The 288,358-nt window shown below is 46.2% G+C and overlaps 6 protein-coding genes, 2 long non-coding RNA genes and 3 pseudogenes across 10 annotated transcripts in view; 4 read left to right on the top strand and 7 right to left on the bottom strand.

Moving 5' to 3' along the window:
• Nucleotides 1-65,742: 65,742 nt before the first annotated feature.
• On the bottom strand, nt 65,743-66,690 carry LOC140185489 (probable G-protein coupled receptor 139). The gene has a single exon (XM_072238823.1). The coding sequence runs from the start codon at nt 66,688-66,690 to the stop codon at nt 65,743-65,745; it is 948 nt and encodes a 315-aa protein (XP_072094924.1).
• Nucleotides 66,691-74,950: 8,260 nt separating this feature from the next.
• Nucleotides 74,951-79,793, bottom strand: LOC140185267 (uncharacterized). Its single transcript, XM_072238658.1, has 2 exons — nt 79,777-79,793; nt 74,951-78,706 (listed from the first exon to the last, which is right to left on the bottom strand). Exon 2 carries the CDS (start codon nt 78,159-78,161, stop codon nt 76,476-76,478), a length of 1,686 nt encoding a protein of 561 aa, XP_072094759.1. The 5' UTR covers nt 78,162-78,706; nt 79,777-79,793; the 3' UTR covers nt 74,951-76,475.
• Nucleotides 79,794-80,646: 853 nt separating this feature from the next.
• Nucleotides 80,647-93,606, bottom strand: LOC140185259 (uncharacterized). Of its 2 annotated transcripts, none has more exons than XR_011882543.1 (2): nt 93,579-93,606; nt 80,647-80,863 (listed from the first exon to the last, which is right to left on the bottom strand). XR_011882543.1 is itself a non-coding variant. In XM_072238650.1 (2 exons), exon 2 carries the CDS (start codon nt 89,977-89,979, stop codon nt 88,078-88,080), a length of 1,902 nt encoding a protein of 633 aa, XP_072094751.1. In that variant the 5' UTR covers nt 89,980-90,726; nt 93,579-93,603; the 3' UTR covers nt 84,009-88,077. The 2 variants fall into 2 exon arrangements, 1 of the variants encoding a protein (XP_072094751.1); XM_072238650.1 differs by lacking the exon at nt 80,647-80,863 and adding an exon at nt 84,009-90,726 and having other exon boundaries at nt 93,579-93,603.
• A 20,755-nt stretch (nt 93,607-114,361) lies between these two features.
• On the top strand, nt 114,362-126,743 carry LOC140185281 (zinc-binding protein A33-like; annotated as a pseudogene).
• Nucleotides 116,098-137,208, bottom strand: LOC140185411 (uncharacterized). Of its 2 annotated transcripts, none has more exons than XR_011882616.1 (3): nt 136,777-137,208; nt 126,553-126,694; nt 116,098-116,526 (listed from the first exon to the last, which is right to left on the bottom strand). It is a non-coding gene; the product is annotated as an uncharacterized lncRNA (long non-coding RNA). The 2 variants fall into 2 exon arrangements; XR_011882617.1 differs by lacking the exon at nt 136,777-137,208 and adding an exon at nt 131,614-131,802.
• Nucleotides 137,209-140,609: 3,401 nt separating this feature from the next.
• Nucleotides 140,610-146,051, top strand: LOC140185404 (uncharacterized). The gene is made up of 2 exons (XR_011882608.1): nt 140,610-142,413; nt 144,082-146,051. It is a non-coding gene; the product is annotated as an uncharacterized lncRNA (long non-coding RNA).
• A 17,607-nt stretch (nt 146,052-163,658) lies between these two features.
• On the bottom strand, nt 163,659-165,775 carry LOC140185332 (probable G-protein coupled receptor 139; annotated as a pseudogene).
• Nucleotides 165,776-186,423: 20,648 nt separating this feature from the next.
• Nucleotides 186,424-189,055, bottom strand: LOC140185320 (uncharacterized; annotated as a pseudogene).
• Nucleotides 189,056-198,202: 9,147 nt separating this feature from the next.
• On the bottom strand, nt 198,203-207,694 carry LOC140185257 (uncharacterized). Its single transcript, XM_072238647.1, has 2 exons — nt 207,672-207,694; nt 198,203-204,818 (listed from the first exon to the last, which is right to left on the bottom strand). Exon 2 carries the CDS (start codon nt 204,070-204,072, stop codon nt 202,171-202,173), a length of 1,902 nt encoding a protein of 633 aa, XP_072094748.1. The 5' UTR covers nt 204,073-204,818; nt 207,672-207,694; the 3' UTR covers nt 198,203-202,170.
• A 16,952-nt stretch (nt 207,695-224,646) lies between these two features.
• Nucleotides 224,647-243,351, top strand: LOC140185293 (zinc-binding protein A33-like). The gene is made up of 6 exons (XM_072238678.1): nt 224,647-226,388; nt 227,065-227,160; nt 227,577-227,810; nt 230,494-230,516; nt 230,591-230,709; nt 240,180-243,351. Exons 1-6 carry the CDS (start codon nt 225,978-225,980, stop codon nt 240,734-240,736), a joined length of 1,440 nt encoding a protein of 479 aa, XP_072094779.1. The 5' UTR covers nt 224,647-225,977; the 3' UTR covers nt 240,737-243,351.
• A 44,943-nt stretch (nt 243,352-288,294) lies between these two features.
• Nucleotides 288,295-288,358, top strand: part of LOC140185354 (uncharacterized) — a gene marked incomplete at its 5' end in the record, with an annotated part of 2,629 nt that continues 2,565 nt past the window's right edge. Inside the window, one exon of the mRNA XM_072238737.1 lies at nt 288,295-288,358. This exon is cut by the window's right edge and continues 4 nt beyond it. Coding sequence (XP_072094838.1) covers nt 288,295-288,358 — 64 coding nt within the window.

The raw sequence follows: 288,358 nt of genomic DNA, 5'->3' as shown, positions 1-288,358 counted from the left end.
AAATCTGGACGAATTCCCATCAAAGCCCATCCAGTCAGAGAGCTGCACTGGGACTACTCTGGAAAAGGTGTCATTAAAGACACGAAAAAAAACGTCCGAGTCGAACGCTTGTGGCGGAGGAGGGACAGACAATCTGATTCGTTTGTCATTAAATATGCAAAATCAGCTTTCAAATTGACAGGTTCGATATCTCTGACGGATATTTGTGCAATGGTCATCAAGTTGGAAGCTTGTCAAATGATCATAAACAGTCCACACCGGTTAACACACAGAAACACCAAATATGAACTCCACTCACTCACCGGGAACTCCAATGACGGCAATAAACACGTACAATTTTTTCTGCACACTTCTGTAACTATCCAACGTTGAAGACATTTCCTCTGCCCAGTGATTCGACCCGCTGTACTACCGGCGATCTCTCGGAATGAGATGCTAAGGCATCATAAGCCTTGGGTTTTTAATACCATTTAGCGAGTCCACAGGGGCAGACTTCAACAGATTGAGAAATAAACATTTTCAAGTTATTTCCAAACCGATTACGTCAGACGTGTGCATTCCGCACAATGACAGATAGTAATAGATAATGTGATGTACTCAGGGCTGTAAATTGAGAGTAGTATTCATCCAGCAAAGGGAACATTGTTTTAAATGCCATCAGACCCAGATTATCACCTGTTGTTTGTCTCCGTGTGACTTTCGTCCATCAATTGAGGAATTGTTAAAGCAGATCGACTGAGAGTAAAACGGCCGTGCCACTCTGATTCTGCACCAATTCCGATCGCACCTCATCTGAATCTAACCACAAGCACAAAAAAAATTTGCAGATACTGGAAATCAAATCAACACACACATTTCAATTCTACTTCCCATTCTCATTCCTGCACGTCAGTCCATGGCCTCGTCTACTGCCGTGATGAGGCACACAGGATGCAGGAGGAATACGTTTTTTCCGTCTGGATTGGTAGCAACCTGATGCCATGAACACTGATTAACCTCGGTTAATGCGCACCCCGCCCATTCACCATTCCCCCATTCCCGTTTCACTCTGCCCATCAACTCCCTGTGGTTCAGCCCTTCCCTTTCTGCCATGACCTCTACCCTCTCCAATCAGACTTTTCTTTCTCCAACCATTTATCTCCTTCACGAATTATCTTCACCCCTGTCCCACTCCCGCTGTCACCTGTCTCCTACCACACGGTACGTCTTTTTCACTACCCTTCTCCCGCCTTCCTGCTCTGAATTCTCTTTTTTTTATTTTCAAGTCCTGATCAAGGACTTCGGCCCGAAACGTAGACAATACTCTTTACCATCGAAGCTACCTGGCCTGTTGAGTTCCTCTAATATTTTATCATGTTGCTTTGAATGGAAATCTATCCCTCTTTCCTGATTACCATTCACCTTCCTCAGGGTGCCAGAGGTATATCAAACTTTGTCCTGGGTCGGAAACATGTCGATGTTCGTCACCATTGAAACAAATGTTTTCTCTGAGAACAGGAACGTCGCTTCCTTCCGTTTGTCTTACATCCACATGGAACAGCGAAAGGTAAAGCCCAGGAACAGACCGTTCGGCCCATAGTGTCTGTGCCAACCATGACGTCACATTCAATGGATCCTAACTCCCTCTGTATGATCGGTTTCCCTACATTCCCTGCCTGTCAATGTGTCAGCCCTCACAACAGTAACCGTGGGCATTTGGATCTCTCTTCGTAGATACTTTTCATCATTTGTGTTGATTCGTTGCCCTCAAAAAGCTGTCTGAACCGTCTGAGTTGTCGCATGAGTTATATGTGCTTCCAATGTAAATATGTACGTCAAAGGCGTCATTTGTCAGACACAAGAATATTGAAGTAAATTATGTCATTACAGCTTGTGAAATTCTGTTGTATCGCCTACTGTTATCAATGCCCTTCCAATTATAAATTCGTGATCTAGTTTGTGTGTGGAGGTCTCTACCGACAGGGTCACCGAGTAAATATCTGTTGTGGTGATGAATAAACAATATCACCACCAACCTCACCAGGACAAACCCCTAATTCTACTCCAAGGCATGCAAACTCAGCAAAGCTGGTGGCGAGTATGGATGAATCATAACACCCTGTAACTTCACCAGGACCCACCCTAACCCTATTCCATAGCTTGCAAAAAACTCAGCCCTCTAAGCTGGTGTTTGAGAATGTATTAATAATAACAGCGTGTACCCTCACCAGGACCCACCCCGAATCCTCTCCATGCATTACAATCTCAGCAGTCTAAGCTGGGTGGGGTGGGGGTGAGTATGTGTTGATAATAACACACCGTAGAGCCATGAAACTCAACGGAGAGCTGAAGAGGAGGAGAAAAAATGTTCAGTTATCAATGTGTGTATATCCGTTATTGTCTGTCTATGTGTTTATGCCATTGAATGTGTGTGTGTGTGTGTGTGTGTGTGTGTGTGTGTGTGTGTGTGTGTGTGTGTGTGTGTGTGTGTGTCTGTGTGTGTGTGTCTGTGTGTGTGTGTGTGTGTGTGTGTGTGTGTGTGTGTGTTACTGTGCAGGTGTTTATGCTTCTGCCAATGGTGTTTGTGAGTATGTGAGTGACGGTGTGTGTTTTAGTATGACAACTGAGTCTGGGACTGTGTGAGACCCATGCTCATGTGCGTCTCTGTGTTGCTGTTTCTGCTCAAATATGAAATTAACTTTACTATTAAAGTCCGAACATGTCACCTTCTACTACACTGAGATTTGTGTTTTCAGGCATTCACAATGCAACAACGGGGTGTCTACAGATTTTGAGCTGTGACGAATCTCAGATGTGCTTCATTTATAGATACGTTAATAATACATTTAATCTGAACTTTGACCTCAGCGCGTGTTTTTTAATGGCTCGCTTTGTGCACTCTTTGATTCTTTTATTCCACTGGGATAATCCAATGTGCATGTGGGGTTGACAGCGGGATTGCGTTGTGCTGTTATTTGACCATGTGCGTATATTTGGGAGTGCACATTTGGGGATGCGCAGGGAGTTAGAGGTGGGTTGTCGAATATAGGGTGCATACGGATTTGGGGTTACACGCAGGTTTGCGTGTCTCGAAGTATCAAGACTTGCACACCAATTTTGGTCTACTTGCGGATTTTTAATGCTGAGATAGCCATTTTATGAACTGTTTGAAATAATTCTTGCTCAGGGACCATCTAATGTTCATGTGCGGCGGGGTAGCGGGATTGGGGCGCGCACTCCTTTTGGGATTGGCTCAAATTTAGGGGTATGTTCCTGAGTATCGGGTTCACACGGATTTGGTGTGCCCAGATTTATGAGAGTGTTGTCGAACATGGCGGTGCAAACGGATTTGAGACGACACACAGATCTGTTTTGTATGTTTGCAATGTTTGTCATGACGAAACAGCCATTATGAGAACTGCTGCAAAGGATTCTTTCTCTGAGATAATCCAATGTGGGTTTGTCAGCGGGTTTGGGGTGCACCTTGAGTTTGCGTGCACTCTTATTGAGGATGTGCGTAGATTTAGGGGCGTGTCTTCGACCATGTGGCTGCACACAGATTTCCATGGCATCGGTGCATTTGGAAGGGTGACGAATTGTTTCATTTGTAGATAGTTTATGAATGAATCTTCAAATGTACATTAAAATGCACTTTGTCCTTACAATTTCTTTAAGGTGTTTTTGAACTGTTTGAAATATTTTTTTTTATCTCTTGGATAACGAATTGTGAATATTGGATTTGCAGCTCGATTGCAGATGTACAGGGATTTGGGGATGGGCGCAGATTCCGGAAGTGTCCTCAGATATGCTGTTACACGGGCACGTGGGGTTGCACACGCACTTTGGGGGTTCGGTGGATCTGGGGTTGTTACAAATCTCAAGATTGTTTCTTTCATCGACACTTTATGAATAAATGCACTTTAAGTTTCGTACTTTCTTCTTACTGATTTTCATTAGCTGGAGGCTGCAATTTTCGAAAATTAGAAACATAGAAACATGGAAAACCTACATCACAGACAGGCCCACAAATTTGCGCCTAGCATGTCGCTACCTTAGTAAGTACTAGGCTTACCAATAGCCCTCTATTTTTCTAAGCTACATGTACCTATCCAAAAGTCGCTTAAAAGACCCTATCGTATCAGCCTCCACCACCGTTGCCGGCAGCCCATTCCACGCACTCACCACTCTGTTTTGTAAAAAAACTTACCTCTGACATCGCCTCTGTAGCTCCTCCCCAGCACCTTAAACCCGTGTCCTCTTGTGGCAACTATTTTGGCCCTGGGAAAAGCCTCTGACGACCCACACGTTCAATGCCTCTCATCATTTTATAGACCTCTATCAGTTCACCTCTCATCCTCCCCTGCTCCAAAGAGAAAAGGCCGAGTTCACTCAACCTGTTTTCATAAGGCATGCTCCCCAATCCAGGCAACATCCTTGTAAATCTCCTCTGCACCCTTTCCATGGCTTCCATATGCTTCCTGTAGTGAGGCGAGCAGAACTGAGCACAGTACTCCAAGTGGGGTTGTGAAGTGTTTGAAATTATTTTTGCTCAAGGATAATCTGATAAGCATGTGGGTTTGTCAGTCGGTTTTAGGGTGCGCGCAGATTTTGGGGCGCACACTGATTTGGGGTTGTACAGGTATTGAGGAGCGCGTGCTGTTTTGGATCTGTGCGCATATTTCTGGGTGCAACCGGATTTGGGTCTGTCGGTGGTTGTGGGGTGCGGGTGGTTGGTTAACAAATCTCAATTGTCCGATTTATGGAAATAGAAGAATAAATGCACCTTGAACGTTGATATCTGTTCTCCTTATTATTTAAATGTGACCAAGCTACTCGTCGAACGGTGGGAAATGAGTCCTGCTCTGGGATAATCTAATGGTCCTGTGGGGGTGTCAGCGGATTTAGGGGTAGTGTAGGTATTTAGTGTTGTGTACTGAGTTAGGAGTTTGCGTGAGTGTGTGCACACGGATAGTCCGGGTACGTGTTGATTTAAGAGCCCACACAGATATGGGTGTGCGTCTAGGTTTGGAGCTGTATGTAGATTTAAGTGCGTGTCGGCGCATATAGGTGAGCAAAGATTTGAGGGTGCCCGTGGATTTGGGTTGTGACGAATCTCAAAGTTGTTCATTTATAGAGCCATTAATAATATATGCCGTGTGTCGGTGCATTTGGAGGAGTAAATAATCTCAACATTGTTTTTTTACAGATCCTTTATTAAGAAATCTATAAATACATTTAAACTGAACGTTGTTCCGACTATTTCCTTAAGGTAGAAGCAGCTATTTTGTGAACTGTTTGAAATGATTTTTTTTTCCCTCTGGGATAACTGTACGTGTACATGGGGGTGGCTGTGAGATGGAGGATAGGCAGCTGATGGAAAAGGAATGCGCTGAGACTGAAATGTGTCTACTTCAATGCAAGAAGCATCATGAGCAAAGCGGGTAGACTTAGAGCGTGGATCAGTACTTGGAGCTATGATGTGGTCGCCATTACAGAGACCTGGATGGCTTGGGGTCAGGAATGGCTGCTTGGAGTGCAAGGGTTTGGAAAGGACAAGGACGGAGATAAAAGATGTGGGGGCGTGTCCCTGCTGATCGGAGATAGTATCACGGCTGCAGAAAAGGAAGGAATGCTACCGAGTCTCTGTGGGTGAAAGTTAGAAACCGGAAGGGGTCAATAACTCTGGGTGTTTTTATAGACCACCCAATAGTAACAGGGACATCGAGGAGCAGATAGGGAGAGAGATTCTGGAACGGTGCAGTAATAACAGGGTCGCCGTAATGTGCAATTTTCATTTTCCAATATTGATTGGAGTTTCCCCAGAGCGAGACTTTTAAATGTTATATAACCATATAACAATTACAGCACGGAAACAGGCCATCTCGGCCGTTCTAGTCCGTGCCGAACTCTTTTCTCACCTAGTCCTACCGACCTGGACTCAGCCCATAATCTTCGATTCCTTTCCTGTCCATATAGCTGTCCAATTTAACTTTAAACGACAACAACGAACCTGCCTCAACCACTTCTGCTGGAAGCTGGTTCCACACAGCCACCACTCTCTGAGTAAAGAAGTTCCCCCTCATGTTACTCCTAAACTTTTGCCCTTTAACTCTCAACTCATGTCCTCTTGTTTGAATCTCCCCCATTCTCAATGGAAAAAGCCTATCCACGTCAACTCTATCTATCCCCCTCATAATTTTAAATACCTCTATCAAGTCCCCCCCTCAACCTTCTACGTTCCAAAGAATAAAGACCCAACTTGTTCAATCTTTCTCTGTAACTTAGGTGATGAAAAACAGGTAACAATCTAGTAAACCTTCTCTGTACTCTCTCTATTTTGTTGACATCTTTCCTATAATTCGGTAACCAAAACTGTACACAATACTCCAAATTTGGCCTCACCAATGCCTTGTACAATTTCAACATTACATCCCAACTCCTATAGTCAACTCTCTGATTTATAAGGACCAGCATACGAACAGCTTTCTTCATCACTCTATCCACGTGAGATTGCACCTTCAGGGAACTATGCACCATTATTCCTAGATCCTTCTGTTCTACTGCATGCTTTCATGCCCTACCATTTACCGTGTATGTCGTATTTTGATTGGTCCTACCAAAATGTAGCCCCTCAAATTTATCAGCATTAAACTCCATCTGCCATCTTTCAGCCCACTCTTCTAACTGGCCTAAATCTCTTTGCAAGCTTTGAAAACCTACTTCATTATCCACAACTCCACCTATCTTAGTATACTTACTGCTTACTTACTCATCCAATTTACCACCCCATGATCCAGATCATTAATGTATATGACAAATGACATTGGACCCAGTACAGATCGCTGAGGCACACCATTAGTCACCGGCCTCCGATCTGACAAACAGTTATCCACCAGCACTCTCTGGCGTCGCCCATCCAGCCACTGCTGAATCCATTTTACTACTTCAATATTAATACCTAACGATTGAACCTTCCTAATTAATCTTCCGTCTGGAATCTTGTCAAAGGCCTCACTAGAGTCCATAAAGACAAAAACCACCGCTTTACTCTCGTCACTTTCCTAGTAACGTCTTCAAAAAATACAATAAGATTTGTCAAGCATTACCTTCCACGCACAAATTCGTGTTGACTGTTCCTTATCAGACCCTGTCCATCCAGATAATTATACATACCATCTCTAAGAATACTTTCCATCAATTTACCCACCACTGACGTCAAACTCACAGGCCGATAATTCAAACAACAGGAACTCTGCAGATGCTGGAAATTCAAGCAACACACATAAAAGTTGCTGGTGAACGCAGCAGGCCAGGCAGCATCTCTAGGAACAGGTGCAGTCGACGTTTCAGGCCGAAACCCTTCGTCAGGATTATTTCTAGATTTACTCTTAGAACCCTTGGATAGGTTGGATGAGTGGACAAATTCATGGCAGATGCAATTTAATGTGGATAAATGTGAAGTTATCCACTTTGGTGGCAAAACTAGGAAAACAGATTATTATCTGAATGGTGGCCGATTAGGAAAAGGGGAGGTGCAACGAGACCTGGGTGTCATTATACACCAGTCATTGAAAGTGGGCATGCAGGTACAGCAGGCGGTGAAAAAGGCGAATGGTATGCTGGCATTTATAGCGAGAGGATTCGAGTACAGGAGCAGGGAGGTACTACTGCAGTTGCACAAGGCCTTGGTGAGACCACACCTGGAATATTGTGTGCAGTTTTGGTCCATTATCTGAGGAAAGACATCCTTGCCATAGAGGGAGTACAAAGAAGGTTCACCAGATTGATTCCTGGGATGGCAGGACTTTCATATGAAGAAAGACTGGATGAACTGGGCTTGTACTCGTTGGAATTTAGAAGATTGAGGGGGGATCTGATTGAAACGTATAAGATCCTAAAGGGTTTGGACAGGCTAGATGCAGGAAGATTGTTCCCGATGTTGGGGAAGTCCAGAACGAGGGGCCACAGTTTGAGGATAGAGGGGAAGCCTTTTAGGACCGAGATTAGGAAAAACTTCTTCACACAGAGAGTGGTGAATCTGTGGAACTCTCTGCCACAGGAAACAGTTGAGGCCAGTTCATTGGCTATATTTAAGAGGGAGTTAGATATGGCCCTTGTGGCTACGGGGGTCAGGGGGTATGGAGGGAAGGCTGGGGTGGGGTTCTGAGTTGGATGATCAGCCATGATCATAATAAATGGCGGTGCAGGCTCGAGGGGCCGAATGGCCTACTCCTGCACCTATTTTCTATGTACGTTTCTATGTAAACAATGGAGGACATGAGCAATATGCCAATCCTCCGGCACCGTCCCCGTTTGTAATGACATTTTAAATATTTCTGTCAGAACCCCTGCTATTTCCACAGTAACTTCACTCAAGGTCCGAGGGAATATCTTGTTAGGACCCGGAGACCTATCCACTTTTGTATTTCTTAAAAGCGCCAGTACTTCCTCTTCTTTAATCATCATAGTTTCCATAACTTTCCTACTTGTTTCCCTAACCTTACACAATTCAATATCCTTCTCCATAGTGAGTATCGAAGAAAAGAAATTGTTCAAAATCTCACCCATCTCTTTTGGCTCCGCACATAACCGTCCACTTTATTTCTCTAAGGGACCAATTTTATCCCTCACTATCCTTTTGCTGTTAATCTAATTGTAGAAACCCTTTGGATTCAGTTTCACCTTACTTGCCAAAGCAACCTCATATCTTCTTTTTAGCTTTTCTAATTTCTTTCTTAAGATTCTTTTTACATTCTTTATATTCCTCGACCTCCTCATTTACTCCAAGCTGCCTACATTTATTGTAGATCTCTCAGTTTTTCCGAAACAAGTTTCCAATATCCCTCGAAAACCATGGCTCTCTGAAACTTTTAATCTTTCCTTTCAACCTAGCAGGAACATAAAGATTCTGTACTCTCAGATTTTCACCTTTAAACGACCTCCATTTCTCTGTTACATCCTTCCCATAAAACAAATTGTCCCAATCACCTCCTACTAAATCCTTCTGCATCTCCTCGAAATTAACCTTTTTCCAATCAAAAATCTCAACTCTGGGTCCAGTCCTATCCTTCTCCATAATTATATTGAAACTAATGACATTGTGGTCACTGGACGCGAAGCGCTCCCCAAAACATACCTTTGTCACCTGACCTATCTCATTCCCTAACAGGAGATCCAACATTGCCCCTTCTCTAGTTGGTACCTCTATATATTGCTGCAAAAACTATCTTGAAGTTCAAGTGCTTGACGATGTGTCAGTGGTAATATTACCAGGCATGTGGATGGATTATAAACTGCATGGAAGCACCATATCAGTAAAAAAATTGATACATGTAAAGGAGCATTAAATATTCTCAGGTGTCTATGTGAGTATTCTCGGTGTGCTATACGAAACTCTTTGATTAATTAGATGTTTTCTTGATTATGGCTGTCTGGCTTATGAATCAGCTTGATCTTCAACATTTAAAATGTTTGGATGTGAAGCAAAATGTAGAATTTATGATTGTGTTGTGGTGAAACAAGGTAGTTCCCTTTTTCGACTTTACTGGTTGAAATGGGACAAATATCCTTAACAATGCGGAGTTTGCAGTTGGTGTTAACATGTTGGATTAATTTGAGGGGCCAAAGAAATATCATCCTGTTAGAAGATTGTTGGGAACATCGCATCAATAATGTTTTTAGGTTTATGTGGCTGGGATCTTATATTGTATTGAAGATGGGATTGTTGGATTAACCCGTGTCCCCACTGTCACATTCTCTGAAACCTCATATTGTTCTGCCTATGACTAGTTGATTTTAGGTTTCACATTTTAATGAGGTCTAAGGATTCTGTTATGCCTGAGAGTTTGTTGGTTCATTAGAATATTAAGTAATTTATCATGATATGTTCACCATTTGTTGAAGAAGAATCAAAAGACATTTTAACTGGGAATGTCTGTGTGATTATTTCGTGCCTCAGTTGTCCGTGTAAGTTGTAATTTGTTCAGATTGCTTTTCGGTTTCGATGAGTCTTAAAGCAGCTTGTTCCAGCAATCGATCAGATTTACTGTTGGAAGCTCTGCAAACATTGTTTCATATTCGAAGTTTATACGCATTCTTCTGTTGGGTACCTGCGCACAGAGCTGTTAAGGGGAATGAGCGGGTTGTGAAAAAGCTGTTAAAATGTTCACTATGGATAAAGGTCACCCAGTTAACAGATCAGAAGCTAAGGGGGCTTTAGAGTTAACAATTCGGCTTCTATGGCAAGATTGGTGGGATAATGGGCACAAGGGCAGATTCCTTTACAGGACACATAAAAACATTGTGGCTAAGGGAGAAGGAGATAAAACAAGAAGGGAAGGAATTATATTGGCACGACTTAAAATTGGTAATACTCTGCTTAATTATTCATTATATCGTGTTGGAAGACATCATTCTGGATCCGATAGGTTTTGTCATTGTGAAACAGTTGAACACACACTATTTCAAGGTGAACCATATCAGGTGGAAAGAAATTAACTGCAGACTTCATTACAATCTTTGGGGATCGACAGCTTTCAGTTAAACACTTCCTTCAGTTGCGGAAGTGAGTTTAATTGAATTCACAGTGTTGTGTTCCATTACGTACAATCTACAGTGTTTGGTGTGAAGTTAGTTTTTATTAGAAATTAGTTACTTTTTATTTGACAGTTTTACTTTCCAATTCTCCACACCCCACACGCCAGTCCAGTTGATGGCGGGAATGCGCCTTTAATTGGCGTGTAAACCCCGTTCATCCGATCCCCGCTCGATCACTTCACGTTAGCAAGTCGTTTCAGAGGAAGACAGAGACTGGTGTGATTGACATTGGATTAGCAAATCAGCATCAGAATAGAGCCCAGCCCCACCTACAGGCCACTCTCCCCACCACTACCCCCATCCCCACGTTCTGGAAACGTCGGAATGTGTGGTCGGTGTGATGGAATTGTAATTGATGGAAATATCTAAAGACGAATGTGTGTGCGACATTCAAGAGTAGTTCTTTGACTGACATCCGGCAGGGCCAATGAGGTACCGAGTCTCCAGTACGGTGCTTTGCCCCTCCACTCACACATTATCCTAATGTCCGGGAGCTGCCCGGTCGATGGGACAATCTGCCCGGGAATAGCACCAGGGAGCTCAGGCAATGAATGTGAGCAGCTGGATCCCGGACTGGAGACACTGGGGGCCGCCTCTGGCTTGTGCTCAGGTCGCGGTTTTACTAATGAACTGAAACACCGAGGTGACCGGATATTTCACCGCGCTCATCACCTGCTCTCTGAATTTCGACTGAGTCACCGCGTAAATAAATGTGTTCGAGCAGCAGCTGAAATCCCTCAAGGAATATCCGAAGTAGCGAAAGATCCATTCAGAGTCATTGATTTCGAATCCTCTTCCTGAGACCTGATAATATATAACATTCACAATGTGTATCATCCACAAGAGAATGAAGTTGCCGGAGAGTGTGAAGAGTAAGACCACAGATCTCCTCCTACTCTCCATCTCCGGGTCACTGCGGTTCTCCCCCTTGCTCTGACCCTTCAGCCCCTTACGGACCCGACTGGCCACTAAAATGTGTTTGACTGTCAGAGCGTTGAAGAGCAGTATCCCAGCGAAAGGGAGGAACGGAGTTAAAACCGTATCGAGCCAATCATAACCCACCCACTATAGGAAGTATCAGTGAAATAATTGTCCATTAGTTTATAGAACCACGGTACATTGTCGATGATCGCCCGGGGTTCCAGTATTTTGTTTTCAACTTCGGACAACAAATGGCGACAAACCGATCAAAGGTGAAAGCGACGGTGAACCAGACAGAACAGTCTGTGGCTGTGAACGTCAGTACATCGATAACACTGCACATAGGGGTAATGCTCAGAAAACTCCACTGGAAGTAGTACACATTGAGTCGATACAAAATTACCCCGGGACAATGGTCAGCAGATCGGCCGCTGCCATGGCCACCAGGTAGCGAGTGGTGCAGGTAGAGAGGCCGCACTTTCCCCGGGACAGGATCACGGTCGTCTCTAAATTCACTGGAGAGGGAGAGAGAGAGAGAGAGAGAGAAAGAGAGAGAGAGAGAGAGAGAGAGAGAGAGAGAGAGAGAGCGAGAGAGAGAGAGTGAGAGACAGAGAGACAGAGAGAGAGAAAGAAGAAGAAGAAGAAGAAGAAGAAGAAGAAGAAGAAGAAGAAGAAGAAGAAGAAGAAGAAGAAGAAGAAGAAGAAGAAGAAGAAGAAGAAGAAGAAGATAATGTGTCCAGTGATGCGTCGGCATCACTGGACACATTATCCGAGAATACACAACGGGTCCAGTTTCAACTAAAGATCGGGAGTGCTGCAGTCACTGACATCAGACAGGAGGCACACTGTCTCTGACCTGCCTTCTGCAGTGTGGAGATAAGACAATGTGTGGAGAATCGTCAGCGATAAAAAGCGATCTGCATGAACAACAACAATGGGTGCTGATCCTGATTCCAGTCGCTGATGGGGTTTCACTGATTTAACCGTGACTGGCTGGGACATTGGAACCTCAGTGTCATATGGGGCCGAGAAGATATACAGAAGAGAGTAACACAGACAAAGTACTGGAGGAACACAGCAGGTCCGGCAGCACTCATAGAATTGAAGAAGCTCTCGGTTCGTGCAGGGACCCGTCTTCAGAAGAACCGGTGCCCCGATTTACGACGGTTCAGAGGGAAAGCATGATAAGCTTACCAACCTGAGGCTGAGGGGTTCCGTCAGTGAATTAATTCCGCAGCTGAGTTCAATTCTTTAATACACGGCAGCAGACACTCGTTCAAATGATCAGACCCAATTATTGACCAACAGTTGGTGGGATCTGGCCGTGACAGGCTCTATGGGGAGACGTGAAACACAGACACAGGGACTCTTTCAGAAACAGTAAACTTTACAATGTAAACTCATCCCAGTCAAACCTTCCCGGAGATCTGTCTGTCCCCAGCACTGGGACAAATCTGGAGAAAATGTCATTAAAGGCAAGAACAACGTTCGAGTCAATCCCACGAGTGAGAGGAGAGGCAGGGATTTAGTTCAGCTTGTCATTAAATATGAAAAATCGGAATGTTGAATTAACACGATCAACATCACTAACGGGTATCTGTGCAATGATCATCAAGTTGGAAGCTTGTAAAATGAACACAGACAGGTTCACACCGGTTAACGCACTGAAATACGGAACATTAATTACTCTGCTCTGGTCTTCTGCCTGCTTGGATCACCTTACTGCTAACTACCGACGAGACATCAACCGTCTCGACTTCACCACACCTTGTTCGCATACCAACCTCACTCCTTCCGAACGCACTGCTCACCGCTCCCTCCGCACTAATCCTAACCTTACTATAAAACCCACCGATCAGCGGGGTACTGTTGTAGTCTGGCAGACTGACCTCTATCTTGCCGAGGCACAGCGACAACTCGCGGATACCTCCAATTATTTACCCCTCGATCATGACCCCACTAAGGATCACCAGGCCATTGTCTCCCACACCATCACCGACTTTATCAGCTCAGAGGATCTCCCATCCACTGCTACCAACCTTATAGTTCCCACACCTCACACTTCCCGTTTCTACCTCCTACCCAAGATCCACAAACCAGCCTGTCCTGGCCGACCTATTGTCTCAGCTTGCTCCTGCCCCACCGAACTAATTTCTGCATACCTCGACACGGTTTTATACCCCCTTGTTCAATCCCTTACCACCTATATTCGTGACACTTCTCACGCTCTAAATATTTTCAATGATTTTAAGTTCTCTGGCTCCCACCGCTTTATTTTCACCATGGATGTCCAGTCCCTGTATACTCCCATCCCTCACCAGGAAGGTCTCAAAGCTCTCAGCTCCTTTCTGCATTCTAGACCTAAACAGTTCCCCTCTGCAACCACTCCCCTCCGTCAACCGGAATTAGTCCCTACTCTTAATAATTTCAACTTTGGCTCCTCCCACTTCCTCCAAACTAAAGGTGTGGCGATGGGCACCCGTATGGGTCCCAGCTATGTTTGTCTTTTTGTTGGCTTTGTGAAACAATCCATGTTCCAAGCCTATACTGGTATGTGTCCCCCACTTTTCCTTCGCTACATCGACGACAGCATTGGCGCTGCTTCCTGCATGCATGCTGAGATCATTGACTTCATTAACTTTGCCTCCAACCTTCACCCTGCCCTCAAGTTTACCTGGTCCATTTCCGACACCTCCCTCCCCTTTCATGATCTTACTCTCTCTATCTCTGGAGACAGCTTATCTACTGATGTCTACTTTCAGGCTACGCACTGTCACAGCTACCTGGACTATTCTTCTCCCCACCCGGACTCTTGCAAAAATGCCATCCCCTTCTCGCAATTCTTCCGTCTATGCACTCAGGCTGAGGTTTTTCATTCCAGGACGAGGGAGATGTCCTCCTTTTTTAAAGAATGGGGCTTCCCTTCCTCCACCATCAACTCTGCTCTCAAACGCATCTCTCTCATTTCCGCACATCTGCTCTCACTCCATCCTCCCGCCACACCACTAGGAATAGGGTTCCCCTTGTCCTCACCTAACACACCACTAGCTTCCGGGTCAAACATATAATTCTCCGTAACTTCCGCCACCTGCAACTGGATCCGACCACTAAGCAGAACTTCCCCTCCACCTGCCCCCCTTTCTGCTTTCCGCAGGGATTGCTCCCTACGCGAATCCCTTGTCCATTCGTCCCCCCTTATACCTTCCCACGATCTTCTTCCCGGCACTTATCTTTGTAAGCTGAACAAGTGCGACACATGCCCTTACACTCCCTCCCTCACCACCATTCAGGGCCCCAGACAGTTCTTCCAGGTGAGGCGACACTTCACCTGTGAGTCGGCTGGGGTGATATACTGCGTCTGGTGCTCCCGATGCGGCTTTCTATATATTGGCGAGACCCGACTCAAGCTGGGAGACAGTTTCGCGGAACACCTACGCTCTGTCCGCCAGAGAGAGAGCAGGATCTCTTTGTGGCCACACTTTTTAATTCCACATCCCATTCCCATTCTGATGTGTCTATCCACGGACTCCTCTACTGTCAAGATGAAGCCACACTCAGGTTGGAGGAACAGCAACTTATATTCTGTCTGGGTAGCCTCCAACCTGATGGCATGAACGTTGACTTCTCTAACTTCCGTCAATGCCCCACCTCCCCTTTATACCACATCACTTATTTATTTAATTATTTATTGACTTATTTATTATTGTATGATTTTTTTTTCCTTTTTGTCTTTTTTTTCTCCTTCTCTCTCTTTCTCCCTCTGTCCCTCTCACTATAACTCATTGCCCATTCTCTGGGCTCCCCTCCCCCTTTCCTTCTCCTTGGGCCTCCCGTCCCATGCTCCTCTCCCTTCTCCAGCCTCGTATCCCTTTTGCCAATCAATTTTCCAGCTCTTGGCTCCATCCCTTCCCATCCTGTCTTCTCCTGTCATTTCGGATCTCCCCCTCCCTCTCCCACTTTCATATCTCTTACTATCTCTTCTTTCAGTTAGTCCTGACGAAGGGTTTCGGTCCGAAACGTCGACTGTATCTCTTCCGATAGATGCTGCCTGGCCTGCAGCGTTCACCAGCATTTTGTGTGTGAGCTTCTTGATTTTAGCTGTGCGGTTTACGGATCAGCTTCATCTTCAACATTAGAATGTTTGGATGTGATACAAGCATAACCTTTCAGATTGTGTTGTGATGCAGTGAGGTCGTCCCGTGTTTCGACTTTACCTGTTGAAATGGGACAACTACCCTTACAATTACGGAGATTGTTGTTGATTTTAACACAGGGTCTCCAACCGGTTTTGCACCGCGTACCGGTTTAATATTGACAATATTCCTGCGGACCGGCCGACGGGGGTTGTGGGGGGGTGGGGGTGGTGTTTAAGTCGGGTTGCCAACTTTCGCACTCCCAAATAAGGGACAAAAGCAGCAGTCAAATACGGGACACTTGTGTTTACTCCAACAAAGACTACCACGTCCATAAAGCCTTGCGCGTGCACCTGTGTGCGCATGCATGACGTGCGCATACATGACGTGCGTATTTGTGTACGTGCCCATATTTTTTTCTGCAAATCGGTTTTGGCTTCATCTTCCCGATTCTATTAAGTGAAACTATACTGTAATGCATTATTTCTACTTTATATAGGCTGTTTATTTATCATATCATTCCTCCTTTTACGATATGTTAGCGTTAGTTTAGGTTTTGTGTGTTATTTGGTATGTTTTAGTAGGTGATTTTTTGGGTCTGAGAACGCTGAAAAATTTTTCCCATATAAATTAATGGTGATTGCTTCTTCGCTTTACGCCATTTCGGCTTACTGACAGTTTCATAGGAACGCTCTACCAGAGCGGGGGAAATACGGGACAAGGGCGGTCCTGTATGGGACAAACCAATTTGGCACAAAATACGAGATATCCCGGCTAATACGGGACAGTTGGCCACCCTACTGTTCAAGTTCAACAGTGCGTGACAGGGAATGAGGAAAGGTGCAGTTGACTCATATCGTTTCATATCGCCAAATCATATCATTTCATCGCGGCCAGGTAGCACATGCTTTGCGGCCCGGTGGTTGGGGACCACCGTGTTAACATACTGGATTAACTTGAGGGGGCAAAGTAATGATTTTGTTGAAGTTTTGTTACAGGACTGTTGGCAACAGCACACGAACGGTGTTTTCAGGTTTAGGTGGCAGGGATCTTATCAGGCTGAGAAGATGAGATTGTTGGATTATGCAATGTGCCCCACTGTCATCTTCTATGAAACCCCACCTGGTTCTACCTCTGACTACTTGATTTTAGGTCACACAGTTTAGTAAAGTCTAAGGATTATTTTATGCCTGAGAGTCTGTCGGTTCATCAGTATATTAAGGAATATTATTATGATATGTTAAACACTGTTGCAGAAGAATCGAAAGATAATTTAACTGGGAATGTTTGAGTAGCTGTGTTTGAGGCTGAATTACAGGTAACGATAAAGTAACAAATTAACAACCATTTATCAATATATATAGTAGTATTTGTTGCCATTAAGTTAGTCTTATGGTTTTCATGTTCACAGTATTGGATTATATGTCCCCGTCTTGTGGGTCCCTGTATACGGAGGTGCTGACGGGAATGAACAGATTGAAACTTTAGTTACAAATGCTGTTAAAAGTTCAGCTGTGCATAAAGACCTTCCACTCAGCAAATCAGAAGCTAAGAGCTTTGTAGGGTTAACAATTCGGCGTTTCTGTTAAGACTGGTGGGATATGGGCAGAAGGGGAGAGACCTTTACAGAATACACAAAACTGTTGTGTACAAGGGAGAAAGGAGGTAAGAACAAGCAGGGAAGGAATAAGATCGACACGACTGAGAATTGTCCAGACCGCCCTTAATTATTTCTTACGTTGTGTGGGAAAACCTCATTCTGTGTCGTGTAGCTTTTGTCATTGTGAAACAGCTCAACACATACTGCGTCAAGGTGACGCATAGCAAGCTGAAAGAAATCAAATCATAACCATCTTTGGGGGTTGATAGATTTCATTTTAAAACTTTATTTAAGTTATAAGAGTGACTTTAATTCAATTCACAGTCCTGTGTTTCACGACCTAAACACTATTGTTTTTGCTGGGGTGAGGTACTTTGAGTGGTTATTGGCGAAAGATTGAAATTAATAACTCATCTCCGTCTACCCCTGGCCACAGACTTATCAATCACCCCTGATGTGGACCACTTCTGGAGGTCCAAGATGCCGACTTCTACAAAGAAGGGATCCATATGCTCCGCGACCGCTGGAATAAGTGTGTAACTGTAGGAGGGGACTATGTTGAAATGTAAATGTGCCAGGTTTTCTAAAATAGAGTCCTTCTAGTTTAGGCCACGAACTTATCAATCGCTCCACCGTATTTCACAATTCTCTACACCACACTCCAGACCAGTTAGTAGCGGAAGTGTCAACGGCTGTTTATTTCATCACGCTGGGCAATCTTTCAAGGGGAAGGCGGAGACTGGTGTGATTGACATTGGATTAGAAAACCGGCCTCATATTAGACCTCCGTCGATTTCTGGGAATGTTGGTCTGTGAGGTTGGCAGGCGGGAATGGGGATAGCTGTGCATTGCCACAGACCAATGGGTGTGCAATATTCCGGAGTGGTTCTTTAACTGACATCTGGCAGAACCAATGAGACACTGTGTCTCCAGTACGGTGTTTTGCCCCGCCACCCCCTCCCCGAACACACAGACTATGATAATGTCCGGAGCTGCCGGTCGATGGGATAATTGTCCAGGAATAACACCTGGAAAATCAGAGGATGAATGTGAGGAGCTGGAGCTCGGACAGGAGACAGAGCGGTCGCCTTTGGCTTGTACTCAGCAGGCTGCTTTATTAATGAACTGAAACACAGAGGTGACCGGGTATTTCACCACGCTGATCACCTCCTCCCTGAATTTTGACTGCGTCAGCACGTAAATAAATGTGTTCGTGCAGCAGCTGAAATTCCTCAACAAAAACCTGACATAATGAAAGATCCGTTCAGAATCATTGAAATCGTATCCTTTTCCTGAGACCTGATAATATATCACATTTACAACGTATGTCATCCAAAGCAGGATGAAGCTGCCGGAGAGGGTGAAGAGTAAAACCACAGACCTCCTCCTGCTCTCCATCTCCGGGTCACTGCGGTTCTCCCCCTTGCTCTGACCCTTCAGCCCCTTACGGACCCGACTGGCCACTAAAATGTGCCTGACTGTCAGAGCGTTCAGCAGCAGGATCCCAGCGAAAGGGAGGAACGGAGTTAAAACTGCAAAGAGCCAGTCGTAAACCACCCACGAGGAGTCAGTGAAATAATTGTCTATGACCTTACAGAACCACGGCACATTGTCGATGATCGTCCAGGGTTCCAGTGTGAAATACTGGGGAACGTTTTTCAGACAGAACAGTACGCCAGTTGTTGTCAGAACCACAGCCGCAGTTTTCCCGGTGCAATATATTGTTTTCAGCTTCTGGCAGCAAATGGTGTCAAACCGATCAAAGGTGAAAGTGACGGTGAACCAGACAGAACAGTCTTTGGCTGTGGACCTCAGTACTTCGATAACACTGCACACAGGCGTGATGTCCAGAAAATTCCACGGGAAGTAATACTCATTGATTCGATACAAAATGACTTCGGTGACAATAGTCAGTAGATCCGACGCTGCCATGGTCACCAGGTAGCGAGTGGTGCAGGTAGAGAGGCCGCACTTTCCCCGGGACAGGATCACAACCGCCACTAAATTCACTGTAGAGAGGGAGAAGGAGTGAAGGAAGGAGAGAAAGGGGGGGGGGGAGAGAGAAAGAGAGAGAGAGAGAGAGACATAGAGAGAGAGAGAGAGAGAGAGAAGGGAAGGAAGGAAGGAAGGGAAAAAGAAGAAAAACACTGTGTATTACTAAATATTATCTCAGGGAATCAACACTGGATCGGAATTCCGCTAAAGATCGGGAGTGCTCGAGTCTGTGAACGGCTGCTAATGTAATACCAGACACGGACCACAGTGTCTCTGGTCTGCCTTCTTCAGTGTGGAGATTAGATTAGACGAGATTAGATTGAATTACCATTATGCCGAGTACAGATACAAAGCCAATGAAATGCAGTTAATCAGAAAATGTCTGGGCAATCGTCGGCGATGAAAACGAGCTGCATGAACAACGATCGGTGCCGATCCCGATCCCAGACGGTGATGGGGCCGGTTTAACTGATTTAACCGTGACTGACCAGGTCTCTGGAAACTCAGCATCTGATGGGACCGAGGACGGATACAGAACGGAGCAACACATTGAAAATACTAGAGTAGCTCAGCAGGTCAGGCAGCATCCATGACATTGAAGAAACTCGCGCCAAGACCCTTCTTCAGGACGAAGCACTGCCCCAATTCATGAGGGGTTTCAGAGAGAAAGCAGGAACAAATTAGTAACCGGAGACTGAGTGGCTCCGTTAGTGATTAGTTCCATAACGCAGTTCAATTCGATACCACTCGTCAGCAGATCCTTGGAGACTGCTTCAGACGACCAGACCTAATTATTGACCAAGAGGCAATGGTATCCGACTGCGGCTCCACAGGGGGACGTGAAAAACAGGACCAGGCATTCACTCTGATCAAAACATAGAAACAGTGAACCTCAAAATGTAAACGCTTCCCGGAGAGCTGTCTTTGCCCAACACAGGGCAAAATCTCGAAAAAGTCCCATTAAAACCCTCCCAATCATCCCTCCCCGGAAAGCTGTCTGTGTCCAGATTCGGAACAAATGCGAACAAGGTGTCGTTAAAGGCAATGACAACGTTCGAGTCGATCCCGTGAGTTCGACAAGAGTCTGAGGTTTAGTTCCGCTTGTCAATTTAGATGAAAAATCAGAATGTTAAGTTGACAGGATAGATAACTCTGACGGATATTCGTGCAATATTCATCAGGTTGGAAGCCTGACACATGATGATCAATAGGTTCACACCAGTTAACACACAAAAATACCAAACAAGAATTGTTCTGCTCACTCACCAGGAACTCCAATGACGGCAGTGCACACGGACAATATTTTCTCCACACTCTTGTACTTATCCAACATTGTAGATATTCTCTCCATCCAGTGATATGTTCCCCTGTGCCACAGGTGATCTCTCGGAATGAAATCTTAAGGCTGCATGCCTGGGGTTTTTAATAACATTTATCGACTCCACAGGGACAGATTTCAACAGATTTAAAAATAGACGTATTTAAAATATTTACAAACCGATTACATCAGACAGGTGCATTTCCCGCAGTGGCAGATTGTGATTAAATTAATGAATTAATATTTAGGACATTTGTCTTAGTTAGTTTGCCCATGGAAGGTGACTGAACCTTCCGATGTGCCATCTCAATTAAATGTAATTCCAATTTAAATTATGTCATTGTAGCGTGTAAAGCAGTATTGAATCACCGACTGTTGCCATTCTCCTCAACAGTATAAACTCCTGATGTAGTTTCATTTTTGGGGGACTCTACCAAGAGTGTCCTCATTAACGATCAGTTTGTGATGATGAATAAACACTTCTATACTCATTAAATCCTCCAATTTCTACCGTGACTCAGTCATTGTCAGAACATTTGTGAGCTGGTCCAGGACCCACCCATAACTCTACCACATGTCAATCAAACTCAACAGCCACGTGGGGCTTATACACAGAAACACAGCACCCCTTCTGCCTGCTAACCTGTCTTTCTAATACACTGTATATCCTTGGACATTCAGCTGCCAATGGCAGCCATCATTTAACCAAGTTTCAGAGATATCCACAACGTCATTCTTGCCAATCTGCAGCTGAATTTCAAGATAATCCATTTTATTTCTTATGCTGCGTGCATTCAAATATAACACTTTCAGTCCAGTATTGAATGAACTTCAGCGAGTAAACAATGGGGACAAACTGTACCAACTGCTCAGACTGCGGGAAGGAATTCACTCAGTCATCTCAAATGAATGAACATCAGCGAGTTCACACTGGGTAGAAGCCGTTCACCTGTTCCAACTGGGAATGAATTCACACCTTCATCACGCCTGTCTACACACCAGACTGTTTTCAGCAGTGAGAGGACGTTGACCTGCTCAGACTGTGGGAAGGCATACACACACTCATCCAGACTGCAGAGACAGTGGTGGGTTCACACTGTGGTAAGGGTGGTCACCTGCTCTGAATGTGGGGTGGGTTTCAATCAGTCATTCATCCTTGTGTCACCCTGCCGGGCTTTGATCCATCGTTAATCGGAGAGATCAGAAGCTTGAGAGGACGGAATTCACTCAGGTTCGCCAATTGAGCATTAAAGGCAGTGGTTTCAGGGCAGGTTATTTTTGAGCTTTCACCAGTTGCCAATCAGCATTGATGATGGATTATCAAGAATATATTAATGTCAGGCAGGAGCAAGTGGAGCGGTCATTGTTGAAGTGGACAGAGTCAGAGCGGAGACTTTGAGGCTTTACCTCTTTGAGGTTTCAGTGCGGAGAGCATTCAGTCAGAGAAGGCGAAATTATGCCGGAGGTAGATTTTATTTTTTGTCCCCTTCCTTACATTTACTCAGTTATAACAGTCGAGATGACAGGCAGGTAGTGGAAAGCTCCTCTTGCAGGATGTGGGAAGGCAGGGGACCCTCCTGTGTCCCTGATAACTACACCTGTGAGAAGGGCATCCAGCTTCAGCTCCGAATAATCCACATTAAAGAGTTGGAGCTGGAACCGGATGAACTATAGATCACTCAGGCGGTTGACGAGGTGATAGGTAGGACACATAGAGAGGTAGTTGCGTGCAAGGTGCACGGCACAGGAAACTGGGTAACAGTCAGGAAGAGGGAAGGGGGAAAAAGAGAGTGCAGTGTACCCCTGTGTCTATCCCCTGGAACAACACATATATCACTTTAGATACTATTGGGGACGGTGGGATGACCTGGCAAAGGAAGGTCACAGCAGGAGGGTCTCTGGCACTTAGTCTGGCTCTGAGACTGAGAAGGGAAGGGTGGAGAAGAGGTGAGCTGTGGTCAGAGGTGATTCATTAGCTCAAGGATCTGACTGGATGTTCTGTGGGCGAAAATGAGATTCCAGGACGGTATGTTGCCTCCTGTGTGCTCGGCTCTGAAATGATACGGGCTGGCAGAGTAACCAGGTTCTGCAAAGGGAGTTCAGGGAGTGGGGTGCTGAGTTAAAGGGCAGCTCGTCCAGGGCTGTGATCTCAGGACTGCCATCTGTGCCACGTGCCAGGAATAGGGAGAATACACAGCTGAACACCTGGTTAAGGAGTTGGTACAGGAGGGAGGGCCAGGAATAGGGAGAATGCACAGCTGAACACCTGGTTAAGGAGTTGGTACAGGAGGGAGGGCCAGGGATATGGAGAATACACAGCTGAACACCTGGTTAATGAGTTGGTACAGGAGGGAGGGCCAGGAATAGGGAGAATATACAGTTGATCACGTGCTTGAGGAGTTGGTACAGGAGGGAGGGTATAAGATTTTTGGATCATTTGAGCCCGCAAGGATTGCTGTGTGCACGGGAGTGTGAGTGAATTGGGGGAGAGGGGACATCGTTGATGGAGGGTGAAGTGGGCAGACAGGTCTCTCTCACACACACAAACACATGCAGTGAAGTGTGAGGGAGGGCTGTGAGAAGGGATAGGGGGAATGAAGAGGATGGAGTTAGGGCTCCTTCACAAAGTCCCAGACTCCCCCACCCCTCCCCGTCTGGAATTGGTCCCATTCCGTACCCCAGGCTGGGGGATTGCCTTGAGTTGCCTGGACAACATGAAAATGAATTCTTTGATAGCATTTGGTTCACATACTTTGATAATAAATTTTCGTTGAACTTGACCATTGAAACGTATTTGTTCATAAAACATGTACTGATGAGAAATGATCTCTGAAGGTCCGAGAGTGGAAAATGAACCAGTGTTCAGACCCACTGCTCCGTGTCAGAGAAAAAAACCCCTGTCTGAGTCTGTCCCATCTGTCTGTGCTTGATGCATTTCCCTCAAAAATTTCCTTATTCTGCAGCTGTCCCAGTGTCTTTTATGGTCTTCTCAACCCCATTCTCCTGCCTTTACTAATCAAGCACCGGTCAATGTATCTTTTAACTAAACAGGATGACTTAGCCTCTGAGCCGTCCGTGGCAACGAGTTTCACAGGTCCCTCATCTCTCTAAATGCATGATTTCTGGTATTTGACATTGTGACCCAGAAGATTAAAAATGTCAGCTATCTACTCTATCAAGATCTTTCGTAATCCTATCGAGTTCTATCAGGTCACCCTGAGCCTCCTCCACTCCAGAGAAAACAGCCCAAGTTTGTCCAAACTCCCCTTACACAGAAGGAGGAGGAGGAGAAGATGGCGGCGCGACGCAGCGCGCAGCGGCCACTCCGGTGATGAATATATGTTATCTGTCAAGTAGGGTGCAGTGCACAATTCTGATTTGATGGAGGCAGACGTGAGAGCACGGAGGAACATTTGGTGAAACTTCTGAAATGCCTGATTTGCTGTCTCTGCTACTGTGTGATCCTAAATCTCCGGAGGGGAAAGCCCGAGTCCTCAGCTTTGCTTGTTGCTCGGAGGACAGGGTGGAGTTGAAGCGCTCAGTGCTTGGTGTCAGAGGGCTGGTCGGAGGCTCAAATGTTTTCGGACGGACTCAGAGTCGGCTGAGGTCGGGTGCTTCCAGGATGCTGTATCGGCAAGTTTGCAGCGCTGGAGGCTCATGGCAGGGAGAGTTTCTCCCTTCTGTCGTCTGCGTGAGATGGTGGGACTATCGGGACTTTGAGTCTGTTCTTCACCGTGCCCATGGTCTGCTCTTTATCAAATTATGCTATTGCTTTGCACTGTCGTAACTCTATGTTGTAATTATGTGTTTTTTGTCGGTTTAGTCTTGGTCTGTCCTGTGTTTCTGTGATATCATACTGGAGGAACATTGTATCATTTCTTAATGCATGCATTTCTAAATGACAATAAACGAGGACTGAGTGTCCACATAATCTAATCTAATCTAATGTTTACTTGCAGCAAGGGAAGAGTAGCACTGCCCAAGATCTGGTAACAGCTTTATCAAAAAGAGACAATAGTATCACCCCTTTGGACACAAGTTCAAGGACAGGATGCATTCTGTTGTCCGCTGAATCAACGTTTGGCATTCTTCCAGTAACACAGCTGCGGTTCTGCACTCAAGTGCTCAGAATACCATCAGCATCATGTTGCACGAAGATTTTTAGCAAAGCACTCTGATACACTACAGGTTCCATTTTGTTACAGAAAGAAATGCCATTTTGGTACAAGTGAAGTACATTTCCCCAGTGGTGAAGCATTCCTTCGCACCTCGCCCTCTGTGAAAACCCTTACGTCACTCCCCATTTCTGTTAACACCCCCGATCCTTGCGGCCCTCGCCATCTGTGAAAACACTTATGTCACTCCCCATTTCTGTTCACACCTCCAATCCTTGCGGCCCTCACCATCTGTGAAAACCCTTCTTACCCTATACCCATCGTCATTTTGTAACCCCGCCTGACCCCTACACCATTTACCATCCCTGTAAAGCCTCCACCATCCACACTGGCGCAATCAGCTGACAGCACACCCGAGAAAGACACCGACCGTGGCAGGTAGCAGGGCTCACAAAACACATTCACACCAGCTTACATTTTTTATAACCTGACCGATTTACATGGTTATCTTGTCTAAACCGCTTCCTACCTTCCTATCTTTACCTTACCCCGCTCCCCCCACTGATCTCCGTCCTGAAACATATCCTTGCCAGCGAGGGAAGTTCTACACACTCCCATTTACTTCCTCCCTCAGCTCCATTCTGGCTCAGAAACAGCCCTTCCAGGTGAGGCAACATTTTAAAATAGGGGATGAAAGTGATGATTCGGCAGATGAATGTGTGGCTGAGGAATTGGTGCAGGGGCATTGCATCAGATCTCTGGGTCATTGGGATCTCTCCTGGGGATGGAATGATCTGTACAACAGGGACGGGTTGCATCTGAACCTGGCGGGGTCCAGTATGCTCGTGGGCAGGTTTGTTAGAGCTTGTGTTTAAAATAACTTGTCAGGGGGGATGGGAACAGGAGTGTGAGTGCTGGGGATGAGGTAGTTGGTTGGCAACAGAGATAGTGTGCAGTGAGAGTACTAGCGAGCAGAGGCTGATGTCAGGGCAAAATTACAGTCAACGGGATGAGTTGCAGCGTTAAAGTGGGATAACATTGATAAGGGGGGATGAATGCAGGACTGGGGGTGTTATGTTTGAATGTGCGCAGCGTATAGAATAACTTCCTCCCCCTGGTGTGGAGTTGCTGGAGTTTCAGCAGATGCGATGACTGATTAAATCTCTTTCGTCACTCAGTACAGAAGTATGGTCTCTACTAATTGTGAACTCGCTGGAGCCTCTCAAGGTGGATCAACTGAATGAAACTCTTCCCACGCTCCGAACAGGTGTACAGCTGCTTCCCTCTGCGTGAAATGGCTGGAGCTTCAGTCGCTGAATTAACTGATTGAACCCTTCCCACACTCGCCGCTGGTGAATGGGCTCTCCCCCGAGTGACCGCTCCGGTATCTCTGCTGATCGGATGTTTGTATGAATCCTTCCCACACCCGGAGCAGGGTGACAGCCTCTCCCCAGTGTGTACTTGCTGGTGTATCTGCAGGTACAATGTCCTCATGCATCCCTTCCAAAATGAGATCCCGTGAATGACATCCCACCGCTGCCAACCGACTGGCCGTTCATCAGCTCAGATCACGGACGTGTACACATATTCGGGTTTGCTTGTCACAACTGTGTGCTGTCTTCTCCAGCATCTCCTGCTCCACATTCGAGGACTGAAGGCATCCAATTCCTGGTGAAGTAACAAACACAGCAGAACTGACGTGCTTTGTGTTTGATATTCCCACACACAGACCCTTTGCCTTTTCCACACGGTCAAAATTCTGCAAATGTCAATGGATGGAAGACAGCTGAAATGATTTTAGTCTGAATGGTGACCTCTGGTATCAGACTGTAATAGCAAGGTTCAACACTGGTCGGAGGGGGAATACCTCATCTACTACATCTGCTGACCCGTCTGACAGTGACTGCAGGTCAGGGTAGGAGATAGGGAGAGAGACTACATCTGCTGTCCCGTCTGATGGTGACTGCGGGTCAGGGTAGGAGACAGGGGGAGAGACTACATCTGCTGTCCCGTCTGACAGTGACTGTAGGTCAGGGTAGGAGACAGGGGGAGAGACTACATCTGCTATCTCGTCTGACAGTGACTGCGGGTCAGGGTAGGAGACAGGGAGAGGGACTACATCTGCTGACCCGTCTGACAGTGACTGTAGGTCAGGGTAGGAGACAGGGGGAGAGACTACATCTGCTGACCCTGCCGGTATCAGCCCCAGGGTACTGAAGACCTGTATGATCCTGCTGTCTGGGATTTTGCAGCACCATTACAATCTGAGACCAAAACCAGGGAAATGGTTATTGATTTTAGGAGGAAGAGGACTGTGACGAGTCCTGTATACATTCTGGAGGAAGAGGACTGTGACGAGTCCTGTATACGTTCTGGAGGAAGAGGTTACTGTGGCGGAGGTGTACAGTTACTTAGGGGTTCACCTCAGCAAAAGACACGACTGGAAAACCAACACAAAGACTGTTTAAAAGAAGGGGACGAGCAGACTCTATTTTCTAAGGAAGTCGAGATCCTTGAATGTGTGAGGAAGGTTGGTGCAGATATTTTACCAATCTGTTGTAGACAGTGCAGTCTTCTTTGCTGTTTTCTGTTGGGGGAGCAGCATCGGTGTTGGTGATGCAAAAAGACGAAATAATCTCATCAAAAAGGCTGGATCCATCCTTGGCCAGAAGCCCGACTCTTTCGAGTGAGTGGTGGAGTGGAGGTCACGAAACAAACTGTTATCGATTATGAACAATCTGTCAAATCCTCTCCATGACCTACTGAACAGGCAGCAAAGCCCCCGACCACTTTCGAACAGACTCAGTCAGCTTCGCTGCAACCAGAGGATGCTGAAAAGAGGATGCTGTCCAAGTTGCATGCCATCTTGGACAATGTCTCCCATCCACTACATAATGTACTGGTTGGGCACAGGAGTACAATCAGCCAGAGACTCATTCCACCGAGATGCAACACAGAGCGTCATAGGAAGTCATTCCTGCCTGTGGCCATCAAACTTTACAACTCCTCCCTTGGAGGGTCAGACACCCTGAGCCAATAGGCTGGCCCTGGACTTATTTCATAATTTACTGGCATAATTTACATATTACTATTTAACTATTTATGGTTTTATTACTATTTATTATTTATGGTGCAACTGTAACGAAAACCAATTTCCCCCGGGATCGATAATGTATGACTATGACTGTCAGTGTTTTGTCAAGTTGACCTGTAACTTTCTAAGACGGGTTTGGTGGTGCAGACGGATTTGACGATTCTGCTGATTTGGAGAATATGAGGGAGCACATGGATTTAGCTCAGAAATGGGTGTTTGTCAGCGAATATTGCGGTGTATGCGGTTTTGAGGGTGGCGGCGGATGTGGGGGCACACTGAAAATGGGTGTGCTCACCGATTTCAGGGTGCATACGTATTTGGGCGTTCCTGTGACTGTTTGCAGAACTTTGGGAATGATGGCGGTTTTGAGGGTGCACACGGATTTTGGGGAATCGGTGGTTTTGGAGCATGCTCATGAATTTGGGGGTGCACATCTATTTCAGGGTTCTCACGATTTAAATGTATGACGACTCTAAAAGTTATTTTATGAAGAGATACTTCAATAGTCAATGGAGTTTTGACTTTGAAATTTGCTCTTGCCCTTTTCCCAGGTGGAGGCAGCTGTTTTGTGAACTATTCGAAATGATTCTTGTTCTGGGATAATCCAGTGTGCATGCTGGGGTGTCCGCTGATTTGGAGCTGTGACGAATCTCCGGGTTGTTTCATTTGTACAGACATTAATAGTAAATGCAGTTTGAAGTTTGAAATCTGTTCTTAATGTTTTATGGTTCAGGCAATCATTTTGTGAAATGTTTGAAATGAGAGTTCGCGAGCATCTGCAGTTTGCAGAGGCAAATGGGAAGGGAATGAACGAAGGGGGATAAACTGAATTCGAGGTATACGGACAGGTGTACAGTCAGGCAGGGTCAGGCAGAGACAATGAGTCTACACACACAGAGACACAGAAACACTCTGACACACATAGACAGACAAAAAGACAGACAAACACACACAGACACACACGCACACGCACAGAGAGATACAAGCACACACGCACACAAACCGCACCCCACACACACCAGAACAAACAAACAAAACAAACACACACACACACACACACACACACACACACACAACTACATTTTCTCAACCGCCTCTCCAGCCCTCCGCCATGTTCTCTGACAGATGCGGGGTGATAAGATTAAAACATAATCTCCCGTCCACACTAGACTGCTGAGTTTGCTGGCCATGTATAAGGGTGAGAGTTTGGTCCCAGACGAACCCCACAGGCAGTTTCATGGGGACCCCCTCGGTAGAATCCCCCAAACACAATCTATATCAAGAGTAATAGTGGGTGATTCAATACATTTCATAAGCTACAATGACATAATTTACTGCAATATTGTGTGTTTGACAAATGGTTCCTTTGAAGTACATATTTACAGGGGAAACACGTTTAACTGATGAGACACTTCGGAAGGTTCAGTCACATTTCTTGGGGCAAACTAACTCTCACAAATGATCTAAACATGATTACTTAAATTAATCGCAATCTGTCACCGCGGGGATTGCACCTGCCTGATGTAATCAGTTTGTAAGTACTTTAAACATGCTTATTTTTAAACCTGTTGAAACCTGTCCCTGTGGAGTAGCTAAATGGTATTAAAAACCCCAGGAATATTGTGCCACAACACTTTATTCCGCGAAATCGCTTGTAGCATATGGGCTCAGACACTGGACAGAGTAAATGTCTGCAATGTTAGTTAGATACGAGAGTGTGGAGAAAATATTGTACGTGTTCATTGCCGTCATTGGAGTTCCTGGTGAGTGACAGAGCAATTCATGTTTGGTATTTCTGTGTGTTAACCATGTGAATCTGTTTATGATCATTTGACGAGCTTCTAACTTGATGATAATTGCACAAATATCCGTCAGAAATATCGATCCTGTCAGTTCAACATTCAGATTTTCACATTTAATAACAAGCGGAACTAAACCTCTGTCTCTCCTCAAACTCAGGGTATCGACTCGAATGTTAGTCTTGCCTTTAATGACAGCTTGTCTAGAGTTGGCCCTGTTTTGGCGACGGGCAGCTCTGCTGAAGGTGAGATTAGAGGGTGGGGGGGGGGGGGGTTACATCGTAGAGCTCACTGTTTCTGAGTTATTGATCAAAGAGAAAACCTGGTCCCGTGTTTTACGTCTCCCCCTAGAATCTCTCAGAGTCGGGTTTCACTGTCTATTGGTCAATAATCGGGTCTTATCACAGAACCAGTGGCTACGCATCTGCTCACTCGTGTTATCGAATTCATCTGTGCTGTAGAACCAATCCATTAATGGAGCCCGTCAGCCTCTGATTATTGAGTTGTTTCTACTTTCCCTCTACGACCCGTCATAAATTGGGGGACAACTTCGGCCTGATGAAGGATCTCACCCGAAACTGGAGTTTGTTCAATTCCATGTCTGGTGCCTGACATGCCGAGTTCCTCCAGTATTTTGTGTGTGCTCCTCACTTCTGTAATCATTTTTGGCTGCACCTGATGCTGAGTTTTCTGACGCCTGGTCAGTCACGGTTAAATCAGCGACTGGAATCAGGATTACACTGATCGGTGTTGTTGTTCATGCAGATTTTTTTTTTTTTAATCGCCGACGAATGTCTCTGATCCTCACACTGAGGACAGCAGGTCAGAGAGGGTGTGAGCCGTGCCTGGTGTTAGATTAGCATTCGCAGACTCCAGCACCCCTGATCATTAGCTGAAACCCGATCCCGTGTTAATTCCCGGAGAACGTGCTCAGTAATTCCCAAACTCTGTTCCCTCTCACCAGTGAATTTAGTGGCGATTGTGATCCTGTCCCGAGGAAAGTGCGGCCTCTCTACCTGCGCCACTCGCTACCTGGTGGCCATGGCAGCGGCAGATCTAATGACAATTGTCACCGAGGTCACCTTGTATCAAATCAGATTGCATTACTTCCCGTGGAGTTTTCTGGGCATCACCCCGGTGTGCAGTGTTATCGAAGTACTGACGTTCTCCGCCACAGACTGTTCTGTCTGGTTCACCGTCACCTTCACTTTTGATCGTTTTGTCGCCATTTGCTGCCAGAAGCTGAAGACAAAATATTGCACCGGGAAAACTGCGGCTGTGGTTCTAACACTAACCGGAGTACTGTCCTGTCAGAGACATGTTCCCCGATACTTCACGCAGGAACCCAGCGTGATCATCGACAATGTACCGTGGTTCTGTAAACTCATGGACAAGTATTTCACTGACCCCGGGTGGGTAGTATACGATTGGTTCGATACGGTTTTAAGTCCGTTTCTTCCTTTCGCTGGGATCCTGCTGCTCAACGCTCTGACAGTCAGGCACATTTTAGTGGCCAGTCGGGTCCGTAAGGGGCTGAAGGGTCAGAGCAAGGGGGAGAACCGCAGTGACCCGGAGATGGAGAGCAGGAGGAGGTCTGTGCTTTTACTCTTCACCCTCTCCAGCAGCTTCATCCTCCTGTGGATGACATACTTTGCAAATGCCATTTATTATCAGGTCTCAGGAAAAGGATATGATTTCAATGATTCTGAATGGATCTTCTATCTTGTCGGCTATTTGCTGAGGAATCTCAGCTGCTGCACGAACACATTTATTTACGCGGTGACTCAGTCGAAATTTAGGAAGCAGATGATCAGCGCGGTGAAATATCCGGTCACCTCGGCGCTACAGTTCATTAACAAAGCCGCGTCCTGAGCACAAGACAAAGGCGGCCGCGTTGTCTCCAGTTCCTCACATTAACCGCCTAATCTCCCAGGTCTTATTCCTGGGCAGATTGCCCCATCGACCGGCAGCTTCGGGACATTAGCCCAGGCAACCTGTTCATATTCTATAACTTCACAGTATGGTATTGGTCAATTTTGACCAGGTCCATGAATCCCCTCATAACAAGTGTCTGTCCCAAGTTTTGGACCACAGATCTATTCGTAGTGTATAAATAGCCTGTCTGACATTAATAAATGTGTGATTAATCCTTAATTAATGTTTCAGAGATCTAAAGTCTATTTCAATAGACGCGGGTCAAATTTGACCTTGAGGAGCTTCAATATAGAAAAAAATGTAGCACCTAGAAAAGTATACGATTTTTAAATATTTTCATTTTTGCGCATTTTGGGTCACTTTGGGAAAAGTCTTCAAATTTCGGCTAAAAATGGCACTTAGGATGTTTTTATTGCTGTCAAATGTCAATGCGGGTCAAATTTGACCAGAACAGTATGTAAGGGTTAGTATGATAAGGGTTAGTCTGGGGGGGAGGGGCAAACCACCGTCCTGGAGACGCTGTACCTCATCGGACCCGCCAGATGTCAGTCAAAGAACTACTCCAGAATGTCGCCTACCCATTGGTCTGTGCATATGTCCATATATTCCTATTCCTCCCACCAACCTCTCAGCCCGATGTTAATGCAAGACGGCGGTGTCTGGTCTGATGTTGGTGGGGTGATCTGATCTCAGTCATACCAGTCTCCGCCTTTCCCTCAAATCATCAGCTAAGATGAAGGAATAGGGCATGTTTTCGGTAAATGGCGATTGGCAGTCCAACTACAAGGCGCATTCACGCCACTATCTAAATTGGAGTGTGTTGTCGATAATACGGAAATAAAACGCTGACTCCTTTTTTCAAATGAAAGGTAATTAACCCAAAAGGTCCTATAGATTGTACGTAATGAAACACAATACCGTGAATTAAAGTCACTCCCATAACTTAAAGTTTGCAATGAAGCCTCCAGTTTTATTCTTTCTACCTGATATGCTGCACCCTAAAATAGTATTGCTCGACTGTTTCATAATGACAAAACATAGACGACCCCGAATGATATCTTCTCACACGACATAAGAAATAATTAAATATAGTATGCTAAATTCTAAGTCGTGTCAATATAGCTCCTTCCCTTCATCTTTTACCCCCTCCTCCCCTAAACCTATCAGTTAGGAATTCTGTAAAGATGTCTCTTTTTATGCCCATTATCCCACCAGTCTTGCTAGAATTCTTAACCCACCAGCCCCTTAGCTTCTGAGTTGCTAGGTGGAAGGTCTTTATCCACAGTTGAAATTTTGAAAGCTTTTATAAATAAAACTCTATGTGCAGGGACCCATAAGGAGTGGACATATAAACCAATATTTTTTGTAGGAAATAATGTGGGCTGGGTTTCCAACAGTAAGTCTGAACAACCTGTTATAACTCAAAAACACCGAAAAAGGGAATCTAAACAAATTACAACATCACATGCAGAAATTTCCTCCACCCACTGTAAGCTTAAAATGATGGCAACAGGTTCTATTGTATACACCGATAAACTGCAGGTAAGTTGTTTCTTTTATAGTAATTTTCTATCATAAAAACTTTGCTAAATATACTGATGAGCCAACAGCTCTCAGGCATAACAGAATCCTTAGTCTTTGTTAAACTCTGTAACCTAAAATCAACTAGTCATAGCCAGAACAAGGTCGAGTTTCAGAGAACGTGACAGTGAGGCATATTGCATGATCGAACAATCCCATGTACTCAGCGTGATAAGATCCCAGCCACCTAAAGGTACAAACACTCTTCTTGTGATGCTTCCAACAGACCTCTAACACAACTTCAACAGGATGATAATTTATTTGTCCCGTCAAATTAATCCAGTATGTTAACATCATCTCAAATCTCCGTACTTGTAGTTGGTTCATTTCAACTATTAAAGACGAAACAAGTGTCGACGTTACAGTAGAACGCAATCTTAAAGCCGTGCTGGTATCACAACCTAATACTGTATTCTAAAGTTGAAGATGAAGCTGATCCATTATCAAGAACAGCGCCAAATAAACAAATGAAAATGGTAAACAAATATTTCCATGTAACGCCTCAGAATACCGACAGAGATAACTGAGAATATTTAATGCTCCTTTATATTTATCAATTCTGTTCTGATCCGGTGCTTCCATGTCAGCTTATTATCCATCCACATGCCTGGAAACTTTACCACTGACACCTTTTCAAGATCTTGACCATATGGTTTCAAATCAGGTGCAGGTCTATTAATCCAATTTATAAAACACATAAATTGTTCATGAGCGATTGAAAGCTTAAATCCTCATATATTCGGCGATTGTTCAAATCTTTTAATTGCTAATTGCATCCAATATATAGTATACTTGAAATTTCTACCTCTTATCCATCAAGCTCCATCATATGCATGTTGTGATTTACACACCCCAGTACCTATCGCAGAGAAAATATCATTAATCATATTTAATAATGAAGTGTCACATGTACTACCTTGTGGTTTCCCAATCTCTATTTCACGGAAAACTGAATGCAACTCCAACCCGTAGCAGCACAGACTGTACAAATATAAAACACAGAAAAACGTGATAGATCCCCCTCCAATCCTCATTTGCAGAATTCAATCAAAAGTCCTTCCTTCATTAAACATCGTATGCCTTTTCCATATCATATTATTATTACAGCATCTTTGTTTAAGAATGCTTTCCTAACATCATCTTCCAAACGTAAACGTGAATCTAATGTCATTCTTCTCTTCCGAAACCGACTCTGATAAAACGAAAATTTCTTTTATCCAAATACATAACTCAATCGCCCCATTACCATAGGTTCCATAAGTTTACATAAGTGAGTCATTAACGATATAGGCCTACAACCAGGAGAATCAGACAGGGAGCTCCCATGCTTTTGAATAGGCACTATTACTGCATTTTCCACAACCTTTGAAAATTAACCATTTCAGCTCCGCTACCTGTTGAATCAAATATTTCTATTACAAATGCCTCACACCTTTCTTTCAAATTCACAACTCTATATCTTACCTCCTTCCTTATAAAACTGGCAACACCACCCCTCAACCAAGAAACCTATCATGACCCCGAAAAAAAACACTTAAAATGTGCGAACATCCCAGTTTCCTGAAAACATATAACGTTCGGAGGATAAATTCCTTAAAGTCCTGACCATGAGAAACCAGGTTTCTCGTATTCCACTGCAATATTTTAATCCCATTAGTACCTTCGGCCGGCTGGATTTCGGAGCGACATTTCCCGAGTTCGAATCCAGCCGGCTCCCTTGCACGCTTTCCATCCGTGCTGGGTTGAGCGTCGAGCTAGCAACTCGACCTCGTAAAAAAAAAAGGAGATGCTAAAGAAATACCACATGATGAGCAATCACAAAAAAAAAGATCAGCATAAAAAGCTTGTCATGTCGGCGCCGTGATGATTCCACCGGAGTTAAGGGCATTAGCACCTTCACAAGTAGACTGGGCTACAGATACCCCACCCATCAGAGCTTTGCTTACTGCTTCCCACAGAACACCGGTTACATCAAGATACCTTTCTGCAGCTTTCACCATAATTTTAATTTCCTCAGTAGGACGAGAAGTCCGACCAATATAATTCCCCACATCCGTTACGAACATCCCGAATTTCATTTTATGCAGCAGTAAAGTATCTTTAGTACGAGAACTGTGATGACGGCACTGACTTCACAGACTGTTTTCTGACCGGGAACACTTTATCTACAATCGCTTTCACTGTTTGCAAGACTGACTGCCGTTCATGTTATCTAATTAGCGAATGAGTTCTCATTGAAGAACAGGCACCTGAGCCAGTGAGAGCAGGGGACAGAGGTGGACCTGAGCTACGATGGGCCGGGTAGAAATCAACACCGTGCTCAGACCACCCCCCTCCCCAACCCCGATTCTGCTCCATGGGCATGGCGGAGTTCAGCGAGTTGCTACTCTCGCTGGTTTCTGGCCTCGGCATCCACAAAGACGGGCGTGGTTGTCCTTCAAAGCCTCGGTGAGTCGTTGAGGTGATGTTTGTCGGGGCTAAGAAAAAGTACTTTTGCAAGGAGCAAGCGAGCGAGGATGCGAAGGTAAATGACTACAACTCCCAGAAGGCCCTGTGGACTCGCCAGTTGGGCAGTTGCCGCTGATTGGGCGCGGTGCCCGGCGGGAGTTTAAGTTCGTATTTGTTGAACTTCTATCGTTCGTAATGAAGCACAATCCTGTGAATTAAATTGACGTCACTCCCATTACTTAACAAAGTTTTAACATAGAAGCTATCAACCCCCCGAAGATTATAATGAAGCCTCCATTTGATTTCGATCTTTCTGATATGCTTCACACTGAATTAGTATGTGTTGACAAAACGTACACGACCCAGAATGATCTTTACCAACACGACATGCGTTATAGTATTGCCAATTGGAAGATGTTTCTTGTTTTAACCACTTCTCGCATAAATCCAACACTTCTATGTATTCTGTAATGATGTCTCCACTTGCGACCATTATCCCACCAGTCTTGCCGTAAGCCCACAATTATTAACCCTACAAACCCCTAACCTTCTGATTTCGTAGGTGGAAGCTCTTTATCGACAGTTGAACTTTTAACAGCTGTTGTAACTAAACAGTCAATCCGCTCATTTCCTCCACCCCTCTATGTGCAGAGAGCCTTAAGAATTAGACATATAAACCAGTATATTGAATAGGAAATAATGTTTGATGAGTTTCTAACAGTAAGTCTGATCTATTACTGAAGTAACCTGTTTTAGGACTCATCAAAACCGAAAAGGAATCTGAACAAATTACAACTTTATCTGGGCCAATTTCCTTCACCCAATCTAAGCCGAAACAGATGGCAACCAATTTCGCCGTATACACTGATCAATGGTAGGTATGTCTTTTCTCTATCCTTTTCTGTAACTCAGTCACAAAAAAGGGCTGCACCAACATTTCCAGTTAAATTAGCTTTCTATCCGTCTGCAAAAATGTTTAAAATTATTAACGTGGTTAATGATTATGAATAGTTCACATATCACAATAACTTTCCTGAATATACTTATGAGCTAACAGATTCTCAAACATAACAGCATCCTTCAACATTATTAAATTGTTAAATCTGAAATCAATTGAAGTGTTTGGGAAAAACAAGGTGGGGTTAACCGAGAACGCGACAGTGGGATATATTGCTTAAACCAACAAACTCATATTCCGAACCCCAGCCGCTCAAAACTAAAATCACCCTTTGTGATGTCCTTAGCAGCCCACGAACAGACTTTTAACAGGGCGATCTTTTCCTTGCTCGACCAATTTAATCCATGTTAATATCAAGTTTAGCCGCCGCAATTGTCAGGATAATTGTACAATTTCAAGCAGTAAGGCTGAAGCAGAGCACGAATCACAGCACCACAACACAATCTTAAAGTCTGCGCTGTGTATCACACACTAGCATTTTAAAGTTGAAGACGAATCTGGCCTATAAGCCAGACAGCCATAATCAAGAACAGATCCGATTAAACAAACACAAATGATCAAAAAGATATTCATGTAGCACCCCAAGGATACCCACAGCGATACCTGAGAATATGTAGTGCTCCTTTATATTTATCAATTACTTTACTGATATGGTGCTTCCATGTCAGCTTATTATCCATCCACAACTAGAAATATTAGCACAGACTCGTCGTCAAGAGTTAGATCATATAATGTGAAATCAAGGGCAGCTCCATTAATCCTGTTTGTGAAACATATAACTTCTGTTTAGTTACTGAAAGCTTAAATCATCATCTATTTGCTTAACATATGTATTGCTAAATGCAACCTGCATACACTTAAATTCAAATTTCTACCTCTAATCCAGAGAGCTCCTTCATCTGTACATACTAATTTAACTACGCTCAGAGAATCCAGGTGTCATCTGCAAAGCCAGTTTACAATATTACCATTGAAATCTAAATACATATATACCCTGACCCTTAAAATGTCTTCAGATAAGCTACCCACGACTGATGTCAGGCTCACCTGCCTCTAATTTCCAGGATATTATCTCGAGCCTTCCTTGATCAACGGCAGCTAATCTCCAGCACCTCACCCGTGGTTGAAAACATGTTAAATCCTTCTGCTAAGGCCACTAAAATTTCTGCACTAGCTACCGACAAAAACCGAGAGGACACCTGTCTGGCTGTGGGTATTTATCCACCATAATTTGTTTCAAGTCAGCAAACATCTCCTCACCCTATAATCTGTATATGGTCCATGACCAGAAAGCTGTTTTGGCCCATTTCCTTTCTCCATGTGTCTGTCTCTGAAGCAAACACAGAAGCAAAACAGTCTTTCCCCCTAAACTTTGAATCACTGTCACCACTGCTGAAAGGAATTGTAATGATTTGGGGGAAATATGGCTTGATTAGGAACACCAAATAGAAATATTGAGAGGTTCCGGTGACGTCATCGTTCAGAATGGCAGCTTAACTCAGCAGCTCCTCCGGAAAAACGCATATTTTGCCCCGTTAATCCATCAAATATAAGATCTTTCGAAAATATCTGAATTGATAAGGGGGACAAGGATGGGGAGAAAGAATGGAGACTCTCCTGGATACCTGTCCCACGTTCGCGACTGTGCTGGCGCCTCACGACCCTGTCTCTGTGCCTGTGTGCTGCACTTGGGTTCGTCCCCAGCCACGTCCTTGCAACAGAGAGAATAAGTTCCTATTCCATCCGTCACAGGAAGAGGCTGTGATTAAATGGGCTGTGACGTTTTTCATACCAGTAGTAATAAACCCGGGGTTTCAGTGTTCAAAACGTGTTTGGAAATCTGCTCTCACTGTCAGCTGTCAGCCAGACAGAGGAAATCAAACAGAAACTCAAAATCTGCACTAAACCTGAAAATGTTTGAAGCTATTCTGACGAAAGGTTGTGAACGGGAATCGTTAACTTTACTCTTCTCCCCACAGCTGTTGCTTACCTGCAGAGCGTTTCTAATCACCACGACTTCTTTCTATTACTTTCACCTTGGGATGGTTTAAATCTTCTGGAAATAGAACTGGGCAAAGTCGCACGTTTTGTGATAGTTAGTCGAACAGTAAAGAAACCATAGCTTCTCGCAGTAAATTATTCTGATCACACACAGAAAATGCGGGCCAGGCAACACCTGTGGAAGATACTCGAAGTTTCAGGCCGAGACTTTTCAGCAGGACAAACTCTCGGCCCGCAACGTCGTCTTTACTCGTTTCCATAGGTGCTGCCTGGCCTGGTGAATTCCTCCAGCATTTTGTGTGTGTTGCTTGGATTACCAGCACCTGCGGAATTTATCTTGTTTGAAATTATCCTGATTATTTCCTTCAGCTATCTGAAGCAATTTTCTGAGCAGTTCCATCGGGAACCCGGTGCAATTGGCCATACCACACTTTATGTCCAGTTCCGAATACACTGCAAACGATGCGGAGTTGGGGTGTGTCCATATTGCCGGTACAAGGAGTTAATGGGTTCATATCATTGCCTGTTTCTCAGACCCGAGGAGGGTCACCGCATGCGGTGACGTTTTTTTTTGCAGAACGAATATCAATCAGATGGTCGTAGCTCAAAGAAGATTTAGTACATTGATAGTTGGTAGGTGTGAATTCCCTTTCAGGAAATATCTGTCGGCTTTCGCTTGTTTTCGCTGAATTAGAAGAATTCGAAGTGAATCTATCTCATGCGCTGTTAGTGGACGAATGGAGAATATGACCGTATTCGCTGGTATTAGGTAAAGACGGGGACTTGATTGTGTTTGATGTTAATTTGGATAACTGAGGTGAGCACTTGCTTGGAACACACAACATCAAGCGGGATCTTGACAGGAATCTGGAGAAAATGTTTTCTCCTTTCGGGGAAGATGAAACAGTTTTTATTTTTTCAATGTGATGAATTCCGCAGAGCACAGGTCCTTGACAAGAATGGTGTCTTCAGGCGGACGCAGGCTTGGGCCGCTGAGATGAGCTTATAGAACGGCGGAACAGGATTGAGATGCCGAGTGCGCTCATGCCAATTTAATATGGCAGTACCAACCTCCGACAAAAAGGAGATGCAGGGAATTTACAGTTCAGAGTTCTCTCATCACTGACTGATGAGAAACAGTCGGTGGGTGGGTGAAATAAAGGCGATGTCAGGCAATTTCAGTGTAATTTCATGATTGCTGCCCTGACATGGTAACTTGTTCCAGTAAGTGAGCAATCACCTGAAGGAGAGGGGTATCCCTGGGCGATGGTCATCTCGGTACAGTTGCGCCACAATTGGCCAATTGCTCCAATGATCCAACTGCAGATCAACAACGGTTGAAAATGACTTCATGAAATGGCTGAACCTGAGATCACGGCATCTCCAGACAGCTGGTTCACAGTTAGATCTGAAGAAAGGAAGTGTGCCGTGTTCAATGCAAAAGATTATCCCAAATGCTTAACTTCTCACCAGAGTTCACAGTGCTCTTCCTTTTGCTATCTATGTGCAATAGGGACTTCTATCCTCAGAATGTGCTATGGTTTATAGACTGACAATAAACTGGTCCCAAGCTGAGCAATGAATCAGACTGCACGAGCTAAACCGAACCGAGATGCGAGATATGATTCCACTCTGGAGCAGATCAAATTTTAGAGAGAAAAGTAACCATTGCCAACGTGACCCGAAGTATTAGTTCTGGCTCGATCCACATATGTCAGGAAAATGTTCAAGCAAAATGAGTCTATGTGTGGTTTAACAAAGGCGTTCTGGACCAGGGTGTGGCGTTACATGCTGAGTAGACTGAAGTTCAGGTTTATGAGCGCGTTATCAACTGAACATTGCTCAGGGTGTGTTCGCTTACTGTCAGGGACGTGAAACTCAGGTGCTCGGATTCACTGAAAACAGACTCAGGAGTCCGGCACCAGGTAAGAACAAGGACTGTACTGGGCTGTGTTATGGTGTTTTAATAAGCCTATTTGTCCCGGCAGTATTTCCAGTATTGCTACCATGGCAATGTTGTCTTTAAAATCGCGCGGGTTTACGGATCTGTGTGCTTTACTATTCTCACTGCGCTTTTTTTTTTTAGGAAAGACGAGGTAGATCTGACATCGATATTTATATTAACAAATACTGTAGTAATTCTCACTGGCCACAGAAAAAACAGCAAATTCTACACTCATTGGGCACTTTACTATGTCCCTTCTGTATCTGATAATTTGGCCACTGAGTGCATGTCCGGGGTCTTCTGCTTCTGTTGCCCGTCCGCTTCAGTGCTGACCACTACCCTACCGTCCACTTCAGTGCTGACCACTACCCTACCGTCCACTTCAGTCCTGAACATTACGCCTCCGGGCCGCTTCAGTGCTGACCGCTACCCTACCGTCCGCTTCAGTGCTGACCACTACGCCTACCGTCCGCTTCAGTGCTGACCACTACGCCTACCGTCCGCTTCAGTGCTGACCACTACCCTACCGTCCACTTCAGTCCTGAACACTACGCCTACCGTCCGCTTCAGTGCTGACCACTACGCCTCCGGGCCGCTTCAGTGCCGACCGCTACCGTACCGTCCGCTTCAGTGCCGACCACTACGCCTACCGTCCACTTCAGTGCTGACCACTACCCCACCGTCCGCTTCAGTGCTGACCGCTACCCTACCGTCCGCTTCAGTGCTGACCACTACGCCTCCGGGCCGCTTCAGTGCTGACCACTACCCTACCGTCCACTTCAGTGCCGACCGCTACGCCTACCGTCCGCTTCAGTGCTGACCACTACCCTACCGTCCACTTCAGTCCTGAACACTACGCCTACCGTCCGCTTCAGTGCTGACCACTACGCCTCCGGGCCGCTTCAGTGCCGACCGCTACCCTACCGTCCGCTTCAGTGCCGACCACTACGGCTACCGTCCACTTCAGTGCTGACCACTACCCCACCGTCCGCTTCAGTGCTGACCGCTACCCTACCGTCCGCTTCAGTGCTGACCACTACGCCTCCGGGCCGCTTCAGTGCTGACCACTACCCTACCGTCCGCTTCAGTGCCGACCGCTACCCTACCGTCCGCTTCAGTGCTGACCGCTACCCTACCGTCCGCTTCAGTGCTGACCACTACGCCTACCGTCCACTTCAGTGCTGACCACTACCCTACCGTCCGCTTCAGTGCTGACCGCTACCCTACCGTCCGCTTCAGTGCTGACCACTACCCTACCGTCCACTTCAGTGCCGACCGCTACCCTACCGTCCGCTTCAGTGCTGACTACTACGCCTACCGTCCACTTCAGTGCTGACCACTACCCTACCGTCCGCTTCAGTGCTGACCGCTACCCTACCGTCCACTTCAGTGCTGACCGCTACCCTACCGTCCGCTTCAGTGCTGACCGCTACCCTACCGTCCGTTTCAGTGCTGACCACTACGCCTCCAGGCCGCTTCAGTGCTGACCACTACGCCTACCGTCCACTTCAGTGCTGACCACTACGCCTCCGGGCCGCTTCAGTGCTGACCACTACCCTACCGTCCGCTTCAGTGCTGACCGCTACCCTACCGTCCACTTCAGTGCTGACCACTACGCCTACCGTCCGCTTCAGTGCTGACCACTACCCTACCGTCCACTTCAGTGCTGACCACTACCCTACCGTCCGCTTCAGTGCTGACCACTACCCTACCGTCCACTTCAGTGCTGACCACTACGCCTACCGTCTGCTTCAGTGCTGACCACTACCCTACCGTCCGCTTCAGTGCTGACTACTACGCTACCAAGCCGCCACGTTTATCAGCCTCAGCTTGTTTTGCTGCCTTAGGAGAGTTATTGGTAACACGATTATTTCCTCGTGTTCTGGATGAATCGATGACTTTTCTTGTATTCGCTGGTATTAGATAAAGACAGAAAGTTGATTGCATTTGCTGTTATTTTGATGAACGAAGGAGATTGTATCCGCTGCTGTTTAGCTCAGTGAATTGAGCCATTGCAGGGGACATTGAACATTACGCGGAATCTAGACAGGAATGTGGAGAGCATGTTTGCTGCTGTAGAGGGAGCTGAAACAGATAAAGGTAGTTTCGGTTATTTTTATGAGGTGGGAATAGTGTGTCTTTGGAATTCTCTTCTCAAAGGGAAAGAGAAGCACAGTTTTTTTTTAATATGTTAAATTCGCCTCGCAAATATTCTTCACGGGCAAGGGAGTGAAGTGTTGCCGGCGGTGCCACTAAGATCACAGTCCAACTATAATCATAGAGTGTGGTGGAACAAAACAGAGGGGGTGAATGTCCTGTTACTAATTCAACATACCAGCAGCGCTCACTGATGAATAACAGACCCAGCGAATTTAATGTTTGGTGTTTTTTACCCACCGATCTCTGACGAGGAACAGTATATCTATTTGTAAAGTAAATGGGATGCCAGGCAAATTCGCCATCGGGAAATGGTCATAATTTCATATGACTGCTGCTGGGATATGGTAACTTGTTTCCAGTAAGTGAACAATAAACTGAAGGAGAAGGGCGTCCTTGTCTTGCTGTGGACTTTGACCGGTTGTTATCTTAGGGGATAAATACCTTGGCACAGTTGCTCCCCAATGGCCCCATAACTGTAATGCTCCATCTGCGGACAACCGTTAAAATGGTCCTTTATAAACAGACTGACCTTCAATTCAGAGCGGCTCCAGTCAATGGGGACCCAGTTAAATCTGGAGAAAGGGAATGTTCTTCTGCCTTACAAAAGAATATTCTGAATTCACAATGTTTCACCAGAGTTCACAGCGCTCTTCCCTCTGCTGTCTCTGTGCAACAAACACACAGCGATCTTTGCCCTGAGCTGTCGCTGGAGTACATATTCTGACATTGAACTGGTCCCAAGCTGAATAATATATCAAAGCGACACCAGCCGAAGTGAACCAGGATGCGGGTTGTGATTCCTCTCTGGAACAGATCAAATGTTCGAGAGAAACGTAATCTTTGCCCCGTTTGCACTGAAGCATTAAATCTGGCTCGGACCACACGTTACAACGCCGCGTTCAAGCAAGAAGAGTCTTGGTGTGGTTTAACACAAGCGTTGTGGAACAGGGTGTGGCGATGCATGCTGAATAGTCTGAAGTTCAGGTTTATGAGTGTGTTATCAACTGAACATTGCTCAGGGTGCGTTCACTTACTGTTAGGGACATAAAATGCAGATTCACTGAAAGCAGACTGAGGATTCCAGCACCAAGTAAGAACAGGGACCACACGGGGAAATCCTTGTCCCGGTAGAATTTCTATTGTTTCTAACAGTTCAATGTTTGCTTGTTTTGTTTTGTTTTAATTGCGTAGCTTTACGGATATGTGTGGTTTGTTTTCTACCTCTCTGTATAACCTATGGATTGTGTGATTGGGGGCTGTGGATGTGTGCAGGCAGATCAGACCATATCATGACTGCATTGGATAAGACCAAGTTATTTGGCAGCGTGTGGCTGGGTAGACAAAGCAACGTTCTCCTTTATGCCTTAGTTGATGTCTGACGCGTCTGTTAATTTTGTTTGGTACAGAGAAGCGGAGGCTGCCCACACCTGTCTTCAGAATGGCTGAATCAGCAGACAATGGAGGAGTTCCGGAGGCAGCAACATCAGGGAAGCACATGGGTATGTCCTCATCCTGTTGTTGACACCAAATTGGACAATCTCATATTTGTTATTCACACTGTATCTGACATGTACATCTCACACCGGTACAAATCAATCGGCAGAATATCCTCAACTATCACGGCTGCATCCAGATCTGTGTCATAAACAAACATGGAGATGTTACATTTAATTCCGTCGTGAGCATTGCTATTCTGAACAGCGCGGGACCCGGCACTAATTCCAGTCGTACCCACAGGTCACTTCCTGTCATTTGGAAATCAGTCCATTTATGCCTACTTTACGTCATGTTGACCGACCAATCCCGTATCCGTATCGTTACTTTATCCCCACCCCCTGGTGGTTCAAGTTCGCAGAGGAATCTCCAGTGTGGGATGTTACCGGAAACCCAAATGCTCTACATTCTCTGGTCTCGCCTTATCTATTCTGCTAGTTGTATCCTATAGAACAGTCCAGTGGGTTCAATCAGCTTTATTTCTCTTCTACAATTCATTGTTGAATTTCATCGATCCTTCAACTTTCTCCTGACACATCTTTTACAATAGTCGAGCGTTATTCATAAAATTAAAGTCAGTCTCAGCAGAACACTGTTCCTAATTTTCGCTCTATTTTGAATTTGATGATATTAAGTATCTCAAACCTTCCAAATTGTCTCGGTTTACCTCTACCTGTATGGTTTCTGGGGCACCATTGGTCACACCATTTGCCCGCTGAAGGCAAGTTTGTGAAGTAGGTAAATGCAGGTGGAGTTACTGAGCACTGAATGTCTCCACGCAATACTCAAACCTAGGGCTCACGAATGACGCCTACAACTCCAACATGAAATACCAATTTCTCTACTCAACTGAGAAGAGAAACTCTACAGAAACCGGAAATGTAAGCAGCACACACAAGATGATGGAGGAACTCAGCGGGTCAGGGAGCAGCTATGGGAAAGTGTAGAGAACCGGCGTTTTCCGATGGGTCTCAACCCGTAACGTCGACTATTTACTCTTTTCCATAGTTGCTGCTTGGCCAGCTGAGTTCCTCCAGCATATTGTGTGTGTCTCTACTGGACAGTTTAAATTATAACATCCAATGTATCAAAGCTTTCTTTACGACCTAACTCCACGTGACGCCTCTTCCGATTAATTAAATTCCTTGGGGTCGTATCTATATTCCTCAGCGCACTCCTCAGTGCCTTGTCTTTCGCTGTGTAATTCCTTCCTTGATTTGTCCTTCCAAATTGTATCACCTTCATGTGTCTATTTCGGATTGTGTTCGGTGACCTGCTCCACAGAAATCCCGTCTTTAGGCTCCAGAGAGAATTCGCTGCTCAATAGGGGTTTGGTAATGTCTTTAATTTTCTCCATTTTCCTTTATAGGTCCGAACTCAGCGATCGCCGAGCTCCTGGCAAGCTGGGACGATTTCCATCTGCTGCAGCTGACGGATTTCTACCGGGACAGGCTGGAGCAGGCGGTGGAAGGAGGGGTGCACGGAGTGAGCCTGGCGTTAAGGGCCGAGAACCAGCTCAGCGGAGAGGAACATCGGGTGAGTGGGAGGGAGAATGGGTTTGAATTTTCACACGTCACAGGGCGGATGGGTGTCGGAACTCTCACTCGTCAGATAATAAAGCTTAAAATAAATCAGAAATAAATATACATAGTTGTTAAACCCGTGAATCTGAAGCAATGATTGAAAGCGGTGTAAATACTGCAGTGCTGGGTCAATGCTCGGAGAGAGGGGAGTAGGTAACACTTGTATGAGTTTGCAATGAACGAGTTTAGATGGAAATACGGTAGGAACTTTTATTTTGGGAAGACGGTGCATTGTGACGGCAGGATGTCAGTGAGAACCGGGGCATCATCAGTGGATACCACAGGAGCCCGAGTCTGTTCTGTTCTGCGTGGAGATTATTGTGTTATAATCTGTAACTGCAATTATGTGATTCGGGGAATCCTGCCAGGTCGTAATGTGTAATCACTGATTAGACCTCCACTGGAAAAGGCAAAGGAGGGTCATCAGGTGTCAGCCGGTTTTCCACGGTCATGTTGGGCACTGGCGGACTGAGGAGATGAATCACACCATCCTTTCTGCAACTTTTTCCGAGGGTACTCACTCTGTTATAAAAACCCTCCGGATTTATTTATTTATCTTTGATCGTTTTTGTTTTATTATCTCTGCTTGGCACTGTCAAATCCGGTGAGGAATTAATTACGGATTTGGAGCCACGTCAATGAAGCGGTCACAGACCAGCCATGATCTCATTGACTGGGGGACCTGGTTCACGGTGAATGTCCCTCCGTGTGGTCTGCACTCAGAATGTACAGTCCATGTCCAGACAGGATCAGCACCCGTCCGCGTGACTGCTCAGTGTGATCCCGTCACAGAGCACATCATTTACTTATCACTCTCTGTGTGAATCTGTCAGTCCCCAATATGTTCACAGTTACTCTTCACAGGAAATCTCGGATCTCGCCGATAAGGGAGAGCGGGCGGACAGTAGTAAACTCCTCCTCAGTCTGGCGATGGAGAAAGGCTCCCGCGCCCGGAGGGTGATGTGGGAAATGTTTGTGAAAATGCGAAATTGTTTCCCAAAGTTGGACAAAATACTGAAGGAAATACAGACATATGGTGAGAAAATATCAGAGATTAATTCAAATTTCGATTGAACACAGCACACTTTAAAATTTTACACATCATTCCCTCAATTTGTTTAAATTCAAACAGGTTGTGGTCCCTCCCACCGACCAATTCCCGCTCAACGTTTACTAAAGGTTCTCAGTGAGCTGAAAGGTAAGTGAACATGCAGTGAATATTGAAGAGTATAACACAGAAATAATCCATTAGGAATATAATATTGTGCCGAACCAGCTAAGAAGTAAATCAAACACACCCAAACACTAATTTCTCCTTCCTACACCATGTCCATACGCCTTCGTCCTCCTGATATCCATGTGCCTCTCCAAAAGTCTCTTAAAGGCTTCTAATAATTTGCCTCTACCACCTTACCAGGCAGTCCATTCCAGGCAACCACAACTCTCTGATTAAAAATCCTATCCCTCACATCCCCCTTCATTCTACACCCTCTCAGCTTCAATGTATTCCCTTTGGTAATAGACATTTCAACCGCGACAAACCGATTATCTCTGTCCACTCTCTCCCTCTGTCTCTCATGTTTTCCGCCTGTGTCAGAGCTCCCCTCGGCCTCCGATGATCCAGAGAAAACAAGCAAATTTTATCCAGCCTCTCATGGTAGCACATGCCCTCTAAACCGGGCAGCATCCTGGTAAACCTCTTCTGCCCACTCTCTGAAACCTCATCATCCCTCCGGTAGGGGGCGATCGGGACGGTGCGCAATGGCCCAGGTGATGCTGAAGCAGAGTTCATCAAGTTGAAGCTTGACCTCTGCTTCCACCAATGGGTGTCATTTGCGTCGGGCGGTTAAGTTGTTGAGCCACAAGGATCTGACCAGGTAGATCCTGGCACTGTGACAGAGAGCACAGTCAGACACAGGGAAACATGTTTGCTAGAGGGAGAGTTTTCAAAGGACATTTTGAGGAAAGAGGCAGAGAGCGGGCGAGTTTGAGGAAAGTGATCACACCGCTCTAGGGCCTCCAACTACAGATCCCCACCGGAGTCTGGGTGGAGAAGGGGGCGATCTGGAGAATGGAAAAAAACACTATACTTCTTCACAACAAAAAGTCAAAACCTTCTCTTGCCAGCCACTGCCCCCTCTTGAACAGCCTCATCCTTAAACATTTTCTAAACTCCCCCAGTTCCTGCAGATGATCTTTTTCTCAGAGTTGGTGGTCCACTGAAGTTCTAGTCACAGAATAGTGATATAATAATAGCATCACTTTAATTAGAAAAGCAGGTAACATATCAAATGATCTGTTCAACCACAGAGCAGTATATGAACACCGCTGTGTTCACATCTACACTCCCCAGTGCAAACACTGCTACAGTGTTAGAGAGGGTGAGACTGGGGGACAAATTCCTCAGCTCAGTCCGCAGAAGCTGAAATTCATGTGGGCCGGTGTTGGGTGATGGACACTGTGAAAGGGTGAGAGATGAGAATTAGGACAGAGAAACCGAGGGTTGTGGGATCGCGGCAAGGAAGGTGCAAAGGTCTGAAGATATCCACAACTAACATTGCAATTAGTTAAATTGTGACCGTCTGGATGGGAACCTCACTACATCCATAAGCCCATTATGTCTGATAAAAATGGAGCCCGGGACAGAGCATGGACTCAAGAGATTGTACGGCTTCATCATCGCAGACTGAGTTGGATCACTCAACTGCACATTTAAGAGAGGAGAGTGCGTAGGAAAGACAAATGTCGTAAAACTTATTAATATTGCATCAGCCCATGTTTTATCTCATTATTCGAAGCTCTTAACAGAAATGTAAGGAATCTAGGCCATAACCCTGGTTCAGTCTCTCTCTCTCTCATTTGCAATAATAAATCCCAAAGATGATAACTTAAACATGGGACCAGAGATAGATGAATCAGTAAGTTTACAAACTACTCACGTCTCTGTCACCTCTGTTAATTCTGTTCCAGTCCACATCCGGTTAATGACACCCCTCAGTTTCCGTGCACCATGGATTTGGTAAATCGCTACTAGCTTGTTCTTCACTATTCCTCATGTTGTTTGCCAAGTGAACAAACACGACAACGAAATTCACACACCCATTTCTGAATATGAAACAGATACACTCCCTGATTATTGAAGAGTATAATTTCCACCACTGTCACATTCTCTAAAGTAAATATGTCCACAATCAATGTTTTCCTACGCTCCCTATCACAGCCGAATATATTGAATGGAGACCCCACGCAAACCTGACAGGATCCTGACATACTGTGAAACCCGACACGTCCCCGACAGGGTCCTGACACAATCTGAGACCCCACACGTCCCTGACAGGGTCCTGACACACTGTGAAACCAGATATTACCAGGGAGATTAATGTAAATGGACCCTTAGGAGGCAGCTAGGGACTGCATAATGCAGGAAAAGTGAGAGGGAAATTAGTTGATTGGGAAGCTTTTAATATCTAACAAAGGGAAACAAATTAGCATCAAGAAGGGATGAATGCAAAAGAATTGAAATTATAGTCTAACACACAGAACATGATGGAGAAAGTCAGCGGACCAGGCAGCATCTATGGAGAAAGTACAGTCAACATTTCGGGCCGAGAACATTCGGTGGGACTGGCGAAAAACGCTGAGGAGTAGGTTTGAAATGTGGAGGGCGGGGAGAGGGAAACGCCAGCCGATAGGTGAAACTTGGAGCGGGAGGGATGAAGCAAAGAGCTAGGAAGTTATTTAGTGAAAGAGACAGATGTTAACGGATGATACAAAGATAGGCGAAGGGGTAGGTAGTGCTGACGAAGCAATGCGATTGCAAGCAGGACTTAGACAAATTGGAAGAGTGGGCAAAATGTGGCAGATGGAATACAGTGTTGGAAAATGCATGGTAGTGAATTTTGGTAAAGGAACAATAGTGCAGACTGTTATCTAAACAGGGAGAATGTTTAAACATCCGAGTTTAATGTGGCATCATGCTGGCACCAACGTTGTGGGCCGAAGGGCCTATTCCTGTTCTGTTCTGTGTTCGATGCAGGTCCTGTGACAGCTGAAATCCTGCACCACCTGCTGCCGAAATTCATCGGTCTATGCTCTCTTCTTCAGCACCCGACCTGTAATTGGCATGGTTTTCAAACTGGTATTTCAATTCCTGGATTGATCAATTTTGGATCTCCCCCTCCCCCTCCAACTTTCAAATCCCTTACTCACTCTTCCTTCAGTTAGTCCTGACGAAGGGTCTCGGCCTGAAACGTCGACTGCACCTCTTCCCAGAGATGCTGCCTGGCCTGCTGCGTTCACCAGCAACTTTTATGTGTGTTGTTTCAATTCCTGACCCGTTTCTCCGATTTCCACAGACGTTTTCTGACCTGCACTCACATCCACACACGCGTCCTTCTACAGCTGTGCTGCAGAGGGCAGGCCGACATGCTGCATAACCATGGCGAACAGGAAGGCTCTACAATGGGTAGTCAAAACTGCCAACGCATCACCGGCACCCCCAGACTACTTTCCATCAGGGACGTATATACAGAAAGGCTCCGGAAAAGGGCCAGCAGCACCAGGAAGGATCCTATCTATCCTGCCTATGGGCTGTTTGCTCCTCTCCCATGTGGGAGGAAGCTACGTAGCGTCCACAGCAGCACCGCCAGACTCACAATCAGTTACTTTGCACAAACAGTAAGATGATCAACAACTCCAACGACTAAGTCACCCCTCCACAACTAACAATCCCCATTCCACCACCAGCAGGATTTGGAAATTTTCTGTCAGAACCACTTGCGGTCAGAGTGACTCCTGTATCGTATGAATTTATAGTTATTGTGTTTTTCATTGCGATCTTTATCTGGGTTTTTTGTGCTACATCAGATCCGGGATAACAATTATTTCTTTCTCCTTTACACTTGTGTGTCTTGAATCTGGAATCTGTTGAGTATTTATGACACATACTCTTTAAGACACACAAGACTGCAGATCTGCCGTCTAAACTATTTTCTAGAGGAACTCAGTGAGCTGAGCAGCATCTGTGATGATGGAAGGTGTGTGTGGGGTGGGGGGGTGGGATTGTCTGTGTTCTGTGTCAAAATGCTGACTGTTTCAATCTCCTGAAAAGATATTGACATTTTCTCCCCCAACAGTGCACGTGTGATCAACAAATGAACTTTGTGTTTTGAATCAGTGACGGTAGGAGGGGGGAGCTGTGATTCCCCGACCTGTTCCTTTGAGAGAATGCCCACTTCCATTTTCTCCATCTCCATACGCCACATCAACACTGGGCTTTCAAAGTTCTTCCACAAGAACAATGATATCCGTGGCTGTAGTGAGAGGGTGTCCAGTGCGGGACAGTCGGGGGTCAGTAAACTACCAGGGAAGTAGTACTCTGCTTCACAGCACAATTAATGTGGAAATGTGATGATCTGGTGTTTATCTAGACCAGGCCTCTCTGTCCAGTCAGGGGTCTGTTAATCGAATTTACTTCACTGTACGAACATCCATTGATGAATCCAATTATTGCAATATTTTTGAGCTAATTCTTGGGTACTTAAATACTGAGTTCTGAGTTGAGGCATCTAACAGTTTGCCCACTGTCTGTTCCCATGGAAGATGTTCGACAGAAACACAAGGAGACTCTGCGGGCACAAACTGAAACCCTGAGAGTGAACACGATCCTGATGAGGGAGAAGGTGAAGGTTTTCCAGCTGGTTGATCGATACGCTGAGCTCACGGTCATTTCTACTGATCGAGATCGGACTCTGGTGGAACATGAGCTGCTGGCAAGAGGCAGACACCACGAGGAGTGGAGAGAGAAACATCTCCGTGGACAGCTGGAAAAAATCCAGACTGAACAGTTGTTCCAGAGCAGCTTTTCCCGGAGTAAACCCAAATCTGGGGGAAAAGCAGCAGTTGCCGGAGTCTCGGGGATCGGGAAAACCACAATGTTACAAAAGATTGTTTATGACTGGGCCACGGGGAAAATATACCAACAATTCCAGTTTGTCTTCAGTTTCAAATTCCGGGATTTAAACGCCATTAACTGCAGAATAAACCTGAGGGAACTGATTCTGGATCAGTATCCTTACTTTGGGAATATCCTGAGAGAGGTCTGGAAGAACCCCGAGGGATTGCTGTTTATATTTGATGGTTTGGATGAATTCAATAACAAAATTGATTTTGCTGACAGCCGGAAAAACACAGGAGATCAGGACTCGTGCATAGATCCTGAATTCAAGTGCAAGGTATCTGAAATTGTGTACAGTTTACTCCAGCACAAGCTGCTCCCAGGGTGTTCAGTGCTGGTGACCACCCGCCCCACTGCTTTACATTTACTGGAAACGACCGAGATCTGTGCCTGGGCTGAAATCCTCGGATTTGTTGGTGAGGAATGGAAAGATTATTTCCTCAAGTATTTTGAAGATCAGACTGTGGCGGAAGCAGTTTTAAAACACATAGAGGCGAATGAGATTCTGTACTCCATGAGCTACAAACCCTCCTACTGCTGGATCCTCGCTCTGGTACTGGGCCCCTTCTTCAGAGAAAGAGTCAGGGACCCGCAGCGAATTCCCAAGACCATCACCCAACTGTACTCCTGCTATATTTGCAACATCCTGAAAAACCATGGCCTTGAAATTGAGAACGCCCGTGATGTGTTACTCAGGGTTGGTCAGATGGCCTTCAGAGGAGTGCTCCAGAGGAAGGTTGTGTTTACAGATGTAGACTTGATCAAAAACAATCTCCAGCCTTCCCAGTTCCTGATGGAGCTTTTGGAGACAGACGATTCTGCTCGGTATGTGGTGTACACATTCCCACACCTCACCATCCAAGAGTTTGTAGCTGCACTCGCACAATACCTGAATCCATATCCCGGGGATATCCTGAAATTCCTCACTGAAGCCCACAACACGAAAGACGGGCGATTTGAGGTGTTTCTCCGTTTCGTTGCTGGGCTGTCCTCCCCACTGACAGCTCGGCGCCTGGAAGAGTTTCTGGGTCCATTTCCTCATCAAACAACCTGCCAGGTGATTGACTGGGTGAAGGAGGAGGTTAAGCACCAGAGTGGAAACACAGAGAGTGAAGCAGGTAAAAGGACCTTCCTGAAGACATTGCACTACCTGTTTGAGTCTCAGAATCGTGGACCGGCTCAGGCCGCACTGGAATCTGTGAAAACACTTTCATTCCGCGGAATGACACTGACCCCGATTGACTGCGCAGTCCTGTCTCATGCCATCGGACTCTGTGATGCAATAAAACACCTCAACCTTCTGGACTGCAATATTCAGTGTGCAGGAATCCAGCGGCTGGGACCCGGGCTGCACAAGTGCCAGGATTTGAGGTAATTTGGTCTCTCACTCTGAACTATGAAACAGTTCCATTGTCTTGGGTAAATCGATAGTAAATAAGAATGTAAAGAATTGTGACAAATGCCCAGGGTATCGATCAGTAAACCTCCAAATGACGGGAGGGTTCTGCGGTTCCTTGTGAAGGGCTGTTGGAGACTTCATCAGACCAGAGAACAACGACCATTGGTTTAATGGTAGTAAATCACAGGAATGGCCGTGTTTCTCGCTGCCTGTGATACGTCCATTGACAATGTTCCTTCTCACTATCACTGACACCCAGACCGACGCTGACTGCGGCAGGTGGGTCAGAGATTCATACCCCATTCCCGGTGAGGGACAAGAGACCGTCAGCAGACTGTCCCAGTGATAATGAAATACAATTGGGAGATTGTCCACCCCCTGCCCTTCCCCGTGTGTGACTATCACCACCAGTCCACCTCTGTGCCTTTGCTCACTATCGGACACCCAGAATCCATGGGCACATCGCCTTCCACCTTGTGGATCTCTCTTCCCCACCCCCTTCCTCCTGTGGGATCTCTCTTCTCCATCCCCCTTCCTCCTGTGGGATCTGCCTTCCCCACCCCCTTCCTCCTGTGGAATCTCTCTTCCCCATCCCATTCCACCTGTGGGATCTCTCTTCCACATCCTCCTTCCTCCAGAGGGATCTCTCTTCCCCATCCCCCTTCCTCCTGTCCGATCCCTCTTCCCCAACCCCCCTCCTCCTGTGAAATCTCTCTTCCCCATCCCCCTTCCTCCTGTGGGATCTCTCTTCCCCACCCCCTTCCTCCTGTGGGATCTCTAGTCCCCGTCATCATTCCTCCTGTGGGATCTCTCTTCCGCATCCCACTTCCTCCTGTGGGATATCTCTTCCCCATCCCCCTTCCTCCTGTGGGATATCTCTTCCCCATCCCCCTTCCTCCTGTGAGATCTCTCTTCCCCATCCCCCTTCCTCCTGTGGGATCTCTAGTCCCCGTCATCCTTCCTCCTGTGGGATATCTAGCCCCCGTCATCCTTCCTCCCCATCCCCTTCCTCCTGTCCGATCTCTCTTCTGCATCCCCCTTCCTCCTGTGGAATCTCTCTTCTGCATCCCCCTTCCTCCTGTGGAATTTCTCTTCCGCATCACCCTTCCTCCTGTGGGATCTCTCTTCCCCATCCCCCTTCCTCCTGTGGGATCTCTCTTCCCCATCCCCCTTCCTCCTGTGGGATCTCTCTTCCCCACCCCCCTTTCTCAGGTGAGGTCTCTGTTCCCCATCCCCCTTCCTCCTGTGGGATCTCTCTTCCCCACCCCCCTTTCTCAGGTGAGGTCTCTTTCACCATCTCCCATCGCCACTTTCCCATTAACAAATCTTCCTCACTGTTGGATTTTCTCCCATTTGTGAACCTGCCCCTTCTGACCTTTGCAGGTCAGTAACAGGTTTCTAAACATCGGGGAATGAGCTGGAATATGTGGAGTTTACAGGGTCACACCGACAGACTAAATTACTGACGCTCGGTGAATACCCTGGAACTGGGCAGTGAGGGACATTGACAGAGATGGGAGCTCCGATCAATGATTTCCTGAAGGGTTTAATGTTTCTCAAAATATCCCAGTGGTTGAAACACTTTATTCACCAATTTGTCTGTTTGTGTTTAGACTGAGTGATAATGAGCTGGGAGATTCAGGAGTGAAACCGGTGTCTTCGGTTCTGAGGAACCCGGAGTGTAAAATGCAGGAACTGAAGTAAGTACCAGACTGTGGGAGAGTGTGTTTACAGTCACTGGGTGTCTGACACTGAACATTAATGTGATCGCTAGTTGTGTTACTAATAAACCCAGGGGATTTGTACTGTCTCCTGTCTCTCTGTGCCCTTCACCCTCACTTTCTCTCGTCTCCAGGCTCAAACGTGTCGGTCTGACAGATACTGGTGCCGAGGATCTCGTCTCCGCTCTCACTACATACCCATCACTGACGCTGCTGGACCTAGGATCCAACTCGCTGACAGACCGATCTGTTCCCGCTCTCCGCCGCCTCATACTGACCCTCCCGCGTCTGGAGCGGATCAGGTTTGTGTTTGTATTAATGTTCAATCAGCGGATCTGCGGGTTTTCTGGTGATATTTGTCTGTGAGTGTTGTTGAAACATTAACCCCAATCTCCTGTTACTGACACTGTTGTGTAATCTGTTTATTTCATCTTCCCTCTGTTTCAGGCTGTACGGGAATCAGTTCAGCTGGACGGGGATGACGGAATTGAGATCTCTGCAGGAGCTCAGACCCGGACTAAGAGTGATCCTGTGAACATCCCCGCACGCGGGATGGGGACATTTTGGCCGACTCCCCACCCTCCCCTTTAACTCCCGCCCTTACCTTTAACGCTCGCGCGCCAGTTTCAATTCCCACGCACGACATGCTGGAGGAACTCAGCAGGTCGGGCAGCATCCGGGGGAAGGAACAGTCAAGGTTTTGGGCCGAAACCCTTCGTCAGGACTGAAGGGGGAGGGAGCAGGGGACCTATAAGGAAGGTGGGCGAAGGGTGGGAAGGAGAAGGCAGGTAGGTTTCAGGTGAAAAATCAGTAAGGGGAAAGATAAAGGGGTGGGGAGTGGAAGAAAGGAGGGGATCGGCAGGAAGGTGAATTAGGAATAGGGGAGAACACAATGGCTGACTGTTAAAGCATTAAAAATTAGAATCAAACCGATCGGCAATGAAGGTGTCGTGATCGTGTTAAACAACTGTTGTGTTTTCCACGCTGGTAAAGTAAGGTAATCAATTTTGAAAACGCATCGCCATGGTATGTTATCATTGCTGCGGCGAGGTTCGACCATAAAGAATAATGGAACATTCTCCGCACAACTTCCTAAGCCCACAATTACCATCACAATGGTCGCTATCCTCTCGGTGCTGTATCGTTCCCGCAGCTTTTGACTGCAGATTGCAACGCAGCGATCGAACGTGAAAGCCACCGTGAGCCAAACAGAAGAGTCCATGGTTGCGAGCCTCAGGACAAGAGTCACGCCGCAAAAAGGTGTATTGAGCAATGGAAGGACATAAGAATAAATATTATTGAACTCACAGAGTACAACAGCAATAATAACACCCAGTAAATCGGCTGCTGCCATTCCCACCAAGTAACGGGAGATGCATTTGGAGAGCCCGCACTTTCCCTGAGACAGGATCACAATATTCACTAAATTAACTGCAAGGAAGCAAAGAAAAGTTAGCTTCATGCGCGGAAACCCTGATCTTTTTCATTTGACACACAAGCATAGAAATGTGTTGAATCGGATTGAGTGAGCCTCAGATACCTGATCCTTTGCCGGGTCAGGCAGGCTTCGATTCGGAGAGTAGAAATGTTTTTCGAACGGGCTCTGACACTGTCCTTCGATGGGATGGTCACGACGGACCCGAGTAACAGCTGAGCTGCAACTTTCGGGTTGACAGCCGGTTTTCCAGTCGGCGGCTTATCGAACCACTCATTCAGACAGACCCATCGTTGTAGTTGAGATTGCTGAAGGTTTGATATATTGCGGGAATAAAATGGAGCCAGTGAAACTGGTTCTTCAGGGAAAACATTTTGAAGTGGAGGAAGCACTGAGCTCCATGCATGTTTCCATGTGCAGGTGGCAAATAAACGAATCTTCTGCATTGCGATGGGGACGCAACATTAAAGGTTTTTACCCTCTCCTGTTGTGAGATGCTTTAAAGAATTAATATAAATCTAATTTTATCTAATCTAATCTGAAATAAAACCAGCCAAGAGAAAAGGGCATGATAAAACAGCAACGCTTTGCACGTTACAGCGGCAGTTTCAAAGACACTTCGACAAATAAGCAGAAAAAATATCTTTAACTGTAACAAGACGGAGATGAAAGAACTGTGGGTGCAGAAAATCCGAGGAGCTCGCAGAGACAACGATGTTAAATATTCTGTTTTCATTTTAATGAACATTTGAATTTCGATAATGATACAGAATCAGATTTAGAACAATACCTGCTGGTAAAGCTGAAAGGTCGATGAAGGTAAAATGCCAGAACAGTTATCAATATTAACACTCAATCACTTATTAATATTAAGAAAATTATCGGACATCAGAAACGAGTAACAATTCCAGAGAAATATTCCAGACACCATCTGTAACAAATGCTAAAGAATACACACAGAGCAGTAGCCAATTCCAGTTACCTACCAGGGATATCAATCGTTGCTAGTACAGGATAGTAAATACTTGCGATGTAGTAAATTGCTGGATATCATTTTCAGTGTGAACTGGTGATCAGTTGAAAATAGTCCAACTGTCGACATCTACTGTTGATTGCTTTGCAAACTCTTATTCAGGAGAGGAAAGTGCACTCTGACAATTAATCATACCACGTACTTAGCCACATCAGTGATAGTCCACTGAACAAACACCTCAGGTTTGTTTTCATTAATATGAATTGTGATATCGTACAACGAAGATCACACTCGGGAAAAAAAAGACAAAAAATCAGAATTAGTTTATTTTTTTTTACTCACGCCTTATAAGAGAACGCTGTGCATTCTGTCTCAATGACACAGAGTTTGTGCGTTACCAATAAAATAATTCTGACTCTCAATATTTTCACAACGAGCACAATCACTCCCAAATAATAATCAGTTGTAACAATAGGCGAGACGCATTGAGATTCTAAGAGTAAGGACTGGCATTTACAAAGTAGCTTGGATGTTCAATTCAATAATCCTCTCCAGGAAGGGAGGACGTTCACACCTCCTTCTTGCTTTCAGATTATTTTGGTGCCACAATAGTGGTCAATTTGGAGGAGAAATTACTCAGTTATCGTTTAGATTAGTGATGTATCTCGAGAGCCATTTCCATGTCTAAACTGTTATGTGTGTGGCGGGGTCATCTGTGATTAATGTAAGTTGTCTGCTTTATAAAAACATCTCTAGTGCTGTTTGTTGCATACATTGTTCACTAGTTATTTCCTGTTTTTTTTTTATTTTACAAATTTGCAAGGCTCAGACAGTCTATCGTGGGAAGTCAAATGACGTCTAAAAGCGCGGATTTATCCAGTGGTGATGCGGCCTCCATATTTTCTTCTCCGGATTTTGACACGTTGCATTTGAGTCGAATCGGTCACGACATACGCTAAACGTTAAGTTTCACAATTAGCCATTTGCAACATAAAATCAGAGGAATTGGGACCATTCTCTGCTGTACAGTCACATGTTTCAGTTTTGGCTCTGCAGGAATAACTTCTCATTTCTTTGTGGTTAATTGAACGGCGTTTCTGATCCTGTCTCGGGGAAGATGTGGAGTTTCGGAATGCATCCATCGTACACAGTTGGAAATGGCAAGAGAAGATCCCATGCCACTTTTTTTCGTTGCGATTGTGCAGACGAATTACATCTATTGTTATGCGATAGGTTCTGTCGGCTGCGTCGGTCTGGGGAAGACAATCTCTGGCCCTGCCAAACGGGGGAGACTGAGTTGCGAGTCCACCGCGAAACTCTCCTGTTTGTATGGATGCTGCGTAGTTTGTTCCCCTGCTACAAATCAATACCACGAAATAACAGACAGTGCACCACACACAATTAAACGATTTAGCTTCATAATTCCTAATTTCACTACAGTTTTAGTGAAGAGAAAGCAAAACAAAGAAAACGACCTTTTCAATGGGACAGTCTGATTTGCACAAGTTAGAGCTCCCTGGTTCCCCATTGTTGATCCTCCATCGATCTCCACTGCCTTTGTAGGACTCCTGTCTGGCGTCTTCTCTCTTCATCTCCCGCTGATCAAAAGACACAGATCACTCTAGTGTCATGAAACGGCACGAAAAATACCCTCCCGTCCTTGTACGGCTCACATTCCAAAGCACCCGTTATCACTAACTATAACCCAAACACTGCTTCTACAGAAACACCATCACATTAGCAGTGAAACTTTCCCCAGGGCGTTACAGTCTTGCCCCATCACATTTAGTCATGTCCTCATGACATTGAGATAATTTGCCAAACTTTCATTCAAAGCACGAAGTCCAAAGCAGTGTCATAGCTACGAAAGGCGATGGGCGTGTTACATGCTCAAGGAGATCTGTTTTTTTTTTTGTGAGAATGATGTAATGGTCTTTTGGAAGTCACCTGATGTGATTTTCCCGCCGTTGTGAGGTCACGTGATGACATGTGCCCCCGTGACTATATAAGGGTCGACTCAGGTGACGCGGTAGGTTTTTGAGTTTGTAGATTTCCGGGTAGAACGTGTTGTGTCTCCGTTTCTGTTGCGTGTTTGTTTTTGTGACGCAGTTTTATTTTTAAAACGGAAGGAGCGTTCTCTTACAAGGTGTTGTATTTGGACTGGGAATTTGTGGCTGGAAGTGCCAATTTACTCAATTCCGACAGTTTTAAAGGGAGAGTGAAGAATTCATCGAAGTGAGGGATCGAGAGAAGTCAGCATCGTTTGGCAGTTTAATAAAGAATCGGCCTTATTGAGTCTTCGTTGGAGAAAACCTGCATCGAGATAACTCTTGCAAAAGCGCAATGAGTTCATGCAAAAAGGTGCTCTCTCTCTAAAAGGAATTTCAGATCAGTCGATGTAAACTGTTTATTTTCGGCATCGGGAATCCTGTGGACAGAACTGGTAGTAAAGGTGCGTCTGTGAAGGAAATCCTTCTCCAGAGAAGTCTCTCCCAATTGAATGTGTAAAACTGTTGGACTTTCGAAGTTATCGTTTTAAGAACTATATCTGACTGTATCGCTTTAAGAACTGTTTTCGCATTTAACGCTTTAAGAACCAGAACCGAGTGGCGAGTTGGTGAACAGCTGCGTACCTGTTAACCTCCGGTTAAAGTTTTCCTTTGTCGTCGTCCCCCCCTTATCGTTTATACGTGTTTAATAAATGTTTGGTTGTTTTTATATAACCCGTCTCGATTAATATTCATTGTTGCCGGTTATGTAACATAATTTTGTGAGCGCTCGTGGGATATGTTCCGATTTTGAGTTTAAGTGCTGGTAATTGCCATTTTCATTTGGTAAAAGGGAATATCCGATTTTTTTTTTGGTTTGATTGGTGTGTGTGTTGTATTCGGCAAAAATGGATGTTGACGAGTTTTTGAAGACGCCTTACTCGCGATTTTTAGAGACTGCGAGAAAACCTGTGGTATTGGAGATTACTAAGAAGTTGGATATTAAAGGAATTACGAGAAATTCTACCAAGGCTTTCATACAAAGGAAAATTGCTGAACATTATATTAATTTGTAATATTTTGAGGAGGCGGTGTTAGAGAAGTTTCTAATGAGTAATCTGGAAATGCAGTTGTATCTTGAACAGTTAAAGTTTGAAAGATTTATAGTGAAAATGAGAGAAAGAGAAGCTGAAAACCAGAGGAAATTTGAGCTAGAGACGGAGAAAATAAGGTCTGGGAATCAGTCTTCTGGTTCTACGAAACAACTTATTGCTAGTCGTGAGGTTGTTTTGGCTCCTCCATTTAATGAAGCTGATGTGGATGCATATCTCCAACATTTCGAAACAGTTGCTCTGAGTTTAAAGTGGCCGAAGGACCAATGGCCAGTGATGTTACAAAGTGTAATTAAAGGCAAGGCACAACAAGTTTATACAGCTGTAAATGCTGAGTAAGCACTGGATTATGATATTGTTAAAGAGAACATATTAAAACCATACGAGATGGTTCCGGAAGCGTATAGAGAAAGATTTAGAAGTTTAAAGAAATCGGTGGAAAAAAAACTTATGTGGAATTTGCCTATGAGAAATCTGTGTGTTTTGAGAGATGGGTTTTCTCTAAAAATGTGAATGGGGAGTATAATAAATTGAAAGAGCTGATTTTGCAGGAGGAATTTAAAAGAAGCATTCTTGTTGAAGTGAGAACGTACTTAAATGAACGGGACACTGCTACATTGCAGGAGATTGCTAAACTGGCTGATGAGTATGTTTTACTTCACAAGAATAAATTTTCTCCAGGTAATTTTTTTAAAGGGAAAACTAACACAGAGAGTCAAGGTAAATCAGACATTAAATCTAAAGTTAGTGAGAAAAGTAAGGATGAAGGGAGACATGTGAAGGAAAGACATTTTAGTATTATTTATAATTATTGTAAGAAACCTGGACATGTAGTAGCTGACTGCTTCCGATTCAAACGGAAAGAGAAAGAAGTGGCCCCAGATGCTCGTGTGCAGCATATTGGAAAACCTGTAAAACCACAGGGTTTAGAAAATATTAATGAAGATATGTCAGAGTCTGACCAAGTTAAGAAGGGATATGAGGCTTTTATAACAGAAGGATTTGTATCCTTGAAAGAAGGATCCAATGCAGTACCGATAAGGATACTTAGAGATACTGGAGCTTCGCAGTCACTAATATTAGACAGTGTGCTAAGGTTTAGTGATGAGTCTGACACTGCTGAGGTAAATTATATAAGGGGAGTTGGGAGTGCCCTCATGCCAGTACATTTACATATAGTAAATTTACGGTCAGGATTAGTTACAGGGGTTGTTAAAGTAGGACTACAATCCAGTTTACCTGTGAATGATGTTTCTCTTTTGTTAGGGAATGATTTAGCAGGTGGACAAGTTTTTCCTGAAGTGCATTTGACAATAAATTCAAATTCTGAGGAACCACAGAGGGATTCTAACACAGATTCTTCCTGTGCTGTAACAAGAGCTATGGCTAAAAAGACTGATATAAAGGTTGTGGTTGTTACCCATGACAATTCAAATCAAGATTCGAATTTTGAGGTTGTATCAGAAACTTTCTTACCTACCTCATTTGATCAGGATTTTGATGGTAAATCTGATCAGGAAGATATGTCTTTATCTCGGAAGGAGATGATAGCAGAGTAGGGTAGGGATCCTAAGATAGTTAAGTTAAAAGAACAAGTTCTTCCAGATAGTGAAATTGTAAAAGTACCAGTTGGATATTATTTTGAAAAGGGGGTATTAATGAGAAAGTGGAGATCGCCTACAATTCCTGCCAGTGAGGAATGGGAAGTTAATCATCAGGTAGTTGTTCCTAAAATTTACCGAAATGAGGTTTTGATTATGGCTCATAGTATTCCTTTGGGTGGTCATTTAGGGGTAAAGAAAACTATGAACAAAATTTCTAAACATTTTTATTGGCCTAGTTTAAGACAAGATGTGGCAACATGTCAAATTGTTGGTAAACCTAATCAGGTTACTCCAGTGGCTCCACTGCAACCATTTCCTGTATTTGGTGAGTCGTTTTATGAAAGAGAAGTTGCTACTCTGACTGTTGTGATTAATACTGAGTCTGATCTTGATGAAAACTTACTAGAGGATTTACCTGAAACTCATTTTAAACCCAACATTATTTCAGCCAGGTTGCCAAATTCAAAACTTCTGGAAAACATTGATGAAAAGTTAGCTCGTTTACAACCGGAACAGAGAGAGCAGATGAAATAGTTAATTTTTAGATATAGAGATTTATTTCCAGACGTCCCTAGAAGAACCACCGTAGCTACACACGATGTAGATGTGGGAGATGCAAAACCCATAAAACAACATCCGTATCGAATGAACAGGGAAAAATGTGAACTTGTTGAACAGGAAATTAATTACATGTTAGAGAATGATATTATTAGACATTCTAATTCCAATTGGAGATCGTCGTGTGTTATGGTCCCTAAAGCAGACAATAGTATTCGGTTTTGTACGGATTACAGGAAGGTGAATGCTGTGACAAAGACCGATGCACATCCAATCGCCAGGGTAGATGATTGTGTGGATAAAGTTGGACAGGACAAATCCCTTACAAAAATTGATTTGTTAAAAGGTTATTGGTGTGTTCCATTGACGGATAGAGGTAGAGAGATTTCAGCGTTTGTAACCCCATCTGGGTTCTATGAATATAATGTTCTTCCATTTGGGATGAAGAATGCACCAGGTGCTTTTCAGAGGATGATTAATAGTGTGATTCAGGGATTAAAAGATACAGGTGCCTGTATTGATGATCTGGTTACAGGGAATAATACGTGGAAAGCACATATTGCAGCGGTGGAGAAATTATTTGAGAGACTTTCAAAAGCTAACTTAACTGTTAACTTAGCTAAAAGTGAATTTGGTCATTCCGCAGTGACTTACCTTAGTTATGTTGTGGTTCAGGGGAAATTAGCACCTGTTCAAACAAAAGTTCAGGCAATTTTGGAAGTATCCACTCCCACTGGTAGAAAAACCCTCGGAAGATTCTTGGGTATGGTGGGATATTACAGAAAATTTTGTAAGGATTTTGCAAACATTGCACTTCCATTAACTAATCTCTTGAGAAAAAATGAAAAGTTTGGTTGGACAGAGTCTTGTCAGGAGGCATTTGATAAATTGAAAACTATAATATGTAGTCAACCTGTACTAAAATCTCCTGACTTTGAAAAAACATTTTTGTTAGCTGTAGATGTTCGTGATGAAGCTGCAGGAGCAGTGTTGCTTCAAAAAGATGATGATGAAGTTGATCGTCCGGTAGCTTATTTTTCTAAGAAATTTAATGCCCATCAAAGAAATTATTCAACAATAGAAAAAGAATTGTTATCTCTTGTTTTAAACTTTCCAACATTTTGAAGTGTATGTTGGTTCTACGCATAAACCACTCACAGTTTATGCTGATCACAATCCATTAGTGTTTTTAAGTAAGATGGAAAACAAAAATAGAAGATTATTAAATTGGAGTTTAATGTTACAGGAGTACAATATTTTGATCACTCATATGAAGGGTAAAGATAATGTGTTCTCTGACTGTTTGTCTAGATGTTAAATGTACAGTGAAAATTTGTTTTTTTTTGGAGTGATATTTTATCATTTGTAACACTCCTACTGTACATTAGTTTGTAAAGGGCTGAAAGATAAGATTGTATATATTGTGTATATTGTAAATTTTATACCTTTGTATTTGTCTTTGTACAAATTGTAAAATATTTGTTCTTCAAGAGACCATTTTTTTTGGAGATCTGTTTTTTTGTGAGAATGTTGTAATGGTCTTTTGGAGGTCACATGATGTGATTTTCCCGCCGATGTGAGGTCACGTGATGACATGTGCCCCGTGACTATATATGGGTCGACTCAGGTGACGCAGGGGGATTTTGAGTTTGTCGATTTCCAGGTGAACGTGTTGTCCCTCCGTTTCTGTTGCGTGTTTGTTTTTGTGACGCAGTTTCATTTTTAAAACGGAAGGTACGTTCTCTTACAATATATTGCATTCGAACTGGGAATTTGTGGCTGGAAGTGCCAATTTACTCAATTCCGACAGTTTGAAGGGAGAGTGAAGAATTCATCGAAGTGAAGGATCGAGAGAAGTCGGCATCGGTTGGCAGTTTAATAAAGGATCGACCTTATTGAGTCTTCGCTGAAGAGAACCTGCATTGAGATCACTCTTGCAAAAGCGCAAAGAGTTCATGCACAAAGGCTCTCTCTCTCGAAAAGGAATTGAAGGTCCGTCGATTTAAACTGTTTATTTTCGGCATCGGGAATCCTGTGGACAGAACCGGCAGTAAAGGTGCGTCGGTGAAGAAATCGTTCTCCAGAGAAGTTTCCCCCAATTAAATGTGTAAAACTGTTGGACTTTTGAAGTTATCACTTTAAGAACTGTTTCTGACTGTATCGCTTTAAGAACTGGTTCCGCATTTAACGCTTTAAGAACCAGAGCCGAGTGGAGTTGATGAACGGCTGCGCACCTGTTAACCTCTGGTTAAAGTTTTCCTTTGTTTTTTGTTTCTCCTTATCGTTTATCCGTGTTTAATAAATGTTTGGTTGTTTTCATAAAACCTGTCTTGATTAATATTCATTGTTGCCGGTTACGTAACAACTATAAGAGCTGGATTGTTATGATGAGGTTGTATCATCACTGATGAGGCCGAATCTGTAGTATTGTGTTCAGTTTTGGTCACCAAATTACAGGAAGGATATTAATAAGGTTGAAAAAGTGTAGAGAAGGTTTACAAGGATGTTGCCGAGACTTGAAAAACTCAGTTACAGAGAAAAGTTGAATAGGTTAGGACTTTATTCCCTGGAGCATAAAAGAATTAGGGGAGATTTGATAGAGGTATATAAAATTATGATGGGTATAGATAGAGTGAATGCAAGCAGGCTTTTTCCACTGAGGCAAGGGGAGAAAAACACCAGAAGACATGGGTTAAGGGTGAGGGGGAAAAGTTTAAAGGGAACATTAAGGGGGCTTCTTCACACAGAGAGTGGTGGGAGTATGGAATGAGCTGCCAGACGGCGTGGTAAATGCGGGTTCTTTTTTAACATTTAAGAATAAATTGGACAGATACATGGATGGGAGGTGTATGGAGGGATATGGTCCGTGTGCAGGTCAGTGGGACTAGGCAGAAAATGGTTCGGCACAGCCAAGAAGGGCCAAAAGGCCTGTTTCTGTGCTGTAGTTTCTATGGTTTTCTTTTGTACAGGTACTACATTTTTTTTTCTGTATTGAGGTTGTTCCGGGTCAAATTTGACCCGTATCTATTGAAATGGATTTTAGATCTCTGAAACATTAATTAAGGATTAATCACACATTTATTAATGTCAGACAGGCTATTTATACACTACGAATAGATCTGTGGTCCAAAACTTGGGACAGACACTTGTTATGAGGGGATTCATGGGCCCGGTCAAATTTGACCAATACCATACTGTGAAGGTATAGAATATGAACAGGTTGCCTGGGCTAATGTCCCGGAGCTGCCGGTCGATGGGGCAATCTGCCCGGGAATAAGACCTGGGAGATTAGGCGGTTAATGTGAGGAACTGGAGACAACGCGGCCGCCTTTGTCTTGTGCTCAGGACGCGGCTTTGTTAATGAACCGTAGCACCGAGGTGACCGGATATTTCACCACGCTGATCATCTGCTCCCTGAATTTCGACTGAGTCACCGCGTAAATAAATGTGTTCGTGCAGCAGCTGAAATTCCTCAGCAAATAGCCGACAAGATAGAAGATCCATTCCGAATCATTGAAATCGTATCCTTTTCCTGAGATCTGATAATATATGAAATTTACAACCAGTGTCATCCACAGGAGGATGAAGTTGCCGGAGAGGGTGAAGAGTAAAACCACAGACCTCCTCCTGCTCTCCATCTCCGGGTCACTGCGGTTCTCTCCCTTGCTCTGACCCTTCAGCCCCTTACGGACCCGACTGGCCACTAAAATGTGTCTGACTGTCAGAGCGTTGAGCAACAGGATCGCAGCGAAAGGGAGGAACGAAGTTAAAACCGTATCGAACCAATCGTATACTACCCACCCGGGGTCAGTGAAATACTTGTCCATGAGTTTACAGAACCACGGTACATTGTCGATGATCACGCTGGGTTCCTGCGTGAAGTATCGGGGAACATGTCTCTGACAGGACAGTACTCCGGTTAGTGTTAGAACCACAGCCGCAGTTTTCCCGGTGCAATATTTTGTCTTCAGCTTCTGGCGGCAAATGGCGACAAAACGATCAAAAGTGAAAGTGACGGTGAACCAGACAGAACAGTCAGTGGCGGAGAACGTCAGTACTTCGATAACACTGCACACCGGGGTGATGCCCAGAAAACTCCACGGGAAATAATACAATCTGATTCGATACAAAATGACCTCGGTGACAATGGTTAGTAGATCTGCCGCTGCCATGGCCACCAGGTAGCGAGTGGTGCAGGTAGAGAGGCCGCACTTTCCCCGGGACAGGATCACAATCGCCACTAAATTCGCTGGTGAAAGGGAACAGAGTTTGGGAATTACTGAACCCATTCTGCGGGAATTAACACGGGATCGGGTTTCAGCTAATGATCAGGAGTGCTGGAGTCTGTGAATGCTAATGTAACACCAGACACGGCTCACACCCTCTCTGACCTGCTGTCCTCAGAAAACTCAGCATCAGGTGCAGCCAAAAATGAATACAGAAGTGAGGAACACACACAAAATACTGGAGGAACTCGGCATGTCAGGCACCAGACATGGAATTGAACAAACTCCAGTTTCGGGTGGGATCCTTCATCAGGCCGAAGTTGTCCCCCAATTTATGACGGGTCGTAGAGGGAAAGTAGAAATAACTCTGTAATCAGAGGCTGACGGGCTCCATTAATGGATTGATTCTACAGCACAGATGAATTCGATAACACTAGTGAGCAGATGCGTAGCCACTGGTTCTGTGATAAGACCCGATTGTTGACCAATAGACAGTGAAACCCGACTCTGAGAGATTCTAGGGGGAGACGTAAAACACGGGACCAGGTTTTCTCTTTGATCAATAACTCAGAAACAGTGAGCTCTACGATGTAACCCCCCCCCCCCACCCTCTAATCTCACCTTCAGCAGAGCTGCCCGTCGCCAAAACAGGGCCAACTCTAGACAAGCTGTCATTAAAGGCAAGACTAACATTCGAGTCGATACCCTGAGTTTGAGGAGAGACAGAGGTTTAGTTCCGCTTGTTATTAAATGTGAAAATCTGAATGTTGAACTGACAGGATCGATATTTCTGACGGATATTTGTGCAATTATCATCAAGTTAGAAGCTCGTCAAATGATCATAAACAGATTCAAATGGTTAACACACAGAAATACCAAACAGGAATTGCTCTGTCACTCACCAGGAACTCCAATGACGGCAATGAACACGTACAATATTTTCTCCACACTCTCGTACCTAACTAACATTGCAGACATTTACTCTGTCCAGTGTCTGAGCCCCTATGCTGCTAGCGATTTCGCGGAATAAAGTGTTGTGGCACAATATTCCTGGGGTTTTTAATACCATTCAGCTACTCCACAGGGACAGATTTCAACAGATTTAAAAATAAGCATGTTTAAAGTACTTACAAACTGATTACATCAGGCAGGTGCAATCCCCGCGGTGACAGATTGCGATTAATTTAAGCAATCATGTTTAGATCATTTGTGAGAGTTAGTTTGCCCCAAGAAATGTGGCTGAACCTTCCGAAGTGTCTCATCAGTTAAACGTGTTTCCCCTGTAAATATGTACTTCAAAGGAACCATTTGTCATACACACAATATTGCAGTAAATTATGTCATTGTAGCTTATGAAATGTATTGAATCACCCACTATTACTCTTGATATAGATTGTGTTTTAGGAATTCTACCGAGAGGTTCCCCATGAAACTGCCTGTGGGGTTCGTCTGGCACCAAACTCTCACCCTTATACATGGCCAGCAAACTCAGCAGTCTAGTGTGGACGGGAGATTATGTTTTAATCTTATCACCCCGCATATGTCAGAGAACATGGCGGAGGGCTGGAGAGGCGGTTAAGAAAATGTAGTTGTGTGTGTGTGTGTGTGCGTGCGTGTGTGTGTGTGTGTGTGTGTGTGTGTGTGTTTGTTCTGGTGTGTGTGGGGTGCGGTTTGTGTGCGTGTGTGCTTGTATGTCTCTGTGCGTGTGCGTGTGTGTCTGTGTGTGTTTGTCTGTCTTTTTGTCTGTCTATGTGTGTCAGAGTGTTTCTGTGTCTGTGTGTGTGTAGACTCATTGTCTCTGCCTGACCCTGCCTGACTGTACACCTGTCCGTATACTTCGAATTCAGTTTATCCCCCTTCGTTCATTCCCTTCCCATTTGCCTCTGCAAACTGCAGATGCTCTCGAACTCTCATTTCAAACATTTCACAAAATGATTGCCTGAACCATAAAACATTAAGAACAGATTTCAAACTTCAAACTGTATTTACTATTAATGTCTGTACAAATGAAAAAACCCGGAGATTCGTCACAGCTCCAAATCAGCAGACACTCCGGGATGCACACTGGATTATCCCAGAACAAGAATCATGTCGAATAGTTCACAAAACAGCTGCCTCCACCTGGGAAAAGGGCAAGAGCAAATTTCAAAGTCCAAACTCCATTGACTATTGAAGTATCTCTTCATAAAATAACTTTTAGAGTCGTCATACATCTAAACCGTGAGAAACCTGAAATAGATGTGCACCCCCAAATCCATGAGCATGCTCCAAAACCACCGATTCCCCAAAATCCGTGTGCACCCTCAAAGCCGCCATCATTCCCAAATTTCTGCAAACAGTCACAGGAACACCCAAATACGTATGCACCCTGAAATCGGTGAGCACATCCATTTTCAGTGTGCCCCCACATCCGCCGCCACCCTCAAAACCGCATACACCGCAATATTCGCTGACAAACACCCATTTCTGAGCTAAATCCATGTGCTCCCTCATATTCTCCAAATCAGCAGAATCGTCAAATCCGTCTGCACCACCAAACCCGTCTTAGAAACTTACAGGTCAACTTTACAATACACTGACAGTCATAGTCATACATTATCGATCCCGGGGGAAATTGGTTTTCGTTACAGTTGCACCATAAATAATAAATAGTAATAAAACTATAAATAGTTAAATAGTAATATGTAAATTATGCCAGTAAATTATGAAATAAGTCCAGGGCCAGCCTATTGGCTCAAGGTGTCTGACCCTCCAAGGGAGGAGTTGTAAAGTTTGATGGCCACAGGCAGGAATGACTTCCTATGACGCTCTGTGTTGTATCTCGGTGGAATGAGTCTCTGGCTGAATGTACTCCTGTGCCCACCCAGTACATTATGTAGTGGATGGGAGACATTGACCGAGATGGCATGCAACTTGGACAGCATGCTCTTTTCAGCATTCTCTGGTTGCAGCGGAGTTGACTGAGTCTGTTCGAAAGGGGTCGGGGGCCTTGCTGCCTGTTCAGTAGGTCATGGAGAGGATTTGACAGATTGTTCATAATCGATAACAGTTTGTTTAGTGACCTCCACTCCACCACTCACTCGAAAGAGTCAGGCTTCTGGCCAAGGATGGATCCAGCCTTTTTGATCAGATTATTTCGTCTTTTTACATCACCAACACCGATGCTGCTCCCCAACAGAAAACAGCAAAGAAGACTGCACTGGCTACAACAGATTGGTAAAATATCTGCACCAACCTTCCTCACACATTCAAGGATCTCGACTTCCTTAGAAAATAGAGTCTGCTCGTCCCCTTCTTTTAAACAGTCTTTGTGTTGGTTTTCCAGTCGTGTCTTTTGCTGAGGTGAACCCCTAAGTAACTGTACACCTCCGCCACAGTAACCTCTTCCTCCAGAACGTATACAGGACTCGTCACAGACCTCTTCCTCCTAAAATCAATAACCATTTCCCTGGTTTTGGTCTCAGATTGTAATGGTGCTGCAAAATCCCAGACAGCAGGATCATACAGGTCTTCAGTACCCTGGGGCTGATACCGGCAGGGTCAGCAGATGTAGTCTCTCCCCCTGTCTCCTACCCTGACCTACAGTCACTGTCAGACGGGACAGCAGATGTAGTCTCTCCCCCTGTCTCCTACCCTGACCTACAGTCACTGTCAGACGGGTCAGCAGATGTAGTCTCTCCCTCTGTCTCCTACCCTGACCTGCAGTCACTGTCAGACGGGTCAGCAGATGTAGTAGATGAGGTATTCCTCCTCCTACCAGTGTTGAACCTTGCATTTACAGTCTGATACCAGAGATCACCATTAAGACTAAAATCATTTCAGCTGTCTTCCATCCATTGACATTTGCAGAATTTTGACCGTGCGGAAAAGGGAAAGGGTCTGTGTGGGAATATCAAACACAACAGTACATCAGTTCTGCTGTGTCTGTCACTTCACCAGGAATTGAATGTCTTCAGTCCTCGAATGTGGAGCAGGAGATGCTGGAGAAGACAGCACACAGTTGTGACAAGGAAACCCGAATATGTGTACACGTCCGTGATCTGAGCAGATGAACGGCCAGTCAGTTGGTAGTGGTGGGATGTCATTCACGGGCTCTCATTTTGGAAGGGATGCACGAGGACGTTGTACCTGCAGATACACCAGCAAGTTCACACTGGGGAGAGGCCGTTCACCTCCGGGTGTGGGAAAGGATTCATACAAACATCCGATCAGCAGAAATACCGGAGCGGTCACTCGGGGGAGAGCCCATTCACTAGCGGCGAGTGTGGGAAGGGTTCAATCAGTTAATTCAGCGACTGAAGCTCCAGCCATTTCACGCAGGGGGAAGCAGCTGTACACCTGTTCGGAGCGTGGGAAAAGTTTCATTCAGGTAACCCACCTTGAGAGGCTCCAGCGAGTTAACAATCAGTAGAGGCCATACTTCTGTACTGAGTGAGGAAAGAGATTTAATCAGTCATCCCATCTGCTGAAACTCCAGCAACTTCACACCAGGGAGGAAGTTCAGGTCAGCTGTCTGTTAACTGTTTATACACGATGGTGACTAAATCCAGTTGCGAGTTGACGAGAGATAATTGTCAGATTCTGCAGATATTGCAGCAGTTCCTCACACTGAACCCTGGTCACTCAGCATTGCAGGGCTCTGTTAGACCAGAACTCCACACGATATAGGAGCACAATCAGGCCATTTGGCCCATCGAGTGTGCTCTGAGATTTCATCAGCACTCAGTTCCAGTTCATCGCTCAACACCCAATCCAGAATAGCTGATCCCCAGTGTGTTCAACCAGCAGCTGCTCGAAACAGACATCTCGTAGGCATTCTACAAATCTCCCACTCTTGGTAACCAACACTAACCTGATTTTTCTAATTGATATACCCCCATGACTATCGTAACATAGCCCTTTTGACATGCATTTTGTCTCCTGTTGTCATTTATAGACCGCATCCTTACCACGGTTGGAGGTCTGCATATAGATTTTCTCAGGGTCTTGTTACACTTAATGTTTCTTCACTCTACCCACAGAGATTCTACATCTTCCGATCCTGTACCGCCTCTTTTTTGTAATGATTTGATTTCATATTTACCAGCAGAGCCACCCGCCCCTTTGCCTACCTACCTGTCCTTCCGATACAACGTGTCTGCTTGGACGTTAGCTCCGGGTTATAATCTTCTTTCAGCCACGATACGGAGATGTAAACAAATCACACTGTGCTAAAAGTTCACCTCTCTTATTCTGTACACTGTGCATATTCAAACATAACACCCCCAGTCCTGCATTCATCCCCCTTATCGATGTTATCCCACTTTAATGCTGCAACTCATCTCGTTGACTGCAGTTTTGCCCTGACATCAGCCTCTGCTTGCTAGTACTGTCACTGCACACTATCTCTGTTGCCAACCAACTACCTCATCCCCAGCACTCACACTCCGGTTCCCATCCCCCTGACAAGTTATTTTAAACACAAGCTCTAACAAGCCTGCCCACGAGCAAACTGGACCCCGCCAGGTTCAGATACAACCCGTCCTGTTGTACAGATCATTCCATCCCCAGGAGAGATCCCAATGACCCAGAGATCTGATGCAATGCCCCTGCACCAGTTCCTCAGCCACACATTCATCTGCCGCATCATCCTATTCTTACCCAATTTAAAAATGTTGCCTCACCTGGAAGGACTGTTTCTGAGCCAGAATGGAGCTGAGGGAGGAAGTAAATGGGAGCGTGTGGAACTTCCCTCGCTGGCAAGGATATGTTCCAGGAGGGAGATCAGTGGGGGGAGCGGGGTAAGGTAAAGATAGGAAGGTAGGAAGCGGTTTAGACAAGATAACCATGCAAATCGGTCGGGTTATAAAAAATGTCAGCTGGTGTGAGTGTGTTTTGTGAGCCCTGCTACCTGCCACGGTCGGTGTCCTTCTCAGGTCAGCTGTCAGCTATTGCGCCAGTGTGGATGGTGGAGGCTTTACAGGGATGGTAAATGGTGTAGGGGTCAGGCGGGGTTACAAAATGACGATGGGTGTAGGGTAAGAAGGGTTTTCACAGATGGTGAGCACCACGAGGATCGGGGGTGTGCACAGAAATGGGGAGTGACGTAAGGGTTTTCACAGAGGGTGAGGTGTGAAGAATCGGAGGTGTGAACAGAAATGGGGAGTGATGTAAGGGTTTTCACAGAGGGTGAGGTGTGAACAGAAATGGGGAGTGACGTAAGGGTTTTCACAGAGGGTGAGGTGTGAAGGATCGGGGGTGTGAACAGAAATGGGGAGTGATGTAAGGGTTTTCACAGATGGTGAGCACCACAAGGATCGGAGGTGTGAACAGAAATGGGGAGTGACGTAAGGGTTTTCACAGAGGGTGAGGTGTGAAGGATCGGAGGTGTTAACAGAAATGGGGAGTGATGTAAGGGTTTTCACAGAGGGTGAGGTGTGAAGGATCGGGGGTGTGAACAGAAATGGGGAGTGGTGTAAGGGTTTTCACAGAGGGTGAGGTGTGAAGGATCGGAGGTGTGAACAGAAATGGGGAGTGACGTAAGGGTTTTCACAGAGGGTGAGGTGTGAAGGATCGGGGGTGTGCACAGAAATGGGGAGTGACGTAAGGGTTTTCACAGAGGGTGAGGTGTGAAGGATCGGAGGTGTGAACAGAAATGGGGAGTGACGTAAGTGTTTTCACAGAGGGTGAGGTGTGAAGGATCGGGGGTGTTAACAGAAATGGGGAGTGATGTAAGGGTTTTCACAGAGGGTGAGGTGTGAACAGAAATGGGGAGTGACGTAAGGGTTTTCACAGAGGGTGAGGTGTGAAGGATCGGGGGTGTGAACAGAAATGGGGAGTGATGTAAGGGTTTTCACAGATGGTGAGGTGTGAAGGATCGGGGGTGTGAACAGAAATGGGGAGTGATGTAAGGGTTTTCACAGAGGGTGAGGTGCGAAGGATCGGGGGTGTGAACAGAAATGGGGAGTGATGTAAGGGTTTTCACAGAGGGTGAGGTGTGAAGGATCGGGGGTGTTAACAGAAATGGGGAGTGACGTAAGGGTTTTCACAGAGGGCCGCAAGGTTCGGAGGTGTGAACAGAAATGGGGAGTGATGCAAGGGTTTTCACAGAGGGCGAGGTGTAAAGGAATGCTTCTCCACCACTGGGGAAACGTACTTCACTTGTCGGACCAAAATGGCATTTCTTTCTGTAACAAAATGGAACCTGTATTGCATCAGAGTGCTTTGCTAATAATCTTGGTGCAACATGATGCTGATGGTACCTGAGCACTTGATTGCAGAACCTCAGCTGTGTGACTGGAAGAATGCCAAACATTGTTTCAGCAGACAACAGAATGCACCCTGTCCTTCAACTTGTGTCCAAAGGGGTGATGGTATTGTTTCTTTTTGATAAAGCTATTACCAGCATTTGGGCAGTGCTAGTCTTCCCTTGCTGCAAGGAAACATAAAGGCACTTATGACTGATCCACTCTGAGTTAATTGTTATTGGTTACCAGACGCGGTGAAAAGGTGCTTAACGTCATCTGCTACCTGGACACTCACTCTTACCTGCACCCGCACCTTACTCCCCACCGCTTCGCCATCTCAACACTATACAACAATTCAGTAGAAACTGAAATACCCATTCCGTCCATTGAGTCTTCTCCACCATGCGATCACGGCTATTGGATGTTCCCTCTGAACCCCACGCTGCTGCCTTCTAGCGGTCACCTTTGACACCCTTATTAATCAACAATCCACCATTTACTTACGTGAAGTCCATTACGCCACTGGTGTTTGGGGCAGCAATGAGGAGATTGCAGAAGAGGTTCACCAGGATGTTGTGTGGATTGGAATCATGAGCTACTGTGTGAGGAGAGTTTGGACAAACTTGGGCTGTTTTCTCTGGAGAGGAGGAGGCTTAGGGTGACCTGATAGAACTTGATAAGATTACGAAAGATCTCGACAGAGTAGATAGCTGACATTATTAACCTTCTGTGCCACAATGTCTAATACCAGAGATCATGCATTTAGAGAGGAGGGACCCGTGGAATTCATTACCATGGACGGCTCAGAGGCCAAGTCATCCTGTTTAGTTAAAGCATATATTGACCGGTGCTTGATTAGTAAAGGCATCAAAGGTTATGGGGAGAAGGCAGGAGAATGATGTTGTGAAGGAAAATAAAAGACACTGGGATAGCGACGGAAAGAGGAAACTTTAGAGGGAGGCGCGTCAAGCACAGACAGACGGGACAGACTCAGATAGAGGTTCTTGTCTGGCACGGAGGAATGGGGCTGAACACCGGTTCATTTTCCACTCCTGGACCTTCACTGAGACCATTTTTCATCAGTACATGTTTCTCAAACAATACATTTCAATGTACAAGTTCAACATAAATTTATTATCAAACTGTGTTAACCAGCTGCTTTCGAACACTTCACAAAATGTTTGCAAGGTAACTCAATGCCCACCCCCAGCCTGGGGTCAGGAATGGGACCAATTCCAGAGGGAGAGGGCTGGGTGAGTCTGGGACTTTGTGAAGGAGCCCTAACTCCAAACTCCTCATTTCCCTTCCTCTTCTCACTCCCCTCCCTCACACTCCACTGCATGTGTTTGTGAGATAGAGAGAGACCTGCCTGCCCACTCACCCTCCAACAACGATGCCCCCTCTCCCCAACGCACTCACACTCCTGTGCACACTGCAATCCCTGTGGGCTGAATTGATCCAAAAATGTTATGTCCTCCCTCTTGCTCCAACTCCTTAGCCACGTGTTAAACTGTTTCTCCTTCCTACTCCTGGCACATGGCATGGATGGCAGTCCTGAGATCACAGCCCTGGATGAGTTGTCTCTTTACTTAGCACCTCACTAACTGAACTTCCTTTGCAGAACCTTGTTAGTCTACCCCCCTTCCCATCTGAGCCTTAGAACCATACCAAGTGCCAGAGACCCTACAGCTGTGACTTCCCTTTGTGAGGTCATCCCCCCATCCCAACAGTATCTAAGGTGATATATGTGTTGTTCAGGGGGATGGCCACAGGGGTGCACTGCACTCACTGTTTTACCCCTTTCTCCTCCCTGACTGTCACCCAGTTTCTTGTGCTGTCACCTTGGGTGCAACTGCCTCTCTATATGTCCTACCTATCACCCCTTCAGCCTCCCGAATGGTCTGGGGTTCATCCAGTTCCAGCTCCAACTCCTCAATGTGGATCATTCGGAGCTGAAGCCGGATGCCCTTCTCACAGGTGTAGTTACCAGGGACACAGGAGGGTCCCCTGCCTTCCCACATCCTGCCAGAGGAGCTTTCCACTATCCTGCCTGGCATCTCGACTGTTCTCACTGAGCAAATGTAAAGAAGGGGGCAAAAAAAAGTTCCACCTCCAGCATAATTTTGCCTTCTCTGATTGAAGGCTCTTCTCACTGAAACCTCAAAGTCTCCGCTCCAACTTTGTCCACTCTAACATGGGCCACTCCTCTTGCTCCTGCCTAACATTAAGTTATTTTTGATAATAAATCCTGTACACTGATTGGCCACTGCTCAAAGCTTTAATAAATACCGTCCTGAGCCACTGCCATTAATACTCAATTGTCAAACCTGAGTGAATCACATCCTCTCAAGCTTCTGATCTCTCCGATTAACGATGGGTCAAAGCCCGGCAGGGTGACACAAGGATGAATGACTGATTGAAACCCATCCCACATTCAGAGCAGGTGACCACCCTCACCACAGTGTGAACCCGCCACTGTCTCTGCAGTGTGGATGAGTGTGTGAATGCCTTCCCACAGTCTGAGCAGGTCAACGTCCTCTCACTGCTGAAACAGTCTGGTGTGTCGTTAGGTGAGATGTCTGAGTGAATCTCTTCCGACAATCTGAGGAAGGTGAACAGTTTCTACCCACTGTGAACTCGCTGATGTTTTTTCAATTGAGATGACTGAGTGAATGCCTTCCCACAGTCAGAGCAGGTGAACGGCCTCTCCCCAGTGTGAATGAACTGGTGTGTCAGTAATTGAGTGGAACTAGTGAATGCCTTCCCACATTCAGAGCAGGTGAATGGCCTCTCCCCAGTGTGAACTCGTTGATGTTCATTCAGTTGAGATGACCGACTGAATTCCTTCCCACAGTCTGAGCAGTTGAAAGGTTTCTCCCCAGTGTGAATTCGCTGATGTTCCTTCAATTGCGAAGACCGAGTGAATCCTTTCCCACATTCAGAGCAGGTGAACGGTTTCTCCCCAGTGTGAACTCGCTGATGCACTTTGAAGTCAGATGACCGAATGAATTCCTTCCCACAGACTGAGCGGGTGAATGGTTTCTCCCCAGTGTGAACTAATTGGTGTGTCAGTAGGTGAGAAGATCGAGTGAATCTCTTCCCACATTCGGCGCAGGTGAATAGCTTCTCCCCGGTATGAAGTCGTTGATGCACTTTCAGGTCCGATGACCGTGCAAATTCTTTTCCACAATCTGAACAGGTGAATGGTTTCTCTCCAGTGTGAACTCGTTGATGTACTTTTAAGTCAGATGACCGTTTGAATTCTTTCCCACAATCTGAGCAGGTGTATGGCTTCTGCCCAGTGTGAATTCGCTGGTGAATTTTCAAGTCAGATGACCGTGTGAATCCCTTCCCACAAACTGAGCAGATGAATGGTTTCTCCCCAGTGTGAACAAACTGATGTTTCTTTAGTTGAACTGACCGAGTGAATCCCTTCCCACAGTCTGAGCAGGTGAATGGCTTCTCCCCAGTGTGAATTCGATAGTGCTTCACAAGTGTGGATGACTGAGTGAATCTCTTCCCACATTCAGAGCAGCAGAATGGTTTCTCTCCGGTGTGAACTCGCTGATGTACCTTCGGTTGAAATGACCGAGCAAATCCTTTCCTACATTCAGAGCAGATGAACGGCCTATCCCCAGTGTGAACAAACTGATGTTCCTTCAGCTGAGATAACCGAGTGAATCTCTTCCCACATTCAGAGCATGTGAAAGGCCTCTGCCCAGTGTGAACTAACTGGTGTCTCAGTAGGTGAGATGGTCGAGTGAACCCCCTCCCACAGTCTGAGCAAGTGAATGGCCACTCTTCAGTGTGAACTAACTGATGTTCCTTTAGTTGAGCTGAATGAGTGAATCCCTTCCCACAGTCTGAGCAGGTGAACGGCCTCTCACCAGTGTGAACTCTGAAGTGCTTCACAAGGGTGGATGACTGAGTGAATCCCTTCCCACATTCAGAACAGCTGAACGGCCACTCCCCCGTGTGAACTAACTGGTGAGTCAGTAGGTGATTTGACCGAGTGAATCCCTTTCCACATTCAGAACACGTGAATGGTCTGTCCCAGGTGTGAACTAACTGGTGTGTCAGTAGGTGAGATGACTGAGTGAATCCTTTCCCACAGTCTGAGCAGGTGAATGGCCTCTCCCCAGTGTGAACTCGCTGGTGCCTCTGAAGTGTGGATGAGTGAGTGAATCCCTTCCCGCAGTCTGTGCAGGTGAACGGCATCTTCTCAGTGTGAACCCGCTGGTGTTCGTTCAGTGGAGATGACTGAGTGAATCCTTTCCCACATTCAGAGCTGGTAAATGACTTTTCCATGCTGTAAACTTGCTGGTGTCACTGTGGTGTGTTTAAGTGTGTAAATGCCTTCCCACACTCGCAGCAGGTCAATATCTTCTGAGCGCTGAATTTTTGGATATATCTTTCACATCAATGACAGAATGAATTACTTCCCACAGTCAGAACAGGTGGAGCATCTCACTATGGTGTGAAATTGCTCATCTATCTTCAGGCTGGATGACTGAGCAGTTCCCCTCCTACACACAGAACAGGTGAAAGTCAGATATTTGAATCGCTTGTAGAATCAATGCAGTTGAACTGATCTCCAGTGAACAAATGCTGGTGTGTTCTCAGCTCCCGGTTCCAGTGAATAACACTGAGTTACAACAGAAAACTTCATTTCAGACACAAAATACATTTCCAGTTTGGATGAGATACTTCTTCATCTCCAAGGATCGACAACAGATGTGTTGTTGTTGCAAAGACAATATTTGCTCACTCCTTAAATATCCATTCAGAGACAGCAAAACTGACGTGCTGCTGTGTTTGAGATCCCCGTGCACAAGTGTTCTGGCATTTTAAACCTGTAAAAATATTTGCAAAAGATATCAGTGGATGAAGGACAATATTTCAAGTGAGATTTTAGTCTGTCATGAGCTCCAGCATCACAATGTTAGAAAGTTCACCTCAAGTTGGAGCCAAAGGGTTAGTAATGTACTGTAGATTTCTATGTTTATCTATGAACTCCTCATCTTCTAACTGGGCTAGGATCAGGCATCCTAACTGACCAGAAAATTCTCTGATTGTATTCCTGTCTGGATGAGAATGGGCTATTTCTGCCCTCAATTAACCTGTGACTTGGCTCAATTTGTCTCTGTCCTTTGGTATTATTTCAAGTTCTGGTCATGTTCCACAACATTACAAAGAGCCTTTGTTACTACGTGTCTGATCCTGGAGATTTTCTAATTCCTCGGATCCCCTCTCCCGAGCTGATTGACAGAGATGAACCCATCGATGGCAATGCCAATTAATATGAAGGGGAGGGCAGCAGTTTTTCGAGTGTGGCACTTTTGTGATGTGAAAGTCAGAAGTCACTTGTCATCGAAGACAAACATGTTTCGTGTCCTTATTTACCCGGAGAAAACAAAAGCTGACGGAATGTGTCCCCCACCCCCCCCCCCACAATTCAGCACTAAATGACATTTTCACTGACCGGAAGGTAGACTATTCATCCGAGATTAACTTGAACTATATTTTTGTTCCGAGTTCTTAATCCTCGGATTGAAATAGCTGGAGCTTGGCAGTAGTTGGGAGATACATCCACCCACAGCATTTCCTCCGCCTGTACCGCGACAAGGCTGGCAATTTCACCCATGGCTGCCTCTTTACCCAGAATGCCGGAGGAACCAGAAACCTGTCTACTCGCTGTGCAATGATCCAGCGATGCGCATGCGCCGCAGGGCTGGCTGCGGCTACAGCGCTCATCAGACGAAAGGTCCCTGGGGCTCGAGTACAGATTGTGGGGCTGAGAAAGAGGGAAAGCATCGGGGCTGCTGCGGAGTGTAGAACCAGTATGGCCGGAGCTCAAAGTAATTGTACTTCAGTCGTGGTTCGAACACCGGTGATTAATTTCCCACCCGGATCATCCTCCTACCTGCGGCCGATCCTCCTGAGCCTCTCGTCTACTGAGCGCATGCGCGATATCCGGGATTAGCTCAGACCTCTACGCATGCGCATTTGATCCCGAGTGGAAACTTCGTGACGGAAGCGTCATTTAAAAACTCACCTGGAAGTGCGCAGACTTTGCGAAAAATAAAACGTAGAACTATAATAATAGAAACATAGAAACCCTACAGCATAATACAGGCCCTTCGCCCACAAAGTTGTGCCGAAAATGTCCCTACATTAGAAATTACGAGGCTTACCTAGAGCCCTCTATTTTTCTAAACTCCATGTTCCTATCCAAAAGTCTCTTAAAAGACCCTGTCGTATCCACCTCTACCACCGTTGCCGGCAGCCCATTCCACGCACTCACCACTCTCTGCGTAAAAAATTACCCCTGACATCTCCTCTGTACCTACTCCCCAGCACCTTAAACCTGAGTCCTGATTAGATAGATATACTTTATTAATCCCGAGGGAAATTTGGTTTCGTTGCAGCTGCACCAACCAAGAATAGAGCGTAAATATAGCAATACAAAAACCATAAACAATCAAACAACAAAATGCAAACTATGCCAGATGGAAAATAAGTCCAGGACCAGTCTATTGGCTCAGGGTGTCTGACCCTCCACGGGAGGAGCTGCACGCTCGATGGCCAAAAGCAGGAACGATCTCCCGCGCCGCCCAGTGTTGTATCACGGTGGAATGTGGCAAAAGTCCAACAGTAAAAAGTTCAATATCCAGTCTGCAAACACGTTCCTCGATCGTAATATGCCCCGGATTGCACCACCTGTTGTTAACCAGATCAGTAAGCTCCCTACTCCTTAATGCTTACCGCTGTCAGAGCACTTCCGGTCAGCCGGAGCAGTATTACCCACGAACTCCTCTTTTCCAAAAGTCTCTGTTGTCTCGACCCGGTCCTCTTTCCTCGACTTTGTGATCCCCCTCTGCATCCTCTGCGTGTTTTCCTCCGGATTTCCGCCGCTCTGCTCGGTAAACCCGCCGGCATTAGCTGGTCCCTGGAATACACAATGCGACCTTGCTTCTGTCCCGCGTGTCGGGGTGTGACCATCTCCAGCGCTTAAAAAAAACAAATAAAACTCTCTCTACCAGCATGTTAGAGAGGGTGCAGCTTCGACGTGTTACCGTGAGAAAAAGAATACAAAAAATAACATAAATTAAAAAGCAAGAAGAAGAAAGTAAGAATAGATCGGAACGGCTGTACCACGCTGCATGCACGACCGGCGCATGCGCACTCTTGTGGCAACCATTTCAGCCCTGGGAAAAGCCTCTGACTATCCACATGATCAATGCCTCCAATCATCTTATATACCTCTATCAGGTCACCTCTCATCTTCCGTCGCTCCAAGGTGAAAAGGCCGAATTCACTCAACCTATTCTCATTAGGTATGCTCTCCAATCCAGGCAAATCTTTGTAAATCTCCTCTGCACCCTTTCTATGGCTTCTGCATCCTTCCTGTTGGGAGGCGACCAGAACTGAGCACAGTACTCCAAATGGGGTCTGACCAGGGTCCTATATAGCTGCAACATTACCTCTCGGATCCTAAATTCAATCCCACAATTGATGAAGGCCAATACACTGTACGCCTTCTTAACCAGAGAGTCAACCTGCACAGCTGCTTTGGGCGTCCTATGGACTCGGATCCCAAGATCCCTCTCATCCTCCACACTGCCAAGAGTCTTACCATTAATACTATATTCTGCCATCATATTTGACCTATCAAAATCAACCACTTCACACGTATCTGGGTTGAACTCCATCTGCCATTTCTCAGCCCAGTTTTGCATCCTATCAATGTCCCGCTGTAACCTCTGACAGCCCTCCACACTATCCACAACACCTCCAACCTTTGTGTCATCAACAGACTTTCTAACCCATCCCTCCACATCCTCATTAGGTCATTTATAAAAATCACGAAGAGTAAGGGTCTCAGAACAGATCCCTGAGGCACACCACTCGTGACCAAGCTCCATGCAGATTATGACCCGTCTACAGCCACTTTTTGCCTTCTGTGGGCAAGCCAGTTCTGGATCCACAAAGCAATGTCCCCTTGGATCCATTATCTCCTTACTTTCTCAATAAGCCTTGCATGGGGTACCTTATCAAATGCCTTGCTGAAATCCATATACACGACATCTACTGCTCTTCCTTCATCAATGCGATCAGTCACATCCTCAAAAAATTCAATCAGGCTCGTAAGGCACGACCTGCCCTTGACAAAACCATGCTGACTATTCCTAATAATATTATACCTCTCCAAATGTTCATAAATCCTGCCTCTTAGGATCTTCTCCATCAACTTACCAACCACTAAGGTAAGACTCACTGGTCTGTAATTTCCTGGGCTATCTCTACTCCCTTTCTTGAATAAAGGAACAACATCTGCAACCCTCCAATCCTCCTGAACCTCTCCCGTCCCCATTGATGATGCAAAGATCATCGCCAGAGGCTCAGCAATCTCCTCCCTCGCCTCCCACAGTAGCCTGGGGTACATCTCATCCGGTCCCGGCGACTTATCCAACTTGATGCTTTCCAAAAGCTCCAGCACATCCTCTTTCTTAATATCTACATGCTCAAGCTTTTCAGTCTGCTGAAAGTCATCAATACAGTCACCAAGATCCTTTTCCATAGTGAATACTGAAGTAAAATATTCATTAAGTACCTCTGCTATTTCCTCTGGTTCTATACACACTTTCCCACTGTCACACATGATAGGTCCTAATCTTTAACATCTTATCCTCTTGCTCTTCACATACTTGGGGTACCTTGGGGTTTTCCATAATCCTGCCCGCCAAGGCCTTCTCATGGTCCCTTCTGGCTCTCCTAATTTCCTTCTTAAACTCCTTCCTATTAGCCTTATAATCTTCTCGATCTCTAACATTACCTAGCTCTCTGAACCTTTTGTAAGCTTTTTTCTTTCTTCTTGACTAGATTTATTACAGCCTCTGTACACCACGGTTCCTGTACCCTATCATAACTTCTTGTCTCATTGGAACGTTCCCATGCAGAATCCCACACAAATATCCCCTGAACATTTGCCACATTTCTTCCATACTTTTCCCTAAGAACATCAGTTTCCAATTTCCTGCCTAATAGCCTCATAATTCTCCTTACTCCAATTAAACGCTTTCTAACTTCTCTGTTCCTATCTCTCTCCAATGCTATTCTAAAGGAGATAGAATTATCATCAGTGTTAACTAGGGGGCCGTGCACAATCCTGATCTGATGGAGACAGACGTGAAGGAGCACGGAGGAACACCCGGAGAAACTTCTGAAATGCCCGCTTCACAGCCGCTGCTACTGTGTGATCGAGAATCTCCGGAGGGAAAGGCCCCACATCCTCGGCTTTGCCTATTGCCTGTTGCTGGGGCCGGGGTCAAAGCGCTCGGCAGAGATGGTGCTCGGTGTCGGAGAGCTGGTCGGAGGCTCGGAATTTTCGTACGGACTCGGAGTCAGACTGTGGTCAGATGCTTCCAGGATGCTGCATCGGCAAGTTTGCGGCACTGGAGGTTCACCGTCCGCGTGAGATGATGGGACTTTGAGATTTTTTACCGTGCCCATGGTCTGTTCTTATCAAATTACGATATTGTTTTGCACTGTTGTAACTATATGTTACAATTATATGTTTTTTGTCAGTTTTTCAGTCGGTTTGTCATGTGTTTCTGTGATATCATTCTGGAAAAACATTGTATCACTTCTTAATGCATGCATTACTAAATGACAATGAAAGAGGACTGCATGTCCCCATAATCGAAATCTAAAATCACTATCTGCAAAATGCTCTCCCACTGAGATCTGACAGCTGACCAGGTTCTTTTGCCAATACCAAATCAAGTACAGCCTCTCCTCTTGTAGGCTTATCTACAAATTGAGTTAAGAAACCTTCCTGCTCAGACCTAACACCCCATCTAAACCCCTTGCTCTAGGGAGATGCCAATCGATATTTGGGAAATTAAAATCTCCCATCATGACAACTCTGTTATTATTACACCTTGCTAGGATCTGTTTCCCTATCTGCCCCTCGATATCCCTGTTACTATTGGGCGGCTTATAAAAAATACCCAGTGAAGTTATTGACCCTTTCGTGTTGCTAACCTCCCCCCACAGACACTGTACCAATAATGTACCAGTTCAGACCTTCACTGAGACCATTTCTCATAAGTACATGTTTTACACACAAAACATTGAAAAGTTCAACGTAAATTTATTATCAAAATGTGTTAACCAGATGCTATCAAACAATTCATTTTCTTGTTGGTAAGGCAAATCAATGCCCACCCCCAGCCTGGGGTAGGGCATGGGACCAATTCCAGAGGGGGACGGTTGGGTGAGTCTGAGACTTTGTGAATGAGCCCTAACACCATCTTCCTCATTCCCCTTATCCCTCCTCAGTCCCCTCCCTCACACTCCACTGCATATGTTTGTGTGTGTGTGTGTGAGAGAGAGAGAGAGAGAGAGAGAGAGAGAGAGAGAGAGAGAGAGAGAGAGAGAGAGAGAGAGAGAGACCTGTCTGCCCACTTCACCCTCCAGCAACGATGTCCCCTCTTCCGCCAACGCACTCAAACTCCTGTACATACAGTAATCCTTGCGGGCTCAAATGATCCAATAACATTATGCCCTCCCTCCTGCACCAAATCCTTAGACACATGTTAAATTGTAAAATCTTCCTATTCTTGGCATGTGGCACAGATGACAGACCTTTGGTCACAGCCCTGGACGAGCTGCCCTTTAACTTAGCACCTCACTCCCTGAACTCCCTTTGCAGAACCTTGTTACTCTACCAGCCCATATCATTGGTACCCACATAGATCACGACCTTCACTGTTCACCCTCCTGAGCAAAGCTGAGTGCTCGGCCGGAGATAACCCAGACCTGGAGCACACAGGAAGCTACATACCATCCTGGAATCTCATTCTTACCCACGGAACATTCAGTAAGTTCCCTTAGCTAATGATTCACCAATGACCACAGCTCACCTCTTCTCCACCCTTCCCTTCTCAGTTTCAGGGCCAGACTAAGTGTCAGAGACCCTCCTGCTGTGACCTTCCTTTGCCAGGTCATCCCACTGTCTCTAACTGTGACCAAAGTGATATATGTGTTGTTCAGCGGGATGGACACAGGGGTACACTGCACTTGCTGTTCCCCCACCCCCCTTTCTGCTTTGCGACTGTCACTCAGTTTCCTGTGGCGTACAGCCAGGTTACAACTACCTCTCTATATGTCCGACCTATCATCCCTCCAGCCTCCCGAGTGATCTGGAGTTCATCCAGTTCCAGCTCCCACTCCTTAATGTGGATTGTTCGGAGCTGAAGCTGGATGCCCTTCTCACAGGTGTAGTTATCAGGGACACAGGAGGGTCTCCTGCCTTCCCACATCCCGCAAGAGGAGCTTTCCACTATCCTGCCTGGCACCTTGACTGTTCTCACTGAGCAAATGTGAGGAAGGGGGCAAAAAAACTTCCACCTCCAGTATAATGTTGCCTTCTCTGTGCGAAGGCTGTCCTGACTGAACCCTCAAAGAGGTAAAGCCTCAAAGTCTCCACTCCAACTCTGCCCAGTCCAGCATCGGCCACTCCATTTGCTGCTGCCTAACGTTGGCATCTTCTTGTTAATCAATCCTGACTGTTGACTGGCCCCTGGTGAAAGCTCAAAAATAACCTGCCCTGAAACCACTGCCTTTAATGCTCAATTGTCGAACTTGAGTGAATTGTGTCCTCTCAAACTTCGATTAACAATGGGTCAAAGCCCGGCAGGGTGACACAAGGATGAGTGACTGATTGAAACCCATCCCACATTCAGATCAGGTGACCACCCTCACCACAGTGTGAACCCGCCACTGTCTCTGCAGTGTGGATGAGTGTGTGAATGCCTTCCCACAGTCTGAGCAGGTCAACGTCCTCTCACTGCTGAAAACAGTCTGGTGTGTAGTCAGGCGAGTTGAAAGTGTGAATTAATTCCCAGTTGGAACAGGTGAACGGCTTCTACCCAGTGTGAACTCGCTGATGTTCATTCAGTTGAGATGACTGAGTGAATTCCTTCCCGCAGTCTGAGCAGTTGTACAGTTTCTCCCCTGTGTATACGTGCAGAGTTCATTCAATACCGGATGACGGGCGAGACCTCTGTCAGAAAGGGGAATCCTTGGTCGCTCCAATAGTGTTGTAAGTAATCCTGGAGTAACAAACATCAGCCTCATCGGTCCAAAATGCATTTTCATGTCCCAGCATCTTCTCAGTTAAGTTTAATTTCCATTCCTCAGACCTTCCGGCAAGTTCAGGGGTTCCTGTCCTCCAAAACGCAGCAAGACAGGTTTGGAGAGGGTGCACCACACAGAGCTGTATTTGAGTGCTCGCAGCATAAGAAATAAAGTGGATGGTCTTGAAATTCAGCTAGATTAGCAATATGACGTTGTGGCCAAACCTGAAACTTGGCTAAAGGATGGCTGCCACTGGGTAAAATAGAGTTGAGAATAGATATACGACCAATAGAAAATGACACGGGAGATATTGTGATGGGAGATAGGGATGGCAGAGGAACTGAATGCGTATTTTGCATGATTCTTCACGGTGGAAGACATCTGCAGTACTGAATATCGGACATTCAAGAGTGTCAGGAGAGTGAAGCACATGCAGTGAAAGTTACAGCTGAGAAGGTGCTCAGGAAGGTTAAAGGTCTGAGGGTGGATAAATCTCCTGGATCTGAGGGTGGATAAATCTCCTGGACCTGATGGAATGCACCTTCAGGTTCTGAAGGAAATAGCTGGAGAGATTTTGTAGGCATTACTAAAGATCTTTCAAGAATCGATAGATTCTGGCATAGTATCTGATGACTGGAAAATTACAAATGTTACTCCGCTATTTAAGAAGGGTGGGGGCAGCAGAAAAGAAACTACAGACCTGAAAGCCTGACTTCAGTGGTTGGGAAGTTGCTGGAATCGATTGTTATGGATGAGATTACGGAGTACCGGGAGGCACATGACAAGATAGGCCAAAGCCTGCGTGGTTTCCTGAAAGGAAAATCCTGCCTTACTAACCTACTGCAATTCTTTGAGGAAATTACAAGTTGGGTAGACAAAGGGGATGTAGTAGATGTGGTATACTTGGATTTTCAGGGGCCTTTGAAAGGTGCTGCACATGTGGCTGCTTAGCAAGATAAATCCCATGGAGTTAGAGGGAATTTACTACCATGGTTGGAGCATTGGCTGATCAACAGAAAACAGAGTGGGAATAAAGGGATCCTATTCTGGCTGGCTGCCGGTTACCACTGGAGTTCCACTGTGGTCGATGTTGAGACCACTGCTTTTTACGATGTATGTCAATGACTCGGACTGTTGGATTAATGGATTTGTGGAAAAATTTGCCGATGATACAAAGGTAGGTGGACGAGCAGGTAGTGCTGAGGAAACAGAGTGCTGGCAGAGAGATTTAGATAGTTTCAGGGAATGGACCAAATACAATGTTGGAAAGTGTATGGTCATGCATATTGGTGAAAGAAATAAACAGGCAGACAATTACTTAGATTGGGAGAGAATTGAAAATGCAGAGCTGGAAAGAAACTTGGAAGTCCTTGTGCAGGATACCCTAAAGGTTAACCTCCAGGCTGAGTCGGTGGTGAAGAAGGTGAATGCAATGGTGGCATTCATTTCTCGAGGTACAGAATATAAGAGCAGGGATGTGATGTTGAGGCTCTATAAGGCACTCGTGAGACCACACTTGGAGTATTGTGAGCAGTTTTGGGTTCCTTATTTTAGAATGGATATACTGACATTGCAGGGGGTTCAGAGAAGATTCATAAGAATGATTCCAGGAATGAAAGAGTTACCATACGAGAAGCATCTGTCTTCTCTTGGGCTGTATTCCCCGGAGTTCAGGAGAACAGTGGTCAGAAGGGGAATCTCATTGAAACATTCTGAATGTTAAAAGCTCTGAACAGATTAGATATGGGAAAGTTATTCTCCATGGGAGGGGAGTCTATGACAAGAGGGCACAACTTCAGGATTGGAGGACATCCATTTAGAACGGAGATGAGGAGAACTTACTTTTCTCAGACGGTGGTATATTTGTGGAATTTGTTGCCACAATCAACTGTGGAGGCCAAGTCATTTGGCGCATATAAGGCAGAGAGAGATAGGTTCTTGATTAGCCAGGGCATCAAAGGGTATGGGGAGAAGGCAGGGGAGTGGGGATGACTGGAAAGAATTGGATCAGCCCATGACTGAATGGTGGAGCAGCCTTGAAAGGCCGAATGGCCTACTTCTGCTCCTATATCTTATAGTCTTAATTGAGTTGTCTAAGTGAATCCTTTCCCACATTCAGAACAGGTGAGTGGCACCCCCCAGTGTGAATTCGCTGATGTATTTTAAACTCAGACGACCGAGTGAATTCCTTCCCACAATCTGAGCAGGTGAGGAGTTTCTCCCTCGTGTGAATTCGGTAGTGGCTCACAAGTTTGGATGACAGAGTGAATCCCTTCCCACATTCAGAGCAGCTGAATGGTCTCTCCCCAGTGTGTTCTCGCTGATGTACCTTCAGTTGAAATGACCGAGCAAAACCCTTCCCACATTCAGAGCATCTGAATGGCCTCTCCTGAGTGTGAACAAACTGATGTTTCTTGAGTTGAGATGACTCAATGAATCCCTTCCCACATTCAGAACACGTGAATGGCCTCTCCCCAGTGTGAACTCGCTGATGTACCTTCAGTCGAGATGACCCAGTGAATCTTTTCCCACATTCAGAGCAGCTGAATGGTTTCTCCCCAGTGTGAACTCGCTGATGTAGCTTCAGTTGACATGACCGAGTGAATCCCTTACCACATTCAGAGCAGCTGAAAGGTTTCTCCCCAGTGTGGAATCGCTGATGCACCTTCAGTTGAGATGACCGAGTGAATCCCTTCCCACAAACTGAGCAAGTGAATGGCCATTCCCCAGTGTGGAGTCGCTGATGTTCCTTCAGTTGAGCTGAATGGGTGAATCCCATCCCACATTCAGAGCAGATGAATGGTTTCTCCCCAGTGTGATCTAACTGGTGTGTCAGTAGTTGAGAATGCCGAATGAATCCTTTCCCACAGTCTGAGCAGGTGAACGGCCTCTCCGCAGTGTGAACAAACTGATGTTCTTTCAGCTGACTTGAATAGGTGAATCCCTTCCCACATTGTGAGCAGATGAATGGTTTCTCCCCAGTGTGAATTCGCTGGTGTTTCAAGAGCTGAGATGAAGAAATGAATCCTTTCCCACATTCAGAGCAGCTGAACGGCCTCTCCCCAGTGTGAACTCGCTGATGTATCTTCAGTTGAGATGACTGAGAAAATACCTTTCTACATTCAGAGCAAGTGAATGGCTTCTCCCCAGTGTGGACTTGCTGATGTTCCTTCAGTTGACATTGCCAAGTGAATCCCTTCCCACATTCAGAGCATGTGAATGGTTTCTCCCCAGTGTGATCTAACTGGTGTGTCAGCAGATGAGAATGCCAAATGAATCCTTTCCCACAATCTGAGCAGGTGAACGGTCTCTCCGCAGTGTGAACAAACTGATGTTCTTTCAGATGAGCTGAATCGGTGAATCCCTTCCCACATTCAGAGCAGATGAATGGTTTCACCCCAGTGTGAATTTGCTGGTGTTTCAAGAGCTGAGATGAATGAATGAATCCTTTCCCACATTCAGAGCAGCTGAATGGCTTCTCCCCAGTGTGAACTCGCTGATGTACCTTCAGTTCAGATGACCGAGCAAATCCCTTCCCACATTCAGAGCAAGTGAACGGCTTTTCCCCAGTGTGAACTCGCTGGTGTCTCTGTCGATTGGACGAGTGAGTGAATCCCTTCCCACAGTCTGAGCAGGTGAATAGCCTCTCCTTAGTGTGAACTCGCCGATGACTCTGTAGTGCAGAAAAGCGAATGAATCCCTTCCCACAGTCTGAGCAGATGAATGGCCTCTCCCCAGTGTGAAGTCGCTGGTGTGTCTGGAGTTGAGAACGCTGATTGAATCCCTTCCCACAGACTGAGCAGGTGAATGGTCTCTCCCCAGTGTGAACTAACTGATGTTGTAGCAGGTCGTTTGACTGAATGAATCCCTTCCCACAGTCTGAGCAGGTGAATGGCCTCTTCCCAGTGTGAACTCGCTGGTGCCTATGTAGTGTGGACGATTGAGTGAATCCCTTCCCACAGTCTGAGCAGGTGAACGGCATCTTTTCTGTGTGAACGAGCTGGTGTTCATTCAGTTGAGATGATTGAGTGAATCCTTCCCCACATTCAGAGCAGGCGAATGGCTTCTCCTCGGTGTGAACTCGCTGGTGTCACTGTGTTGTGGTTGAGTGTGTGAATGCCTTCCCACCGTCCGAGCAGGTCAATGTCCTCTCACTGGTGAATTTTCTGATATACCTTTAGCATCAATAACAGAATGGCTTCCCGCTTGCAGAACAGGTGGAGCATCTCACTATGGTGTGAACTTGCTGACGTATCTTCAGACTGGATGACTGAGTGGTTCCCCTCCCTCACACAGAGCGGGTGAATGGCCTCTCTCCACTGTGAACTCACTGGCGTGTCTGCGGGTAGCCTGTGAGTGAATCTCTTTCCACACTGAGAGAAGGAGAATGATATCTACTGCGAACAATTCTCTGGCAATTCAGAAAGTCAGATGTTTGAATGCCTTGTACGATTGATGCAGTTGAAGAACTGATCTCCAGTGAACATATGCTGGAGTGTTCTCAGCTCCCGGTTCCAGTGAATTTCACAGAGTAAAAACAGAAAACTTCATCTCAGAGACAGAATACATTACCAGGTGGGATGAGATATTTCTTCACCTCCAAGAATCAACACCAGATGTGCTGGTGTTGCAAAGAATAAATTTGGTCGCTCCTTAAATATCCAGACAGCAAAACTGATTTGTTGTTGTGTTTGAGATTTCCGTACACAAGTGTTCTGCCATTTCAAACCTGTGAAAATATTTGCAAAAGACATCAATGGGTGAAGGACAATATTTCAGGAGAGATTTCAGTCTGCGGTGAGAACATAAGAAATAGGAGCAGGAGTTGGCCATCTGGCCCTTTGAGCCTGATCTGCCATTGAATAAGATCATGGCTGATCTGGCCATGGACTCATCTCCACTGACCTGCCTTTTCCCCATAACCCTTAATTCCCCAACTACGCAAAAATCTATCCAATCTTGTCTTAAATATATTTACTGAGGTAGCCTCCACTCCTTCATTAGGCAGAGAAATCTGCAGATTCACCACTCTCTGGGAAAAGCAGTTCCTCCTCATCTCCATCCCAACTTCCCCCAAATCTTGAGGCAATGTCCTCTAGTTCTAGTCTCATCTACCAGTGGGAACAACTTTCCTGCCTCTGTCTTATCTATTCCTTCCATAATTTTACATGTTTCTATATGATATCCTGGCATCACAATTTTACCAACTTCAACACAAGTTGGGGGTACTCAACCCCAGGATACTGTGGGAAGTGAGGGAGGAAATTGCTGCGCCTCTGGCGATGATCTTTGCACATCAATAGGGAGAGGAAAAGTACCAGAGGATTAGAAGACATTCTTCCCTTTTCAAAAAAGGGAGTAGAGACAAGCCAGGAAATTACAGACCAGTGGTTCTTACTTCAGTGGAGGGCAAGTTGTTGGAGAAGCTCCTGAGAGGCAGGATTTATGAGCATTTGTAGAAGCATAATCTGACGTGGGATAGTCAGCATGGCTCTGTCTAGGGCAGATCATGCCTTACAAACCTGACTGAATTCTTTGAGGATGTAACAAAACACACTGATGAAGGTAGAGCATTGGATGTAGTGTACATGGCTTTCAGTAAGACTTTTGATAAGATTCCTCATGCGAGGCTCATTCAGAAAGTAATGAGGCAAGGATCCAAGTAGACCTTGCTTTGTGGATCCAGAATTGGCTTGCCCACAGAAGCCAAAGGTGACTGTAGATGGTTTGTATCCTGCATGGAGGATGGTGACCAGTGGTGTTCTGCAGGAATGTATTCTGAGACTCCTTCTCTTTGTGATGTTTATAAATGATCTTGATGAGGAAGGAGAAGGGTGCTGATGACACAAAAGTTGAGGGTGTTGTGAAGAGTCTGGACAGTTCTCCAGAGGTCACAGCAGGATGCAGATAGGATGCAGAACTGGCAGATGGAGTTCAACCCAGATAAGGGTGCTGTGGTTTATTTTGGTACATCACATTTGAAGACAGAATACAATATTATGTTGGGACTATTGACAATGTGGTGGATCAGTGACATCTTGTGGTCCATGTCAGTTTTACACTCAAAGCTGCAGTGCTGATTGACATTGTTGTGAAGAAGGCCTTCATCAACCATGGAACTGAGTTCAAGATCGGTAAGGTAATGTTACAGCTATATAAGACTTTCTTAAAGCCCACACAGTACAGTTACCTCATTACAGGACGGATGTGGATACTATGGAAAGACTGCAGAGGAGATTTACAAGGATGTTACATGGAATGGAGAACATGTCTTATGAGAATAGGTTGAGTGAACTTTGGAGCGACGGAAGATGAGAGGTGACCTGACAGATGTGTATAAGATGATAAAAGGCATTGATCGTGTGGATAGCCAGAGACATTTTTCCTAAGGCTGAATTGGCAAACACGAGGGGCATAGTTTTAAGGTGTTGGAAGTAGGGTCAAAGGGGATGTCAGAGGTAGGTTTTTCACACAGAGAGTAGTAGGTGCATGGGATGCACTGCCAGCGATGATGGTAGAGGCAGATACCATAGAGTCTTTTGAGAGATATGTACATGGAGCTCAGAAAATCAGAGTGCAACGTGGTTGGGAAATCCAAAGCAGTTTCTAGAATAGGTTACATGGATGACACAACATTGTGGGCCGAAGGGCCTGTAATATATTGTAGATTTCTATTTCTATACGCAATCATCTTCTAACAAGGCACAGATCAGACATTCTGACTGACCATCAAATTCTCTGACTGTATTCCTGTCTGTGTGAGAATGGGCTATTTCTGACTTCAGTCAACCTAAAACTTGGCTCAATATGTCTCGGTCATTTGGTATTATTTCAAGTTCTGGTCATGCTCCACAACACTACAAAGAGCACTTGTTTCCACATGTATGATCTTGGAGATTTACTAATTATTTGGATCGCCTCCCACCAGCTGATTGACAGTGAGGAACCCATCGATGGCAATGCCAATTAATATAAAGTGGAGGGCAGTGGCTATTCTCATTGGACTGCGGCACTTTTGTGATATAAAAGCCACAAGTCACTTGTCATCGAGGCAAAGGTGTTTCATATCGTTATTTACTCGGAGAGAACTAAATCTGACGGAAGGTTTTATTTCCATACAGCTCTAATTGACATTCTCACTGACTGGAAGGTAAACTCTTCAACCGAGATTAACTGGGAACTATATTTTTGTTCCGAGTTACTAATCCTCGGATTTACATAGCTGAAACACGGCAGTGTTTGGGAGATACATTCGCTCCCATTTCCTTCGACTGTACGGGAACAACGCTTGGTAGTATCATCCATGGCTGCCTCTTTACCCAGAAGGCCCCACGATCGAGAAACCTAACTGTCAGCCACCGAACAATAAAGCGATGCGCATGCGCTACAGAAACGGCGGCGGCCCAGCGCTCATCAGCCGAAAGCCTGGCGGCACTGGGTACGGATCGTGGGGCTGAGAAAGAGGGAACGGACCGGGTCTGTGCTGGGGTGCAGGACCAGTGCGCCAGGAGCTCACAGTAATAGCCAGTCAATCACGTTTCAGACGCCGCTGATTAATTCCCCACCGGAGACCCCTCCTACCTGCGGCCGGTCTTTGTGAGCCTCTCGACCACGGAGCGCATGCGCGATATTTGGGCTTACCTCATACCTCTGCGCATGCGCGTGTGAGCAAACGGAAGAAAATCTGCAGATGCCGAAATCCAGAACAACAGACGGAAAATGCTGGAGGAAAGTCAAGGAGGCAGACAGCAACTATGCAGAGAAGTGAACAGTCGGCCTTTCAGACCCAGACCCTTCTTCAGCACTGGAAAGGAAGGGAGGGAGTCAGAATGTGGGGCAGGTGAGGTGATAGGGTAAACCGGGAGAGGGGGAGGAGTGAAGTAAAGAGCTGGGAAGTTGATTGTTGAGAGATAAAGGGCTGGAGAATAATAATAATAATAAATACTCTATTGATTCCGAGTGGGAAATTCATTCATTTCTGCAGCAACATCTAAAAGCACAGCAAGCAGCGGGCTGACTTTACTGAAAATAAAGTACAGAATAATAATATACACAATAACACTGTATCAGTGCGCAATAACAATGTTTGAAACAACAATGCAGGGACTATTGAACTATGATGTGTGTTCACCTGTCGCAGAAGATTTTTGTTACGATCCTTGTGAGGGCGGAGCTGAGTGAGTTTGTTCAAAAGGGGTCGGGGGCTTTGCTGCCTATTCAGTAGGTCATGGAGAGGATGTTCCGGTTGTCCATAATCGATAACAGTTTGATCAGTGACATCCACTCCAACATTCACTCGAAAGAGTCGGGGTTGTGGCCAAGGATGGATCCAACCTTTCTGATGAGTTTATTTAGTCTTTCCCAACGTAAAGCAGCGAAGAAGACTGCACTCACTACAACAGACTGGTAAAAGATCTGCGAAATCCTGCCTCACGTGTTCAAGGATCTGGGCTTCATTAGAAAATAGAGTCTGCTCATCCCCTTCTTTTAAACAGCCTTGGTGTTGGTTTTCCAGTCATGTCTCTAGCCGAGGCGAACACCCAGGTCGTTGTCCTCCTCCGCCATCGCAACTTCTTCTCCCAGAATGTACCCAGGACTCATCACAGTCCTCTTCCTCCTAAAATCTATCACCATTTCCCTGGTTTTGACCACGTTCAGGAGCAGTTGATTCTTCCCTCACTATTCCACAATCCTGTTAAACCAGCCCTCTGTACCCCGAGTCCTGCCCATCTCTGATGCACCCAACTACGGCAGAGCCATCAGAGAACATCTTTAAGTGGCCAGACTCAGAGTTGCACTGAAAGTCTGAGGTGTTCAGTGTGAACAGAAACGGAGACGGGACAGTCCCTTGTGGTGCTCCAGTGCCACTCACCACAGAACCACCCAGCGGTACAAACTGGGGTCTATCAGTCAGGAAGGCAGTAATCCAGGAGATAGTGAATTTGTCTACGCCCATCCTTGCTCAGACAACGTGGCTGGATTGTATTGAAGGCATTAAAGAAATCAAAAACAGTGACTCTCACAATCCCACCAGCATCATCCCGGTGGGAGTGAGCTCGCTGCAACAGGGAGATGATGGTATCATCTGCTCCCTCATGAGGTTGGTAGGGAAAATGTAGAGGGTCCGAGGAAGTCTGGACCAGCCTCTGCATCACCTTCATCATATGAGATGTGAGGGCAATTGGTCTGTAGTGATTGTCCTCATTAAGTTCAGATAATTACCATACTGGGTAAGGGACCAAGGCAGGAATTATTCCACATCTTTTCCTGACTCGGTCTCAGATTGTCAGGGTGCACCAAAATACCAGACAGCAGGCTCATACAGGCTTTCAGTACCCTGGGGATGATACTGTCGGTGTCAGCAAATGTAGTCTCTCCAGCTGTCTCCTACCCTGACCTACATTCACTGTCCGTCTCCCTGATGGCCTCATCTACACGGGGTACACCGAGATACAGCTCCTTAGAGACCGTGTTAGGGATCTGGAGCTGCGGCTCGATGACCTACAGCTGATTGGAGAGAGTGAACAGGGGATGGAGCGGAGCTACAGGGAGTCAGTCACCCCGAGGCTGCAGGAGTTAGATAAGAGGGTGACGGTCAGGAGAGCGAAGGAGAGAGCTCAGGTAGTGGAGGTGTCCCCTGTGGCCTTACCCCTCCGTAATATTTTTCTCGTTATGAATACGATTGAGGGGATGACCTGACAGGACGAACATGGCGATCGGGTCTCTGGCACTGAGCCTGGTTCCGTGGTGCAGAAGAGAAAGAGGAAGATGTGAAATGCGGTTGTCAATAGGAGATCCCATAGTGAGGGGAACAGACAGGAGGTTCTGGCAGCCTCATAGAGATACCCGCATGGTGTGTTCCATCCCAGGTGCCAGGGTACAGGATGTCTCGGATCGAGTGCAGAGTATTCTGAAGGGAGAGGGTGAACAGCCAGAAGTCTTGGTACCAATGGCACGGGTAGAAAAAGCGAAGAGGTCCTGAAGAGAGAATTCAGGGAGTTAGGTAGGAAGCTCAAATGCAGGACCTCTGGTGTAGTAATCTCAGGATTGCTGCCTGTGCCGCCTGCTAGCGAGCGCAAGAATAGGTCTCGGCCTACGCCGATGACGTACTCCTCATGATGACAGACCCCTGTGACCTGCGGAGGATGCGCGAGTGCCAAGATGTTTTCTCGGCGGCATCCTCCACTAGGATCAACTGGGCGAAATGTTCCGGACTCTTAGTAGGCCAGTGGCAGGTGGACTCCCTGCCGGAGGAGATGAGAGTTTTTGAGTGGAGCACCAGACGTCTTCTCTATCTGGGAGTCTACCTGAGTCCTTCTGGGGAGACCTGGCTGGCGAACTGGCAGGACCTGGAGACAAAGGTCATGGCCCGGCTAGGGCGCTGGTCAGGCCTTCTCAGGGTGCTTTCCTATCGAGGCAGGGTGGTGGTCATAAACCAGCTGATGGCCTCCATGTTGTGGTACCGGATGGTCACCTTGGCCCCCCCCCCTGCCCCTTTTGTCGCAAGAATGCAGAGGAAGCTAGTGGACTTCTTCTGGGGAAACAGGAAGCACTGGGTCTCTGCAGCGGTTCTGAGTCTCCCAGAAGGAGAGGGCGGACAGTCGCTGGTGTGTGTACGCACACGACTGGCGGCTCTCCGCCTCAGGACGCTGCAGAGATTCCTGTACGCCGAGCACCCTCCCAGGTGGCACGTGTTGGCGACTTTCTTCCTCCGGAGGGGCTGCTGTCTTGCCGAAGATATGCAGCTACCACCGGCGGGCGTCAGCCGTGCTGCTTTGCAGAGGCTGCCCGGCTTCTATCAGGACCTACTGAGAGTCTGGAACATGGTTGCCTCAGGCCGGGAATCCCCTCCTCTGGCAGAGGGCGGGGTCCTGGCCGACCCTTGCCCTGTCTCAACGGATGTCAGTGCGGCTCAGGTGTGTGGAACGACTCGGGCTGAGCTGCTCGTCTGGCCCAGGCCCCGCAGCCTTACCCGAGAGACGAATCCACACAACTTGAGCCGTCTTTCATCAACACCCACAATCCCATTCAGGTATGCAGGCAGGAGGTACCTTTCTGGGCTGCTGCTCCACACCCTCCACTTCCTAGCATTTGTCCACCGTCCCGACACGCCATGGCGGTCGGTCTTTCCACCTGGAGGTGAGGGGGGTCCCCAGTGGAAGTCCCTCTACAAGGGAGTCCTTCCCATGCACCTTGGGGATCTCGGCTGGAGGGTGCTGCATAAAGCGGTGCCCTGCAATAAGTTCTTTAGTTTGTACACGGATCTCCCAGCCGCGTGTCACTTCTGCGGGCTGGAGGAGACCGTGTACCATATGTACGTGGAGTGTGTGAGGCTGCAGCCCCTTTTCGCGTATTTGCGTGGGCTGCTTCTCGCCTTCTGGTTGCATTTCAGTCCCACCCTATTCATATATGGTCATCCAGTAAGGAGGGGGGCACAGAGGGATGAGGATGTCCTTGTCAACTTGCTCCTGGGGCTGGCGAAAATTGCCATCCGTGGCTCCTGGAAAAGGGTGGCAGGAGGTTCTCCCCGGGCGGACTGCCTGGCTATGTTTAGGGGGTATGTTCGAGCCCGGGTGAACATTGAAAAGGAATACGCACAGTCCACGGCGACCGTCGAGATGTTCCGGGACCGTTGGGCTCCGCGGGGTGTAAATGCCATCATTGATGAGGATGGCAATATACTGGTTTAACATGTATTGTCTGTTTGTAGTGTAGTAAATGTGTTATTCACTGGGTTTGTAAATATTGTATAGCACCGACATTTGTAATAAAGAATTTTGAAATTAAAAAAAAAAAAAAAAGAATAGGATGATCAGGCGTATTAATGTGTGGCTGAGAGACTGGTGTAGGGGGCAGGGCTTCAGATTCCTGGATCATTGGGGCCTCTTCTGGGGGAGATCCGACCTGTACAAAAAGAACGGGTTACACCTGAACCCAAAGAGGTCCAATGTCCATGTGGGCAACCTTTAATAGGCTGTTAGAGAAGGTTCAAACTAATGTTGTAGGGGTGTGGGAACAGAGCGATAGGGGAAAACAGAAATAAATCAAAGATAGCGTGCAACAGAGATAATCGAAAGAATGGGCAGGAGATGAGGCATAACCACAGGGTAGATGAGTTGAAGGGCAATAATGACATGGTGCAGTTAAAACAGAAAGCAACAAATACTGGACTGAAAGTGTAATATTTGTCTAGCCCCCGGCAAGCCTCAGGGTCGCTCAGCTCGCTGTCGTCCAGGGAAACAGCCCTCGGCCGCCAAACTGGGTAATTAGTTTGTGTGGATACTGTGTGATGTACCCCACCCCACCCAAATAACAGACAATACACCAGATACAATTAAATGAATTACAGTTTATAGATATTATTGGAATTATATAATTAATAGAGAATAAAATATAAAAGGAAAATAAAAGGCGCCACACGTATCAAAGTGCTATCTCTTCGTGCACAAACAGTTGGAGCTCAGGACCCTCCTTCTTCACCCCGTGATCCCCTCGGACCACCTCGACCTGCCGCCTGGGATCAACAACGGTGGTCGACCAGACGCTCCACACGAGTCCGTCTCCATCTCCTCTCCTCTCCTCGCCGAACACCACGGATGTCGGACTCCTGATCGGGGTCCGACACCGTTAGCCGACTCACAGCACCTTGTCCATCCTCGCTCTCTCTCTCGCGCCTTCTGCCCAAAAACCCGCGCATCACAATAACTTACAGACACACAGAAAGAATAACATCTATCCCAATTGGTTCGTAACATCCTCTTATCAATAACATTATCCAACCAAACTGCTAGCGGGTGGACTTTCGCAGCAGATAATATAACAAAGAAGCCACTTCAATTATAACATAAAAAAGAATCATTGTAATTAGCCTACTCAGTAACATAAAAGAAGAAACCCCTTACATATGAAAGCACGGAGCATAAAAATAAAATGGACGATCTTGAAATTCAGCTACAAATTGGCAAATATGTGGCCATCTCTGAAACATTCAGATCAGGTGAACAGCCTTTCCCCAGTGTGATCTGACTGGTGTGTCAGTAGGTGGGATGATTGAATGAATGCCTCCCGACAGATAGAACAGGTGTATGGCCTCTCTCCAGTGCAAACTCGCTGATGTTTCCTTTGACTGGATGAGGGTCTGAATCCCTTCCCTCAGTCTGAACAGGTGAACAGCTTCTCCCCAGTGCAAACTCACTGATGTTTCCTCAGACTGAATAAGTGTCTGAACCCCTTCCCACGGTCTGAGCAGCTGAACTGGGTTTCTCTCCAGTGTGAAATCGCTGATGTTCTTTCAGACAAAATGAAAGAACAATGTCCACCCAGGAAAAAATTGGGGCAGTCAAACTCAGTGATAAGCAAGGCATGAGTTAAGGTTTGAGCAAAAAAAAACTCATTGCAAAGGGCAAAATAACCTTTCTTAGCAACGAGGTGACATCTATTCTGAAATGTTAATTGTGTTCCCAGTGTTTAAGTATACCTTGGTTTTATCGGAGACTATTACAAAGAGAAGGATGCAATCCAGGGGACATGGTAATGTAGCAGTTAACTTCACACTTCACAGCCCCAGCAATCGGAAGACTGGGGTTCAATTCCTGCCGCTGTTCTCCCCGTGAGGACCTGCGTTTCCTCTGGATACTCCGGTTTCCTCCCACATTCCGAAAGACAAACGGGTCCGGGTTAGTAAGTTGTGGGCATGTTATGTTGGCACTGGAAACATGGCAACACTTGTTCGGTGCCCACAGCACATCTTCGGGCTGTGTTGGTCATTGACACAAACAGCGCGATTCATTGTCATTCAATACTCCGATGTACTTGTGACAAATAAAGCTCATCTTTCTTTCATCTTCCCCGTGTACTGCATTTTTATCCTTTTATTAGAAGTAGTTCAGAGTAGGTTTACTGGGATATTGAATGGAACAGACAGATTGTCTTATGGGGAATGCCGGACAATCTAGTTTTGTTTCTCTTGGATTCAGAAGAGCAAGAGGAGATGGCAGAGTAAATGTGGAAATGACATTACATTCCATCACCCCAGTTACTGTATGAGGACTGTTCATTTCAAACAGATTAGACAATAATTTTTTTTCTCTCTCAGAGGGTTATTAGTCCTTGGGACTTTTTTCCTTCAAGGATCTTCGAAGCAGTCTTTGAGTAAATTTAAGCCAAAATTAGATCCTCCACAAGCAAGAAAGCCATGGAGAATGGAAAATTGAGGTCACATCTGGATCACCATTAATGTTAATAACTGGCAGAGAAGATCCAAGTATCTCATTCCTGCTTCTCATTTGTATTTGTGCTTGCATGTTGTCAGGCAGTGGGGAACTAAGCAGGAACCAAAGTCAATTGCTGTTTATTAAACTGAAAACAATGCAGTCAGATAAAAATGCATCTCGTCACAAAGTAATTAAAAGTTAGCAAATAGATCTGAAAACATCAAGTCAAAGCTATAAATTATAAAAGAAGTTCAATCTTTGAAGCCTTTAAAAACTATGACCATGTAATTTTATTGGGATAAAAAGAGACAAAGTGTAGTGAGGCTCCTGGCGAGGAGAGGCTGATGACAGGGCAACATTGCAGTCAACAGGAGGAGTTGCCACTGTAAAAGGTGGACAGAATAGAAAAAGGTGACTACAGGACTGAAGGTGTTATATTTGAATATGTGCAGTACACAGAGGAAGGCCGATGAACTTGTAGCACAGTTACAGATTGGCAGGTATCACTGAATCATGGCTGAAAGCAGATTATAGCTGGTTCTGTCCAAGGACACTCATTGCATTGAAAGGACAGGCAGCAAGCCAGAGAGGGTGGTGTGGCTCTGTTGGTAAACAAGGAAATTCAATCAGTAGAAAGAGGTGACAATGGCTCGGAAGGTGTTGAATCATTGAGGCATTGCAAGGGTAAAAATACCCTAATGGGGGGTATGTACAGACCACCAAACAGTAGTACGGACGTGGTCTACAAATTCCAGTGCGAGTAGAAAATGCATCATGCCAAAAGGGCAAAGTTACAACAGTCATGGCGGATTTCAATATGCAGGCAGACTGGGGAAATTAGGTTGCTGCCAGTTTCAAATAGGGGGAATTTCTAGAATGCCCTCGAGATGGTTCATTGTGGCTGAGCCCACGAGAGGTATTCTGCAATGAATCCTGGAATTGATTAGAGAGCTTAAGGTAAAAAAAAAATCCTTAGGGTAAAATGTGATTGAATTCACCCTGAAATTTGAGGAGGAGAAGGTAAAATCAGATGTATCAGTATTACAGTGGTGTAAGAGGAATTACAGAGGCATGAGAGAGGAGTTGGCCTGAACTGATTGGAAAAGAACACTGGCAGGGAGGACGGCAGAGCAGCAATGGCTGGAACCTCTGGAAGCAATTGGGAAGGCACAGGACATATACACACCAAAGAAGAAGTATTCTAAAGGCTAGCTGACACACCCATGTCTGTCAAGAGAATTCAAAGCCAATATAAAAGCCAAAGAGAGGGTATACAATAGAGGGTAATTAGTGAGTTGGGAAGTTGTTGAACACCAGCTGACGAAGGAAACTAAAAAAATCATTGAAGAGGTAAAGATGGAATATGAAAGTAAACTAGCCAATAATATTCAAGAGGATACCAAAGATTCATAAAGTGCAAAAGAGAACTGAGAGGGGATACCAGCCCGCTGGAGAATAATGCTGGAGAGTTAGTAATTGGGAACAAGGAAATGGCTAATGAACTGAAAAAGTATTTTGCATCAGCCTTCACCGTGGAAGACACTAACAGAATGGTGGAAGTTGCTGGTGTCAAGGATCATGAAGTGTGTAAAATAACCATCAGCAGGGAGAAGGTTCTTGGAAAACTGAGGGTAGATGTAACCTGGACCAGATGGTGTACGCACCAGGATTCTGAAAGAGGTGGCTGAAGACTGTGGAGACATTTGTAATGATCTTTCAAGAATCGCTAGATTCTGGAATAGTTCCTGAAGACTTGAAAATTGCAAATGTCACTCCACTCTTCAAGAAGGGATAAAGGCAAAAGAAAGGAAATTTAATAGGCCATTTAATCTGACCTCGGTCGTTGGGAAGACATTGGAGTCAATTGCTGAGGATGTGGTGTCAGGGTACTTGTAGACAAATGATAAAATATGACATAGTAAACATGGTTTCCTCAAGATAAAATCTTGTCTGCCAAATCTGCTGGAATGCATTGAAGAAATAATAAGCACAATAGACAAAGGAGAATCGGTTAATGTGTTGACAAGGTGCAACACACAAGGCTGCTTAACAAGGTACGAGACCATGGTATTACAGAAAGATTCTAGCATGGAAAGAGCAGAGGCTGACTGGTGGAAGGCAGAGTGGGAATACAGGGAGCCTTTTCTGGTCAGCTGCCGGAGACTAGTGGTGTTCCACGGGGGTCTCTGTTGGGCCAATTCTTTTCACGTTACATGTCAATGATTTGGATGATAGAATTGACGGCTTTGCAGCAAAGTTTGCAGACGATATGAAGACAGGTGGTGGGGCAGGAAGTTCTGAGAAAACAGAAGGGCTACAGAAGGACTTAAGACAGATCAGGAGAATGAGCAGTGAAGTGGCAGATGGCATACAGTGTTGGCAAGTGTATGGTCATGCACTGTGGTTTCAGAAATAAAAGGGTTGACTAAAAGGGAAAGAGACAGAAGGAGAGACCGGTAGTGATAGGGGATTCGACAGTGAGGGGAACAGGCAGGAGATTCTGTGGATGTGAGCAGGACACCCCGATGGTAAATTGCCTCCCAGGTGCCAGGGTCAGGGACGTCTCAGATCACATCCACAACACTGTGGAGAGGGAGGGGGAGCAGCCAGATGTCTGGACACATATTGGTACCAATGACATAGGAAGGAAAAGCAATGAGGTCCTGAAAAGAGAATTTAGGGAGCTGGTAGATTGCTGAGAAACAGGAACTCCCGGGTAGTAATTTCTGGATTGCTGCCTGTGCCACGTGCCAGTGATGGCAGAAACACGATGATTTGACAGATAAATTGTCAAATTTGACAGATGATTCGAAGAAGGAGTCTGAGAGTCTGAGTGGGAGTGCCGAGAAAGACATTTTTGAAATTTTCGTTATTTTTTTTCTCCAACGGCGTTCTGAGAGGCGGGACTGCGCAGGCGTGTGACGTCGGGCAGTGCAGCGCGGCAGATTTAAAAGGAACAGAGCCTCATAGAGCGGGCAGCGGAGTTTGCGGGCTGCGGAGTGAGCCGGGAGCAGAGTGAAGACTTAAGGGCTTCGGCTCAACGGGTTTAGGCGGAAACAGGCGAGGCGAGGGAGGTTTGGCATTCATTTTCTGTTGTTATTTGAGGAGAGGGGCAGTATGAGTGTGAGGGCAGTTTGCTGTTCTCGGTGCCGGATGTGGGAGGCCCTGGAGTCTACAAGCCTCCCGGACGTCTACATCTGCACCAAGTGCATCGAGATGCAGCTCCTTAGGGACCGCGTTACGGAACTGGAGCTGCAGCTCGATGACCTTCGTCTGGTCAGGGAGAGTGAGGAGGTGATAGAGAGGAGCTGCAGGCAGGTGGTCACGCCAGGGCCACAGGAGGCAGACAAGTGGGTCATGGTTAGGAGGGGGAAGGGGAAAGGTCAGGTAATAGGGAGTACCCCGGTGGCTGTGCCCCTTAACAACAGGTACTCCTGTTTGAGTACTGTTGGGGGGGACAGCTTACCCGGGGGAAGCGACAGTGGCCGTGCCTCCGGCACAGAGGCCGGCCCTGTAGCTCAGAAGGGTAGGGCAAGGAAGAGGAGGGCAGTTGTGATAGGGGACTCGATAGTAAGGGGGTCAGATAGGCGATTCTGTGGACGCAGTCCAGAGACCCGGATGGTAGTTTGCCTCCCTGGTGCCAGGGTCCGGGATATTTCTGATCGTGTCCAAGATATCCTGAAGTGGGAGGGTGAGGAGCCAGAGGTCGTGGTACATATAGGTACCAATGACATAGGTAGGAAAAGGGATGAGGTCCTGAAAGGAGAATATAGGGAGCTAGGAAGGGAGTTGAGAAAAAGGACCGCAAAGGTAGTAATCTCGGGATTACTGCCTGTGCCACGCGACAGTGAGAGTAGGAATGCGATGAGGTGGAGGATAAATGCGTGGCTGAGGGACTGGAGCAGGGGGCAGGGATTCAAGTTTTTGGATCACTGGGACCTCTTTTGGCGCAGGCGTGACCTGTACAAAAAGGACGGGTTGCACTTGAATCCTAGGGGGACCAATATCCTGGCAGGGAGATTAGCGGGGGCTACTGAGGTGACTTTAAACTAGAATGGTTGGGGGGGTGGGAATCAAATTAAAGAGGCTAGGCGTGAAGAGGTTAGTTCACTACAGGGGGATGGGAACCAGTGCAGAGTGGCAGAGGGGTGTAAAGTGAGGGTAGAAACAAAAAGTACTATGGAGAAAAGTAAAAGTGGCAGGCCGACAAATCCAGGGCAAGCATTAAAAAGGGCCACTTTTCAGCATAATTGTATAAGGGCTAAGAGAGTTGTAAAAGAGCGCCTGAAGGCTTTGTGTGTCAATGCAAGGAGCATTCGTAATAAGGTGGATGAATTGAAAGTGCAGATTGTTATTAATGATTATGATATAGTTGGGATCACAGAGACATGGCTCCAGGGTGACCAGGGATGGGAGCTCAACGTTCAGGGATATTCAATATTCAGGAGGGATAGACATGAAGGAAGGGGAGGTGGGGTGGCGTTGCTGGTTAAAGAAGAGATTAACGCAATAGAAAGGAAGGACATAAGCTGGGAAGATGTGGAATCGATATGGGTAGAGCTGCGTAACACTAAGGGGCAGAAGACGCTGGTGGGAGTTGTGTACAGGCCACCTAACAGTAGTAGTGAGGTCGGAGATGGTATTAAACAAGAAATTAGAAATGTGTGCAATAAAGGAACAGCAGTTATAATGGGTGACTTCAATCTACACGTAGATTGGGTGAACCAAATTGGTAAAGGTGCTCAGGAAGAGGATTTCTTGGAATGTATGCGGGATGGTTTTTTGAACCAACATGTCGAGGAACCGACTAGAGAGCAGGCTATTCTGGACTAGGTTTTGAGCAATGAGGAAGGGTTAATTAGCAATCTTGTCGTGAGAGGCCCCTTGGGTAATAGTGACCATAATATGGTGGAATTCTTCATTAAGATGGAGAGTGACATAGTTAATTCAGAAACAAAGGTTCTGAACTTAAAGAGGGGTAACTTTGAAGGTATGAGACGTGAATTAGCTAAGATAGACTGGCAAATGACACTTAAAGGATTGACGGTGGATATGCAATGGCAAGCATTTAAAGGTTGCATGGATGAACTACAACAAATGTTCATCCCAGTTTGGCAAAAGAATAAATCAAGGAAGGTAGTGCACCCGTGGCTGACAAGAGAAATTAGCGATAGTATCAATTCCAAAGAAGCAGCATACAAATTAGCCAGAGAAAGTGGCTCACCTGAGGACTGGGAGAAATTCAGAGTTCAGCAGAGGAGGACAAAGGGCTTAATTAGGAAGGGGAAAAAAGATTATGAGAGAAAACTGGCAGGCAACATAAAAACGGACTGTAAAAGCTTTTATAGATATGCAAAAAGGAAAAGACTGGTAAAGACAAATGTAGGTCCCCTGCAGGCAGAAACAGGTGAATTGATTATGGGGAGCAAGGACATGGCAGACCAATTGAATAATTACTTTGGTTCTGTCTTCACTAAGGAGGACATAAATAATCTTCCAGAAATAGTAGGGGACAGAGGGTCCAGTGAGATGGAGGAACTGAGCGAAATACATGTTAGTAGGGAAGTGGTGTTAGGTAAATTGAAGGGATTGAAGGCAGATAAATCCCCAGGGCCAGATGGTCGGCATCCCAGGGTGCTTAAGGAAGTAGCCCAAGAAATAGTGGATGCATTAGTGATAATTTTTCAAAACTCGTTAGATTCTGGACGAGTTCCTGAGGATTGGAGGGTGGCTAATGTAACCCCACTTTTTAAAAAAGGAGAGAGAGAGAAACTAGGGATTTATAGACCGGTTAGCCTAACATCGGTGGTGGGGAAACTGCTGGAGTCAGTTATCAAAGATGTGATAACAGCACATTTGGAAAGTGGTGAAATGATTGGACAAAGTCAACATGGATTTGTGAAAGGAAAATCATGTCTGACGAATCTCATAGAATTTTTTGAGGATGTAACTAGTAGAGTGGGTAGGGGAGAACCAGTGGATGTGGTATATTTGGATTTTCAGAAGGCTTTTGACAAGGTCCCACACAGGAGATTAGTGTGCAAACTTAAAGCACACGGTATTGGGGGTAAGGTATTGGTGTGGGTGGAGACTTGGTTAGCAGACAGGAAGCAAAGAGTGGGAATAAACGGGACCTTTTCAGAATGGCAGGCGGTGACTAGCGGGGTACCGCAAGGCTCAGTGCTGGGACCCCAGTTGTTTACAATATATATTAATGACTTGGGTGAGGGAATTAAATGCAGCATCTCCAAGTTTGCGGATGACACAAAGCTGGGTGGCAGTGTTAGCTGTGAGGAGGATGCTAAGAGGATGCAGGGTGACTTGGACAGGTTGGGTGAGTGGGCAAATTCATGGCAGATGCAATTTAATGTGGATAAATGTGAAGTTATCCACTTTGGTGGCAAAAATAGGAAAACAGATTATTATCTGAATGGTGGCCGATTAGGAAAAGGGGAGGTGCAATGAGATCTGGGTGTCATTATACACCAGTCATTGAAAGTGGGCATGCAGGTACAGCAGGCGGTGAAAAAGGCGAATGGTATGCTGGCATTTATAGCGAGAGGATTTGAGTACAGGAGCAGGGAGGTACTACTGCAGTTGTACAAGGCCTTGGTGAGACCGCACCTGGAGTATTGTGTGCAGTTTTGGTCCCCTAATCTGAGGAAAGACATCCTTGCCATAGAGGGAGTACAGAGAAGGTTCACCAGATTGATTCCTGGGATAGCAGGACTTTCATATGAAGAAAGAATGGATGAACTGGGCTTGTACTCGTTGGAATTTAGAAGATTGAGGGGGGATCTGATTGAAATGTATAAGATCCTAAAGGGATTGGACAGGCTGGATGCAGGAAGATTGTTCCCGATGTTGGGGAAGTCCAGAACGAGGGGTCACAGTTTGAGGATAGAGGGGAAGCCTTTTAGGACCGAGATTAGGAAAAACTTCTTCACACAGAGAGTGGTGAATCTGTGGAATTCTCTGCCACAGGAAACAGTTGAGGCCAGTTCATTGGCTATATTTAAGAGGGAGTTAGATATGGCCCTTGTGGCTACGGGGGTCAGGGGGTATGGAGGGAAGGCTGGGGCGGGGTTCTGAGTTGGATGATCAGCCATGATCATAATCAATGGCGGTGCAGGCTCGAAGGGCCGAATGGCCTACTCCTGCACCTATTTTCTATGTTTCTATGTTTGTATAAATGCATGGCTGAGAAGCTGGTGCAGATGACAGGGCTGCAGGTTCTTCGATAACTGGGATCTCTTCTGAGGGTATGACATGTTCAAAAGTGACCGGTTGCACCTGCAGCCGAGCGGGACCAATATTATCACGGGCAGGTTTGTTAGAGCTGTTGCGGAGGGTGTAAACTGACTTGGCAGGGCGGGGTGGGAATCGGAGTGAAAAGACTCAGATTAAGATGGGTGGTAAACAAGTGAAAACAGCGTGCAGTCAGACTGTCAGGAAGGACAGGCAGGTGTTGGGGCTTAGATGCAGCCAACAAACCATTAGGGATGCAAAATCAGAAAGGATACAGTACTCAAGGTGTTGTATCTAAATGCACGTAATATAAGAAATAAGGTGGATGATCTTGTTGTTGCAATATTACAGATTGCCACGCATGATGTTGTGGCCATCACTGAATGGTGGCTGAAGGACGGTTATAGTTGGGAGCAGAATGTCCCAGTTTACACGTTATATTGGAAGGTTGGCAGAGGAGGTGATGTGGCTCTACCGGTAAAGAATGACAACAAATCAGTGGAAAGATGTGACAAAGAGTCAGAAGATGTTGAATCATTGTGGGTTGATTTAAAAAACTGCAAGGGTAACTGGACATTGATGGCAGTTATATACAGGTCTCCCAACAAAGCAAAAATTAGTGGGAAAATAGATGATTGGAACAGTTTTAAAAACCTACCGAGAGCAATTAAAAAATCATTAGAAGGGAAAAGATGAAATCTTAAACAAACTAGCAAATGATAACAAAGTGGATAGTAACAGTTTTCTCAAGTATGTTAAAAATAAAAGAGAAATGACAGTGGATATAGGACCGCGAGAAAGTGAGGCAGGAGAAATAATAACAGGGGACAAGGAGATGGCTGATGAACTAAATGAGTATTTTGCATCAGTTTTCACTGTGGAAGACACTAGATGTTGTAATGTGTGAAGGAAGAGAAGTGGGTGCAGTTACTGTTTCAAGAGAAAGGTGCTCAAAAAGCTGAAAGACCTAAAGGTACGCAAGTCCCCCAGACCAGGGGAACTACAGGACCCAAGGGTTCTGAAAGAGGTAGCATCAGAGATTGTTGTGGAATTAGAAATGATCTTTCAAAAATCAATGGACTCTGGCATGGTGCCAGAGGACTGGAAAATTGCAAATGTTACTCCACTCTTTAAGACAGGAGGAAGGCAGCAGAAAGGAAATTATAGACCAGTTAGCCTGGCCTCAGTGGTTGGGAAGATGTTAGAGTCAATGGTTAAGGATGAGCTGACGGAGAACTTGGTGACACAGGACAAGATAGTACAAAGTCAGAGTGGTTTCCTCGAGGGAAAATCTTATCTGACGAAACTGTTGGAATTCTTTGAGGAGATTACAAGTAGGATAGATAAAGGGGATGCAGTGGATGTTGTGTATTGGGACTTTCAGAAGGTCTTTGACAAGGTGCCACACATGAGACTGCTTACCAAGTTAAGAGCTTATGGTATAACAGTAAAGTTACTAATATGGTTGGAACATTGGCTGATTGGTAGGAGGCAGCAAGCGGGAATAAAAAACATCATTTTCTGGTTGGTTGCCAGTGACTAGTGGTGTTCTGCAGGGGTCGGTGTTGGGACCACTTCTTTTTATTCTGTATATTAATAATTTAGATGATGGAACAGATGGCTTTGTTTCCAAGTTTGCTGATGACCCGAAGATTGGTGGAGGGGCTGGTAATGTTGAGGAATCAGGTAGGATGCAGAATGACTTAGGCAGATTAGGAGAATGGGCAAGAACGTGGCAAATTAAATACAATGTTGTAAAATACCTGGTCAGGCACTTTGGTGGTAGAAATAAACGTGTGGAATATTTTCTAAATGGGGAGAAAATCCAGGAATCTGAGATGTACATGGACTTGGGAGTCCTTGTACAGAACCCCCTGAAGGTTAACTTGCAGGTTGAGTTGGTTCGGTGTTGAGAAAGGCAAATGCCATGTTAGCATTCATTTCAAGGGGTCTAGAATACAAGAGCAGGGATGTGATGCTGAGGATTTATAAAGCACTGGTGAGGCCTCACCTTGAGTATTGAGGCCTCCCAAGTCCATGTTTTGGCCCCCTCATCTGAGAAGGGATATGCTAGCATTGGAAAGGGTTCAGAGGAGGTTCACAAGGATGATTTCAGGAATGAAAGGTTTATCATACGAGGAATGTTTGATGGCTCTGCGTCTGTACTTGCTGGAATTCAGAAGGATGAGGGGGGTGGATCTCATTCAAACCTTCTGAATGTTGAAAGGCCTAGACAGAGTAGATATAGAAAGGATGTTTCCCATGCTGGGAGAGTCCAGGACAAGAGGGCACAACCTCAGAATAGAGAGGCGCCCTTTCAAAACAGAGATGCAGAGAAATTTCTTCAGCCAAAGGGTGGTGAATTTGTGGAATTTGTTGCCACATGAAGCTGTGGTGCCAGGTCGTTGGGTGTATTTAATGCAGAGATTTACAGCTTCTTGTTTGGACATGACAGCAAAGGTTACGGGGAGAAGGCCGGGATCTGGGGGTTGAGAAGGAGATTTTAAAATAAAGGATCAGCCATGATTGAATGGTGGAGCAGACTCGATGGGCCAGATGGCCTAATCCTGCTCTTATGTCTTATAGTTCTTATAGTCTTATGGACTATTTTCTAAATGGAGAGAAAATTCAAAAACTGAGATGCAAAGGGATCTGGGAGTCCCTGTGCAGGACTCCCCGAAGGTTAATTTGCAGGGGTCTGTGGTGAGGAAGGCATATGTGATGTCACCATTCATTTGAAGAGGACAAGACTATAAGTGCAAAGATGTAATGTTGAGTCTTTATAAAGCACTGGTGAGGCCTCACTTGGAGTACTGAGAGCAGTTTTGTGCCCTTTTTCTTGGAAAGGGAGAGCTGAAAGTGGAAAGGGTTCAAATGCTGTTCATGAAAATGATTCCAGGATTAAATGGCTTGTTATATGAAAATCGTTCGATGGCTCTGGGCCTGAATTCACTGGAATTCAGAAGACTGAAGGGTACCCTAATTGAAACCTATTGAATACTGAAGGACCGTGATGGAGTGAATGTGGAGAAGGTGTTTCCTCCGGTGGGTTGTCTAAGACCAGAGGACACAGCCTCAAAATAGAGGGGTGTCCTTTCGGAACGGAGATGAGGAGGAATTTCTGTAGCAGAGAGAACTGAGTCTGTGGAAATCCTCGCCCCAGGCAGCTTGGGAGGCCAAGTCATTATGCATATTGAAGACAGAGGTTGATTGATTTTTGATTGGTCAGGGCATAACGGGATACGGGGTGGAGGGTGCGGCAGAAGATACTGTAGCTGCAGACAGGAAAATTGGATCAGCCGTGATGAAATGGTTAAACAGACATTATAGGGAAAATGGTCTCATGGTCTAATACAAGAATAAAAAGCGCCTCTGAAGTTATGTGGGGCCCTGTTGAGGGCCAACATGGAACACTGTGCACAGGTCTGGTCTCCTTCCCAGAGACGGTCTATGGGATAAATGGAATGAAGAATTTTCCCAGGTTGATTTCAGGGTTGTGGTTGTGACCTCAGGGAGATTACACTGACTGGGCCTGTCTCAAAACTAGAGAAATAAGAGGTAGTCTGACTGAGACAGACACAGTTTCACAGGGTTTTGACAGGGTGCGGAGTAATTTCCTCACCCAGATTGTGGGAATATTTGGAATTTTCTTCACAAGGTTTTTAAATTCAAAAGGCCAAATTTAGGAGCTCTGCGATGCTGGGGACGTTGCAGGAAAGTGGCGCTGAGGTCAAAGATCGGCTGTATTCTGAGGAAAGGGTAGGACAGGCGCAACGGGCCGAATGGCCACGCCTGCTCCTGTTTCTTATTTTCTAAAGCACGAGTTTACCTTTGTGCCTTGTTCTCCCTTGGATTTCAGCCATTCGGATTGCACAGGAGAGCGGTGAGAGCTCCGGAGATCCATCGGCAGCCGCTGCGGGGCAGCTCCTGTCTCCCAGCAGCAGGGGACGAGTCCAGACAATAGGCCCCGTTCCTCGGCGGGGAAAGGCCGGGCGCCCTCCGTGTAGCTGAAACATCTCACGGAATCTCCGCCAGTCACTTCAGCTCTGCCTTCGAAAGGATTCAGGACCCGCCGGTGTTGCAGCCGAAACCCGAGGCGCAGCTCCCAGTCTCCGGCCTCACTCGGTCCCGGTTCCGGACTCCGGCCTGCTTCCAGCGCTCAGCGTCCCGCCCATTGACACCCCTCAGCCAATGAGAGCATCTTTCTCCTAGAAGCGATCGCTGATTGGCTGAGAGTTTGTCTGAGGACGGGCTGCTGCCGGGAGACGGAGATGTCAGTCACAGTTTGTTCTCAGAATCAAAGCAAGTTCTCCGAGGCTCAAAGTTCAAAGTAAATTTTATCATCAGAGTTTAGATAAATCACCACATACAATCCTGAGAAGCATTTTCCTGCGGACTTACTTAGAAAAAGTAGAGAATAGTAACCATAACAGAAGCAGACAGTGAAAGATCAACCAGAGTGCTGAATGTAACAAACGGTACAAATGCAAATATGGAGAAATAGCGATAAATAACAAGAGATGAAATAACCGCAGCGGCTGCCGATGGATCTCTGGAACTGTCACCGCTCCCCTGTGCAATCCGACAGGCTGAAAGCCAAGGGAGAACAAGGCGCAAAGGTAAATACGTGCTTCAGAGAATGAGAAACAGGAGCAGGCGTGGCGATTCGGTCCTTTGCGCTGTTCTGCCCCTCGCTCAGAACATGGCTGATCTTTGACCTCAGCGCCACTGTCCTTCAACGTTCCGAACATCGCTGAGCCCCTAAATACGCCATTTGAATTTAGAAACCCTGTGGAGAAAGTTCCAAATATTCACCGCGCTCTGGAAGGGGAAATTTCTCCTCATCTCAGTCATTCCGAGGTGACCACGGATTTTGAGCCTGTGATCCCTGATTCCACTGCCTAGCCAGGAGAAACGTTATTCCTGCCCCTACCCTGTAAATACCCTGTGAGACTGTGTCTGTCGCAGTCAGGAAGCTACTCCATGTGAACCTTGTGATAATGAAGTTGGTTACAGTTCTTTCAGACCAGCAGCTTTGAGCACAAGGACATCAGGCAGTGGTCAGTACGGAATGTCCTGCAGTTACTGCGGGAGAAGGACTGGATGGACACAGTGGAATGGTTCCCTGAGCAGACAGTCCAGACCATCTGGCAGAATGTCTCATCACCAGATCTCACCAACAGGCACCAAGACCTTAGCTGTCCGGCGGCGAGAGGGGCCTCCCAGTCTGATCCTTGCTGCATGCCCGGAGATCACTCCCACAGCGCGCTGCCCCGAGATTACTGCAGTGGAGACGAGACGGTCACTCGGCTCTTTGCGGACTGTGGGCTGGTGAAGATGTGTGGAGAAAGATGCAAGGGCCTGTGCCACAGCAGCTGCGTTACAGAAGGATCACTGATCTTCGGGCTGTTCCCTGGACGCACAGGAAAACGGACAGCAAGTGCTGCTGGAAGATCATCAACTCGGTGAAAGACGCCAGGAAATTGTTGGTCTGTCATCATATCGAGATGTCCGGAGAGCAGGGGTTTCCACCCTGGGGTCCAAGGTTAATGGAATTGGTCTTTTGCATAAAAGAGTTGGGGAATCCCTGTCGTGGAGGAATGCTGCCGACTGGCACATTCCAGGCTGCAGGGACACCATTGAAACTATAGAGATCCTCTAGTACTGGACCGGGAGGGGCCGGGTCGGCTGAGGAAGCCTCCCAGTTAGTGTAGGAGTGAAACATCCCCGGGGGGGGGGGGCACATGCGCGACAACAGTCCTATCGGTTTTACCGAATGTAAAACACTAAACACGGCATAGACGACAAATGTAAATTCTTTGGGGAAAGGCACTGCACGTTTTATCATGCTGAATAATTTATATAAAGCTTACTTTGATACAAAGAAGTATCAGCATCTGATCTGTGTCCAGAGTGAGGGAGACTGGGCTTCTGTTGGAGACGGGACTGACATGGGTTCAGTCACGAAGTTTTTCACACGAAGGGCTGTTGAAATCAGGACCTCGCCGAAAACAAATATCATTTTCCACCCTGTGACGTAGAATGTCCAGTGCTGTGCTTTTTCCTGCAGCCACAGGTCGGTCATCACCACTGCATAGCACAATATTCTCTCCACATCCCCACTCACCTGACATGAACTAATTTAATAGTTATCGTCACTGTTCACAAATCCACCGTTTTACGCTCCACTCTGACTCTCTTTAGACCTGGAGAAAGCTTTAGAAAAAACGAGCTGCTGGAGGAACTCAACGGGTCACGCAGCATCTGTGGAGGGAAATGGACAATCGATATTTCGGGTTGAGAAAGTCCAGGTGAAGGATCTCGACCCGGAAAGTTGATTGCACATTTCTCTCCATAGATCCTGCCTGACCCGCTCAGTTCCTCCAGCATCATGTTTCTCACCAGAGATTCCAGCATCTGCAGTCTCTCATGTCTTTAGAACTCCCCCCGAGCCCTGCCTCAGACTGAACCAGGCTCTTCTCTCCGGCTTAATTTCTGTTCAGCTTTTTCAGCCCATCACGCCCACTAGGGCACAGGCCGCCAGCAGCAGCCCTTTTAATTTAGAAAACTTGAGGAGAATACTCCAAATATTCACTGCACTGTGGGTGGGGAAATTTCTCCTCATCCTCAATCCGAGGATGATCACACGACTTCAATCGTCTTCCATGTGAAGGTCCTCCGGATCGCAGCGATGGGGCCTTTGGAGATTCAGTTGACATTTTTGTCGCACGAGGTTTTTACGAGATGGGGTTGCTGTCCGTATAGCCAACCCTTCTCCGCTCGTAGCCGGGCTTAGACAGTCCATGGCCGCGTTTTCTTATCTGTTGCCTGTTTAATGTGTTTTTGATCCCACACTAAACATAGAAATGGCCAGAATTTCCACTGAACACATCCAGCAAAACCATGTTCACCCCCCGCGTCTGCAGCGCGTGTAGTGGACAATCGCGGTACTGCAGGGGATCGGCAGCTCCCCGAAAGCGGAAGCGTTCTGAATCAGGAAGTGCCGGGAGTTAACATGGCTTCGAAAGCACCGGCCGAGAGTTTAACCGAGGAGGTAATTTGTCCTGTATGTCTGGATTTCTTCACTGATCCGGTTATCCTGGAGTGTGGACACAACTTCTGTCGCTCTTGTATAACACGGTGTTGGGAAAGGGAGGAGAGAAACTCCTGTCCGGAATGTAGAGAGGAGATTGCTGATCGCACCCTCAGGGCCAATCGGGCCTTAGCAAATCTGGCTGAAAAAGTTCGAAATCTAAACCTGAATCCGAAAGGGAAGGAAAGTAAACTTCACTGCGAGGAACATGAGGAAGAACTGAAGCTGTTTTGTGAAACGGACAAGTCGCTGATCTGTGTGATCTGTGCAGTGGCGGAGGAACACAGAGAGCACCGCTTCAAACCGATTAAAGAAGCTGTTAAAATCTATATGGTAAAAACTAACGTTAATGTAATACTTAACACATTTCCTTTCTCCTATATGCCATCACACGAGCCTCCATAACCAACACATCATTCTCTGCAACTTCCGCCGTCTCCAACGAGATTCCTGCATCTATCCATCCCACAGCCCATCCCACACCCCACAACTCTCCGCTCTCTGTAGGAATCGCTCCCCGGACCGTATCGCCCTTATCCACTCGCTCCTCCCCACTGATCTCCCTCCTGGCTCTGACACCTGGAAGCGGGACAAGTGCTACACCTGACTCCTAACCTCCTCACTCATCACCATTCAGGGCCCCAAACAGCCCCAGCTCCTCCCGTTTCTTCCATGGCCGATTTTCATCTCGTATCAGAATCCTTCTTCAGCTCTTTGCTTCTTCCACCTGTCCCCTCTCAGCTTCTCACTTCATCACCTTCCCCCACGTTCCCCCTCACGTTGTCTCACCCGTCACCTGTCAGCTGGTTCTCATCCCCAACCGTTTTATTCTGGCTTCTGCCCCATTCTTTCCCAGTCCTAATGAAGGGTCTCATCCCGAAACGTCGAGTGTTTATTTCCCCTGCATAGATGCTGCCTGACTCACTGAGTTCCTCCAGCATTTTGTGTGTGATGATCGGGTTTGATCACCTGTTTCTTATGATCCATCTTTGTTTCGATTTCCTTCTCTCTCTGACTTCCAGGATCAGCTTAATTCTTCATTAGACTCTCTCACAAAAATGAAATCAGACTTCCAGGAAAAGGAGCAGCAACAGAACGAGAAGATTTCCGGAGTTCGGGTGAGGCTTTCTGAGTGGAATTTCTGATATTACTGTATAGTTTTGCTCCCTTTAATGCAGAATAGCCGAGTATCGCAGCTCCAGTGACCTGGGTTCGATCCTGACCTCTGGTGCTGTCTGTGTGGAGTTTGCATGTTCTCCCTGTGACTACGACAGTTTCAGACACATTCCACGGACATGCTGCATGAATAGTTAAATACAATTAACCCTGTGAAGGTGGGGGAGGGTGTATGTGAATCAGGTGGGAGTTAATGGGTCAATGGGGAGAATAGGTTTCAGGAAAACGTAAGTGAATGGGGTTGATGGGAATGTTTCAGAGCTAGCATGACATTAATGGACCGAATGGTCTCCTTAATGTCATAAAGAAACACACATAACAATACAGTAAATTCATCTTCACCTTTCATTCGACAGGAACAGTCACACAGCCTTCAGTCCCACGTCACATCCCAGTTTGCTGAACTGCGCCAGATTATCACTGAGAAAGAGCAGAGTTTACTCAGGGATCTCAAGGAAGAAGAGAAGAGGATTCTCAATCCAATGGAGAAAAATCTTCGTGAGATTCAAGAGCATATAAGGTTAATTCAGGAGGAAATCACTGGGTTAAAGGAACAGATGGATCAAAAAGACAGTGTGATATTTCTGAAGGTGAGGGATTTTATTTCAGTTTGTTTCTGTCAAAGGGCACTAAATGAACAGTGGTATATTTGAAATAAACACAGCACAGCGGCCAATTCTAACAAGCCAATTGCTGCCGTTGGCGACGTCACACACATTGTTATGATTGTATGACGAGTCCTCCAGTCACTCCAATAACAACCTTCCAAAATGTCAAAAATATGTATTCAGTCCTTCATCTGCAAGATACAATCATGAAGCGATGAAACATCAGCGTAATTAATCATAAATTAATCAGCCACGGAGCGGTCAACAAACGATACGATATTGGTCCGTCCTCAGCTCAAAACTGCCCAGAACAAAGCACAAATACGTAACTTATGCCCTTCACTATTACCAGGCCCCCACACACGTGACTAGTTACCGTAACAATTACGTAACACAGAAAACAATACAGACAGGGCTATCAAAGACAGAAGACAGATGTGTCGCTCCTACACACAGCATTAATAAATGGCAGTAAACTGTTTTTCACTGGACAATTGATGCATCTATTCAGGGTTGTTGTTGTCCCAAAACTGGACTTCCACGACTTCTGTACATCCAGCACAGAATGCAAACTTCTCTGAAATAATTTATTCTGATCATAACACAGAGCTGCTGATTGTGTCCTTACTTATCACGTTAAATATCCTCTAAATCTCCAATTAGCACCCAGTTCCAGTCACAGGCTGTGAGTGTGTTTGGTGCGGTGGGTGTGAGGGTCTCTCTGTCAATCCGTGAAAACACAGAATGTGACCCACACATCAGACTTATCCTCTATATCTGGTTTTCATCAGGTTAGGGAAACATTCAATGTTTCTTTAATATTTAACATAAGTTTCACATTAGAGACGTAGAAATATAAACATTGAAAACCTACAGCACAATACAGGCCCTTCAGTCCAACATGTCCTTACTTTAGGAATTACCTAGGGTTTACCCATAGCCCTCTATCTTTCTGAGCTCCATGTGCCTATCCAAGAGTCTCTTAAAAGACCCCATCGTATTGGCATCCAGTACCGTTGTCGGCAGCCCATTCCACACATTCAGCACTCTCTACGTAAAAATATTACCCCTGACATCTCCTCTGTACATACTTCCAAGCACCTTAAAACTGTGTCCTCTCGTGCTAGCCATTTCAGCCCTGGGAAAAAGCCTCTGACTCCGATCAAGGCCTCTCATCATCTTATACAGCTCTATCAGGTCACCTCTCATTCTCCGTCGCTCCAAGGAGAAAAGGCCGAGTTCACTCAACCTATTCTCATAAGGCATGCTCCCCAATCCAGGCAACATCTTTGTAAATCTCCTCTGCACCCCTTCTATGGTTTCCACATCCTTCCAGTCGTGAGGCGACCAGAACTGAGCACAGCACTCCAAGTGGGGTCTGAACAGGCTCTTACATAGCTGTGAGATTACCTCTCGGCTCCTAAACTCAGTCCCGCGGTTGATGAAGGCCAATGCACCGAATCCCTTCTTAACCACAGAGTCAACTTGTGTAGCAGATTTGAGTGTCCTATGGACTGGGACCCCAGGATCCCTCTGATCCTCCACACTGCCAAGAGTTTTACCATTAATACCAAAGTCTGCCATCATATTTCACCATTATCTGGTTTGAACTCCAAACTGCCACTTCTCAGCCCAGATTTGCATCCTATCACTGTCACGCTGTAAACTCTGACAGACCTCCACACTATCCACAACACCCCCAAGCTTTGTGTCATCAGCAAATTTACTAACCCAACCCTCCATTTCCTCATCTAGGTCATTTATAAAAATCACAAAGAGAAGGGGTCCCAGAACAGATTTCTGAGGCACACCACTGGTCACCGACCTCCATGCAGAATATGACGTGTCCACAACCACTCTTTGCCTTCTGTGGGCAAGCCAATTCTGGTTGCACAAATCAATGTCCCATTGGATCCCTTGCTGAAATCCATTTACACTACATCTACTGTTCTACCTTCATCAATATGTTTTGTCACATCCTCAAAAAATTCAATCAGGGTCGTAAGGCACGAACTGCCTTTGACAAATCCTGCCTCTCAGGATCTTCTCCATCAAATTACCAACCACTGAAGTTGACTCACTCGTCTATAATTTTCTGGGCTATCTCTACTACCTTTCTTGAATAAGGGAACAGCATCTGTAACCCTCCAATCCTCCGGAACGTCTGCCGTCCCCATTGATGATGCAAAGATCATCGCCAGAGGCTCAGCAATCTTCTCCCTCACCCGCCCACAGTGGCCTGGGGTACATCTCATCCGGTCTCCATCATAAACAGGCCATTCGGTCCGTCATCCTCTAACAATTTCCCTGCTTCAGAATTCTCTTCTCACACCCAGCAACAGTGCCCTGAACTCCATGGTCCTTCACGTGTTTATCCAGTTTTTTTTTAGATGATGAAGACACGTAGTCCTCTTTCATTTTCATTTAGTAATGCATGCATTAAGAAATGATACAATACAGTTTTCCCATTACATTCAATCTCTGCTGTTCCGCTTCAACCACTCCAATGGCAGCGAGTTCCTCTTCACTAAATTTCTTCTGGGATTTATTAAAATCCATCTGAACTTCATCTTCCACAATCCTTCCCATAAATAGAGGTACATCCCTCACCCCTGCACACAATTAAATCCATCATTGATCTTAAATTCCTACATCTTATCACCCTAATGTCTATCCAGATGAAAATACACAACCTGTCCTGTCTTCTCTGTAAGTTTCATCCTCTTAATAATGGTCTGACATTCAGGAACTTTCCCTGTAATTTAACCAGTGGTTCTGTATTGGTTGTGTTTGTGAGTTACTGTGGGAGTGGGAATTTTCAACACCTTGTCATGACTTGGATGAAATTCATGATGTGGGCCGTAAGTCCAAGTCTAATCAGATTTATGTTTGATTTATTTCAGGAGGAAGCTCGTCGGAACAGGAGGTAGGACATACTCTTTATTGAAAATCGGTATAGTTCAAACTAGCAGTTTATAACAAGTAGTTTAATATTTACAGGATTAATGACGATGTCCAGGAATTGTCAGTGACAGATGAGGCCCAACCGTTTGAAAAATTCCATCACCCCTATTTGTTAAACACAGTGCTGAGAGAAACACTTGATGCCGTTAATCGAGGTAAAACTTACAAAGATTCATTTCTCCTTGTTTAATTAAGTTCCAATTTGAAGTGAGAATCGTCTGTAATTTGGTTGTAGGGGGTAGGGTTGGGAACGAGTGAAGCGACAGGACTGATAGTAAAAATGCAAAGATATCATGCAGTCAGACTGTCAGATAGGGCGGACAGGTACAAGGACAAAATTGCAGCCAGCAGGGTGAGTATCAGTGCATCAGGGATGCAGAATAAAATGGGTAGCAGATACACTACACAAAGTGTTATATCTCAATGCATGGAGTATGAGAAATAAGGTGAATGATCTTGTTGCACTATTACAGATTGTCAGGTATGGTGTTGTAGCCATCACTGAATCGTGGCTGAAGGATGGTTGTAGTTGGGAGCTGAATGTCCAAGGTTACACAATGTATCGGTGGTATAGGAAGGGAGGGTGATGGGGTGACATGGCTCTCCTGGTAAATTGGTAGAAAGATGTGACATAGGATTGGAAGATATTGAATCCTTGTGGATTGAGTGAAGGAACAGCAAAAGTAAAAATGACACTGATGACAGTCACATACAGGATCCCAACAGTAGCTGGATGTGGACCACCGATTACAACTGGAAATAGAAAAGGCTGATGAAAAGGACAATGTTATAATAGTCATGGGAGATTTCAACTTGCAGGACAATTGGGAAAATCCGGTTGGTAATGGATCTCAAGAGAGTGAATTTGTTGAATGCTGTGTGATGTTTTATCGAGCAGTTTGTCATTGAGCCTACTCGGGGAACAGCTCTGCTGGATTGGGTGTTATGTATTGAACCAGAGGTGATTAGGTAAAAGAACCCTTAGGACAGAATGCTCACAAGATGACTGAGTTCAACCTGAAATTTGATCAGCAGAAAGTAATGTTTGACGTTGTAGTAATCAGAGGATAAAATAAATACAGTGGTCTGAGAAAGGAGTTGGCCAAAGTATATTTGTCAGAAATGGTGTCAGTTTCTGGCAAAATGAGGAAGGTGAAGGATAGACGTATTCCAAAAATCAATAAATACTCAAATGGCAAAATGGCTGACAAGTGAAGACAAGCTAATGTAAATGCAAAAGAGTGGGCACACAACAAAGTAAAAATTAATAGGAGCCAGAGAATTGGGAAGCTTTTAAATACCTACAGAGAGGAACTGAAAGAATGATTGAGAGGAGAAAAATGAAATATTAAATTGAATTGAACTGACTGTTACTTGCATTCTTCATATGAACGAGCAGTAAAATTCTTTACGTTATGTCTCCGTCTCAATGTGCCATTTACAGTATCCGTGCTGGGTTGAGCGTCGAGCTAGCAACGCGGCCTCGTAAGAATAAGAAAGCCGGCTTAAAAAACGCCATCATGACAGCATCCCGATGACTCCACTCGGAGTTAAGGGCTTTCTTCTTCTTCTCTTCCTGATAAACTACATGTAGAACATGCTTGTCAATATAACGTAGAAATACAGTTACCTCAGCATGAGGTAAGCAGGCTGATGGCCTGGTGGAAGGAATTGTCCCTGGACTCTGTTGGGGTTTTTATGCTAGGGTACATTCCCCAGACGGTAGCAACCAGCACAGTTTGTGGTTGGGGTGACTCGGGTCTCCAATGATCCTTCGGGCCCTTTTTACACACCTGTCTTTGTAAAACAAGTGAGCAAACAATATCATATTGTTTTTCAAGTATTGTAAAAAATAAAATAGAGATGAGAGTGGATATAGGACCACTAGAAAATAAGGTTGAAGATATAATAACGAGGCACAAAGAGATGGCAGATGAACTAAATGAGTATTTTGCATCAGTCTTCATTGTGGAAGACAGTAGCACTGTGCCAGATGTTGAAGAGTGCGAGGGAAGAGAAGTGAGTGCAGTTACTGTTACAAGGGAGAAGGTGCTCAAAAAGGGACATAAGTCACTCAGACCAGATGAACTGCACCCTAGTGTTCTGAAAGAGGTAACGGTAGACATTGTGGAGGTATTTGAAATGATCTTTCAAAAATCATTGGGCTCTGGTGTGGTGCAAGAGGACTGGAAAACTGTAAATGTCACTCAACTCTATAAGTAAGGAGGAACGCAACAGAAAGGAAATTATAGACCAGTTAGCCTCACCTCTGTGGTTGGGAAGACATTAGTGTCAATTGTTAATTATGAGGTTATGGAATACTAGGTGACACTGGACAAGATAGGAAAAGTCAGCATGGCTTCCTTTAGGGAATATTTTGCCTGGCAAACCTGTTGGAATTCTTTGAGGAGATTACACGTAGGGTAGATAAAGGGGTTGTAGTGCATGTTGTATATTTGGACTTTCAGAAGGCCTTTGACAAGGTTGAACACATGAGGCTGCTTACCAAGTTAAGAGCCCACGGTATTACAGAAATGTTATTGGTATGGTCAGAGCATTGGCTGGTTGGTAGGATATACAATGCTGGAAAATTCATGGTCATGTACTTTGGTAGTAGACATAATATGCAGATTATTTTAAATGGGGAGAAAATCCAAAAATCTGAGATGGAAATGGACCTGGGGGTCCTTCTGCAGAACACCCTGAAGGTTAACTTGCAGGTAGAGTCATTTGTGGGAAAGGTAAATCCATTGTTTCAGTTCAAGGGGTTTAGAATACAAGAGCAGGGATGTGATGCTGAGGGTTTATAAGGCACTGGTGAGGCCTCACCCTGAGTATTGTGAACAGTTTTAGGCTCCTCATCTAAGAAAAGATGTGCTGGTATAGTTGAGTGTTCAGAGGAGGTTCACAAGGATGGTTCCGGGAATGAAAGGGTTATCATATGAGGAATATTTGATAGCTCAGTGCCTGTACTCACTGGAATTTAGAAAGATGAGGGGGGAATCTCATTTTAACCTTTTGAATGTTGAAAGGCCAAGACAGAGAAGATGTGGAAAGGATGTTTCCCATGGTGGGGGAGTCTAGGACAAGAGGGCACAGCCTCACGATAAAGGCGTGTCTATTTAGAAACAGAGTTTGAACACAGTATCAAACGTTGTGGGGAGATGGCCGGGGAGTGGGGTTGAGGAGGAGAGAAACAGGATCAGCCATGATTGAATGGTGGAGCAGACTCGATGGGCCAAATGGCCTAATTCTGCTCCTATATCTTATGGTCTTATGGTTATCAAACCACTACATTGAAGCATTGTGAGAATGAGCCCAGACACACCAACCAGCATTGACATTTTTCAAGATTTCATTTCGGGAGAAGCACACACAGCATAACCGGCCTGGCAAAACTCCCCCACACACATACACAAGAGGAATTGGCAGATTGTAGTCAGAGTCTCAGCAATGTACGTTGTTATTTCCCTCAGTAACCTGGAAACTATTCTCTTCAGACACGGTAATTTACTTATTTAAACAACTCACACTTGTCACACATTGTCAGCACACACCAGACATGTGATGACACACAGTGACATACAAATATTTCAATGTGCACACTCTCCCTCAATGTGTACACACAAACACACTGATATTTACCACAATCAACACATAAACACACACATAATATCAGAGTGTGACACACGGTCAAAGAGACAGGCACAAATTCCCATTTAGGAATGAAATCTGTGCTCCTTACCCAGTCTTTCTGAGGCATTGAGCTGCCCTCTGATGTGACGTCACATCAACAGTTCACAGACAGACTCCGGGGTGAGATTGCTCAGGATGATGATCTGGGAGGGTTTGATGGATGTTTAACCAACGACCCACTCATCCATCTGCAAGACTAAGATGTCTTCCTGAGCATGTCCCGTTTGTGTGTATTTGCCCATATCCCTCTAACCATTTCCCATCTATGTACCTGTCCAAGTTTTTTTCACGCAGAGAGTGGTGAGTGCGCGGAATGGGCTGCCGGTAGTGGTGGTGCAGGCGGAAACGACAGGGTCTTTTGAGAGACTCTTGAATGGCTACATGGAGCTTAGAAAAATAGAGGGCCATGGGTAAAGCCTAGGTAGTTCTAAGGTAGGGGCATGTTCAGCACAGCTTTGTGGGCCGAAGGGCCTGTATTTTGCTGTAGGTTTTCTATGTTTCTATTTTTCCTCATATTCAGGGAAGCGGAAATGCAGAGAATACCCCCAGTGTGGTCTGTAATTGACATCAAAGACCTTGCTTAAGTTCCTGTGGACAGTGTCGAATAGGCTGATGAATACAGGACTGAAGGTGTTATAGTTGAATGCTCCAGCATACGGAATAAGGTAGATGATGTTGTAGCACAGGTAGAGATTGGCAGGTATAACTTTGTTGGCGTCACTGAGTTGTGGCTGAAAGGAGATGCTGGTTGAAGCCCAACATCCAAGGATACACCTTGTATTCAAAGGACAGGCAGGTAGGCAGAGGGGATGGGGAGGGTCTGTTGGCAAAAAGTGAAATGAAATCCTTAGAGAGAGGTGACATACGATTGGAAGATGTTGAGTCATTGTGGGTAGAGTTAAAAAACTGCAAGGGTAAAAAGACCCTGATGGTAATTATATACAGCCCTCCAAATAGTAGCCTGGATCGAAATGGGATACAAATCACACCAGGAGATGGAAAAAGGGCACAGTGAAGGTCGGAATGGGGGGATTCAACAGCATGTAGATTGGGAAAATCATGTTGTGCTGCATTCCAGGAGAGGAAATTTGTAGAATGCCCCCAAGATGGCTTTTTAGAACAGATTGTGGTTGAGCCCGATGGGAGAAAGGCAATTCTGGAGTGGGATTTTTATAATGAACCAGATATGATTTGCGAGCTTAAGGTAAAAAAATTGTTAGGAAGCAGTGATCATAAAATGATAGAATTCACGCCAGAGTTTGACAGGGAGATAAAGTCAGATGTATCATGAGATGGAAAGGGAGATGAGTCAGAGAGGAGTAAAGTTAGTTGCAGAGGCTTGAGGGAGTTGCTGGGCAAAGTAGATTGGAAGGGGACACAAGCAGTGATAATTGCAGAACAACAAAGACTGGAGTTGACAGTTTGGGATGAAACCCTGCATCAGAACCCGTGTTGTTTAAGGGTCCCTGCAAATACTTCCCCTGTCCTAATGAGGGGCTGCGGGTGATGGGGTTGTGGGAAAGGGGACAAATGGATCCTCATCTCCATCTTTGTCCCCCTCCAGCTACTCGTTACGTCTATGCACACAGTTTGCCCACAGGCTTTGCATCCCTCCCTCACCTGGCTCTGGTTCAATCTGCCATTCATCTCTCCCCTACTGGTTCCTGTTATCACTCCCTTTACTGTCTCGAATCTTCACACTCCCCACTCACAAATGAATGTTAACATTGAATGAAGGGCCTGTTCCTGTGCTGTACTGTTCTATGTTCTCTGTTCCCTGTTCCCTGTTCAGAAGAATGAGACGAGATCTCAGGGAAGCACAAAATTCTTTCAGGAGTCAACTGGCAGCAAGGATGCAGCCAGGATGTTTCCCTGTCTGAGGAGTCAAGGGTCAGGGGTCACTGTCTGTTTGGAATTCTCAGCACCCGTCGGGGGAAGGGGTTTGGGGGTTCTTATCCATTCAGTTCACAGAGCCATCGCCGTACAGCATTGAAATGTGCCCTTCGACCCATCACCTCTGTGCTGACCTATTTACCCATCTACATTCATCGCATTGGCCAGCATTAGGTCAGTCTCCTTCTGTGCCTTGCCTATTGAAGTGTCTGTCCAAGTGTCTCTTAAACACAGAGGACTGGAGGCCTGTGACCTGCAGAGGTCGGTGCTGGGGCCGCGGTTGTTTGTCAATCATACTAATGATTTGGATGATAATGTAGGTGACATAATTAGTAGGTTTATGGGTGACACTAAAATTCATGGTACAGTGGACAGGGAAGAGAGTTAAAGCAACACTCACAACATACTGGAGGAACTCAGCAGGTCGGGCAGCATCCGTGGAAAAGATCGGTTCACGTTTCAGGCCGAAACCTTTCGTCAGGATGTAGAGGGAAGGGGCAGAGGCCCAATAAAGAAGGTGGGGGGGGGGCGGGTGGGAAGGAGAAGGCTGGTAGGCTCCAGGTGAAAAATCAGTAACGGAAAAGATAAAGTGGAAGGGGAAGAGGGTTATCTCTGTTTACAGGGGGCCCTTGGTCAACTGTAGAGATGGGTACAGGGAGAATGTTTTAAAATAGATCTTGGCAGGTACGTGGATAAGAAAGGTGAAAGGAATAATGGACAAATGGGACTAGCTCATTAAAGGAAGCTGCTCGGCACGAACAAGTTGGGCCGAAGAAACTCTGTGACCTCCTGATAATCCAGTCACCCAGCCCCTGCCCATCTTAATCCATCCCTATCCCGCTCTAGTTTCTGCTGTTTATCTCCCCTATGTATTTCCGTTCATGAGGGAAGATGTCGACCTGAAATGTAGACTGTCCATCTCTCTCCACACATGCTGCCTGACCCGTTCGGTTCCTCCAGCATTTTGTGTCTGTTTGATCGGGAAATCTCTGCTCTCCGTCCAGCGGAAACCCTTGGGGAGACTTTAGTTGTCCATCCGCTTTCGTCTTTCAAACCTCGGGAAAGGTTCCTGTCGGCCATCCGACTGCGCCTGAGGCCTAGCGGCCTTTCCACTGGTCCCCGGGGCCGCGCTGACCGAGTCTCCCCCCGATCCCCGGGGCAGCGCTGCCCCAGTCTCCCCCCGATCCCCGGGGACTCTCTAATTCTCTGCTTCTCCCCCCAGTCTCTGTCACCCTGGATGTGGAAACGGCGAATCCGTGTCTCGAGGTGTCTGAGGATCGGAAGAGTGTGAGATGGACCCGGACCCTGAAGAATCTCCCTGACACCGGGAAGAGATTCACAGTCTGGGCTTGTGTGCTGGGATCGGAGGGATTCACATCGGGTATTCATTACTGGGAGGTGGAGGTGACGGGGAATCGGTTCTGGTGTCTGGGAGTTGCCGCAGAGTCTGTGGACAGGAAGGGATGGGTCAGACTGAGACCGGAGACCGGATTCTGGGTCATCGGGCGGGATGGTGACGTGTTACATCGGGATTGTGACGTGTTCCCCTCCCCTGGGCCCCGTCTCCCTGCCGGTCCCATCCCCGGGAGGGTGGGAGTTTATCTCAGTTACCAGTCCGGGACAGTTTCATTTTACAACGCGGAGACCAAGTCCCATCTCCACACCTTCACTGGGAATAAATTCACGGGGAAACTTTATCCTCTCTTCTGGCCTCGGAATGTAAACCAGTGGCTGAGAATCTGCTCCGGTTCCGCTCCGGGTCTGTAATCGGGTCGGGTCCTGGGACCGGTGTCAGGAGTAAAGTCCCTGTAAATATAAATGTGCGGAGAGTGAAATAAACACGAGATGAGAATTATCGATCCGTTAATTTTAACTCGTTCACCGCATCCGACAACGGAACAGAAACACCGCAGATTCAGCAGCAGCCGCGGGGCGGCGGGTCCTGAGCTCCCCCGGGTCCTAAAGTCCACCTTCACTGAGACAGGTTAAATGGGACAAGTGGGGGCGGTGCTGACTGGGGGAGGGTGGTCAGGGTGAATCTTGGTCAGACCATAACACACAGGAGCAGAATTAGACCGTTCAGCCCATCGACTCCGCCCCGCCATTCCATCATGGCTGATCCCGGATCCCACTCAACCCCATACACCTGCCTTCTCTCCATGTATTTTGATGGCCTGATCGATCAGGAAATGATCAACCTCCGCCTTAAATATACCCACAGCCTTGACCTCCACCGCAGTCTGTGATAGAGTATTCCACAGGGTCACTACTCTCTGGCTAAAAATATTCCTCCTGACCTCTGTTCACAAGGTCCCCTCAATGTTGAGACTGTGTCCTCTAGTCTGGGTATCCCCACCACATGAAACAACCTCTCCACATCCACTCTATCTAGTCCGTTCAACACTCGGTAGGTTTCAATGAGACTCCCCTTTCCTCTCTAAGATATGGGACCCAAAACGTTGATTAAACTCCAAGTACAGCCTAACTTGTGTCTTATAAATGCTCAGCATTATTTCCTTGCTTAAATATTCTATTCCCCTTCAGAGAAAAGCCAGCATTGCATTTCCCTTCTTTATCACAGACTCAAAATATGAAATAACCTTCTGGGACTCTTGCAGGAGAACTCCTAAGTCCCTGGCACCTGTGAATTTTCTGTCTAGTTAAATAATACTGAGTAATATTATTCCTTGGATCAAAATGCATGATCATATATTTCCCAACACTGTATTCAATCTGCCATGTTTTTAACACTTCTTCCAATTTGTCCAAGTCCTGCTGTAATCGTATTGCTTCCTCACTACTACCTACCCCTGCACCTTTCTTTGCATCATCCACAAACTTTGCCACAAAGCCATCAATTACATTATCTAAATCACTGACAAACAATGTAGCAGTCCCAACACTGACCCCTGAGGAACACCACTAGTCACTGGCAGCCAACCTGAAAAAGCCCTATTTATTCCCACTCGCTGCCTCCTGCCTGTCAGCCATTCCTCTGTCCATGCCAGTATCTTTCCTGTAATACCATAGGATTTTATCGTGTTCAGCAGCCTCGTGTGTGCTACCTTATCAAAGGCCTTCTGAAAATCCAAGTAAATGATATCCACTGCCTCTCATTTGTCCACCCTCCTCTTCACTTCCTCAAAGACCTCTAAAGGTTTGTTAGGCCCGGTTTTCTTTCACAGAAATCATGCTGACATTGACTTATTTTATCATCAGTCTCCAAATACCTTGAAAACTCCTCCTCAAAAAAAGACTACAATACTATCCCAACTACTGCGGTTCGGTTAACTGGCCTATAATTTCCTTTCTTTTGCCTTTCTCCCTTCTGAAATGTGCAATTTTCTATTTTCCAGTCCTCCTGGACCATGCCAGGATCAAGTGATTCTTGAAAGATCGTGACCAATGCATCCATTATCTCTTCAACATCCCTGAGGACTCTGGGATGTAGTCCATCTGGTCCAGATGACTCATCCACCTTAAGACCTTTGAGTTTGTCCAGCACTTTTTCCTTTGTAACAGCAAAGTCACTCAATCCTGTTGTGTCTTCCACAGTGAAGATTGTTGCAAAGTATTCATTAAGTTCATTTGCCATTTCTTCGTCCCCCATCAGCATCATTTTCCAGTCGTCCAATGGCAACTCTCGTCTCCGTTTCACTCCTTATTTAACTGGGAAAAAAAACTCTGAGTGTCCAGCTTTATTTTATTATTGGCTCATTTGCCTCATATTTCATCTTTAACGTTCTTATTGCTTGTTAGTTGCCTTTTTTTGGATTTTCAAAGAATCCAATAATCCAGCATCCCACTCACTTGTGCTACCTTATATGACATTTCCTCAGGTTTTAAGCAGTCCCTAACTTCCCTTGTCAGCCACGGGTGCCTACCCCTGCCACTTGAGAACTTCTTCTGTGGGACATGTCTATCCTGCACCTTGTGAGCTATTCCCAGATACTTCAGCCACCTCTGCTCACCGTCCTCCCACCAGTATCCTCCGCCAATTCACCTCTCTCATGCCTCTGTAATTCCCTTTATTCGATTGTGAGACTGATACATGTGACTTAAGCTTCTCCCTATGAAATTGCAGTATGAATTCAATTATATTATGATCACTGCCTCTGATGGGTTCCTTTACTTTAAGCTCCTGAATAAGGTCAGGGTTATTGTACAACACCCAATGAAGGGTGACCTTTCCCCAAGTCGGTCCAAGCACAAGCTGCTCTGAAAAGCCGTCTCGTAGGCATTCAACAAGTTCCCTCTCTTGTGATCTGACACCAACCTGATTTTCCCAATCCCCTTGCATATTGAAATCCCTCATTACAATTGTGACATTACCATTATTACATGCCTTTTCCCAGTAAATGCTGTGAATTAGCTTAACGTCACTCCCATCTGGCCCCCAAAGTTCATACTGAGACTGCAATTGATCTTTCAGCCTGATACGCTTCAGGCTGAAATAGTATGTGTTTAACAGTTTCATAATGTCAAAATGTACATGACACAGAATGAAGTTTTGCAATTAGATACAAGGTATAATTAAGCATAGTGTGGACAATTCCAAGTTCTGTCAATATAATTCCTTCCCCCTTCTTGTTTTCAGGCCTTCTTCTATAAACCCAACAGGTTTATGTATTCTGTAAAGGTGTCTGTCCTTGTGTCCATTATCTTACAAGTCTTGCCATAAGCCACTAATTCTTAACCCTTAGCTTCTGATTTGCTAAGTGGAAGGTTGATTTCCACAGCTGAACTTTTAACAGGTGTTTTTGCTAAACAGTCAGCCTGATCATTTCCCTTAACAGTGCGCTGTGCAGGATCCATAATGTGTAGACATATGAACCAAACCTTGTATATGAAATACTGTTTGATGAGTTTCTAAAGGCAAATCTGACCTACTGCTAGAATAACCTGTTTTAAGTCTTATCAAAACCGAAAAGGATTCTGAAGAAATTACAAATTTGCACGGACCAATTTCTTCCACCCACTGTAAGCCTAAAAGGATGACAATGAATTATGCTTCGTTTACTGATTAGTGGCTGGTAAGTCATTTCTTTATCATTACCTGCAATTCAGACACAAAGAAAGAAAACAGCCACACCAACATTCCCAGTTAAATTATCATTTCATCCATCTATAAAAATGGTTACCGTATGATAACAACTTTCATTAATATACCGATGAACCAGCAGACTCTCAGGCAGAACATAATCCTATTGTGTTACCGAACATCAACTGAAGTCATTGGAAAAACAAGCTGGTGCTACAGAGGAAGCTACAGTGGGACATGTTGTATCATCCAATACACCCATATTCCCAGCTTGATAAGAACCCAGCCACCCAAAACTAAAAACATTCTTCTTGTGATGTTCCCAACAGTCCTCTAGCACACCTTTAACATGATGATATTTCTTTACCTCTCAAATTAATCCAGTATGTTAACAGCAACTTCACCCTCTGTCATTGTGAGGACAATTGTCCCAGTTCAACCAGTAAAGCCGAAACAGGAGACGACCTTTCTGCACCACAACACAATCTTAAAGCCTGTGCTGGTATCACACCCAAACAGAATAAAGTTGAAGATGAAGCTGATCCTTAAGCCACATAGCCAGAATCAAGAACAGATTGAATTAAACAAATATAGAAAATCAACAAAGATTTTCCTGTTGCACCCTAGGATAGCCACACATATAAATTATTTTACTGATAGGGTGCTTCCATGTCAGTTTTTTATCCATCCGCATGTCTGGAAAACTTATGACAGACTATTCCTCAAGAATTTAATCATATAATTTCATATCATGTGCCCACCCATTCCTGCACAGTCCGTCCAAATAAAAAACTCAGATAAATTATGCAATCTCCCCTCATTCCTAATCTCCAAAATTTGATCAAAAGTCCTTCCGTCCATAACATATCATATGTGGTAACAATAGCAAATAATACTGCTATTACAACATCTTTATTTAACTGTGCTTTCCTAATATCATCTTCCAAATCTAAAACTGAATCTAATGTTTTTCTGCCCTTCCAAGATCCACTCTGATAAAATGCTATATCACCTCTCTTTTCCAAAATATAACTCAAGCACTCAATTACCATACATTCCATCAGTTTACATGAATGAGACATTAACGATATAGGCCCAAAACGAGAAGGATCAGACGGGGATCTCCCAGGTTTCAGAACAGGCACAACTGCTGCCATATTGCATGAGGGAAGAAGATGGCCTGATCTCCAAACAGAATTCAAAAATTTAATATTTTCACAAGAGAGAATTACAATTACATATATCACACTTTCCTGGGGTGCCTGACCTGAATTAATAATAGATTTCTTAAATTTCTGCAAAGAAAACTCTACATCAGTGATACTATGACTGGGTTCCAACACATCAGGGTATTTATTCACTGAAAAACATATCCCTACATTGTTTAACTTCTTCACTTAAATGGTCTTGATTTTGAATGACAGCAAATGACCCAGCCAGTAACACAACCTCCCCTGTTTCAGTCACAATCATTTTGCCCTCATTAATCAACACTGGAATAATATGATCATTTCAAATCCCCCCATTTCCTTAACCACATCGCAAACATCTCCAAGTTTAATATCCCTTCAAATATTATCTCAATATAATTCCAGTAAATCACCGCCTTCCTCATCACGGCCTGTGCCCTTCTATTATTAATAGTGTTACTCGGAGACTGATGCATCGTCACATAAAAACTTACATTTCTCCCAATTTGCTTTACCAAACTCATTCAAATATATGGGCTTCCAGTCCCCGATATACAGTGAATCCAAACTCAAGCGCGTCAGGACAGAAGGCTGACTGACGTTCATATTAACTAATCACCGTCTGAGTTCTCATTTGACCGACATCCACTGTAGCCACTGAAAGCAGGCGTTAGTGGCGGGTCTGCGCTACGATAGGCTGGTGGAAATCTGCCCCATGTTCCGCCCCTGCTCTTCCGCTCCATGGCCATGGCGAAGTTCAGCGAGTCGCTGCTGTCGATGGTCGCCGGACTCGGCGTCCACAAGGACGGGCGCGGTTCCCCTTCGTCGCTTCAGTCAGTCCGTTCCGGCAAAGCTTGCGGCAGCTGAGGAAAAATGTCTTTGCAGGGAGGAAGCGAGGAGACGAGGGGTATGACTACAACTCCCAGAAGGCCCCGCTGATTACAGACATTTACACCACACGCTGCCCCGCAAAGCTAACAGTATTGTGAAGGGCCCCACGCACCAGTGGCAGGTATTTCTGGCAATAATACAGAAGGTGCAGGGTCAGTTCATTCAAAGAGGAAGAAAGATCCGAAGGGGAGTAAGGGGCGTCGGTGGCTGACAAGGGAAGTAAAGGACAGTATACAAATAAAAGAGAAGTATAACATAGCAAAGATGAGGGGGAAGCCAGAGGATTGGGAAACTTTTAAAGAGCAACAGAAGATACCTAAAAAGGCAAAACGGGGAGAAAAGATTAGGTAAGCAAGCCAAGAATATAAAGGAGGATAGTAAAAGCTTTTTAGATATGTGAAGAGGAAAACATTAATTAAGACCAAAGTTGGGCCCTTGAAGACAGAAACGGGTGAATTTATTATGGAAATAAAGAAATGGCAGACGAATTGAACAGATACTTTGGATCTGTCTTCACTGGGGAAGACACAATCTCCCAGATGTAATAGTGGCCGGAAGACCTAAGGTAACGGAGGAACTGAAGGAAATTCACATTAGGCAGAAAATGGTGTTGGATAGACTGATGGGACTGAAGGGTGATAAATCCCCAGAATCGATGGTCTGCATCCCAGAGTACTTAAGGAGGTGGCTCTAGAAATCGTGGACGCATTGGTAATCATTTTCCAATGTCCTATAGATTCAGGATCAGTTCCTGTGGATTGGAGGGTAGCTAATGTTATCGCACTTTTTAAGAAAGGAGGGAGACAGAAATCGGAATTATAGACCAGCTAATCTGACATCAGTGGTGGGGAAGATGCTGGAGTCAATTATAAAAGATGAAATAGCAGCATATTTGGATAGCAGTAACAGGATTGGTCTGAGTCAGCATGGATTTACAAAGGGGAAATCACACTTGACTAATCTTCTGGAATTTTTTGAGGGTGTAGCTATGAAAATGGACAAGGGAGAGCCAGTAGATGTAGTGTACCTGGACTTTCAGAAAGCCTTTGATAAGGTCCCACGTAGGAGATTAGTGGGCAAAATTAAAGCACATTGTATTGGGGGTAGGGTACTGACATGGATAGAAAATTGGTTGGCAGACAGGAAACAAAGAGTAGGGATTAACTGGTCCTTTTCAGAATGGCAGGCAGTGACTGGTGGGGTACCGCAAAGCTCGGTGCTGGGACCGCAGCTATTTACAATATACATTAATGGTTTAGATGAAGGGATTATAAGTAACATTAGCAACTTTGCAGATGACACAAAGCTGAGTGGCAGTGTGAAATGTGAGGAGGATGTTATGAGAATGCCGTGTGACTTGGACTGGTTGGGTGAGTGGGCAGATGCGTGGCTGATGCAGTTTAATGCGGATAAATTTGAGATTATCCACTTTGGTGGCAAGAACAGGAAGGCAGATTATGCTCTGAATGTTGTCAAGTTCGGAAAAGGGGAAGTACAACAAGATCTGGGTGTTCTTGTACATCAGTCACTGAAAGCAAGCATGCAGGACAGCAGGCAGTGAAGAAAGCTAATGGCATGTTGGCCTTCATAACAAGGGGAATTGAGTATAGGAGCAAAGAGGTCCTTCTGCAGTTGTACAGGGCCCCGGTGAGACTACACCTGGAGTATTGTGTGCAGTTTTAGTCTCCAAATTTGAGGAAGTACATTTTTGCTGCTGAGGGAGTGCAGCGTAGGTTCACAAGGTTAATTCCCGGTATGGCGGGACTGTCATATGTTGAAAGATTGGAGCAACTGGGCTTGTATACACTAGAATTTAGAAGGATGAGAGGGGATCTGATTGAAACATATAAGATTATTAAGGGATTGGACACACTGGAGGCAGGAAACATGTTCCCAATGTTGGGGAGTACAGAACAGGGCCACAGTTTAAGAATAAGGGGTAGACCATTTAGAACGGGGTTGAGGAAAAATATTTTCACCCAGAGAGCTGTGGATCTGTGGAATGCTCTGCCTCAGAAGACAATGGAGGCCAATTCTCTGGATGCTTTCAAGAAAGAGTTAGATAGAGCTCTTAATGATAGCGGAGTCAATGAATATGGGGAGAAGACAGGAATGGGGTACTGATTGTGGATGATCAGCCATGATCACAGTGAATGGTAGTGCTGGCTCGAAGGGCCGAAGGGCCGACTCCTGCACCTATTGTCTATTGCACCCCTCACACAAACTCTTCTCCGTCCTGCCATCTGGCAAAAGGTACCGAAGCATTCGGGCTCTCACGACCAGACTGTGCAACAGTTTCTTCCCCCAAGCCATCAGACTGCTCAATACCCAGAGTCTGGACTGACATCTACATCATTTATTATTATATTGTAATTTGTCCTCTACTGTGCTTATTGTCTTGTTTATTAATTATTGTACTGCCCTGCACTGTTTTGTGCACTTTATGTAGTGCTGTGCAGGGCTGTAGTCTAGTGCAGTTTTTATGTTGTTTTACGTAGTCTGGTGTAGCCTTGTGCTGTCTCACACAGTCTAGTGTAGTTTTGTGTTGTTTCATGTAGCACCAGGGTCCTGGAGGAGCATGGTTTTGTTTTTACTGTGTACTGTACCAGCAGTTTATGGTCGAAATGACAATAAAAGCGACTTGACTTGATGACACAAAAGTTGGGGGTGTTGTGGAGAGTCTGGAGGGTTGTTAGAGATTACAGCGGAAAATAGATAGGATGCAGAACTGGGCTGAGAAGTGGCAGATGGAGTTCAACCCAGATACGTGTGAAGCGGATCAGTTTGACAGGTCAGTTTTGAACACAGAATATAACATTAATGGTAAGACTCTTGGCAGTGTGGAGGGTCAGAGAGATCTTGGGGTCCGTGTCCATACGACACTCAAAGCTGCTGTACAGGTTGGCAGTGTTGTTAAGAAGGCGTCTGGTGTGATGGATTCATCAACCGTGGGACTGAGTTCAAGAGCTGTGAGGGAATGGTGAAGCTATATTAGGAGACATTCAGTCCGCACTTGCAGTACTGTGTTCAACTCTGGTCACCTCACTACAAAAGGAATGTGGATATGAAAGAGGGAGCGAAATGACTAACAGGAGGGGACATAGTTTTCAGGTGCTTGGAAGTCGGTACAAGGGGGATGTCAGGGGTTAAGTTTTTCACACAGAGTGTGGATGGTGTCTGGAATAGAAACATAGAAAAACATAGAAAATAGGTACAGTAGGCCATTCGGCCCTTCAAGCCTGCACCGCCATTCAGTATGATCATGGCTGATCATCCAACTCAGAACCCTGTACCTGCCTTCTCTCCATACCCCTGATCCCTTTAGCCACAAGGGCCATATCTAACTCCCTCTTAAATATAGCCAATGAACTGGCCTCAACTGCTTCCTGTGGCAGAGAATTCCACAGATTCACCACTCTCTGTGTGAAGAAGTTTTTCCCAATCTCGGTCCTAAAAGGCTTCCCCTTTATCCTCAAACTGTGACCCCCCCCCCCCGTTCTGTACTTCCCCAACATCGGGAACAATCTTCCTGCATCTAGCCTGTCCAATCCCATTAGGATTTTATATGTTTTAATAAGATCCCCCATCAATCTTCTAAATTTCAATGAGTATAAGCCTAGTCGATCCAGTCTTTCATCATATAAAAGTCCTGCCATCCCAGGAATCAATCTGGTGAACCTTCTTTGTACTCCCTCTATGGCAAGGATGTCTTTCCTCAGATTAGGGGACCAAAACTGAACACAATACTCCAGGTGTGGTCTCACCAAGGCCTTGTACAACTGCAGTAGTACCTTCCTGCTCCTGTACTCGAATCCTCTCGCTATAAATGCCAGCATACCATTCGCCTTTTTCACCGCCTGCTGTACCTGCATGCCCACTTTCAATGACTGGTGTACAATGAAACCCAGGTCTCGTTGCACCTTCCCATTTCCTAATCGGCCACCATTCAGATAATAATCTGTTTTCCTGTTTTTGCCACCAAAGCGGATAACCTCACATTTATCCGCATTAAATTGCATCTGCCATGAATTTTCCCACTCACCTAAACTATCCAAGTCATACTGCACTGCCAACAATGGTGGTAGATGCAGTTACAATAGGGTATTGTAAGAGACTTTTAGATAGGCACATGGAGCTTAGAAAAATTGACGGCTATACGATAGGGAACTCCTAGGCAGTTTCTAGAGTAGGTTACATGGTCGACACAACATTGTGGGCTGAAGGGCCTGTAATGTGCTGTAGATTTCTATGTTCTGTGTCAAAGACAGGCAGAGGGATTTGTTTAAGTGTACCGCAGTACAGCATGGAAAGGTTGGGCCGAAAGGTCTGTGTCAGTGCTGTAAGAGAGAGGTTCTGTCCCAAACATCGACTCCATTCCCCCCAATAGATGGTGCCTGACTTGCCAAAGTTCTTGAAAAGTTGTATTCAGTTCTTCTTAGCTTTCCATACAAAGGATGTTTAGTGCTGGAAGACTGCAGAGGAGATTCATCATGATTAAGGGGGTTTGTGTCCATAAGACCATAAGTAATTGGAGCAGAATTAAGCCATTCACCCCATCGAGTCTGCTGCCTTTCTGTCATGGCTGATCCCGGATCACACTCAATTCCATACACCTGACCTCTCACCATATCCTTTGATGCCCTGACCGATCAGGAAACAATCAACTTCTGCCTTAAATATACCCACAGACTTGGCCTCTACCGCAGTCTGTGCAGAGCATTCCACAGATCCAATACTCCCTGTCTAATAAAAAACTATAAACTTACCTCTGTTTGAAAAGGTGGACCCTCATTTTTTGTGGCTGTGCCCTCTGGATTTTGATAGCCCCACCATCGGAAACATCCTCTCCACATCCACCTTATCTGGTCCTTTCATCATTCAACAGGTTTCAATGAGATCCCCTCTGCATTCTTCAGAATTCCAGGGTGTACATGCTCAAAGTTGCCAAATGCTCTTCATATGTTAACCACTTCATTCCCAAAATCATCCTTTTGAACCTCTTTTGGACTCTCTCCAATGACGACCGATCCTTTCTGAGATATGGAGCCCAACACTATTGACAATACTCCAAGTGTGGTCTGACTAGAGTGTTATAAAGGCTCAGCATTACCCCTTTGCGGTTATATTCATGGGGCGGGATTGGACAGTATTGATCTACTGAGGGAACTTGGAATCCGAGTTCACAACTCCAGATACTGGTTCCAGTGTCAGGCAGTAATGTTGCATCTGGAGAATTGCATTCTAATGTAGGAATAATGCGGAGGTTTTGGATGGTGAGTGGAAGAGGCTAAACAGGATGCTGCCTGGATAAAGTGAGAATGGACAATCTCGAGATCTAGTTTCTCTGGAGCGGCTGAGGCTGAGGGAGGTCTGACAGACGTTTACAGGAACGTGAGAAGCACAGACAGAGTGGACAACCCGTATTTTGATCTCTATGGAGGAAATGTCTAATACCTGAGGGCATGCACTTCAGGAGAAAAGAGAAAAAAACTACCTCATTGGTCCTTTTTGCACTATTTATGAATTTTGTAATTTAGTGTAATTTTGCATCTTTTCTCGGCACAGCTGCTGCTTAAAAAAAACAGTTATAAAAGATGTTAAAAACCTGACTCAGAATTGTAAGGGAGATTTGTGTTTCAAGTTTTGTTTTTTATACTCATAGTGACGGGTGTCTGGAATGAATATCAGGGGTGGTGGTGGAGGCAGATGTGATGGAGTCTATTAGATACCACCTGAATGTGTGGAGAATACAGGGATGTGTTCCTTGTGTAGGCAGAGGGATTGGTTTAGTAAGGCATGAAATGTCCGGTTCAGTTGGTTCAGAACAACACAAGGAGCAGAAGGGCCTGTTATGGACAAGTACAGCAAGCAGAGCAGGTAAACTGGATAAAGTGTTCCCAGTCAGAGCACAGACTGTGACGTCAGTGGATATGCCAGCATCACAGTTCTCCCACCAAAGATACTTCACTGCCGGATAAAATGAAGTTTGTGATGTTTATAAATGATGTGGTGAATTGTACTGCTCAGGCATCCCATCCTACTGAGTAAATTAAAATTATTGTGAAAGCTGCAGAAAGGTATCTTGGTGTAACTGGTGTTTTGTTGGAGGCTTTAAAAATGAAGATTTGTTGGGTGGGGTGTCTCTATCCCAGTCTACTTGTGAACATACATAACAGGATTAAAATATTGCAATGAAATGCGAGAACTCTGATTTATAGTGGTCACGACTTTAAGAAGTTTACTTCTCATTTGTCAAAGTTTTCCAATGTTATATCTATTCAGGAAACCTGCACATTTTAAGTTTTTATTCCTGTGTAGGATTATATTGTCGTTCGGCTTGACAGGTTAGTTGGCAGAGGGGTGGGGTTGCCAGTTTTATAAGGAAAAGGGCAGAGTAGAGAGTTGTGAATGGGAACAAAATGTATCAGGAACTTGTAGAAGAAATTCTTGATTCAACAGGTATGTATCAAATTTCCTTTTTTGAAAATATTAACATTTTGAATCGTATTTTGAGGTTTGGCCATCGACTTTCCTCATGGAAAATGGTTGTAGTAGTGCCCATTCTAAAACCTGGAGCTCCCCGTCTGATCCTCCTTGTTGTAGGCCAATATCAACAACATCTCCTTTATGTAAAAGTGTGGAATGTATGGAAACATGTGGAATGTATGGAAATCGAGTGTTTAAAAACATAGAAAACCTATAGCACAATACAGGCCTTAGTTCTCTAATTTTGAGACAGGACTAGTCAGTATACTATTTCTGAGGACACTACCTCACCTCCCTTATCAAGCTGGGAAATCTTCACTCATTCCCTTCATCCCACAGGCTGACTCTGGGAGGGAGACCAGACCTGGGCACAGTGTTCCATGTACGCTCTCACCAGGACCCCATATACCTTCAGAGGAAATCTTTATTCTTGTATTCAAACCCTCCTTCCCATTCAATGCTTGTCATTTAATATCGATCTCAAACAGTGAACAGATATAATACAGCCTCAGACATGAATTTAAAGGGCAGGTGTTGCAACAGTTTGAGCTTCATACCGGGGGCCACGGAGCAAGCAGGGAGTCACAATGGGAGGAATGTGGGAGTGTTGTGTGTCTGAGCCCAGCTGTGTCTGTTTGTGTATCAGAATCAGGTTTCATATCACTGGCATATGTGGTGAAATTTGTTGTTTTGTGACAGCAGTACATTGCAATATCTAGTGATAAAAACTACAAATTACAATCAGTATGTATAAAATTAAATTTGAAGAGCACTGCAAAAAGCGAGGGAAAATACTGAGGAAGTGTTCTGGAGTTCATTGTCCATTTAGAAATCTGATGGCAGAGGGGAAGATGCTGTTCCTGAAACGTTGAGTGTGTCTCCAGGGTCCTGTACATCCTCCTTGATGTTATCAATGAGAAGACGGCCTGTCCTGGGTGATGGGGGCTTAATGATGGACGCCACCTTTTTGTGGCATCATCTTTTGACTGTGTCCTGGATGCTGTGGAGTCCAGTGTCCATGAAGGAGCTGGCTGAGTTTACAACTTTCTGCAGCTTTTTCCGATCCTGTGCAGTGGCCTCTCCACACCAGGCAGTGATGCAACCAGTTAGAATGCTCTCCACAGTACGTCTGTAGACATTTGCAAGTGTTTTTAGTGACAGACCGATTCCCTCAATCTCCGAATGAAATATCGCCGATGTTGTGCCTTCATTGTAACTGCATCAATATGTTGGGCCCAGGATAGTTCCTCAGAGATGTTGTCAGGCAGGAAATGGAAATTGCTACCTTTTTCACTTCTGATCCCACGATGAGGACTGGTGTGTGTTCCCTCGACTTCCCCTTCCTGAATCCACAATGAATTCCTTTGTCTTAATGATGTTGAGGTCAAGGTTATATATGTGTCTATACACACAGACGTGGGTGTGGAGAGAGCAGAGCAGTGGGCTGAGCACGCATCGTTGAGGTGTGTCAGTGTCGATTGTCAGCAAGGGGGAGATGTTATTTCTGATCCACACAGACTGTGGTCTCCTGGTGAGGATTCAGTTGCAGAAGGAGGTACAGAGGCCCAGGGTTTGGAGCGTGTTGATTACAATTGAGGGTCTGATTGTGTTGAACGCTGAGCTGTAATCAGCAGCCTGACTTGTGTATTGCTATTGTCCTGCTGATCTAAGGCTGAGTGGAGAGACAGTGAGATTGCATCTGCTGTGGACAGATTGTGGCGATCGGCAAATTGCAGTGGGTCCAGGTCCATGCACAGGCAGGAGTTAATTCTCGTCATGACCAACCGCTCATATAACCGTATAACAATTTCAGCATGGAAACAGGCCATGTCCGCCCTTCTAGTCCGTGCCGAACTCTTACTCTCACCTAGTCCCACCAACCTGCACTCGGCCCATAACCCCCCGTTCCTTTCCTGTCCATATTTCTATCCAATTTAACTTTCTATCCAATTTAACTTTAAACGACAACATCGAACCTGCCTGAACCACTTCTGCTGGAATCCCGAGATTCGTTTTTCTGTGGGCAAGCTCAGTAAAGCAAAGAACCATAATAGAATTCACAAACAGGCATCCGCTAGTCTCGCGAGACCATGGATTTGCGTCTTGGAAGGTTTCCAGGGCGCAGGCCTGGGCAAGGTTGTATGGAAGACCGGCAGTTGCCCATGCTGCAAGTCTCCCCTCTGCTCGCCACCGATGTTGTACAAGGGAAGGGCACTAGGACCCATACAGCTTGGCACCGGTGTCGTCGCAGAGCAAATGTGTGGTTAAGTGCCTTGCTCGACGACACAACACGCTGCCTCAGCCAAGGCTCGACGAGCGACCTTCAGATCACTAGACGAAAGCCTTAACCACTTGGCCACGTGCCAACATTAAAAACTGTACTCAACAGGACAGACAAAAGAAAAAGGAAATCATATGCAAAAAAACACAACAAACTATGCAAATACAAAAGAAAATAAATAAATAAATATAATAATAATAATAATGCATATTAATAACATGAGATGAAGAGCCTTGAAGGTGATTACAAAGGTTTGAGATTGGTGACCCTGTCCACCTTTGATCCCCGATGAGGACTGGCTCATGGACCTCCAGTTCCCTCCCTCTGGGGTTAATAATCAGCTCCTTGCTCTTGCTGACATTGAATGAGAGTTTGTTATGAGACCACAAGTTACAGCAGAATAATTAGGCCATTTGGCTCACCGAGTCTGCATGGTAATTTCAACACGGCTGATTCATTATCCCTCTCAGCTCCAGTCTCCTGCCTTCTCCCTGTATCCCTTCATGCCCTGACCAGTCAAGGATCTATCAACCTCTGCCTTAAATATTAATAATGACGACCTCCACAGCTGGCTGTAGCAAGGAATTTCACAGATTCACTAATCTCTGGTTTAAGAAATTCTTCCTCATCTCCATTTCAAAAGGACACTCCCACATCCTTTCCACAGGCCTTGCAACAGGGCCGGGATTCTTGTGATGTCTGCATGTGTATTTGAGTCTGTGTGCTTGTTTGCTTCTATTGATGTGTGTGAGTGTGCATGTACTGTACACAGCATGTGTCTGTGCGAGCACGTGTGTGTCTGTCTGTGTTTCGTATGAGTCTCATGGCCTGTGTGCACATTTATGTCAATGTGTGCCTCTCTGCGCGAGCAGGTGTGGATCGGTGTTTGAGTGTGTGTGTGTCTGACTGTGAAAGTGAGTGTGTGTGTCTGTGTGAGTGAGTGTGTGTGTGAGTGTGTGTGTCTGTGTGAGTGAGTGTGTGTGAGAGTGTGTGTGTGTCTGTGTGAGTGTGTGAGTGTGTTTGTGTGTGTGTGTCTGTTAGTCTGAGTGTGTGTGTGTGTGAGTATGTGAGTGTGAGTCTCATTCTGCCTTTGGATGGATGTCTGTGTGCTTTTGCGTCTTTGCTCAAATTTGAAATTAAACTTATTATGAAAGTACATATACATAACCATGTACGACCATGATATTCATTTTCTGACGGGCATGCACAGTAGAACAGAAAAATATAATAAAATAAAAATAAACTACACACGAAGACCGACAGACTCATAATACTGAGACGATGAGTTGCAGAGACCTGGAAAATGTGTCCATACGTGTGGGACCTCCTTCCCCAAGGCAGCAGCGGGAAGAGAGCGTGGCCTGAGCGGGTGGGGGGTGTTATCATTGATGCTGCTTTCTTGTGGCAGCACTTCTTGTCGATGTGCTGAATTTTTTTTTGCTGGCTGGGAGATGTCCAGCACTTTCTGTAGAATTTTCCGTTCATGGGAACCGGTTTCTGTCCCGGGCTGTGATGCAACCAGTCAGGATACTGTCTATCATGCATTTATCGAAGTTTGTCAGAGTTTTAGACGACAAGCTGAACTTGTGAAAACTTCTAAAGCAGTAGCAGTGCTGTGCCTCCTCTGTGACAGCAGGTACGTGTCAGCTCTCTGAACTGGCAGCGCCAAAGCATTTATAGTCATCAGCCCTGTGGAAGAACATTTGAAATATGAAATCAAAAGAGCTGTGTGTTGTTAAAGCTTTGGGAGCTTGTGGATTTTTCCTAGATAGAAACACAAGCTGATTTCCCTGTAACTCAGAGGGAGGAGAATGGAGAGAAGGTGAGGGGGCGGGGGAGAGAGGGTTAAAACAGTTGTGTGCTGTTAAAGTTTGTGACTTCGTCGATAGCCTGTATTTATCCAATTCAGTTGCAAGTCTGCAGAACTAAGGTCATTGTGCTGACCACAACCCCTCAGTAGAGCGATAATACAGCTGTACAAATGAGATAAGTGCAGACGGTTGGGAAAAAACGTTCTGAATTAACTCCTCTGTTCTGATAAAGTCACACACACTTGTCTGCTACTGGATCCGAACTCAAGCTGAGCTCCCTCTAACTCAGAGGGTGGAGAGTGGGGGAAGGGTGGGGGGAGAGTCGGTGGGGGGAGAGATGTAGAGAAAGAAGGGTAGGGAGGGGGAAGAGAGGGTTAAAAGTGTTGAGTGTTGTTAAAGCTTTATGATTTTTTCGATGGCCGGTATTTATCCAATTCAGTTGCAAGTCTGTTAACTAAGATCATTGTGCTGACCACAACCCCTCAGTAGAGCGATAATACAGCTGTACAGATGAGATAAGTGTAGACGGATGGGAAAGAACGTTCTGAATTAACTCCTCTGCTCTGAGGAGTTCATACACACTTGTCTGCTACTGGAACCAAATACAAGCTGATTTCCCTCTCATTCAGAGGGCGGAGATTGGTGGGAGAGATATGGAGAGAAGGTGAGGGTGGCAGACAGAGAAGGGAAGTGAGGGGGAAGAGAGGGTTAAAAGAATTGTGTGCTGTTAAAACTTTGTGACTTGACAGCCTGTATTTATCCAATTCAGTTGCAAGTCTGTAGTACTAAGATTATTGTGCTGACCACAGCCCCTCAGCAGAGCGATAATACAGCTGTACAGATGTGATAAGTGTGGACGGTTGGGAAAGAACGTTCTAACTAACACGTCTGTTCTGATATGGACACACACACTTGTCTGCTACTGGAACCAAACACAAGATGATTTTCCTCAAACTCAGAGTTCCACAAATGTGGACTCTCTATGATCTCATGGTAAAATAAATGATTTTCCACAATGACTGTGGGCAGAGGTTAAAACACCTGCGACATATTCATTGGAATTCAGAAGAATGAGACGAGGTCTTATGGAAACATATAAAATTATGAAAGGGATAGATAAGACTGAGGCAGGAAAGTTGCTTCCACTGGTAGGTGAGACTGGAACTTCCGGACATAGCCTCAAGATTCCGAGGAGTAGATTTAGGACGGAGATGAGATGGAACTGCTTTTCCTGGAGTGGTGAATTTGTAGAATTCTCTACAAAATGAAGCAGTAGAGGCAACCTCAGTAAATATATTTATGACAAGGGTGGTTAGATTTTGCATCGTATGGGAATTAAGGGTTATGGAGGGTTAAGGGACAGGTAGGTGAAGGTGAGTCCTTGGCCACATCAGCCATGATCTTATTGAATGATGGAGCAGGCTCGATGGGCCAGATGGCCGACCCCTGCTCCTATTTCTTATCTTTGTATGTTCTTATATCCCCGCCTGTAGAGTCTAAGACAGCCCGAGCCCAGCCCGGATCCAGGATTCTGGATGAAGTTTTAATGTTAGCAGACGACAGAACAAAGAGCTCGAATCCCAGCGTGACGTGCAGAAGAAAATGCTTTTGAACTCCACGGACGAAGAGAGGGAGATTGGACACGAACCATTAATGACATTAATAATGTTACCATGGAAACGTGGTTAAAGGGACTGTGTAAGGCTGCCACTGATGGGGCAGCCCGTCAGCATAGTGATTTCGTAAATGTCACCAGGTGAATACAAAAAGCGGGATACACTATAACTGACTTTATTTTCCGTTTCCAGGACACATGGGAGTCTTCTGCTGGAATAGACTTGCAGGACAGCTCTGCTCTCGAGGTACAGACAGTCTTGAACTGCGCAGCGACGCTGATTATCTACGTCACCTTCTCCTGACATGTAAACCTCTGATGCATTTACATTCTACCACTCTGTATACTGAACTATCTCAGCTGATTTATTATCAACTGGTCCTTACGGAACACAGAGCAGAAACTCTTTCTTTAACCGGACACATCCATTACGTACGGTCCGGAGGGTGTATCAGCAAAGATGTCATTGAGTGAAGAACAGAAAGAAGAATTTGAAATACCAAAAACAACCCATCATGCTATCCATCAGATGGTCAGGATGTACATCTGTTCCTGTCTCCTCTCCTCCTCAGTACGGTGTCCCTACGGCTGTGTGCTGAGCCCATTGCTGTACACTCTGCTCACACATGACTCCACAGTCAAACACCCGAGTAATCACATCGTCAGGGTCACCTATGACACCACACTTGGGGGGCTCATCGCCAACAACTGTGAGATGGCCGACAGAGAGGAGGTGGAAGAACGCTGAGCCTGATGCCTCTTCCTCAATGTCAGCAGGATAAAGGAGATGGTTATTGACTTTGGGAGGACTCGCACCTCTCACATCGCTCTTTACATCAGTGACGTGGCAGTGGAAATTGTCAGCAGTCTCAAACTCTCATGGTGCCAGAACACATCCTACACCGTCACAGTAAACTCACCGACCCTCCGCTTTCTGAGGAGGCTGCAGAGAGCTGGGCTGTGCACTGTATATCCACACGCATTTCAATCTGCAGGTGCGCAGTGGAGAATATCCTAACTCGTTGCGTCACTGCACAGTACGGAAACTGCACCACGGCTGACAGGAAGGCTCTGAACTGGCAGTCCAAACTGCCCAAAGCATCAGTGACATCAGCCTGTCCACCATCAGGGAGATGGATACAAAAAGGTGTCTGTCCACCATCAGGGAGATGGATACAAAAAGGTGCCTGTCCACCATCAGGGAGATGGATACAAAAAGGTGCCTGTCCACCATCAGGGAGATGGATACAGAAATGTGTCTGTCCACCATCAGGGAGATGGATACAAAAAGGTGTCTGTCCACCATCAGGGAGATGGATACAAAAAGGTGTCTGTCCACCATCAGGGAGATGGATACAAAAAGGTGTCTGTCCACCATCAGGGAGATGGATACAAAAAGGTGGCCGAAAGGCCGGTAACATCATGAAGGATCCCACCCACCCGACTCACGGGCTGTTGCCCCAATCCCGTCATGGAGGAGGCTACATTGCATCCACACCAGAAACGCCCCAGTTACTCAAAACAGTTACTCGCCCCAAGAAGCAAAGTTAATCAACACCTCCTCCCACTAACCCACTCCTGCAACCCGCAACCACCACTACTTCATTATTCCTGTCACTCACCTCATGTACAGCCAGGTGTCACTTTACAGACATGCAATCAATCTGTGTATATAAGCTATCCTATGTATTTATATTTATTGTATTTTTATTATTGTTCTTTATCATTGTGTGTTTCCTTTTTTATTGCTGCTTCTGATCCGGAGTAACAAATGTTTTCTTTTCCTTTACAGTTGTGTACAGAAAATGACATTAAACACAGCTGCTCTGATAAACATACCGGCAACATCATCACAGACACATGACAAAGCCGCACTCACAACAACAGAAACACAAATCATTCACACATTTTATGAGAAGGAACACAAGTAGAACAAAACCATGTAGAGTGTAGTGGTCAACATATTCACAGTACAACATCGCACTCACAGTGTTCAAAACTGAAGTGTCCAGTTGCAGATAAAATGTTAAACCAGCCTTCCTGTCCGCAAAAAATGAATGCAATTGATTGTCAGAAACAAGAGAAAATCTGCAGATGATGGGAATCCGAGCAACACACAGACACAATGCTGGAGGAACTCAGCAGGCCAGGCAGTATCTATGGAAAAGAGTACATTCGACGTGTCGGGCCGAGGCCATTCGGCAGGACTTGCCTTTAGATAATCCAATAGATTTAGCACTTCTGATGTCAGCCTCACTGGCCTATAATTAACTGGTTGAGAACATAGGTGGTGAAACTATTCAATTCATTGCTACAGGTGGCTGTGTTTGCAGGTTATAGAGTGTAAATATGGAGGAGGTTGACAGGTTCTTCATTACTCAAGGCGTGTTTTGTCCCAGGAGGAGTGCAGAAGGATGGGTTCGGGAGGGAAATTGGTCAGCCATGATGAAATAAGGGAGCAGACTCGATGGGCTGAATGACCTGATTCTGTTCCAGTGTCTTGTGCTCCAAACACATATTTACCACCCACCACTTTCCAGTTTCTACAGAGATTGTTCCCTCCATTTGTCCTTCTCCACTATTGTTCCTCCTGGCACCTATCCCTGAAACAGAGAGAAATACTACACCCGTCCATTCATCTCCCTCACTCTATTCATCGCCCAAAGAGAGTCTTCCAGGTGAGGCAACACTTGTCCATTGTATCCGGTGCTCCTGATGCAGCTCCTCCACATCGGTGAGACCTGGCGTAAATTGGGGAAATTGCTCTGTCCAGCGCTTCCTTTTCATCTGACAAAAGTGGAACTCCCCTGTGCCCAAACAATTTCATTCCTATCTTCATTTCCATTCCAACATATCGTTCCATGACTTCCTCTTCTGTCATCATGATGCCAACCTGCGGGTGGAGGAGCAACACCTTACATTTTCTTTATATAACCTCCAACCAGATGGGATGAGTATCGATTTCTTCTTCCAGTAAACTTTACCCTTCCCCCTCCCCTCATCTCCCCCCCCCCCACTCTGGCTCTTACCTCCTTTTCTCACCTGCATATCAACTACTTTTCCCACTCCTCTTTCCCTTTCTCCCATGGCCCATCCTCTCCTCTCAAACCAGATGCCTTGCTCTCCAGCTCTTTATCTTCCCACTCAACGGACTTCACCAATCACTTTCTGGCTATCCTCTTTCTGCTGCCTCGCCTTCCTCCTTCATTTTCCATCCTGAAAAACGGTTTCAGCTGGAAATGTCAACTGTTGATTCATTTCCATAGACGCTGCTTCACCCGTGAGTTCCTCCAGTACATTCTATGGGCAATTCTCCCACCTAGTGGTGTCCTGCCGGAATGGCAGGGCCTCTGTGGACGGGACTCTCACCTGGAGGTTTCCTGCCGCAATGGCCGGTCTCTTGTTGATAACACTCCCACCTAGTGGTGTCCTGCCGTAATGGCAGGTCCTCTGTGGACGGGACTTTCACCTGGAGGTTTCCTGCCGCAATGGCCGGTCCCTTGTTGATAACATTGCCACCTAGTGGTGTCCCGCGGGAATGGCAGGTCCTCTGTGGACGGGACTCACATGGAGGTTTTCCGCCACAATGGTCGGTCCCTTGTTGATAACACTCCCACCTAGTGGTGTCCTGCCGCATGACCGGTCCGCAATGGACAACACGCCTACCGGGTGAGTCCTGCCACAAAGACAGGTCCGCTGTGAACAACACTCCCACCTGGCGGTGTCCAGCCTCAATGACATATCCGCTATGGACAACACGACAGTTAACAGACAACCGTCAACGTTTTGTAAAATGTCACTTCATCAGGACCGTAAAGGACGGGGATAGATGCTAGAATGATAAATTGAGGGAAGTGGTCGAAGGGGCCACAGTTTGAGGATAGAGGGGAAGCCTTTTAGGACCGAGATTAGGAAAAACTTCTTCACACAGAGAGTGGTGAATCTGTGGAATTCTCTGCCTCAGGAAACAGTTGAGGCCAGTTCATTGGCTATATTTAAGAGGGTGTTATATATGGCCCTTGTGGCTACGTGGGTCAGACGGCGTGGGGGGAAGGCTGGGGCGGGGTTCTGCGTTGGATGATCAGCCATGATCATAATAAATGGCGGTGCAGGCTCGAAGGGCCGAATGGTCTAGTCCTGCACCTATTTTCTATGTTTTCTATGTAAGTTGAAGTTGGTAGATGAGGGGCAATGTTGGTGGGATGGAATGGAATTCAAATCGGAAGCTGGGAGATGAGAGTTGGAAAAGTTCAAGAGCTACAGAAGAACGAATCTAATAGGAGAGTAGAGTGGAATACTGACGAAAGGACGGATTACTAGAATCAGAGAAAGGTGATGGGCAGCCAAGAAGACAAGAGGTGTCAGGGTAACTAGTAACACACGCAATATTGCTGGAGGAACTCAGCAGGCTATGCAGCATCTATGAAAGGGAGTACATAGATGGGAAACCAGCAGGGCTGGTGGAATAAAGATGAGGAGTCAGGCTTAGAAGCTGTGAGGATGAGAGGGAGAAACACAAGGTGATAGGTGCAACCGGAAGGAGGGTGTAGGGTGAAGTAAAGAAGACAATAGAAGAATTAAAAGAGGGTGGATCACCAGACGGAGGCGCTGCCCATCTGTCCTCTATTAGATTCCCCCCTTCCAGTCCGATATCTCTTCCAGCTGTCACGTACAAGTTTGGGGTAAGGAGATACTGTCTTACGATGATGAGTAAAGTTCAGTTCAGTTCAGTCCGTGGTATTGAGTTGAGTAGTGATGGAGAGACAGAGAGAGAGAGAGGGATTTGAATCTTCAGGTGAGCTGACGCCGTCGATCTTCCCTTTCCCCTCCGAAATCCTTTAATAGTCACCGACTGTGACTTCAACAATGGGGACCGGTTTTCTGTGGTGGAGCTATCAGCCAGGCAAGGGTGGACACATGGACAACTCCCCACCGGTCACTGCCTTTTCTTTTCACCGCAAGAGCCACTGATCGATCCTCCAAAAAACCGCTTTTTCTGCGGGCACAACAGAGCTCATTCAGTGTCCAAAACATGTATCTGAGGTCTATATCATCTGACCTTCTATTTTATCTTCCCGTGCTGAGCGCCGATTGTCTCTCAAATAACTCCGCCCTTCTCTGTCTGTGGAAGAATATAAGCAGGCGATGTCCTTGAAGAAAGTACAAACAACCTGTGAGCAGTCTGCGTCTCTCTGCCTCTTTCAAAAGCACATGTCGGTGTTAAATAACTCTCTCTCTCTCTTTCAAAAGCACAGTTCATAGGGGTAAACAAGCACAATTTATAGGACCCCGTCACACCCCTTTCTTCAGAGAGAGAAAAAAAATTGACAGACATTTTTTTCCGTGTAAATGTACATTACACAGTTTGAAACAATACATGTTGATCCATCAGGTGACAGAGCAAAAATCTGTACAGTTTCCAACTTAACATCTGGATAAACAATCAGCTATAATATTGTCAGTACTGTCACATGCTTGTTTTTTAAGTCACATTCTTGTAATATCAGACTCCAATTTAACAACCTTCTATTCTTATCCTTCATCTTAGTGCGAAACCCCAACGGATTATAGTCCATGTAAACCACAAGCGGTCTCTGGGCAACAGGCAGATTTTGAGGTCTCTGAACATAGACCTTAAAATGTTGTAAAGCCAGAATAAGTGCTGACAATTCCTTTTCAGCAGTTGAATAATTTCCCTGAGAATTTCTTTGAGAAATAAGCTACTGGATGTTCAATGTCATCCACACCCTTCTGTAACACTACCGCCCCAACAGCTTCGTAACTAGCATCGGTTGCTGTCGCGAATGGTTTCAAAAAATCAGCTGCTTTGAGCAGAGGATGATAACACAGGATGGTTTTCAGATGTTCAAATGCCTCCTGGCAAAAGTCATTCCAGACAAATCTTTCACTCTTCCCTGGGAATTTTGTTAGGGGGAGGGCGATGTCAGCAAATTTGTTACAAAACTTATGATAATATCCAACCATTCCTATAAACCTTCTTAAAGCTTTCTTGCCGGTCAGAACAGGAACCTCAGCAACAGCTTGAACCTTGGCCTGAACAGGAGCCAGTTGACCCTGGCCTACTACATAGTCAAGATAAATAACAGTAGCATGATCAATTTCACTCTTATAAAAGTTCACGGTAAGATTGGCCTTGGAAAGTCTGTCATTTAGTTTTTCTACTGCTGATATATGCCCTTCCCATGTGTCATTCCAGGCCTGTCAATCATTGATAAAAGCCTCTATGTTTTCTAAACCTCCAATCACAGAACTGATCATTCTTTGAAATGTCCCTGGTGCATTTTTCATCCCGAAGGGTAAAACATTATGTTCATACGGTCCAGATGGTGTCCCAAATGCTGATATCTCTTTAGCCCTCTCTGTTAAAGGAACACCCCAGCATCCTTTTAACAGGTCAATCTTTGTAAGGTATTTAGCCTTCCCCACTCTATCAATACAGTCATGCATTCTCCTTCCTTGTTCTTTCTAGTTTCTAATTTCTTGCTCAACCATTTTACTTTTCTCAGGGTTCACTCTGTAAAGATGCTGTTTCATGGGCTGGGCTGAATTTATAACGATGTGACGCACTGCATATGTGCACCATTTCAAAATGTCACAAAATACATTTCCATGCTTGTCGATTAGCTCCTTCGCTTGTTTCTTGCGGTCTAGGGTCCAACTGATGGAGCTTATCAGTAATATTTTTCAAAACACTGGAACTGGAGAATCTTGGTGAGACTCGGTTCAGTGGGGAAAAAGGTTTTTGCATTTCATTATCAGATGTCATGACTCCGTTTTGTTCCAGAACAATTCCCCCACGCGCCATTCTAGCGAACAAATGTTTTATTTCAGTCATCGATACTGTTGGCGGGGACGACCGACCAGGTGTGAGCTACGGTGGCAGGGCCTCCGGCACTGAGTCTGACCCTGTGGTGCAGAAGGGTGGGACGGAGAAGAGGAGAGCTGTAGTCATTGGAGACTCTATAGTCAGGGGAGCAGACAGGAGATTTTGTGGACGTGAGAAGGACACCCGCATGGTTTGTTGCCTCCCGGGTGCCAGGGTCCGGGATGTCTCTGACCGGGTGCACGACATCCTGGTACGAGAGGGAAAGCAACCAGAAGTCGTGATACACGTTGGGACCAACGACATAGGCAGGAAGAGGGATGAGGTCCTCAAGTGTGAGTTTCAGGAATTATGCAGAATGCTGAAGAACAGGACCTCAAGGGTAGCGTTCTCAGGATTACTGCCAGTGCTACGTGACAGTGATGGTAAGAATTGGAGGAGGTGGCAGTTGAATGCGTGGCTGAGGAGTTGGTGCAGGGAACACGGTTTTAGATTTTTAGATCATTGGGATCTCTTCTGGTGAAGGTGGGGCCTGTACAGATTGGATGGTTTGCACCTGAACTTGAGCGGGAGCAATATCCTGGCAGGTAGGTTTGCTAGCATGGTTCGGGAGGGTTTAAACTAATTTGCGAGGGGGATGGGACCACAAGCGATACAGCAGTGAAAGAAGTGCATGGAGTAAAGCCAGATCTAACATACAGAGAGGCTTTGAGGGAAGAGAAGCAGAATAAACAGTGTAAAGACAGTAAGGTAGAAGGGCTGAAATGTGTGTACCTCAATTCAAGAAGCATCAGGAACAAAGGTGATGAACTGAGAGCTTGGATACATACATGGAATTATGATGTAGTGGCCATTACAGAGACTTGGCTGGCACCAGGGCAGGAATGGATTCTCAATATTTCTGGATTTCAGTGCTTTAAAAGGGATAGACAGGGCGGAAAAATGTGAGTAGGGGTGGCATTACTGGTCAGGGATACTATTACAGCTACAGAAAGGGTGGGTAATGTAGCAGGATCCTCTTTTGAGTCAATATGGGTGGAAGTCGGGAACAAGAAGGGAGCATTTACTCTGTTGGAGGTATTCTATATGCCCCCTAATAACAGCAGAGATTACAGAGGAGCAGATTGGGAGGCAGATTTTGGAAAGGTACAAAAATAACAGGGTTGCTATCATGGGTGACTTTAACTTGCCTAATATTGATTGGCACCTTTAAGTTCCAAGGGTTTAGATGGGGCAGAATTTGTTAAGTGTGTCCAGGACGGATTCCTGTCACAGTATGTAGACAGGACAACCAGAGGGAATGCCAAACTAGATCTAGTACTAGGTAATGAACCGGGTCAGGTCACAGATCTCTCAGTGGGTGAGCATCTGGGGGACAGTGACCACCGCTCCCTGGCCTTTAACATTACCATGGAAAAGGATAGAATCAGAGAAGACAGGAATTTTTTTAATTGGTGAAAGGCAAATTATGAGGCTATAAGACTAGAACTTGCGGGTGTGAATTGGGATGAGTTTTTGCGGGGAAATGTACTATGGACATGTGGTGGATGTTTAGAGATCTCTTGCGGGATGTTAGGAATAAATTTGTCCCAGTGAGGAAGATAAAGAATCGTAGGGTAAAGGAACCATGGGTGACAAGTGACGTGGAAAATCTAGTCAGGTGGAAGAAGGCAGCATACATGAGGTTTAGGAAGCAAGGATCAGATGGGTCTATTGAGGAATATAGGGAAGCAAGAAAGGAGTTTAAGAAGGGGCTGAGAAGAGCAAGAAGGGGGCATGAGAAGGCCTTGGAGAGTAGGGTAAAGGAAAATCCCAAGGCATTCTTCAATTATGTGAAGAACAAAAGGATGACAGGAGTGAAGGTAGGACCGATTAGAGATAAAGGTGGGAAGATGTGCCTGGAGGCTGTGGAAGTGAGCGAGGTCCTCAACGAATACTTCTCTTCGGTATTCACCAATAAGAGGGAACTTGGTGATGGTGAGGGCAATATGAGTGAGGTTGATGTTCTGGAGCATGTTGATATCAAGGGAGAGGAGGTGTTGGAATTGTTAAAATACATTAGGATAGATAAATCCCCGGGGCCTGACGGAATATTCCCCAGGCTGCTCCACGAGGTGAGAGAAGAGACTGCTGAGCTTCTGGCTAGGATCTTTATGTCCTCCTTGTCCACGGGAATGGTACCGGAGGACTGGAGGGTGGCGAATGTTGTCCCCTTGTTCAAAAAAGTTGGTAGGGATAGTCCGGGTAATTATAGACCAGTGAGCCCAGTGGTGGGAAAGCTGTTAGAAAAGATTCTTAGAGATAGGATCTATAGGAATTTAGAGAATCATGGTCTGATCAGGGACAGTCAGCATGGCTTTGTGAAAGGCAGATCATATCTAACAAGCCTGATAGAGTTCTTTGAGGAGGCGACCAGGCATATAGATGAGGGTAGTGCAGTGGATGTGATCTATATGGATTTTAGTAAGGCATTTGACAAGGTTCCACATGGTAGGCTTATTCAGAAAGTTAGAAGGCATGGTATCCAGGGAAGTTTGGCCAGGGCGAATTAGAATTGGCTTGCCTGCAGAAGGCAGAGGGTCCTGGTGGAGGGAGTACGTTCAGATTGGAGGATTGTGACTAGTGGTGTCCCACAAGGATCTGTTCTGGGACCTCTATTTTTCGTGATTTTTATTAACGACCTGGATGTGGGGGTAGAAGGGTGGGTTGGCAAGTTTGCAGATGACACAAAGGTTGGTGGTGTTGTAGATAGTGTAGAGATTGTCGAAGGTTGCAGAAAGACTTTAATAGGATGCAGGAGTGGGCTGAGAAGTGGCAGATGGAGTTCAACCCGGAGAAGTGTGAGGTGGTACACTTTGTAAAGACAAACTCCAATGCAGAGTACAAAGTAAATGGCAGGATACTTGGTAGTCTGGAGGAGCAGAGGGTTCTCGGGGTACATGTTCACAGATCCCTGAAAGTTGCCTCAAAGGTAGATAGGATAGTTAAGAAAGTTTATGGGGTGTTAGCTTTCATAAGTCGAGGGATAGAGTTTAAGAGTTGCGATGTAATGATGCAGCTCTTTAAAACTCTGGTTAGGCCACACTTGGAGTACTGTGTCTAGTTCTGGTCGCCTCACTGTAGGGAGGATGTGGAAGCATTGGAAAGGGTAAGGAGGAGATTTACCAGGATGCTGCCTGGTTTAGAGAGTATGCATTATGATCAGAGATTACGGGAGCTAGGGCTTTACTCTTTGGAGAGAAGGAGGATGAAGGGAGACATGATAGAGGTGTACATGATAGTAAGAGGAATAGACAGAGTGGATAGCCAGCGCCTCTTCCCTAATGTACCACTACTGAATACAAAAGGACATGGCTTTAAGGTAAGGGGTGTGAAGTTCAAGGAAGATATTAGCGGAAGGGTCTTTACTCAGGGAGGGGTTGGTGCGTGGAATACACTGCCTGAGTCAGTGGTGGAGGCAGATACACTCGTGAAGATTAAGAGAATGCTAGACAGGTATGTGGAGGAATTTAAGTTGGGGGGGTTACGTGAGAGGCAGGGTTTGAGGGTCTGCATAACTTTGTGGGCCAAAGGGCCTGTAATGTGCTGTACTGTTCTATGCATATGTATGCCTACGCCAGACATGGTTCCCTACTGGGACAGCACGACCATCTCCTCCGGGAGGTCATGGAGAACCGCCGTTCCGTGTCTGCTCACGTCACGCAGATCGGTGACCAGGTGGACCGTGTATCCACTCATCTCACTCAGCCCACTCCTGGAACCCTGTCTAACGAGCCCAGACAGCCTGTCGTGGCAACCCCCTACGTGTCAGCAACACCCCCGCCAAGACAGCCTCGCGTACCTGAACCGGAGCACTACGTGTCGGCCCTTCCTTCATCAGTGCTCCCTGGTGTTTGAACAGCAGTCGCCCACGTACTCCACGGATCAGTCAGATATTTGTTATATCATGGGACTGTTGCTGGGAAGTGCATTAGCGTGGGCCACAGCTGTTTGGGATAACCAAGTGGATATCTGCTCTTCTTTCGCCACCTTTATCGCGGAGATGAGAAAGATCTTTGGTAAACACGCCGCCAAGCGTCTACTCACTCTCCGGCAGGGCTCACGCAGTATTGCCGAATATTCCTTGGAGTTCCGGACGTTAGCGGCCGCTTCGGGGTGGGACGATGAGGTACTCCAACAGATAATTCGGAATGGTCTCAGTGACATGGTGAAAGACGAGTTGGCGGCAAGAGACGACACCGACAGCCTGGATTCCCTGATCTCCCGAGCCACCAGGTTGGACAATCGCCTCTGAGAACGCCATAGAGAAAGAACTGGTCGCCCACCACCTTTGGCCAACTCTTCGGCACGCATTACCGCCTCCCGCCAGAACAGGCAGCTCTCCTGCTCCTGCTCCTGGAGTAGCTCCCAGCCCTGCCGTTTCCACCGCCCCGAGAGGGGAAACCATGCAGCTGGGACGGAACCGCCTTTCTCCTACAAAGTCTATTGCACCCTCTGGAGCAGCAAGTGGCGGTAATGCACCATTAAGCTGGGTTCCAACCGCCGTAAAACACGAAGAAGAAGAAGGGGAAGAAGCAGCAGAAGAAGAAGATGAAGATGATTCCGGAGGTTCAGAGCGGGTGAGTGTCTATATTGCTGCCAGTCCGGCCTCTTCGGCGCTACCTGTTCCCTTCGGCCTAAAGGGAAGACTCACCAGTGGAAAGGGGGACTCTGGTGAGCCAGACAACACTCCCTTCCCAGCCCGACCCCCGATGCAGCTTCAAGCTACCTTGTGTTACAACCAACAGTCCCTGCCTCTGTTTGCACCAGTGGACTCCGGCGGTGAGGGAATTTTTTTTTGGATGAAAGCTTAGTCTTCCAAGCCGGAATTCCTGGTGAGCCATGTTTACACCCCTGGAAGCTTGGGCGCTGGACGGTAGATTTCTGGCCCGAGTCACACACTGTACAGAGCCCCTGCTTCTCCTTCTCTCCGGAAAACAGCGGGAACAGGTACGATTCAATTTAATTTCCTCCACTCAAGCCCCTATAGTTCTTGGTTACCCCTGGTTAAGTCGTCAAAACTCCCACACCGACTGGCCCACCGGGAAGATAGTCAGCTGGAGTTCGTTCTGCCATTCCACTTGTCTGCAATCAGCCCTTTCCCCAGTGGAGGTCAAAGCGACCTCGTCCGCCTCTGAACCCCCTGACTCGTCCAGGGTTCCCGTAGAGTATCAGGATCTGGGAGCGGTGTTTAGCAAGCATCGGGCCCTTTCTCTGCCTCCACATCGCCCTTACGACTGCGCAATTGACCTTCTCCCTGGAGCTTCATCACACACCGGACGGCTGCCATGCCTCTCGGTCTCACTAATGCCCCTGCCGACTTCCAAGCCCTGGTAAACAACGTCCTTGGGGCCTTTATTAAACGTTTCATTTTCATCTGTTTGAACGACATCCTAATCTTCTCCCGCAGTCTTCAGGAGCACACCCAGCATGTCCGTCAGGTTCTTCAGAGGCTTTTGGAGAACACGCTATTCGTTAAGGCAGAGAAGTGCGAGTTCCATGCCCGTTTTGTCAGTTTTCTGGGGTACATCATTGAGAGCGGGCAAGTGAGGGCGGATCCCGAAGAGATCCGGGCGGTGGCGGAGTGGCCAAAACCCACGACGCTTAAACAACGCCAGCGATTTCTGGGGTTCGCCAACTTCTACCGTCGCCTCATCAGGGATTACAGCCGGGTGGCTGCGGCCCCTTACTCAACTCATCTCTCCTGCGACCCCTTCTCACTGGACCCCCGAAGCCGACTCCACCTTCTCGGAGCTGAAGAGGCGTTTCACCTCCGCTCCCATCCTGGTCTAGCCCGACCTCTCTCGCCAATTCATTGTGGAAGTTGACGGCTCCGACTATGGGGTGGGAGCGGTCCTCTCCCAATGCTCCGTCCCAGACCAAAAGCTCCATCCCTGCGCCTTTTTCTCTCACCGACTATCCCCCGCCGAAAGTAACCACGACGTTGCGAACCGGTAGTTGCTGGTCGTCAAACTCGCCTTGGAGGAGCGGAGTCACTGGCTGGAGGGAGCTGAACATCCATTCATCGTCTGGACGGACCACAAGCACCTGGCGTATATCCAGAACGCTAAACGCCTTAAATACTGCCAAGCCTGTTGGGCATTATTGTTTGGCCGTTTCAAATTCACCCTCACCGATCGTCCTGGCTCCAGGAACGTGAAGCCAGATGCTCTCTCTCATCAATAGGTCTTCGAGGAGGGCCTTCCCAAACTCGATACCATCCTTCAACCATCCTGTGTTGTGGCTGCCCTCTCCTGGGAGATCGAATCCATAGTCAAAGAGGCCCAACGGACGCAACCTGACCCAGCCTATGGACCCCCCAATCGCCTATTCTTGCCTGACTCTGTTCGGTCTCAGGTTCTCCAGTGGGGGCATATTTCCCGTTTCGCCTGCCATCCCGGAATCAATCGAACTCTGTCCCTTCTGAAGCGACATTTCTGGTGGCGCTCCATGGATGCTGACACTCGCTCCTTCGTCTCTGCCTGTTCTGTGTGTGCCCGCGGAAAAGCCTCCCATCGACCACCTGCTGGGTTACTTCGTCCCCTACCTGTCCCCGGCCGCCCTTGGTCCCACATTGCTTTTGGATTTCTTCACTGGGCTACCCCCTTCACATGGTAACACTGCCTTACTCACCGTGGTGGACCGTTTCTCCAAAGCCGTGCACTTTACAGCCCTTCCCAAACTCCCTACAGCCCGCGAAACACCCGACCTCCTTGTTCAACACGTCTTCCGCCTTCATGGAAATCCCCCTGACATTGTTTCTGACCGGGGTGCCCAATTCATCTCTCAAGTCTGGAGGTCCTTCTGTTAAGGCCTTGGACCCTCGGTAAGTCTGTCTTCCGGTTTCCATCCAGAGACTAACGGTCAAACGGAGTGAGCAAACCACGATTTGGAAGCAGCACTGCGCTGCATATCCGCCAACAACCCGTCATCCTGGAGCACCCATCTCACTTGGGTGGAGTACGCCAACAACTCCCTGGTCAACAGCACCTGCGAAATGTCTCCCTTCGAATGCTCCCTCTGTTATCAGCCCCTCTGTTTCCTGTGCATGCAGACGATATTGATGTGTCTTCAGTTCAGGCCCATCTCCGCCAGTGCCGCAAGGTCTGGAAGGATGCACGAGCGGCCCTGCTCCGTTCAGCTGACCGCAACCGGAGGATTGCCGATCGCCATCGAATTCCTGCGCCTAACTATCGGCCTGGTCAGAAGGTTTGGCTCCCTTCAAAATACATCCCCTTCAATAATGAACTCAAGAATCTCGCCCCTCGTTACCTCGGATCATTCCAAATTGTGAGCATCATCAACCCCTCGGTGGTCAACCCTTTGTCTGTCAGCCCTTTGTGCCCCCCTGCTGAACCTCCCCCACTCGCCTGGCTTACACCGTCCACTGGGTCTGCGGCGCAGAGGCAGGGGTCTGTTTGACCTGGTCGATTGGGAGGGATACGGTCCTGAGGAGCGCACTTGGATTCCCCGCTCCTTCACCCTGGACCTTTCCCTCGTCCGAGATTTCCATCGAGGCAATCCGGACAAGCCTGGTGGTTCGCCGGTAGGCTCCCGCTGATGTCGGGGAGGGGGGGCGTGGGGAGTGTGGGTACTGTCACGGTCTCGACAGTTAATTCACTATTGTCTCCTAACACACTTTGATGGCGACACACCTGGCTTTCATCAGGACATACAGCAAAAGAACCCCAGCTTTGCACCCAGTAGTTGCCAGATCGTTGGTTTTGCCAGTGTGGTAATCAACGTTTCCCGGCCGCTTCGGATTGTGTGTTCTAAGTTTGCTCCAGTACCGAGATTTATCTGTGAAATTTAGTCTCTCCACGTCAAGGTAAGTTTTCCAAGTTCCAATTCAGTTCCGAAGGTGACCTGTGAAACTCAGTCTCTCCGTGTCAAGATGAGTATTCTAAGTTTGACTTCAGCACCGAGGTTTACCCGTGTAATTCCGTCTCTCCGTGCTAAGAAAGGTTTCGCCTGCCGCTTTCCTTTCTACGCTCCGTGTCAAGATAATTCTGCTTTCTTGCACTCCTGTTTGCCGTTAACGCTCACACACTCGACTACTTCCTAACTTAATCTCCGGGCCTGTGTTCTGCGTTCCTTGCAACACAACGACTTCTGCGTGCATCTGCAAATCCACATGAAGCCGTGTTCACCCCTGAATTTTACAACAAACCTCTAAAGCTGCTCAGTCCCCAAATCAGTGCGTACCCTCATGTGCGAGAACACAGCCCTAAATCAGTGCGCACCTCCAAATCATGTTCACCCCCAAAACTGTGCGCGCACTCATATTCACACTCACTTCCCTAATACTGCGTTTTCCACAATTTGCTGCGCACCCCAACCCGGCTGACACGCCCGCAGGCATAACAGATTATTTCAAGGAAACAATCATTTCAAACCGTTCAGAAAATTTTTGTCTCGGGAAGAAATATAACCATGCATCCGAAAATTCTTTGCAAATCTTGGTGTAACTTCAAACCCGTATTGAATTCAAACGCACATACGATTATCTTCGAGTACAAATCGTGTCAAACAGTTCAGAAAATGGCTGCCTCGCCATTAAATAAACGCAGCCCAAAGTTCGTATGCAAATTTTGAGTAGCAACCTCCAACTTAAAAACACAATACGAACAGATTTGTAAAAGTAAAGTGCATTTATTCATATAACACTCCAAATCTGTGTGAAAACCCAAATCCACTTACACCCCACATGCGTATTAGATTATGCCGGAGCAAGAATCGTTTTCAACTGTTCATGAAACAGCTGGCTCATACTTAAATAATAGGAAGAACAAAATTAAAACTTTCAATGTACATTTATTAATCATGTTTCTATAGATCAAACAGCCTTCACAATTGTCACCCCCTACAACCACCGACAGTCCAAACTCCGTGTGCACCCCTTAAGTCTGCGAATATACCCAAATCCGCACGTGCCCCCATATTCTTGCACAACCCCAAGCCCGTGTGCGCGCCTAATCCGCGCGTCTCCGCGAACCCTTTAACAACTGCATGTGCACATTAGATTATTCGGAGTATTGTCTGCAGCTTCGTTACTAGCCTGCAGGAAATATATCAATAAAATTGAAAGTGTAGAAAAAAATAGAATACGTTTGCTGGGATTGGAAGACCCGAGATGTTGGAAAAAGTGAGGACTTTCTTCACTGGTGTGTAGATAAATGAAGGGAGATTACACAGAAGTATACACAATTATGATTGTTATAGACAGGGTAAAAACAGGCAGGATTTTTCCTCAAGTTGAATGAGACGGGAAGTGCAGGTCGCAGATTAAGGGAGAAAGATGAAATATTTAAGAGGGACCAGAGTGGGAATTCCTTCCCTCTGAGGGTGGGGCCGGTTTGGGAAAAGCCGTCGGCGGAAGTTATGGATTTCATTGGAGAGTAGTTTGGATAGGTACATGGACGGGAATCGTATTGAAGGCTATGGTCCAGGTACAGTTATAGAACACGGAAAAATAACAATTCTGTAGGGACTAAATGGTCAAAAAGGATTTGTTTCTTTGTTATGGTACTCCCTGACTCCAGATAAAGTGGAGATGAAGGGGAACTGGTTGGATCCGTTGTCGGGAAGGAAGCGAAGTGTTTTAAGGTGTTCTTGAGGTATAAAGGTACTGGACATCCATTGCAAAATGGGGTGATCAGGGCCAGAGATTTTAAAGTTGTTGAAGAGCATACACACACACACACAGACACAACTAGACATTCAGATCTGCCTTACCATCTGTCCACTGTGTTCTGTGTGCATTCAATGTTTGATAGATTTCAATGTGATTTTTCTAAGCTCAGCGAATTCAGGCCCGGAGCCATCAAACGCTCCTCACAGGTTCACTCGTTCATTCCCTGTTCAACCTCCTCAAATGTATTGAGTAGAGACCGTCCGAGCTCTGCGCTCTTCGGAATTCAGCCCACGCTATTGCTGTATCTCTTACAAACAACACAATGCTATATAGTTCCCCGAACGAGTGTACACACTCCCGTCTGGTGCCCTGAAGGGTTTCCTCCACACGAGCCGAGTGGCCACTCTGTATCGACAAAGACCGAGCGCTGTCCGCTACCTGCTCTCTGACACAAACACACAGAGACACACAAAAAGTCCAAAGACTCACAGCAAGACGCATAAAAACACACAGAAATGTAGACCCACATAGATACATTAATAATGAAGGCACTTTAAACTGTTTAAGATTGAGACAGCTATTTGGTGAATTGTTTGAAATGATTCCTGCTCTGGGAAAATCTAACGTGCATGTTGGATGATCAGAGGGTTTGGGGTTGTACATGTAAGTAAGGCTGCACATTGATTTGCGGATTGGCGTAGATTTTAGTTTGTGTCGGTGAATAAGGGGTGCAGACGGATTTCAGGGTGTCGGTAAATACGGGATGCACACTGCCTAGGGGTTGCATGCGAATTTGAGGATGTGCAGAGATTTCGGAGTGCATATTGAGTTGGGGATGGTGACAGATTTGGGTGTGTTGGCAAATTTGCTATTGCACGCCGATTTGGGAATGTGATGAATGTCCAGGTTGTTTCATTTATAGGTACTTTAATAACAAATGCAGTTTGAACTTTGAACTTTGCTCATTATATTATTACGGTGGAACTGCTGGAAATAATTCTTCCTCCTGGATAATCTGATGGGCATGTGGGATGTCAACGGGTTTAAGGTGCGAACGGAATTGAGGTGCACACTGATTTGGGATTCTCATGTGTTTATATGGGTGTTTCAGGGTGGTACACGAAAATCTTTGTTCGCCATTTTATTTGTTTAATTAGATAAATTCTTGATTATGGCTGTGTGGCTTATGGATCAGCATCATTTTCAACTGTAAAATGCTTGGATGTGATAGAATCTCAGGATTTAAAATCATGTTGCTTACCGTCCCCTGTTTGGGCTTTACTGGTTGAAATGGGACAACTACCCTCAGGATTTCGGAGACTGCAGTATTGCTGACATATCGAATTAATTTGAGGGTGCAGAGAAGTGATCATCCTGTTAAAGTTGTGGTAGAGGACTGTTGGGAACATCACACAAAGCGTCTTTTTAGGTTTAGGTGGCTGGGATCTTATCACGTTGGGAAGATGGGATTGCTGGATTATGCAATATGCCCCAATTGTCACGTTCTATGAAATGCCACCTTGTTCTGCCTATGACTGGTAGACTTTAGGTGTCATATTTTAATGAATCCAAAGATTCTGATACGCCTGAGGGTCTGTTGGTTCAACAATATATAAGGAATATTATTATGATATGTTAACAGAGGGATATAATATGTTGCTGCAGAGGGATCAAAAGACAATTTAATTGGAACTGTGGGTGCACCGGTTTTTTTTTGTGCCGAATTAAAAGTAACGATAAAGAAGCAACTTACCGACCATTTATCAGTTTAAACAGCGGGACTTGTTGACATCATTTTAGGTGTATAGTAGGTGGAGGAAAATTGTTAGCCTAGCAGCAGATCAGATTTACTGTTGGAAACTCGTCAAACATTATTTCATACACAAAGTATTGGTGTATATGATTTATTCTGATGGGTCCCTGCACACAGAGGTTTTGAGCGGAATAAGAGGTTTAACTGTTTAGTTACAAAAGCTGCTAAAAGTTCAATTGTGGATAAAGACCATCCGCTTTGCAGATCAGAGCCTGTTTCGGGGTTTTACAGGGTTAAGAACTGAGGGCTTCTGGGAAATCTAGTGGCACACCTTTACAGATACCGAACAGTGTTTGGTTCATGGGAGAAGTGGCTACAAACAAGAAGGGAAGCAATTATACCGATACCACCTGAATTGGCCATATTAAAATGTTGTTTTTTCCAAATGTCGTGTTGGTTAACTTCATACTGGGTCGTGTAGATTTTTTCATTATGGAACATTTGCACACAGACTATTTCAGGGTGAAGCTGATCAGGTAGATTGAAATCAAATGCAAATTGCATGACAATCGTTGGGCGTTGATATTTAAATTGTGGGAATGAGTTTAATTTAATTCACTGCATTAGGTTTTTATTCCGTACAATCTATAGGATTTTGACGGGGGTGGGGTGGTAATTTAGTTTTCATTAGGAAAAAAAAAACAGTGAGAGTTTTATTTCCCAATTCCGAACACCACATTCCAGTCCAGTTAGAAGCGGGAATGCGCCATTAAATTGGAGTGTCAAAAGCCATTCATCCAAATGCCCCCCTCTTTATTCATGTTAGACGATCATTCAACGGGACGGTGGAAACTGGTGTGTTTGACATTGGATTAGCCAACCAGCATCAGACTAGACTCAGCCGTCTTGTGGGAAAGTCGGTCTGTGAGGTTGGTGGGCAGGAATGGGCATGGATGGACATATGCAAAGACAAATGGGTGGCTGGCATTCCAGAGTAGTTCGTTGACTGACATCTGCCGAGTCCAGGACGGTGCTTTGCCCCTCCCGAGAAACGCACTATCCTAATGACCCAGTTCTTCCTGTCAATGGGACAGTATGCCCCAGAATAAAAACTGGGAGATCAGACGGTGAATGTGAGGAGCCGGAATCCGGACTGGAAAAATTGCTGCGGCCTCCGGCTTGTGCTCACGACGCGTATTTATTAATGAACTGAATCACCGAGGTGACCGGATATTTCACCGCGCTGATTATCTGCTCCCTGAATTTCGACTGAGTCACCGCGTAAATAAATGTGTTCGTGCAGCAACTGAAATCCCTCAGTAAAGCCCCGACGTAGATAAAGATCCATTCAGAATCATTGAAATCCAATCCTTTTCCTGAGACCTGATAATATATGAAATTTACAACCACTGTCATCCACAGGAGGATGAAGTTGCCGGAGAGAGTGAAAAGTAAAACCACAGACCTCCTCCTGCTCTCCATCTCCGGGTCACTGCCGTTCTCCCCCTTGCTGTGACCCTTTAGCCCCTTACGGACCCGACTGGCCACTAAAATGTGTCTGACTGTCAGAGCGTTGAGCAGCAAGATCCCAGCGAAAGGGAGGAACGGAGTTAAAACTGTATCGAGCCAGTCATATACTACCCACCCAGGGTCAGTTAAATAATTGTCTATGAGATTACAGAACCACGGTACATTGTCAATGATCTCCCAGGGTTCCCGTGTGAAATATCGGGGAATGTTTTTCAGACAGGACAGTACGCCGGTTGTTGTTAGAACCACAGCCGCAGTTTTCCCGGTGCAATATTTTGTTTTCAGCTTCTGACAGCAAATGGCGACAAACCGATCAAAGGTGAAAGCGACGGTGAACCAGACAGAACAGTCTGTGGCTGTGAACCTCAGTACAGCGCTAACACTGCACACAGGCGTGATGTCCAGAAAATTCAACGGGAAGTAGTATTCATGGATTTGAGACAAAATGACCTCGGTGACATTGGTCAGTAGATCCGCCGCTGCCATGACCACCAGGTAGCGAGTGGTGCAGGTAGAGAGGCCGCACTTTCCCCGGGACAGGATCACAATCGCCACTAAATTCACTGGAGAGGGGGAGGCGGGAGTGGGAGAGGGAGAGGAGTGGGAGAGCGGGACGGGGTAAGGGGACAGGGAGAGAGGGAGAGAGAGGGTGACGGGGATGGGGGAAGGGGACGGGGGAGAGAGAGAGAGAAAAAAATAACAGACACTAGGCATTACTGAACCCATTCCTCAAGGGATCGGGTTTCAGCTAAAGATCAGGAGAGTCTGTGAACGGCTGCTAATCTAACATCAAACACGGGTCACACCGTCTCTGACCTGCCTTCTTCAGTGCGGAGATAAGACAATGTGTGCATAGTCGTCGGCGATAAAATCGATCTGCATCAACAACAACGATCGATGCTGATCCCGACTCCAGTCGCTGATGGGGCCGTTTCACTGATTTAACCGTGACGGGCCAGGTCTCTGGAAACTTAGCATCTGATGCGGCAAAGAAGGGAGACAGAGGGGAGCAACAGATACAAAATACTGGAGGGACTCGGGAGGTCAGGCTGCATAAATGGAACTGAACAAAATCTGGTTCTGGGCCAAGGCTTTTCGACAGGACGAAGTGGTGCCCCAATTTACGACGCGTCTCAGAGGGAAAGCAGGAACAACTTAGTAACCTGAGACTGAGTGGCTCCGTTAATGGATTAATTCTGCAGCGCAGTTCAATTCGATAATTTCGTCAGCAGATCCGTGGACACTGGTTCCGGTGACCAGACCCAATTAGGCAGTGTGATCCGACTGTGACAGACTCCACAGTGAGACATGAAACACAGGACCCGGGTTTCTCTCTGTTCAATAACTCAGAAACAGTGAACTTCACAATGTAAACCCATCCCAGTCACAGCTTGCGGCAGAGCTGCCTGTCCCCACACCGGAACAACTCCGGACAAGCTGTCATTGAAGCAAGAACAACGTTCGAGTCGATCCCGTGAGTTAAATATGACAATTCAGAGTGTTGAACTGACAGGAGCAATATCTCTGACGGTTAGCTGGACAATGATCATCAGGATAAAAGCTTGTCAAATGATCATAAACAGATTTATATGGTTAACACACAGAAATACCAAACATGAATTGCTCTGCTCACTGACCAGGAACTCCAATGATGGCAATGAACACGTACAATATTTTCTCCACACTCCAATACCTTTCCAACATTGCAGGCATTTTATCTGTCCCCCTGTGCTTCAGGCGATCTCTCGGAATGAAATGTTAAGGCAGCACATGCCTGGGGTTTTTAATACCATTTATCGACTCCACAGGGACATATTTCAGCAGATTTAAAAATAACTGTTGTAAAACTATTTACAGACCAATTACGTCGGGCAGGTGCAATCCCCGTGGTGACAGATTGAGATTAAATAATTAACTAGTGCAATTTTTGGACTGTTTGTGTGAATTAGTTTGTCCAAAAAGGTGACTGACCTTCAGTGGTTTCTTATCAGTTAAATGTGCTTCCACTGTATGTATGCAATTCAATTGAGCCATTTGAGAGACACAGAAGATTGAAGTAAATTATGTCATTGTAGCTTGTGAAAGTGTATTGAATCACCTACTGTTTCCATTCTCCTTGAGAGTATAAACTCTTGGAATAGTTTGTGTTTGGAGGACTGTAACGAGGGGTCGCTAAGAAAAGATCTGCTTGTGATGGTGACTAAACGCTTTCATATCCAGAAAACCGTCCAACGTTTTCAGTGACTTAGTCATAGTCACAGACAGAACATTTCGGTGCTCGTCCAGGACCCACCCTTAACGCTAATACATGGCCATAAAGCTCAGCAGTCTAGTAGGGGGTTGAGTCTGTTTTAATCATATCACGATGTATGTGTTAAAGAACACGGCGGAGCGCTGGAGAGGCGGATAAGAAACTGCCGTTCTGTGTAGCGTGTTTCTGTGTCTCTGTGTGGATCGAAACATTGTTTCTGCCTGACCCGGCCTGACTCTACACGTTTCCATAGACATCCAGTTCAATTTATCCCCTCGGTTCAGTCCCTTCCCCTCTGTCTCCGTAAACTGTACATGCTCTCGATCTCTCGTTTTAAACACTTCACAAAATAGCTGCCTGAACCATAAAAATCAAGAAAAGAGGTCAAAATTCTAATTGCATTCATTATTAATCTATGTACAAATGAAACAACCTTGAGATTCGTCAGAGCTCCAAATCAGCAGACACACTTGCACACTGGATCACCTTAGAGCAAAATCATTTCAAATAGTTCACAAAACGGCCGTCTCCACCTTACAAAATAGCAAGAACAAACTTCAACGTTCAAAATGCATTTATTATTAAATTATTTCTAATCAAAAAAAAAAGTCGGATAGTCATCGCCCCTCCAACTCCGCAGAACCCTTGAAATACACACACATTCCCAATGTATGCTCCATAACCACCGAACCCCCAAAATCCGTATGCACCCTGAAATCCGCCAACATTCCCAAATCTCTGCACATACTCAGATTCGCACTGACACATGGATAGGTGTGCGCCCCGAAATCCGTGTACATCTAAGTTCATGTGTGCCCTCAATTCACATGCACCCTAATATTAGCTGGCAAACACCCATTCCTGTCCACATTCCCAAATCCCTATGCACCCTCCTCATATTCCCCAATGCACTCCTAAATGAGCGTATATTCTCAAATCCGTCTGCACCCCCAAATCCGTTGCGGACCCGGACCCGCTGATTCTCCCACATGCACATTAGATCATCCCAGCGCAAGCATCATATCAAATAGTTCACAAAATGCCTGCTTCCATTTAAAAAAAACAAGTACAGAGGTCAAAGTTCATATCGCGTTTATCTATAAACGAAACAACCTGGAGATTCAACAAACCTCCAAATCCAACATCTCCTCAGAGTCAGTGTTCACCCCCCGAATCCGCCAACACACCCAACTCTCCATACATCTGAAAATCTGTGTACACCCAAAAATCTCTGCTCACCGGCAAACCCTCATTCAACTTTCAAATCAGTGTGCACCCCAAAAGCTACTGACACCCCAAAATCCATGGGTACTCACACTTTCGCTGACAGACTCCGAAACATTCGCACATCCCCAAATCCGTGGTACACCAACACATGAGTCTATCCCAGAGCAGGAAGCATTTCAAACGCTTCACAAAACTGCTGTCTTCACCTTAAAAATAGCAAGAACAGCGTTCAAAAACTAAACACACATCCACATGCGTATTCACCCGCATATTCGTTGACTTCCCCTTAAATCTGCGCACAATTCCAAACCTGTATCCACTGAATTAGTGTGCACCCCAATTCCATGTGCAACGGAAACCCGCTGACACCCCGACATACACATCAGACTATAGCAGAGGAAGAATCATTTCAAGCAGGTCCACCTTAATAAATTAGCAAGAACAAAATTCAACTTTCAAACTGCATTTATCGTTTAAATTACCTGTAAGTGAAGCAACTTTTTGATTCACCACACCACCACATCCTGAGAACCGTGAAATATGCGCGCACCCGAAATCCATGAACACATCCGTGTATACCAAATCCCAAATTCCGTGTGCAACCCCAAATCCGATAACATTTCCAAATCTGCGCACCTCCGCAAAACCATCTTCACGTCAGTAGGTGCTCCCAAATCCCCTGACACCCCCATATTCGCTGACAAACCCTATTTCTGCGCTCATCTATAAATACCTCTGCACCCCCATATTCGCTTATCACCCCTAAATCAGCGCAATCTTCAAATCCGTCTGCACCCCCAACTCCGTGCTCACCCAGAACCTGGCAACACCCTAAACTCCAACGACATACACAAATCTGTTCGCACTCCATCCCCATGACACCCCCACATGCACATTAGATTATCCCAGAGCAAGACTCGCTTCAAACAATACACAGAATACCTGCTTAAATCAAATAGCAAAATAAAAGTTCAAAGTGTATTTGTTGTTAAAATATCTATAAATGAAACAACCTTCTGAATCATCACACCCCCAAATCGACGGACTCCCCAAAACTGTGTGCATCCCCAAATCCGCCGACACACCCAAATCTGTGTGCAAACCCAAATCCATGTGCACCCTCAAACACACATGCGAACCCAAAATCAGTGTGTACCCCCAAATTCATCAGCACTCTGAAATCCATGTGCACCCTTAAAAGCACCGACACATCCTGAAATATGCGCACTTCCGAAAATCAGTGTGCCCCTTCTCCATGTGCACCCCCAAACCAGACGACATCCCCACATGCACATGAGGTATTTCCAGAGCAAGTATCATTTCAAACAGTTTGCAAAATAGCTGCCTCCAGATTAAAAAGTTCAGAGTTTCAAATGCATTCCTTATTAAAATATCTCTGTGTGTCAGTATTTCTATGTGTTTCTATGCGTCCACATGCGTGTCTGTCCGTCTCTTTGTGTGTCTGTGAGTGTTTGTGTCGTAGACCAGCGAGCAGACAGCTCTCAGTTTTTGTCGTGATGCTGTGACCACTGAGAACAAATGGCTAGTGTGGAAGAGACCCTTCCGGACAGCAGAGCGATGTGTGTACACTGGGTCAGGGAACCGTATAGCATTGAATTGTTTGTAAGGGATACAGAAATATCATGGGTTTAATTCTGAAGAGGGGAGAGCTCGGACAGTCTCTACGCAATGCATTGGGGAGGCTGAACAGGGAATGAGAGACTGAATCTATGAGGAGCGCTTGATGGCTCCAGGCCTGAACTCGGTGAGTTTAGAAAAATGAGGGAGACACCGGATTGAAACCTGTCGCATATTGAATGCACACTGAACAGAGTGGAGACCTGGGGAGGGAGATGTGAAAGTGTTTCTGTGTGTGTGTGTGTGTGTGTGTGTGTGTGTGTGTCTGTCTGTGTGTGTGCGTGTGTGTGTGTGTGTCTGTGTGTGTGTGTGTGTGTGTGTGTGTGTGTGTGTGTGTGTCTGTGTGTGTGTGTCTGTGTGTGTGTGTGTGTGTGTGTCTGTCTGTCTGTCTGTCTGTCTACCTGTTGGTACGAGGTCATCTGTGTCTGTCGGCTGTTGGACAGAACAGGAGAAAGAGACAATAAGGGAGAGAAGAAGGGAGTGAGAGGGTAGGGTAAGGAGGAACGTGTGGAAGAAAGAGTGGGGCAGTGGGGAACAGAACGGATGAAGAGAGGAGGACAGAGAGAAAGAGTGAGGCAACATATTTACTCTCTCTCTCTGTATAACTATCCTGTCTTCTCCACACTCCCCTCCCCCGCCTATTCTGTACCACACAAAAAAGGAAACACACGGCCTCTCCCGGAAACCAGAAGCCTTTAACTTCTGAGAGAACACTGTCGCTTTCCAAACAACAAGGAATGATACAACATCAGATAATTCACTGTGCGTGTCAACCCGTCATCACAGTGCGGGGTGGGGAGAATGGGGGGACGGGTGGGTGGAGGGAAAGCGAGCTATAGAAAAGGGGAATTGGGGTGAAAGCGAGAGGCTGGAGAAGCATTGGGCAGAGCGGGAGAAATAGATAATAAGGGAAAGAAGGGAATAAGGGACAGTGAGTGAGTAGGGGAGGGAGGAATGTGTGGAGAAAAGAATGGGGCAGCGGGGAAGAGAGCGGATGAAGAGAGGAGGAGGAGGGAGGGAAAGACTGTGAGGTTATATATGTATATTTAGTCTCTCTCTCAGAGTGGGAAGGGTTGAAAATGGAATCCGTGGAGCGGAGAGAATTTGGGACAAACAGGAAAAACGAGCAACTTTTGAGAGGCAGGGAGACGGGAAATGGGAAGATGGAGAGAGCATGAGTGTGTGTGTGTGTGAGAGAGAGAGAAACGCAGAGAACGAGAGATAGACAATGGAAGAAAAGGGAGGGGCGGAGGGAGAGGTAGAGAACGGAAATCAATGTGGAGTCGGAGAATCACGGTGAAGGAGACGACCTTGTGGAGTACAGGGGCACAGGTAAACATGGACAGACAGGGCGGTGAAGGAGGCGGACGTAGTACAGGATTCGAGCATCATATGACCACAGTACAAGGTGTCGGGGAGGCGGCACTGGGAGTGTTGTGTGCGGTTCTGGTCTCTCAGTAACAGGAAGGCTGTGAGAAAGCCAGAGAGCGCGCAGTAACAATTCACGGGAAATGTAGGACAAACGAATGACACAGGAAAGGAAAAGGCCCTGAACCCCGCGATGTTCTGCCGAAGAAATTAATCTAACGAAGCCTAATTAATCTCTTCCCTTTTTCCACATCCTTCCGTTCCCTGAACATTTAACTGTCTGTCTAACTGTCTCTTAAACACCCTTATCGTATCGATCTCCAGCCCGAGCCGCGGCAGCACGTTCCAGGCGCGCAGTTTCTCGGAATGCTGTTGGTACACGGTCCATGCTGCGCAGCTGTAAAGCAGAGTGGGAAGTATTACGGCCCTATTGACAATAAGGGAACGAAGAGGAGCATTGAGTGGGTAGGGTAGGGAGGAATGTGTGGAGGATAGATTGGGGCAGTGGGGAAGAGAATGGATAAAGGGGAGAGAGAGAGACGGAGTGCGGCTATATATATATAGCCTCTCTCTACCTCTCTCTCTCCCTCCCTCTCTCTCCTCCCTCCCCCCCCCCCCTGTATAACCCTCCGACCTGTACAATGCTTATCCAAACTTAACTGTTGAAATCAAAATCGCATCCAACACTTCTGCTGGCAGCTAGTTCCACACGCTCACCACCCTCTGAGGGAAGAGATTCCCCCTCGTGTTCCCCCTAAACATTTCACTTTGACCCTTAATCCTTGACCTCTATTCTTGCGCAACCTCAGTGGGAAAAGCCTGCTTGCATTTACCCAATCTATTTCCCTCATAATTCTGTATACCTCGATCGAATCTCACCTCAGTCGTCCGCGTTCCTGGGAATTAAGTCCGACCCTATTCAACATTTCCCGAAATCCCAGTTCCTGAAGGCCCGGCAAAATTGTCGGCCGAAGCGCTGGCACTGCGCTGTAACGGTCTTTATTCTAACAACCCTGCAAAGTGTCTCTGCACTCTTTTAATCTCGCCTGTAGGTAGTTGACCAGAATTTCAAATGAGGCCTCTTGAACGGTTCTACAACTTCAACATAACGTCCCATCTCCTGCACTCAGTGCTTCGTGTTTTGAAGGTCAATGTGTCGAAAGCTTTCTATACGACACGATCTACCCGTGAAGCCACTTTCACTGAATTGTAGACCTGTATTCCCAGATACCCTTTGTTCTAATGCACGCCTCAGTAAACGGTGGGAGGACCTCATACATGACCAACCCACTCTGCATGCTGACCCTGGATAGGAACATGCCCACAGGAGAAGGCCGCATCCAGCCCTGAGGAATGGTGTCAGGGAGGTGGGAGGGAAGCGCGGGCAGCGGTGGGCGGGGTGGGGGGGGAGCGGTCAAACTCGCCACATCGCCCTCGCGGAGGGAGGGTCTCCGCGGGATCTCACCTGGTGCTGGCCAGTGGTATCCAGCGATGGCGGCCTCATCTGACGGGGATAAAATGGGAGGGATTCAATAGTCATATGGGCTGGAGGAAGGGAGAAGAGAGAAAGAGAGTGGAGTGGACGGCATGAGACGCCACTCTTCAGGAGCGTGGAGGGGTCTACAGGAGAGGGAGGGGAAGGTGTGGCAGTAGGGGCGAGTAGGGGGTAGGAGGCAATGGAGATGAAAGGGCGTGATTGAGCAGAACTGGGTGAGGAGAAGCTGTTAGAGTGTGAGTGCAGGGAGGTCAAAGGTGTGCACGGGGGATGGTTTTGGGTCCGGGGCTGGGTGGGATGGGCGTGCAGAGCGAGTGGAGGGGACCAAGGGGCGACGGGCTCTGAGAATCGAGGAGATGGGGGCAGAAGATCGGACGGAGAGTGGGGGGGGGCGGGTGCTGGTCGGGTGGAAAGGAACTGGACGAGAGGATGTGACGCAGTGAGATAAGGGAGGGGACCGAGGGGCGACGGGCTTGGAGAATCAGGGGAGATGGGGCCAGCTGAGTGGACGGAGAGTGAGGGCGGGTCGGGTGGAGAGGAATTGGACTGAAGGATGTGACGCAGTGAACGCGTGGATGGAGTGACAGTGAGTTTTCGAGAACATGAGGAACGGGATGCGAAGGGTTTGAGGGAGAGGCGAGAGGGTGAGTGCAGAGGAGTGAATCTGTGAATGGGTAGGGTGTTGGACAAAGGGGGCTGTGTAGAGTGATATGGAGCGCGTAAGGAGAGGGATTGGAGGGAGGGGTGCCCAGCGGTCTGAAGGGGCAAGGAGTGGCATTCAGTGGGACTGTGGAGAGGGCAGTGGGGCAGAAACCGCTGGGCAGGGAACAGGGAGGAGGTGTGTCCGCTGGCAGGGTTGCAGTGAGTGGTTCGGGAGGGGAAAGGGGAGGGGCCAGGTGCCTACAATTTTCGTAGTAGTCGTAGACGGTCACGTAGGCGTCCTGAAGATTCTCCACCACGAAGACTCGGTGAAGAAGTGCAAGCACTTCGACAGGCAGGAACTTGTACATCTGTAGGCCGAGCGGTGGGTTGGCGATTCAGTACGAGATCTCCTCCGCACGTCCCCTGCTCCCCCAGTGTCCCAGACTCACCTCCCCCCCTCCCCTGCAACAGCCAGGACCAAGCTGAGACAGATGGGACGGGGTCCTCGGCACTCACCTCGGGAATGTACACCAGCAAATTCCCGTCCTGTGTCTCTGGCCTGCTCACACAAGGATGGCTCGGCTTCTGTAGCAGAGAGAGAGTTATTTATAAAGATGAAAAAGATCAAATATCAGTTGTTGTTTTTTTTTTCCTTTAAGTCTGTCTGATGCCGTCCCAAGCCCGGCTGTGAACATAAGAACATAAGAAATAGGAGCAGAAATAGGCTATCTGACCCGTCGAGCCTGCTCCGCCATTCAATATGATCATGGCTGAGCTGGCCATGGATTCATCTCCGCCTACCTGCATTTCCCCCACAACTCTTAATTCCCTCAATATGCAAGCGTCTATTCAAACTTGTCTTAAACATATTTACTGATGTAGCTTCCACTGCGAATTGGGCAGATAATTCCACAGATTCATCACTCTCTGGGAAAAAGAAGTTCCTCCTCATCTCCATCCTAAATCTACACCCCCGAATCTTGAGGCTATGTAGTACTCCAAGTGTGGTCTGACCAGGGTCAGATATAGCTGTAACATTACCCCTCAGCTCTTAAACTCGATCCCACGGTTGATGAATGCCAATGCACCGCATGCCTTCTTACCCACACAGTCAACCTGCGCAGCGACTTTGAGTGTTGTATGGTCTTAGACCCCAAGATCCCTCTGATCGTTCACACTGCCAGCAGTCTTACCAATAATAGTATATTCTGCCATCATATTTGACCTTCCAAAATGATGGTATCTGGGTTGAACAACATTTATCTGGGTTGAACGCCATCTGCCCCTCTCGGCCCAGTTTTGTATCCCGTCGATGTCCCGCTGTAACCTCTGACAGCCAGTCACACTCTCCACAACACTGACATCCTTTGTGTCATCAGCAAATTTTATAGCCCATCCCTCCACTTCCTCATTTCAAGTAATTTATAAAAATCACGAAGAGAAGGGCTCCCAGAGAAGATCCCTGAAGCACAGCACCGGTCACCGACCTATATGCAAAACATGACCCGTCTACAACCACTCTTTGCCTTTTCTGTGCAAGACAATTCTGGATCCACAAAGCAAGGTCGCATTGGATCCGCATGATTCTGGGTCCCTTTGGGTGTTGGATGTGCGTCGACATATCGATTTGGGGATGCGTGCACATCTCGGGAGGTGTCGGCAAACCTGGGGTTCGATGACTGAAGGGCTTGCACATGGATTTAGAGGTGCGCACAGATTTGAGAGCGCTGCTAGATTTGGAGCTGCACACGGATTTCGAGCTGTCAGTTAATTTGGGTGCTCCATGTAAGTACATAGGTTTGTTGGTGTACCCACTGATTAGCGGCTGGACACAATTCTACGTGTATTGGTAGATTTGTGGCTGCACTTGGATTTGGGGTGTCCTGAACTTTGAATTTAGCCTTGCATTTTAGGGGACTGCACATGGATTTGGAGATGTGCACTGATTTAGGAAGGGTCGAAGAATATGGGATTGCACACGGAGTTGAGGATGTGTGAGACTTTGGTGTGCCGACAGATTTAGGATGTCATTGAACTTTGAACTGTTTTTCTTACTAATCTTTTAAGGTAGAAGCATTTATTTTGTAACCTGTTTGAAATTTTTCTTCCTCTGGGTACTGATGTGCATATTTCGGAGTCATCGGTTTTAGGTTGCGCACGGAATTGGGGTTCACAATGATTTGGGATCATGCTCTAATTTGCGGGCGCACACGGATTTAGCGGTCCATACTGATTTGGGAATGCGCTCTGATGTAGGCGGATGTTAAGAATACGCCGATCAACATGAATTTAGCGGTGCATGCAGATTTAGTGAAGTTTACGAGTATTTGGGGGTACAGATTAATTTGGTGATACCAGCCGATTTGGAGTGTCTTTGGATTTGGGGGTGCACACGGATCTCGGAATTTGGGGGTTTTGGCAAATTGAAGGCTGCACACACATTTGGTATTGCCGGCAGACCTGGAGATGCGCACCGAGTTGGAGTGTGTCAGATTTGGTGTCGGCGTTTTGTGGTGTCTGTTAACTTGGGAGTGCACACAGATTTGGGTATCTCCGTAAATTTAGGAGTTTATCGGCGAACGTGGTGTGCATATGGAATTTGCAGTGCGAAAGGATTTGGTATAATCCAATGTGTATGTGGGGGTGCCTGCTGATTTGGGGCTGTGACGAATATCAAGGTTCTTTCGTACAAACATTAGCAATAAATGCAATTTGAATTTATGGTTCAGGCAGCCATGATGTGAAGTGTTTGAAGTCACTGTTACTTGGAGAATCTAATTTGAATGTGGAGGTTGCAGAGTTCTAGCGGTGCGCACAGATTGGGGATGCATAAGATTTGAAAGTGCGTGAAAGCACACACACAGACACTCACGCACACAGACACAGAAACACACACACACACACACACACACAGTCACACACACGCACAGACACACACTCAGACACACACACAATACACACAGTCACACACACAGACACACACAGACACAACACACACAGTCACACACACAGACACACACACACACACACACACACACACAGTCACACACACACAGACACACACACACACAAAACACACACAGTCACACACACTCGCGCACACAGACACAGAAACACACACACGCACACACACACACACACACACAGAGTCACACACACAAACACACACACACACACAAACACACACACACACACACACACACACACACACACACACACACACACACACACACACACATAACGGAAGTTTCATCTACCTTTCCAGCTCTCCGCCATGTTCTTTGACATATGTGGGGTGATATGATTAAGAAATTCTCACCCCACCACCACTGGACTGTTGAGTTTTATGGCCATGCGGTAGGGTCAGGGGTAGTTTCGGGACGAGGCCCCAAATGTTCTGACTATGACTAAGTCAGTGAAGTAGTTGGAAGGTTTCATGGATCGGAAAGTGGTTATTCGTGTCGCCACACACAGACAGCTTACAAAGGACCCTCTAGGTCGAGTCCACAAAAACACCAACTACATCAAGCGTTTATACCGTTGACGAGAATGGCAATAGTGGGCAATTCAATGCAATTTTACAGACTTTATTTCAATATTCTGTATTTGATAAATGATTTCCCTGAAGTACATATTTACAGTGGAAGCAAATGCTATTGATAAGACACCTCGAAGGTTCTGACTCCGTTATTGGGACAAAGTTACTCACACGGCTGGTCTAAAAATTAATTCACTAAATTAATCACAACCCGTCACCGCGGGGATGGCACCTGTCTGATGTAATAGGCTTCTAAATAAGTTAAGGAGTTTTATTATACAATATGTTGAAGTCTGTCCCTGTGGGGTCGCTAGATGGTGTTTATAAACCCGGGACATGTGGTGCTTCAACATTTCATTCCAATAGACCGCCTGAGGCACAGGGGGACACATTGCTGCGCAGGGGAAATGTCGGCAATGTTGAAACGGTACTACAGTGTGCAGAAAATATTGTACCTGTTCATTGCCGTCACTGGAGTTCCTGGTGAGTGAACAGAGCAGTTTATGTTTGGTATTTCCGTGTGTTAACCGGTGTGAACCTGTTTATAATCAATCAACAAGCTTCCAAGTTGGTGATCTTTGCATAGATATCCGTCAAAGATATTTATCCTGTCAATTCAATATCCTGATTGTTTTATATTTGATGACAAGATGAACGAATCCCCGGTCTCTCCTCTAACTCAGGGAATCAACCTGATCTTTGTTCTTGCCTTTAACGTTATCTTGTCCAGATTTGTCCCAGTACCGGGGCGGGCAGCTCTCCTGGATGGTGTAACGGGGAATCTTTTAATGGGACCTTGTCCAGAGTTGTCCCACAGCTGGGGAACGGAGGCTCTCCGTGAAGGGGTGACTGGGATGGGTTTATATTGTGAAGTTCACTTGCTCTGAGTTATTATTCAGAGAAAACCCCTGGTCCAGTGTTTCACGTCTCCAGGTGGAGTCTGTCACAGATAACCACCAGTGTCCATAGATATGCTGACGAGAGTTATCGAATTGAACTGTGTTGTAAAATTAATCCATTAGTTTACGTCCACCCTACGCCGGATAATTTTGCAAACGCCGGTTTCGAGTAAAAACGGCAGGCGTCCACACTAAACGTTTTTCAAAATATCTCCGTCCACATTAGGCAGATATTTGGGCGAATCTCCTCCTACTGGGCATGCACGGGACACATAGCATACAAGCGAAGAGGAAATGGTATACTTGGTGCGCGTTTGTCCAGTTACAGACTAGAAAAAAATTTTTTTTAAAGAAATTGCTCTTGGCTCTCGCGCAGGAGGACTTAAAACTGAAAAAAAAACAACAACAAATACTGGAGCGTATGGAGGCAACCGACAGTATGACCCAGCTGACGACGAACATTGAAAAACTGACTAACTCTGTTGCATTAATAAAGCACCCTGTTAAATGTATAAAACGTCTGCATCAGTGTTGTCTTGTACTTGCATACAATGTTACATTAGGCTGTTACACATCTATTGTCAGAGAAGTACTTGCAAAAATAGGTGAACCACCTTCATACAGGCAAGGACAGAAACAGGGCAAAGGGAGTATACTTATTTATTCAGTAAGCTATGGGTCAAAGTATTTGGTGAGTACATTTCTAACTCTCTTGGCTTCAGTCTCGTCCGTCTGTTCTGAAATTGTTAGGTGGTGGCGTTCAAGAAAACAACAAACATCCGTTCCGGCACTTCATGACAGCGTTTTTAAAGTCAAAAAAGCTCACTTTACAATTTAACTCTCACGCCGTTCACACCGACTGCGCGTTATAACAGCTTGCGCAGTACCAAACAGAAGCAGGGAAATAAACAGTGTTGTTCTGGTGTTGTCATGACAGCGTTTTTAAATCTCTCCGTTTACTCCGTACACACTACGCCGGATATTAGGCGTTTTCAGATTTATTCACTCTGGAGAGTGTTTCTGAAAATCTCCGTTTTCGGGGGATGAAAACGCCGTTTCAGTGTGGACAGAAGGTCAAAACGAAGAGAGAAAGCTTCGTTTTCAAAATTATCCGGCGTAGTGCTCTCTGGTTACTAAATTGTTCCGGCTTTCCCTCTGAGACGCGTTGTAAATTGGGGCACTGTATCGCCCCGAAACGATAGTTTGTTCAATTCCATGTAAGCTGCCTGACCTGCTGGATCCCGCCAGTATTTTGTGTGTTGCTCCCCTCTGTGTCCCTTCTCGGCCCCATCAGAAGCTGAGCTTCGGGAGGCCTGGTCAGTCACGGTTAAATCAGTGAAACCGGCCCCGTCAGTGACTGGAATCGGGATCAGAACCAATCGTTATTGTTCACTCAGCTCGTTCTTATCGCCGACGATTGTCCACACATCGTCGTATCTTCATACTGAAAAAGGGAGGTCAGAAACAGTGTGACCCGTGTCCGATCTTAGATTAGCAGCCGCTCACAGGCTCCAGCACTCTTTCTCTTTAGCTGAAGCAAAATCCTGTGTTAATTCCTGGAGAATGTGTTCAGTAATGGCAGTGTCTATCCTCTCTCTCACCCAAACCCCCCCCCCCCTCTCTCTTTCTCTCCAGTGAATTTAGTGGCGATTGTGATCCTGTCCCGGGGAAAGTGCGGCCTCTCTACCTGCACCACTCGCTACCTGGTGGCCATGGCAGCGGCGGATCTACTCACCATTGTCACCGAGGTCATTTTGTCTCGAATCAATTGGTATTACTTTCCGTGGAATTTTCTGGACATCACCCCTGTGTGCAGTGTTATCGATGTACTGAAGTACACAGCCACAGATTGTTCTGTCTGGTTCACCGTCACTTTCACCTTTGATCGTTTTGTCGCCATTTGCTGCCAGAAGCTGAAAACAAAATATTGCACCTGGAAAACTGCGGCTGTGGTTCTGACAACAACCGGCGTACTGTCTTGTCTGAAAAACATTCCACGATATTTCACGTTTGAACACAGCGTGATCATTGACAATGTACCGTGGTTTTGCAGAATCAAGGAAAATTATTTCAATGACCCCGGGTGGGTGGGACATGACTGGCTCGATACGGTTTTAACTCCGCTCCTCCCTTTCGCTGGGATCCTGCTGCTCAACGCTCTGACAGTCAGACACATTTTAGTGGCCAGTCGGGTCCGTAAGGGGCTGAAGGGTCAGAGCAAGGGGGAGAACCGCAGTGACCCGGAGATGGAGAGCAGGAGGAGGTCTGTGGTTTTACTCTTCACCCTCTCTGGCAACTTCATCCTCCTGTGGATGACATACGTTGTAAATGTCATATATTATCAGGTCGCAGGAAAAGGATCTGATTTCAATGATTCTGAATGGATCTTTCACTACGTCGGAGTTTTGCTGAGTATTTTCAGCTGCTGCACGAATACATTTATTTACACGGTGACTCAGTCGAAATTCAGGGAGCGGCTGACAGGCGCGGTGAAATATCCGGTCACCTCGGTGCTTCAGTTCATGAATAAAGCCGCTTCCTGAGCACTAGCCAGTGCGGGCCGCTGTGTGTCGAGCCCGGGCTCTGTTTCCTCTCATTCACCGCCTGATGGCCAAGGTGTTATTTCCGGGCGGGTTTTCCCAGCTACCGGCAGCTCCGGGACATTAGGGTAGTCTGTGTGGTGGAGGGAGGGGGCGTGGACGGTGGGGGAGTGAAACACCGTCATGGCGACTCATAAACTCAGTGTCCCGCCATATGCCAATCAATGTACTGCTCCAGAATGCCGCCCAGCATTTGGTCTGTGGATATGTCTATCTTTTCCCTTTCCTGCTCAGTACCTCACAGTCTGACGTCCCCAGACAACTGTAGGGCTGGTGTGATACTGGGTGGCCAATCCACTGCCAGTTCTCTTGTCTCCAACTTTCACATGAATAACTGGCTAACGTGAAAATATAGGGCGGGGTATGGATAAACACTGTTTTTTTTTAATTGGTGAAAAGCCAGGTCGCCCCATCTTAATGACCGCCTCTGCAGCTACTAATGACTACGACAATAGCTGATAGCAGATTGTAGCTGGGAGATTAGTATCCAAGGATACATGTAGTATGGAAAAAAACAGGCTGGAAGGCAGAGGTGGTGGCTTAGCTCTGTTTGTTAAACAAACAAAATCAAATCATTAGAAAGAGGCGATATGGGGGCGGAAGGTGTTGAATCATTGTGGATAGAGCTGAGGAACTACAAGGTGAAAAGACCCTGTACAGACCATGCAACCGCAGTGAGGATGTGACCTACAAATTACAACGGGAGACAGTGAATGCTTACCGAAAGGGAAATGGTAGAATAGTCATGGGGGATTTAAATATGCGTGTAGATGGGAAAAATCAGGTTAATCCTGGATTCCAGGCCGGGGAATTTCTAGAGTGCCTTCGAGATCGCTTTTTAAGGCAGCTGACGTTTGAACCCACTGGAGCATCTGCTGTCCTGCACTGGGTGTGGGGCAATGAAGTGAAACTGATTGAAAACCTGAAAGCAAAACAACCTTTAGGGGCAAATGAGCAGAATGTTTCTCAGTTCACCCTGAGGTTTGAGAAGGAAAAGCAAAAAACAGATGTGCTGGTATTACAGCAGAGTGACGGTAATCACAGAGACAATTACAATCGGCCAGAATTAATCGGAAGGGAACACTGGCAGGGACTACGGCAGAGCAGCAATGGCTGGAATTTCCGGAAGCAATTCGGAAGGCTCGGGATAAATACATCACAAAAGAAGAAGAATTTTGCAGGAATGTCAATGCCTAAGAGAGGCGATATAATTGAGTAAAAAAATTGTGGGAAGTTAGACAATTTGGAAGCTTATGAAAACCAAAAGAAGTCAACTAAAAAGTCATTAAGAACGTAAAGATGGAATACGAATTTAAGCTAGACAGTGATATAAAAGAGGACACCAAAGGTTTCTTCAGCTACATGACGTGCTAAAGGGAGGAGAGAGTGAATTTCCGGCCGTGGGTAAACGAGAATTAGTAATGGGGGCAAACGAAATGGTGGACTGCATCAGTATTTTAGGAGTATGGGCAAAAAATTGGCAGATGGAGCACAGTGTCGGGAAGTGTATGGAAGAAGAAATGAAAGGGTTAACTATTTTATAAATGGAAGGGAAATGTATTGTAACACGCGCTTCCTCTAGGCTTAATCAGGGGGTGACAATCCCCCTGCCCCGCCAAATTTAAGAAATCTCGTCGGGGTGGATGCTGCGCGATGTGTCCCCTGTTATAAATCAGTACCCCGAAATAACAAACAGTACACAATATGCAATTAAACGATTAAGCTTTATAACTATTACCTTGACTACATGGTTAGTAGTGAAAATATATATATATAAAATACAATAAGGCACCAATCTGATTAAACGGTCCTGTGCACACGCAGTTGGAGCTCACGCAGTTCAGTTGTTCTTCTTCCTCCATCGATCTCCTCCTTTGGGCCTCCGCTCGGAGACGACCCCGTTCGGCGATCCACCACATTTCTCCGTTCGCGTCTTCACTCTTCATCTCTCTCTCTCTCCTTTTCGCAAAAGCCCGCAAAAGCAACTGCTTCCAGAATCACAAGACAGGGCAACAAAATCCTGATTTGCTAACATGCATCAACAGTCCGGTTATCTCCGCCCATAACCAAAACATTGCTGCTACAGAGAAACCATTCCTTCAGCAGTGAACATTGCAAAAAGAAACATTACATAGCAGTGAACCCTTACAGCGCGTTACACTCTGCCCCCACCACTACCAAATTTAGTCATGTCCTCATGACGTTGAGATAGTTCGACAACCCCTCCTACAAACACAAAGTCCAATCCAGATGCAAAAGGCAGTGTCATAGCTCCCCACAACAGCAGAGATCACGCACTGTTCCCCAGGCGCTACGTAGGCCAACCTACGGTGGTCTACACATCCGTACCTCCTCACCTAACTCTTCAGACTCAGACGCTACTGGTGACACTTCGTGTCTGCTTGCCGAGTCCTCCCCCACCCCCACCCCCGCAACCCGGAGCCCTCTGTCCCGTGTCCAGGCCCCGCTTCCTCTCCTTCAATGTCCTGCTGTAACCCAGGCTGCCCACAACTCACCCACCCCCTCCACCTCACCTGACTCAGGGGGAAAGGGGCCGGGGCTTTCTTCCTCAATCAATGGGGAGTTAGCGAAAGGTTGCATGTACCTCACATCCAGATAATCATCCTTCGATTCAGCTTCCCTCTCATGGGCGCGGCCCGGCCCAGCCTATCCCGCTGTGGGCCCTGCAGTTGCCCTGCGTTTTCGCAGAGTCCTTTTACTAGGTGTAGGCTCCAAGTCGGGCTCTGGGTCAACCTGCACCTCTTGTCCCAGGGGCAGCAGGTGGTTCCGATGAAGAATCTTGACAGGCCCCTTCTCGTTTCACCTGGAAAATCGGTAGGTTTGGCATCTGACTCTCCACCACATAAGGTGTGGCCGCCCAGCAGTCAGTTAACTTGTACTTTCCAGGTAGCCCCAAATTCCTTATGAGGACTCGGTCTCTCGGCAGGAGTTGGGAGAACCTCACTTTCTGATCATACCTCCTCTTATTTCCTCGATTCTGCTTGGCGGCTGCAGCCCCAGCCAATTCATAAGCGCTTTTGAGCTCACTCCTCATATCACACAAATACTTCAGATAAGGCTTCGGTGGTAAGTCACCCTCATCAGTCCCAAAACAAGGGTCAATGGGCAAACTCGCCTCGCGCTCAAACATCAGATAACATGGCGAGTACCCAGTAGCTTCATTTCGTGTAACAGTTGTAACAGTGAACCAGATCTCAATATGTTGACTCCACCTGCTCTTCTTGCTGACCTCCATGGTCCCGAGTACGTCTAGCAAGGTCTTATTAAACCCCTCAGGCTGGGGATCGCCCTGCGTGTGATAGAGCGCGGTCCTCGACTTCTCAACTCCAAGCATGCCCAGTGACTCATAGATGAGTCTGCTCTCGAAGTCCCGTCCCTGGTCACTATGTATCCGCCTGGTGAGGCCATAATGAACGAAATACTTCTCCCACAACACTTTTGCCACCGTAGTCGCCCTCTGGTCCTCGGTAGGAAAAGCCTGAGCATATTTGGTGAGGTGGTCCGTGATGACTAAGACATTCGCCGTGTTGCTGGCATCGGGTTCTATGGACAGGAAATCCACACACACCAGGTCCAGGGGCTCTGTAAGTGTAAGTGGGACAAAGGAGCTGCCCGCGTAGGCAGTGTCTTCCGGAGTATGCAGCGAATGCACGACTTGCAGTATTCTTCAACCTCCGACTTCATTCGAGGCCAGTAAAACCGGTCGCTGAGCAATCCATAGGTCTTCTTCACCCCCAAATGTTCAGAATCATCATGAAGTGACTTCAACGCAACCTTCCGATACTTCTCAAGCAGAACCAGCTGGCAACGCCGGGTCGGACCGGTCATGACGTGACCCGGGATAAGATCTGGCTCTTCAACTCCAGTCGAGGCCATTCTTTCAGTAATGGAGGCACCGAAGCTTGTTTTCTCTTCTCCGCCTGAGCCGTGTCTCCCTTTTCAACCGCAGACCAAATAGTGCCACTGCCCGGGTCATCCCGCTGAGTAGCCGCCACTTCCCCAGAACTCAATTCCGGCCGCAGTGAGGTCACAGTGAACCTGGGGAATGATGTCATCGGAAGCCGCCCATTGATCCGCTGCTCGATCCGGCCGCTCCTTTTCCTCTGCCTTCACGGTGATGGCAAACTGACACAGGGCCGTCACCCCAGGGGCAGGAACGCTCTCCCCCTCCTCGTCCCTGTCCAGTCCCTCATGTACCCGTCACCCCAGGGGCAGGAACGCTCTCCCCCTCCTCGTCCCTGTCCAGTCCCTCATGTACCCGTCACCCCAGGGGCAGGAACGCTCTCCCCCTCCTCGTCTCTGTCCAGTCCCTCATGTACCCGTCACCCCAGGGGCAGGAACGCTCTCCCCCTCCTCGTCCCTGTCCAGTCCCTCATGTACCTGTCACCCCAGGGGCAGGAACGCTCTCCCACTCCTCGTCCCTGTCCAGTCCCTCATGTACCTGTTGGGACAAAGCATCGGCATCAATGTTCCGGCTCCCCGGCCGGTGCTTCAGGCTGAAATCATCCACCTCTGTCCAAAAGTCTCTGACGGGTTTAGATATTCTCCACCCTCCTGTCCCTCCTCCCCTCCCTTTCTTCCCCAGGGGAGGGTAACCACACAGAAGCTGATTCAAGGGGTGACCCACTTTGGCGTAGCCCGTCAGGAATCTCCGATAAGAACCACAGAACCCCAGGAACGAGCGCAGGGCGCTCACAGTCTGGGGCCTTGGTCGAGTGGTCACCGCTTCTATCTTAGCCGGGTCTGCAGCTACTCAATTTGTGAGATTATGTGTCCGATTTAGATAACAGACAGGGAAAGTTTTAACCCTGCAGCTTTCAGGCAGCCGAGCACCTTCAGTAGCCTCGCTTCGTGTTCTTCCAAGGTGGATCCAAATACTGTGAGGTCATCCAAATTCATGAACACCTCAAGCAAGTTCATATACCCAACCATCTTCTCCATGACCCGCTGGAAGTTCGTAGGGGCTCCCGATATGCCCTGGGGCATCCTTTCGAACTGGAAGAATACCAGGGGACATATAAGTGCCGTCTTCTATTTGTCGGCCTCACTCATGGGGATCTGGTACTATCCACTCCTCAAATCCAGCACACTAAACCACTTCGCACCACTCAGGGTAAATGCTTCAGATACCGGTTGTAAAACAAATGGTACAGTAACGTGACCTGCGACCCCGTGTCGAATATGGCTTTAGCGTAAATACTCTCTATCCGTAGCGACACACTGGAGCGTGGTCCCACTAAGCCTTCAGGAATAGGGTCTTTTACTTTCGGGAGTACCTTGGTACATTGCTGGGAACGTGTTCCCCCAGAGACACCGGGCCGTTCCCTCACTGGGTCTCCTCTAGGTTTTCCCAACGACTCTCCCTGCCGAGGTACCCGGGGGCTCACTCTCCTTCTGGCGTGACACCTGCTGCCAGCAGCCCTCCGCGTTGTTCATCCCCTTGGGGAATCTGCACCCCCCCCCCACATCAGCCCCAACATATGGGGGAGGGGGGTCACACCCGCTGATAACAACCGACGTATCTCCGTTCTCAACTCTGCCACAATCTCTTCTACCACTCCCCGGGGTAGGCTATCTGTGGTCACTTCACCGCAGGAGACACTACCGAGGACTGTATGCTGCTGACTGAGTCCTCCCACGCTTCCGCCGCGTTCTCCTCTTCCCGTACCTCTCTGATCAGCTTAACAAAAGATGGAGGGGACGCGTCTTACGAGACTGTCAGAGACCCCACACAATCGGGTCATGGCTATCTGGTCCATTCTTAACCGATCCACCTCAGCCGCCTGAATGACCCCTCTGTGCCGCAAGCAATTTAGCTGCCTCTCCAGCCGTAAAATAAAAGCAGAAACCTTCTCCCCCTGCTCCTGACGCATGCTTTGAAACGCCACCAGGAGCTCCACTGGGCTTCCAGTCGGATCAAAATCATTGCCCAGTGCTTGTTGATAACTGACAGCTGTCGCTACGGGATAATGTAACCTGACAGCTCTCTCGTCAACGGCCCGCCCATTCAAACTTTCAACCAATCACTGTCGCTTTTCATCATCCGAGCACTGCCACTCATCTAACAACTGAGAGGTCCGTTCCGCCCACGTCTCATACTCCTCCTCCCCTTTAGGGGTGGGCGTTATTCCAGAGAATAGGTGGAGCCTGCCATAGCTGGGACTCTGAATCTGATTTTTCCATTTATTCGCCAGAGAAGTAAGGGCGGCTACTACCTCAGAATTCTCACTCTTCACCAGGGGACGTGGACTAATTAGACCTTCCAACTCCGACCACTCTTTCCCCTCACTCCACAGAAATGATAGAACCCTGTCTTTGAAATCTCCGCCTCCAGCTCCCTCAGCGCTGGTCTGCATGAGAACAAGAGCTGCATCCGCCATTTTATCAAGTCTCTGCTCACAATCACAACTTCAACAGAACTTAACAGTGGAATTAACAATTCATCCGCAGTACAAATATCTGCCCCACTGGTTCATTGTTCAGGGTAATTACACAACATCCAACAGAATCAATCCCGAACGTAGCCCTCACAATTGTAATTCTCGCTTTGCCTAGCGGCTTAATCTAGGGGGTGATAACCCCCTTCCCGGCCCAACTGAAGAAATCTCGTTTGGATGGATGCTGCCCGATGTGTCCCCTGTTACAAATTAGTGTCCAGAAATAACAAACAGAACACACTTTGCGATTAAATGATTAAGCTTTATAACTCTTACTTTGACTGTATGGTTAGTAGAGAAACAAAATTGAAAAAAGGGTGCGATCTTATTAAACAGTCTGTGCGCAAAAGTGGAGCTCACTGATAGGCCGATCGGTCCCCATCGGCCTCCTCCGATCGTACTGCCCTCCGGACCCGCGCTCCGATTCCACCCTGTCCGGCAGTCTAGCAAATCTCTCCATTCGCGTCTTCTCTCTCCATCTCTCTCTCTGACAAAATCAACCGCTCCCAGATTCACGAAACAGAGCAACAAAATCCTGATTGGCTGACATGCATCCCACGGTCCTGTTATCGCCAGCCATAACACGAACATTGCTGCTGCAGAGAAACTGTTACTTCAGCAGTGAACATTACAAAGAAGCCATTACATTAGCAGTGAAACCTTACAGCGCGTTACATATACGAGAAGCATCTGGCTTCTCTTGGGCTGTACTCCCTGGAGTTCAGGAGAATGGGGGCTGGGGTCGGGAGGAGAAATCTCATTGAAACATTTTGAATTTTAAAAGCTCTGAACAGATTAGATATGCGAAAGTTATTTCCCATGGTAGGTGAATCTAGGACAAGAGAGCACAACTTCAGGATCGAAGGACATCCATTTGGAACAGAGATGAGGAGAACAGAGGGTGGTAAATTTGTGGAATTTGTTGCCACATGCAATTGTGGAGGCCAAGTCATTGGGTGCATTTAAGACAGAGAGAGATAGGTTCTTGATTAGCCAGGGATCAAAGGGTATGGGGAGAAGGCAGGGGAGTGGGGATGACTGCGAATTGGATCAGCCCATGACTAAATGGCGGAGCAGCCTCAAAAGGCCGAATAGCCGACTTCTGCTCCTATATCTTATAGTCTTAATTGAGTTGACTGAGTGAATCCTTTCCCACATTCAGAACAGGAGAGTGGCATCCCCCAGTGTGAATTCGCTGATGTATTTTAAACTCAGATGACCGAGTGAATTCCTTCCCACAATCTGATCAGGTGAACGGTTTCTCCCCAGTGTGAATTCGGTAGTGGTTCACAAGTTTGGATGACTGACTGAATCCCTTCCCACATTCAGAGCAGCTGAAAGGTTTCTCCCCAGTGTGAACTCGCTGATGCACCTTCAGTCGAGATGACCAAGTGAATCCCTTCCCACATTCAGAGCAGGTGAATGGCCATTCCCCAGTGTGAAGTCGCTGATGTTCCTTCAGTTGAGCGGAATGGGTGAATCTCTTCCCACATTCTGAGCAGATGAATGGTTTCTCCCCAGTGTGATCTAACTGGTGTGTCAGTAGTCGAGAACGCCGAGTGAATCCTTTCCCACAGTCTGAGCAGGTGAATGGCCTCTCCACAGTGTGAACAAACTGATGATCTTTCAGCTGAGCTGCATCGATGAATCCCTTCCTACATTCTGAGCAGAGGAATGGTTTCACCCCAGAGTGGATTTGCTGGTGTCTCAAGAGCTGAGATGACCGAGCAAATACCTTTCCACATTCAGAGCAAGTGAACGGCTTCTCCCCAGTGTGAACTCGCTGATGCTCCTTCAGTACAGATGACCGAGCAAATACCTTTCCACATTTAGAGCAGGTGAATGGCCTCTCCCCAGTGTGAACTCGCTGGTGTGTCAGTAGGTCAGATGACTGAAGGAATCTCTTCCCACAGTCTGAGCAGGTGAATGGTCTCTCCCCAGTGTGAACTAACTGATGTTGTAGCAGGTGATTTGACTGAATGAATCTTTTCCCACAGTCTGAGCAGGTGAATGGCTTCTCCCCAGTGTGAACTCGCTGGTGGGTCTGTAGGTTGGATGATTGAGCGAATCCCTTCCCACAGTCTGAGCAGGTGAATGGCTTCTCCCCGGTGTGAACTCGCTGGTGTCTCTGTAGTTTAGAGGAGTGAGTGAAGCCCTTCCCACAGTCTGAGCAGGTGAACGGCATCTTTTCAGTGTGAACCAGCTGGTGTTCATTCAGTTGAGATGATTGAGTGAACCCTTTCCCACATTCAGAGCAGGTGAATGGCTTCACCCCGGTGTGAACTCACTGGTGTCACTGTGTTGTGGTTGAGTGTGTGAATGTCTTCCCACCATCCGAGCAGGTCAATGACCTCTCACTGATGAATTTTCTGATATACCTTTAGCATCAATAACAGAATGGCTTCCCACAGTCAGAACAGGTGGAGCATCTCACTATGGTGTGAACTTGCTGATGTGTCTTCAGACTGGATGACTGAGTGGTTCCCCTCCCTCACACAGAGCGGGTGAATGGTCTCTCCCCACTGTGAACTCACTGGCGTGTCTGTGGGTAGCCTGTGAGTGAATCTCTTCCCACACTGAGAGAAGGAGAATGATATCTCACTACGATCAATTCTCTGGCAATTCAAAAAGACAGACGTTTGAATGCCTTGTACAATCAATGCAGTTGAGAACTGATCTCCAGTGAACAAATGCTGGTGTGTTCTCAGCTCCCGGTTCCAGTGAATTACACAGAGTTAAAACAGAAAATTTCATTTCAGAGACAGAATACATTTACCAGCTGGGATGAGATACTTCTTCATCTCCAAAGATCGACAACAGATGTGTTGGTGTTGCAAAGAAAATATTTGGTCACTCCTTAAATATCCAGACAGAGACAGAAAAACTGATGTTTTGTTGTGTTGAAGATTCCCGTACACAAGTGCTCTGCAATTTCAAACCTGTAAAAATATTTGCAAAAGACATCAATTGGTGAAGGACAATATTTCAGGAGAGGTTTCGTCTGTGGTGAGAACATCAGAACAAAAGAAATAGGAGCAGGAGTTGGCCATCTGGCCCTTAGAGCCTGATCTGCCATTGAATAAGATCATGGCTGATCTGGCCATGGACTCATCTCCACCGACCTGCCTTTTCCCCATAACCCTTAATTCCCCAACTATGCAAAAATCTGTCCAATCTTGTCTTAAATATATTTACTGAGGAAGCCTCCACTCCCTCATTGGGCAGAGAAATCCACAGATCCACCACTCTCTGGGAAAAGCAGTTCCTCCTCATCTCCATCCCAATTTACCCGAATTTTGAGGCAATGTCTCATCTACCAGTGGAAACAACTTTCCTGCCTCTATCTTATCTATTCCTTCCATAATTTTACATGTTTCTATATGATCTCCTCTGAATGTGAGCTGTGGCGTCACAATTTTACCAATTTCAACACAAGCTGGGGGTTGTCAACTTGAGATATACCTCAGGATACTGTGGGAAGTGAGGGAGAAAATTGCTGAGCCTCTGGTGATGATCTTTGCACATCAATAGGGAGAGGAAAAGTACCAGAGGATCAGAAGACACTGTTCCCTTTTTAAAAAAGGGAGTAGAGATCAGCCAGAAAATTACAGACCAGTGGTTCTTACTTCAGTGCAGGGCAAGTTGTTGGAGAAGCTCCTGAGAGGCAGGATTTATGAGCATTTGGAGAAGCATAATCTGATGTGGGATAGTCAGCATGGCTCTGTCTAGGGCAGATCGTGCCTTACAAACCTGATTGAATTCTTTGAGGATGTAACAAAACACACTGATGAAGGTAGAGCACTGGATGTTGTGTACATGGCTTTCATGAGACTTTTGATAAGATTCCTCATGTGAGGCTCATTCAGAAAGTAACGAGGCAAGGATCCAAGTAGACCTTGCTTTGTGGATCCAGAATTGGCTTGCCCACAGAAGCCAAAGGTGGTTGTAGATGGTTTGTATCCTGCATGGAGGACGGTGACCAGTGGTGTTCCACAGGGATGTGTTCTGAGACTCCTTCTCTTTGTGATGTTTATAAATGATCTTGATGAGGAAGGAGAAGGGTGCTGATGACACAAAAGTTGAGGGTGTTGTGAAGAGTGTGGACAATTCTCCAGAGGTTACAGCAGGATGCAGATAGGATGCAGACCTGGCAGATGAAGTTCAACCCAGATAAGTGTGCTGTGGTTTATTTCGGTACATCAAATTTGAAGACAGAACACAATATTATGTTGGGACTATTGGCAATGTGGAGGATCAGCGAGATCTTGTGGTCCATGTCAATTTTACACTCAAAGCTGCAGTGCTGATTGACAGTGTTGTTAAGAAGGCCTCCATCAACCATGGAACTGAGCTCAAGATCGGTGAGGTAATGCTACAGCTATATAAGACCTTCTTTAAACCCACTTAGAGTCTTGAGTTCAGTTACCTCATTACAGAAAGGATGTGGATACCATAGAAAGACTGCAGAGGAGATTTACAAGGATGTTGCATGGAATGGAGAACATGCCTTATGAGAATAGGTTGAGTGAACTTTGGAGCGATGGAAGATGAAAGGTGAGCTGACAGATGTGTATAAGATGATGAAAGGCATTGATCATGTGGATAGCCAAAGACTTTTTTCCTAGGGCTGAATTGGCAAACACGAGGAGCATAGTTTTAAGGTGTTGGAAGTAGGGTTAAAGGGGATGTCAGAGGTAGGTTTTTCACACAGAGAGTAGTAGGTGCATGGGATGCACTGCCAGCGATGATGGTAGAGGCAGATACCATGGAGTCTTTTGAGAGACTGTTAGATATGTACGTGGAGCTCAGGAAAACGGAGTGCAATGCGGTTGGGAAATCCGAGGCAGTTTCTAGAATAGGTTACATGGACGGCACAACACTGTGGGCCGAAGGGCCTGTAATATATTGTAGATTTCTATGTTTCTATATGCACTCATCTTCGAACAAGGCACGGATCAGACATTCTGACTGACCATCAAATTCTCTGACTGTATTCCTGTCTGTGTGAGAATGTGCTATTTCTGACTTCAATCAACCTAAGACTTGGCTCAATTTGTCTCTGTCCTTTGGTATTATTTCAAGTTCTAGTCATGTTTCACAAGACTACAAAGAGCACTTGTTTCCACATGTATGATCCTGGAGATTTACTAATTACTCAGATACCCTCCACCAGCTGATTGACAGTGATAAACCCATCGATGGCAATGCCAATGAATATAAAGTGGAGGGCAGTGGCTATTTTCATTGGAGTGCGGCACTTTTGTGATGTAAAAACCACAAGTCACTTGTCATTGAGGCAAAGGTGTTTCATATCGTTATTCACTCAGAGAGAACTAAATCTGACGGAAGGTTTTATTTCCAAACAGCTCTAATTGACATTTTCACTGACTGGAAGGTGAACTCTTCAACCGAGATTAACTGGGAACTATATTTTTGTTCTGAGTTACTAATCCTCGGATTTACATAGCTGAAACACGGCAGTGTTTGGGGGATTCATTCGCTCGCATTTCCTTCGACTGTGCGGGAACAACGCTTGGTAGTGTCATCCATGGCTGCCTCTTTACCCAGAAGGGCCTGCGAACCAGAAACCTGTCTGTCAGCCACCGAACAATAAAGCGATGCGCATGCGCCGCAGAAACGGCGGCGGCCCACCGCTCATTAGCCGAAAGCCTGGCGGCACTGGGTACGGATCGTGGGGCTGAGAAAGAGGGAACGGACCGGGACTGTGCTGGGGTGCAGGACCAGTGCGGCAGGAGCTGACAGTAATAGCCCGTCAATCACGTTTCAGACGCCGCTGATTAATTCCCCACCGGAGACCCCTCCTACCTGCGGCCGGTCTTTGTGAGCCTCTCCTCTACTGAGCGCATGCGCGATATTTGGGATGACCTCATACCTATGCGCATGCGCGTGTGAGCAAATAGAAGTTAATCTGCAGATGCCGAAATCCCAAACAACAGACGGAAAATGCTGGAGGAAAGTCAGGGAGGCAGACAGCAACTATGGAGAGAAGTGAACAGTCGGCGTTTCAGACCCAGACCCTTCTTCAGCACTGGAAAGGAAGGGAGGGAGTCAGAATGTGGGGCAGGTGAGGTGATAGGGTAAACCGGGAGACGGGGAGGAGTGAAGCAAAGAGCTGGGAAGTTGATTGTTGAGAGATAAAGGGCTGGAGAATAATAATAATAATAATAAATACTCTATTGATTCCGAGTGGGAAATTCATTCGTTCCAGCAGCAACATCTAAAAGCACAGCAAGCAGCGGGCTGACTTTACTGAAAATAAAGTGAAGAATAATAATATACACAATAACACTGTATCAGAGTGCAATAATAATGTTTGAAACAACAATGCAGAGACTACTGAACTGTGATGTGTGTTCACCTGTCGCAGAAGATTTTTGTTACGATCCTTGTGAGGGCGGAGCTGAGTGAGTTTGTTCAAAAGGGGTCGGGGGCTTTGCTGCCTGTTCAGTAGGTCATGGAGAGGATGTTCCGGTTGTCCATAATCGATAACAGTTTGATCAGTGACATCCACTCCACCACTCACTCGAAGGAGTCCGGGTGGTGGCCAAGGATGGATCCAACCTTTCTGATGAGTTTATTTAGTCTTTCCCAACGTAAAGCAGCAAAGAAGACTGCACTCGCTACAACAGACTGGTAAAAGATTTGCCACATCCTGCCTCACGTGTTCAAGGATCTCGGCTTCCTTAGAAAATGGAGTCTGCTCATCCCCTTCTTTTAAACAGTCTTGGTGTTGGTTTCCCAGTCATGTCTCCCGCCGAGGCGAACACCCAAGTATTTGTCCTCCTTCACCATCGCAACTTCTTCTCCCAGAATGTATACAGGACTCATCATAGTCCTGTTCCTCCTAAAATCTATCACCATTTCCCTGGTTTTGACCACGTTCAGGAGCAGTTGATTCTTCCCTCACTATTCCACAATCCTGTTAAACCAGCCCTCTGTACCTCGAGTCCTGCCCATCTCTGATGCACCCAACTACGGCAGAGCCATCAGGGAACATCTTTAAGTGGCCAGACTCAGAGTCGCACTGAAAGTCTGAGGTGTTCAGTGTGAACAGAAACGGAGTCAGGACAGTCCCTTGTGGGGCTCCAGTGTCACTCATCTCCACCTCAGGCAGAGAACCACCCAGCGGTGTAAACTGGGGTCTATCTTTCAAGAACGCAGTAATCCAGGAGATAGTGAATTTGTCTACGCCCATCCTTGCTCAGACAACGTGGCTGGATTGTATTGAAGGCATTAAAGAAATCAAAAACAGTGACTCTCACAATGCCACAAGCATCATCCCGGTGGGAGTGAGCTCGCTGCAACAGGGAGATGATGGTATCATCCGCTCCCTCATGAGGTTGGTAGGGAAACTGTAGAGGGTCCGAGGTAAGTCTGGACCGGCCTCTGCATCACCTTCATCACATGAGGGCAATTGGTCTGTTGTCATTAAGTCCAGATGGAGTCATCGTATTGGGCAAAGGAACCAAAGAGGAAGTCTTCCCCAGCACCGGTATCTTTTCCTGACTCAGTCTTAGATTGTAATGGTGCTGCAAAATACCAGAGAACAGGATCGTACAGGCCTTCAGTACCCTGGGGCTGATGCCGACAGGGTCAGCAGATGTAGTCTCTCCCCCTGTCTCCTACCCTGACCTACAGTCACTGTCAGACGGGACAGAGGATGTAGTCTCTCCCCCTGTCTCCTACCGTGACCTACAGTCACTGTCAGACGGGACAGCAGATGTAGTCTCTCCCCCTGTCTCCTACCCTGACCTACAGTCACTGTCAGATGGGACAGCAGATGTAGTCTCTCCCCCTGTCTCCTACCCTGACCTACAGTCACTGTCAGACGGGACAGCAGATGTAGTCTCTCCCCCTGTCTCCTACCCTGACCTACAGTCACTGTCAGACGGGACAGCAGATGTAGTCTCTCCCCCTGTCTCCTACCATGACCTGCAGTCACTGTCAGACGGGTCAGCAGATGTAGTCCCTCCCCCTGTCTCCTACCCTGACCTACAGTCACTGTCAGACGGGACAGCAGATGTAGTCTCTCCCCCTGTCTCCTACCCTGACCTGCAGTCACTGTCAGACGGGTCAGCAGATGTAGTCTCTCCCCCTGTCTCCTACCCTGACCTACGGTCACTGTCAGACGGGACAGCAGATGTAATCCCTGCCCCTGTCTCCTACCCTGACCTACAGTCACTGTCAGACGGGTCAGCAGATGTCGTCTCTCCCCCGTCTCCTACCCTGACCTACAATCACTGTCAGACGGGACAGCAGATGTAGTCTCTGCCCCTGTCTCCTACCCTGACCCGCTGTCACTGTCAGACGGGACAGCAGATGTAGTCTCTCCCCCTGTCTCCTACCCTGACCTGCAGTCACTGTCAGACGGGTCAGCAGATGTAGTGTCTCCCCTGTTTCCTACCCTGACCTGCAGTCACTGTCAGATGGTAACTAAATCTAGTTGCGAGTTGACGAGGGACTGTTAATGTCAGATTCTGCAGATATTGCAACAGTTCCTCACACCCAGGACTGAACTCTGGTCACTCAGCATTGCAGGGGTTTGTTAGACCAGAACTCCACATGATACAGCACAATCAGGCCATTCGGCCCATCGAGTGTGCTCTGCGATTTCATCAGCACTCAGTTCCAGTTCATCGCTCAACACACAATCCAGAATAGCTGATCCCCAACGTGTTCAACTGACATCTCGTTGGCATTTTACAAATTTCCCCCTCTGTAATCAACGCTAACCTGATTTTCCTAATTGTAATTCCCCCATGACTATCGTAACATAGCCCTCTTGGCATGCATTTTCTCTCCAATTGTAATTCGTAGACCACATCCTTACAACGGTTCGAGGTCTGCATATAAATCATCGCAGGGTCTTGTTACACTTAATGATTCTTCGTTCTACCTACAGAGATTTTACATCTTCTGATACTTTGCCGCCCCTTTTTTTGTAATGATTTGATTTCATATTTACCAGCAGAGGCACCCACCCCTTTGCCTACTTACCTGTCCTTTAGATACAACGTGTCTGCTTGGACGTTAAGCTCCGGGTTGTAATCTTCTTTCAGCCACGACACGGAGATGTACTCAAATCACACTGTGCTACAAGTTCACCTTTGTTACTCTGTACACTGCGCACGTTCCTTCAGCCCTGCATTCATCACCCTTATAGATGTTGTCTCACTTTAACGGTGCAACTCATTCCGTTGACTGCAATTTTCACCTGATATCAGCCTCTGCATTTTTGTTTATTACGTGTGATCGTGAACAATAGCCAGGATCAGAAATGCTGATCAAGTCAACTAGTTCCCAAAGAGAACTCTGACAGGCCAATCAGATGGTTCACCGCTGCTCAGCGATAGAACACAAGAAAATCATATGTACAATTAAGAAACATTTTAAAAAAATAGTAGAAATACTGGAGTCATGATGAAGTCTGCTGGAGAGAGACATTTATACACCTGCTGTCCTCCATTATTCAAAGAGATTGAAGAATAAGGTTGCAGGGTGACAAAACGTGACAGGAGCACTTGGAACTAAAAACTAATCACGACTGGGAGAAAACAGCATCTGTTCTTTACGCACTGTTCTCTAGCAGTTTAAGGACTAAGTCCAGCCGGAACATAACTCAAAGTGCTCTTGAAAGTCAGGTATTAACCCTACCTGCCAACAGCCAAGCATTGCCATCCTGGTCCCCTTCATCATATCTTATGAAGAAGCATGTGCCTTCCCTCCCAGAGATGATAGGTGTTTGTGCACTCGACTCTTGAAGGCTTGGAACCCATCATCGCTGATGTTTCCAACCACAGCATCTGGAAGGCTGTTCCAAATTCTGATAGCACAGTGAAGGAAGCTTCTATTCAGTGTGTAGGTTCTCGTATCAGGCATAGACACAGCATGAGCAGGCACAGATAAAGCTGATCGTGTGGTGTGCCGTCTCTCATAACATGAGGGCAGCATGGTGCTTGCTAGTACTCTCACTGCACGCTACCTCTGTTGCCAACCAGCTACCTCATCCCCAGCACTCACACTCCGGTTCCCATCCCCCTGACAAGTTATTTTAAACACAAGCTGTAACAAACCTGCCCACGAGCATACTGGACCCCGCCAGGTTCAGATGCAACCCGTCCCTGTTGTACAGATCATTGCAACCCCAGGAGAGATCCCAATGACCCAGAGATCTGATGCAATGCCCCTGCATCAGTTCCTCAGCCACACATTCATCTGCCGAATCATCCTATTCTTACCCAATTTTGAAATGTTGTCTCACCTGGAAGGACTGTTTCTGAGCCAGAATGGAGCTGAGGGAGGAAGTAAATGGGAGCGTATAGAACTTCCCTCGCTGGCAAGGATATGTTTCAGGACGGAGATCAGTGGGGGGACCGGGGTAAGGTAAAGATAGGAAGGTAGGAAGCGGTTTAGACAAGATAACCATGCAAATCGGTCGGGTTATAAAAAATGTCAGCTGGTGTGAGTGTGTTTTGTGAGCGCTGCTACCTGCCACGCTCGGTGTCCTTCTCAGGTCAGCTGTCAGCTATTGCGCCAGTGTGGATGGTGGAGGCTTTACAGGGATGGTAAATGGTGTAGGGGTCAGGCGGGGTTACAAAATGACGATGGGTGTAGGGTAAGAAGGGTTTTCACAGATGGTGAGCACCGCCAGGATCGGAGGTGTGAACAGAAATGGGGAGTGATGTAAGGGTTTTCACAGAGGGTGAGGTGTGAAGGATCGGAGGTGTGAACAGAAATGGGGAGTGATGTAAGGGTTTTCACAGAGGGTGAGGTGTGAAGGATCAGAGGTGTGAACAGAAATGGGGAGTGACGTAAGGGGGTGTGAAGGAATGCTTCTCCACCACTAGGGAAACGTACTTCACTTGTTGTACCAAAATGGCATTTCTTTCTGTAACAAAATGGAACCTGTATTGCATCGGAGTGCTTTGCTAATAATCTTGGTGCAACATGATGCTGATGGTACCTGAGCACTTGAGTGCAGAACCGCAGCTGTGTGACTGGAAGAATGCCAAACGTTGATTCAGCAGACAACAGAATGCATCTTGTCCTTGAACCGGTGTCCAAAGGGGTGATGGTATTGTCTCTTTTTGATAAAGCTATTACCAGCACCTGGGCAGTGCTAGTCTTCCCTTGCTGCAAATAAACATAAAAGCAATTATGATTGATCCACTCTGAGTTAATTGTTGTTCGTTACCAGACATGGTGAAAAGGTGCTTAACACCATCTCCTATCTGGACACTCACTCTTACCTGCACCCGCACCTTACTCCCCACCACTTCGCATCTCAACACTATACATCAATTCAGTAGAAACTGAAATACCGATTCCGTCCACTGAGTCTTCTCCACCATTCGATCACGGCTATTGGATGTCCCCTCTGAACCCCACGCTGCTGCCTTCTACCAGTCACCTTTGACACCCTTATTAATCAACAATTCACTATTTACTTAGTTTAAGTCCATTACGCCACTGGTGTTTGGGGCAGCAATGAGGAGATTGCAGAACAGGTTCACCAGGATGTTGTGTGGATTGGAATCCTAACCTACTGTGTAAGGAGAGTTCGGATAAACTTGGGCTGTTTTCTCTGGAGTGGAGGAGCTCAGGGTGACCTGATAGAAGTTGATCAGATAACGAAAGATCTCGATAGAGTAGATAACTGCCACTTTTAATCTTCTGGGTCACAATGTCAAATACCAGAGAGCATGCATTTAGACAGATGAGGGACCTGTGAAATTCATTGCCACGGACGGCTCAGAGGCCAAGTCATCCTGTTTGGATAAAACATACATTGATTAGTAAAGTCATCAAAGGTTAAAGGGTGCAGGCAGGAGAATGAGGTTGTGAAGGAAAATAAAAGACACTGGGACAGGTACAGAAAAAGGAAACTTTAGAGGGAGGCATGTCAAGCACAGACAGATGGGACAGACTCAGATAGAGGTTCTTGTCTGGCATAGAGCAATGGAGCTGAACACCGGTTGATTTTCCACTCCTGGACCTTCACAGAGATTATTTCTCATCAGTACAAGTTTTAAAAACAATACGTTTCAATGTTCAAGTTCAACTTAAATTTATTACTGATGTTAACCAGATGCTATCAACAATTCAGTTTCTTGTTGGCAAGGCAACTCAATGCTCACCCCCAGCCTGGTGTAGGGAATGGGACCAATTCCAGAGGGGGACGGTTGGGTGAGTCTGAGACTTTGTGAATGAGCCCTAACACCATCCTCCTCATTCCCCTTATCCCTCCCCAGTCCCCTCCCTCACACTCCACTGCATATGTTTGTGTGTGTCTGAGAGAGAGAGAGAGACCTGTCCGCCCACTTCACCTTCCAGCAACCATGTCCCCTCTACCCCAATGCAAACTCCTGTACATACAGTAATCCTTGCGGGCTCAAATGATCCAATAATATTATGCACTCCCTCCTGCACCAAATCCTTAGACACATGTTAAACTGTATAATCTTCCTATTCTTGGCATGTGGCACAGATAACAGACCTGTGGTCACAGCCCTGGACGAGCTGCCCTTTAACTTAGCACCTCACTTCCTGCAGAACCTCGTTACTCTACCAGCCCATATGGGTACCAATGATATGGATCACGACCTTCACTGTTCACCCTCCTGAGCAAAGCTGAGTGCTCGGCCGGAGATAACCCAGACCTGGAGCACACAGGAAGCTACATACCATCCTGGAATCTCATTCTCGCCAACAGAACATCCAGTAAGTTCCCTTAGCTAATGATTCACCAATGACCACAGCTCGCCTCTTCTCCACCCTCCCCTTCTCAGTCTCAGAGCCAGACTAAGTGCCAGAGACCCTCCTGCTGTGACCTTCCTTTGCCAGGTTATCCTACCATCTGTAACTGTGACCAAAGTGATATATGTGTTGTTCAGGGGGATGGACACAGGGGTACACTGCACTTGCTGTCCCCCCACCCCTTTCCACTTCGCAACTGTCACTCAGTTTCCTGTGGTGTGCAGCCTGGTTACAACTACCTCTCTATATGTCCGACCTATCACCCCTCCAGCCTCCCGAATGACCTAGAGTTCATCCACTTCCAGATCCCACTCGTTAATGTGGATTGTTCGGAGCTGAAGCTGGATGCCCTTCTCACAGGTGTAGTTATCAGGGACACAGGAGGGTCTCCTGCCTTCCCACATCCCGCAAGAGGAGCTTTCCACTATCCTGCCTGGCACCTTGACTGTTCTAACTGAGCAAATGTGAGGAAGGGGGCAAAAACACTTCCACCTCCAGTATAATGTTGCCTTCTCTGTGCGAAGGCTGTCCTGACTGAACCCTCAAAGAGGTAAAGCCTCAAAGTCTCCACTCCAACTCTGCCCAGTCCAGCATCGGTCACTCCATTTGCTGCTGCCTGACTGTTGATTGGCCCCTGGTGAAAGCTCAAAAATAACCTGCCCTGAAACCACTGCCTTTAATGCTCAGCTGGCGAACTTGAGTGAATTCCGTCCTCTCAAGCTTCTGATCTCTCTGATTAACAATGGGTCAAAGCCCGGCAGAGTGACACAAGGATGAGTGACTGATTGAAACCCATCCCACATTCAGAGCAGGTGACCACCCTCACCACAGTGTGAACCCACCACTGTCTCTGCAGTGTGGATGAGTGTGTGAATGCCTTCCCACAGTCTGAGCAGGTCAACGTCCTCTCACTGCTGAAAACAGTCTGGTGTGTAGTCAGGCGAGTTGAAAGTGTGAATTCATTCCCAGTTGGAACAGGTGAACGGCTTCTACCCAGTGTGAACTCGCTGATGTTCATTCAGTTGAGATGACTGAGTGAATTCCTTCCCGCAGTCTGAGCAGTTGTACAGTTTCTCCCCTGTGTATACGTGCGGAGTTCATTCAATACTGGATGACCGGCGAGACCTCTCTCAGAAAGGGGTATCCTTGGTCGCTCCAACAGTTTTGTAAGTAATCCTGGAGTAACAAACATCGGCCTCATCGGTCCAAAATGCATTTTCATGTCCCAGCATCTTCTCAGTTAAGTTTCATTTCCATTCCTCAGACTTTCCGGCAAGTTCGGGGGTTCCTGTCCTCCAAAACGTAGCATGACAGGTTTGGAGAGGGTGCACCACACAGTGCTGTATTTGAATGCTCGCAGCATAAGAAATAAAGTGGATGGTCTTGAAATTCAGCTAGATTGGCAATATGACGTTGTGGCCAAATCTGAGACTTGGCTAAAGGATGGCTGCCACTGGGTAAAAGAGAGTTGAGAATAGATATACGACCAATAGAAAATGACACGGGAGATATTGTGATGGGAGACACAGAGATGGCAGAGGAACTGAATGCATATTTTGCATGATTCTTCACGGTGGAAGACATCTGCAGTACTGAATATCGGACATTCAAGAGCGTCAGGAAAGTGAAGCACATGCAGTGAAAGTTACAACTGAGAAGGTGCTCAGAAAGGTTAAAGGTCTGAGGGTGGATAAATCTCCTGGACCTGATGGAATGCACCTTCGGGTTCTGAAGGAAATAGCTGGAGAGATTTCGTAGGGATTACTAAAGATCTTTCAAGAATCGATAGATTCTGGCATAGTACCTGATGACTGGAAAATTACAAATGTTACTCCGCTATTTAAGAAGGGTGGGAGGCAGCAGAAAAGAAACTACAGACCTGAAAGCCTGACTTCAGTGGTTGGGAAGTTGCTGGAATCGATTGTTATGGATGAGATTACGGAGTACTGGGAGGCACATGACAAGATAGGCCAAAGCCTGCGTGGTTTCCTGAAAGGAAAATCCTGCCTTACTAACCTACTGCAATTCTTTGCGGAAATTACAAGTTGGGTGGACAAAGGAGATGTAGTTGATGTGGTATACTTGGATTTTCAGAGGCCTTTGAAAGATGCTGCACATGAGGCTGCTTAGCAAGATAAATCTCATGGAATTAGAGGGAATTTACTACCATGGTTGGAGCATTGGCTGATCAACAGAAAACAGAGTGGGAATAAAGGGATCCTATTCTGGCTGGCTGCCGGTTACCACTGGAGTTCCACTGTGGTCGATGTTGAGACCACTGCTTTTTATGATGGATGTCAATGACTTGGACTGTTGGATTAATGGATTTGTGGAAAAATTTGCCGACGATACAAAGATAGGTGGAGGAGCGGGTAGTGCTGAGGAAACAGAGTGCTGGCAGAGAGATTTAGATAGTTTCAGGGAATGGGCCAAGAAGTAGTTAATGAAATACAATGTTGGAAAGTGTATGGTCATGCATATTGGTGAAAGAAATAAACAGGCAGATGATTATTTAGATTGGGAGAGAATTCAAAATGCAGAGCTGGAAAGGAACTTGGAAGTCCTTGTGCAGGATACCCTAAAGGTTAACCTCCAGGCTGAGTCGGTGGTGAAGAAGGCGAATGCAATGGTGGCATTCATTTCTCGAGGTACAGAATATAAGAGCAGGGATGTGATGTTGAGGCTCTATAAGGCTCTCATGAGACCACACTTGGAGTATTGTGAGCAGTTTTGGGTTCCTTATTTTAGAATGGATATACTGACATTGCAGGGGGTTCAGAGAAGATTCACAAGAATGATTCCAGGAATGAAAGAGTTACCATACGAGAAGCATCTGTCTTCTCTTGGGCTGTATTCCCCGGAGTTCAGGAGAACGGTGGTCGGAAGGGGAATCTCATTGAAACATTCTGAATGTTAAAAGCTCTGAACAGATTAGATATGGGAAAGTTATTCTCCATGGGACGGGAGTCTATGACAAGAGGGCACAACTTCAGGATTGGAGGACATCCATTTAGAACGGAGATGAGGAGAACTTACTTTTCTCAGAAGGTGGTAAATTTGTGGAATTTGTTGCCACAATCAACTGTAGAGGCCAAGTCATTTGGCGCATATAAGCCAGAGAGAGATAGGTTCTTGATTAGCCAGGGCATCAAAGGGTATGGAGAGAAGGCAGGGGAGTGGGGATGACTGGAAAGAATTGGATCAGCCCATGACTGAATGGTGGAGCAGCCTTGAAAGGCCGAATGGCCTACTTCTGCTCCTATATCTTATAGTCTTAATTGAGTTGTCTGAGTGAATCCTTTCCCACATTCAGAACAGGTGAGTGGCACCCCCCAGTGTGAATTTGCTGATGTATTTTAAACTCAGACGACCGAGTGAATTCCTTCCCACAATCTGAGCAGGTGAGGAGTTTCTCCCTCGTGTGAATTCGGTAGTGGCTCACAAGTTTGGATGACAGAGTGAATCCCTTCCCACATTCAGAGCAGCTGAATGGTCTCTCCCCAGTGTGATCTCGCTGATGTACCTTCAGTTGAAATGACCGAGCAAAACCCTTCCCACATTCAGAGCATCTGAATGGCCTCTCCCGAGTGTGAACAAACTGATGTTTCTTGAGTTGAGATGACTCAATGAATCCCTTCCCACATTCAGAACACGTGAATGGCCTCTCCCCAGTGTGAACTCGCTGATGTACCTTCAGTCGAGATGACCCAGTGAATCTTTTCCCACATTCAGAGCAGCTGAATGGTTTCTCCCCAGTGTGAACTCGCTGATGTAGCTTCAGTTGACATGACCGAGTGAATCCCTTACCACATTCAGAGCAGCTGAAAGGTTTCTCCCCAGTGTGGAATCGCTGATGCACCTTCAGTTGAGATGACCGAGTGAATCCCTTCCCACAAACTGAGCAAGTGAATGGCCATTCCCCAGTGTGAAGTCGCTGATGTTCCTTCAGTTGAGCTGAATGGGTGAATCCCATCCCACATTCAGAGCAGATGAATGGTTTCTCCCCAGTGTGATCTAACTGGTGTGTCAGTAGTTGAGAATGCCGAATGAATCCTTTCCCACAGTCTGAGCAGGTGAACGGCCTCTCCGCAGTGTGAACAAACTGATGTTCTTTCAGCTGACTTGAATAGGTGAATCCCTTCCCACATTGTGAGCAGATGAATGGTTTCTCCCCAGTGTGAATTCGCTGGTGTTTCAAGAGCTGAGATGAAGAAATGAATCCTTTCCCACATTCAGAGCAGCTGAACGGCCTCTCCCCAGTGTGAACTCGCTGATGTATCTTCAGTTGAGATGACCGAGAAAATACCTTTCTACATTCAGAGCAAGTGAATGGCTTCTCCCCAGTGTGGACTTGCTGATGTTCCTTCAGTTGACATTGCCAAGTGAATCCCTTCCCACATTCAGAGCATGTGAATGGTTTCTCCCCAGTGTGATCTAACTGGTGTGTCAGCAGATGAGAATGCCAAATGAATCCTTTCCCACAGTCTGAGCAGGTGAACGGTCTCTCCGCAGTGTGAACAAACTGATGTTCTTTCAGATGAGCTGAATCGGTGAATCCCTTCCCACATTCAGAGCAGATGAATGGTTTCACCCCAGTGTGAATTTGCTGGTGTTTCAGGAGCTGAGATGAATGAATGAATCCTTTCCCACATTCAGAGCAGCTGAATGGCTTCTCCCCAGTGTGAACTCGCTGATGTACCTTCAGTTCAGATGACCGAGCAAATCCCTTCCCACATTCAGAGCAAGTGAACGGCTTTTCCCCAGTGTGAACTCGCTGGTGTCTCTGTCGATTGGACGAGTGAGTGAATCCCTTCCCACAGTCTGAGCAGGTGAATAGCCTCTCCTTAGTGTGAACTCGCCGATGACTCTGTAGTGCGGAAAAGCGAATGAATCCCTTCCCACAGTCTGAGCAGATGAATGGCCTCTCCCCAGTGTGAAGTCGCTGGTGTGTCTGGAGTTGAGAACGCTGATTGAATCCCTTCCCACAGTCTGAGCAGGTGAATGGTCTCTCCCCAGTGTGAACTAACTGATGTTGTAGCAGGTCGTTTGACTGAATGAATCCCTTCCCACAGTCTGAGCAGGTGAATGGCCTCTTCCCAGTGTGAACTCGCTGGTGTCTATGTAGTGTGGACGAATGAGTGAATCCCTTCCCACAGTCTGAGCAGCTGAACGGCATCTTTTCAGTGTGAACTCGCTGGTGTTCATTCAGTTGAGATGATTGAGTGAATCCTTCCCCACATTCAGAGCAGGTGAATGACTTCTCCTCGGTGTGAACTCGCTGGTGTCACTGTGTTGTGGTTGAGCGTGTGAATGCCTTCCCACCGTCCAAGCAGGTCAATGTCCTCTCACTGGTGAATTTTCTGATATACCTTTAGCATCAATAACAGAATGGCTTCCCACAGTCAGAACAGGTGGAGCATCTCACTATGGTGTGAACTTGCTGATGTATCTTCAGACTGGATGACTGAGTGGTTCCCCTCCCTCACACAGAGCGGGTGAATGGCCTCTCCCCACTGTGAACTCACTGGCGTGTCTGCGGGTAGCCTGTGAGTGAATCTCTTTCCACACTGAGAGAAGGAGAATGATATCTACTGCGAACAATTCTCTGGCAATTCAGAAAGTCAGATGTTTGAATGCCTTGTACGATTGATGCAGTTGAAGAACTGATCTCCAGTGACATATGCTGGAGTGTTCTCAGCTCCCGGTTCCAGTGAATTTCACAGAGTAAAAACAGAAAACTTCATCTCAGAAACAGAATACATTACCAGGTGGGATGAGATATTTCTTCACCTCCAAGGATCAACACCAGATGTGCTGGTGTTGCAAAGAATAAATTTGGTCGCTCCTTAAATATTCAGACAGCAAAACTGATTTGTTGTTGTGTTTGAGATTCCCGTACACAAGTGTTCTGCCATTTCAAACCTGTAAAAATATTTGCAAAAGACATCAATGGGTGAAGGACAATATTTCAGGAGAGATTTCAGTCTGTGGTGAGAACATAAGAAATAGGAGCAGGAGTCGGCCATCTGGCCCTTTGAGCCTGATCTGCCATTGAATAAGATCATGGCTGATCTGGCCATGGACTCATCTCCACTGACCTGCCTTTTCCCCATAACCCTTAATTTCCCAACTGCGCAAAAATCTATCCAATCTTGTCTTAGATATATTTACTGAGGTAGCCTCCACTCCTTCATTGGGCAGAGAAATCTGCAGATTCACCACTCTCTGGGAAAAGCAGTTCCTCCTCATCTCCATCCCAATTTCCCCCAAATCTTGAGGCAATGTCCTCTAGTTCTAGTCTCATCTACCAGTGGGAACAACTTTCCTGCCTCTGTCTTATCTATTCCTTCCATAATTTTACATGTTTCTATATGATATCCTGGCATCACAATTTTATCAACTTCAACACAAGTTGGGGGTACTCAACCCCAGGATACTGTGGGAAGTGAGGGAGGAAATTGCTGAGCCTCTGGCGATGATCTTTGCACATCAATAGGGAGAGGAAAAGTACCAGAGGATTAGAAGACATTCTTCCCTTTTCAAAAAAGGGAGTAGAGACAAGCCAGGAAATTACAGACCAGTGGTTCTTACTTCAGTGGAGGGCAAGTTGTTGGAGAAGCTCCTGAGAGGCAGGATTTATGAGCATTTGTAGAAGCATAATCTGATGTGGGATAGTCAGCATGGCTCTGTCTAGGGCAGATCATGCCTTACAAACCTGACTGAATTCTTTGAGGATGTAACAAAACACACTGATGAAGGTAGAGCATTGGATGTAGTGTACATGGCTTTCAGTAAGACTTTTGATAAGATTCCTCATGCGAGGCTCATTCAGAAAGTAATGAGGCAAGGATCCAAGTAGACCTTGCTTTGTGGATCCAGAATTGGCTTGCCCACAGAAGCCAAAGGTGGCTGTAGATGGTTTGTATCCTGCATGGAGGATGGTGACCAGTGGTGTTCCACAGGGATGTGTTCTGAGACTCCTTCTCTTTGTGATGTTTATAAATGATCTTGATGAGGAAGGAGAAGGGTGCTGATGACACAAAAGTTGAGGGTGTTGTGAAGAGTCTGGACAGTTCTCCAGAGGTCACAGCAGGATGCAGATAGGATGCAGAACTGGCAGATGGAGTTCAACCCAGATAAGTGTGCTGTGGTTTATTTTGGTACATCACATTTGAAGACAGAATACAATATTATGTTGGGACTATTGACAATGTGGTGGATCAGTGACATCTTGTGGTCCATGTCAGTTTTACACTCAAAGCTGCAGTGCTGATTGACATTGTTGTGAAGAAGGCCTCCATCAACCATGGAACTGAGTTCAAGATCGGTAAGATAACGTTAGAGCTATATAAGACTTTCTTAAAACCCACACAGTACAGTTACCTCATTACAGGACAGATGTGGATACTATGGAAAGACTGCAGAGGAGATTTACAAGGATGTTACATGGAATGGAGAACATGCCTTATGAGAATAGTTTGAGTGAACTTTGGAGCGACGGAAGATGAGAGGTGACCTGACAGATGTGTATAAGATGATGAAAGGCATTGATCGTGTGGATAGCCAGAGACATTTTTCCTAAGGCTGAATTGGCAAACACGAGGGGCATAGTTTTAAGGTGCTTGGAAGTAGGGTCAAAGGGGATGTCAGAGGTAGGTTTTTCACACAGACAGTAGTAGGTGCATGGAACGCACTGCCAGCGATGATGGTAGAGGCAGATACCATGGAGTCTTTTGAGAGATATGTACATGGAGCTCAGAAAATCAGAGTGCAACGTGGTTGGGAAATCCAAAGCAGTTTCTAGAATAGGTTACATGGATGACACAACATTGTGGGCCGAAGGGCCTGTAATATATTGTAAATTTCTGTTTCTATATGCAATCATCTTCTATCAAGGCACAGATCAGACATTCTGACTGACCATCAAATTCTCTGACTGTATTCCTGTCTGTGTGAGAATGGGCTATTTCTGACTTCAGTCAACCTAAAACTTGGCTCAATATGTCTCGGTCATTTGGTATTATTTCAAGTTCTGGCCATGCTCCACAACACTACAAAGAGCACTTGTTTCCACATGTATGATCCTGGAGATTTACTAATTATTTGGATCGCCTCCCACCAGCTGATTGACAGTGAGGAACCCATCGATGGCAATGCCAATTAATATAAAGTGGAGGGCAGTGGCTATTCTCATTGGAGTGCGGCACTTTTGTGATATAAAAGCCACAAGTCACTTGTCATCGAGGCAAAGGTGTTTCATATCGTTATTTACTCGGAGAGAACTAAATCTGACGGAAGGTTTTAATTCCATACAGCTCTAATTGACATTTTCACTGACTGGAAGGTAAACTCTTCAACCGAGATTAACTGGGAACTATATTTTTGTTCCGAGTTACTAATCCTCGGATTTACATAGCTGAAACACGGCAGTATTTGGGAGATACATTCGCTCCCATTTCCTTCGACTGTACGGGAACAACGCTTGGTAGTATCATCCATGGCTGCCTCTTTACCCAGAAGGCCCCACGATCGAGAAACCTGTCTGTCAGCCACCGAACAATAAAGCGATGCGCATGCGCCGCAGAAACGGCGGCGGCCCACCGCTCATTAGCCGAAAGCCTGGCGGCACTGGGTACGGATCGTGGGGCTGAGAAAGAGGGAACGGACCGGGACTGTCCTGGGGTGCAGGACCAGTGCGCCAGGAGCTGACAGTAATAGCCCGTCAATCACGTTTCAGACGCCGCTGATTAATTCCCCACCGGAGACCCCTCCTACCTGCGGCCGGTCTTTGCGAGCCTCTCGACCACGGAGCGCATGCGCGATATTTGGGCTTACCTCATACCTCTGCGCATGCGCGTGTGAGCAAACGGAAGAAAATCTGCAGATGCCGAAATCCAAAACAACAAACGGAAAATGCTGGAGGAAAGTCAGGGAGGCAGACAGCAACTATGGAGAGAAGTGAACAGTCGGCCTTTCAGACCCAGACCCTTCTTCAGCACTGGAAAGGAAGGGAGGGAGTCAGAATGTGGGGCAGGTGAGGTGATAGGGTAAACTGGGAGAGGGGAAGGAGTGAAGTAAAGAGCTGGGAAGTTGATTGTTGAGAGATAAAGGGCTGGAGAATAATAATAATAATAAATACTCTATTGATTCCGAGTGGGAAATTCATTCGTTTCAGCGGCAGCATCTAAAAGCACAGCAAGCAGCGGGCTGACTTTACTGAAAATAAAGTGAAGAATAATAATATACACAATAACACTGTATCAGTGTGCAATAATAATGTTTGAAACAACAATGCAGAGACTATTGAACTATGATGTGTATTCACCTGTCGCAGAAGATTTTTGTTACGATCCTTGTGAGGGCGGAGCTGAGTGAGTTTGTTCAAAAGGGGTCGGGGGCTTTGCTGCCTATTCAGTAGGTCATGGAGAGGATGTTCCGGTTGTCCAGAATCGATAACAGTTTGATCAGTGACATCCACTCCAACATTCACTCGAAAGAGTCGGGGTTGTGGCCAAGGATGGATCCAACCTTTCTGATGAGTTTATTATTCTTTCCCAACGTAAAGCAGCGAAGAAGACTGCACTCGCTACAACAGACTGGTAAAAGATCTGCGAAATCCTGCCTCACGTGTTCAAGGATCTCGGCTTCCTTAGAAAATAGAGTCTGCTCATCCCCTTCTTTTAAACAGCCTTGGTGTTGGTTTTCCAGTCATGTCTCTAGCCGAGGCGAACACCCAGGTCGTTGTCCTCCTCCGCCATCGCAACTTCTTCTCCCAGAATGTACCCAGGACTCATCACAGTCCTCTTCCTCCTAAAATCTATCACCATTTCCCTGGTTTTGACCACGTTCAGGAGCAGTTGATTCTTCCCTCACTATTCCACAATCCTGTTAAACCAGCCCTCTGTACCCCGAGTCCTGCCCATCTCTGATGCACCCAACTACGGCAGAGCCATCAGAGAACATCTTTAAGTGGCCAGACTCAGAGTTGCACTGAAAGTCTGAGGCGTTCAGTGTGAACAGAAACGGAGACGGGACAGTCCCTTGTGGGGCTCCAGTGCCACCCACCTCCACCGCAGGCAGAGAACCACCCAGCGGTACAGACTGGGGTCTATCTGTCAGGAAGGCAGTAATCCAGGAGATAGTGAATTTGTCTACACCCACCCTTGCTCAGACAACGTGGCTGGATTTTATTGAAGACATTAAAGAGATCAAAAGGAGTGACTCTCACAATGCCACCAGCATCATCCCGGTGGGAGTGAGCTCGCTGCAACAGGGAGATGATGGTATCATCCGCTCCCTCCTGAGGTTGGTAGGGAAACTGTAGAGGATCCGAGGTAAGTCTGGACCGGCCTCTGCATCACCTTCATCATATGAGGTGTGAGGGCAATTGGTCTGTAGTGATTGTCGTCATTAAGTTCAGATAATTACCATACTGGGTAAAGGACCAAGGCAGGAATTATTCCACATCTTTTCCTGACTCGGTCTCAGATTGTCAGGGTGCACCAAAATACCAGACAGCAGGCTCGTACAGGCTTTCAGTACCCCCTGGGGATGATACTGTCGGGGTCAGCAAATGTAGTCTCTCCGGCTGTCTCCTACCCAGACCTACATTCACTGTCCATCTCCCTGATGGCCTCATCCACACGGGGTACACCGAGATACAGCTCCTGAGAGACCGTGTTAGGGATCTGGAGCTGCGGTTCGATGACCTACAGCTTATTGGAGAGAGTGAACAGGGGATGGAGCGGAGCTACAGGGAGTCAGTCACCCCGAGGCTGCAGGAGTTAGATAAGAGGGTGACGGTCAGGAGAGCGAAGGGAAGAGCTCAGGTAGTGGAGGTGTCCCCTGTGGCCTTACCCCTCAGTAATATGTTTCTCGTTATGAATACGATTGAGGGGATGACCTGACAGGACGAACATGGCGATCGGGTCTCCGGCACTGAGCCTGGTTCCGTGCTGCAGAAGAGAAAGAGGAAGATGAGGAATGCGGTTGTCAATAGGGGATCCCATAGTGAGGGGAACAGACAGGAGGTTCTGGCAGCCTCATAGAGATACCCGCATGGTGTGTTCCATCCCAGGTGCCAGGATACGGGATGTCTCGGATCGAGTGCAGAGTATTCTGAAGGGAGAGGGTGAACAGCCAGAAGTCTTGGTACCAATGGCACGGGTAGAAAAAGGGAAGAGGTCCTGAAGAGAGAATTCAGGGAGTTAGGTAGGAAGCTCGAAAGCAGGACCTCTGGGGTAGTAATCTCAGGATTGCTGCCTGTGCCACATGCTAGCGAGCGCAAGAATAGGATGATCAGGCGTATTAATGTGTGGCTGAGAGACTGGTGTAGGGGGCAGGGCTTCAGATTCCTGGATCACTGGGGCCTCTTCCGGGGGAGATCCGACCTGTACAAAAAGAACGGGTTACACCTGAACCCAAAGAGGTCCAATTTCCATGTGGGCAACCTTTAATAGGCTGTTAGAGAAGGTTCAAACTAATGTTGTAGGGGTGTGGGAACCGAGCCAATGGGAAAACAGAAATAAATCAAAGATAGCGTGCAACAGAGATAATCGAAAGAACGGGCAGGAGATGAGGCATAACCACAGGGTAGATGAGTTGAAGGGCAATAATGACATGGTGCAGTTAAAACAGAAAGCAACAAATACTGGACTGAAAGTGTAATATTTGTCTAGCCCCCGGCAAGCCTCAGGGTCGCTCAGCTCGCTGTCGTCTAGGGAAACAGCCCTCGGCCGCCAAACTGGGTAATTAGTTTGTGTGGATGCTGTGTGATATACCCCTCCCCGCCCAAATAACAGACAATACACCAGATACAATTAAATGAATTACAGTTTATTGGTATTATTGGAATTATATAATTAATAGAGAATAAAATATAAAAAGGAAAATAAAAGGCGCCACACGTATCAAAGTTCTATCTCTTTGTGCACAAACAGTTGGAGCTCAGGACCCTCCTTCTTCACCCCGTGATCCCCTCGGACCACCTCGACCTGCCACCTGGGACCAACAACGGTGGTCACCCAGACGCGCCACAGGAGTCCGTCTCCGTCTCCTCTCCTCGCCGAACACCACGGACGTCGGACTCCTGATTGGGGTCCGACACCGTTAGCCGAATCACAGTACCTTGTCCATCCTCGCTCTCTCTCTCTCGCGCCTTCTGCCCAAAAACCCGCGCATCACAATAACTTACAGACACACAGAAAGAATAACATCTATCCCAATTGGTTTGTAACATCCGCTATCAATAACATTATCCAACCAAACTGCTAGCGGGTGGACTTTCTCAGCAGATAATATAACAAAGAAGCCATTTCAATTATAACATAAAAAAGAATCATTGTAATTAGCCTTCTCAGTAACATAAAAGAAGAAACCCCTTACATATGAAAGCACGGAGCATAAAAATAAAATGGACGATCTTGAAATTCAGCTACAAATTGGCAAATATGTGGCCATCTCTGAAACATTCAGATCAGGTGAACAGCCTCTCCCCAGTGTGATCTGACTGGTGTGTCAGTAGGTGGGATGATTGAATGAATGCCTCCCGACAGATAGAACAGGTGTATGGCCTCTCTCCAGTGCAAACTCGCTGATGCTTCCTTTGACTGGATGAGGGTCTGAATCCCTTCCCTCAGTCTGAACAGGTGAACAGCTTCTCCCCAGTGCGAACTCACTGATGTTTCCTCAGACTGAATAAGTGTCTGAACCCCTTCCCATGGTCTGAGCGGCTGAACTGGGCTTCTCTCCAGTGTGAAATCGCTGATGTTCTTTCAGACAAAACGAAAGAACAATGTCCACCCAGGAAAAAATTGGGGCAGTCAAACTCAGTGATAAGCAAGGCATGAGTTAAGGTCTGAGCAAAAAAAAAGGGCAAAATAACCTTTCTTAGCAATAGGATGACATCTATTCTGAAATGTTAATTGGGTTCCCAGTGTTTAAGTATACCTTGGTTTTATCGGAGACTATTGCAAAGAGAAGGATGCAATCCAGGGGACATGGTAATGTAGCAGTTAACTTCACACTTCACAGCCCCAGCAATCGGAAGACTGGGGTTCAATTCCTGCCGCTGTTCTCCCCGTGAGGACCTGCGTTTCCTCTGGATGCTCCGGTTTCCTCCCACATTCCGAAAGACAAACGGGTCCGGGTTAGTAAGTTGTGGGCATGTTATGTTGGCACTGGAAACATGGCAACACTTGTTCGGTGCCCACAGCACATCTTCGGGCTGTATTGGTCATTGACACAAACAGCGTGATTCATTGTCATTCAATATTCCGATGTACTTGTGACAAATAAAGCTCATATTTCTTTCATCTTCCCCGTGTACTGCATTTTTATCCTTTTATTAGAAGTAGCTCAGAGTAGGTTTACTTGGATATTGAATGGAACAGACAGATTGTCTTATGGGGAATGCCGGACAATCTAGTTTTGTTTCTCTTGGATTTAGAAGAGCAAGAGGAGATGGCAGAGTAAATGTGGAAATGACATTACATTCCATCACCCCGGTTACTGTATGAGGACTGTTCATTTCAAACAGATTAGACAATAATTTTTTTTCTCTCTCAGAGGGTTATTAGTCCTTGGGACTTTTTTCCTTCAAGGATCTTCGAAGCAGTCTTTGAGTAAATTTAAGCCAAAATTAGATCCTCCACAAGCAAGAGAGCCATGGAGAATGGAAAATTGAGGTCACATCTGGATCACCATTAATGTTAATAACTGGCAGAGAAGATCCAAGTATCTCATTCCTGCTTCTCATTTGTATTTGTGCTTGCATGTTGTCAGGCAGTGGGGAACTAAGCAGGAACCAAAGTCAATTGCTGTTTATTAAACTGAAAACAATGCAGTCAGATAAAAATGCATCTCGTCACAAAGTAATTAAAAGTTAGCAAATAGATCTGAAAACATCAAGTCAAAGCTATAAATTATAAAAGAAGTTCAATCTTTGAAGCCTTTAAAAACTATGACCATGTAATTTTATTGGGATAAAAAGAGACAAAGTGTAGTGAGACTCCTGGCGAGGAGAGGCTGATGACAGGGCAACATTGCAGTCAACAGGAGGAGTTGCCACTGTAAAAGGTGGACAGAATAGAAAGGTGACTACAGGACTGAAGGTGTTATATTTGAATATGTGCAGTATACGGAGGAAGGCCGATGAACTTGTAGCACAGTTACAGATTGGCAGGTATCACTGAATCATGGCTGAAAGCAGATGAAAGCTGGTTCTGTCCAAGGACACTCATTGCATTGAAAGGACAGGCAGCAAGCCAGAGAGGGTGGTATGGCTCTGCTGGTAAACAAGGAAATTCAATCAGTAGAAAGAGGTGACAATGGCTCGGAAGGTGTTGAATCATTGTGGAGAGAGCTGAGGCTTTGCAAGGGTAAAAATACCCTAATGGGGGGTATGTACAGACCACCAAACAGTAGTACGGACGTGGTCTACAAATTCCAATGCGAAGTAGGAAATGCATCATGCCAAAAGGGCAAAGTTACAACAGTCATGGCGGATTTCAATATGCAGGCAGACTGGGGAAATTAGGTTGCTGCCAGTTTCAAATAGGGGGAATTTCTAGAATGCCCTCGAGATGGCTCATTGTGGCTGAGCCCATGAGAGGTATTCTGCAATGAATCCTGGAATTGATTGGAGAGCTTAAGGTAAAAAAAAAATCCTTAGGGTAAAATGTGATTGAATTCACCCTGAAATTTGAGGAGGAGAAGGTAAAATCAGATGTGTCAGTATTACAGTGGTGTAAGAGGAATTACAGAGGCATGAGAGAGGAGTTGGCCTGAACTGATTGGAAAAGAACACTGGCAGGGAGGACGGCAGAGCAGCAATGGCTGGAACCTCTGGAAGCAATTGGGAAGGCACAGGACATATACACACCAAAGAAGAAGTATTCTAAAGGCTAGCTGACACACCCATGTCTGTCAAGAGAATTCAAAGCCAATATAAAAGCCAAAGAGAGGGTATATAATAGAGGGTAATTAGTGAGTTGGGAAGTTGTTGAACACCAGCTGATGAAGGAAACTAAAAAAATCATTGAAGAGGTAAAGATGGAATATGAAAGTAAACTAGCCAATAATATTCAAGAGGATACCAAAGATTCATAAAGTGCAAAAGAGAACTGAGAGGGGATACCAGCCCGCTGGAGAACGATGCTGGAGAGTTAGTAATTGGGAACAAGGAAATGGCTAATGAACTGAAAAAGTATTTTGCATCAGCCTTCACCGTGGAAGACACTAACAGAATGGTGGAAGTTGCTGGTGTCAAGGATCATGAAGTGTGTAAAATAACCATCAGCAGGGAGAAGGTTCTTGGAAAACTGAGGGTAGATGTAACCTGGACCAGATGGTGTACGCACCAGGATTCTGAAAGAGGTGGCTGAAGACTGTGGAGACATTTGTAATGATCTTTCAAGAATCGCTAGATTCTGGAATAGTTCCTGAAGACTTGAAAATTGCAAATGTCACTCCACTCTTCAAGAAGGGATAAAGGCAAAAGAAAGGAAATTTAATAGGCCATTTAATCTGACCTCGGTCGTTGGGAAGACATTGGAGTCGATTGCTGAGGATGTGGTGTCAGGGTACTTGTAGACAAATGATAAAATATGACATAGTAAACATGGTTTCCTCAAGATAAAATCTTGTCTGCCAAATCTGCTGGAATGCATTGAAGAAATAATAAGCACAATAGACAAAGGAGAATCGGTTAATGTGTTGACAAGGTGCAACACACAAGGCTGCTTAACAAGGTACGAGACCATGGTATTACAGAAAGATTCTAGCATGGAAAGAGCAGAGGCTGACTGGCGGAAGGCAGAGTGGGAATACAGGGAGCCTTTTCTGGTCGGCTGCCGGAGACTAGTGGTGTTCCACGGGGGTCTCTGTTGGGCCAATTCTTTTCACGTTACATGTCAATGATTTGGATGATAGAATTGACGGCTTTGCAGCAAAGTTTGCAGACGATATGAAGACAGGTGGTGGGGCAGGAAGTTCTGAGAAAACAGAAGGGCTACGGAAGGACTTAAGACAGATCAGGAGAATGAGCAGTGAAGTGGCAGATGGCATACAGTGTTGGCAAGTGTATGGTCATGCACTGTGGTTTCAGAAATAAAAGGGTTGACTAAAAGGGAAAGAGACAGAAGGAGAGACCGGTAGTGATAGGGGATTCGACAGTGAGGGGAACAGGCAGGAGATTCTGTGGATGTGAGCAGGACACCCCGATGGTAAATTGCCTCCCAGGTGCCAGGGTCAGGGAGGTCTCAGATCACATCCACAACACTGTGGAGAGGGAGGGGGAGCAGCCAGATGTCTGGACACATATTGGTACCAATGACATAGGAAGGAAAAGCAATGAGGTCCTGAAAAGAGAATTTAGGGAGCTGGTAGATTGCTGAGAAACAGGAACTCCTGGGTAGTAATTTCTGGATTGCTGCCTGTGCCACGTGCCAGTGATGGCAGAAACACGATGATTTGACAGATAAATTGTCAAATTTGACAGATGATTCGAAGAAGGAGTCTGAGAGTCTGAGTGGGAGTGCCAAGAAAGACATTTTTGAAATTTTCGTTATTTTTTTTCTCCAACGGCGTTCTGAGAGGCGGGACTGCGCAGGCGTGTGACGTCGGGCAGTGCAGCGTGGCGGATTTAAAAGGGCAGACATCCTGCTTTGGGTTTGATTTGAAGAAGGAAGTCTGAGAGTCTGAGTGGGAGTGCCGAGAAAGACATTTTTGAAATTTTCGTTTTTTTTTTCTCCAACGGCGTTCTGAGAGACTGCACAGGCGTGTGACGTCGGGCAGTGCAGCGCGGCAGATTTAAAAGGAACAGAGCCTCATAGAGTGGGCAGCGGAGTTTGCGGGCTGCGGAGTGAGCCGGGAGCAGAGTGAAGACTTAAGGGCTTCGGCTCAACGGGCTTAGGCGGAAACAGGCGAGGCGAGGGAGGTTTGGCATTCATTTTCTGTTGTTATTTGAGGAGAGGGGCAGTATGAGTGTGAGGGCTGTTTGCTGTTCTCGGTGCCGGATGTGGGAGGCCCTGGAGTCTACAAGCCTCCCGGACGTCTACATCTGCACCAAGTGCATCGAGATGCAGCTCCTTAGGGACGCGTTACAGAACTGGAGCTGCAGCTCGATGACCTTCGTCTGGTCAGGGAGAGTGAGGAGGTGATAGAGAGGAGCTGCAGGCAGGTGGTCACGCCAGGGCCACGGGAGGCAGACAAGTTGGTCATGGTTAGGAGGGGGAAGGGGAAAGGTCAGGTAATAGGGAGTACCCCGGTGGCTGTGCCCCTTAACAACAGGTACTCCTGTTTGAGTACTGTTGGGGGGGACAGCTTACCCGGGGGAAGCGACAGTGGCCGTGCCTCCGGCACAGAGGCCGGCCCTGTAGCTCAGAAGGGTAGGGCAAGGAAGAGGAGGGCAGTTGTGATAGGGGACTCGATAGTAAGGGGGTCAGATAGGCGATTCTGTGGACGCAGTCCAGAGACCCGGATGGTAGTTTGCCTCCCTGGTGCCAGGGTCCGGGATATTTCTGATCGTGTCCAAGATATCCTGAAGTGGGAGGGTGAGGAGCCAGAGGTCGTGGTACATATAGGTACCAATGACATAGGTAGGAAAAGGGATGAGGTCCTGAAAGGAGAATATAGGGAGCTAGGAAGGGAGTTGAGAAAAAGGACCGCAAAGGTAGTAATCTCGGGATTACTGCCTGTGCCACGCGACAGTGAGAGTAGGAATGCAATGAGGTGGAGGATAAATGCGTGGCTGAGGGATTGGAGCAGGGGGCAGGGATTCAAGTTTTTCGATCATTGGGACCTCTTTTGGCGCAGGCGTGACCTGTACAAAAAGGACGGGTTGCACTTGAATCCTAGGGGGACCGATATCCTGGCAGGGAGATTAGCGGGGGCTACTGAGGTGACTTTAAACTAGAATGGTTGGGGGGGTGGGAATCAAATTAAAGAGGCTAGGCGTGAGGAGGTTAGTTCACTACAGGGGGATGGGAACCAGTGCAGAGAGACAGAGGGGTGTAAAGTGAGGGTAGAAACAAAAAGTACTATGGAGAAAAGTAAAAGTGGCAGGCCGACAAATCCAGGGCAAGCATTAAAAAGGGCCACTTTTCAGCATAATTGTATAAGGGCTAAGAGAGTTGTAAAAGAGCGCCTGAAGGCTTTGTGTGTCAATGCAAGGAGCATTCGTAATAAGGTGGATGAATTGAAAGTGCAGATTGTTATTAATGATTATGATATAGTTGGGATCACAGAGACATGGCTCCAGGGTGACCAGGGATGGGAGCTCAACGTTCAGGGATATTCAATATTCAGGAGGGATAGACATGAAGGAAGGGGAGGTGGGGTGGCGTTGCTGGTTAAAGAAGAGATTAACGCAATAGAAAGGAAGGACATAAGCCGGGAAGATGTGGAATCGATATGGGTAGAGCTGCGTAACACTAAGGGGCAGAAGACGCTAGTGGGAGTTGTGTACAGGCCACCTAACAGTAGTAGTGAGGTCGGAGATGGTATTAAACAGGAAATTAGAAATGTGTGCAATAAAGGAACAGCAGTTATAATGGGTGACTTCAATCTACATGTAGATTGGGTGAACCAAATTGGTAAGGGTGCTGAGGAAGAGGATTTCTTGGAATGTATGTGGAATGGTTTTTTGAACCAACATGTCGAGGAACCGACTAGAGAGCAGGCTATTCTGGACTGGGTTTTGAGCAATGAGGAAGGGTTAATTAGCAATCTTGTCGTGAGAGGCCCCTTGGGTAAGAGTGACCATAATATGGTGGAATTCTTCATTAAGATGGAGAGTGACATAGTTAATTCAGAAACAAAGGTTCTGAACTTAAAGAGGGGTAACTTTCAAGGTATGAGACGTGAATTAGCTAAGATAGACTGGCAAATGACACTTAAAGGATTGACGGTGGATATGCAATGGCAAGCATTTAAAGGTTGCATGGATGAACTACAACAAATGTTCATCCCAGTTTGGCAAAAGAATAAATCAAGGAAGGTAGTGCACCCGTGGCTGACAAGAGAAATTAGCGATAGTATCAATTCCAAAGAAGCAGCATACAAATTAGCCAGAGAAAGTGGCTCACCTGAGGACTGGAAGAAATTCAGAGTTCAGCAGAGGAGGACAAAGGGCTTAATTAGGAAGGGGAAAAAAGATTCTGAGAGAAAACTGGCAGGCAACATAAAAACGGACTGTAAAAGCTTTTATAGATATGTAAAAAGGAAAAGACTGGTAAAGACAAATGTAGGTCCCCTGCAGGCAGAAACAGGTGAGTTGATTATGGGGAGCAAGGACATGGCAGACCAATTGAATAATTACTTTGGTTCTGTCTTCACTAAGGAGGACATAAATAATCTTCCAGAAATAGTAGGGGACAGAGGGTCCAGTGAGATGGAGGAACCGAGCGAAATACATGTTAGTAGGGAAGTGGTGTTAGGTAAATTGAAGGGATTGAAGGCAGATAAATCCCCAGGGCCAGATGGTCGGCATCCCAGGGTGCTTAAGGAAGTAGCCCAAGAAATAGTGGATGCATTAGTGATAATTTTTCAAAACTCGTTAGATTCTGGACTAGTTCCTGAGGATTGGAGGGTGGCTAATGTAACTCCACTTTTTAAAAAAGGAGGGAGAGAGAAACTGGGGAATTATAGACCGGTTAGCCTAACATCGGTGGTGGGGAAACTGCTGGAGTCAGTTATCAAGGATGTGATAACAGCACATTTGGAAAGTGGTGAAATGATCGGACAAAGTCAGCATGGATTTGTGAAAGGAAAATCATGTCTGACAAATCTCATAGAATTTTTTGAGGATGTAACTAGTAGAGTGGGTAGGGGAGAACCAGTGGATGTGGTATATTTGGATTTTCAGAAGGCTTTTGACAAGGTCCCACACAGGAGATTAGTGTGCAAACTTAAAGCACACGGTATTGGGGGTAAGGTATTGGTGTGGGTGGAGACTTGGTTAGCAGACAGGAAGCAAAGAGTGGGAATAAACGGGACCTTTTCAGAATGGCAGGCGGTGACTAGCGGGGTACCGCAAGGCTCAGTGCTGGGACCCCAGTTGTTTACAATATATATTAATGACTTGGGTGAGGGAATTAAATGCAGCATCTCCAAGTTTGCGGATGACACAAAGCTGGGTGGCAGTGTTAGCTGTGAGGAGGATGCTAAGAGGATGCAGGGTGACTTGGATAGGTTGGGTGAGTGGGCAAATTCATGGCAGATGCAATTTAATGTGGATAAATGTGAAGTTATCCTCTTTGGTGGCAAAAATAGGAAAACAGATTATTATCTGAATGGTGGCCAATTTGGAAAAGGGGAGGTGCAACAAGACCTGGGTGTCATTATACACCAGTCATTGAAAGTGGGCATGCAGGTACAGCAGGCGGTGAAAAAGGCGAATGGCATGCTGGCATTTATAGCGAGAGGATTTGAGTACAGGAGCAGGGAGGTACTACTGCAGTTGTACAAGGCCTTGGTGAGACCGCACCTGGAGTATTGTGTGCAGTTTTGGTCCCCTAATCTGAGGAAAGACATCCTTGCCATAGAGGGAGTACAGAGAAGGTTCACCAGATTGATTCCTGGGATGGCAGGACTTTCATATGAAGAAAGAATGGATGAACTGGGCTTGTACTCGTTGGAATTTAGAAGATTGAGGGGGGATCTGATTGAAACGTATAAGATCCTAAAGGGATTGGACAGGCTGGATGCAGGAAGATTGTTCCCGATGTTGGGGAAGTCCAGAACGAGGGGTCACAGTTTGAGGATAGAGGGGAAGCCTTTTAGGACTGAGATTAGGAAAAACTTCTTCACACAGAGAGTGGTGAATCTGTGGAATTCTCTGCCACAGGAAACAGTTGAGGCCAGTTCATTGGCTATACTTAAGAGGGAGTTAGATATGGCCCTTGTGGCTACGGGGGTCAGGGGGTATGGAGGGAAGGCTGGGGCAGTGTTCTGAGTTGGATGATCAGCCATGATCATAATAAATGGCGGTGCAGGCTCGAAGGGCCGAATGGCCTACTCCTGCACCTATCTGCTATGTTTCTATGTTTGTATAAATGCATGGCTGAGAAGCTGGTGCAGATGACAGGGCTGCAGGTTCTTCGATAACTGGGATCTCTTCTGAGGGTATGACATGTTCAAAAGTGACCGGTTGCACCTGCAGCCGAGGGGGACCAATATTATCACGGGCAGGTTTGTTAGAGCTGTTGCGGAGGGTGTAAACTAACTTGGCAGGGCGGGGTGGGAATCGGAGTGAAAAGACTCAGATTAAGATGGGTGGTAAACAAGTGAAAACAGCGTGCAGTCAGACTGTCAGGAAGGACAGGCAGGTGTTGGGACTCAGATGCAGCCAACAAAGCATTAGGGATGCAAAATCAGAAAGGATACAGTACTCAAGCTGTTGTATCTAAATGCGCGTAGTATAAGAAATAAGGTGGATGATCTTGTTGTTGCAATATTACAGATTGCCACGCATGATGTTGTGGCCATCACTGAGTGGTGGCTGAAGGACGGTTATAGTTGGGAGCAGAATGTCCCAGTTTACACGTTATATTGGAAGGTTGGCAGAGGAGGTGATGTGGCTCTACCGGTAAAGAATGACAACAAATCAGTGGAAAGATGTGACAAAGAGTCAGAAGATGTTGAATCATTGTGGGTTGAGTTAAAAAACTGCAAGGGTAACTGGACATTGATGGCAGTTATATACAGGTCTCCCAACAAAGCAAAAATTAGTGGGAAAATAGACGATTGGAACAGTTTTAAAAACCTACCGAGAGCAATTAAAAAATCATTAGAAGGGAAAAGATGAAATCTGAAACAAACTAGCAAATGATAACAAAGTGGATAGTAACAGTTTCCTCAAGTATGTTAAAAATAAAAGAGAAATGACAGTGGATATAGGACCGCAAGAAAGTGAGGCAGGAGAAATAATAACAGGGGACAAGGAGATGGCTGATGAACTAAATGAGTATTTTGCATCAGTTTTCACTGTGGAAGACACTAGATGTTGTAATGTGTGAAGGAAGAGAAGTGGGTGCAGTTACTGTTTCAAGAGAAAGGTGCTCAAAAAGCTGAAAGACCTAAAGGTACGCAAGTCCCCCAGACCAGGGGAACTACAGGACCCAAGGGTTCTGAAAGAGGTAGCATCAGAGATTGTTGTGGAATTAGAAATGATCTTTCAAAAATCAATGGACTCTGGCATGGTGCCAGAGGACTGGAAAATTGCAAATGTTACTCCACTCTTTAAGACAGGAGGAAGGCAGCAGAAAGGAAATTATAGACCAGTTAGCCTGGCCTCAGTGGTTGGGAAGATGTTAGAGTCAATGGTTAAGGATGAGCTGACGGAGAACTTGGTGACACAGGACAAGATAGTACAAAGTCAGAGTGGTTTCCTCGAGGGAAAATCTTATCTGACGAAACTGTTGGAATTCTTTGAGGAGATTACAAGTAGGATAGATAAAGGGGATGCAGTGGATGTTGTGTATTGGGACTTTCAGAAGGTCTTTGACAAGGTGCCACACATGAGACTGCTTACCAAGTTAAGAGCTTATGGTATAACAGTAAAGTTACTAATATGGTTGGAACATTGGCTGATTGGTAGGAGGCAGCAAGCGGGAATAAAAAACATCATTTTCTGGTTGGTTGCCAGTGACTAGTGGTGTTCTGCAGGGGTCGGTGTTGGGACCACTTCTTTTTATTCTGTATATTAATAATTTAGATGATGGAACAGATGGCTTTGTTTCCAAGTTTGCTGATGACCCGAAGATTGGTGGAGGGGCTGGTACTGTTGAGGAATCAGGTAGGATGCAGAAGGACTTAGGCAGATTGGGAGAATGGGCAAGAACATGACAAATTAAATACAATGTTGTAAAATACCTGGTCAGGCACTTTGGTGGTAGAAATAAACGTGTGGAATATTTTCTAAATGGGGAGAAAATCCAGGAATCTGAGATGTACATGGACTTGGGAGTCCTTGTGCAGAACACCCTGAAGGTTAACTTGCAGGTTGAGTTGGTTCGGTGTTGAGAAAGGCAAATGCCATGTTAGCATTCATTTCAAGAGGTCTAGAATACAAGAGCAGGGATGTGATGCTGAGGATTTATAAAGCACTGGTGAGGCCTCACCTTGAGTATTGAGGCCTCCCAAGTCCATGTTTTGGCCCCCTCATCTGAGAAGGGATATGCTAGCATTGGAAAGGGTTCAGAGGAGGTTCACAAGGAGGATTTCAGGAATGAAAGGTTTATCATACAAGGAATGTTTGATGGCTCTGGGTCTGTACTTGCTGGAATTCAGAAGGATGGGGGCGGGGGGGATCTCATTCAAACCTTCTGAATGTTGAAAGGCCTAGACAGAGTAGATATAGAAAGGATGTTTCCCATGCTGGGAGAGTCCAGGACAAGAGGGCACAACCTCAGAATAGAGAGGCGCCCTTTCAAAACAGAGATGCAAAGAAATTTCTTCAGCCAAAGGGTGGTGAATTTGTGGAACTTGTTGCCACATGAAGCTGTGGTGCCAGGTCGTTGGGTGTATTTAATGCAGAGATTTACAGCTTCTTGTTTGGACACAACAGCAAAGGTTACGGGGAGAAGGCCGGGATCTGGGGGTTGAGAAGGAGATTTTAAAATAAAGGATCAGCCATGATTGAATGCTGGAGCAGACTCGATGGGCCAGATGGCCTAATCCTGCTCTTATGTCTTATAGTTCTTATAGTCTTATGGACTATTTTCTAAATGGAGAGAAAATTCAAAAACTGAGATGCAAAGGGATTTGGGAGTCCCTGTGCAGGACTCCCTGAAGGTTAATTTGCAGGGGTCTGTGGTGAGGAAGGCATATGTGATGTCACCATTCATTTGAAGAGGACGAGACTATAAGTGCAAAGATGTAATGCTGAGTCTTTATAAAGCACTGGTGAGGCCTCACTTGGAGTACTGAGAGCAGTTTTGTGCCCTTTTTCTTGGAAAGGGAGAGCTGAAAGTGGAAAGGGTTCAAATGCTGTTCATGAAAATGATTCCAGGATTAAATGGCTTGTTATATGAAAATCGTTCGATGGCTCTGGGCCTGAATTCACTGGAATTCAGAAGACTGAAGGGTACCCTAATTGAAACCTATTGAATACTGAAGGACCGTGATGGAGTGAATGTGGAGAAGGTGTTTCCTCCAGTGGGTTGTCTAAGACCAGAGGACACAGCCTCAAAATAGAGGGGTGTCCTTTCGGAACGGAGATGAGGAGGAATTTCTGTAGCAGAGAGAACTGAGTCTGTGGAAATCCTTGCCCCAGGCAGCTTGGGAGGCCAAGTCATTATGCATATTGAAGACAGAGGTTGATTGATTTTTGATTGGTCAGGGCATGACGGGATACGGGGTGGAGGGTGCGGCAGAAGATACTGTAGCTGCAGACAGGAAATTTGGATCAGCCATGATGAAATGGCGAGCAGGCATTATAGGGAAAATGGTCTTATGGACTAATACAAGAATAAAAAGCGCCTCTGAAGGTATGTGGGGTCCTGTTGAGGGCCAACATGGAACACTATGCACAGGTCTGGTCTCCTTCCCAGAGAGAGTCTATGGGATAAAGGGAATGAAGAATTTTCCCAGATTGATTTCAGGGTTGTGGTGTGTCCTCAGAGAGATTACACTGACTGGGCCTGTCTCAAAACTAGAGAAATAAGAGGTGGTCCGACTGAGACAGACACAGTTTCACAGGGTTTTGACAGGGTGCGGGGTAATTTCCTCACCCAGATTGTGGCGAATATTTGGAATTTTATTCACAAGTTTTCTGAATTCAAAAGCCAAATTTAGGAGCTCTGCGAGGCTGGGAACGTTGGGGGAAAGTGGCACTGAGGTCAAAGATCGGGTGTATTCTGAGGAAAGGGTAGGACAGGCACAACGGGCCGAATGACCACGCCTGCTCCTGTTTCTTATTTCCTAAGGCACGAGTTTACCTTTGTGCCTTGTTCTCCCTTGGATTTCAGCCATTCGGATTGCGCAGGGGAGCGGTGAGAGCTCCGGAGATCCATCGGCAGCCGCTGCGGGGCAGCTCCCGTCTCCCAGCAGCAGGGGACGAGTCCAGACAACAGGCCCCGATCCTCGGCGGGGAAAGGCCGGGCGCCCTCCGTGTAGCTGAAACATCTCACGGAATCTCCGCCAGTCTCTTCAGCTCTGCCTTCGAAAGGATTCAGGACCCGCCGGTGTTGCAGCCGAAACCCGAGGCGCAGCTCCCAGTCTCCGGCCTCACTCGGACTCGGTTCCAGACTCCGGCCCGCTTCCAGCGCTCAGCGTCCCGCCCACTGACACCCCTCAGCCAATGGGAGCAGCCTTCTCCTAGCAGTGATCGCTGATTGGCTGAGAGTTTGTCTGAGGACGGGCTGCTGCCGGGAGACGGAGATGTCAGTCACAGTTTGTTCTCAGAATCAAAACAAGTTCCCCGAAGCTCAAAGTTTAAAGTAAATTTTATTATCAGAGTTTAGATAAGTCACCACATACAATCCCGAGAAGCATTTCCCTGCGGACATACTCAGAAAAAGTAAACAATAGTAAACATAACAGAAGCAGGCAGTGAAAGATCAGCCAGAGTGCTGAAGGTAACAAACGGTACAAATGCAAATATGGAGAAATAACGATAAATAACAAGAAATGAAATAACCGCAGCGGCTGCCGATGGATCTCCGGAGCTCTCACCGCTCCCATGTGCAATCCGAATGGCTGAAGGCCAAGGGAGAACAAGGCGCAAAGGTAAATTCGTGCTTTAGAAAATACGAAACAGGAGCAGGCGTTGCCGTTCGGCCCCTTGCGCTGTGCTGCCCCTCAATTAGAAATGGCTGATCTTTGACCTCAGGGCCACTTTCCTTCAAAGTTCCCATCCATCATCGCCGAACCCCTAAATATGTCTTTTTAATTTAGAAAACTCCAGATATTCACCGCACTGTGGGCGGGGAAATTTCTCCTCATCTCATTCCTGCTGAGGTGACCTCGAATTTTGAGTCTGTGATCCCCGGTTCCACTGCCCAGCCAGGAGAAATATCATTCCTGCTCCTACCCTGTAAATACAATGTGAGACTGTGTCTCTCTCAGTCAGGAAGCTTCTCCATGTGAAGCTTGTGTTAATGATGTTGGTTACAGTTCTTTCAGACCAGCAGCTTTGACCACAAGGACACCAGACAGTGGTCAGCACGGAATGTCCTGCAGTTGCTGCAGGAGGAGGACTGGATGGACACAGTGGAGTGGGTCCCTGAGCAGACAGTCCAGACCATCTGGCAGAATGCCTCCTCACCAGATCTCACCAACAGGCACCAAGACCTTACCTGTCCGGCGGCGAGAGGGGCCCTCCCAGTCTGATCCTTGCTGCATGCCCGGAGATCACTCCCACAGCGCGCTGCCCCAAGATTACTGCAGTGGAGACAAGACGGTCACTCGCCTCTTTGCGGACTGTGGGATGGTGAAGATATGTGGAGAAAGATGCAAGGGCCTGTGTCACAGCAGCTGCGTGACAGAAGGGTCACTGATCTTCGGGCTGTTCCCAGGACGCACAGGAAAACGGACAGCAAGTACTGCTGGAAGATCATCAACTTGGAGAAAGACGCCCGAAACTTGTTGGTCTGCCATGACATCGAGATGTCCGGAGAGCAGGGGTTTCCACCCTGGGGTCCAAGATTAATGCAATTGGTCTTTGGCATAAAATGATTGGGAATCCCTGTCGTGGAGGAATACTGCCGACTGGCACATTCCAGGCTGCAGGGACACCATTGAAACTATAGAGATCCTCTAGTACTAGACCGGGAGGGGCCGGGTTGGCTGAGGAAGCCTCTCAGTTATTGTAGGAGTGAAACAACCCGGGGGAGGGGCACATGCGCGACAACAGTCCTATCGGTTTTACCGAATGTAAAACACTAAACACCGCATAGCCGACAAATGTAAATTCTTTGGGGAAAGGCATTGCACGTTTCATCATTCTGATTATTTTATAAAAAGCTTACTTTGATAGTAAGCTTTATGTAAAATAATGTAGCGGACAATCGCGGTACTGCAGGGGATCAGCAGCTCCCCGAAAGGGAAAGCATTCTGAATCAGGAAGTGCCGCGAGTTAACATGGCTTCGAAAGGACAGGTCGAGAGTTTAACCGAGGAGGTAATTTGTTCCATCTGCCGGGATTTCTTCACTAATCCGGTGTCACTGGAGTGCGGGCACAACTTCTGTCGCTCTTGTATCACACGGTGTTGGGAAAGGGCGGAGAGAAACTCCTGCCCGGAATGTAGAGAGATATTTGCTGACCGCACCCTCAGAGCCAGTCGGGCCTTGGCAAATCTGGCTGAAAAATTGCGAAATCTAAACCTGCATCTGAAAGGGAAGGAAAGTAAACTTCACTGCGAGGAACATGAGGAAGAACTGAAGCTGTTTTGTGAAACGGACAAGACACTGATCTGTCTGATCTGTAGAGATGCGCAAAAACACAGAAAGCACCGCTTTAAACCGATTAAAGAAGCTGTTAAAATCTACAAGGTAAAAACTAACGTTAATTTCATACTTAACACATTTCCTTTCTCCTACATGCCATCACACGAGCCTCCGTAACCAACACATCATTCTCTGCAACTTCCGCCATCTCCAACGGGATTCTACCATCTATCCATCCCACAGCCCATCCCACACCCCACAACCCTCCGCTCTCTGTAGGAATCGCTCCTCGGACTGTATCGCCCTTGTCCACTCGCTCCTCCCCACTGATCTCCCTCCTGGCACTGATACCTGGAAGCGGGACAAGTGCTACACCTGACTCCTAACCTCCTCGCTCGTCACCACAGCCCCATTTCCTCCCGTTTCCTCCGTGGTTGATTGTCATCTCATATCAGATTTCTTCTTCTCCGGCTCTTTACCTCTTCCGCCTGTCCCCTCTCAGCTTCTCACTTCATCACTCTCCCCCACGTTCCCCCTCACGTTGTCTCACCCGTCACCTGCCAGCAGGTTCTCATCCCCAACCTTTTTATTTTGGCTTCTGCTCCATTCCTTCCCAGTCTTAATGAAGGGTCACATCCCGAAACGTCTAGTGTTGAAACCCCCTCGTAGATGCTGCCTGACTCACTGAGTTCCTCCAGCATTTTGTGTGTGATGATCGGGTTTGATCGCCTGTTTTGATCTATATATTTTTTTTCTTTTTCCTTCGCTCTCTGACTTCCAGGATCTGCTTAAATCTTCCTTAGACTCTCTCACAAAAACGAAATCAGACTTCCAGAAAAAGGAGCAGCAACAGAAAGAGAAGATTTCCGGAGTTCGGGTGAGGCTTCCTGAACGGAATTGCTGGTTTTACTGAATAGTTTTGCTCCCTTTAATGCGGAATAGCCAAGTATCGCAGTTCCAGTGACCTGGGTTCGATTCTGAGCTCTGGTGCTATCTGTGTGGAGTTTGCATGTTCTTCCTGTGACCACGACAGTTTCAGACACATCCCAAGGACACGCTGGAAAAACAGTTAATTGCAATTAACTCTGTGAAGGTGGAGGAGGGTGTATGTGAATCAGGTGGGAATTAATAGGTCATTGGGGAGAATCGGTTTCAGGAAAACGTGAATGAGTGGGGTTGACGAGAATGTTTCAGAGGTAGCATGGACAGTAATGGACCAAATGGTCTCCTTCATGTCATCAGGAAGTGCAACGCAGCAATACAGTAAACTAATCTTCACCTTTCACTCTCCAGAAACAGTCACACAGCCTTCAGTCCCACATCACATCCGAGTTTGCTGAACTGCGCCAGATTATCACTGAGAAAGAGCAGAGTGTACTCAGGGATCTCAGGGAAGAAGAGAAGAGGATTCTTAATCGAATGGAGAAAAATCTTCGTGAGATTCAAGAGCATATAAGGTTAATTCAGGAGGAAATCACTGGGTTAAAGGAACAGATGGATCAAAAAGACAGCGTGATGTTTCTCAAGGTGAGGGATTTTATTTCAATTTGTTTCTTTCAAAGGGCACTAAATGAACAGTGGTATATTTGAAATAAACACAGCACAGCGGCCAATTCTAACTAACCAATTGCCGCTGCTGGCGACGTCACACAGATTGTTATGATTGTATGACGAACCCTCCAATCACGCGAATAATGACTTCCAAAATCAGCGTAATTAATCATAAATTAATCAGCAACGGAGTGGTCAACAAACGATACGATATCAGTCCATCCTCAGCTCAAAACTGCCCAGAACAAAGCACAAATAAGTAACTTATTCCCTTCGCTATTACTAGGCCGCAACACACGTGACCAGTTACCATAACAAACACGTAACACAGAAAACAATGCAGACAGGGGTATCAAAGACAGAAGACAGATGCGTCGCTCCTGCACACAGCATTTACAAATGCCAGTAAACTGTTTTTCACCAGACAATTGATGCAACTATTCAGGGTTGTTGTTGTCTCAAAACTGGACTTCCACAACTTCTGTACATCCCAGGACAGAATGCAAACTTCTCTGAAGTAACGTATTCTGATCATAACATAGAGCTGTTGATTGTGTCCTTACTTATCACATTAAATATTTTCTAAATCTTCAATTAGCACCCAGTTCCAGTCACAGGCTGTGAGTGTGTTTGGTAAGGTGGGTGTGAGGGTCTCTCTATCAATCACTGAGAACAAAGAATGTGACCCACACATCAGACTTACCCTCAATATCCGATTTCCTTCAGGTTAGGGAAACCTTCAATATTTCTTGAATTTTTCACATAAGTTTCACATTAGAAAGATAGGAATATAAACATTGAAAACCTACAGCACAATACAGGCCCGTCAGTCTACAATGCGGTGCCGAAGATGTCCTTACTTTAGGAATTACCTAGGGTTACCCATAGCCGTCTATCTTTCTGAGCTCCATGTGCCTATCCATGAGTCTCTTAAAAAATCCTATCGTATCTGTATCCACTACCATTGTCGGAAGCCCATTCCATGCACTCAGCACTCTCTACGTAAAAATATTACCCCTGACATCACCTCTGTACATACTTCCAAGCACCTTAAAACTGTGTCCTCTCGTCTAGCCATTTCAGCCCTGGTAAAAAGCCTCTGACTCTGATCAATGCCTCTTATCATCTTATACAGTTCTGTCAGGTCACCTCTCATCCTCCGTCGCTCCAAGGAGAAAAGCCCGAGTTCACTCAACCTATTCTCATAAGGCATTCTCCCCAATCCAGGCAACATCTTTGTAAATCTCCTTTGCACCCCTTCTATGGTTTCCACATCCTTCCTGTTGTGAGGCGACCAGAACTGAGCACAGCGCTCCAAGTGGGGTCTGAACAGGCTCTTACATTGCTGTGAGATTACCTCTCGGCTCCTAAACTCAGTCCCGTGATTGATGAAGGCCAATGCACCGAATCCCTTCTTAACCACAAAGTCAACTTGTGTAGCAGATTTGAGTGTCCTATGGACTCGGACCCCAAGATCCTTCTGATCCTCCACACTGCCAAGAGTCTTACCATTAATACCATAGTCTGCCATCATATTTGACCTTCCAAAGTGAACCACCTCACCATTATCTGGTTTGAACTCCAAACTGCCACTTCTCAGCCCAGATTTGCATCCTATCGCTGTCACGCTGTAAACTCTGAGAGACCTCCACACTATCCACAATACCCCCAACCTTTCTGTCATCAGCAAATTTACTAACCCATCCCTCCATTTCCTCATCCAGGTCATTAATAAAAATCACAAAGAGAAGGGGTCCCAGAACAGATCCCTGAGGCACACCACTGGTCACCGACCTCCATGCAGAATATGATCCGTCTACAACCACTCTTTGCCTTCTGTGGGAAAGCCAATTCTGGTTGCACAAATCAATTTCCCCTTGGATTCCTTGCTGAAATCCATATACACTACATCTACTGTTCTACATTCATCAATTTTGTTACATCGTCAAAAAATTCAATCAGGGTCGTAAGGCACGACCTGCCTTTGACAAATCCTGCCTCTCACGATCTTCTCCATCAAAGACCATTGCCAGAGGCTCAGCAATCTCCTTCCTCACCTCCCACAGTGGCCTGGGGTACATCTCATCCAGTCTCCATCATAAACAGGCCATTCGGCCCATCATCCTCTAACAATTTCCCTGCCTCAGAATTCTCTTCCCACACCCAGAAACAGTGCCCTGAACCCCATAGTGCCTCACGTGTTTATCCAGTTTTCCCATTACATTCAATCTCTGCTGTTCCGCTTCAACCACTCCTGTGGCAGCGAGTTCCTCTTCACGAAATTTCATATGGGATTTATTCAAATCCACCTGGAATTTTTTCTCCCACAATTCTTCCCATAAATAGAGGTACACCCCACCCCCCCCCGCGCACATAATTAAATCCATCACTAATCTTAAATTCCTACATTTTATCACCCTAATGTCATACCCAGATGAAAATGCACAATCTGCCCTGTCTTCCCTGTAAGTTTCATCCTCTCAGTAATGGTCTGACATTCAGAAACTTTCCCTGTAATTTAACCCGTGGTTCTGCATTGGTTGCGTTTGTGAGTGACTGCGGGAGTGGGAATTTTCAACACCTTTTAATGATTTGGATGAAATTCATGATGTGGACAGTAAGTCCAAGTCTAATCAGATTTATGTGTGATTTATTTCAGGAAGAAGCTCGTCGGAACAAGAGGTAGGACATACTCTTTATTGAAAACCTGTATAGTTCAAACTTGCAGTTTATAACAAGCAGTTTAATATTTACAGGATTAATGACGATATCCAGGAATTGTCAATGACAGATGAGGCCCAACCGTTTGAAACATTTGATCACCCCTATTTGTTGAACACGGTGCTGAGAGAAACACTTGATACCGTTAATCGAGGTAAAATTTACAAAGATTCATTTCTCCTTGTTCAAATAAGTTCCAATGTGAAGCGAGAATTGTCTGTAATTTGGTTTGGTGGGGGGAGGGGGGGAGGTTGGGAACGAGTGAAGGGATGGGACTGATTGCAAAAATGCAAAGATATCATGCAGTCAGACTGTCAGATAGGACTGGCAGATGCAAGGACAAAATTGCAGCCAGCAGGGTGAGTATCAGTGCATTAGGTATGCAGAATAAAAATGGTAGCAGATACAGTACACAAAGTGTTATATCTCAATGCATGGAGTATGAGAAATAAGATGGATGATGTTGTTGCTCGATTATAGATTGTCAGGTATGATGTTGTGGCCATTGTCACAGTGGCGGGGGCATGGGGAGCAAGGGTGGACCCAAATGCAAGACACATCTTGTGAGGTTATTTAGGTTTAGTTTATTGTTCGATACCAGGAGAGCAAGACAGAAGCGGGAACAGCGAACAGGATAAGGATTCAGGACTACGACTAGGCTGGGACCAAGGGTTTGGACTTGGACTCGGAATCGGTTCCCAGAACTAGAGGAGACATGAAGAGGCTCGGGTATGGACTCCGAGCCCGAGACTGGGCAAGGACCCAGTACCAGGCAAGGACATGACATGGGCTCGGGCCAGGATGAACATGGGAACACAGAGCCGAGGTCTCGGGAGAGCAGGTACATGTAACCATGGACACATACACAGAACACAGAGTCGGGACCCCTCGTTGGGTACAGGACATAGGACCGGGACTCACACACAGAACAGAGAGCCGGGACCCCTCCTTGGGTACAGGACATAGGGCCGGGACTCACACACAGAACAGAGAGCCAAGACCCCTCCTTGGGTACAGGACATAGGGCCGGGACTCATGACCCCCCGCGGAGCAACGGCAAGACGGCCTGACTTACCCCACGGAGGCGAGGAGAGGGCAAGACATGACCCCCGCGGGGCAAGGGCAAGACGGCCTGGCTTACCCCATCTCAAGCCACTACATTGAAGCATTGTGAGAATGAGCCCAGACACACCAACCAGCATTGACGTCTTTCAAGATTTCATCTTAGCAGAAGCACACACAGCATAACCAGCCTTGCAAAACTCTTCCACACACATACACAAGAGGAATTGACAGATTGTAGTCAGAGTCTCAGGATTGTACGTTGTTATTTCCCTCAGTAACCTGGAAACTATTCTCTTCAGACACGGTAATTTACTTATTTAAACAACTCACACATGTCACACATTGTCAGCACACACCAGACATGTGATGACACACTGTGACATACAAATATTTCAATGTGCACACTCTCCTTCAATGTGTACACACAAACACACTGATATTTACCACAATCAACACACACACACACACACACACACACACACACACACACACAGTATCAGAGTGTGACACACGGTCAAAGAGACAGGTTAAAATTCCTACTCAGGGATGAAATCTGCCGTCCTTACCCAGTCTGTCTGTTCTGTGCACTGAGCTGCCCTCTGACATGACGTCACATCAACAGTTCACAGACAGACTCCGGGGTGAGATTCCTCAGGAGGATGATCTAGGAGGGTTTGACAGATGTTGAACCCACGACCCACTTCATCCATCTGCTAGACTAAGATATCTTCTTCAGCATGTCCCATCTGTGAGTGTTTGTCCCATATCGCTCTGGCCTTTTCCTATCTATGTACCTGTACAAATATATTTTAAAACATTTTAATTTTACCTGTTTCTGCAGCATCTGACAGTAAATTCCATCTGTCCACCTCCCTTTCTGTGAGAATGTTACCCCACAGATCCCTCATAAAAACTTCCCCTCTCACTTTCAATCTGAGCCCTCTGGTTCTGTACTCCCATTTCTCAGAAAAAAGACTCACTTTATCTCAGCCCGTTGTGAATGTATTTACCTCGATAAAGGGTCATCCCTCAACATCCTACACTACAGCTAAATAGCCCAAGCTTATCCACTCTCTGCTTTTAATCCAAGCCCCCCCCCCCCAGTCCTGTTAATGTCTTCCTGAATCTTCCTGTCCAGTGTAATGACATCCTACACAGGTTGCCTCTGTGGTTAAAAGGCATACGGTGCATTGACCTTCATCAATTGTGGGATTGAGTTTAAGAACTGAGAGGTAATGTTGCAGCTATATAGGACCCTGGTCAGACCCCACTTGGAGTGCTGTGCTCAATTCTGGACACCTCACTACAACTACAGGAAGGACGCGGAAAACATAGAAAGGGTGCAGAGGAGATTTACAAGGATGTTGCTTGTTTTGGAGAGTATAGGTTCAGCGAACTTGGCGTTTTCTCCTTGGAGCGACGGTGGATGAGGGGTGACCTGATAGAGGTGTACAAGATAATGAGAGGCATTGATCGTGTGGGTAGTCAGAGGCTTTTCCCAGGGCTGAAATGGCTAAACGAGAGGGCATAGTTTTAAGGTGCTTGGAAGTAGGTACAGAGGAGACGTCAGGGGTAAGTTTTTTTACGCAGAGGATATTGAGTGCGTGGAATGGGCTGCCGGTGACAGTGGTGCAGATGGAAATGACTGGGTCCTTTAAGAGACTCCTGAATGACTACATGGAGCCCTGGAAAATAGAGAGCCATGGGTGAAACCCAGGTAGTTCTAAGGTAGGGACATGTTAGACACAGTTACGTGGGCCGAAGGGCCTGTATTGTTCTGTATGTTTTCTATGTTTCCGCATGTTTGGCGAACCGGAAATGCAGACAATACCCCCAGTGTGGTCTATCATTAATATCAAAGACCTTGTTTAAGTTCCTGTGGACAGTGTCGAATAGGCTGATTAATACAGGCTGAAGGTGTTACATTTGAATGCATCAGTATACGGAATAAGGTTGATGATGTTGTAGCACAGGTATAAAATTAGCAGGTATAAAATTGTTGGCGTCACTGAATTGTGGCTGAAAGGAGATCCTGGCTTGAAGCCCAACATCCAAGGATACACCTTGTATTCAAAGGACAGGAAGAAGGGATGGGGAGGCAGAGGGGATAGGCAGAAGGGATGGGGAGGGTCTGTTGGCAAAAAGTGAAATGAAATCCTTAGAGAGAGGTGACATAGGATTGGAAGATGTTGAGTCATTGTGGGTAGAGTTCAGGAACTGCAAGGGTAAAAAGACCCTGATGGTAATTATATACAGGCCTCCAAATAGTAGCCTGGATCGAAATGGGATACAAATTACACCAGGAGATGGAAAAGAGGGCAAGGTGACAGTCGGAATGGGGGATTTCAACATGGAGGTAGATTGGGAAAATCATGTTGGTGCTGCATCCCAGGAAAGGGAATTTGTAGAATGCCCCCTGAGATGGCTTTTCAGAACAGATTGTGGTTGAGCCCAATGGGAGAAAGGCAATTCTGGAGTGGGGTTTGTATAATGAACCAGATATGATTTGGGAGACTAAGGTAAAGCAACCTTTAGAAAGCAGTGATCATAAAATGATAGAATTCACCCGAGCATTTGAGAGGGAGATAATGTCAGGTGTAGCAGTATTAGAGTGGAGTAAAGTTAGTTACAGAGGCATTAGGGAGGAGCTGACCAAAGTAGAGTGGAAGGGGACAGGAGCAGGGACGATTTCAGAACAACAAAGACTGGAGATCCAGGGGCAATTTGGATAGATAAATCCCAAAGATGAAGAAGTATCATACAGGGAGGATGAGGTAGCTGTGTTTGACACGGGAAGTCAAAGACAGCATAAAAGCGAAAGAGAGGGATACAATGTCGCAAAAATTAGTAGGATGTTAAAGTCTCGAGGAGATTTCGATAATCTACAGAAAGCAATTACAAAGCCCAGAAGGAGAGAAAATGAAATATGAGGGAAAACTTGCCTACAATACTCAAGAGGATACAAAAATGTAAAGCGTAAAAGAGAAGTGAAAGTGGATATAGCACCCCTAGAAAATGACACTGAAGAGGAGAAATGTGAGATAAAGACATGACAGAGTTACGTATTTAATATGTTGTGTGATGTGTGGAAGATACTAGCTGTATGTGAGAGTGTCAGGGGACAGAATTGAGTGTTGTTGCTATTACTAAAGAGAAAGTGCGTGGGAAGATTGAAGGTCTGAAGGTACCTGGACCAGATGGACTACACCCCAGTGTTCGGAAAGAGTTAGCTGAAGAGAATATGGGGCCATTAGTAATAATCTTTCAATAGTCACTAGATACTTGGTCATTCAAGACTACCGGAAATTGCAAAGGACATTTCACCCTTTAAGAAGGCAGAGCAACTGGGGAAAGAAAATTATAGATGTGTTAGTCTGGATGTGGTGTGCTTGGAAAGATGTTGGAGTCCAGTATTAAGGACAAGCTTCTGGGAACATGGAGGCACATGATAACATGGGGAAAAGACAGCATTCCTTCCCTTAAGGGGAAAGCTTGCCTGACAAGTCTGTTGGAATTCTTCGAGGAACACAAAGCCAAGATAGACAAAGAATGATTTGGATGACAGAATTGTTGCCAAGCTTGCAGAAGGCATGAAGATAGGTGAAGGGGCAAGTAGTGCTGTAGAAGCTCAGAATCTGGCGAAGGACAGAGACGGATTAGGAAGTGGGCAAATAAGTGAAAGATGGATTATTGCGCAGTGAAGGTGTGCCTGCAATTTGTTAAAAGGAATAAAGGCATAGACAATTTTTTAAACAGGGAGAAAATTCAAATATCAGAGGTGCAAATGGACTGCAGTGTCCTTGTGCAGGATTCCCTGAAGGTTAACTTGCAGTGTGTGTCAGTGGTAAAACAGACAAGCTCAATTTTAGCATTCATTTCGAGAGGATTAGAATACAAGAGCAAGGATGTAACTCTGAGGTTTTATAAGGCATTGGTCAGACCACACTTGGAGTATTGTGAGCAGTTTTGGGTGCCGTATATCGAAAAAATATGTGCTGGCATTGGAGAGAGTCCAGGAGGTTCACAAGGATGATTCCAGGAATGAAACAGTTAACCTATGAGGAGTGTTTGATGGTTCTGGGCTTGTACTCACAGGAGTTTAGAAGGATGGATGATTTATTATCCCCCTCAACCCGATTCTCCCGCCTCCTCCCCATAACTTTTGACACCCTGACGGATCAGGAAGTTTACCTGTGAACTTCTGCTTCAAATATCGAACACGAGAAAATGTACAGATGCTGGTAATCCAAGCAACAGGTCCTGATGAAGGGTCTCGGCCTGATCTCTCTGAAACCTGTCTGGAGAGAGTGGATGTTGGGAGGATGTTTCCCTTTGTGGGTGAGTCAAGGACCTGATTGCACAGTCTCCAACGAGAGGGATGTCAATGTAGAACAGAGATGAGCAGGAATTTCTTTAGTCACAGAATAGTGAATCTGCCACAGGCAGCTGTGAAGTCCAAATAATTGAGTACATTTCAAGCAGAGCAACACACACAAAATGCTGGAGAAACTCAACAGGACAGGAAGCATCTATGGACAAGAGCGAACTGGTGACGGTTCAGGCTGAAACCCTTCATCAGGACATGTGTTGTTTAAGGGTCCCTGCAAATTCTTCCCCTGTCTTCATGAGGGGCTGCGGGTGATGGGGTTGAGGGAAAGGTGACAAAGGGATCCTCATCTCCATCTTTGTGTCCCTCCAGCTTTTCATTACATCTATACACACAGTTCACCCACAGGCTCTGCACCCCTTCCACACCTGGCATTCATCTCTCCCCTACTGATTCCCATTATCGTCTCCTTTACTGTCTCAAACCGTCACACTTCCCCTCTTCACACTTCAGATTCACAAATGAATGTTAACATGGAATGAAGGGCCTGTTCCTGTGCTGTACTGTTCTAGTTACAGTTGGTAATGCTACAGTTGTTATGGAGAACTTCAACATATAGGTAGACTAGAGGAATCAGGTTGGTGCTGCACCCCAAGAAAGGGAGTTTGTGGAGTCCCTCCGAGAAGGATTCTTAGAACAGCTTGTACTGGAGCCTACCAGAGAGAACGCAATTCTAGATTTAGTGTTGAGAAATGAACTGGATTTGATCAGGGACCTCGAGGTAAAGGAGCCATTAGGAGGTAGTGACCAAAATATGATAAGTTTTAATCTACAATTTGAGAGAGAGAAGGGAAACTCAGAAGTGTCAGTATTACAGTTGAACAAAGGGAACTATGGTGCTATGAGGGAGGAGCTGGCCAAAGTTCAATGGAACAATGCCCTAGCAGGGATGACAGTGGAACAGCAATGGCAAGTGTTTCTGGGAATAATGCGGAAGGTGCAGGATCAGTTCATTCCAAAGGGGAAGAAAGATCCTACGGGGAGTAAGGGGAGTAAGGGGAGGCCGTGGCTGACAAGGGAAGTAATGGACAGGATAAAAATAAAAGAGAAGAAGTATGACATAGCAAAGACGAGTGGGAAGCCGGAGGATTGGAAATCTTTTAAAGAGCAACAGAAGGTAACTAAAAAGGCAATACGCAGAGAAAAAATGAGGTACGAAGGTAAGCTAGCCAAGAATATAAAGGAGGATAGTAAAAGCTTCTTTAGGTATGTGAAAAAGGAAAAAAAAAAGTAGTTAAGACCAAAATTCGGCCCTTGAAGACAGAAGCGGGTGAAATTATTATGGGGAACAAGGAAATGGCAGACGAGTTGAACAGGCACTTTGGATCTCTCTTCACTAGGGAAGACAGAAACAATCTCCCAGATGTAATAGTGGCCAAAAGACCTAGGGTAATGGATGAATTGAAGGAAATTTATATTAGGCAGGAAATGGTGTTGGATAGGCTATTGGGTCTGAAGACTGATAAGTCCCCGGGACCTGATGGTCTGCATCCCAGGGTACTTAAGGAGGTGGCTTTAGAAATTGTGGACACATTGGAAATCATTTTCCAATGCTCTATAGATTCAGGATCAGCTCCTGTGGATTGGAGGGTGGCTAATGTTGTCCCTCTCTTCAAGAAGAGAGGAAGAGAGAAAACAGGGAATTACAGACCGGTTAGCCTGACGTCGGTGGTGGGAAAGATGCTGGAGTCAATTATAAAAGATGAAATTACGACACATCTGGATAGTAATAACAGGATTGGTCCGAGTCAGCATGGATTTATGAAGGGGAAATCGTGCTTGACTAATCTTCTGGAATTTTTTGAGGATGTAACTATGAAAATGGACAAGGGAGAGCCATTGGATGTAGTGTACCTGGACTTTCAGAAAGCCTTTGATAAAGTCCCACATAGAAGATTAGTGGGCAAAATTAGGGCACATGGTATTGGGGGCAGAGTACTGACATGGATTGAAAATTGGCTGGCTGACAGAAAACAAAGAGTAGCGATTAACGGGTCCCTTTCGGAATAACAGGCGGTGACCAGTGGGGTACCGCAGGGTTCAGTGCTGGGACCACAGCTGTTTACAATATATATTAATGATTTAGATGAGGGAATTAAAAGTAACATTAGCAAATTTGCCGATGACACAAAGCTGGGAAGCAGTATGAACTGTGAGGAGGATGTTATGAGAACGCAGGGCGACTTGGACAGGCTGAGTAAGTGGGCAGATGCATGGCAGATGCAGTTTAATGTGGATAAATGTGAGGTTATCCACTTTGGTGGTAAGAACAGGAAGGCGGATTATTACTGAAATGGAGTGAAGTTAGGAAAAGGGGAAGCACAACGAGATCCAGGTGTTCTTGGGCATCAGTCACTGAAAGCAAGCATGCAAGTACAGCAGGCAGTGAAGAAAGCTAATGGCATGCTGGCCCTCATAACAAGGGGAATTGAGTACAAGAGCAAAGAGGTCCTTCTGCAGCTGTACAGGGCTCTGGTGAGACCACACCTGGAGTACTGTGTGCGGTTTTGGTCACCAAATTTGTGCAAGGACATTCTTGCTATTGAGGGAGTGCAGCGTAGATTCACAAGGTTAATTCCCGGGATGGCGGGACTGTCATATGTCGAAAGATTGGAGCGACTGGGCTTGTATACTCTGGAATTTAGAAGGCTGAGAGCCGATCTTATTGAAACATATAAGATTATTAAGGGATTGGACACGCTGCAGGCAGGAAGCATGTTCCCGCTGATGGGTGAGTCTAGAACCAGAGGCCACAGTTTAAGAATTAGGGGTAGGCCATTTATAACGGAGTTGAGGAAAAAAAAATCACCCAGAGAGTGGTGGATATATGGAATGCTCTGCCCCAGAAGGTTGTGGAGGCCAAGTCTCTGGATGCTTTCAAGAAAGAGATGGATAGAGCTCTTAAAGATAGCGCAATCAAAGGTTATGGGGATAAGGCAGGAACTGGATACTGATAGTGGATGATCAGCCATGATCAAAGTGAATGGTGGTGCTGGCTCGAAGGGCCGAATGGCCTACTCCTGCACCTATTGTCTATTGTCTATATGTTCTCTGGTCCCTGTTTAGAAGAATGAATGGAGATCTCAGGGAAATACCAAGTTATTTCAGGAGTTAACAGGCAGCAAGGATGCAGGGAGGATGTTTCCCCTGTCTGAGGAGTCAAGGGTCAGGGGTCACTGTCTGTTTGGAATTCTCAGCATCCGTAGGTGGAGGGGGGTTTGGGGGTTCTTATCCATTTAGTTTACAGATCCATCGCCGTACAGCATAGAAATGTGCCCTTCGACCCATCACCTCTGTGCTGAACTATTTACCCATCTACATTCATCCCATTGGCCAGCATTAGGTCAGTCTCCTTCTGTGCCTTGCCTATTGAAGTTTCTGTCCAAGTGTCTCTGAAACACAGAGGACTGGAGGCCTGTGACCTGCAGAGGTCGGTGATGGGGCCGCGGTTGTTTGTCATTCATATTATTAATTTGTATGATAGTGTAGGTGACATAGTTAGTAGGATTGTGGGTGACACTAAAATTCATGGTACAGTGGACAGCCAAGAGAATTATCTAAGTTCACAACAGACCCTTGATCAACTGTAGGGTTGGGTACAATGACAATGTTTTAAAATACATCTTGCCAGGTACGTGGATAAGAAAGGTGGAAAGGAATAATGGACAAATGGGGCAAGCTCATTACAGCAAGCTGGTCGACACGAACAAGTTGGGCCGAAGAAACTCTATGCCCCCCTGTTCAAATTCATTCACTCACCCCCTTCCCATCTTAATCCACCCTTTCCCGAAGTCGTTTCTGCTGTTTATCTCCCCTGATCATTTCTGTTTTTGAGGAAAGATGTCGACCTGAAACGTAGACTGTCCATCTCTCTCCACACCTCCTGCCTGACCCGCTCGGTTCCTCCAGCATTTTGTGTCTGTTTGATCGGGAAATCTCTGCTCTCCGTCCAGCGGAAAACCTTTGGGGTGACATTAGTTGTCCACGCGCTTTCGTTGGGTCAAACCACGGGAAAGGTTCGTGTTGGCCACCCGTCTGCGCCTGAGGCCGAGCGGCCTTTCCACTGATCCCGGGGCCGCACTGCCCGAGTCTCCCCCCGATTCCCGGGGCCGCGCTGCCCGAGTCTCCCCCCGATCCTCGGGGACTCTCTAATTCTCTGCTTCTCCCCCCAGTCTCTGTCACCCTGGATGTGGAAACGGCGAATCCGTTTCTCGAGGTGTCTGAGGATCGGAAGACTGTGAGATGGATCGCGACCTGGAGTGGTCTCTCTGACACCGGGAAGAGATTCACAGACTGGACTTGTGTGCTGGGATCGGAGGGATTCACATCGGGGAGACATTACTGGGAGGTGGAGGTGGCGGGGAATCGGTGGTGGTGTCTGGGAGTCGCCGCAGAGTCTGTGGAGAGGCAGAGAAGGGTCAGACTGAGTCCGGAGACCGGAATCTGGGTCATCGGACGGGTTGGTGACGTCTTACATCGGGATTGTGACGTGTTCGATGAAGAGTACCCCTCCCCCGAGTCCCGTCTCCCTGCCGGTCCCATCCCCGGGAGGGTGGGAGTTTATCTCAGTTACGAGTCCGGCACAGTTTCATTTTACAACGCGGAGACCAAGTCCCATCTCCACACCTTCACTGGGAATAAATTCACGGGGAAAATGTATCCTTTCTTCTGGACTTGGAATGTAAACCAGTGGCTGAGAATCTGCTCCGGTTCCGCTCCGGGTCTGTAAACGGGTCGGGTCCCAGGACTGGCGTCAGGAGTAAAGTCCCTGTAAATATAAATGTGCAGAGAGTGAAATAAACACGAGGTGAGAATTATCGATCCCTTAATTTTAACTCGTTCACCGCATCCGACAACAGAACAGAAACACCACGGATTCAGCAACAGCCGCGGGGCGGCGGGTCCTGAGCTCCCCCGAGTCCTAAAGTCCACCTGCACTGGGACAGGTTAAATGGGACAAAAGGGGGCGGTGCTGACAGGAAAAGACAGTAAAGACTGATTCAATGTGTTCGTTAAGTTCATCTGACATTTCTTTGCCCCCATCACTACCTCACCAGCACCATTTTCCAGTGGTCCAATATCAACTCTCATCTCCCTTTCACTCTTCATGTAACTGAAAACTAACTTTTAGTGTCCTGATTTATATTATTGGCTAGTTTGCCCTCATATTTCATCTTTAACATTCTTATGGCTTTTTTCGTTGCCTTTTGTTGAATTTTATGAGCATTCCAATAACCCAACACCCCACTCACCTTTGCTACCTTATATAGAACATAGCATAGTACAGCACAGTACAGGCCCTTCAGCCCACAATGTTGTTCCCACCCTTAAACCCTGCATCCCATATAAACCACCACCTTAAATACCTCCATATACCTGTCTAGTCATCTCTTAAACTCCACGAGTGTATCTGATACCACCAATGACTCAGGCAGTGCATTCCACGCACCAACCACTCTCTGAGTAAAAAATCTTCCTCTAATATCCCCCTTGAACTTCCCATCCCTTACCTTAAAGCCATGTCCTCTTGTATTGAGCAGTGGTGCCCTGGGGAAGAGGCGCTGGATATCCACTCTATCAATTCCCCTTATTATCTTGTGCACCTCTATCATGTCTCCTCTCATCCTCCTTCTCTCCAAAGAGTAAAGCCCTAGCTCCCTTAATCTCTGATCATAATGCATACTTTCTAAACCAGGCAGCATCCTGTTAAATCTCCTCTGTACCCTTTCCAATGCTTCCACATCCTTCCTATAGTGAGGCGACCAGAACTGGACACAGTACTCCAAGTGTGGCCTAACCAGAGTTTTATAGAGCTGCATCATTACATCGCGTCTTTTAAACTCTATCCCTGGTCTTATGAAAGCTAACACCCCATAAGCTTTCTTAACTACCCTATCTACCTGTGAGGCAACTTTCAGTGATCTGTGGACATGTACCCCCAGATCCCTCTGCTCCTCCACACTAGCCAGTATCCTGCCATTATATGCCATTTCCTTAGGTAATACACAGTCCTGAACTTCCCTTGTCAGCCACCAATTCCTGCCTCTGCCATTTGAGAGATTCTTCTGTGGGACATGTCTCTCCTGCACCTTGTAAACTATTCTCAGATACGTCAGCCACCTCTGTTCAGCCATCATCCCCACAGTATCCTCCTCCAATTCACCTGGGCAAATTCCTCTCTCATGCCTCCGTAATTCCCTTCATTCCATTGCGAGACCGATACATGTGACTTAGGCTTCTCCCTCTCAAATTGCAGAATGAATTCAATTATATTATAATCACTGCCTCCGAACGGTTCCTTTACTTTCAGCTCCCATATAAGGTCAGGGTTATTACACAACACCCAATCCAAGATGGCCTTTGTCACAAGTATGCCCAAACACAATCTACTTTAAAAAGCCGTTTCGTAGGCATTCAACAAATGCCCTATCGTGATCGAACAACAACCTGATTTTCCCAACTCTTTGCATATTGATGTCCCCGATATAATTGCGACTTACCGTTATTATATGCTTTGCCCGTTCAATACTGTGAATTAATTTAAAGTCAGTCCCTTAACTTAATAAAGTTTTTATCTGAAAACTATCAATCCCCCCCAAAAGATTGTACTGAAGACTGCATTTGATTTTTTTTTTCAGCCATATCCGCTTCACACTGAAATAGTGTGTGTTTAACAGTTTCATAATGTCAAAATGTACACGACACAGAATGATGTTTTCCAATTAGATACAAGGCATAATTAAGCATCGTCTGGGCATTTCTAAGTCGTGTCAATATCATTTCTTCCGTTCTTGTTTTTAGCCCTTCTTCTATAAACCCAGTTGGTTTATGTATTCTGTAAAGGTGCCTGTCCTTTATCCCTCAAGTCTTGCATAAGTCCCTAATTCTCAACATTACCAACCCCTAAACTTCTAATTTGCTAAGTGGAAGGTCGGTATCCACTGTTGAACTTTTAACAGGTTTTGTTGCTAAACAGTGAGCCTGATCATTTCTCTCACCAGTGCGCAGTGCAGGGCCCATAATGTGCAGACACATAAACCAAACTTTGTACATGAAATACTGCTTGATGAGTTTCCAACAGTCAATCTGACCCATTGCTAGAATGACCTGTTTTAAGGCTTATCAAATCCGAAAAGGATTATGAACATATTAAAAGACTGCAAGGACCAATTTCAGACAACCCACCCTGCAAAAAGTCATTTCAGGGAGGTAGCACCCCACCCCCTCGCCCCCCGCAACCCCATTTTCCCTCCACCCCCCATCCCCTCGACCTCCAAGGGTGAATGTAATACTTTGTTTAGTGATTTTGTCTAATCTGTAAACCAAGTTGGGTATATGCTGCAAATGACATTAAAATATGTACTTACATTCTATTATATTATCATGTTTATTCTATTACAACATTAAGCAAACCTACAGGGAGTTTGGCCTCATCACGTTGGACATCAATAACATAGCCCCTTGGCAGCTAGCCAGCCAGTTTAAATCGGGGGTCCCCAATCTCTTTTGCATCGCAGACCGGTTAACTATTGACAATATTCTTGCAGACCGGCTGACCCCGGGGGGAGGGGGGCCCGGTCATATTGTTTCCTCGCGGCCCGGTAATTGGGTACCACTCTTAGCATGAAGAGAGACCAATCAGGATGCTCGGTCTCCCTCTCAAAAAAAAAATCGATTTCCGGGATATTGTATATACTTTCCGGGCGTCAGGGATCCACTTTCGATATGCGGGAGACTCCCGGAACTTCCAGGAGAGGTGAGATGTCTGCAATTTACTCCACCCACTGTAATGCTGACAAAGAATTCTGCTTCATATACCCATATATGGCTGGTAAGTGATTTCTTTATCATTACCTGCAACTCACACACACAAAAAGAAAACAGCCACACCTACATTCCCAGTTAAATTATGTTTCAATACATCTGTAAAAATAGTTACCGTATGATAATAACTGACATTAATATACTCATGAACCAACAGACTCTCAGGCAGAACAAAATCCAGTTGCGTAACCTAAAATTAACTGAAGTCATTGGGAAAAAAAAAACAAAATGGGGTTACCGAGAAAGCTACAGTGGGACATATTGGATCATCAGATACACCCATATTCCCAGCGTGATATGAACCCAGTCACCTGAAATTAAAAACAATCTTTTTGTGATGTTCCCAACTGTCCTTTAGCACAGGATGATAATTTCTTTGCCCCCTCAAATTAATCCAATTTGTTAACATCAACTGCAGCCTCCGTCCCTGTAAGGGCAATTGTCCTATTTCAACCAGTAAAGCTGAAACAGGGGATGGCCTTACAGTACCACAACACAATCTTAAAGCCTGTGCTTGTATCACACACAAACATTTAAAAGTTGAACATGAAACTGATCCATAAGCCACACAGCCAGAATCAAGAACAGATTGAATTACACAAATATAAATGGTCAACAAAGATTTTAATGTTGCACTCCAAGAACACCCACACAGACACCTGAGGATATTTAATGCTCCTTTACATTTCTCAATTATTTTACTGACACGGTGCTTCCATGTCAGCTCATTATCCATCCACATGCCTGGAAATCTTACCACTGACATATTTTCAGGAGTTTGACCATATAATTTCAAATCAAGTGTAGGTCTATTAATCCTGTTAGTAAAAACACATACCGTGTTTTAGTGACTGAAAACTTAAAATCTTCATCTATTTTCCCACTGTTTGACCTATTAATTGTAAATTGCATCCTATTTTACAGTAAAATTGAAATGCTACCTCTAATCTATAAAGCTATATAATCTGTATACAGTGATTAACCCAGAGTACCCATCTCAGAGAAAATGCCATTAATCATAATATTAAATAATGAAGGGCTAAAAATACTGCTTTGTGGGGTCACACTCTCCATTTCATAGAAACACAAACATAACATGCCCACCCATACCTGCACAGTCCGTCCAAATAAAAGACTCAGATCAATTATGCAATCTCCCCTCATTCCTAATTTCCAAAATGTAATTATAAGTCCTTCCATACCATATGTATTTACAATATTAAAAATACTGCTAATACAACATCTTTATTTAGCCGTGCTTTCCTATAATCATCTTCCAAACCTAAAACTGATTCCAATGTCATTCTATCCTTCCGAAATCCACTCTAATAAAACACTATATCATCACTCTTTCCAAAATATAACTGAAACGCTCGGTTACCATACATTCCAGCAGCTTACATAAATGAGACATTAACAATATAGGCCATAACTAGAAGGATCACAGTGGGATCTGCCAGGTTTCAGAAAACAGGCAATCCTGCTGCCATATTCCATGAGGGAGGGAGATGGCCCAATCTCTAAACACGATTCAAAAATGTTAATATTTTCTCAAAAGGGAGTTACATACATCACCCTTTCCTGGGGATGCCTGACTTGCATAAATAATAGACTTAAAAAAATGTACGAAGAAAACTACACATCAATGATACTATCATTGATACAGCTGACTTCCAACACATCAGGGTATTCACTTAGAAACATATCCCTATATTGAATAACTTATTCACTTAAATTATCTTTATCATGAATCACAGCACATGACCTAGCCAGTAACACAACCTTCCTTGTTTCAGTAACGATCATTTTGCCCTCATTAATCAATGTTGAAATATTAAGGTCATTTCAAATCCCCCCCCCCCCCCATTTTCTAAATCATACCCCAAACAACTCCAAGTTAAATATCCCTTCAAATATTATGTCAATATGATCTCCAGTAAATCACATCCTTCTTCACCACGACTTGCGCCCTTTTATTCTTAATAGTGTCACTTGAAGACAGATGCATCATCACATTAAAAACTTACATTTCTCCCAATTTGCGTTACCAAATACTCCACCTCCTACAAGTGGCATCCGATCCCCGATATAAATCCAAACTCAAACTCATAAAGACAGGAAGGCTGACTGACGTTCACATTAACTAATCACCGTGTGAGTTCTCATTTGACCGACACGCACTGCAGCCAATGACAGCAGGGGTCAGAGGAGTGCCTGACCTACGATAGGCTGGTGGAAATCTGTCCCCTGTTCAGCCCCTGCTGCTCCTCTCCATCGCCATGGCGGAGTTAGCGAGTCGCTGCGGTCGGTGGTCGCCTGTCTCGGCACCCACAGGAACGGGTGTGGTTCTCCTCCGACGCCTCGGTGAGTCCATTCCGGTGATGTCTGTGGTGGCTGCGAAAAAAAATGCAGGGAGTTAGCGGGGAGGAAGACAAATTGACTACAACTCCCAGAAGGCCCCGCTGATGACACAGAAGTCGGGGGTGTTGTGGGTAGTCTGGAGGGTTGTCAGAGATCACACCGGGAAATAGATAGGATGCAGAACTGGGCTGAGAAGTGGCAGATGGAGTTCAACCCAGATACGTGTGAAGTGGTTCATTTCGACAGGTCAATTTTGAACACAGAATATAACGATAATGGTAAGACTCTTGGCAGTGTGGAGGGTCAGAGAGATCTTGGGGTCCGTGTCCATACGACACTCAAAGCTGCTGCGCAGGTTGGCAGTGTTGTTCAGAAGGCGTCTGGTGTGATGGATTCATCAACCATAGGATTGAGTTGGAGCTGTGAGGGAATGTTGAAGCTATATTAGGAGACATTTAGTCCCCACTTGCAGTACTATGTTCAGTTCTGGTCAACTCACTACAAAAAGAATGTGGATATGAAAGAGGGAGTGAAATGACTAACACGAGGGGACATAGTTTTAAGGTGATAAGAAGTCGGTACAAGGGGGATGTCAGGGGTAGGTTTTTCACACAGAGAGTGGATGGTGTGTGGAATGCACTGCCAGTGACAGTGGTAGACGCAGATACAATAGGATATTGTAAGAGACTCTTAGATAGGTACATGGAGCTTAGGAAAATAGACGGCCATACGATAGGGAAATCCTAGACAGTTTCTTGAGTACTTTACATAGTTGGTACAACATTGTGGGCCGAAGGGCCTGTAATGTGCTGTAGATTTCTATGTTCTATATCAAAGGCAGGCAGAGAGATTAGTTTAAATGGACACCAGGACAGCATGGAAAGGTTGGGCCGAAGGGCTTGTGTCAGTGCCGTAAGGGAGGGGCTCTGTCCCAAACATCGACTCCATTCCCCCCAATAGATGCTGCCTGACTTACCAAAGTTCTTGAAAAGTTGTATTCAGTTCTGCTTAGCATTCTGTACGAAGGATGTTTTGTGCTGGAAGACTGCAGAGGAGATTCATCATGATTGAGGGGGCTTGTGTCCATCAGACCATAAAACATAGGAGCAGAATCAGGCCATTCAGCCCATCGAGTCTGCTGCCTTTCGGTCATGGCTGATCCCGGATCACACTCAATTCCATACATCTGACCTCTCGCCATATCCTTTGATGCCCAGACCGAGCAGGAAACGATCAACTTCCGCCTTAAATATACTCACAGACTTGGCCTCTACTGCAGTCTGTGCAGAGCATTCCACAGATCCAATACTCCCTGGCTAATAAAAAAAAATCCGCCTTACCTTTGTTTGAAAAGGTGGACCGTCATTTCGTGGATGTGCCCTCTAGATCTTGATATCCCCGCCATCGGAAACATCCTCTCCACATCCACCTTATCTGGTCCTTTCAACATTCAGCAGGTTTCAATGAGATCCCCTCTGCATTCTTCGGAATTCCAGGTAGTACATGCTCAAAGTTGACAAATGCTTCTCACATGTTAACCCCTTCATTCCCAAAATCATCCTTCTGAACCTCCTTTGGACTCTCTCCAGTGACAACACATCCTTTCTGAGATATGGGACCCAACACTGTTGACAATACTCCTAGTGTGGCCTGACTATAAAGGCTCAGCATTACCCCCTTGCGGTTATATTCATGGGGCGGGATTGGACAGTATTGATCTACAGAGGGATCTTGGAATCCGAGCTCACAACTCCAGATACTGGTTCCAGTGTCAGGCAGTTTTGTTGCATCTGGAGAATTGCATTCTAATACAGGAATAATGCGGAATGTTTGGATGGTGATTAGAAGAGGCTTAACAGGATGCTGCCTGGACAAAGAGAGACTGGTCAATCTCGGGTAATCTCCGGCAGAGGCTTGGGGAGGTCTGACAGACGTTTACAGGATCGTGGGAGGCACAGACGGAGTGGACAACCGGTATTTTTTTTTCCCTGAGGAGGAAATATCCAATAACAGAGGGCATGCACTTCAGGAGAAAGGGGAAAAACTACCTCATTTGGCCCTTTTTGCACTATTTAAGTATTTTGTAATTTAGTGTAATTTTGTATCTTGTCTCTGCATAGCTGCTCTTAAAAAAAGCAGTTACAAAAGACAATGATTTTAAAAACCTGACTCAGAAAGTTGAAAGGAGATTTGTGTTTCAAGTTTTGTTTCTCATACCCATCGTGGTGAGTGTCTGGAATGAATGTCAGGGGTGATGGTGGAGGCAGATGTGATAGAGGCTATTAGATACCACCTGAATGTGAGGAGAATGGAGTGATGTGGAGCTTGTGTAGGCAGAAGGATTGGTTTAGTAAGCCATGAAATGACCAGTTCAGTTGGTTCAGAACAACACAGTGAGCAGAAGGGCCTGTTATGGACAAGTACAGCAAGCAGAGCAGGTAAACTGGATAAAGTGTTCCCAGTCAGAGCACAGACTGTGACGTCAGTGGATATGCCAGCATCACAGTTCTCCCACCAAAGATACTTCACTGCCGAATAAAATGAAGTTTGTGATGTTTATAACCGATGTGGTGAATTGCACTGCTCGGGCATCTCATCCTACTGAGTAAATTAAAATTATTGTGAAAGCTGCAGAAAGGTATCTTGGTCTAACTGGTGTTTTGTGGGAAGCCTTAAAAATGAAGTTTTGTTGGGTGGGGTGTCTGTATCCCAGTCTACTTGTGAACGTACATAACAGGATTAAAATATTGCAATGAAATGTGAAAACTCTGATTTATAGTGGTCAAGACTTTAAGAAGTTTACTTCTCATTTGTCAAATTTTTGCAATGTAATATCTATTCAGGAAACCTGCACATTTTAAGTTTTTTTTATTCCTGTGTAGGATTATATTGTCGTTCGGCTTGACAGGTTAGTTGGCAGAGGGATGGTGTTGTCAGTTTTATAAGGAAAAGGGCAGAGTATAGTGTTGTGAATGGGAACAACATGTGTGAGGAACTTGTAGAAGAAATTCTTGATTCAACAGGTATGTATCAACTTTCCTTTTTTTTGAAAATATTAACATTTTGAATCGTATTTTGAGGTTTGGCCATCTACTTTCCTCATGGAAAATGGTTGTAGTAGTGCCCATTCTAATACCTGGAGCTCCCCGCCTGATCCTCCTTGTTATAGGCCAATATCAATAACGTCTTCTTTATGTAAACGTGTGGAATGTATGGTAATCGAGTGTTTAAAAACATAGAAACATAGAAAACCTACAGCACAATACAGGCCTTTCCACCCTCAAAGTTGTGCCGAACATGTCCCTACTTTAGAAATTACCAGGCTTACCCATAGCCCTCTATTTTCTAAGTTCCATGTACCATTATATTTTCGATAAAAGAGGTGATTTCACGTTTTATCAGAGGGGAATTCGGAAGGGTAGAATAACATTGGAATCAGTTTTAGGTTTGGAAGACCACATTAGGCAAGCACAGTTAAATAAAGGTGTTGTAATAGCAACATTTTTTAATCTTGAAAAAAATGGTTTTTTATTGAAGGACAGACTTTTGATTAATATTTGGAAATGCAATTCAGGGGGCTATTGTACATTTTTTTCTAATAGTTTTTATTTGGACGTCTTACATAGAAACACAGAAAACCTACCGCATAATACAGGCCCTTTGGCCCACAAAGTTGTGCCGAACAAGTCCCTACCTTAGAAATTACTAGACTTCCCCATAGCCCTCTATTTTTCTAAACTCCATGTACCTATCCAAATATCTCTTAAAAGACCCTATCGTATCCGCATCCACCACCGTTGCCGGCAGCCCATTCCAGGTGCTCGCCATTCTCTGCGTAAAAAACTTACCCCCGACATCTCCGCTGTACCTACTCCCTAGCACATTAAACCTGTGCCCTCTTGTGGCAGCAATTTCATCCCTGGGAAAAAGCCTCTGACCAGCCACATGATCAATGCCTCTCATCATCTTACACACCTCTATCAGGTCACTTCTCATCCTCCGTCGCTCCAAGGAGAAAAGGCCGAGTTCACTTAACCTGTTTTCATAAGGCATGCTCCCCAATGCAGGGAACATCATTGTAAATCTACTCTGCAACCTTTCTATGGTTTCCACATCCTTTCTGTAGTGAGGCGACCAGAACTGAGCACCAGGTCTGACCAGTGTCCTATGTAGCTGCAACATTACCTCTCGGCTCTTAAATTCTGTTGATGAAGGAGAATACACCGTATACCTTCTTAACAGCAGAGTCAACCTGCGCAGCTGCCTTGTGTGTCCTATGGATTCAGACCCCAAGATCCCAATGATCCTCTACACTGCCAAAAGTCTTACCATTAATACTATATTCTGTCATCATATTTGACCTACCAAAATGAACCACCTCACACTTATCTGGGTTAAACTCCATCTTCCACTTCTCAGCCCAGTTTTACATCCTATCAATGTCCCGCTGTAACCTCTGATAGTCTTGTAAAGGTATGGGTGGAAAGTACGACATTGAATTCATTTTTATGTTTGGAAGATGATATTAGGAAAGCACAGTTAAATATAGATGATGTAGCAGCTGTATTTTTACTATTCAAAAGGCAGATGGTATTTATGGAAGGAAAGACTTTTTATTAAATTGTGGAAATGGGGATGGGGGCGATTATCTAACTTTTTCTAAGTTTTTTTTTAATTGTATGTCTTGTGTCAGGTATGGGTGGGCAAGTTATGTTCAGGTTGTTATGAGATAGAAATTGGGATCCCACAAGTATTTATTATTTCATGTTTTAATTAATAATATTTTTTATGAGATAGGTTTAGAGTGCGTAAATCACTATATGCAGATGATGGAGGTTTATGGATTCGAGGTAGCAATTTCAATTTTACTTTATATAAGATGCATTAGCAATTAATAAGGTGGAAAAGTCAGCAAATAGATGGGATTTAAGTTTTCGGTAGCTACAAGACAATTTATGTGTTTTACAAACAGGATTAATGGACCTCCACTTGATTTGAAATGATATGGTCAAACTCCTTAAAATGCGTCTGTGGAAACCTATCCAGATATGTGGATGGATAATAACCTGACATGGAAGCACCGGATCAGAAAATAATTGATAAATATAAAGAAACATTAAATACTCTCAGTTATCTCTGTGGGTATTCTGGAGCGTTACATGAAAATAGTTTTTGACCAATTTCTTTCTTTCTTTCTTTTTAAATCATTTTTATTGAATTAGTACACAAAAGGTAAAACATATAGCAACCAATACATTGTTAAGATATAAATATACAAGTAATATTAATACAAAAAAATGTAAACAACCTGTTAGTTATACAATAACAAAGTAATATCGTTGTATACTAATTTTCCATATATATCAATAGAACGAGGAAAAAAACAAAAAAAGCCAAAAAAAAACCTACCGTGCAACTAACCTACAAAGCAAAGCAATGGGCTAACTAGGTAAATAGTAGACTTGAACAAATTGAACAATCACGTCCTCAAACCCGACCTCCGCTAATAACAGATAAATCCACGAAGGGGATGTATGTATGATCAGAGAGAAAAAAAAAAGTTACATTAAATGAAAATATTGAATAAAAGTTCTCCAGGTCTGTTCAAATTTAATTGAAGTATCATAAAGATTACTTCTGTGTTTTTTTTCCAAATTTAAACACAGTATCGTTTGAAAGAACTGAAAAAAACGTAGTCGGGGCATTAATCTCCTTCCAATGTTGTAGAATAAATCTTTTCGCCATTAAAGTAAGAAATGCAATCATTCTACGCGCTGAGGTGGGTAAATTACTAGAAGTTTTAGGTAATCCAAAGATAGCAGTAATAGGATGGGGAGAAATATAACGATTCAAAACCTTTGAGATATTATTAAAAATGTCTTTCCAAAACGTTTCCAGAGTAGGACAAGCCCAAAAAAAGTGGGTCAAGGAAGCTATCTCCCCATGACATCTATCACAAAGAGGGTTAATATGAGAGTAAAAACCAGCTAATTTATCTTTAGACATCTGTGCTCTATGGACAACTTTAAATTGAATTAAGGAGTGTTTGGGACAGATAGAGGAAGCATTAACAAGTTGTAAAATATGAGCCCGGTCATCAGTCAGGATAGTAAGGCTCAATTCCTTTTCCCAGTCAGTCCTAATCTTATCGAATGGAGCTTTCCTAAGCTTCATGATAGTATTACACAGGAATGATAGTATTATGGAGGTAAACGAACCCCTTGGAAGTAGTGATCATAATATGATTGAGTTCAGTTTCAAATTTGAAAAGGAGAAGCTGGTATCAGGTGTATCGATATTTCAGTGGAACAGGGGAAATTACAGTGGTATGAGAGAGGAACTGGCCCAGGTCGATTGGAAAAGTCAGCTAAACGGAGGGACGGCAGAGCAGAATTGGATGAAATTCCTACAAGAAATAAGGAAAATGCAGGGAAAATATATTCCAAGAAAAAAGAAAATCATGAATGGAAAAGTGGCACAAATGTGGCTAACGAGAGAGGTTAAAGCAAAAATAAAAGGAAAAGAAACAGCGTACAAGGAAGCAAAAATTAGTGGGGTTATATGTGGTGATTTATATGTACTCTGATAATTAAATTTACTTTTAACTTTGAGCTTCGGGGAACTTCCATTGATTCTGATAGCAAACTGTGACTGACAGCTCCAGCTCACCGCAGCAGCCCGCCCTCAGACGCACCAATAGCCAATCAGCGAGTCCCGCTGGGAGAATGTTGCTCCCATTGGCTGAGGAGTGTCAGTGGGCGGGGCGGTGTGCGCTCGGAGCGGACTGGGGAGAGGCCGGAGATTGGGAGCTGCAGCTCGGGTGAAGGCTGCAACACCGGCCGGGGCCTTGAACCCTTCCGATGGCAGAGGTGAACAGACTGGCGGGGATTCAGTGAGATGCTTCAGCCACACAGAGGGTTTCCGGCCGTTCCCGCCGTGGATCAGGGCTTGTTGTCCGGAGCTGCCTCCCAGACCCGATCCCTGCTGCTGGGAGACGGGAGCTGCCCCGCAGCGGCTGCCGATGGATCTCCGGTGCTCTCAGCGCTCCGCTGTGCAATCCGACTGACATTTTGAATTTAGAAACCTTGTGGAGCAAATTCCAAAGATTCACTGCACTCTGGGCGAGGAAATTTCTCCTCATCTCAGTCCTGCTAAGCTGACCTCAGATTTTGTGAACCTTGGTTCCTCACCGCAGCCAGGGGAAACATCATTCCTGTCTCTACTCTATCAATAATCTGTGAGACTCTGTCTCTCTCAGTCAGACCACCTTTTAGTTTCCTAATTTTGAGACAGGTCCAGTCAGTGTAATCTCTCTGAGAATGCTACCTCACCCCCCAAATCAATCTGAGAAACCTTCTCTTCATTCCCTTCATCCCACAGGCTGACTCTGGGAGGGAGACCAGACCTGTGCACAGTGTTCCATGTACGCTCTCACCAGAACCCCATATACCTTCAGAGGAGATCTTTAATCTGAGATCCTTAATATGGATCGCAAACAGTGAACAGATCCAACACACCCTCAGCCATGAATTTAAAACGCAGGTGTTGTAACAGTTTGAGCTTCATACCGGGGGCCACGGAGCAAGCAGGAGGTCACAAAGGGAGGAATGTGGGAGTGTTGTGTGTCTGAGCCCAGCTGTGTGTGTTTGTGTATCAGAATCAGGTTTCATATCACCGGCATATGTGGTGAAATTTGCTGTTTTCTGTCAGCAGTGCATTGCAACATCCAGTAATAAAAACTACAAATTACAATAAGTATGTATAAAATTATATATAAAATGTAGTGCAAAAAGAGAGGGGAAATACTGAGGAAGTGTTCATGGTTTCATTGTCCATTCAGAAATCTGATGGAGGGGAAGAAGCTGTTCCTGAAACGTTGAGTGTGTCTCCAGAGTCCTGTACATCCTCCTTGATGTTATCAATGAGAAGACGGCCTGTCCTGGGTGATGGGGGCTTAATGATGGATGCCACCTTTTTGTGGCATCATCTTTTGACTGTGTCCTGGATGCTGTGGAGTCCAGTGTCCATGAAGGAGCTGGCTGAGTTTACAACTTTCTGCAGCATTTTCCGATCCTGTGCAGTGGCCTCTCCACACCAGGCAGTGACGCATCCAGTTAGAATGCTCTCCACAGTACATCTGTAGAAATTTGCAAGTGTCTTTAGTGACAGACCGATTCCCTCAAACTCCGAATGAAATATAGCCGATATTGTGCCTTCATTGTAACTGCATCAATATGTTGGGCCCAGGATAGTTCCTCAGAGATGTTGACAGGCAGGAAATGGAACCTGCTCACCCTTTTCACTTCTGATCCCACGATGAGGACTGGTGTGTGTTCCCTCGACTTCCCCTTCCTGAATCCACAATCAATTCCTTTGTCTTAATGATGATGCGTGCAAGGTTGTTGCTGTGACACCACTCAACTTGCTGATCGATCTCACTCCTGTCCTCCTCCTCGTCAACATCTGAATTATGAGCTCAATATTCAGCATTGTCTTGATTTCTCCACTTCATTCTTTATTGTTTGATCTTTTTGACTCTATACGGTGCATTCTCTGGAGGATCATTCTGTTCTCGAAAGTGGAAAAAGTCTGCTTTGTGAGGGCTGAGATATGGTCCATGTAGAATTCAGAGAAGTCAGTGCTGAGAGGCAAGACCGACGCACCTCAAGGATGCATCCTTAGCCCACTGCTCTACTCTCTCCGCACATGACTACGTGGCTAAGCACAACTTAAGTACCATATATAAAGTTGCCAGTAACTCAATGTACGGTTGGCAAAATTTCAGATGGTGACAGGGAGGTGTACAGGAACAAGATAGATCAATTGATTGAGTGGTGTAACAACAATAACCATTGCAGTGAACGTCAGCAGGACCAAAGAACTGATTGCAGACCTAAGGAAGGGGAAGTCGAGGGAACACAGACCAGGCCTTGTCCAGAGATCAGCAATGGAAAGGGTGAGCCATTTCACTCCTGTCCTCCTCCTCGTCACCATCTGAAATTCCACCAACAATAGTTGTGTCATCGGCAAGTTTATAGATGAGCCTGGCCACACAGACGTGGGTGTAGAGAGAGCGGAGCAGTGGGCTGAGCACGCATCGTTGAGGTGTATCAGTGTCGATTGTCAGCAAGGAGGAGATGTTATTTCTGATCCACACAGACTGTGGTCTCCTGGTGAGGATCCAGTTGCAGAGGGAGGTACAGAGGCCCAGGGTTTGGAGCTTGTTGATTACAATTGAGGGTCTGATTGTGTTGAACGCTGAGCTGTAATCAGCAGCCTGACTTGTGTATTGCTATTGTCCTGCTGATCTAATGCTGAGTGGAGACGATCGGCGATCGGCAAATTGCAGTGGGTCCAGGTCCATGCAGAGGTAGGAATTGATTACAGCCATGACCAACTCCTCAAAGCACTTCACAGTAGATGTGAGCACCATCGGCTGTTTTAACAGAATACATTCTGTGCAGAAACTAGTCGTGTGGTTAAGGCAGCCACCGGAAACGCTGCAGAGAGTTGTGAACAAGTTCAGTGCATCATGCAAACCATGGATACTGTTTACACATCTCTCTGCCTCAATAAAACAGTCCATATTATCAAAGACCCCACACACGTTGAACATACTGACTTCCTGAGAGATGGACAACTAACTTCACAATCTACCTCACGCACTGTTGTGATTAATTGGTCTGTATGATTTGTTAATTTAATTAATTGTCCCTCTACATTTCATGAAACCGCACTCCCAGTCTCGAGGTGATGAATTGATCTTTATGGAGCGGATGTGAATCAAAAGTTATCACTGTGCCTTGATTCACTGAAAGCAAATGTCCCAATTTATCCTATCCCCTCCTCTCCCCTCCCCTTCCCTCCTCTCCCCTCCCCTCCCCTCCCCTCCTCTCCCCTCCCCTCCCCTCCCCTCCCCCTCTCCCTTCCCCCGCCTATTCGGTAGCACACTAAACGGAAACAAACAGTCCTCTCCCTGAAACCACAAGCCTTTATCTTCTGAGAAAACATTGAATCTTTCCAACCAACGAGAAATTATACGACATCTGTAATCGACTGAGCGTGTGAAACAGTCATCACGGTACGGGGTGGGGGAGGGTGCTAGTTTGGACGGGTGGGTGGCGGAGACAGCAAGCTACAGGAAAGGGGGAATTGGGGAGAAGGCGAGAGGCGAGCAAAAGGTTGGGCATAATGGGGCAAGAGACAATAAGGGAAAGATGCAGGGTAGTGACTGTGTAGGGAAGAATTGAGGAAAGAGTGGGAGAGTGTGAAAGAGAACGGATGAGGAAAAGAGAGGAGATAGAGAAATTGAGGAAATGTATGTGTATAGACAGAGAAAGATAAGAGAGATAGGGGAGACAGAGAGAGAAAAAGAGAAGGAGAAAGGGGGGTGGAGAGAGAGGGGGAGCCGTGGAGGAGAATGGAGATCGTGGGAAGGAGATTGGAAGAGCGTAAGGAGAAGTGAGGAAAGAAAGAGAAAGGGGGAAAGAAGCGGGGCCCCGGACACGGGACAGGGGTCTCAGAGCTGTAGTGGTAGCATGATTGAGAGAGGAGTTCGCAAGCAGACCCGAGGTATCCCCAGTAGTGTCCGAGCCGTTAGGGTTTAGGTGAGGGTGTACAGAGGTCTCGGAGGATTAGGAAGCTCCCAGATATGTTGGTCTATGTCGTGCCCGTGGACAGGCGGAAGGTCTACTGTTCGGGGAGCAATGTCACTCTGTGTATCTGGATGGGTTTTTGTGTCTGTAGGATTGGTTGGCGAGTTATTTAGAAGTCATGACAACATGACTTTATTTGGTGGGGGGAGAGTGTAAGAGGTTTCTTCTTTTATGTTACTGCGTAGGCTAATTAAAATGGCTTCTTTGTTATCTTATAACTGAAATGGCTCCTTTGTTATGTTAACTGCTGTGAAAGTCCTACCGCTAGCAGATTGTTTGGATTATGTTATTGATAAGAGGCTGTTATGAACAATTGGGATAGATGTTATTCTTTCTGTGTGTCTGTAAGTTATTGTGATGCCTGAGTTTTGGGGCAGAAGGCGCGAGAGAGAGAGTGAGGATGGACAAGGTGCTGTGAGTCGGCTAACGGGGTCGGACCCCTATCAGGAGTCCGAGGTTCAGGGAGTTCGGCGAGGAGAGGAGACGGTGACGGACACTTGTGGAGAGTCTGGTCCACAAACGTTGTTGACCCAGGCGGCATTTTGAGGTGGTCCGAGGGGATCGCAGGGTGAAGAAGGAGGGTCCTGAGCTCCAACTGTTTGTGCACAAAGAGACAGAACTTTGATAAGCGTGGCTCCTTTTACTTTCCTTTTTATATTTTATTCTCTATTAATTATATAGTTCCAGTAATATCTATAAACTGTAAATCATTTAATCGTATCTGGTGTATTGTCTGTTATTTGGGTGGGCTGGGGTATATCACACAGCATCCACACAAACTATTACCCAGTTTGGCTGGGCCGAGGGCTGTTTCCCTAGAAGACAGCGAGCTGAGCGACCCTGAGGCAGGCACGGGGGCTACATAATTTTTCCTCCGTTTTGAACATTGTTAACCATTCATTTCTTTTTCCAAAGTTCATGACCATACTCTTCCCGACAGTGTACTCCATTTGCCATTTCCTATCCCAATCTGTCTAGCTCCTTCTGTAGCCTCTCTACTTCCTCAGATCTACCTTTCCCCCCATCTCTGTACATGTCCTCTGCAGATTTTGCAACTAAGCCATCAAATACATCATCCAAGTCACTTATATAGCATAGAATAATCGGTCCCATCACAGACCCCTGTGGAACATCACTGGACATCTGCAGCCAGACAGAAAGGTTCCATTTATTCACACGTTCTGCCTCCTGTCAATCAGCGACTGCTTTAGCTGTGTTAAACTCTTTTCTGTAATATCGTGGGTTCGTAGCTTGTTAAGCAGCCGCACGTGTGCCACCTTTTCAAAGGCCTTAAATTCAAAATACACAATGTCAACTGATTGTCCTTTGTGTATCCTGCTTGTTATTTCTTCAATGAATTTCAACAGATTTGTCAATAAACCATGCTGACTACGGCCCGTTTTATCTTTTGCCCAAAGTACCCTGAGACCTCATCCTTAATAATCGAAACTAACATCTTCCCAAACATTGCAGTCAGACCAACTGGCCTTTAGTTTGCTTTCCTCTGCCTCCCTCACTTCTTCAAGAGTGAAGTGACACTGTTAGAAAACATAGAAACCATAGAGAAACTACAGCACAGAAACAGGCCTGTTGGCCCTTCTTGGCTGTGCTGAACCATTTTCTGCCTGATCCCACTGACATGGACAGGCACCGTATCCCTGCATACACCTCCCATCCATGTTTCAGTCCAATTTATTCTTCAATGTTAAAAAAGAACCCGCATTTACCACATCGTCTGGCAACTCATTCCACACCCCCACCACTCTCTGTGTGAAGAAGCCCCCGCCAATGTTCCCTTTAAACTTTCCCCTTCACCCTTAATCCATGTCCTCTGTTTTTTTTTCTCCCCTTGCCTCAGCGCAAAAAGGCTGCTTGCATTCACTCTATCTATACCCATCATAATTTTATACACCTCTATGAAATCTCCCCTCATTCTTCCACACTCCGGGGAATAAAGTCCTAACCTATTCAACCTTTCCCTGTAACTGAGTTTCTCAAGTCCCGGCAACATCCTTGTAAACCTTCTCTGCACTCTTTCAACCTTATTTTCTACTTCCTGCAATTTGGTGACCAAAACTGAGCACAATACTCCAGATTCGGCCTCACCAATGCCTTATACAACCTCATCATAACATTCCAGCTCGTATACTCAGTACTTTGATTAACAAAGGCGAATTTAGCAAAAGCTCTCTTTACGACCCTATCTACCTGCGAAGCCACTGTTAGGGAATTTTGTATCTGTATTCCCAGATCCCTCTGTTCCACTGCACTCCTCAGTGCCTTACCATTAACCCTGTATGTTCTACCTTGGTTTGTCCTTCCAACGTGCAATACCTCACAATTGTCTGTATTAAACTCCAGCTGCCACCTTTCAGCACACTTTTCCAGCTGGTCCAAATCCCTCTGCAGGCTCTGAAAACTTTCCTCACTGTCCACTACGCCTCCAATCTTTGTATCATCAGCAAATTTGCTGATCCAATTTACCACGTTATCATCCAAATCATTGATATAGATGACAAATAACAATGGACCCAGCACTGATCCCTGTTGCACACCAGCAGTCACAGGCCTCCACTCGGAGAAGCAATCCTCTACTACCACTCTTTGGCTTGATCCATTGAGTCAATGTCCAATCCAATTTACCACCTCTCCATGTGTACCGAGCGACTGAATTTTCCTAAATAACCTCACATGCGGGACCTTGTCAAAGGCCTTACTGATCTCCATGTAGACAATATCCACTGCCTTCACTTCATCCACTTTCCTGGTAACCTCCTCGAAAAACTCCAATAGTTTGGTCAAACATGACCTACCACGCACAAAGCCATGTTGACTCTCCCTAATAAGTCCAAGTGCTTGTAGATTCTATCTCTTAGTACCCCTCCAACAACTTATCTACTACAGACGTTAGACTTACCAGGATATGATTTCCCGGATTACTTTTCGATCCTTTTTTAAACAACGGAACAACATGAGCCACTCTCCAATCCTCCGGCACCTCACCTGTAGACACCGACATTTTAAATATATCTGCCAGGGCCCCTGCAATTTCAATACTAGTCTCCTTCAGTGTCCGAGGGAATACCCTGTCAGGTCCTGGGGATTTATCAACTTTAGTTTGCCTCAACATAGCAAGCACCTCACCTTTTCAATCTGTAGTTTCCATGATCTCACTACTTGTTTCCCTTAATTCCATAGACTTTATGCCTGCTTCCCTCGTAAACATAGACGCCAAAAAAAAAAAAACGTTTACGATCGCGCCCATTTCTTTTGGTTCCACACATAGCCGACCACTCTGATCTTCAACAGGAGCAATTTTATCCATTACAATCCTTTTACCCTTAATATAATTGTAAAAGCTCTTTGGATTATACTTGATTTTGACTGCCAAGGCAACCTCTCGTCATCTTTTAGCCCTCCTGATATCCTTCTTAAGTATTTTCTTGCACTCTTTATACTTCACAAGCACCTTATTTACACCGTGTTTCCTATACATGTCATACAACTCTCCATTCTTCTTTATCAGAGTTGCAATATCCCTTGAGAACCAAGGTTCCTTATTCCTATTCACCTTGCCATTAATCCCGACAGGAGCTTACAAGCTCTGCACTCTCAAAATTTCTCCTCTGAAGGCTTCCCACTTACCGATCGCATCCTTGCCAAAGAACAACCTGTCCCAACCACGCTTTTTAGATCCTTTCTCATTTCTTCAAATTTGGCCTTCTTCCAGTTCAGAACCTCAATCCTAGGACCAGATCTATCTTTATCCATGATCAAGTTGAAACTAATGGTTTTATGATCACTGGAACCAAAGTGCTCCCCTGCACACACTTCCGTCATTTGTCCTAACTCGTTTCCTAATAGGAGATCTAATATTGCATCCCCTCTAGTTGGTACCTCTATATATTGATTTAGAAAACTTTCCTGAACACATTTTACAAACTCTAACCATCTAGACCCCTAGTAGTATGGGAGTCCCAATCAATATATGGAAAATTAAAATCCCCTACCATCACAACTTTATGTTTCCTGCAGTTGCTTGCTATCTCTCTGCAAATTTGCTCCTCCAATTCTCGCTGGCTATTGGGTGGTCTATAATACAACCCCACTAATGTGGCCATACCTTTCCTGTTTCTCAGCTCCACCCAGAAGTGCTCAGTAGACAAGCCCTCTAATCTGTCCTGCCTGTGCACTGCTGTAACGTTTTCCCTGACAAGCAATGCTACCACAGCCCCCCCCCCAACACACACCTTTCATTCCTCTGCCTCCATCACATCTGAAACATCGGAACCCTGGAATATTAAGCTGCCAATCCTGCCCCTCCTGTAGCGAAGGTTCAGTAATTGCTATAACGTCATAATTTCACGTGTCAATCCACACCCACAACTCGTCTGCCTACCCCGCAAACTCCTAGCATTGAAATATATACACCCCAGAAGATTTTTACCACTACTCACAACCTTTCTATTCGCGGCTTTGCTTGAACTTCTGACATCACTTATTTTCACCCCATCTCCACTGTCAGCTCTGGCACTCTCGTTTCTATCCCCCTGCAAATGTAGTTTAAAGCCTTCCCAATAGCACTAATAAACCTCCCTGAAAGGATATTGGTCCCCTTGTAGTTCAAGTGTAACCCGTACTCCCCTTTCTCCGGAATTCTGCTCCATAGCACAATGTTTCTTATTCTTCACCTATTCCCTATTCTTCCTTATCTGTCATCATCTCCCCACTCTGTCTTCTCCCTTTTTCCATCCCCAGTCACCCTTCTCTCTCTCTCCCTCTCTCCCTACACTTCCTCCCCTCTTTTACTACGCCGTCTCTTCTTTCTCACACCGCACCCTCTCTTCTCTTCCTCACATACCCACTCTCCATTTCTCTCCCGGACCCACACCCTCTTCTCTCTTCTACTCCCCTCTCTCCCTAATCTCTCTCCTAGGCCCCAATTTCCCATCTTTCTTCTCCCCACTCTCACCTCGTTCTCTGCCACTCCCCACTAACCTTTCTCTCTCCCACTCCCCATTCTCACTTCTCACTTTCCCAAACCCCACTATTCCCACTCACTGACGCACTCCGTACATTTCCTTCTCTCCCATACACACTCCCCCACATTCACTCCCCACTCTCTCTAACTTCTCACTCTCCCTTCTTTCTCTCAAACCGCAAAAGATTCCTTCTCTCTCACACCCTCCCGACTCTACCTTCTCTCTCTCCCACTCCCTAGCCTCACTGTGCTCTCTTCTGCTCCATCTTCTACTTTCTCTCTCTGTAACTGGTCCCTCTCTCTCACACTCTCCACCCCTTCCCTCTCTCACATTACCCATTCCCCCTTCTTTCTCTATCATTCCACACCGCCCCTTCTCTGTGTCTCCAACTCCCCACGCTGCCCTCCCTCTCTCCCACTGCCCACCGCCCTCACTATCTCTCTCTTTCCTTCTCCTCACACTTCATTCTCTCTCTCCGTTCTCTGTTCCCAATCCTCACTTTCCCACTCTCCACTCTCCTTACTCTCTGTCTCCCACTGCCCGCACTCGCTTTTCTTTCTCACGTGCACACTGTCCGTTTTCTCTCACTTTTCCCACTCTCCCTCATTTTTTCTAGTCCTCGTTCATCTCCCATCTCTTATTCACGCTCTCTCCTCTTCCTTTCTCCCCACTCTCCCTTCCCTTTCTCTCACTCTACCCCTTTTCTCTCTTCCAGTCCACACTCTTCCTTCGGTCCTCTGTTACCCGCTCCTATCTCCCTCCCCTACTTTCCCTTCTGTGTCTCACACACCCCTCTCCCATCTCTCTCTACCAAACTCCATTCGTGCTTCTCCCAACAGTGCTTTCTCTTTCCCAAACAAGAATATAAATCCCCTTTCCCCCACTCCACACTCTTCCTTATCTCTTTCTCTCCCCTCTCTCTTAATTGACTCTCTCCCAGCCTCAATACTTCCACTCGTTGTTTTAGACTTGGGATTGTGTTTTTCATTATATATTGTACTTTTCACTTGCTGTGATCTTACAAACTATCCTGCAGCATCCTTGGAAAGTTCCTACTCCCCACTGATCGAATCTTGTCATCTTGCTGATCTCGATGCTGAAGAGGGGTCTTGGTCTGACAAGTCCACTCTTTATTATTTTCCATAGATGTTGCCTGACCTGCTGAGTTCCTCCAGCATTTTGTGTGCGTTATTCTCCGTTACACCGCCTCCCCTCCACCCATTTCTATTCCCATTTCCTGCACCTCTCTCCTTTCCTCCATTTTTACCCATCCCTCCCACGTGCTCTCACTCCCTCTGTACATCCCAACTGTTCATTGCAATCTCTCTCCCCCTTTATCTCTATCTCTCTCATACAAACACACAATCCTCTCCCCTCTATTAGTCTCGCAATCACTCGTACACTCTCCTCTGCCCCAGCCCTCTCCATCTCTTCCACCTCCACTCGAGTCCACCTTTCCTTTCTCTGTCTTTCCTTCCCTCCTTCTCTATCCCATCCCTCTTCCAATCTCCTCCTCTCCTTCTCTCGTTTGCCAAAGTTGCTCTTAAAATTGTTCTTTGTCACTGCCTCCCCACCCTCTATCGCTGCTCACTTTCTTCCCCCCCACCTTCCCTCCTCCTTCCCTAGGTGCCTCTCTTCACCCTTTCTCACTGCACCCACTCGCCCTTCGTCCGCCTCGCACATCCACTCTCACCGTCTTCAACCTACTTGCCCGCACTCTCCCGTTCTTCCCCCTATATTCTACCCTTTGTACCTTAACATCCCTCTCCTTTACTCCCTTTCTCTCCTCAACACTGTCACATCTGTCCTTCGGACACCGAGAGAGGGGAAAGAGGAAAGAGTTGGACTGAGGGTAGATGGAGACGGACTGGGGGAAAGAGTTGGGCCCAGGGTAGACGGAGATGGAGAGGGGGAGAGAGTTGGACCGAGGGTAGATGGAGATGGGGGAAAGAGATGGACCGAGTGTAGACGGAGATGGAGAGGGGGAAAGAGTTGGACCGAGGGTAGACGGAGATGGAGAAGGGAAAGAGTTGGACCGAGGGTAGATGGAGATGGAGAGGGCAGAAAGGGTTGGACCGAGGGTAGACGGAGATGGAGGGGGGAAAGAGTTGGACTGACGGTAAACGGAGACGGGGAGGGGGAATGAGTTGGACCGAGGGTAGACGAAGATGGAGAGGGAGAAAGAGTTGAACCGAGGGTAGACGGTGATGGAGAGGGGGAAAGAGTTGGGCCGAGGGTAGACGGAGATGGAGAGGGAGAAAGAGTTGGACCGAGGGTAGACGGGGGAAAGAGTTGGACCGAGGGTAGACGGAGATGGAGAGGGGAAAGAGTTGGACCGAGGGTAGACGGAGATGGAGAGGGGAAAGAGTTGGACCGAGGGTAGACGGCGGTGGAGAGAGGGTAAGAGTTGGGCCGAGGGTAGACGGAGATGGAGAAGGGCAAGTGAAACTGGCAGAGTCATTAATTGATTGTATCTCGGCATTTGCCTCGTTATCCTCAGAGTACATATCTGTCCCTCCACCCTGCATCTCTCCTGCCGATTGTCCTCCTCCTTTCTTCCATCTGTCTTTATAGTACAATGAGAGAGAGAGAGAGAGAGAGAGAGAGAGAGAGAGAGAGAGAGAGTCACGGGGGGGGGGGAGAGGGAGGAGGGGGGGAGAGGGAGGAGAGGGGGGGGAGGAATGATGAGAGGGAGAGGGTGAGAGTGAATTTCCTCTCCAGTCTGGTTCCACTCAGCCCTGTTTCTCCAGTTTCCCCACTACCTCCTACTTCTCAACTTCCCCCAAGCTCTTTACCCATTCTAGCTCTCCTCCTTCTACACTCTGATCTCTCCCCACATCTCGTCAACCCCTAGTCTCCCTCCTCCCTCCTCCCTCCCCCCTCCCCCCTCCCCGACTCCCTCAACTGTGTTTCTCCCTCTTCCCAATGCCGTCTCTCTCCCTCTCCGCTGAGGGTCTGACAGTAAATCACAGTCACTGGAAGTTGACTAAATCCATGTCCTGGATAAAGGTTTTTGGCTGGATGAGGAGGGCGCGGGAAAAAGTATGTTTCATCTGAGTGATGCAGGATTCAGGAAGGTAGGGAGTAAGCAGAGGGTGAGAGGGGTTAGTGTGAGAGTGGTGTAAGGGGGAGGGAGTTGGGAGTAATGGAGGAGAGTGATGGGGAGAGTTAGTAGAGTTTGGGATGAGAGAGGAGAAGCGGAGAGAGATAGAGAGAGGAAGGTGAGAGTGAGAAAAGTGAGAGAGAAGGGCGGAATTCGGAGAAAGCTCATAAACAGACCCCTCAGTCCGTCTGGACAGTTCCAGCCATATTCACAGAGACAGCGCTATTTGCACACGGTTGGAATTTACTCCTATAAACCCTGTCCATCCGCGTGTCGGGTAGGAGCTGCAGAGCTTTGTGACCTGGTATCCAGTCAACAACACTCCCCACCCCTCCATTTCACCATTACAATAGAGCTGGTGACTGACAACAGGAAATCAGCCGGGGCGATGCACACATTCCTGTTTATATCAACGGTAGAGGATGAGAGGGTGGACAGCTCCAATTTCCTGAGGGTGAATACCACTAACAGCCTCTCCTTGTCCAGCCACAGGGACACCATCGTTAACAAAGCTCTGCGGCATCTCTGCTTCTTCGAGACACTGAAGAGAATCAGCAGCTCCGGGACAAGCATCGTCTGTTTTTACAGAATACATCCTGTGCGGAAACTAGTCGTGTGGTTAAGGCAACAGCACTGCCAAGCACCGGAAACGCTGCAGAGAGTTGTGAACAAGTTCAGTACATCATGCAAACCATGTACACTGTTTACACATCTCTCTGCCTCAATAAAACAGTGCATATTATCAAAGACCCCACTCACGTCGAATATTCTGACTTCCAGAGAGATGGACAGCTAACTTCACAATCTACCTAATGCAGTGTTGTGATTATTTCGACTGTATGGTTCGTTAATTTAATTAATTGTCCCCCTACATTTCACGACCCCGCACTCCCAGTCTCGAGGTGATGAATTGATCTTTATGGACGGGATGCGAATCAAAATGTATCACTGTGCCTTGATTCATTGAAAGCAAATGTCCCAATTTACACTCACCTCTCCTCTCCTCTCCTCTCTCCCTCTCTCTCTATGCCCCCTCTCCTTCCTCCTCTCTTTCCACCTCCCCTACCCTCTCTCTTCCCCCTCTTCTCCACACCACTCTGCCACCTGTTCTGTCGCACGCTAAACGGAAACAAACAGGCCTCTCCCTGAAACCGCAAGTCTTTATCTTCCTGAGAGAACATCGAGTCTTTCCAACCAACGAGAAATTATACGACATCTGTAATCCACTGAGCTTGTGAAACAGTCATCACGGTGCAGGGTCGGGGAGCGGTGCTGGTTTGGACGGGTGGGTGGCGGAGACAGCAAGCTACAGGAAAGGGGGATTTGGGGAAAAAGCAAGAGGCAGCGAAAGGTTGGGCATAATGGAGTAAGAGACAATAAGGGAAAGATGCAGGGCAGTTACTGTGTAGGGAAGAATGTGTGGAGAAAGAGTGGGAGAGTGTGAAAGAGAACGGATGAGGAAAAGAGAGGAGATAGAGAAAATGAGGAAATGTATCTGTATAGAGAGAGAGAGGGAGAAAGGGACAGAGAGAGAGAGACAGAGAGAGAAGGGGAGAGAGACAGAGAGACAGAGAGACAGAGAGAGAGGGAGAGACAGAGAGAGAGAGAGAGAGAGAGAGAGACAGAGAGACAGAGACAGAGAGAGAGATGGAGAGAGAGCGAGACAGAGAGAGAGGGAGAGAGAGAGAGACAGAGAGGGAGGGAGGGAGAGGGAGAAAGGGAGAGAGAGAGACAGAGAGAGAGAGAGGGAGATAGAGAGAGAGGGAGAGAGAGAGAGAGAGAGAGAGAGAGAGAGAGAGAGAGAGAGAGAGAGAGAGAAAGAGAGAGATAGAAAGGGACAGAGAGAGAGAGGACAGTGGAGCAGAGTGGAGATCCTGGCAAGGGGTTTGGAAGAGGCTGAGGGGAACAAGGAGTGAGAAGTGAGGAAAGAAAGAGAAAGAAAAAGGGGGACAAAGACAAATTCTCCCCATTCTCTGTCATTCCACTCTGCCACTTCTCCGTGTCTTCCACTCGCCACGCTGCCTTCCTTCTCTCCCACTGCCCAGCCACCCACACTCCTTCTCTCTTTCCTACTCCTCCACCTCATTCTCTTGCTCTCAGTTCTTTGTACCCAATGCCCACTCTTCCTTGTCATTCTCCCACTCCCCACTTCCTTACTCCTTTTCTCCCACCGCCAACACACCACATTCTGTCTCACACACTCAGTCAGATTTCTCTCATTTTTTCCACTCTCCCTCTTTTTCCTCCTACTGCTTTATTTCCCAACTCGCTCCCTCACCCTGTACCCTTCCTTCTCTCCTACACTCCCCACGCTCCCTTCCCTCTCTCCCACTCTACCCGTTTCCCCTCCATCTCGGTTCATATTGTCTGCAGACTTTGTAACCAAAGCCATCAACTACATCATCCATGTCATTGCTATATAGCATAAAATAATCGGTCCCAACACAGACCCCTGTGGAACACCACTGGACATCTGCAGCCAGACAGAAAATGTTCCCTCTATTCACACTTGTTGCCTCCTGGCAATCAGCCACTGCTTTATCTGTGCTGGACTCTTTTCTGTGATGTTATGGGCTCGTAGCTTGTTAAGCAGCCTCGTGTGTGCCACCTTTTCAAAGGGCTTCTGAAATTCAAAGTACACAACATCAACCGATTGTCATTTGTCTATCCCGCTTGTTATTTCTTCAATTAAATCCTACAGATTTGGCTGCAAACCATGCTGACTACGGCCCTTTTAATCATTTGCCCAAAGTACCATGAGACATCATCCTTAATAATCGACTCTCACACATTCCTATCCACTGAGGTCAGACCGACTGGCCTTCAGTATACTTTCCTCTGCCTCTCGCGCTTCTTGAAAAGTGGAGTGAAACTCTTGTACTCGACACTCCCCGGAATCTCTCTTCCACACCACACCGTCCCTTCTTCCTCACCTATTCACTATTCCTGCTTCTCCCTCTTCATCTCCCCGCTCTGCCTTCTCCCTCTTACAGTCTCCACTTTCCCTTCTCTCTCTTCACTACACTCCTTCTTTCTTTTACTACTCCGTCTCATCTGTCTCGCACCGGACTCTCCCTTCTCTGCCTCACAAACCCACTCTCCCAATCCCCGCTGCCCGCCTCTCTCCTGGACCCCACACTCCCTTCTCTCTTCTACTCCTCGCTCTCCCCAATCTGCCTCCCAGTCCCCACTGTCCCGTCTTTCTTATGCCCACTCTCACCTGTCTCTCTGCCACTCCCCACTCACCATTCTCTCTCCCACTCCCCATTCTCCCTTCCCTCTCTCCCAATCCCCACTTCATAGGTATCTGAGTAGCCAGAGCATCAAAGGTTATGGTGAGAAGGCGGGGGAGTGGGACTAAATAGGAGAATGGATCAGCTCGGGATAAAATGGCGGAACAGACTCGATGGGACGAATGGCCTACTTTTGCTCCTTTGTCTTATGGTCTTATGGTCTTTTCCCACTCCCCGACACACTCCGTACCCGTCCTTCTCTCCGACTACGCACTCTCCCTCTCCTATCTCACTTCTCACTCTCCCTTCTTTCTCTCCCACCGCACACGATTCCTTCTCTCACACACACTCCCCACTCTCCCTTCCCTCTCTCCCACTCCTTGCCCTTACTGTTCCCTCTTCCGCTCTACACTCTCCTTTTCCTCTCTCTGACACTTTCCACCCCTTCTGTCTCACATTACCCGCTCCCCTTTCTTTCTCTATCATTCCACACCGCCCCTACTCCGTGTCTCCAACTCCCCACGCTGCCCACCCTCTCCCCACTGCCCACCGCCCCCATTCTCCCTCTCTCTTTCCTTCTCCTCAGACACCTTTCTTTCTCTCTGTTCACTGCACCCAATCCCCGCTTTCCCACTCTCCACTCTCCTTGGTCTCTGTCTCCCACTGCCCGCACTCGCTTTTCACTCTCGCTACACACTGCCCGATTTCTCATACGTTTCCCACTCTCCCTCATCTTCTCTCCGGCTACTTAATCTCCCATCTCTCTCTAACACTCTCTACCCTTCCTCCTCTCTCCCACTCCCCACTCTCCCTTCCCTTCCTCATCTCTCCCACTCCCCGCTCTCCCTTCCCTTCCTCCTCTCTCCCACTCACCGCTCTCCCTTCACTTCCTCCTCTCTCCCACTCTCCGCTCTCCCTTCCCTTCCTCCTCTCTCCCACTCCCCACTCTCCCTTCCCTTCCCCCTCTCTCCCACTCCTCACTCTCCCTTCCTTTCCTCCTCTCTCCCACTCCCCACTCTCCCTTCGCTTCCTCCTCTCTCCCAATCCCCACGCTCCCCACCCTTTCTCCTCTCTCCCACTCCCCGCTCTCCCTTCCCTTCCTCCTCTCCCCCGCTCCCCGCTCTCCCTTCCCTTCCTCCTCTCTCCCACTCCCCACTCTCCCTTCCCTTCCTCCTCTCTCCCACTCCCCACTCTCCCTTCCCTTCCTCCTCTCTCCCACTCCCCACTCTCCCTTCCCTTCCTCCTCTCTCCCACTCCCCACTCTCCCTTCCCTTCCTCCTCTCTCCCTCTCCCCACTCTCCCTTCCCTTCCTCCTCTCTCCCACTCCCCACTCTCCCTTCCCTTCCTCCTCTCTCCCACTCCCCACTCTCCCTTCCCTTCCTCCTCTCTCCCACTCCCCACTCTCCTTTCCCTTCCTCCTCTCTCCCACTCCCCACACTCCCTTCCCTTTCTCCTTTCTCCCACTCTCCACTCTCCCTTCCGTTCCTCCTCTCTCCCACTCCCCACTCTCCCTTCCCTTCCTCCTCTCTTCCACTCCCCACTCTCCCTTCCCTTCCTCCCACTCCACCCTTTTTTCTCTCTCCCAGTCCACATTCTTCCTTCGGTCCTCTATTTTGATTCCGCTATTTTTAAGAGCTCTATCCATCTCTTTGGCAGGGTCCGGGATGTCTCTGACCGGGTGCATGACATCCTGGTACGAGAGGGAAAACAACCAGTAGCCGTGATGCATGTTGGAACCAACGACATAGGCAGGGAGAGGGATGAGGTCCTAAAGTGTGAGTTTGGGGAACCAAGCAGAAGGCTGAAGAACAGGACCTCAAGGATGGCGTTCTCAGGATTGCTGCCAGTGCTACGTGAAAATGATGGTAAGAATTGGAGGAGATGGCAGTTGAATGCGTGGCTGAGGAGGTGGTGCAGGGAGCAGGGTTTTAGTTTATTAGATCGTTGGGATCTCTTCTGGGGAAGGTGCGACCTGTACAGATTGGATAGGTTGCACCTGAACTCGAGGGGGAGCAATATCCTTGCAGGTAGCTTTGCCAGCATGGTTCGGGAGGGTTTAAACTAATTTGCGAGGGGGGTGGAACCCAGAGCAATAGAGCAGTGAAAGAAGTGCATGGAGTAAAGCCAGATCTAACATACAGAGAGGTTTTGAGGAAAGAGAAGCAGAATAAACGGTGTAAAGACAGTAAGGTAGAAGGGCTGAAATGTGTGTACCTCAATGCAAGAAGCATCAGGAACAAAGGTGATGAACTGAGAGCTTCGATACATACATGGAATTATGATGTAGTGGCCATTACAGAGACTTGGCTGGCACCAGGGCAGGAATGGATTCTCAATATTCCTGGATTTCAGTGCTTTAAAAGGGATAGACAGGGCGGAAAAAGGTGAGTAGGGATGGCATTACTGGTCAGGGATACTATTACAGCTACAGAAAGGGTGGGTAATGTAGCAGGAGCCTCTTTTGAGTCAATATGGGTGGAAGTCAGGAACAGGAAGGGAGCAGTTACTTTATTGGGGGTATTCTATAGCCCCTTGGTAGCAGCAGAGATACAGAGGAGCAGATTGGGAGACAGATTTCGGAAAGGTGCAAAAATAACAGGGTTGTTATCATGGGTGACTTTAACTTCCCTAATATTGATTGGCACCTGATTAGTTCCAAGGGTTTAGATGGGGCAGAGTTTGTTAAGTGTGTCCAGGACGGATTCCTGTCGCAGTATGTGGACAGGCCGACCAGGGGGAATGCCATACTAGACTTAGTACTAGGTAATGAACTGGGTCAGGTCTCAGATCTCTCAGTGGGTGAGGATCTGGGGAACAGTGACCACCGTTCCCTGGCCTTTAGCATTATCATGAAAAAGGAGAGAATCAGAGAGGACAGGAATTTTTTTAATTGGGGAAACGCAAATTATGAGCCTATAAGGCTAGAAATTGCGGGTGTGTATTGGGATGATGTTTTTGCAGAGAAATCTACTATGGACATGTGATCGATGTTTAGAGATCTCTTGCAGTATGTTAGGGATAATTTTGTCCCGGTGAGGAAGATAAAGAATGGTAGGGTGAAAGAACCATGGGTGACAAGTGAGGTGGAATATCCAGTCAGGCAGAATGAGGTTTAGGAAGCAAGGATCAGATGGGTCTATTGAGGAATATAGGGAAGCAAGAGAGGAGCTAGAAGTGGCTGAGAAGAGCAAGAAGGGGGCATGAGAAGGCCTTGGAGAGCAGGGTAAAGGAAAACCCCAAGGCATTCTTCAATTATGTGAAGAAAAAAAGAATGTCAGGAGTGAAGGTAGGACCGATTAGAGATAAAGATGGGAAGATGTGCCTGGAGGCTGTGGAAGTGAGCGAGGTCCCCAATGAATACTTCTTTTCGGTATTCACCATTGAGAGAGAACTTGCTGATGGTGAGGACAATATGAGCGAGGTTGATGTTCTGGAGCATGCTGCTATTAAGGGAGAGGAGATGTTGGAGTTGTTAAAATACATTAGGACAGATAAGTCCCAGGGTCCTGGCAGAATATTCCCCAGGCTGCTCCACGAGGCGAGAGAAGAGATTGCTGAGCCTCTGGCTAGGATCTTTATGTCCTCGTTGTCCACGGGAATGGTACCGGAGTATTCGAGGGAGGCGAATGTTGTCCCCTTGTTCAAAAAAGGTAGTAGGGATAGTCCGGCTAATTATAGACCATTGAGCCTTACGTCTTTGGTGGGAAAGCTGTTGGAAAAGATTCTTAGAGATAGGATCTATAGGTATTTAGAGAATCATGCTCTGATCAAGAACAGTCAGCATGACTTTGTGAAGGGCAGATCGTGTCTAACAAGCCTGATAGAGTTCTTTGAGGAGGTGAGCAGGCATATAGATGAGGGTAGTGCAGTGGATGTGATGTATATGGATTTTAGTAACGCATTTGACAAGGTTCCACACGGTAAGCTTATTCAGAAAGTTAGAGGGCATGGGATCCAGAGAGGTTTGACCAGGTGGGTTCAGAATTGGCTTGCCTGCAGAAGGCAGAGGGTGGTGGTGGTGGAGGGAGTACATTCAGATTAGAGGATTGTGACTAGTGGTGTCCCACAAGGATCTGTTCTGGGACCTCTACTTTTCGTGATTTTTATTAGCGACCTGGATGTGGAGGTAGAAGGGTGGAAAGTTTGCAGACGACACAAAGGTTGGTGGTGTTGTAGATAGTGTAGAGGATTGACAAAGATTGCAGAGAGACATTGATAGGATGCAGAAGTGGGCTGAGAAGTGGCAGATGGAGTTCAAACCGGAGAAGTGTGAGGTGGTACACTTTGGAAGGACAAATTCCAAGGCAGTGTACAAAGTAAATGGCAGGATACTTGGTAGTGTGGAGGAGCAGAGAGATCTCGGGGTACAAGATCACAGATCCCTGAAAGTTGCCTCACAGGGTAGGGTAGTTAAGAAAGCTTATGGGCGTTAGTTTTCATAAGTCGATGGATAGAGTTTAAGAGTCGCGATGTAATGATGCAGCTCTATAAAACTCTGGTTAGGCCACACTTGGAGTACTGTGTCCAGTTCTGGTCACCTCACTATAGGAAGGATTTGGAAGCATTGGAAAGGGTACAGAGGAGACTTACCAGGATGCTGCCTGGTTTAGAAAGTATGCATTATGATCAGAGATTAAGGGAGCTAGGGCTTTACTCTTTGGAGAGAAGGAGGATGAGAGGAGACATGATAGAGGTGTACAAGATAATAAGACGAATAGATAGAGTGGATAGCCAGCGCCTCTTCCCCAGGACACCACTGCTCAATAGAATAGGACATGGCTTTAAGGTAAGGGGTGGGAAGTTCGAGGGGGATATTAGAGAAAGGTGTTTTACTCAGAGAGTGGTTGGTACGTGGAATGCACTGCCTGAGTCAGTGTTGGAGGCAGATACACTGGTGAAGTTTAAGAGACTACTAGGCAGGTATATGGAGGAATTTAAGTTGGGGGCTTATATGGGAGGCAGGGTTTCAGGATCGGCACGACATTGTGGGCCGAAGGGTCTGTACTGTGCTGTACTATTCTATATTCTATGTTCTTTCTTGAAAGCATCCAGAGACTTGGCCTCCACAGCCTTCTGGGGCAGAGCATTCCATATATCCACCACTCTCTGGGTGAGAAAGTTTTTCCTCAACTCCGTTCTAAATGGCCTACCCCTTATTCTTAAACTGTGGCCTCTGGTTCTGGACTCACCCATCAGCGGGAACATGCTTCCTGCCTCCAGCGTGTCCAATCCCTTAATAATCATATATGCTTCAACAAGACCCCTCTCAGCCTTCTAAATTCCAGAGTATAAAAGCACAGTCGCTCGAATCTTTCGACATATGACAGTCACGCCATCCCGGGAATTAACCTTGTGAACCTACGCTGCACTTCCTCAATAGCAGGAATGTTCTTCCTTAAATTTGGAGACCAAAAGTGCACACAGCACTCTAGGTGTGGTCTCACCAGGGCCCTGTACAACTGCAGAAGGACCTCTTTGCTCTTATACTCGATTTCTCTTGTTATGAAGGCCAGCATGCCATTAGCTTTCTTCACTGGCTGCTGTACTTGCATGCTTGCTTTCAGTGACTGATGTACAAAAACACCTCGATCTCGTTGTACTTCCCCTTTTCCTAACTTGACTCCATTTAGACAATAATCTGCCTTCCTGTTCTTACCATCAAAGGGGATAACCTCACATTTATCCACATTAAACTGCATCTGCCCACTCACCCAGCCTGTCCAAGTCACCCTGCATTCTCCTAACATCCTACTCACAATTCACACTGCCACCCAGCTTTGTGTCATCGGGAAATTTGCTAATGTTACTTTTAATTCCCTCATCTAAATCATTAATATATATTGTAAACAGCTGCGGTATCCCACTGGTCACCGCCTGCCATTCCGAAAGGGAGCCATTAATCGCTACTCTTGTTTCCTGTCTGCCAACCAATTTTCTATCCATGTCAGTACCCGACCCCCAATACCATATGCCCTAATTTTGCCCACTTATCTCCTATGTGGGGCTTTATCAAAGGCTTTCTGAAATTCCAGGCACACTACATCCACTGGCTCTCCCTTGTCCATTTTCATAGTTACATCCTCAAAAAATTCCAGAAGACTAGTCGAGCACGATTTCCCCTTCGTAAATCCATGCTGACTCGGACCGATCCTGTTACTGCTGTCCAGATGTGTCGTAATTTCATCTTTTATAATTGACTCCAGCATCTTTGCCACCACTCTCCCTTCTCTTTCTCGCACTCCCCACTCTCCCATCTCTCTCCCACAGCCTGCAACCACTTCTCACTCCCACTCCCTATTGTCCCTTCCCTCTGTCTGAATGCCTTATTCCCATCTCTCTCACACACACAATCTCAGATTTCTCCCTCCCTAGCACTACCCACTCTCCGAATTTTCTCTCGCTTTCCTGACTCTCCCTCCTCAGTGACGCAGGCCGACGCTTCTTGTTTGCCTTCCCACAGCTCTCGCTCCCTTCTGTCTTGTACTCTCCACTCTTCTCTGTCACCAACCCACGTTCCCTTTAATTTTCCACACAATTCTCTCTCCCATCTCTACGCCCCACCAAGCACACTCTCTTCTCTCTCTTCACTCCCAACCAAAAATTATCTTTCTCCCACTCTCCACACTCCTTCTGTCTCTCCCATTGCACATTCTCATGTATCCTTTTCCCACTCCTCGCTCCCGGTGTCTCTCTCTCACAGTTCCTACCCTTCATTCTCTCTCTCCCACTCACAACTTCCCACCAACCCTGCATTCCCTCTATGGAATCCACCTCGTCTCTCTCCCTTAACTTTCTCTCCAACCTGCTCTCTTCCTTTTCTGTCTAGCACTCCCCATTACCATTTCCCTCTCACCAATCTCCGTTCTCAGTCTCCCACTCCCCAGTCTACATTCTCTGTGCCAATCCCCACCCTGCATTGTCTCTTTTCCACTTATACTCTCTCGAATGTTATTTCCCTCCCACAGCCTAACCCATTCCATCTCTCCCATTACCCATCGGCTCTTCACTTTCCCTCACTTGACCACCTTCTCTCCCCCCACTCCCCAATCTCCCTTCTCCCCCCCACTCCCCAATATCACTTCCCTCCCCCCCATTCCCCAATCTCCCTTCTCTCCCCCCCACTCCCCAATCTCCCTTCTCTCCCCCCACTCCCCAATCTCCCTTCTCCCCCCACTCCCCAATCTCCCTTCTCTCCCCCCACTCCCCAATCTCCCTTCTCCCCCCACTCCCCAATCTCCCTTCTTCCCCCCACTCCCCAATCTCCCTTCTCTCTCTCCCCCCACTCCCCGGTCTCCCTTCTCTCCACCACTCCCCAATCTCCCTTCTTCCCCCCACTCCCCAATCTCACTTCTCTCCCCCCCACTCCCCAATCTCCCTTCTCCCCCCACTCCCCAATCTCCCTTCTCTCCCCCACTCCCCAATCTCCCTTCTCTCCCCAACTTCCGAATCTCCCTTCTCTCTCCCCCACTCCCCAATCTCCCTTCTCTCCCTCCCCACTCTCCAGTCTCCCTTCTCTCCCCCACTCCCCAATCTCCCTTCTCTCCCCCCACTCCCCAATCTCCCTTTATCTCTCACCCTGTCTTCTCTCTCTCCTACTCCCCACTCTCGATTCTCCGTCTCCCACCATGATCTTCCTTCTCTCTCACATTCACTGTCTCCTTTTTCTCTCTTAATCCGCACTCTCTGCTCCCTCTTCAACTCCATTCCCCATTCCCCTTTCTTTCCCCTTCCCTTCACTCTCACCCCTCTAAATCTCGCCATTGCTCTAACCCACTTTTACTTATTCCCCTCCATTTCTGTTTCCACTCACACGGCCACTCTGTCTACCCCTTTCACTGTCCAGTGGTCTTTGGTTTCCCTTTCCTTCACCGCATTCCTCTTCTTCCTGATTTTAGCAATGGTGCACACAGACACATCCGAACACCTCCTTTTCTAGGAACATGTTTCCTGAATGGATGCCCGCATGGAGCGTGCTTTTCTAACTGGGAATTTCGGACAGTCTGGCCTTGTTTTGCTGAATACGGTTTGACGCAGAGGGGAGGCAGATGGAAGGAAGTCTGAGTGTGAGAGGGAGAGGAGCGAAATCGTGCATGGAAGAGAGGAAAGAGAGCAAGGAACTGCGAGAGATTTGCAGAGGAACACAGAATACGCTGGTGGAGCTCAGCAGCCCACGGAGTTTCTATGGAAAAGAGTGAACAGTTGACCTTTTGGGCCGAGACCCTTCATAAGGGTTTCAGCAGGCGTAGTGGTAGCTTTATGGCCGGTTTATTGTTCATAGCGCGTTCCAGTGCGCAAGGAGCTGAGTGAAATGTCAGTTCTTCTAGGTATTCGCAGAAGAGCCGGACTCGAATGTTAATTACATCTCCTGCGAATCGTAATAAGCTGTTTCTACTTAATGGCGAATGAAATATGCAAGTGATCATAAAATGGCCGACCTGATGTCGAAGCTTAATTGCTGAGCAACGAAGCAACAGGACGTAAACAACGGCCGCAAAGTTACAAGTAAGAGAGACATCGACTGGCGAGAAATAAAACTGCAAAGAAAATCTGAAGGGACATAACAATCAGCACTTGAAATAATTTCACTTACATGACTGAACGCTGTTTGTTTTGCGGTAACGGTCCTGCGCAAAGACAAATAGTACAATAAATAACAGCATTAAATGAATATTTTGAAAAAAAGTTATTATCTAAACTGGCAGAGCGATGCTGAACTGAAATGATTCCCGGTGCGCTCCTGGTTTGATGTTTGATATTGTATGTGTTGCTCGATCGCTTTTTGCCATTTCTGTAATTTCTTCTTTCCTCACGTGTTAGGTGTTTGATGTTTGCCAATCATAGCGTTGCACTCTGAATAAATACTTTGATCATAACTATATTTTGAAGTTTTCGGCCTTTGTTCGGGTGGTCGTGGACTGTTCATGAATCTGATGGTGGGGAGGAGAAGCTGTTTCTGCTGTTTTGAGAATTGTTCTTCAGGCTCCTGGACCTCTCCCCCGGGTGAGGCATGTCCTGGATATTGGAGGTCTTTAGTCATGGATGCCGCTGAACTGAGGCACCAGCTGTTGAAGGTGTCCCTGATGGTGGGGAGAGTTGTGCCCGATGAATCTGTCTGAGTCTACAAGCCTCTGCAGCCTTTTGCAATCCAGTGCGTTAGAGATTCCATTGCACACGGTGATGCAACCAGTTCAGCATCGCTGAAGTATTTGGTGACCACTGGCGTGCTTTCACATCAATGAGTTAGGCCAGGAATAGATTCTCAGAGACAGTGGCACGCAAGAACATGAAACTCGTCACCCTGTCCAGCACGCACTCCACTGGGTACTGGTGTCTGTCTCTCCAGAACTGATGCAGGGAGCAGGGGCTCAGATTGATGTATCGTTGGGATCTCTTCTGAGAATAGTCTGACCTGTACAAAAGGTCTGAATCAAAATGGTTGACCAATATCCCTGCAGGTAGGTTGGTTTGGGTGGTGTTAAACTAATTTATCGGGGGGTGGGGGGTAATAACCGGAGTGATAGTGCTGAAGAGGAGGCTGTTTGTTTACAGGCAGGGACAATGTGTAGTGAGATTCCTTGCAAGGAGACACTCATGGTAAGAAACATAACAGGCACTAGGATGAGTCGCAACATAAAAGGCGTACTAAATCGGAAAGGTGGAATACAGGCCTGGAAATGTTATATTTGATTGTGCGCAGCATGCCTAATAAGGTCGATGAACTTAGATACATAGATAGATAGATAGATAGATATGCTTTATTAATCCCGAGGGAAATTTGGTTTCGTTTCAGCCGCACCAACCAAGAATAGAGCATAAATATAGCAATAGAAAAACCACAAACAATCAAACAACAAAATGCAAACTCTGCCAGATGGAAAATAAGTCCAGGACCAGTCTATTGGCTCAGGGTGTCTGACCCTCCACGGGAGGAGCTGCACGTTCGATGGCCACAGGCAGGAACGATCTCCCGTGCCGCCAGTGCTGTATCACGGTGGAATGTGGCCGAAGTCCAACAGTAAGAAGTTCAATATCCAGTCTACAAACACGTCCCTCGATCGTAAATGACCCGGATTGCACCATCTGTTGTTAACCAGATCAGTAAGCACTCAACTCCTTCACGCTTACCGCTCTCAGTGCACTTACGGTCAGCCGGAACGGTATTACCCACCGAACTCCTCTTCTCCATAAGTCTCTGTTGTCTCGACCTGGTCCTCTTTCCTCGACTTTGTGATCCCCCTCTGCATCCTCTGTGTGTTTTCCTCCGGATTTCAGCGGGGGTGTCTGCCGCTCTGCTCGCTAAACCGGCCGGCATTAGCTGGAATACACAATGCGACCTTGTTTCTGTCCCGCGTGTCGGGATGTAACCATTTCCAGCGCTAAAAAAAAAAATGTAGCACAGTTACAGATTGACAGGTATGATGTTGCAGTCATCACTGAATCGTGGCTGAAGGAAGATTATAGCTGGGAGCTCAACCTCCAAGGATGCACATTGTATCGAAAAGACAGGCAGGAAGGCAGAAGTGGAGGTGCGGCTTTCTTGGGGTTAAAAAAAAGAATTAAAATTATTACAAAAAAGTTACATAAGACGTGAAGATATTGAACTACTGTGGACAGATAACTGAAAAGGATCCTGTTGGGAGTTATAAACAGGCCCTGGAACAGTAGTCGGGATGTGGTCTACGAGTTACGACGGGAGATAGAGAATGCATGACAAAAGGCAAAATTACAGTGGTCATGGGAGATCTCAATGTGCAGGTGGATTGGGAAAATCCGGTTGGTGCGAGATTCAAAGAAAGATAACCGTTGGAATGCTTACGAGATTTTTTTTGAAGAGCACACAATAATGCAAACACAGACAGGACAGGCACATGGACACAAGATAGACACACACACACAAACACACACACACACACAAATACAACGACACTTTCACATCTCCCTCCCCAGATCTCCACTGTGTTCAGTGTGCATTCAATATTCGATTGGTTTCAATCTGATATCTCCTTCATTTTTTTTCTAAACTCAACGAGTTCAGGCCTGGAATCATCAAACCGTCCTCACAGGTTCACTCTCTCATTCCCTAATCTACTTCCTGAATGTACTGAGACTGTCCGTGCTCTCCCCTTTTCAGAATTAAACCCATGATATTGCTGTATCCCGTACAAACAATGCAATGCTATTTAGTTCCCCGAACTATTGTACACACATCCCTCTGGTGTCCTGAAGGGTTTCTTCCGCACTAGCCAGGTGTTCACAGCAGCCACGCTGTCTCGTCAAAGACTGAGCGCCGTCTGCTAGCTGGTCTGACACAGACGCACAAGAAGACGGACTGACAATCACGCGGAAGCATATAAACACACAGAGATGCAGACAGACATAGATACATGAATAATTCAGACAGCTATTTTATGAAGTGTTTGAAACCATTCTTGCTCTGGGATATTCTAATGTGATTGTGCTAAAGTCAACGGGCTTGGGGTGCGCACAGAACTGAGCATGTCGGTGTATTTGGGAGTGTTGGCGGGTTCGAGGAGTTTTGGCGAATATGGGGATACACGGGGATTTGCCGATGTGCGCGCACATATACAAACCCCATTTCCAGAAAAGTTGGAATATTTTCCAAAATGCAATAAAAACAAAAGTCTGTGATATGTTAATTCACGTGAACCTTTATTTAACTGACAAAAGTACATAGAAAATATTTTCAATAGTTTTACTGAGCAACTTAATTGTATTTTATAAACATACACAAATTTAGAATTTGGTGGCTGCAACACACTCAACGGAAGTTGGGACAGAGGCATGTTTACCACTGTGTTACATCACCTTTCCTTTTAATAACACTTTTTAATCGATTGGAACTGAGGATACTAAATGTAGTAGATTTGCAATTGGGAAATGTTGTCCATTCTTGCTTGATATAAGGCTTCAGCTGCTCAACAGTCCGGGGTCTCCGTTGTCTGATTCTCCTCTTCATGATGCGCCATACATTTTCAATAGGAGATAGATCTGGACTGGCAGCAGGCCAGTGAAGAACACGCACTCTGTGTCCACAAACCCATGCTGCTGTAGCCCGTGCAGAATGTGGTCTGGCATTGTCCTGCTGAAATAAGCATGGACATCCCGGGAAGAGACGTCGCCTTGATGGCAACATATGCCTCTCTAAAATCCTAATATACGCCTCAGAGTCAATGGTACCTTCACATACATGCAACCCACCCGTGCCGTGGGCACTGATGCACCCCCACACCATCACAGATGCTGGCTTTTTCACCTTTCGCTGATAACAATCTGGATGGTCGTTTTCATCTTTGGCACAGAGAACTCGACGCCCGTTTTTTTTTCCCCAAAACTAGCTGAAATGTGGACTCATCTGACCCGTCAAAGGATCGGTCTCCCTAACAACTCTATCAGTGGGCCGCACCCACTCATAATAACCGGGACATCTCAGTTCTCATATCTGCCGCAATCTCCTCTACCGCGCCACTCGACATGCAGTCCGTGGTCAGCTCAACGAAGGACATCACTAGCGAGGACCGTACCCTGCCGACGGAGGCGTCCCGGGCCTCCTCCGCATTCTCCTCCTCCAGTACGTCTCTGATCAGCTCGACAGCCGGTGGTGTGTCGCGCGTCTAAAGCGGCAGTCGGAGACCCCCAAGTTCTGGGACTGGGCGCCTTCCGCTATTTGGTCCATTCTTCACTCATCCAACTGAACCGTCTGAATGGTTCCTCTGTGCCGCGATCAATTTAGCTGCCTCTCCAGCCGAAAAGAAATGTAGGCAGAAAGCTTCTCCCCCTCCTCCTGACACACGCTCCGAAACCCCGTCATGAGCTCCACTGGGCTTTCCGTCGCAACAAACACCTTTTCCGGTGCTTGCATTTAGGCCGCAGAATGTCAGTGAGATTCTGAGCTTCACGGCTCTCACTCGGTCAGCAGCCCGCCCGCTTAAACTTTCAGCCGATCGCTGTCGCTTTACGTTATCAGAGCAACGCCACTCATCCAACAACTGAGAGGTCTGCCTCGCCCAAGTCTCAAACTCCTCCTCCCTTTTAGCAGTGTGCTTCGTTCCTGAGAACAGACGGAGTCTACCATAGCTGGGACCTTGAACCTGGGCATTTTTCTGTTTATTCACCGGGGAGTTAACCCAACGCACTCCTCGCTGGGAAGCTAATTAGACTTTTCAAACCAGACCATCCCTTCGCCTTGCTACGCAGAAACAAGAGAACCCTGTTTTTGAAGTCTCCACCCCGGGCTGCGGGAGACTCGACTTGCGATTCGGCCCGCTCTCTTACACTCTCCTTTTCCCGGAAGGTATGGACAGTTCACCGCCCCTGCCTCTCTCTCCTGGGGTCCCAATATAACCAGGCAGTTCCACTGCCGTTATGTCAGCGCCGGTCTGAATTAAAACGAAGTCTGTGTCCATTATTTTATCAAATCTCCACCCCACAATGTAAACTTTCCCTACAGTTTAACTATACTTAAAATTCGAATTAACAGTTCATCAGGAGTACGAATATCGATCCCACGCAATACGTACGCGTTCAATGCCAGTAACGCCGTGTATTCACACCACCGCTCAAAGCCGGCAGCATCCATACCCACGTACCGTAATCACTTTACTTAACAATAGTTTAGCGCAAAATTAAACGCACGACCCATTGGTTCAATGCAGCATCACACAGCATCCAACGAAATCAATCTCGGACGAGCCCCCACAATGGTGACCATTCGATACTGTTGGCCTTATAAGTCAAGGGAAGATCATCTCTGGCCCGGCCAAGCTGGTGAGATTGAGATGCGAGACCACCCCGAAAACCCCTGATTTTGCGGACGCTGCGTGATTTGTTACCTCGAAATGACAGACAGTGCAACGCATACAATTAAACGATTTAGCTGTATAATTCTTAATTTGACTGCAGGGTTGACGAGGAGAAAGCAAATAAAGAAAAGGCCGATTTTTAATGAAACAGTCTAACAGTGCACACGTTCGAGCTCATGGTTTCCCCTTCGCTGATTCTCCTTCGATCCACGGCCTTGGTCGGACCCTGCCTCCGTGTCGGCGTCTTCTCTCTTCATCTCCCTCCGAACAAAAGGCTCATATCACCATGGTGTCAGGCACACGGCACGAAAACACCCCCCAGTCCTTGGACGTATCATGTTCCAAAGCACCCGTTATCTCTAACCATAGCCGAAACTCTGTATCCATAGAAAGACCATTGCATTCTCCGTGAAACCTGTCCCACGGCGTGAAACTAATTTATAGCTGATCAGTCCTGTTTACGCTTACACTCTAAATAGGGACAGTTTAATTTGACTGACACCGCGTTTCACTTTCAATTGCTCTACGGCAGTTTGTTGACAACTGCTGCGGGAACGAAACGCTACCAACAGAACAGTTGTTATGGGTTAGAATGATTATGTCGTTCGTCCTATCAGCCAATTTCAACAACCCTAGTTAGTATCTTCTATCATTTAGTAAATAACAAACAACAGCTCGCTTGTTTGTTGCAAATGTTTAGTTTCTGGGCCAACATGTGCATCTTTGGACTATTGTCGGCAACGCTCAGAGAAGAGCTGAAGAGTGGATGAAATACATATTTACATTCAGTCGTCTATTGTGTAGATAACGCGCAACTGCTATTGAATGTTGGCAGAAACCGGAAAAAATGTTGGAAAATATTAGTGTGTTTGTCAGGTCTGCCATTTGTTCATTATTCAAATATTCTTGTGTTTATAGAGACTGACATAAACACTCGCCCAACGCGTCCTTTTCACCGAGAGACCTATCGACGCTCATGCAATGCCTGCTTCCAGTTCCCCCTATGTAATTGTCCAAATGTATGTTAGTCATTTAAAATTTTGCTTATCTCGACCTGTTCTGTCAGTTCGTTTCATACATTCGCCAACTTTTCTGTGAAAATCCTTTCCTTGTTGACATGTTAAATCGTAGTTTTCACATATTTCCGGGCATCACTCCGGAGAAACATTGTATCATTTCTTAATGCATGTATGCATTTCTAAATGACAATAAAAGAGGACTGAGTGTTCTCATAATCTAATCTAATTCCCGTGTCTTGTAAAATTTGTGAAAAAAGAGAAAACAAACAGTGAACAATGTATGAAACTAATGCAATAGGCATGAAATGGCACAAAATGTGACTGGTGAGAATGGAGATGGACTAGTGTGTCAGCGGCAGAAACCAGAGTGCATTTCTATGCTGGAAAACTCTGTTTTTAATCTGTCCATTTATTTCAGTAGTTTCAAGCAACCAACTTCTTCCATTAATCACAGATGACCGTGTGGATGTGATGATGTCCTTCGAGTAATACAACTATATCGATCTTTTGGTTAGTTATTTCTCATCCATATTGGCCACTATCGTGGGACCAAACCAAAGATCCGTGAAAATAATGAGCTGTGAACGTTCCCCTTCCAGGAAAAAGATTCTCGCATTTAAAAGCCAAACTACATGCCTTTCCATAACTTCAAACATTCTCAACATTTTGCGCCTACTGTTAATTGTTTCAGGGTAACAGCGCACGTTTTAAAAAATACGGAAATATAGAAGAATTTCATTTGAAATGTGCAACCTCTGTGTCAGAAAGAATGTACAACATCGAGGGCCATGGCCCCGGTGCAGACCGGTGGAAGTAGGCAGTATAGATGGTTTCGGTACGGACTTCATTGGTCATCGACCTGCACCGGGGGCAGATCCCTCACTGTTATATTAAAATGGTCGTTGTGACGCCTCTAGTGTGGTAATGTTGTCGCTGGTCCTTGTCGCTGTCACTTTCAGCATCAAACTGGCTAGCAGTTTTGGGAAAAGGACAGATGAATGTGTAACTCGCTCCCAGCCAGTACAGAGCCTCTCCAGCAGCCTCCTCGCTGACGACACACGGAAGCTGAACGTTTTTCGGACTCGGCTGAACTACAGAGGATGGGGAGGAGGTCTGACCCTTGCACACAGAGCATGCAGGCCCTTCGGTGTGGGGACACGCTCTGGTGCTCGTGAAACAGATCCTCAGCGCTGAGTAAATAGCCCCATTGCTATGCGGGCAGTAACACGACTGATATCCATTGTTTTCCTAGTGTTTGTTCAGAGCACTGTCTCTAATGTGACTACATAGGTGTCTTAGTCTTTGATGGAGATCTAACTGAACACTTTGCTCACGAAGTGGTAAAAGCTTATCCAAGTAAAGCTGCGAAATTGAGTTGCCGACAAAACGGGACGAAGATTTCCGACAAGCATCATTTATCTGGTGCCGGGTAATTCGCAGATGGATCAATATCGATGAGAAAAATGAATCACTGCTTCTCCCGTTTCCAAACTGAAAACATTAATTTGGGATGCGTGATTGTGAGGGGAAGCATTGCTTTATCCGCCGGAGCAGCATTTCTAATGTCATCTCATCTCAGTAAGTCTGCTAATCATTTACATTGACCATAGTCCGGAATACATTAGTCAACAGGAATAACAGATAATGATAACCAAAACAATCATAATTTAACTTTTGGAGGTTAGTTGAGAGGTTTGCCATCATCCTGGAATTAAAAACAGGGGATAAAATATGTTCGGCTGAATTAGCTGAACATAGAAGAATGTTAAAGATGTTTTATTGTGGAGGATAAGTGGTCAATGGAAGAACACAGTGTTCAGTGTCGACCATCTGCCATTTCCAATACTCATGTAACATCTCCGATCTTACCAACGACCATAAAAAAAAAATAAAAAATCGCAAAGTAGGTTTTACGGGGAGATCGGGTGCTGTGTGTTTGAATTATGAGTAAGATGCAACCAATACCTTGTTTAAGTTTGACCAAAGCTATGACCAGGTAATTCGATTGTGTTTATTATGGTTGATTGTAAAAGTGGTGTTACTGTCAGAAATTGGAAGCTGTTGTGATGTGAGAAGATGCTGTTTGTTTTACGGGATTAAACAATGGATGGTGAGTGAAATAAAAATCTCTCCGCTCCCCACCGTGACGCTGTCTGGATTTACCGAATATTCATACTGATCCCCTTGATCTACTCTGCGTCTCTGACAATTCGAAGTGAGGCGAAGGATCTGATCGGTTCCGTGTGATTTCTGCGCAGTTGCCCTACATATAAAAGGTTATTCACAGATGTGTCTCGACAACGGATGTGGGCGTCACCTCCCGGTGGGACGCGAAATGCAAGATTTTCAGAACGTGTGGTATCACGGACACTTTCCTCAGCAGCAAAAAAAAAACGTAAATTGTCCAAATTGATTCCGAACAGCCATTTTAATATCCTGCTTTTATCTCTTTTGTTTTTGAAAGCTATCAGGATGGAATCAAGTTTAGAGTAATTTATGAAATTTTAAAAAAATACAGAGTGGAAAGTAAAAAGAGCTCGCATTCTGTGGCTGGAATCTCATCGTCTCCGCATCTCTGAAACTCTAAACAGACTTGCATAACTAACGTCAGCAATTACATTTTATGAATTCTATTGTTTTATTATAACTAGGTGTCTGGGCAGTAATTCAGCATACTTAAACACATTAACAAGAATCTTGTCTGCTAATTAGCATTTTAGAAGACAAACACAATCCTTACAGAAAGCAATTTTCTATATCAACTCGAAATTCAAAATCAGTGTACTAGAAATCTTTTGCAGCATATTTTAACATTCTATAGAAACGCAGTGTGGAAAGGCTTCTTTTCAGATTGCTCCCGAATTATACCGATCTGTCTCACAAAATACCACATCTAAATTCCCTATTTATACGAACACTGATCATTAATTTCTCCAATGGTCAATTCTCTCTGAATTGGGTAAACTCGTATCCGAGTTTGAAACTAAAACACTAGATTTAAAAGTAATGCCGGAAAGACAACACAAATGCTCCTATTTTCCTTCATTCAGAAATTTCGGAAACAACTGGAAAAAAAAACTTAGAATAATCATTACAGCACAGCAGCGGATCACTCCTACATACACATCCATTCTGCTGCCATCTATTTGCATGTCGAGAGTTTTATAACTGCTCCCAGCGGGTGTTCCATGCACCCACCACTCTGTATAAACTACTTTCTTCTGACGCCCAACCTTATACTTACTTCCAATCACCTTAAAATAATTCCCTCTTATAATGAACATTTCCGCAATGGGAATAGTATCTGGGTACACGTCTATCCACGCCTGCCGTCATCTTGAATAATTCTAGCAATTCAGACCTCATACTCCTTTGCTCCAAAAGAAATATTCCATCTCGGATAACTTACCTTCAAAGGGCATACACTGAAGTCTAGAAATCACCTTAGTAAATTCTCTCTGCACCCTCATTAAAGCTCTCGAATCCTTCCTTTAATAAACTGCTAACAACGTAGTAATGATATCGCCAATGTTTTGTTGTTTGCCCCAGTTTCCCATCCTAACTAAACTAAACTTGGCCCAAAACGTCGACTGTACCTCTTCCTGACCTGCTGCGTTCACCAGCAACTTTTATGTGTGTTGCTTCAAATTCCAGCATCTGCAGATTTCCTCACGTTTGCATGGAAGTTTAGTTAGAAAGATTCAGTCACTCGGTATACATGGAGAGGTGGTAAATTGGATTGGACATTGGCTCAATGGAAGAAGCTAGAGAGTGGCAGTGGAGGATTGCTTCTCTGAGTGGAAGCCTGTGACTAGTGGTTTATAACAGGGATCAGTGTTGGGTCCATTGTTATTTGTCATCTATATCAATGATTTGGATGATAACGTGGTAAGTTGGATCAGCAAATCTGCTGATGATACAAAGATAGGAGGTGTAGTGGACAGTGGAAAAGGTTTTCAGAGCTTGCAGAGGGATTTGGAACACCTGAAAAATGGCAAATGGAGTTTAAAACAGACTACTGTGACGTATTGCACTTTGGAAGGACAAACCAAGGTAGAACATACAAGGTAACTGATCGGGCACTGAGGAGCGCAGTAGAACAGAGGGATTTGGGACTACATATACAAAACATCCTAAAAGTGGCGACACAGGTGATAGGGTCGTAAGGAGAGCTTTTGGTATATTGGCCTTTATAAATCAAAGTATTAAGTATAAGAATTGCAATGTTATGGAGAGGTTGTATAAGGCATTGGTGAGGCCGAATTTGGAATATTATGTGCAGTTTTGGTCACCAAATTACAAGAAGCATATTAATAAGGTTGAAGGAGTACAGAGAAGGATTGCAAGGATGTTGCCGGGACTTGACAAACTGAGTTACAGAAAAAGGTTGAATAGGTTCGGACTTTATTCCCTGGAGTGTAGAAGAATGAGGGGATATTTGATAGAGGTATATAAAATTATGATGGGTATAGATAGAGTGAATGCAAGCAGGCGTTTTCCAATGAGGCTAGGGGAGAAAAACGAAACACTGGAAATGGGTTAAGGGTGAAGGGGGAAAAGTTTAAAGGGAACATTGGGGGGGGGCTTCTTCACACAGAAAATGGTGGGAGTGTGGAATGAGCTGACAGATGAAGTGGTAAATGCGGGCTCACTTTTAACATTTAAGGAAAACCTGGACAGGTACATGGATGAGAGGTGCATGGAGGGTGACGGTCCAGGTGCAGGTCAGTGGGACTAGGCAGAAAAATGGTTCGGCAACAACCAAGAAGGGCCAAAGGGTCTATTTCTGTGCTGTAATGTCCTACGGCTATGTTTTTCTATAACATGGGGCTGGAAACTACAAACATTGTCCGAAATGATGTATTACAGATATAATGAAGCCATGGGACTTCCCACACACAGGGTAGCGTGAGGTATAAGTTATTGTTATTTTATGTCGCCTATAACAACTCATGCGAATTAAATACAACGATTCTTAAATTCAGTAAGAAAAATATGGAGACTGCATCACCTATGGATAAATTACAGCTCTCATGTCTTCCCATAATGGACACACAGAGACGTGTAAAATTTGCAACATAGTAAAAGAAAAAAAATTAGCGCGCAATGTATGAAAATAACGCACCTGCAAGAAATAACACAAAATGTCATTGCAGAGAGAGGAAATGAATCGATAAGTTAGTGGGAGAAATACGAGTCCTTCATGATAAACAGTGCAGTTCTATTGAAAAAAAAATGGTATTGAGTGTATCTATTTTTACAGATAGTTTTGTGAAACACGCTCCTTACATTAATCACAAATGAGCCAGCTGTGCCCGTATGTTTAGATGTGGATGTGTACTTCGAGATGCATA

This window comes from Mobula birostris, chromosome 20, assembly GCF_030028105.1.
Source record: "Mobula birostris isolate sMobBir1 chromosome 20, sMobBir1.hap1, whole genome shotgun sequence".
NCBI classification, from domain to species: domain Eukaryota; kingdom Metazoa; phylum Chordata; class Chondrichthyes; order Myliobatiformes; family Myliobatidae; genus Mobula; species Mobula birostris.
Note: the sequence above shows the minus strand (reverse complement) of the source record. Positions and strands in the feature narration are given on the sequence as shown.

What these genes read in the sequence shown, in the direction of transcription:
- LOC140185293 (XM_072238678.1), top strand. Translation starts at nt 225,978, where the DNA reads ATGGCTTCGAAAGGACAGGTCGAGAGTTTAACCGAGGAGGTAATTTGT. An exon ending in AAGCTGTTAAAATCTACAAG is followed by an intron (nt 226,389 to 227,064) that starts GTAAAAACTAAC and finishes TCTGACTTCCAG; the next exon opens with GATCTGCTTAAATCTTCCTT. An exon ending in ACAGCGTGATGTTTCTCAAG is followed by an intron (nt 227,811 to 230,493) that starts GTGAGGGATTTT and finishes GATTTATTTCAG; the next exon opens with GAAGAAGCTCGTCGGAACAA.
- LOC140185259 (XM_072238650.1), bottom strand. Translation starts at nt 89,979, where the DNA reads ATGCCGTTCACCTGCTCAGACTGTGGGAAGGGATTCACTCAATCGTCC.
- LOC140185267 (XM_072238658.1), bottom strand. Translation starts at nt 78,161, where the DNA reads ATGGAAAAGTCATTTACCAGCTCTGAATGTGGGAAAGGATTCACTCAG.
- LOC140185257 (XM_072238647.1), bottom strand. Translation starts at nt 204,072, where the DNA reads ATGCCGTTCAGCTGCTCAGACTGTGGGAAGGGATTCACTCATTCGTCC.
- LOC140185489 (XM_072238823.1), bottom strand. Translation starts at nt 66,690, where the DNA reads ATGGGTTCAGTAATTCCCAAACTCTGTTCCCTTTCACCAGCGAATTTA.